Source organism: Erinaceus europaeus, chromosome 8 (assembly GCF_950295315.1).
Source record: "Erinaceus europaeus chromosome 8, mEriEur2.1, whole genome shotgun sequence".
In the NCBI taxonomy this organism is placed as follows: Eukaryota; Metazoa; Chordata; class Mammalia; order Eulipotyphla; family Erinaceidae; genus Erinaceus; species Erinaceus europaeus.
The window spans coordinates 66,792,837-67,081,194 of record NC_080169.1 but is presented as its reverse complement, the minus strand read 5'-3'; the positions used below and the strand labels follow the sequence as shown (position 1 = coordinate 67,081,194).

The window sequence follows — 288,358 nt, the reverse complement described above, 5'->3', positions numbered from 1 at the left end:
GAAGGATGAATATGAGATGATGTCATTCATGGGCAGAACTAAAGAAACAAGAACAGAAAGGGGAAAATAAAGTAAAACTTGGACTGGTTTGAATTACACCAAAGCAAAGGACTCTGGAGAAGGAACATGAGGTGGTGGTGGTGGGGGTAGAAGGGGGAGAATTACCTTTCAGGTCCTGATTCATGACAATGGAAAAGGACCTAGGCTAGTGATGAGAATGTTACAGATACCTGTCATGATGAGATGGGAAGTTATATTTATGTATTGTAATGTTGCTCTCAAATTTAAAACACTCAGAATTGGACCGTAAAACATTAAGCTCTGGATAAAAACAGTATCCAGTTCATTAATGATGTTCAGAAACATTTTCCCATATGTATTCTTCTCATCCAGAAAAAGAGCTCACTTTTACTGGGAATTGGCAAGAACCTCCCCTTACATTGTCTTTCATCTAAGATTTACGTCTTTGAAGAACTTTACCTTCAAATTTGAGGGGTAATAGAAATACATTTTAACTTAGCCAGCACTCTTTGGCATTCAGTACTGAAAAATCCGTAGTCTAAACTTAAGGAGGCTATTTCGTTTTGTCCTTCTTCCAGTTACTTGTATACAGCCTCTTTTTGTAGTGTCAGAGAAGCTGAACATAACTATTTCCTTCTTAAGAGGTTCTCTAATCAAAGGCCTTATTCACTTATCTTTCTTTGGAGTCTAATAAAGGGAAAACTACATGGCAATAATGATGGCTGCCAAGATAAACTACACCAGCAATATGTTGTGTCTCTGAATAATTCAATGCAACTGTTTTTGATGGAAATAACTGCTGACAACAGCATTTTAATTATTTCAACAATGTTATTAAAAAGTCACATCATTCAAATAATCACTGTGCTTGTGTAAGTACATGTGTCTAATTTGTGTTTAAGTCATAGTACTAAGCCAAAAAAAAAAAAAAACAGTCAAATTTTAGTTATTTTTTTGTGTGTAAACTTGATATACTCAGATATCCAGCCATGCTTAAATGAATGTAACCCACCCATTTAAGCATTTTTCTGGACTGGCATAGGTCACTGACATACAAGAACTCACAAGAATTAACATACATTTCAAATCTTTTGAGAAGCAGCAGAACACTTGTCATTTGGAGCATAGTCTTGATGCAGGGTTCACCCTCATCTCTATCTCTTATTAGCTATGTGACATGAAGCAAATTAATTATCCTTCCTGATCCGCATTTTCCTTGTCTGTAAAAGTAAATATTAGGGGACTGAACGGCAGCATTCACATAAGGCAATGTGCCAGGACCCAAGTTTAAGCCCACAGTACCCACCTGCAAGGGGAAAGCTTCATGAGGAGTAAATCAGTACAGCAATTGTTTCTCTTTCTTTCTCCCTCTCTGTCACCCTCTTCCCTCTCTATGTCTCTCTGTATATATCCAATAAATAAATAAAAGAAAAGAAAAATGTTTTCTAAAATCATAAAAAATTATAAAACAAATATGAGTAGAAATATCACTCACTGGGTTGTTGTGATTAAGTAATTTAATATTAAAAAGCTTAGAATGCCCTGCATGCATAGGCTTTTGTATAGTAATAGTGATACATATTGGTTAAGCCAAAGCAAAGAAAACATTTCAGAATGGTTACTGCAAGGGTTTCCCCACTCTGAGTTAAGTTTCTCAGGTAGAAAGAAAGAGAGAAAGATAGAAGGGGGAAACACCACAGAAACAAAACTTCAATAAGGGCTAGGACCATTTGTGTGATAAAGTAGGTTCACTCTTCAGGTAAGCTCTCTTATCAGCTGCACTTCAGAATCTTGAAAGACTCAAGCATTCAAATTGAAGTCTCCTGAGAATAAGCTCCTTGAGAACAGCATTATAGCATTCTTTTCATATTGTTATCCCCCATCTTTTAGGCATATTTATTTGCACATGGCATTTCTTCAGTAAGAATTTATTGATTTTAATTCACTTGACAGGAACAAAATTCTAAACATCTTTGGAACTAGAACCAGGAGGTTTTCTAATAGTGTGTAATAAATAAAAGACAATAAAATATAACATGCTAGAAGAAGGACAGAATTCTAATAATTGCCCCATATGCAAATAAGTGATAATTTTTAGTTAAGGCTATAATTTTCATGCTAAAAACAAATGTTTTAAAATGCTGAAAGTGTGGTCAATATTGCTGTCATTTCTGATATAAATTTGTATTTATTATTACTATGCAGCTCTAGTCAACAACTGTAATTCTGTCTGTGAGCTAGTTGTCCTCAACTGATTCAGCTTGGCTCCTAACAATCTCTGGGGCACTCTTTGACTCTTGGCTCACATGCAGTCCCTCCATAGTGTATTTAGCACGTTGCACAGTTCACTGTCAGGCACACCCACCTGGACCCTTTCTCCTCCTGACTTATATGCAGTCCTGCCAGCTCCTTCCTCATCATCTTGAGTCACTTCTCCCCAGTGATGTTGCATCTGGTCTGGGGACTTGGGGAATCAGGAGTTGGGCCCAAAATTCCTGGATATCTCTTTTTGTCAACTGAGATTAACATTTGGAATAGGCTAACCAAACTTCCAGCTTCCATAAACTAAGGAGTGCAGAAGACTTGCATGTGTCCAACATGACAGCTGATTAAATTTTCAATCCCCAAATGCAGGTTAAGTCTTCCTTAGCAGACAGCCAGGATTTAGCCTTGACACTCCCATTTCTTTCCTTTTTTTAAATTATAATAGTGGAGATAGTCATAAATAATGTATTTTTTAAAAAAGCCAAAGTAGAATAATGTTAAAGCAATATAAAAATTTCTAACTTGGTCAGACCTATTTTATTTGGAAATTACTAACTTTTCAATAGCCAATAGCAGTGTTCTCCAATACATGATCTTGGAAAAACTTTTTCCATGGAATATTAATAGTATTTACTCAAAGGAAAAAAGAGAGACAAAGACTATGAGAATAAATAGCACAGTTGAATGGATACACAAAATTAAATAGGTTGCTTAATTGCACAATTTTTCATCTGTTAGTGAATACTAATACAGTATGAATACTTAACAAGATAAGAATGCAATACGCATTATTTCTTGCTGGAGCTCTTGGGGTATTAGTGCTTTACAAAACATGACCTGGAGAAAAAGCTCTTTTATTTATTTATCTTTTTATATATATAGTAAACTTTTTTATTTAAAAAAAGATATTTAATTTAACAAAACCATAGGATAAGAGGGGTAGTAGTTATTTTTTTCTACACTAGAAATAATTGCCACACAGGGAATTACATTCCATATTTAAATAAGTCAATGGAAAGGATACAGACTATTAAAGTATAGCAGGTTTTTGTTCTTACTTGTAAAGCACCTTCTATCACTGAGAAAATATAAGAACAGTGTCTTAAAAGACAACAAACTGAAAGGTCAGCTGTAACTTCAAAAAGCTCTTTTAGATGCATCATTTCTGGCAGTCTCACAGCGATCATGTATATGCATGAGCTATCAATATGAATTTTCACTATGAATTTGCTTTAGCTCCAAAATTGAAAAGTACTATCACCTGCATTACTTCTTGGCTCTACTGGTATGTAGAAAAAAATAAATATGTAATTGATTAGCCATGTTAGGTTATTAAAACCAAGGACATCACTCAGCTAACACTAATACCAGTTCTACTTACACTTTTTATTCAGATTGAGAGTAGAGCAAAGTTAATCATCTCCATAGCCCTAGCACTTAGTTGGCATATCTCTTATGAGTCCATAAGGAATATTTTTAAAAAGAATTTTTGCCACAAAATCTACAATATTCTTAAAGATGAAAAAGCTCATATAACTCACCTATGAACAAAAAATTTTGTATGTATTTCCACATCAGTTGAAACATAAGGAATGTTAAGGTACAAAATGAGATCACATGAGCTACTTCCCCCCTTTCAGTTACAAAGCTAAGGATGCTTCATCTTATGAACCAGAGCCAAAAAAATGTGACAAAGAAATTCTAATATAATTATTGTGGTAAAGGGTGAGTGATGGTGAAGAGAAGCTGAAGGAGAAATCTTCTCTTCTCCTGGTGCTGTATTTCATCCTAGAACAGAATATTAAGTTCTCTTATCTTTATGTGAGAAGGTTTTGAATTCTTAAACAAACTGTACTGTATTACCCTAAAGTTTTAAAAAATTATTTTAAGAGTATTATGAATGTCTCATGTTTGAAAATCTGTGGTATCTTGGGGCATGCAGATATCCCTGTTTCAGGATCTGGTGCCCTGGTACTGGTGAATTGCTCTACTCTGAGCAGTGGTGCTGTTTAACAGCCTTAAAACAGGACCTACTGCTACATATTTACAGAAGTATCAATGATTCCTCACAGCACTTAAAGCAAGGGGTCTAGTTTCTTCTTTTCATATCTGAAGATCTCATTAAACAAATGAAATAAGATGAAAACTCACAGACTTCGAGATCACTGAGGTTAGTTTCATTACCCAGATACCTAAGCAAGAATGTTAGCACAAGTTGTTGTAAATAGTAAACATCAATCTATTATGCATTTCAAATGTATGAAATATATGTATAAATTTGAATATTGTATCACTCTGTCAGAAGTCGAATATAATGTACATAATGTAAGTTAATGGAATTTAATTTAAATATGTAAATTCTCTGTAAGAAAATTACAAATTTAAGTTGGGAGTGAATATGCCATGATAGCACCAATAAAGTGTTCCTGATTGTCCCTCTCTCACAATTATCTATAGACAATAATAATAACAATAATAATAATAATAATAAATAGATAAAAGAAGAAAAGAGCCTGCTAGGAGCTTTGGAATCAGGCAAATGAGAAGTCCTAAAAAAAAAGCCAGAAACTTTGATTAAGAATTATACAAATCATGTGTGGGTAAGAAAATGCAACTGAAAATGGTAATTTACAAAACAGTGTTCAATCACTAATACAAACAACAACAAAGAATGAAATTCTGCCATTTGTAACAACTTGGATGGACTGACTGCATTATGCCAAGTGAAATAATATATTGTATGACAATTCTACCTGTAACCATTAGTGGTTTAGTAGTGATTTATAAGATTATAAAACAATAGGGGTATAATTCCATACCACTTCCACCATTGAAATTCTTTGCCCCACCCTCCTCCAGTGGTCCTGCCATAGTTCTCTCAAGGTTATAGATATGGGTTGATGATATCTCACATTTTTATTCACTGCTATGGTACCACCTTAATTTCATTGGGAAGCCACCACTACACTTATTAGAATTTTCAGGTGTACTTCCTTTTCCCTCTTTCCTCTCAGATAAGAGAAATAGCACCTGGTGCTCTATAGATTCTCTTCCCTCTTATTGATAAGATAAAAACAAAGTTTCCTATTGGGGCATCTTGGAATGTTCCTACTCATGACCACAGAATGTGAACTCAGATCTACAGGGATGCAGAAGTCACATAGGCTCCTAAGCTGAATATGGGCCCCAGATCATATCAGATTGATGGGGTTTACAGTCAACAATATTTTTACCCCTTTCCCATATTTGGGAGCTACACACTTCCCTGATCCAGCTTTCTGGTCCTTTTTCCAGCCATGATATCATCTGCCCAGACAATAACTTGAATCCACTGGCATATCAGATTTCAGGCTCAGGGAGAAAAAAAAGAAAAGAACTAGTATAGCCACAGGCCCTTTGGAATATAACTAAAATATGCCTACTAGCTATCTATAAAAGAGAGGACCCCCAACTCTTCATCTGCACTATTGCAGCCTTTAGGTCCATAATTGGTCAACAATTTGTTTGGCTTTGTATGTTAACTCTCTTTTCAGCCACCAGGTTCCAGATGCTAGCATGTTGTGGACCAGACTTCCCTGGACAGATAATCCCACTAATGTGTCCAGGAGCTCTGCTTCCCCAGAGTCCTTCCCCACTAGGGAAAGAGAGAGACAGGTTGTGAGTATGGATCGACCTGTCAACGCCCATGTTCAGAGGGGAAGCCATTACAGAAGCCAGACCTTCCACCTTCTGCATCCCACAATGACCTTGGATCCATACTCCCAGAGGGATAGAGAATAGGGAAGCTATCAGGGGAGGGAATGTGATACAGAGTTCTGGTGGTGGGAATTATGTGGAGTTGTAAGCCTCTTATACTACTCTTATCCTATGGTTTACTCAATGTTTCCTTTTTATAAATAAAAATTAAAAAAAAAGTTTCCTGCTCACAAGTGTCTCTAGAACCTTTTAAAAACCATTTTATTGATTTATTTTTGATAAAAGAGAAATACAGAGAGAAAGAAACAGAGAGAGACCAAAGCACTCTTCTACTCCGATTTATGGTGGTGCTAGTAATTAAACCTGGGACTTCAGGGCCTCAGAGCATGAAGGCCTTTTTTGCGTAACCTTTCTGCTTTTATTTCAGACCTCTATATGGAACCTTAAAAACAACTAATACAGAAAACTAACTAGTTGCATAAATAAATAAAGATTTGCGGCTATTAGAAAGTGTGAATGAAAGGAAAGAGGACTGGATGAAAGTGATAAAAAAGTGTGAACTCTAAGTTATAAAATAAATAAGTACAATATGAGTATAGTGAATACTGCTGTATGATATATATATATATATATATATATATATGTACATATATAGTTATTAATAGAGAATACTCTAGGAATTCTTATAAAAAGCTACTATAAATTTTTTAAATCAATGTGAAATGGTGTGTGCCAAAAATAAATAATTATTATTAAAAAACAAGATAGGAGAAAACACTAAGCAGAACTTGGACTGGAGTTAGTATATTGCTCCAAAGTAAAAGAGTCTGGGGTGGCTGGGTGGGGGTGGGATAGGGGGGAGAGTTCAGGTCCTGGAACATGATGGCAGAGAACCTAGTGGGTGTTGTATTATTATGTGGAAAACTGAGAAATATTATGCATGTATTTACTGTTTGTCATGTATGTAAATACTATTGTATTTACTATTGACTGTAAAACATTAATCTCCCAATAAAGAAATTAAAAATTAAATGTTAAAAATAAATAATTTTGGAAAAAGTTAGATTAAATGTATTTACTTCTTATAATTCTGCCATTTTCTCCAAATCTGCTTTCATAATTTTAATGCTAGTCTCAAAAGACTTAGGACAATATATTATTTGGATAGCTGATGTTTTATTTGCTATAGAAATTTCATAGAACACAAATTATGATACTGAATTTGTTTTCTCCCTAACCTTTCACTATCAATATTTAAATTATACTCTAAGCATAATTTTATGTACATAACTATAGTAAACTGACTTTTTTTTAAATTTTCAAGCAAAACATTTTCTGTGAAAATTCCTATTTGGAAAGGATAGAGAGATAAAACCTGACTGTTTGAAATTGATTCCTTGTTCTGTCACCTCTTATTGTATGGCCTTGAGCACACTTTGTTTTTCCATGCCTCAGTAATTTTCCATAAAGTGAGAATGACATTACTGCTATGATCCTATAGTTTTTGCCAAGATTAAATGAGGATACATGTACATTATGCACAGTATGCATGACACACAGTAAGTATGATGGAAACTTCAGCTATTATAAAGGTCCTGATAGTAAGGGTAATGATGACAATGTAGACAATAATTATGATAAATACATTGTGGTAGAATAGAGATAAGGAGCAAAATTCTTAACTGTCATAAGGAAGAGATAGCAACTAATTTTTAAGTTGTAATTCAAAGAAAATGAAATAATTACTGAGTTCTATCATGAAAATAAAAGCAGGCTGACCACCTGTCACAGAAAAGTTTGGTTTTCCTTGTATAATTATTCATTTCATCCTGTTGCACTATCAGAATTGACCCATTGTCACTGCAAATAAAAGTAACCTGATATGAGAGGCCATGTGGTAGACTTAAGACCATATGGAGAAAAAGGCTTTTGAACTGACCCACAAAAGGAATGGTTAGAAAAGGAATGTTAGTTTTCTGTTCCTTGTCAAACTTATCCTGGAAGGAAAATGAATAGGGGAAGCAAAGTTTTTCTTGAGTTTTCATCAGAGCAGAAAACAGAAAAATTCCAGAGAAAATTAATTCTAAATGACTTAGAGCAATATAAATATAGTTCCTGATAATTCTGGAAGTCAGACGTCTAAAATGGGTCGATAGGATTACATGTCATCTGGAGGCTCATAAAGAGAATTATTTCCTTGCCTTTACCATCTAAAAGCTACCTATATGCCTTGCCAAATGATAAGTTTGTAAATTGCCTGGGGGAGGGGAGATTTTATCATGAGTCATTAGTACTTTGACCTTGATGTCAATAGAGGGTCTTTCTAGTGCTATTCCAGCCTCTGTGGTGCAACAGCAATGGAGACTCAAATAGCCACATTTGCAAAGTGGTATGATTTAGGTGATTTTTTCTTCTTTTTTTTAAAAACTAATTTTATTAGTGATTTAATAATGATCAACAGGATTGTGGGGTAAGAGAGGTACAATTCCATACAATTCCCAACACTAGAGTTCTGTATTCCATCCCCTCCATTGGAAACTTCCCTATTCTTTACCCCTCTGGAAGTATGGACCAAAGATCTTTATGGGGTGTAGAAGGTGGGAAATCTGGCTTCTGTACCTGTTTCTCCACTGGACATGGCCATCCACAGGTTGATCCATACCCCCAGTCTGTTTGTATCTTTCCCTAGTGGGGCAGGGATCTGGGGAGGTGGGGTTCCAGGGCACACTGGTGAGATCATCTGCCCAGGAAAGTCAGATTGGTGTTGTGGTAGCATCTGAAACTTGGTGGCTGAAAAAGGCATTAAGATATATAGCAGAACAAAATTTTTAATAATCATCAACCTAAAGGTAAGAGTATAGCAGATGAGATTTGGGGGTCTTCAAGTTGGAAGAAGCTATGAAGTCTATTTTAGGTATATTCTGATGGCCAGTGACTTTACTAATTTTGCCTGGCTGAACAGCTAAAGTGCAGGTGGGCTATAAGTATTATCTGGGAGAATCATGTCAGAGCTAGAAATAGGACCATAAAGCTAGAGCAGGGCAGAGAGAAGATCCCAAATATGGGAGAAGTATATAAATACCATTAACTGTAAACTCCATCCATCTGATCCAGGGCCTATGTCTGTTTGTATTTAGCACAGGAGCCTGTGTAATCTCTGCATCTCTGTCAGTCTGAGCTCTCATTCCATGGTCACAGCTAGGAACATTCTAAGCTGCACTAATTTCAGGACCAGTCTTCCTTTAGTGGTAGAGTATGTTGACTCAGACTCCCTTCAGACAGTGGGGACATTTCTACCACTGTTGCTCCACATTGAGGACAAGATCTTGTAGAGGTACACAAGAAGTCTTTTTTTTAATTATTTTTTATATATTTATTTATTTTCCCTTTTGTTGCCCTTGTTGGTTTTTATTGTAGCTGTAGTTATTATTGTTTACTTTAGGTAGGACAATGAGAAATGGAGAGAGGAGGGGAAGACAGAGGGGGAGAGAAAGACAGATACCTGCAGACCTGTTTCACTGCCTGTGAAGCGACTCCCCTGCAAATGGGGAGCTGGGGGCTCGAAACGGGATCTTTATGCTGGTCCTTGAGCTTTCCACCACATGCACTTAACCCGCATTGCTACTGCCCAACTCCCACACAAGAGGGTTTATGGTGTTGTTCCTGATGGAGAAGACCAGTGATGATGTAGAGGTCTAAACCCATCATATCAGTGTGGGAATACCAAGATTCCCTGACTATGGTCCCTGGTGATGGGGAGGTCTGGTATTAATCAAAAGGGCAAGTCTCTTGCCCTTATCTAGCTTTTGACATCATTTATCTGACAGGGTTAAGCTTAGAGTGATTGAAGGAAGTGAAATAGGAAGTAGGTGAGGAAGGTATCTAGGAAAATATTTGATTAAGTACTTTATGTTGTCTTTTTTAGGTCTTTCTACTTGTTTGCTGTATTTATTGAGTCATTGTAGACTATTGCACACTTCTACTTTAAGGTATATATTTTCCCCTAACTTATGGACATATGTGCACATATGCCCTATCTCATGGGTCCTGCTCTATATCTAGGTTCTATAACTTGGTTAGAAGTTGCGCCACCTGAAATGTAACTAAGAAGTTCTATGAGCTAGGAAAGATCTCACCTGAGTATTGGAGCGGGAGGGCTGATATGCAAAACGTGGTGTCTCTGGACACTGTCAGAAGTGAAACATGTTGAGGTGTGTCAAATTCAGACTCGGAAGTGGTGTGTCTCAGCTGCGATATAATTTGGTGTCTGCCATCTCTGAGCACTAGTTTTTAGTCCTGGGAGTCGCTCACTCACCCTTTCTATCTACAAGCTACATGTCTGTACTCATCTGTGATTTAGGTAATCTTCTTTCTCTTTCTCTCTTTTTTTCTTTCTTTCTCCCTTCCTTCCTTCCTTCCTTCCTTCCTTCCTTCCTCTCTCCTCTCTTCTCTCTCCCTCTCTTCCTTTCTTCTTTCTTTCCTTCTTTCAATAGTATTTTGTTTAACTAAGACCTGGAAGTGGTGTGCCTCAGTCGCCAAGTTCTCAGTCTGGCACCAGCTGTCCCTGATTATGACCTTTTAGTCCCAATTCAAGAATTGTTCCCTCACCCCTTTTCTGTCCATGAGCAGCTAGTGTCTGTACTCACCTGTGGCTTGTTGAGAAATATATATATATAACTTATTGTCCTTTTTGTTGGCCTTCTTTGCTTTTTAGTGTTGTAGTAGTTATTATTGTTGTTGTTATTGCCGTGCTTGTTATTAGATAGGACAGAGAGAAATGGAGAAAGAAGGGCTAGGATAGAAAGGGGGAGAGAGGGGAGCCAAGATGGCAACTGGAAAGTAGCTGCACCCATGTGAGCTCTGACAACAATTATTAGAAAGCCTTAGAAATCCTGGCCTTCAGTGGGACAAACAAGGAGGCATCCTAAACATCAGTCTAAGGAGGTAATTATAATTCAATTTGGGGTAAAAATTAGAGAAAAAGAAAGGAAATTTCTTGATTATTTATTTCAGCCCCCCTCTCCCCATAACCAGACCCTGGAGTTTGGGAGCTGCAGATAGCAGGCTCCCCGCTGACCTCCTTTCTTTACCAAGATTCCTGACCCACCAGGGTGCCACTCTAACCCCTGCTTCCAAATTTCTAGGCTGTTTTTGTTTTTCCTCTGAGTAAGAGACTTAGACCCATTTGGAGTGATAATTAGCTAATCAAACTAGCCTCTCCCAGCCTAGGAAAGACTGCTTGAAAGTTTTTTTTTTTCTTTTGTTTGGTTTTATATTTTCTTTCTCAATCAGTTGTCTAGACTCAATGTGCATATACTAACTGGGAGCTGTCCAAGCTGCAGACCCACTGCTTGGGCTTTTTACTCTGTTCTATTTTACTGATACTATTATATATACACGCATATCCCCTTCCCCCCCCCCCCTCAGGTTGACCAAAATTAACTCTTAGTATACCTTCAATTGCTAGATGATAAGAATTATCACTCACTGTGAGAGAAACTTGTCTCATTTTTCATACCTGCTATATCCACTCTCGCCCTTCTCCCACCTCCAAGCCAATTAAAAAACAAAACACAACTCTCCTTCCACTGCTTTTTTTTTTTTAACTGTTTTCTTCTTTTTTTTTCTTTTCTCTCTTTTTTCCCCTGTCCTCTTTTCTCCCTTCCACCTCCCTCTACCTTCTGAATTCACTGATACTCATTTGTGAACTATTTCAGGGAAGAAGTCTGACTCAAAGTGGACACTCATTGTGTGAGTCTCTGCTCTACTTCCCCTTCTCCTCTTGCTACCCTAGAATTTACAGTGGACAGTAGATTTGCATACTTGTCTATTTTTGCTATCCCCTTTTTTCCTTTCTCTTTCTTTTTCATTTGGATTTGGTTGCTTATTCTTCATGAACTGGAGACATTGTGGGACTAACTGGTATTGGATAAACTGCTTCAGTCATTGCTTTAGTTACTATTGTAATTTCTGAGGGTGCTAATTGCATTTGTCAGAAAGGCATTTAGTATAGTGTGGCTTGTATACAAAACACAACAACTGAGGAACAACAGAACATAAAAATAAAAAACACATTAAAAAAATGGGTAGATCAAGAGCAAGTAAAATTGCTACTACAATGAATGAAGACAAGAGCCTAGAAGAAACTACAAATCACCCAGAAGTAACCATAGATAAGAAAAGCATGCAAGTAATAATAAATTTATTAATCACAGAAATGAAAACAATTTTGGAGGAAAGGAATATCAGTATTAGGGAAACAACAGATGAGACCCTCAAGGAAAATACTAACTACCTTGAGGCAATTAGAGAATTGAAACCTGAAATAGCTGTAATGAAGAAAGAAGCTGAGGCAAGGGAAAGCAGACTAGCAGAAGCAGAAAACAGAATTAGCCAGACAGAGGATGAGCTAGAGAAAACTAAGAAAGAGGTGAAAGAGCTCAAAAGAGATTGAGAGACACTGAAAACATCACCAGAGACATATGGGATGATCTCAAAAGAAGTAACATTCATATAATTGGCCTGCCAAAGGAAGAAAGAGAGGAAAGGGAAGCAAATATTTTAGAGGAAATTATAGAAGAAAACTACCCAGACCTGAACAACAGAAAGGACATTAAGATCCAAGAAGCTCAGAGAGTCCCAAACAGAATCAACCCAGACCTGAAGACACCAAGACACATCATAGTCACAATGAAAAGAAATAAGGATAAAGAAAGGATCCTAAGGCTGCAAGAGAAAAACAAAAAAATCACATACAGGGGAAAACCCATAATACTATCAGCAGACTTCACCCAAACTCTAAAGGCCAGAAGAGAATGGCAAGATATCTATCGAGCCCTGAATGAAAAAGGGTTTCAGCCAAGGATAATATATCCTGCTAGACTTTCATTCAAACTAGATGGAGTCATCAAAACCCTCTCAGACAAACAACAGTTAAAGGAAGCAACAGTAATCAAACCTTCTCTGAAAGATGTTCTAAAAGACCTCTTATAAATAAGAACATCACCATAATACTTGCTGCATATCAGAACAAATAAAAACTTGTTGAACAATGGCACTACAACACATTAAATCCATAATATGAATAAATGTCAATGGCTTAAACTCACCCATCAAAAGGCACAGAGTGGGGGGATGAATCAGAAAACATAACCCAACCATATGAGGCTTGCAAGAATCCCACTTGACCCAAAAAGATAAACACAGATTTAAAGTGAAAGGATGGAAAACTATAATACAGGCTAATGGACCACAAAAAAAGGAAGGATCAGCCATTCTCATCTCTGACATAATAAATTTTAAATTAAATAAAGTAATAAAATATAGGCAAGGCCATTGCATAATGATTAAAGGATCAATCAAACAAGAAGATTTAACAATTATTACATCTATGCACCCTATGAGGGACCACCTAAATACATCAAGCACCTACTCAAAGAACTTCAAAAATACATCAATAGTAATACAATAATAGTTGGAGACTTTAACACCCTACTCTCACATTTAGACAGATCAACAAAGGACAGACTCAACAAAGAAACAAGAGAATTAAATGAAGAGATAGACAGACTAGACCTCTTGGACATTTTCAGAGTTCATCACCCCCCAAAATTGGAATACACATGCTTTTCAAATCCACACAACACATACTCAAGGATTGACCACATGTTAGGACACAAAGACAGCATCAACAAATTCAAGAGGATTGAAATCATCCCAAGTATCTTCTCAGACCACAATGGAGTAAAGCTAACATTTAACAACAAACAGAATACTATTAAAAGTCACAGAATTTGGAAACTAAACAATATACTGCTTAAGAACCACTGAATTAGAGAGACACTCAAGCAAGAAATTCAAATGTTTCTGGAAACAAATGAAAATGAAGACACAACCTATCAAAATATTTGGGACACAGCTAAAGCAGTACTGAGAGGGAAACTCATAGCCATATAATCACATATTAAACAACAAGAAAAAACACAAATGAACGACCTTACTGCACACCTCAAGGACTTAGAGGGAGAGGATCAAAGGAACCCTAAAGCAACCAGGAGGACAGAAATCACTAAAATTAGAGCAGAAATAAACAACATCGAAAATAAGAGAACCATACAAAAGATCAATGAAGCCAAATGTTGGTTCTTTGAAAAATTAAACAAGATTGACAAATCCCTAGCCAGACTCACTAAACAAAAAAGGGAGAAGACTCAAATTAATAGATTGTAAATGATAAAGGAGATATCACAACTGACACCACAGAAATCCAGAGAATCATGCGAGACTTCTATGAAGAACTGTACACCACAAAGCTAGAAAATGAGGAAGAAATGGAAGAATTTCTAGAAGCATATGCCCTTCCAAAACTGAATCAAGAAGAACTACAAAACCTAAATGCACCAATCACAGACAAAGAAATCGAAACTGTTATTAAAAATCTCCTCAACAACAAAAGTCCTGGACCAGATGGCTTCACAAACAAATTCTACAAAACCTTCAGGAAACAGTTAATACCCATACTCCTAAAACTTTTCCATTAGATCGAAGAAACAGGAACACTCCCTTCTACCTTCTATGAAGCCAACATCTCCCTGATACCAAAAACAGATAGATACACAAGAAAAAAGGAAAGCTACAGACCGATATCTCTGATAAAAAGAGATGCGAAAATATTAAACAAGATCTTGGTCAACTGGATACAACAGCATATCAAAAAGATTGTTTAACATGACCAATTGGGATTCATCCCCGGAATGCAAGGCTGGTTCAACATATACAAGTCTATCAATGTCATTCACCACATCAATAAAAGCAAAGCCAAAAACCACATGATTATCTCAATAGATGCAGAGAAAGCCTTTGACAAAATCCAACACCCATTCATGCTCAAAACTGTACAAAAAATGGGAATAGATGGGAAATTCATCAGGATAGTGGAGTCCATATATAGCAAACCTACAGCCAACATCATATTCAATGGACAGAAGCTGAAAGCATTGCCCCTCAGATCGGGGACTAGACAGGGCTGTCCACTGTCACCATCACTCTTCAACATAGTACTGGAAGTTCTTGCCATAGCAATCAGGCAAGAGAAAGAAATCAAAGGAATACAGATTGGAAGGGAAGAAGTCAAACTCTCACTATTTGCAGATGATATGATAGTATAAATAGAAAAACCTAAAGAATCCACTAGAATACTACTGGAAGTTATTAGGCAATATAGCAAGGTGTCAGGCTAAAACATCAATGTACAAAAATCAGTGGCATTTCTCTATGCAAACACTAATTCTGAAGAAGAAGACATCCAGAAATCACTCCCCTTTACTGTTTCAGCAAAATCAATCAAACACCTAGGAATAAAGTTGACCAAAGAAGTGAAAGACTTGTATACTGAAAACTATGAGTCACTTTTTAAGGAAATAGAAACGGATACCAAGAAATGGAAAGATATCCCATGCTCATGGATTGGAAGAATAAATATCATCAAAATGAATATTCTCCCCAGAGCCATATACAAATTTAATGCGATACCCATCAAAGTTCCACCAAGCTTCTTTAAGAAAATAGAACAAAAACTACAATTATTTATCTGGAACCTGAAAACACCTAGAATTGCCAAAACCATCTTAAGGAAAAGAAACAGAAACGGAGGCATCACACTCCCAGATCTCAAACTATATTAAAAGGCCATTATCATCAAAACAAAAATAGGCACATAGACCAGTGGAACAGAATTGAAAACCCAGATCTAAACCCCCACACCTATGGACATCTAATCTTTGATAAGGGGGCCCAAAGGATTAAATGGAAGAAGGAGGCTCTCTTCAATAAATGGTGCTGGGAAAACTGGGTTGTAACATGCAAAAGAATGAAATTGAACCACATTATAGCACCAGAAACAGAAATCAACTCCAAATGGATCAAAGACCTGGATGCCAGACAGGAAACTATCAAATACTTAGAGGAAAACATTGGTGAAACACTTTCCCACCTAAACCTCAAGGACATCTTTGATGAAACAAACCCAATTGCAAGGAAGACAAAAGCAGAAACAAACCAATGGGACTACATCAAATTGAAAAGCTTCTGCACATCCAAAGAAACTATTAAAAAAACAAAGAGACCCCTCACAGAATGGAAGAAGATCTTCACATGCCAAACATCGGACAAGAGACTAATCGCCAAAATATACAAAGAACTCAGCAAACTTAGCACCAAAAAAGCAAATGACCCCATCCAAAAAAGGGCAAAGTATATGAACAAGACATTCACTTCAGAGGAGATAGAAAAGGCTAACAAACATATGAAAAACTGCTCTAGGTCAGATTGTCAGAGAAATGCAAATAAAGACAACATTGAGATATTACCTCACTTCTATAAGAACGGCATACATCAAAAAGGACAGCAGCAACAAATGTTGGAGAGGCTGTGGGGACAGGGGAGCCCTTCTGAACTGCTAGTGGGTATGTAAATTGGTCCAGCCTCTGTGGAGAATCTGGAGAACTCTCACAAGGCTAGACATAGACCTTCCACATGACCCAGTAATTCCTCTCCTGGGGATATACCCAGGAGAGGAATTACTTATACCCAAGGATCCCATAATGCCCAACCAAAAAGATATGTGTACATCTTCATAGCAGCACAATTCATAATAGCTAAAACCTGGAAGCAACCCAGGTGCCCAACAACAAATGTGTGGCTGAGAAAGCTGTGGTACATATACACAATGGAATACTATGCAGCTATTAAGAACAATGAGCCCACCTTATCTGACCCATCTTGGACAGAGCTAGAAGGAATTATGTTAAGTGAGCTAAGTTAGAAAGATAAAGATAGGGAGTCGGGCGGTGGTGCAGTAGGTTAAGCGCACGTGGCGCAAAGCACAGGGACCGGCGTAAGGATCCCGGTTTGAGCCCCCGGCTCCCCACCTGCAGGGGAGTCGCTTCACGGGTGGTGAAGCAGGTCTGCAGGTGTCTTTCTCTCCCCTCTCTTTCTGTCTTCCCCTCCTCTCTCCATTTCTCTCTTTCCTATCCAACAACAAAGCAACGTCAACAATGGCAATAATAACCGCAATGAGGCTGCAACAACTAGGGCAACAAAAGGGGGGGAAAATGGCTTCCAGGAGGGGTGGATTCATGGTGCAGGCACCGAGCCCAGCAATAACCCCGGAGGAAAAAAAAAAGAAAGAAAGATAAAGATAAGTATGGGATGTCCCCACTTATCAACAGAAGTTGAGAAAGAAGAACAGATAGGGAAACTAAAAGTAGGATTTGATTAAATTGAGAGCAGGGCACCAATGTAAAAATCCTGTGGTGAAAGGGAGGGTGGGTATTGGGCTTCCTGGCATGATGGGGGGTGAGGGGGTCCGGGGGGTGAGGATGGGACACAGTCTTTTAGTGGTGGGAATGGTGTTTATATACATTCCTTTTAAAGTGTAAACATATAAACCACTAATTAATATGAGAGGGGAAAAATTGATCATATGTCTAGAAATTCTTAAGACACAGACTGAGTCTTTTTAATACATAGGCTGAGTCTTTGATATGTGGACTCTCTCAAAAGTCTAGACCAGGGAGAACAGAAGCAACTGGTAGCACAGCTGTATACAAGATGCTGAGTATTATACCCCAAACCCTAACAAAGGGACTTTCCAAAGTTAACCCAATCACCAAATAATGTGATGATAACAATAACTATCCATTGTCTTCTTGAATCCTAAGACAACAGGAACCTCACATCTCCACTATAGAGCCTATATTTCCCCCAGTCCTGGAACCTTAGTATGGGGCCTACTTTTCTGCATGCTGCTCTCAATTCAAATAAAATAATATTGCCTCCGTGGATTGCAACCTAATCAAGGCAACGAGTGCCACCACAACATGCTTCACTTCAGACTGTGTCCAGAGACTTCAGGTGTGGAATGACAACCCTTCCGCTTCATCACTCAGGTGAGACCTTTCCTTTCATAATATTCTCTAATTCCATTCCAGGTGGACCACTCCCCAATAATGTCCCCAAACCTAGATATAGTCCAGGTCCCCTGAGATAGAGCATAGGTTCACACGTGCCCATAAACTAGGTAAAAATATATACCTGAAAGCAAAAATACACAAGAACATGTAGGGAATACCCCCAGCACCTCATCTGCACTATTCCAGTCTTAGGTCCATGATTGTTCAACAATTTGTTTGGCTTTGTTTGTTAACTCTCTTTTCAGCCACCAGGTTCGGGATGCCAGCAAGATGCTGAGCAGACTTCCCTGGACAGAGGACCCCATCAATGTGTACTGGAGCTCCGCTCCCCCAGAGCCCCACCCTACTAGGGAAAGAGAGAGGCAGACTGGGAGTATGGACTGACCAGTCAACGCCCATGTTCAGTGGGGAAGCAGTTATAGAAGCCAGACCTTCCACCCTCTGCAACCCGCAATGATCCTGGATCCATACTCCTAGAGAGATAGAGAATGGGAAGGCTATCAGGGGAGGGGATGGGATATGGAGATCGGGTTATGGGAATTGTGCAGATCTGTACCCCTCTTATTCTATGGTTTTGTTAATATCTCCTTTCTTAAATTAAAAAATTAAAATAATAAAAAAATTTAAAAAAAGAAAGGGGGAAAGATAGTCACCTGTAGACCTGCTTCACCGCCTGTGAAGAAACTCCCCTTCAGGTGGGGAGCCAGAGCTCGAACCTGGATCCTTCGTTGTGCTTTGCACCATGTGCGTTTAACCTGCTGTGCTACCACCAGACTTCCGGCTTGTTGAGTTTTTAAAGAGATCCTGGTCATAGTTTGTTGAGTTTTCAGGTGATTTTCATTGTTTTTCCTAGTTGACCAGGGAGAGCAAAACATGGCTACTGCTACAACATAGCCATGCCTGTGAAGCCCAAATTTTAACTAGGAAAGAGGAACTATTTGATGACAAGATCTCGCAGATCCACACTGAGTGGAAGGACATTTCCTCAATGCAAATAATAGTGATAAAGCATTAACACATGTCCACACACATCATATAACAGTACCCTTTAAGCTGTTTTTCAATTTTGGATTTATATATTTATACATTGAAACTTCCATGGTTCACTGAATCAAATTTGTTGGGGAACCTTTTTTTTATGGGGGTGGGGGGGAGCCTTTGTCTTATAACTCCAACTTAGCAAATTGTCAATATCTAAATTTTCCTTCAATGTCAGAATGTGGGTTTAGAGTGGTATTAGAATTCAGTGTTCAATTAACTGAAAAGTCACTTTCAAGAGCTAATTTTGCCATTGAAGTAGGTGTTGTTCTCTGCTCCATTTTCCCTGCTTAAGTGAATTTCCCTTTGAGGAGTTCAAGCTTAAGAAGGGTACACGCACTCAGCTCACTCCATTGTGATCAATTAAATGGATATTTATCCTTTTAATCACAATGGCAGTAACTTTCGCCCTAAAAGTGCTAAATATCTCTGTATGCATAGATTAGAGTTGCCCAATAAATGTATCAGAAGTCAAAGCCCAGCATCAAAAATGAATATTTCCAATTTATCATTCAGTAATAAACTGAATCCCTAATCCAAGTCTAAATACCTAAAATGTTTCCATATTTTTCCTTAGCATTTATTTAGATCCCTCCTATATATTTATGGTTTCATTCAGCCAATATTGCTACCTTCCTTCTGAACTGATACAGGTTTAGTCTTTACACTGCAGACCACCAATGTGCCATAGTGAATTATGTTAAATTAAAGATCACTATCTTATATTTATAATAATTCAAACAGAATGCACATAACACATATTTTTATATAGGTTTTTTTCACAAACTTCACACAATTCAGAATATAATCTGGAAATGATTTCCAGAGAGATAAATAAACCTCTCTGAAACCACTGCTTTATAGGCCTCAAATTTCTTAGAATTAAAAAAAAAAGTTACTTATCTAAGGTAATTTCAAATAAATGCATACTGTTTTTTTAATATTTATTTATTTATTCCCTTCTGTTGCCCTTGTTTTATTGTTGTAGTTATTCTTATTATTGTCATTGCTGGATAGGACAGAGAGAAATGGAGAGAGGAGAGGAAGACAGAGAGGGGAGAGAAAGATAGATACCTACAGACCTGCTTCACCACTGCTTGTGAAGTGACTCACCTGCAGGTGGGGAGCCAGGGGCTTGAACCTGGATCCTTACTCCAGTCCCTGTGCTTTGGGTTGTGTGTGCTTAACCTGCTGTGCTACCATTGGAGTCCCATAAATGCATACTGTTTTTATATTTTAGATCTTTACAATGCAGATTAGTATAATAAAGAATCAGAATGCATCAGCACTGACCGAAGTTGCTTAACTGAATCTAACTTGTACCTTCTAAACATATTTGACCTGAGAATGATATTTTAAAACGAATTGTCTATTAAAGCTTTGTGAATCTTGTGCTGAAGAATATGGTATGGGAAATGGGGACAAATAAAGATAAGGACTTTAGTTAAGATAACAGCATGTCTGAAATGTTTAACAGAAGACAGTTACTTCATGCATGATAGAAAGAAAAGAATTAGTATCAAGGTCATGTATAAAAAGGGGCATTAACTGGAAGATCATTCTTTGGGTCATGTGTCTATAACATCATGCTTAATGCACAAATTTCAGTCCTGACTTAATTACTGTATTTTTCCACTTTGATTGCTTTTTTTTTTCCTTTTTTTTATTTGCTACTACAGTTGGCAGTGTTACCTATCTTTAGATGATTTAAATTAATGAAATCACTTTCTCAGCAAAAGTTCACTGAAAACATAGTATCTTAGCTACATGAAGAGATAAAAAATAACCATAAATATTTGAAAAATCCTTCTTAATTTGTCTAGTTCACTGGCTATTTGAGAACACTCTAGTACAAAGTGTCACAAGGGAATTTTTTTTTTTTTTTTTTTTTTTTTTTGCTTCCGGGGTTATTGCTGGGACTCAGTGCCTGCACCACGAATCCACTGCTCCTAGAGACCATTTTTTCCTCTTTTGTTGCCCTTGTTGTTGTACTGTTGTTGTGGTCATTATTATTATTGTTGTTGTTACTGTTGTTAGGACAGTGAGAAATTGAGACAGGAGGGGAAGACAGAGAGGGAGAGAAAAAGACACATGCAGACCTGCTTCACCACCAGCCAGAATCCTTACACCGGTAGGTCCTTGCGCTTTGCGCCATGTGTGCTGAATCTGCTGCACTACTTCCAGACCCCTCACAAGGGAATTCAAGTATCTCAAAGACTATTTTATGTTAGAAAACCAATTAAGGGGCTGGGCGGTAGCACAGCGGGGTCAGCGCAAATGGCACAAAACGCAAGGACCGGCCTAAGGATCCCAGTTCAAGCCCTCAGCAACTCACCTGCAGGGGTCACTTCACAGGCGGTGAAGCAGGTCTTCAGGTGTCTTTCTCTCCCCCTCTCTGTCTCCCCTCCCTCTCTCTATTTCTCCCTGTCCTATCCAACAACAGCTACAACAACAAAAACAATAATAACTGCAAGGGCAACAAAAATGGAAAAAATGGCCTCCAGGAGCAGTGGATTCGTAGTGCAGGCACTGAGCCCCAGCAATAACCCTGGGGGGCAATAAATAAATAAATAAAATCAATTTCGTTTCTTGAAAAAAAAATCACATTAGGAGGTAGGGTGGTGGTGCACCAGGTTAAGTACACAAAATACCCTGTGGAAGGATCCGAGTAAAGCACACAGAATAACTTGTGGAATTGTGGAAGGACCCTAGTTCAGGCGTTTGATTAGTAGTGCTGATACTGAGCCCCAGAAATAACACTCGTGACAATAAAAAACAACAACAAAATTAATTAATTAATTAAAATAATAAAACATTAAAAAATCTTATCAATCACCTGGGATAGATGAGTGATGGTGAGATGACCATCTGTCAGGGGGCAGTCTTCAAAGTAGAATAATGTGTAAATACAATGACTAGCCTAGAAAGATCAGACTTTGATAACTATTAGCCTAAGCTGACCATATTACAAATGGATTTTTAATAATTTATTTTCTTGCTAGAATAATAAACTTGTTATATTTATTAACTAACATCAATGTAATTTTGAAATGTTCCACAAATGCACATAAATATGTAGTTTCAGTTTGAGTTAAAAATAAGATTTAAAAAAAAAAGTTTAAAATAAGAGGTTCCCCAAAATTCTGTCATCATCTATCAAGAAAGGCTGGAGTGTGTCAGATCAGAATGAGGAGTTCATTGGAGGAGTAGAAGCAGAAAACAAGCAGGTGGACAATGCCAGTTCCTCAGAGAAGAATAGCATTGTGGGGAAAACCAACTGGCAAGACAAGGAATCTCAAGAAGAGGTGACAGGGAGAAGTAAGGAAGTGCATGACTTTGAGATGAGCGAGAATCTAATTAGAGAATAGTGTAAACTTAGATGAAGAGGAGAGCAGCCCTCTCGCACAACAGTCTCTACTAGATCCTGGGTCCACAGATTGGTCTCACTTTGCAGACTGCACCTGCAGTAAGGAATTCCCATCTCTGAGTCAGGAAGCTCAGTACAGGGAGTTCTGGGAGGGAGAAGCAGTTCAAGAGTTGTCTGTGGAAGAACAAATAAAGAGAAATCGCTACTATGAGGAGGAGGAGGATGAAGAGTGACAAACTGTCATAGTGCTGGGCCTCAAAATCTGTGTTAGTGTTCAAGTGATTGACATGTAGTGGCTAGGAAGGTGGTTCAGAGTAGAGTGCAGGACTTGCAGGCATGAGGCCCCAAGTTCAATTCCTGGCACCACATAATGCCAGAGTGATGCTCTGGTTCTCTCTCCCTCTTTCTTTCTCTCTCTTTCACTCTCGTTCTCTCTCCCCCCCACCCCAAGTTCTCACTCTCATAAAATAAATAAATCTTAAAAAAAAAAATCAAGAAATCCCATACTGCAGCTTAAGCAAACCTATCATAAATGCTAGAGGTGTTCTTTAACCACTCTCTTGTAGCGATGTTGGTATATATAAGTGCTTTAAGGTCTTGTAAGGGGGGGGGAGTACCCCAACTGATAGAGTGCTGGTTGTTCTACTTTATTTCCAGGAGGCAACATGAAAGCAGGTGAAAGATTCGTAGTGCATGGTACACTGCAGGTTCAGCTGTGGAATTAAGAAACACACAGATGGAGTTTGGGGGCCTAAACTTGACTGAATGCACTTTAGTCTAAGGGCACAGTTTGTGTCATTTTAAATGAATACCAGTGTAATTGTTTAGCATTCTTCTATTAAGGGATCAGATACTGGTTTGGTTTTTTTTTTTTTTATGTCTAGGTTAACTTTCTTGCTCTGATACATATGGGTAATTACATCCTGCTCTCCAAATCACATTCTGACATGACACAATCAAATTTTACTTTTTGGAGCACTTTTGGTGCTAAGAGAAACCCGCTATGTTCTAAATAAGCTACGGGACTTGCCAACTAGTTTGACTATACCCCAGATGATTGTTTTCTTCTGTGGTGGTGTCCTGCTTCTCATAATTTACTGAAATCTGCAATATTTTATATAAGATCTTTTATATTGCTGTTTGCCACACTGTAGGCTAGAGCAAAGGAGGAATAACAGGAAAAAAGCCTCAAGGCTCAGACCCCCAAACCCTGTGTTTGACTTTTTATATCCCTTCTCAGATACTAGTTTGCTTTTAAACACTTATGAGCTCTGACATATATATATATATATATATATATATATATATATATATTTATATACACTTATATATATACACTTATATATATACATTTATGAGCTCTGACATATATATATTTGTTTGTTTATGACTAACAGTATTTCCAGGGTGCAGTTAAACCAATTATAGGCTTTGGGCGGGGGGGGGTACATAGTTGTTAAGGCTTTGGAATGTTCTAAACTAGAGTGCATTTGATAATCTGTACATAACTTATATTTGAAATTGTATGTGTGGGAGAGAGAGAGGCGTTTTAAATCAGACTTTACTTTGTACTACATTTGTAGAGATTAAGGTCTAATATTTTTTAGAGACAAAATATTCTGCTTTCTTACTCTCGCTAATTCTGAAACATTTTTATCCAATAATATGTTGTCATAGTTGGAAAAAGGACTAGAAAGCTGGATCAGGGAAGAAAGTAGCTCCCAAATATAGGGAAATATGAATATTTATAATAGTAAAACCCACTGGTTTGATCTAGGGCCCATATTTAGCATAGAAGCCTATGTAATCTCTGCATCCTTGTAGGTCTGAGATCACATTCCATGGTCACAGCTAGGAATATTCCAGGCTGCACTAATTTCTGGATCCATCTTCTTTGGGTAGTAGGTAGAGTTTGTTGTCCAACCTCCCTTCAGAGAATGGGGCATTCTCTACCGTTATTGATCCATATTGAGGGCTAGGTCTTATAGGGGCCCACAAAGGGTTCCATTATGTTGTTCCTGATGGAGATGACCAGTGACAGTGGCATCTGTTAGAGGTCTAGGCCCATCGTGTCTGTGTGGAAACCCCAGGGCTCCCTGGCTAGGGCCCCAGGTGATGGGGTGGCCTGGTAGTGACTAAAGAGTCATCATTAAAGTATGCCAGTCTCTTGACCTTATTCAGCTTTGGTTGTCCTTACATTATCTGACAGGGTTAGCTTTGGAGTGATTGGGGGACTTGCAGTAGGAGATAGGTGAGCCTTTCTTATGCCACCTGGTAAATAAAATCTTTCAAAATTACTTCATTACAAAGTTAGTGATTTATACTACAGTTGTTGAAATATCAGTGTAAAAGCAAAATGATTAAAATAAAATAATGCAGATTTGAAATTAAGGTATCAAATTTTCCACATTAGAAAAAATATTTCACTGAACAGATAAACCCTGAACTGAAGCCTGGATATCATCTGAATGTGATTAGATCTGGCTTTATTGGACCACAACTTTTGGCTATGGTTTTATTCTTTTCATGTAGTTATCTCACAACATTATAGGGGATTGGAATATTCCAGAGAATAGCTTTTGGGATCACCTTAAAAAATGGCAGGAAAATCCAATAAACTAAAACTTACTGTTCACTTACTATTCTAGATCAAATCACCAAACAACATGAAAATTTCATTAAATTTTAGATGGCGTTGGATTTTAATAAGATGATGCTGCCTAAGAACATAATTCATATGGATAGTATACCTGTCTTGTCATGTACATGGCCAAGGGCCATTACTCTAGAAGATTCTTAGATAGTGATCAACAATAGCCATTCAGTTCCAGAATGTACCTTAACTCCCTCCTCTTAAGTGCCAGAAACATTCCATCTATATGCACATCCTTTTTCATTGGTAACCCCAGTTCAACAACAGTGAAAATGTTAACTACTACACAATCACATTATGTCAGGAACTACCCATAATGGCAACTACTAACAGTGATGGTGTATTTAATAATAGATTACCATTGAGAGCTTGGTCTCTAAACTCCATTTTAATATACACTTTATAGGACCACTTGTGCCACCAATTTGATTAGATTTCCTAAAGTGAATCCCAATATAAGAAATTATAAACAAAAAATAAGTACTAATTTTAAAAGAAGCTCTAAGAATTAAGACATTTAGATGACCCCTTACACTGAGAAAAGAGATCTCTATATGCTCACATTAGAAATATTTTCTTCAGGAATTGGATGGTAGTGCAGCAGGTTAAGCACAGGTGGTGCAAAGCTCAAGGACTAGATCCCAATTCGAGCCCCTGGGTCCGCCCCTGCAGGGGAGTTGTTTCACAAGTGGTGAAGCAGGTCTGCAGGTATCTTTCTCTCCCCCTCTCTGTCTTCCCCTCCTCTCCTCATTTCTCTCTGTCCTATCTAACAATGACAGTATCAATAACAACTATAATAACTACACCAATAAAAAAAACAAGGGCAAAAAAAGAAATATTTTCTTCGTGAGCCACATTTGAAGCATGGTATGATTTTTATTGTGACTTCCCTGATGTTGAGTGCAATTCCTACTGAGGGACATGACTCAAGAACTAAAATCACAGATATTTGAAGCACTTAGGGAATGAATATTTGAACACCTAGAAGAGGTCTAAGAGAAGTTTGTTCCTAACCACTAGTGTTTTATTTACTTGTTTGTTTGTTTGTTTGTTTTTATTAGTGATTTAATAAGATTGTGGGATAAAAAGGGTACAATTTCATACAATTTCCACCACCAGAGTTCCATATCCCATCCTAAAATTTCTCCTGTCTGATAGTTCAAACTGATGAACTTTCTTAGATATTATATTTCATGACTTTATCTGAACATTACTATCTGTGTTCATTACCCTTTTCTTCCTCCCCACCCCCAACTCTCTTCTTGAAGAGCTACTCTCACCCCCACCCCCACTCTATCTTCCTTGAGATGTTTCCTCTGACAACAAGGTCTCTTTGTGTCACTATATCCTTACTGCTTGGTCTCCAGTCTTCATACAATGATGGCTCCTGAATATAGTTCATAGCTTCAAACTGACTTGTATCCTAAGTATATTCTTTTATGCCTTGGAATGACCACATTCAAACTCAGTGTGTCAAAACAAAAACTCTTCTTTCTGAAGAACTGATCCCTCTTCCTAGGGTTCTGACATCGGTAAATGACACGTTGTGTCACTTACTTTGTCCAAAACTACAGAGAGTAATTTATCACTCAAGTTCTTACACTCAGTCTTTGATGTCACCAGCTATAATATATTTTATCTCAGCTACATCTGTTTTACTCTACCTTTGTTTACCAGTCTTTGATGAGATTATATAAACACCCTCATAACAGGTAAACATCATAACAGATGTTATCCTATCAAAATCCTAATGCCTATGGAATGGCTTATCTTTTTATTTCCTGAAGTTTCTTTTCTTTCAATCCCATTTCTCACCACTGTTGAATTTTTATCTTTTCTATTGACCCCTGGGCTTTAACTATATAATCTTTTCTCAGCTTCTTCTAGCGTTTGCCCTTCTTCCGTAGCCAGTCAACAGCGTCAGGTTGAGCCTGATGTAAAGTTTCGAGACCTCCTTTGAATCTGGAGAGGTGGCAATCGTTGACTATGTGGGTCATAGTCTGTCTGTAGCCGCAGGGGCAGTTCGGGTTGTCTCTGGCTCCCCAGCGATGGAACATAGTGGCACACTATCTTAGTTGATACTTTCTATTCTATTGAGATATTACCAAACATAAGAAAATAAAACAGTGTACTGGATAATAATGTTAAGCACATATTGGAGTCAAGATTCCTTAAGTAAAGGTCAAAAGCTTTACTCTGTATTGACTATTAATACATGGACAAGTTACTAATTTTCTTTGTATTTTTGTTTCCTCTTCTGTAAATAGATACAGAAGAGGAAACAAAGCTTTATGGTGGAAATTAATGAAGGAGAGATAAAATATTTTTAATACATGAGACATGTATAACAGTGAATGTTAACTCCTTAAAATGTTCAATAGTGTTTTATAAATATTCTTTCTAATAAATTTCACTATTCTAATCACTTATATCTTCCATAAAATTAGTTTCCAGATTATAAATTATTTAGAAGCATAATATTTTCAGTTTTAATCACAGGTTCTAGTAAAAACTATAGAATAAGTTTATAGAATGAAATGATGGCATGAAGATATCTATATCATAGTGAGAAATTTAAAATGTTTAATGAGGGAAGCAATGCAAATGTGAGCTCTGCAATGAAAAATAGCCAGGAGATATTTAAACGAGTGGAACAAAGGGAAATTTCCATTTTGAATAAAATCTGTGAAGTATTAGATATAGTAAATAGTATATTAGCAATTAGTTGATAAGACCGCTGCAAAAGAACAAACTGGGAAGAGCTAAGTGGAATCTGCTACACAAGTAAAGCTTTTATTTCCCCCCCCCCAAAAAAAAACAACCCTTAAAATCCTCCCAATTCCCTGTGAATCTAGGGAATAGACAGTCTTTCAAAGAGCAAATCACTGTGATTTTTTAATATGAACCAAAAATTGTGGTGTTCATAATCTTAAACTAGAAGTTCCATGGTATTGTCAGAACTACATAGCATATGTAACCATAGAAATAAAATTTTCTGATAGAAGTTATATTATTTTCAGGGTGGGGCGTGAAAGAAGAAGGAGGAGAAGGAGAAAAAGGCGGCATAATTAAAGAGTATACCAGAAAGGAAGGCATTAATGGAATAATTAAATGTTCTGAACTCTATATCTTTCCTTTCTTTAATCTCTTGCCATTAACTTAAAAAAAAACAGATCCAATCATAAGTCAGAGAGGAGATCTCAGGACATACAATCCATTGACAATTCTAGAAGAGAGCCAAAAGGACAAATGAAATTGAAAAAAACTAGCACACCAAAACACTTTTTTCAAGAGTAGTTTGTGAACATCTTGCCTCAGTACATACAGCAAAATGTTTAATTAGTTATGTACTTATAATTAGGGGCAAAATTCTCATGTTGGCCAAAACTAAAGGGTATAATACATAGGGCCCAATCTTGCTTTTCTTTCTTAGTTAAAATATTATTCATGTATTTATTATTAAGTCTATAACCCATAATATAGTTTTACATACAACAGAATAAAATAAATATATCTGCCTTATGAATGTATAGATTTTAATAAATTATGCATCTAAACAAATCTCTTATCTGTGTCTTATCTAAGAGGTTTTATGAATATTAAAGTTCTCTAGTGACTTGGACACCAAGAAATTAAGCCTGGCAGTAAAACTTAGTTATCTTTTCTTAGGTCTTTTTGGAACAGTGTTTCTCACTTATATATAATTTCCAGTGCCTGTTAGTGGACACTACTGTTGGATTGAGACAGAGAAAAAACAAGAGGGAAGGGGAAGATAGAGAGGGAGAGGAGCATGTGTGGCACTGCTTCACTGTTCATAAACCTTCACCCCAATGGTATAGGCTGGGAGCTCGAAGCCAGGTCTTTCTGCATGGTAACATGGACATTTAACTGGGTGTACCACTGTCCAGCCTTTTTTTAAAATCTATTTTTATATTTTTAAATAGAGGGAGATAAAAAGAGAGAGAAAGGAAGAGAGAAACATTTGCAGGACTGCTCCTCCTCTCTTGAAGCTTTCCCAATGCTGGAGGAGTACCAGGGACTTAAACCTAGGTCTTTGTGAATGATAGCATGTGCACTCTACTGGGTAAGCCATCACGTTGCCTGATTGCTTTATAAATTTTCACTAGTGATATAATAATGATTGACAAGATTGTGGGAGAGGAGTACTATAACATACAGTTTCCAACACCAGAGTGCCATATCCTATCCCTTTCATTGGAAGCTTCCTTATTTTTTTTTTTTCCTTTTTTTTTTTTATTTAAATTTTTAATTTAAGAAAGGATTAGTGAACAAAAGCATAAGGTAGGAGGGGTACAACTCCACACAATTCCCACCACCCAATCCCCATAACCCACCCTCTCCCATGATAGCCTTCCCATTCTCTAGCCCTCTGGGAGCATGGACACAGGGTCGTTGAGGGTTGCAGAAGGTAGAGGGTCTGGCTTCTGTAATTGCTTCCCCGCTGAACATGGGCGTTGACTGGTCGGTCCATACTCCCAGTCTGCCTCTCTCTTTCCCTAGTAAGGTGTGTCTCTGGGGAAGCTGAGCTCCAGGACACATTGGTGGGGTCTTCAATCCAGGGAAGCCTAGCCAGCATCCTGGTGGCATCTGGAACCTGGTGATTGAAAAGAGAGTTAACATACAAAGCCAAACAATTTGTTGAGCAAACATGGATCCCAAGATTGGAATAGTGGAGAGGAAGTGTTGGGGAGGTACTCACTGCAAACTCTAGTGTAATCCTGCTTTCAGGTATATATTTTGCAGTAGTTTATGGATACGTGTGCGCATACGCTCTCTCTCACAGAAACTGGTGTATGTCTAGGTTATGGGACTTTGTTAGAAAGTGAACTACCTGAGATGAAATTAGAGTGTACTATAAAAAGGAAAGGTCTCACCCGAGTAATGAAGCTGAAGGGTTGTCATTCCACACGTGAAGTCTCTGGATACACTCTGAGGTGAAGCATGTTGTGATGGCAATCGTTGCTTTGGTTAGGTTGTGATCGGCGGATGCAATATTATTTGGTATGGATTGGGAGAAGCATACGGGAAAGTGAGCCCTATCCATGGGTGCCAGGACTGGGGGAAGTAGGGGCTCTATAGTGAAGATGTGAGGTTCCTGCTGTCTTAGGGTTCAAAAAGACAATCAATAGTTAATATTATCATCACATTATTTGTTAATTGGGTTAACTTTGAAAAGTCCCTTTGTTATGGTTTGCTGTACAGTACCCAGTATCTTGTATATAGCTGTGCTATTGGAAGCCTCCAATCTACTTGGTCTAGGCTTTTGAGAGAGTCCGCATATCAAATACGTAGCCTATCTATTAAAAAGATTCAGTTTGTCTCCTGAGAACCTTTGAGACATACAATTGATTTCCCCCTCTCATATTAATTAACTACTGATTTATATGTCTACATTTTGCTAGGAGTGTACATAAACACCATTCCCATCACCAAAGGACCGTGACCCATCCCTCCCGCCCATTCCCACCCCCCACTGGCCCAGAAAGCTACATGTCTACCCCTCACCACTGGGTTTTTTCTTTGGTGCCCTACTTACAATTTGATCAGGTCCTGCTTTTAGTTTCCCTTTCAGATCTTCTAAGTCAGCTTCTGTTGATGAGTGGGATCATCCCATACTCATCTTTAACTTTCTGACTCAGTTCACTTAACATAATTCCTTCTAGCTCTGTCCAAGATGGGTCAGAGAAGGTGGGTTCATTGTTCTTGATAGCTGCATAGTATTCCATTGTGTATATATACCACAGCTTTCTCAGCCATTCATCTGTTGTTGGGCACCTGGGTTGCTTCCAGGTTTTAGCTATTATGAATTGTGCTGCTATGAACATAGGAGTACACACCTCTTTTTGGTTGGGTGTTATGGAGTCCTTGGGGTATAACCCCAGGAGAGGAATTATTGGGTCATATGGAAGGTCCATGTCTAGCCTTCTGAGGGTTTTCCAGACTGCTCTCCACAGAGGCTGTACCAATTTACATTCCCACCAGCAATGTAAAAGGGTTCCTCTGTCCCCACATCCTCTCCAGCATTTGTTGCTGCTGTCCTTTTTGATGTATGCCATTCTTACAGGAGTGAGGTGGTATCTTAGTGTTGTCTTAATTTGCATTTCTCTGACAATCAGTGACCTAGAGCAGTTTTTCATATGTTTGTTAGCCTTTTGGATCTCCTCTGTGGTGAGTGTTTTGTTCATTTCCTCTGCCCATTTTTGGATGGGGTCATTTGCTTTTTTGCGGCTAAGTTTGCTGAGCTCTTTATATATTTTGGTGATTAGTTTCTTGTCTGATGTCTGGCATGTGAAGATCTTCTCCCATTCTGTGAGGGGTCTCTCTGTTTGTTTAATTGTTTCTTTGGATGTGCAGAAGCTTTTCAATTTGATGTAGTCCCATTGGTTTGTTTCTACTTTGGTCTTCCTTGCAATTGGGTTTGATTCATCAAAGATATCCTTGAGGTGTAGATGGGAAAGTGTTTTACCAATGTTTTCCTCTAAGTATTTGATTGTTTCTGGTCTGACATCTAGGTCTTTGATCCATTTGGAGTTGATTTTTGTTTCTGGTGAGATAAAGTGGTTCAATTTCATTCTTCTGCATGTTTCAACACAGTTTTCCCAGCACCATTTATTGAAGAGAGCCTCCTTCTTCCATTTAATCCTTTGGGCCCCCTTATCAAAGATTAGATGCCCATAGGTGTTGGGATTTGCTTCTGGGCTTTCAATTCTGTTCCACTGGTCTGTGTGCCTATTTTTGTTCCAGTACCATGCTGTTTTGATGATGATGGCTTTATAATATAGTTTAAGGTCTGGGAGTGTGATGCCTCCATTTCTGTTTCTTTTCCTCAAGATGGTTTTGGCAATTCTAGGTGTTTTCAGGTTCCAGATAAATGATTGTAGTGTTTGTTCTATTCTCTTAAAGAAGCTTGGTGGAACTTTGATGGGTATTGCATTAAATTTGTATATGACTCTGGGGAGAATGTTCATTTTGATGATATTTATTCTTCCAATCCATGAGCATGGGATATCTTTCCATTTCTTGGTATCAGTTTCTATCTCCTTGAGTAGCGACTCATAGTTTTCAGCATACAAGTCTTTCACTTCTTTGGTCAACTTTATTCCTAGGTATTTGATTGATTTTGCTGAAACAGTGAATGGGAGTGATTTCTGGATGTCTTCTTCTTCAGATTTAGTGTTTGCATAAAGAAATGCCACTGATTTTTGTACATTGATTTTGTAGCCTGATACCTTGCTATATTGCCTAACAACTTCCAGTAATTTTCTACTGGATTCTTTAGGTCTTTCTATGTATACTATCATATCATCTGCAAATAGTGAGAGCTTGACTTCTTCCCTTCCAATCTGTATCCCTTTGATTTCTTTCTCTTGCCTGATTGCTATGGCAAGAACTTCCAATACTATGTTGAAGAGTAACGGTGACAGTGGACAGCCCTGTCTAGTCCCTGATCTGAGGGGGAATGCTTTCAGCTTCTCTCCATTGAGTATGATGTTGGCTGTAGGTTTGCTATATATAGACTCCACTATCTTGAGGAATTTCCCATCTATTCCCATTTTCTGTAGAGTTTTGAGCATGAATGGGTGTTGGATTTTGTCAAAGGCTTTCTCTGCATCTATTGAGATAATCATGTGGTTTTTGGCTTTGCTTTTATTGATGTGATGAATGACATTGATTGATTTACGGATGTTGAACCAGCCTTGCATTCCTGGGATGAATCCCACTTGGTCATGATGAACAATCTTTTTGATGTGTTGCTGTATCCGGTTGGCCAAGATCTTGTTTAATATTTTGGCATCTATGTTCATCAGAGATATTGGTCTGTAGTTTTCCTTTTTTGTTCTGTCCCTATCAGCTTTTGGTATCAGGGTGATGTTGGCTTCATAAAAGGTGGAAGGGAGTATTCCTGTTTCTTCAATCTTATGGAATAGCTTAAGAAGTATGGGTATTAACTGTTTCCTGAAAGTTTTGTAGAATTCGTTTGTGAAGCCATCTGGTCCAGGACTTTTGTTGTTGGGGAGATTCTTAATAACGGTTTCAATTTCTTTGTCTGTGATTGGTGCATTTAGATTTTGTAGTTCTTCTTGGTTCAGTTTTGGAAGTGCATAGGTTTCTAGGAATTGTTCCATTTCTTCCAGATTCTCTAGCTTGGTGGCATATAGTTCTTTATAGAAGTTTCGCAGAATTCTCTGGATTTCTGTGGTGTCAGTTGTGATATCTCCTGTATCGTTGACAATTCTATTAATTTGAGTCTTCTCTCTTTTTTGTTTGGTGAGTCTGGCTAGGGGTTTGTCAATTTTGTTTAATCTTTCAAAGAACCAACATTTGGCTTCATTGATCTTTTGTATGGTTCTTTTATTTTCGATGTTGTTTATTTCTGCTCTAACTTTAGTGATTTCTGTCCTTCTGGTTGCTTTAGGGTTCCTATGTTCCTCTTCCTCTAAGTCCTTGAGGTGTGTAGTAAGTTCGTTCATTTGGGCTTCTTCTTGGTGTTTAATATGTGATTGTATAGCTATAAGTTTCCCTCTCAGTACTGCTTTAGCTGTGTCCCAAATATTTTGATAGGTTGTGTCTTCATTTTCATTAGTTTCCAGGAACATTTGAATTTCCTGTTTGAGTGAGTGTCTGACCCAGTGGTTCTTAAGGAGCATGTTGTTTAGTTTCCAAATTCTATGTCTTTTAATAATTTTCTGTTTGTTGTTAAAAGTTAGTTTTACTCCACTGTGGTCTGAGAAGATACTTGGGATGATTTCAATGCTCTTGAATTTATTGATGCTGTCTTTGTGACCTAACATGTGGTCTATCCTTGAGTATGTGTTGTGTGGATTTGAAAAGAAGGTGTATTCCAGTTTTTTGGGGTGGAGGAGTCTGAAAATGTCCAAGAGGTCTAGTCTGTCAATCTCTTCATTCAATTCTCTTATATCTTTATTGGTTCTCTTCTTTGTTGATCTGTCTAAGTGTGAGAGTGGGGTATTGAAGTCTCCCACTATTATTGTATTACTATTGATGTATTTTTGAAATTCTTTCAATAGGTGTTTAATGTATTTAGATGGTCCCTCGTTGGGTGCATAGATGTTAATAATTGTTAAGTCTTCTTGGCTGATTGATCCTCTTATCATTATGTAATGTCCTTGCCTATCTTTTATTACTTTATTTAATTTAAAATCTATCGTGTCTGAGATGAGAATGGCTGTTCCTGCCCTTTTTTGTGGACCGTTAGCCTGTATGATAGTTTTCCATCCTTTCACTTTAAGTCTGTGTTTATCTTGTTGTGACAGATGGGATTCTTGCAAGCAGCATATGGTTGGGTTATGTTTTCTGATCCATCCCCCCACCCTGTGCCTTTTGATGGGTGAGTTTAAGCCATTGACATTTATTGATATTATGGATTTAATGTATTGTAGTGCCATTGTTCTAAAAAACAATTTGTTTGCTCTGATATATTACAAGTATTATAGTGATGTTCTTGTTTATAAGAGGTCTTTTAATACCTCTTTCAGGGCCGGCTTGGTGATAGTTGCCTCCTTTAACTGTTGTTTGTCTAAGAAGGTTTTGATCCCTCCATCTAGCTTGAATGAAAGTCTAGCAGGATATATAATCCTTGGTTGAAACCCTTTTTCATTCAGGGCTCGATAGATATCTTGCCACTCCCTTCTGGCTTTTAGAGTTTGAGTTGAAAAATCTGCAGAAAGTCTTATGGGTTTTCCCCTGTATGTGACTTTTTGTTTCTCTCTTGCAGCCTTTAGGATCCTTTCTTTATCCTTACTTCTTCTCATTGTGACTATGATGTGTCTTGGTGTTTTCAGGTCTGGGTTGATTCTGTTTGGTACTCTCTGGGCCTCTTGCACCTTGATATCCTTTCTGTTATTCAGGTCTGGGAAATTTTCTTGTATTATTTCCTCTAGGATGTTTGCTTCCCCTTCCTCTCTTTCTTCCTCTGGCAGGCCAATTATACGAATGTTACTTCTTTTGAGATCATCCCATATGTCTCTGTTGTTGTTTTCAGTGTCTCTCAATCTCTTTTTAAGCTCTTTCACCTCTTTCTTAGTTTTCTCTAACTCATCCTCTGTCTGACTAATTCTGTTTTCTGCTTCTGTTAGTCTGCTTTCCCTTGCCTCAGCTTCTTTCTTCATTACAGCTATTTCAGCTTTCAGTTCTCTAATTGTCTCAAGATAATCAGTATTTTCCTTGGGGGTCTCAACTGTTGTTTCCCTAATACTGCCATTTCTTTCCTCCAATGTTGTTTTCATTTCTGTGATTAATAAGTTTATTATTTCTTGCATACTTTTCTTATCTATGGTTACTTCTGACTGATTTGTGGTTTCTTCTGGGCTCTTGTCTTCATTCATTGGGGTAGCAGTTTTATTTGTTTTTAATCTACTTTTTTTTTATGTGTTTCTCTCTTTTTTTTTTTTTTTTAATGTTCTGTTGTTCCTCAGTTGTTGTGTTTTGAGCACAAGTAACACTGTACTAAATACCTTTATGACAATTGCACTCACCAACCTCCGGAATAACCGTAGCAACTGAAGTAAGTATTGAAGGAGTTTAATCGTTACCAGTTAGCCAAACAATTTCTCCAGTCCGTGAAAAAATAGTAACCAAATCCCAGTGAAGAAAGAGAAAAGGAAGAGAGGATAGCAAGAATAGACAGTTATGCAAATTTACTATCCAGTGTATATTCTAAGGGTAACAAGAGTGTAAAGGGAACTAGAGCAGAGATACACACATAGAGAGTCCACTCTGGGTCAGATTTCTTCCCCAAAGTAGTTCACAAATTCAGAAAGGCAAAGAAGAAAGAAGTGTATGACAAGATTAAAAAAAAAAAAAAGAGAGAGATTGAGAGAGATAAGAGAGAGAAAAGGGAGAAGATAGGAAGAAGAGTTGTAATTAAAGAGCAGTGCGAGCAACTTCCCAAATGTGTATCAGTGAATTAACAAAAAAAAAAAAAAAAAAAAAAAAAAAAACCCTGTTTGGTGGTATGGGGTATCCTGCTAGTAGCTGGTCCCAGGCACTGCTTATGGGGGGAGGGGGGGCGGCGGGAAGGATGTATGCTTGAAAATTAAAAGGAAGAAAAAAGAATTTTTTCCCCCAACTCTAATTCTTAACCCAAATTAAGTTATAGAAACATCCTTGGTATGACCGTTATGGCCCCTTATTGGATGGCCTGCTAAAGGCAGAAAATCCTATTGTTTACACGAGATGTGTCCGGAGCTCAAAGGCTGGCCGCTTCTGCTTCTCCGGGCGCCATTTTCCGGGAAACCCCGCCCTCCAGACTTTTTAAAAGGATTTCTCAAAAATGAAAACTAGCTCCAAGTCCTTTGATCCAATGAGAGCTATACTCAAGAAGTCTTTGGATCCACCCTCAGGGTCGCGGTGGACCCTGGCAACTCCCAAGACGCAGCCCCCGAGCTAAAGTGCTCTCTCCGGGTCCTCTGCCCGCCGCGCTCTGCAACCGGCGGAGGAGCCGCCTTCCCGGGCGGGCGGAGGACAATGCCCGGCGCACTCGCCTTGCCTGGCGCCGCCTGGGAATTCTGGCGCCCCGCTAGTCCGTGTCACCTTTGCTCTAATTGTTAACCCAAATTAAACTGTAATAACTTCTTTGGTGCCCCCCCCCCCTTATTGACTGGCCTGCTAAAGGCAGAAAATCCTACCTTTGCCGACGATGCTATCAGAGCACTCGCTGTTAGCGACTTCTCAGGCCGTCGCCATATTACCTCCCCCCTTATTTTTTTTTTTATCTGCAATATAATATAAAACAACAGTGATTTTTTTTTAAAAAAAAGCAAATACTGCATGGTTGGTAGAGCAGTGTTTTGTTCTCCTTCTCATTTTCCTTCATAAAGATTAATTAAATAAAATTAGGTCAGAAAATAGTGTATGTTTGAAATCCTGGGTTTATTCTATGGCATTTAATGAGAAAGAGGGAGAAAAGTTGAGAGGGAGAGAGAGACAGAGAGAGAGAGAGAGAAAGATATGATCATTGTAGCCCCTAAGTTATAAACATATTCTTACCTATATATTACATTACAGTAAGGCACCTTATGGTATTCAGGGCCACAGCTATTAATATGATAATTCCTTTCTTTGTCTATAATTTTATAAGAAAGAAATAACAATAGTAGAAAAAAAAGTAGCAGATTTTTGGTTACCAGAGGCAAGAGTAGCAGGGAGGAAATTGGATGAAGTATTCAAAAATAACAAACTTTGAATTTTAAAATAAGTACTAGGTATATACATACCATGACTATAGTTAACACTGTTACATGATATTGATGATACTTGTCAAGTGAGTAAGTCATGGGAATTCAAATGATGAAAAAGAAATAGTTTTTCCTGTGTGTATCCACATGAGGCAATGATTATTAATTGAATTTATTGTGATTATGTTTAATTTATATAAATAAAATAATTATGCTGTATATTTTAATCTTGTACAGTACAACATGTCAGTTATCTAGACAGCAATGGAGAAACTGTAAATGGATGGAAACACAAACTTTGGATATACTTTTAAATACCATTACTTAGCAAAGTAATTTACATGAGTTTAATTATCACAACATGATGACCATATAATAAATAATAAAGTGACAACTTTTCTAAGGCAATTTCAATTTTCAAGCAACCCCCCCCCACCCAAGTATAAGAAAATACCTTTATCTGGTTCCCTGCTTTGAAATTTGAGAGTAAAGGAAAAAGAGTACCAAACAGTGAATTATCAATAAATTACTTCAGTGATCTATCTTGCCACATTTGAACTCTCTCTACTGTTGATACTCAATGCTTCTGTAGTAAGGAAAAAGAAACTGTGTTATCCAGTTTGCCACTGAATGACCTTTCACATTCCTATGCCCCACATTCATCAGTAGTGATGACTGTTTAATGCTGGTCTGTGTGTTTTCTTATTGCATCTTTCAGTCATTCTATCAGCATGAGCCACTACACCACGTGCCAAAGCATCCTGTACTGTCTATCTTTCTACTGCGTTCTGAGTTTCTCTTCATTCTCAGACTCTTCCAGATCATCACGCTTCTGTTCGGTGAACCTGTCCTCCACATAGCACATTTTCCAAACTGTTTTATTCTGAACATTTCTGTTGTTCTTTTACAAGGCCTTTGAGTATCCTAAATTACTCTCATTTCCTTCATTTATAGACTTTTCATGACAATGGATTAGAGTTACAAAACATTTTAATAATTATAATACTATATATATATATATTGCCTCCAGGGGTATATTGCTGGGGTTTGGTGCCTGCCCTACGAATCCACTGCTCCTGGAAGCCATTTTTTTCCCATTTTGTTGCCGTTATTGTTGCCATGTTGTTGTTGTTGGACAGGACAGAGAGAAATTGAGAGAGGAGGGACAGACAGAGAAGTAGGGAGAAAGACACTTGCAGACTTGCTTCACTGGTCCTTTCCCTTTGCTCCAAGTACGCTTAACCTGCTGCGCTACCACCCGGCTCCCATACTATCTATAACGTTTAGTTTGTTGTTTCTATATCACACTAATTCTGAATTTACAGAACTGAAGATTAGGTTAATAAAGCTTAAAATGTAGCCTGAAAAGTGGTTCAGTGGCTAAAAACTTGGACTCTAAAACATACTATTTATAACATTTAGTTTGTTGTGTCTATCACACTAATTTGGAATTTATAGAATTGAAGATAAGGTAACGAAAGCTTAAAATGTAGCCTGGAAAGTGGTACAGTGGCTCAAAGCTTGGACTCTCAAGCACAATTCCCGGTATCATGTATGCTAGATCTGGTTCTTTCTTGTGTCTCTAATAAATAAATAAATATGCTTTTAAAAGATGTATTTATTTACTAGCAGAGAGATGGAGAGAATAGAATCAGAGCATCGCTCAGCTCTGGTACTAAGATGCTACCAGTGATTGAACTTGTAGCTTCTGCCTAGTGAAATAGTTCACCTGGGAGGGTGCCTGCTTTGTTATGCCTGTGACCTAGGTTCCAGCTGACTCTCTACCACACTGGGGGGATTTTTGATGTTATCATATATTTCCTTCTCTTCCTTTTTCCTCTATCTCTCTGCCTCTGTCACTTTGCCTCTCTATTTTTATCTGAAAAAGTTGGCCTACAGCAGTGAATCCCTGGTGAGATGCAAATTAAAATAAATGCCTTTGCCTATTTGTAGTTCTCCTAAAAAAAACTAATGCTCCGTGTGTGTGTGTGTGTGTGTGTGTGTGTGTGTGTGTGTGTGTGTGTGTAATCAAAGTTTCAGTGAAAGATCTGAGACAATTTTTCAATTGGGTAAGAAAGTCAAATTTTTTTAACTTAAAAGAAAAAAGAATCCTACACTAAATAGTAGGACTTATAAGATGCTGCATTTAATTCAAGTGAAATTCAAGGTACAGAGGTCAATCTGTATTACAGAAGTGTCTTTCCTTCCACTGTCACTATTTGTACACAACCATTTGACTGAAGGCATCTCCTAAGTCAAAGCCACTGGTCTGAAAGATTCAGATAGCAAATCAACTCCTTTAAATAATCAAGTAGGTTATCACTATACTAGGTACAGAGAAAGATTCAAAATAGCCCTAGCCCAAAGTATATACTTTTGCATAAGCACATAAAAGAAAAAATTGCATATGTAAAGGGGAAACTTATATGTCAGATGGTAATACATTTTCTTTTTTTTTTATTTTAAAATTTTTTATTTAAGAAAGGATTAGTGAACAAAAGCATAAGGTAGGAGGGGTACATCTCCACACAATTTCCACCACCCAATCCCCATAACCCACCCCCTCCCATGGTAGCTTTCCCATTCTCTATCCCTCTGGGAGCATGGACCCAGGGTCGTTGAGGGTTGCAGAAGGTAGAAGGTCTGGCTTCTGTATTGCTTCCTCGCTGAACATGGGCATTGACTGGTCGGTCCATACCCCCAGTCTGCCTCTCTCTTTCCCTAGTAGGGTGTGTCTCTGGGGAAGCTGAGCTCCAGGACACATTGGTGGGGTCTTCAATCCAGGGAAGCCTAGCCAGCATCCTGGTGGCATCTGGAACCTGGTGACTGAAAAGAGAGTTAACATATGAAGCCAAACAATTTGTTGAGCAATCATGGATCCCAAGCTTGGAATAGTGGAGAGGAAGTGTTAGGGAGGTACTCACTGCAAACTCTAGTGTAATCCTGCTTTCAGGTATATATTTTGCAGTAGTTTATGGATACGTGTGCACATAAGCTCTCTCTCACAGAAACTGGTGTATATCTAGGTTATGGGACTTTGTTAGAAAGTGAACTACCTGAGATGAAATTAGAGTGTACTATTAAAGGAAAGATCTCACCCGAGTAATGAAGCTGAAGGGTTGTCATTCCACACGTGAAGTCTCTGGATACAGTCTGAGGTGAAGCATGTTGAGATGGCAATCATTGCTTTGGTTAGGTTGTGATCGGCGGATGCAATATTATTTGGTTTGGATTGGGAGATGCATACGGGAAAGTGGGCCATATCCAAGGGAGCCAGGACTGGGGGAAGTAGGGGCTCTATAGTGAAGATGTGAGGTTCCTGCTGTCTTAGGGTTCAAAAAGAAAATCAATAGTTAATATTATTATCACATTATTTGTGAATTGGGTTAACTTTGAAAAGTCCCTTTGTTATGGTTTGCTGTACAGTACCCAGTATCTTGTATATAGCTGTGCTATTGGAAGCTTCTAATCTACTTGGTCTAGGCTTTTGAGAGAGTCCGCATATCAAATACGTAGCCTATATATTGAAAAGATTCAGTTTGTGTTTTGAGAAACTTTGAGACGTACAATTGATTTCCCCCTCTCATATTAATTAACTACTGATTTATATGTCTACATTTTGCTAGGAGTGTACATAAACACCATTCCCACCACCAAAGGACTGTGACCCATCCCTCCCGCCCACTCCCACCCCCCACTGGCCCAGGAAGATGCATGTCTACCCCTCACCACTGGGTTTTTACTTTGGTGCCCTACTTACAATTTGATCAGGTCCTGCTTTTAGTTTCCCTTTCAGATCTTCTAAGTCAGCTTCTGTTGATGAGTGGGATCATCCCATACTCATCTTTATCTTTCCGACTTAGTTCACTTAACATAATTCCTTCTAGCTCTGTCCAAGATGGGTCAGAGAAGGTGGGTTCATTGTTCTTGATAGCTGCATAGTATTCCATTGTGTATATATACCAAAGCTTTTTCAGCCACTCATCTGTTGTTGGGCACCTGGGTTGCTTCTAGGTTTTAGCTATTATGAATTGTGCTGCTATGAACATAGGTGTACACACCTCTATTTGCTTGGGTGTTATGGAGTCCTTGGGATATAACCCCAGGAGAGGAATTATTGGGTCATATGGAAGGTCCATGTCTAGCCTTCTGAGAGTTTTCCAGACTGCTCTCCACAGAGGCTGTACCAATTTACATTCCCACCAGCAATGTAAAAGGGTTCCTCTGTCCCCACATCCTCTCCAGCATTTGTTGCTGCTGTCCTTTTTGATGTATGCCATTCTTACAGGAGTGAGGTGGTATCTTAGTGTTGTCTTAATTTGCATTTCTCTGACAATCAGTGACCTAGAGCAGTTTTTCATATGTTTGTTAGCCTTTTGGATCTCCTCTGTGGTGAATGTTTTGTTCATTTCCTCTGCCCATTTTTGGATGGGGTCATTTGCTTTCTTGCGGCTAAGTTTGCTGAGCTCTTTATATATTTTGGTGATTAGTTTCTTGTCTGATGTCTGGCATGTGAAGATCTTCTCCCACTCTGTGAGGGGTCTCTATGTTGGTTTAATAGTTTCTTTGAATGTGCAGAAGCTTTTCAATTTGATGTAGTCCCATTGGTTTGTTTCTGCTTTGGTCTTCCTTGCAATTGGGTTTGATTCATCAAAGTTGTCCTTGAGGTGTATGTGGGAAAGTGTTTTACCAATGTTTTCCTCTAAGTATTTGATTTTTTCTGGTCTGACATCTAGGCCTTTGATCCATTTGGAGTTGATTTTTGTTTCTGGTGAGATAAAGTGGTTCAATTTCATTCTTCTGCATGTTTCAACACAGTTTTCCCTGCACCATTTATTGAAGAGAGCCTCCTTTTTCCATTTAATACTTTGGGACCCCTTATCAAAGATTAGATGCCCATAGGTGTTGGGATTTACTTCTGGGCTTTCAATTCTGTTCCACTGGTCTGTGTGCCTATTTTTGTTCCTGTACCATGCTGTTTTCATGATGATGGCTTTATAATATAGTTTAAGGTCTGGGAGTGTGATGCCTCCATTTCTGTTTCTTTTCCTTAAGATGGTTTTGGCAATTCTCGGTGTTTTCAGGTTCCAGATAAATGATTGTAGTGTTTGTTCTATTCTCTTAAAGAAGCCTGGTGGAACTTTGATGGGTATTGCATTAAATTTGTATATGGCTCTGGGGAGAATATTCATTTTGATGATATTTATTCTTCCAATCCATGAGCATGGGATATCTTTCCATTTCTTGGTATCAGTTTCTATCTCCTTGAGTAGCGACTCATAGTTTTCAGCATACAAGTCTTTCACTCCTTTGGTCAACTTTATTCCTAGGTATTTGATTGATTTTGCTGAAACAGTAAATGGGAGTGATTTCTGGATGTCTTCTTCTTCAGATTTAGTGTTTGCATAAAGAAATGCCACTGATTTTTGTACATTGATTTTGTAGCCTGATACCTTGCTATATTGCCTAACAACTTCCAGTAATTTTCTACTGGATTCTTTAGGTCTTTCTATGTATACTATCATATCATCTGCAAATAGTGAGAGCTTGACTTCTTCCCGTCCAATCTGCATCCCTTTGATTTCTTTCTCTTGCCTGATTGCTATGGCAAGAACTTCCAATACTATGTTGAAGAGTAACGGTAACAGTGGACAGCCCTGTCTAGTCCCCGATCTGAGGGGGAATGCTTTCAGCTTCTGTCCATTGAGTATGATGTTGGCTGTAGGTTTGCTATATATAGACTCCACTATCTTGAGGAATTTCCCATTTTTTGTAGAGTTTTGAGCATGAATGGGTGTTGGATTTTGTCAAAGGCTTTCTCTGCATCTATTGAGATAATCATGTGGTTTTTGGCTTTGCTTTTATTGATGTGATAAATGACATTGATTGATTTACGGATGTTGAACCAGCCTTGCATTCCTGGGATGAATCCCACTTGGTCATGATGAACAATCTTTTTGATGTGTTGCTGTATCCGGTTGGCCAAGATCTTGTTTAATATTTTGGCATCTATGTTCATCAGAGATATTGGTCTGTAGTTTTCCTTTTTTGTTCTGTCCCTATCAGCTTTTGGTATCAGAGTGATGTTGGCTTCATAAAAGGTGGAAGGGAGTATTCCTGTTTCTTCAATCTTATGGAATAGCTTAAGAAGTATGGGTATTAACTGTTTCCTGAAAGTTTTGTAGAATTCGTTTGTGAAGCCATCTGGTCCAGGACTTTTGTTGTTGGGGAGATTCTTAATAACGGTTTCAATTTCTTTGTCTGTGATTGGTGCATTTAGATTTTGTAGTTCTTCTTGGGTCAGTTTTGGAAGTGCATAGGTTTCTAGGAATTGTTCCATTTCTTCCTGATTCTCTAGCTTGGTGGCATATAGGTCTTTATAGAAGTTTCGCAGAATTCTCTGGATTTCTGTGGTGTCAGTTGTGATATCTCCTGTATCGTTTACAATTCTATTAATTTGAGTCTTCTCTCTTTTTTGTTTGGTGAGTCTGGCTAGGGGTTTGTCAATTTTGTTTAATCTTTCAAAGAACCAACATTTGGCTTCATTGATCTTTTGTATGGTTCTTTTATTTTCGATGTTGTTTATTTCTGCTCTAACTTTAGTGATTTCTGTCCTTCTGGTTGCTTTAGTGTTCCTTTGTTCCTCTTCCTCTAAGTCCTTGAGGTGTGTAGTAAGGTCGTTCATTTGGGCTTCTTCTTGGTGTTTAATATGTGATTGTATGGCTATAAGTTTCCCTCTCAGTACTGCTTTCGCTGTGTCCCAAATATTTTGATAGGTTGTGTCTTCATTTTCATTAGTTTCCAGGAACATTTGAATTTCCTGTTTGAGTGAGTGTCTGACCCAGTGGTTCTTAAGGAGCATGTTGTTTAGTTTCCAAATTCTATGTCTTTTAATAATTTTCCGTTTGTTGTTAAAAGTTAGTTTTACTCCACTGTGGTCTGAGAAGATACTTGAGATGATTTCAATGCTCTTGAATTTATTGATGCTGTCTTTGTGGCCTAACATGTGGTCTATCCTTGAGTATGTGTTATGTGGATTTGAAAAGAAGGTGTATTCCAGTTTTTTGGGGTGGAGGAGTCTGAAAATGTCCAAGAGGTCTAGTCTGTCAATCTCTTCATTCAATTCTCTTGTATCTTTATTGATTCTCTGCTTTGTTGATCTGTCTAAGTGTGAGAGTGGGGTATTGAAGTCTCCCACTATTATTGTATTACTATTGATGTATTTTTGAAATTCTTTCAGTAGGTGCTTAATGTATTTAGATGGTCCCTCGTTGGGTGCATAGATGTTAATAATTGTTAAGTCTTCTTGGCTGATTGATCCTCTAATCATTATGTAATGTCCTTGCCTATATTTTATTACTTTATTTAATTTAAAATCTATCGTGTCTGAGATGAGAATGGCTGTTCCTGCCCTTTTTTGTGGACCGTTAGCCTGTATGATAGTTTTCCATCCTTTCACTTTAAGTCTGTGTTTATCTTGTTGTGACAGATGGGATTCTTGCAAGCAGCATATGGTTGGGTTATGTTTTCTGATCCATCCCCCCACCCTGTGCCTTTTGATGGGTGAGTTTAAGCCACTGACATTTATTGATATTATGGATTTAATGTATTGTAGTGCCATTGTTCTAAGGAACAATTTGTTTACTCTGATATATTGCAAGTATTATAGTGATGTTATTGTTTATAAGAGGTCTTTTAGTACCTCTTTCAGGGCCGGCTTGGTGATAGTTGCCTCCTTTAACTGTTGTTTGTCTAAGAAGGTTTTGATCCCTCCATCTAGCTTGTTGAAAGTCTAGCAGGATATATTATCCTTGGTTGAAACCCTTTTTCATTCAGGGCTCGATAGATATCTTGCCACTCCCTTCTGGCTTTTAGAGTTTGAGTTGAGAAATCTGCAAATAGTCTTATGGGTTTTCCCCTGTATGTGACTTTTTGTTTCTCTCTTGCAGCCTTTAGGATCCTTTCTTTATCCTTACTTCTTCTCATTGTGACTATGATGTGTCTTGGTGTCTTCAGGTCTGGGTTGATTCTGTTTGGTACTCTCTGAGCCTCTTGAACCTTGATATCCTTTCTGTTATTCAGGTATGGGAAGTTTTCTTGTATTATTTCCTCTAGAATGTTTGCTTCCCCTTCCTCTCTTTCTTCCTCTGGCAGGCCAATTATACGAATGTTACTTCTTTTGAGATCATCCCATATGTCTCTGTTGTTGTTTTCAGTGTCTCTCAATCTCTTTTTAAGCTCTTTCACCTCTTTCTTAGTTTTCTCTAACTCATCCTCTGTCTGACTAATTCTGTTTTCTGCTTCTGTTAGTCTGCTTTCCCTTGCCTCAGCTTCTTTCTTCATTACAGCTATTTCAGCTTTCAGTTCTCTAATTGCCTCAAGATAATCAGTATTTTCCCTGGGGGTCTCAACTGTTGTTTCTCTAATACTGCCATTCCTTTCCTCCAATGTTGTTTTCATTTCTGTGATTAATAAGTTTATTATTGCTTGCATACTTTTCTCATCTATGGTTACTTCTGACTGATTTGTGGTTTCTTCTGGGCTCTTGTCTTCATTCATTGGGGTAGCAGTTTTATTTGTTTTTAATCTACTTTTTTTTTATGTGTTTCTCTCTCTTTTTTTTTTATGCTCTGTTGTTCCTCAGTTGTTGTGTTTTGAGCACAAGTAACACTGTACTAAATACCTTTATGACAATTGCACTCACCAACCTCCGGAATCACAGTAGCAACTGAAGTAAGTATTGAAGGAGTTTAATCGTTACCAGTTAGCCAAACAATTTCTCCATTCCGTGAAAAAATAGTAACCAAATCCCAGTGAAGAAAGAGAAAAGAAAGAGAGGATAGCAAGAATAGACAGTTATGCAAATCTACTATCCAGTGTATATTCTAGGGGTAACAAGAGTGCAAAGGGAACTAGAGCAGAGATACACACATAGAGCGTCCACTCTGGGTCAGATTTCTTCCCCAAAGTAACTCACAAATTCAGAAAGGCAAAGAAGAAAGAAGTGTATGACAAGATTAAAAAAAAAAAAGAGATAGAGAGAGATAAGAGAGAGAAAAGGGAGAAGATAAGAAGAAGAGTTGTAATTAAAGAGCAGTGCGAGGAACTTCCCAAATGTGTATCAGTGAATTTAAAAAAACAAACAAACAAACAAACAAAAACACCCTATTTGGTAGTATGGGGTATCCTGCTAGTAGCTGGTCCCAGGCACTGCTTATGGGGGGGGGGGGGGGCGGCGGGAAGGATGTATGCTTGAAAATTAAAAGGAAGAAAAAAAAGAATTTTTTTCCCCTACTCTAATTCTTAACCCAAATTAAGTTATAGACACCTCCTTGTTGTCACCGCTATGCCCCCTTATTGGCTGGCCTGTTAAAGGCAGAAAATCCTATTGTTTACAAGAGATGTGTCCGGAGCTCCAAGGCTTGCCGCTTCTCAGTCCGCCATCTTCCGGGAAACCCCCCCCCCAGACTTTTTTAAAGGAATTCTCAAAAATGAAAACTAGCTCCAAGTCCTTTGATCCAATGAGAGCTATACTCAAGAAGTCTTTGGATCCGCCCTCAGGGTCGCGGTGGACCCTGGAGACTCCCAAGAGGAAGCCCCCGAGCTAAAGTGCTCTCTCCGGGTCCTCTGCCCACCATGCTCTGCAACCGGCGGAGGAGCTGCCTTCCTGGGCTGGCGGAGGACAATGCCCGGCGCACTTGCCTTGCCTGGTGCCGCCTGGGAATTCTGGCGCCCCGCTAGTCCGTGTCACCTTTACTCTAATTCTTAACCCAAATTAAATTGTAATCACTTCTTTGGTGTCTCCCCTTATTGACTGGCCTGCTAAAGGCAGAAAATCCTACCGTTGCCGAAGATGCGATCAGAGCACTCGCTGTTAGTGACTTCTCAGGCCGCCATCTTCCTAACTCCGGTAATACATTTTCATATAAATGTTATAGCCAATAAATACTCTTAGTGGAAAGTTTTAATAAAACAGAAATGATGTGAGTAGTTATTCAGAGCATCTTTGCTTCATTTTTGTTCCAACAAGTTTTTCCTTTTTTTTTTAATTAGTATTATTACTGAAAAAAAGGGCTGGAATTGGAAAATTTTTTTAATAAGAGAAAAAAATAGAGGGGGCATAAATAATAGACAAATCAAGAGAAAGATGCAAATGTTAAAAAGGAAAAATTACTGGGGAGGTAACAGAGTGGGTAAAGAATCTGACCTGTGAGGATGAGGCTCTGAATTTTATCTGTGATATCAGATATGCCAGAGTGATGTTTTAGCTCTTTCTTTATTTTTTTCTCTCTCCTTTTTACTCATTAGTATTTTTTAACTTAAAAATAAAAAGAGAAATGTCTATTACAAATGCTATAGAGATACTGTTTCCATTATGTGTCCATGTCAGAGAACACATGATGTTATCTGTAATGGGCGAGAGGCTGGAGATTTGGATAGAAATCAAATTATATGAATGTATTATTTAACTTATGTTAGTTCCATTTTTTAATGTAAAAAACAATCTGATGTCAGTGATCACTAAGATTTCTTTGGCTTTAAAATATAAAAATTCAATGAAAGGTCACACTAAATCAGGTGGCAGCTGGGAAATGCTACTTGTGTTTACATTCCAAACATATTCTAAAAGCACCCTGTAGCGTCTGAAAGGAACGGTTCCTGCATTTGTCCATCAGAAGTCTTAAATATGAGCTTCTCTTAGGACTTTGTAAATGAGTTCTTTTGCTCTTTTGCAAGAGACCTTTGTCTAGAAAAATCTGTCATGGAAATACTCAGCTCAAGGGTGAAACCTTGTTCAATGTTAACTATCTACAATGAGTAAAAATCTACTCAATGGTCACTAGCTGCCACTGAAACCTTAAATTACTTTCAGCTTTGAGGAGACATATGCATTGGGATAAATTTCACTCAATTAGTCTGTTTTAGCTGAACTCCTGAGTGAGTTGGGGCTTAAGCCAATTCTTAATAAATACTCCAGATTTTAGCATCTGGAAGAAAGCTGATCCAAAACAAATCATAAGATCTGTATAGTATGTACCTCTGGTGTTGTCATCTGATTCCTGAGTAGTGACCATACTCTAGATGAGTAGGACGAACTTTTAACCTAACAAATGACAATTTAGCAAACAGCAGCTGCACAATACTATCACCAGTGGAACTATAAAAAACTCAAATAAAGTGAATTATGTTTAGAGTGGTATAAGCACTTCAAAAATGGCTTTTTTTTCTTCTCTTTCTTTCTTTTTTTTCTTTCTTTTTTTTGTCTGCAGAAAATAGAAAAGCCTGAAGCAATCATAGGATTGGTTCTCCTCTAGGAGATAAACCATGACTTAGGCACTTAAGATTAATGTCATTCTTACTTCTGCTCAATTGACTATTTACTTTTCTCTTTAGCAGTACTTTACATCTGTTCAAAGGAAAAAAAAAAACAGTGTGTCTTGGATGGTTTTGCTAACAATGTTGCTTTTGCTATATGTAATGAATAATCAAAGCAAGACTAGAAACTTTACAGTGGTGTTACAAATTTCCACTTGGAACCCACTAGGACTCGGATTAACAAATTGTGCCTGAAGGCTGCAGCCCCAAGCACTTTCAGGTGGTTAATGATTGAATCCATAAATTCAGTTCCAATGAATATCACTATGTGGTCTGTCACTTAATTACTTAATGCAGTCTCCAAGGGTCAGGAAAATATGCACATAAAAACAGGTGGTGTGAATTTATCTGGAATGAGTTTGGTTGAGGCAATCTTTCTAAAAGCTGCCCTACCCAAATTCAGCTAGACAAAGTGTGTCAGTGAAATTGATGCATTTTCTTAAAATCAATGTAGATGATGTTATCTGCTATAGATAACCAAGTGAAAAAATTAAAATTGATTACCAGAACTACTGGAGCCTATATGGTCTGTGTAATATTTTAACTTGCAGCAATTTCCTTTTTAAAATCAATAATAATGATGTCTATTTAGTAATCAGAATTCAATGAATTATTTTAAAAAATATTTTTGGTTTTTTATTTACTAATAAAAGGGGTAGGTGGGGTGCATTGGATCGACCTTCCCGTGGTGCACCCCGTGAGTACCCATTCATTGGGGAAACTGACGATTCTTCCTAGCCGACTGAATCCACATGGATCCCAGTCACTTTCAAAGCCATTTAACTGGCTACGGAAGAAGGGCAAACGCTAGAAGAAGAAGAAAGGGGTAGGCAGAGAAAGAACCAGATGTCACTCATGTGCAGCTGGGGATAGGACTAGGTACCTTATGCTTGAGAGTCCCACACCTGATCCACTGTGCCACTTCCTAGACCACTCAAATAGTTGTTAGTAAGGGCTTTTATTTTTGTCCAAAGTATCTCTAAAGTATACCTAAATAATAGATATTGACATTGCATAATTTTTAAGGAAATAAATTAATGTAATCATTAATTAATCATGTGTTTATAGTTCATTATTCTGTGAGATTAACTTGTTATTTTTTTCTTAGCTTCTGGTCACAGCTATTATACGTGTTTTCTTTTTATCTTTATGTATTTTGGAAGATAAACATTACAAAGGAGAAGCCAATAGTAAAGATGTAAAGAAACCCCTGTGATCAGACCGTCAATATGAAAAGATATTCAATCATTTTTAAAATTTATTTATTTATTTTCCTTTTGTTGCCCTTGTTTTTCATTGTTGTTGTTGATGTTCTCATTGTTGGATAGGACAGAGAGAAATGGAGAGAGGAAGGCAAGACAGAGAGGGGGAGAGAAAGACAGACACCTGCAGACCTGCTTCTCCACCTGTGAAGCAATTCCCCTGCAGGTGGGGAGCTGGGGGCTTGAACCTGGATCCTTACGCTGGTCCTTGTACTTTGCGCTACATGCGCTTAACCCACTGGCACTACTGCCCAACTCTCAAGATATTCAGTCTTAAAGATTCTTTTTAATATTCTTAACCATTATAAAAATAATTAAAACTATGTATATTTTCTTATTGATTCTTCATGTCATATTAGTTCAACAACCAGGTGTTTCCATTAGGTTCTCAGCTTATTAATATGTCCTATATTTTTTTTACAAGATTCAGATTCTAGGATCAAAATATTATCCTATATGTTATACAGTGTCATGTAAGTTACTAACATTATTTTTATTTATTTTATAAATAAAATTGAGTCAACTGGTGAAGGGGGAAAGAAACCTGAGAGATAGCATCATGGTTATGAGAAAGATCTTCATTCCTTACGCACTAAAGATCCCAAATTCAGTGCCCAGCACCACTATAAGCTAGAGCTGGAGAGAGAGGGAAAGGGAGGGGGTGGGAACCAAATACTCTGGTTTATGTGAACCAGAAGCATCAGTCAAAAAAGTTCTGTGATCAACCAGTTGAGTTTATTTTCCTGGTCACTATATATATAATAAAGTGCTACTAATACTATAAAGAAGATTCAGCTAATTTTTTTCGAAGGTTTACTTTCCAGAATGTTTAATTGTTTTGTCTTATTAGTCTATTTAGGACGTTTAACACACATTATAGGTATGCTTGTAATTTATTTTAATTTCCTGATGGATTCTGTGAGGATATGTAAAGAATTTTATTTATTGATTTTAATATTTTATTGATTTTTTTATTGAGAGAGATGCAGATAGAAAGAAAGAGGAAGGAAGGATAGAAGAGATAGATTAGAGCACAGTTTAGCTCTAGTTTATTCTTTTTTTTTTTTTAACCAGAGCACTGTTCAGCTCTGGTTTATGGTGGTGCGGGGGATTGAATCTGGGACTCCCACTAGGTCTTCTGCCATCACATTTCAGACTAAATATTTTAAGGTTTGTTTCTGAATCAATAACCAATGTCGGAAAAGTTATGTCTGGCACTTTATAGTGAATACATTTCTGATAAAAAATTAATTCCATTAATCTTCATTGCTTCTATCAATCTTGGTTAGTAATAGTAAATGCCTATTCCTCTGGTAGAAACATCTCTTCTTTTTAAAACTCCTCATATATTGATTTGAAAAGATAATGGTATACAAAATATATAATGACTATGCAAAAGACTTTCATTCCTGAAGCTCAGAGGACCCAGATTAAATCCTTAACTAAAGAATAAACTAGGGTGGAGGGTTTGTATTTGTAGTGGGGTTTGTATTGTTATGTAGAAAACTGGGCAGGTTCCTGGAAGATGGCGGACTGAGAAGCTGCTAGTGGCTTGAGCTCTGACCACATCCTCTGGAAACGGTAGGATTTTCTGCCTTTAGTAGGCCAGTCAATAAGGGGTCCTAGCGGTGACACCAAGGAGGTGACTGTAACTTAATTTGGGTTAAAAAATAGAGTAGAAAAAAAGATAAAAATTTTTTTTTAATTATTATCTCCAAAGCATACCTCCTCCCTCTTCCCCCACCCCCCATAACCAGTCCCTGGGGACCAGCTCCTAGCAGTCTCCCCTGCTGAGCTTCTTTCTTTACCAGGATTCCCATCCCACCAGGGAGTATCATTCATTCTAAGTCTAGTCCCTTCTGAAACCTCTGGCCTTTTTTCTTTCTAAGTAGCCAACCACCCCCTGCATAGCTAATTAAATAATTTTTTAAATTTTTTAAATAAAAAACACTTTCCTTCCACCGCTTTTATTACTGTTCTTTTTATTTTTTTCTCTTTCTTTTTTTTTTTTCTTTTTCTCATTCTTGTCATCCTTTCTTCCTTAATCCTACAGCTTCCAAAGCCACAGGCCCCATCCCCCACACCACCAAACAGTGTGCTTTCACTGATACATGTTTGGGAATTATTTTGGGGAAGAATTCTGATTCAGAGTGGACTCTCACTGCAAGTATCTCTGCTCAACTTCCCTTCCTCCTTTAGCTACTCCTAGAATATACAGTGGATAGTAGATTTGCATAACTGTCTATTTCAGCTATCCTCGTCCAGTCGTGAGGGTTTTTTGTTTGTTTGTTTGTTTATCTTTCTTAACAATCACCTGCCACTGCTCACAAGGTTTGAGGTAATCTGGGAGAGGGTTTGTTTTGTACCCTGCACTATTTTATTATTGATATTATATAAAGGCATATATCTTCCCCACCTTTAGGTTGATCAGAATTAACTCTTAGGGTATCTTTCATTGCTAGGGTAGTGGGCATCTTATCTATTGTGGGAGGAACTTGTCTCATTACTCCTACCTCCTCTACAGACTCTCCCCTTCCTTCTCCTCCTAGCTAATTAAAAAAATTACATTAAATTAAATTAAAAATAAAGTAATCAGAAAAAGAAACCTATCCTTTCACTGCTCTTTAATTACAGCTCTTGTTCTTATCTTTTCTCTTTTCTCTCTCTTTTGTTTCTTTTTTTTTCATGTTGTCATACACTTCTTCCTTCCTTCTTCATTGTCTTTCTGAATTTAGGAATTATTTTGGGGAAGAAATCTGACTCAGAGTGGACTCTCTAAGTGTGTATCTCTACTCTACTGCCCTTTCCCCTCTTGTTACCCCAAGAATATACAGTGGATAATAGATTTGCATAACAGTCTATTCTTGCTATCCCTTCTTTCTTTTCTCTATCTTCTTCACTGGGATTTGGTTACTCTTTTTTCAAGGACTGGAGAAATTGTTTGGCTAACTGGTAGTGATTAAACTGCTTCAATATTTGCTTCAGTTGCTATTGTAATTCCTGAGGTTGGTGATTGCATTTGTCATAAAGGTATTTAGTACAGTGTTGCTTGTACTCAAAACACAACTGAGGAACAACAGAACATAAAAATAAGAAACACATAAATTAAAAAATGGTTATATCAAAAACATATAAAGCTGCTACTCCAATGAATGAAGACAAGAGCCCAGAAGAAACTACAAATCAGCCAGAATTAACCATAGATAAGAAAAGTATGCAAGCAATAATAAACTTATTAATCACAGAAATGAAAACAACATTGGAGGAAAGGAATGGCAGTATTAGGGAAACAACAGATGAGACCCCCAAGGAAAATACTGAGGCAATTAGAGAACTGAAAGCTGAAATAGCTGTAATGAAGAAAGAAGCTGAGGCAAGGGAAAGCAGACTAACAGAAGCAGAAAACAGAATTTGTCAGACAGAGGATGAGTTAGAGAAAACTAAAAAAGAGGTGAAAGAGCTTAAAAAGAGATTGAGAGACACTGAAAACAACACCAGAGACATATGGGATGATCTCAAGAGAAGTAACATTCGTATAATTGGCCTGCCAGAGGAAGAAAGAGAGGAAGGGGAAGCAAACATTCTAGAGGAAATAATAGAAGAAAACTTCCCAGTCCTGAATAACAGAAAGGAAATCAAGATTCAAGGAAATCAAGAGGCCCAGAGAGTTCCAAACAGAATCAACCCAGACCTGAAGACACCAAGACACATCATAATCACAATGAGAAGAAGTAAGGATAAAGAAAGGATCCTAAAGGCTGCAAGAGAGAAACAAAAAGTCACATACAAGGGAAAACCCATAAGATTATCTGCAGACTTCTCCACTCAAACTCTAAAAGCCAGAAGATAATGGCAAGATATCTATCGAGCCCTGAATGAAAAAGGGTTTCAACCAAGGATAATATATCCTGCTAGACTTTCATTCAAACTAGATGGAGGGATCAAAACCTTCTTAGACAAACAACAGTTAAAAGAAGCAACCATCACCAAACCGGCCCTGAAAGAGGTTCTAAAAGACCTCTTATAAACAAAAAGATCACTATAATACATGCAATATATCAGAGCAAGCAAACAAAAAATTTTTTTTGAACAATGGCACTACAATACATTAAATCCATAATATCAATAAATGTCAATGGCTTAAACTCACCCATCAAAAGGCACAGAGTGGGGGGATGGATCAGAAAACATAACCCAACCATATGCTGCTTGCAAGAATCCCATCTGTCACAACAAAATAAACACAGACTTAAAGTGAAAGGATGGAAAACTGTCATACAGGCTAACGGAACACAAAAAAGGACAGGAACAGCCATTCTCATCTCAGACACAATAGATTTTAAATTAAATAAAGTAATAAAAGATAGGCAAGGACATTACATAATGATTAGAGGATCAATCAGCCAAGAAGACTTAACAATTATTAACATCTGTGCACCCAATGAGGGACCATCTAAATATGTCAAGCACGTACTGAAAAAATTTCAAAAATACATCAATAGTAATACAATAATAGTTGGAGACTTTAACACCCCACTCTCACACTTAGATCAACAAAAGACAGACTCAAAAAAGAAACAAGAGAATTAAATGAAGAGATAGACAGACTAGACCTCTTGGACATTTTCAGAGTTCTTCACCCCTAAAAATTGTAATACACATTCTTTTCAAATCCACACAACACATACTCAAGGATAGACCACATGTTAGGACACAAAGACAGCATCAACAAATTCAAGAGGATTGAAATCATCCCAAGTATCTTCAAGGAACACAATGGAGTAAAGCTAACATTTAACAACAAACAGAATACTATTAAAAGTCACAGAATTTGGACACTAAACAATATACTCCTTAAGAACCACTGGGTCAGAGATTCACTCAAGCAGGAAATTCAAATGTTCCTGGAAACAAATGAATTCTAAAAAACTTTCAGGAAACAGTGAGCACTCATACTTCTTAAGCTTTTCCATAAGACTGAAGAAACAGGAATACCCCCTTCCACCTTCTATGAAGCCAACATCACCCTGATACCAAAAGCTGATAGGGACAGAACAAAAAAGGAAAACTACAGACCAATATCTCTGATGAACATAGATGCCAAAATATTAAACAAGATCTTGGCCAACCAGATACAGCAACATATCAAAAAGATTGTTCATCACGATCAAGTGGGATTCATCCCAGGAATGCAAGGCTGGTTCAAAATCTGTAGGTCAATCAATGTCGTTCACCACATCAATAAAAGCAAAGCCAAAAAACACATGATTATCTCAATAGATGCAGAGAAAGCCTTTGACAAAATGCAACACCCATTCATGCTCAAAACTCTAAAAAAATGGGAATAGATGGGAAATTACTCAAGATAGTGGAGTCTATATATAGCAAACCTACAGCCAACATCATACTCAATGGACAGGAGCTGAAAGCATTCCCCCTCATATCACGGACTAGACAGGGCTGTCCACTGTCACCACTACTCTTCAACATAGTATTGGAAGTTCTTGCCATAGCAATCAAGCAAGAGAAAGAAATCAAAGGAATACAGATTGGAAGGGAAGAATCAAGCTCTCACTATTTGCAGATGATATGATAGTATACATAGAAACACCTAAAGAATCCAGCAGAAAAATATTGGAAGTTATTAGGCAATATAGCAAGGTATCAGGCTACGAAATCAATGTACAAAAATCAGTGGCATTTCTTTATGGAAACACTTAATCTGAAGAAGAAGACATCCAGAAATCACTCCCCTTTTTGTTTCAGCAAAATCAATCAAATACCTAGGAATAAAGTTGACCAAAGAAGTGAAACACTTGTATCCTGAAAACTATGAGTCGCTACTCAAGGAAATAGAAACTGATACCAAGAAATGGAAAGATATCCTATGCTCATGGATTGGAAGAATAAATATAATCAAAATGAATATTCTCCCCAGAGCCATATACAAATTTAATGCAATACCCAAAGTTCCACCAAGCTTCTTTAAGAGAATAGAACAAACACTACAACCATTTATCTGGAACCTGAAAACACCTAGAATTGCCAAAACCATGTTGAGGAAAAGAAACAGAAATGGAGGCATCATACTCCCAGACCTTAAACTATATTATAAAGCCATCATCATGAAAACAGCATGGTACTGGAAAAAAATAGGCACACAGATCAGTGGAACAGAATTGAAAGCCCAGAAATAAATCCCCACACCTGTGGACATCTAATCTTTGATAAGGGGGTCCAAAGGATTAAATGGAAAAAGGAGGCTTTCTTCAATAAATGGTGCTGGGAAAACTGGGTTGTAACATGCAGAAGAATGAAATTGAACCACTTTATCTCACCAGAAACAAAAATCAACTCCAAATGAATCAAAGACCTAGATGTCAGACCAGAAACAATCAAATACTTAGAGGAAAACATTGGTAAAACACTTTCCCACCTACACCTCAAGGACATCTTTGATGAATCACACCCAGTTGCAAGGAAGACTAAAGCAGAAACAAACCAATGGGACTACATCAAATTGAAAAGCTTCTGCACATCCAAAGAAGCTATCACACAAACAAAGAGACCCCTCACAGAATGGGAGAAGATCTTCACATGCCATACATCAGACAAGAAACTAATCACCAAAATATATAAAGAGCTCAGCAAACTTAGCACCAAAAAAGCAAATGACCCCATCCAAAAATGGGCAGAGGATATGAACAAAACATTCACTACAGAGGAGATCCAAAAGGGTAACAAACATATGAAAAACTGCTCTAGGTCACTGATTGTCAGAGAAATGCAAATTAAGACAACACTAAGATACCACCTCACTCCTGTAAGAATGGCATACATCAAAAAGGACAGCAGCAACAAATGCTGGATAGGATGTGGGGACAGAGGAACACTTTTACATTGCTGGTGGGAATGTAAATTGGTACAGCCTTTGTGGAGAGCAGTCTGGAAAACTCTCAGAAGGCTAGACATGGACCTTCCATATGATCCAGTAATTCCTCTCCTGGGGTTATACCCCAAGGACTCCATAACACCCAACCAAAAAGAGGTGTGTACTCCTATGTTCATAGCAGCACAATTCATAATAGCTATAACCTGGATGCAATGCAGGTGCCCAATAACAGATGAGTGGCTGAGAAAGCTGTGGTATATATACACAATGGAATACTATGCAGCTATCAAAAACAATGAACCCACCTTCTCTGACCCATCTTGGACAGAGCTAGAAGTAATTATATTAAGTGAGCTAAATCAGAAAGATAAAGATTTGTATGGGATGATCCCACTCATCAACAGAAGTTGAGGAAGAAGATCTGAAAGGGAAACTAAAGCAGGACGTGACCAAATTGTAAGTAGGGCAGCAAAGTAAAAGCCCTGTGGTGAGGGGTAGACATGCAGCTTCCTGGGCCAGTGGGGGGTGGGAGTGTGTGGGAGGGATGGGTCACAGTCTTTTGGTGGTGGGAATGGTGTTTATGTACACTCCTAGTAAAATGTAGTCATATATATCACTAGTTAATTAATACAAGAGTGGGAAAATTAATTGTATGTCTCGAAGTTTTTTAAAACACAGACTGAATCTTTTTAATATATAGGCTTTGTATTTGATAGTCGGACTCTCTCAAAAGCCTAGACCAAGTAGATCAGAAGCATCCAATAGCACAGCTATACACAAGATACTGGGTACTGTACAGCAACCATAACAAAAGGACTTTTCAAAGTTAACCCAATTAACAAATAATTTGATAACATTAACTATCGATTATCTTTTTGAACCCTAAGACAGCAGGTACCTCAAATCTCCACTATAGAGCCTCTACTTCCCCTAGTCCTGGAACTCTTGGATAGGGCCCACTTTCCCGTATGCCTCTCCCAATCCATATAAAATAATATTGCATCTGCTGATCACAACCTAATCAATGCAACGATGGCCACCTCAACATGCTTCACTTCAGACTGTGTCCAGAAACTTCATGTGTGGAATGACAACCCTTCAGCTTTATTACTCGAGTGAGACCTTTCCTTTCACAGTATATTCTAATTCCATCCCAGGTGGTTCACTTTCTAACAAAGTCCCAAAACCTAGATATACACCAGTTTCTGTGAGAGAGAGCATATGTTCCCACGTATCCATAAACTACTGCAAAATATATACCTGAAAGCAGAAGTACACTAGAGTTTGCAGTGAGTATCCCCCTAACCCTTCCTCTCCACTATTCCAAGCTTTGGGTCCATGATTGCTCAAGAATTTGTTTGGCTTTGTATGTTAACTCTCTTTTCAGTCATCAGGTTCCAGATGTCATCAGGATGCTGGCCAGGCTTCCCTGGACTGAAGACCCCACCAATGTGTCCTGGAGCTTAGCTTCCCCAGTGACCCACCCTACTAGGGAAAGAGAGGGGCAGACTGGGAGTATGGACTGACCAGTCAACACCCATGTTCAGCGGGGAAGCAATTACGGAAGCCAGACCTCCACCTTCTACAACCCACAATGACCCTTGGTCCATGCTCCCAGAGGGATAGAGAGTGGGAAAGCTATCAAGCTATCAAGGCTATCAAGCTATCAAAGCTATCAAGGTGGGATATGGAGATTGGGTGGTGGGAATTGTGTGGAGTTGTACCCCTCCTACCCTATGGATTGTTAATTTATCCTTTCTTAAATAATAAATAAATAAATTAAATTAAAAAAAAGAAAACTGGGAAGTGTTATGCCTGTACAAACTATTGTATTTACTGCCAACTATAAAATATTAATCCCCTAATAAAGGAAATAAAAAAATTAAGAACATTAATGGAGGACATACAGTGAAACTTGAACTGGGTGTGGTGTATTGCACCAAAGCAAAGGACTCTGGGGAAAGAGAGAGAGAACGAAGACATGGTTTGTTCTTGATGTGTCTCTTAAACACCAGTGAAGAGGCTGTACCTATGTGATAAAACTATACTGTAAACCATTAACAAACCAATTAAAATATATGTGTGTGTGTGTGTGTGTGCGTGTTTGTGTGTGGGGAGACAGAATGTGTGAGTATAGGTTGGCAAAATAACTCACAGCTTTGCTAAGTATGATACTCAGGTTTGAGAAAGGCCTTCATCAAACTACAGAAAGCTTCCATGCTATGGTCTTTTTCATTCTTTATCTCTATATTGAAATAAAAGTTTAAAAATAAAAAATAAAATAAAATATTTAGTCTGTTTATAAACTCCAACATTTTTTCCTTTTCTACTTATTTTTCTCATGAACTCTGATATTAGAAAACTACAGCATTTTTTCAATAATAAGGGAGCTTTACCAATTCTCTTGTGGCAGATGTAAACCACAGTTCCCATGTCAACTGAACTGTAGTGTTGAGTGGCTTCATCTCCAATACAAATGATGGACAAGTTCCTCTTCCCTGACCTCTTTGCCATCTGTCATCCTGGATTCCATCTATAGTGCATGGTGGAAGCCACATTGAACAGGTTTCACCCTGGTCAAGGTCACTGCTCAGCCAATCAGAATGACAGGGTCAGTTCAGATACCCAAATTACTACCAAATGGAGGTGCTGACAGACACTGCTAATGAAGACTGCTTTGTCAGACTTGTTGATGACCTTTGGCAACATCGCTCTTCCAGACTGTTAAGATTAGTCTAATCTTTCTCCCTCTGACATTTGGATGGTATCTGATACTTAAATGCACATTGTAGGTAATCAAAATAAGGTTGTCCAAAGACACATTTGCAGAAGTGATAAAATGGATAGCATCGTTATATACCCATTAGTTAAGAAAATATTTTAGTCACTTATCCCATGAAAGATCTAAGCCTGTACCACTGAGTAACTGCTATTGGAGAGAAGGATGCTAGACTCTTCAGAAATCTTTATGGTTATATAGAAGATGCAATGATGATAGCAGTGTAAATAATCCCACTTCTAAAAAAAATGATACACTAATTTTCTATTTGTGCTTTGTGGTAGCCAATTAAGTGCAGCATATAAAAGAAAATAGATCAATTAAAGTTATACTTTATCATTCTAAAACATATCTGTTTATTCTGGGGCTTAGATATAATAAAAACTGGCTGATTTAAGGCCTTTCAGTGATAACATGTTAAACACCACTCCACACCTGGTGGGCACAGTTGGGGACCTTTACAAGCTGTAGGGGTCTCTATTTCTCTCTCCTTTTTCTCTGTTTCAGAAAAGGAAGAAAAAGGAAAAACACATCTATGACTGCTGGGAGCTGTGGATTTTATTGTCTAGGCACAGATTCCCAGTGATAAAACAAACATTTATTGCTTAGTGTACAAGTACAAGAAAAACTTCTCTATTCCTGTTTAGTATCAGTATTGATACTTGTGTTTATCCTATAGAGAGTACTTATTTTATTTATTTTCCCTTTTGTTGCCCTTGTTTTTTATTGTTGTTGTAGTTATTGTTGTTATTGGTGTTGCCATTGTTAGGTAGGATAGAGAGAAATGGAGAGAGGAGGTGAAAACAGAGCAGGGGAGAGAAAGAGAGACACTTGCAGACCTGCTTCACTGCTTGTGAAGCAACTCCCCTGCAGGCTGGGAACCAACCAGGGGCTGGAACCAGGATCCTTACTCTTGTCCTTGAGCTTCCTGCCACGTGCACTTAACCTATCGCCCAACTCCCAAGAGGAGCTTTTTTTTTTTTTTAATTTTTTTATGTATGGCTGGTTGAATCTTCAGAAGTTGAACCTAAGGATTCATGATGCTATTTGTATTTCTGAATAACCAGCTGTAAATTTGAGAATGCCAGTACTCCCTCCTGTTTACTTTGTTTGATAGAACATCTCACAGAACTTGGGAAATCCATTTCCTCACTATGTCACAAGCTTATTAAAACATATATAATGCCAAAAGCCAAATAGGAAAGACACATAGGAAAGTGCAAGGGTCTCCCCAAGAGCTTCCATGTCCTCTCCAGGAAAGTCATTCTCTACCAAATGACACATGTTCCCTGATCTGGAAGCTCTCTGAAGCCACTCCTTTGGGGTTTTGATGGAAAATTGATTACTTAGGCAAGACAGATGAATTACTGGTCATTGGCAATTGAACTCAACCTCCAGCCCCCCTCTGTCCCTGAAGGTCTGGGAGTGGAACTGAAAGTTATGTGGCTCTAATCATGGAGATGGAGATGGTTTTCCTGGCAGCCAACCCCCCAATTTTAGTGCTTCCTTCCAAATCATTTTATTATCATGACAATAGATACTTTAATCATTCCCAACTCTTAGGAAATTCTAAGCCTTTAGGGAACTGTGAGTCTTTTATTGTGGATGAAGACCAAATACATAGATAAAGAAATATATATTGGTTATCTGTATGAGCAAAATTATATAAATATATACATTCCTTTTACTTTAATTCAATTTAATTTTTATGGCCACCTGGGTTATTGCTGGAATTTAGTGCTTATAGGATGAAACTACTACTCCTGGTGACCATTTTTTTTTATAGAACATAGATGAAAATTTATTTAATGATTTTTTCATTGAAAATATGTCTAGCTGGGAAGTCGGGCTGTAGCGCAGCAGGTTAAGCGCAGGTGGCACAAAGCATAAGGACCGGCATAAGGATCCCGGTTCGAACCCCGGCTCCCCACCTGCAGGGGAGTCGCTTCACAGGCAGTGAAGCAGATCTGCAGGTGTCTATCTTTCTCTCCTCCTCTCTGTCTTCCCCTCCTCTCTCCATTTCTCTCTGTCCTATCCAACAACGACAACAACAATAATAACTACAACAATAAAACAACAAGGGCAACAAAAGGGAATAAATAAATAACATAAATATTAAAAAAATTAAAAAAAAGAAAATATGTCTAGCTATATCTAAAGCATGCATTCACGAAGTTAGTTTTCATTTAGTAAATAAAGTCAGCTATTTTAGGATCACTGAATTAATTTTATGGTACATCGGTTTGGTGAAATATTACATTGTCATTAAGAGGATGAATGCTCAGACTGCTCCGTTACATGAGAATCCATATATTATGAGAAAAGTAATACACATTATCATGATATGATCATCACTATTTTGTATATTATTTGTTACACATAAAGCAGTATAAGCCACAGAACTATATAAATTACTGCTTTCTTTGAAAGTTTTACTTTTCACACTTGAAAATTTTTTTTTTATTTAAGAAAGGATTAATTAACAAAACCATAAGGTAGGAGGGGTACAACTCCACACAATTCCCACCACACAATCTCCATAACCCACCCCCTCCCCTGATAGCTTTCCCATTCTCTATCCCTCTGGGAGCATGGACCCAGGGTCATTGAGGGTTGCAGAAGGTAGAAGGTCTGGCTTCTGTAATTGCTTCCCCGCTGAACATGGGCGTTGACTGGTCGGTCCATACCCCCAGTCTGCCTCTCTCTTTCCCTAGTAGGGTGTGTCTCTGGGGAAGCTGAGCTCCAGGACACATTGGTGGGGTCTTCAATCCAGGGAAGCCTGGCCAGCATCCTGATGGCATCTGGAACCTGGTGATTGAAAAGAGAGTTAACATACGAAGCCAAACAAATTGTTGAGCAATCATGGACCCAAAGCTTGGAATAGTGGAGAGGAAGTGTTAGGGGGGTACTCACTGCAAACTCTAGTGTACTTCTGCTTTCAGGTATATACTTTGCAGTAGTTTATGGATACGTGGGAACATATGCTCTCTCTCACAGAAACTGGTGTATATCTAGGTTATGGGACTTTGTTAGAAAGTTAACTACCTGAGATGAAATTAGAGTGTACTATAAAAGGAAAGGTCTCACCCGAGTAATGAAGCTGAAGGGTTGTCATTCCACACATGAAGTCTCTGGACACAGTCTAAGGTAAAGCATGTTGAGGTGGCAATCGTTGCATTGGTTAGGTTGTGATCGGCGGATGCAATATTATTTGGTATGGATTGGGAGACGCATACAGGAAAGTGGGCCCTATCCAAGGGTTCCAGGACTGGGGAAGTAGGGGCTCTATAGTGGAGATGTGAGGTTCCTGCTGTCTTAGGGTTCAAAAAGACAATCGATAGTTAATGTTATCATCACATTATTTGTTAATTGGGTTAACTTTGAAAAGTCCTTTTGTTAGGGTTTGCTGTACAGTATCCAGTATCTTGTATATAGCTGTGCTATTGGATGCTTCTAATCTACTTGGTCTAGGCTTTTGAGAGAGTCTGCATATCAAATACACAGCCTACATATTAAAAAGATTCAGTTTGTGTTTTGAAAAACTTTGAGACAGTCTTTTGGTGGTGGGAATGGTGTTTATGTACACTCCTAGCAAAATGTAGACATATAAATCAGTAGTTGATTAATATGAGAGGGGGAAAATCAATGGTGACCATTTTTTTCCCTTTTTTATTTTCTTTTTCATTTCATAGGAAGGGAGACATTGAGAGGGGAGGAGGAGACAGAGAGGGAGAGCACTGTGTCACCACTCATGAAGTCTCACTTCCAGGTGGTAGTAGTGATTGAGGTTTGAACCCTAGCCCTTGCCCAGGATAACATATATCTTCAACCAGCTACTCCACCACCCAGCACCTATATAAATTACAAGGCACAACAACATAATCACCACAGAGCATAATTCCATCACCCCTCTTTATTTTTCGGTTTTTATTTTATTTAATTAATTTATTTTTTATTTTTATTATCTTTATTTATTGAATAGGGACAGTTAGAAATAGGAGAAGGGGGAGATAGAGAGGGAGAGAGACAGAGAGACACCTGCAGCCCTGCTTCACCACTTGCAAACTTTCCCTTTGCAGGTGGGGACCAGGGGCTCGAACCTAGATCCTTGAACACTGTAGCATGTGCGCTCAACCAGGTATGCCGCAACCCAGCCCCAATGCTTTGGTTTTTATATATAGAGAGGGAGGACCTCATGCATACAAGCTATGCCTACTATACCAACAAGCCACCTCTTTAACACAACTTTTATTTTTCTAAAAAAGAGGTAAGTGAGAGATAAGAAAAAAAAAAAAAGACCAAAGCGGCTCTACCATTCAAAGAGCTCTTGCTTTGTCTGTTATCTTATGTGATGTGCTGTCAGGTTCCAACCAGAGCCTCACATATACATGCTGAGCCACTACCCAAACCTAGCAATCCTCTTATCTTTTAATTGAAACTTTACACATTAAGTACATTTTTATTAAAAAATAATTTAATGGGGGGTCAGGTGGTACTGCAGTGGGTTAAGCGCATGTGGCACAAAGCTCAAGGGCTGGTGTAAGGATCCTGGTTTGAGCCCTGGACTCCCCACCTGCAGGGGAGTTGCTTCACAGGTGGTGGAGCAGGTCTGCAGGTGTCTATCTTTCTCTCCCTCTCTCTGTTTTCCCTTCATCTCTCCATTTCTCTCTGTCCTATCCAACAACAACATCAATAACCATGATAATAATAAGCACAACAAGGGTAAAACAACCAGGGTAACAAAAGGGAAAAAATGGCCTCCAGGAGCAGTGGATTCATGATGCAGGCACCGAGCCCTGGCAATAACCCTGGAGACAATAAATAAATAAATAAATAAATAAATAAATAAATAAATAATTTAATGGAGCCAAAGTTTTCTCCTCCTTTGTTTTTGTCATTCAATATTATTCTTAATAAGAGAGAGAAAAAGAGAAACCACAATACTGCTCCACCATTTATGATGTAGTCTTTGTTTCTCTATTTCTTATTGACATGTAGTTCCAAAGATTCACCCTATGGATACAAGGGCCTTATGGATACAAGGCAAAAGCTCAACTGTGGGGCCAACTTCTTAACCCCTCAATACCTACTTTCCGAAATAGAAATCATTTACTATAAATATAAAAGACTAAAGACATTTAGAACACTGACATATGACCTAATGTGAGGGGAACAAGTCCAAAATTATGAGACAAAAGATAAATACAACAGAATATATAATATAGTTACACACTTCTAAAGAAGATGGTAAGATCATTAACATTCTTTTTCCTTTGCAGTTTTCTTTGAGCTATGTCATGCTTGCTATAGTTTCAACTATCTCTTTGTAAAGTTTGATATTTTTCACAGCCAGTCTTAAACTGCAGTGTCTTGATCTTCATAGTTTCATATTCAGTTACTGTTTTTTTACTGAGAAAGATGTTAAGAAATGGAGGTATAATGAAACCTCTCTTGTCCTCCCAACTTCTCAACCATGCCATTTCAAAGTTATCAGGCTCTTTTTCCCCCCTTCTGGAGAGCCATTCTAGGCTAATTCAACTTAAATATTAGAGAACATAACTTTACCACTTTGTTCTTTGATTTTAAGATAACAATATTAATTTAAAAAGTTAAACAAAATTAGGGTTTTAAAGAAACATTCTCCATATATTACTCCAAAGGTGATAATAATTTTATGCAAAGGTAAATATTAAACTCTGTTTCAGCGGCTCCAGCTGAAAATTGTTTTTAATTATTTGCAAAGATAAGGACACAGAGTCACTGTAAAGAATGAGAAGGGAAGAAGGACATTAGTTTCCTCTTATCTTGCTCCAAAATGTACCTTTATCCTCTCAATTATCAATTATGAAAGCAAACTAAGACCAGGGAGATAGGAGAGTGTTTTTGTAAAAGATTTCACGTCTGAGACTTCAAACTTCCAGGCTCAATCCTGGAACCACCTTAAAGTCAGAGCTGAGAAATGTTCTAGCAAAATAATAATATTATCAATGACAATAATAAATAAGCTAGCAATTTAAATCTATTTGGAGACTATTTAAATCTGATCTGTAGACTATTCTTATATGCATCTTCTAGGAGCTTGTTAAAATTCAGAAAGTCCAGGTCAAACCCAGAAGTAAAAAAAAAAAAATCCACATGTTAAATACATTTCCCAAGTAGTACACATACACATTAAAGATTGAAAAATATTGGAATTAAGAAGATTAAGGCATGGAGGAAGGAGTTAGAGAAGGGAGGCAATTTAGGAGCAATGTATAATGATGCTGGCTTACGTCAGAGAGGTATATCCATTCAGCTTTATTTGGACCATAGTACTTTTGCTTTTTTCTGCAGAAAGGCAAGCCAGAATACAAACTTCGCTTCTTTAGTGGGTATTTTCATGTCTTTTCTAATCCATACACCTATATTTTGTTGTCTCGATTTCAACACCTGTTCTAATTTTTCTTTTTCTTTCTTTCTTTCTTTTTTCTTTCTTTCTTTCTTTCTTTCTTTCTTTCTTTCTTTCTTTCTTTCTTTCTTTCTTTCTTTCTTCTTCTTCTTCTTCTTTTTTTTAAGAAGTGCCGACTAGATAATTCTCAAGGACTGCTGAGAAAATGGAGAAAGCTGACATTGTGACCCTCAGGATAAAGTTCTTTAGTTTTTCACCAAGTAGAAAATGTGGACTAAAGAAAGGCAAAGTCTCCCTTCATTCTGGCCCTGTTTTACATGAGACCCATGTGTAGCTGAACAAAGCCAAAGGAGTCTGACCCAAAATATCTGGCCTAGTTAGACAGTACTATTGAAGAGCAGCCAGACCATAAAATGAAATCCTAGAAACTTAAGCTCTTATTTGATGCTGACAGCTGAAAGGATATTTTTTGTCTTGTGTACACTTTTCTGCACTAACAACTGTATCTCAAAGGTCACTTATGTATGTAAGAAAAAAGGACTATCTTGAAAAATGGAAGACTGATTGGTTATAAAACGTATGACCTCTTTTGGGGTCTCAGTTTTATCATTTGTAAAATGGTTATGTGTGACAGTTCTTTCGACCACCCTGTTCTTTCCACCTGTCCTCACACTTTTCACCCCAAAGTATTTGATCTGAAAGATCATAATGTAACTAAAAACATTTGGTTTTCTGACTCCAGCTGTTGCAGTGTGTCCTGACAATACATTCCCTTTGTCCTAGATTAATTTGATTCTTAAGCCCTAGATTTTTAAATTTGTCAAAAAGATTTTCTTAACTAATTTGTGCATAGATATCGTATATGCTGCAACATATGGACAACATTTTAGCCTAATCTTAATCATTCATATTTCCTCTAATAACTATGATGTTCTAAAACATTCCATCTGTTGTTGATGCTATGTTAAGGGTTTAAATAAAATCGATTTCTGAACTTCTTCATTTTCTAGTTTGTTGTTTGATAGAGGAATGCCAATGTTTTTTTGTATGTTGATTTTGTAGCCTGACACTATTACGTTGCTGGATAATTTACAGGAGTTTATTACTGGGTTTGAACTTGGATTTTCTATGCATGCTGTCATATAATTTGTGAATGATAACAGTTTGTATTCCTCCAATCTGTATTCCTTTAACTTCTTTCTCTTCCCTGACTGCTATGGCTAGGACTTCCTAGACCATGTTGAATAATAATGGAAACAGTGGGCAGCCCTGTCATGTACCTGGCCAAAGAGGGAAAGATTTCAGTTTCTTTTCATTGAGTTTAATGTTCGCCTTAGGATCAAAGCAGGTATTTTAATCATGTTCTTTTGTCACTTTTGTAATATAGATTTAAGTATTTAATGGTTGTGTAATCTTCATCTTTCACTAACAAATATTTTAAATTTTCCTTCAGAAAATTGATATAGTGCTATATTTATTTCTTATATGAAGTTTCATGACAGATTTTTAATTGTTGCTACACTTTGGAGATTGTGCTGATTATCATAATGAAAAATCTGAATTATCAAGCCTCTATTAATGTTTTCAAGTATATATTTACAGTATGTATTATGTATCAATTATACTATTGACAGTATAATTTAAAAATATTTCTCTATGTAATATCAAATGAAAAAGTGGCCTCACCCCACAAGATTCTTTGGGCTATAAATATAAAGAAAATTCTTAAAACATTTTCAAAGTCAGTTACTTTCCTCTAGTAGTTATATTGGCCACACTTGTCTGGCTTAGAGCTCCTGTACACATAGAATGAACTATAATTAAGGAAAAAAAGTTTTCTACCTCATGACAATGAACTCAAATATTAAAAGTTCCACCATTAGTAATTATTAATATACAATCACTGTTTCATTGATTTATTATCAATAATTCAATAAAAACAGTTTTTAGATTTGGCTTTTATATTTTATTTTTAGGTTGTGGTAATAATGACTCTTTTTAATTTTATTGGTGACTCAATATTGATTTACAAAGTTATAAGATAACAGGGGGTACAACTCCATACAGTTCCCATCACAAGAATTCTGTATCCCCATCCCCTTTGCCAGTAGCTGCAGTAGCTCTTCCAAGGTTGCAGACATGGGCCAACCATTACCTCTACAACCATCCACCTATATTTCTTAGTCTACAAGAAAAGAAAAGAAATGGTCAGGGAGATGATTCAGTGCACATGGAACATGACTTTTATGAATGAGGTTGGAAGTTTGATCCCTGGCACGAAGTATGACAGACTGAGGCTCTGCTCAAACTCTGTCTCAGTAAAATAATCTTATTTAAAAAGTAGAGTTAAAGAGAAGACCCCTCCCCATACACACACACACATATACTAATGCCTCAGATACTAGATATAAAAAGTGGTTGATGTGTGCAGCACAAGTTTAAGCTTGATCTACCCTGCATTGGAGGAAGCTTAAATATTCTGGTGGGCCCTCTCTAGCTCTGTTTCTCTTTATATAATAATAAAAGTGGCTGAAGTAAGAAGTTAGCAAGTGACCAATGTGATAGATTTAATATAATAAACACAGTAGTGTTAATATAGTAATGGAAGGCAATGTGGGACTATCAAAGGGATAAAGTAATCTGGGAAATTAGAAAGAAAACCACAGAGCTATGTGTTAACCACCCCCCACCCCGCCCCATGAAAGTGTTCCAAGGAAGTCTGAAAAGGCTTTTCACAATCTCTATTAATAATTTTTTTAAAACAATTTTTATTGGGGGGAATAATGATTTGTAGTACCATTTTTGACACATAGGTACAATTTCTCATCTCTCTGTGTATCATATACAATGGGATCTCAAGGTCTTCCCAACCCCTCTCCCTGCCTCTTCTTTCCCAAAAGCCATATCCAATTCAAGTTTCACTTTGTGATTTCCCTTCTTGTCCTGACTTCTTAAATTCCACCTATAATTTGTCCTTTTTGAAAACTTGTCTCAATTAATATGATGTCATCAAGTTCCATTCAAGGTGAAACAAAGATGACATCATTTATTTTTTAAAGCTGAGTAGTATTCCATTTTGTATCTAAACACCATTTTTTTCACATTACTTTTTTTCCTATTTTATATTATTTTATTTATAAAAAGGAAACATTGACAAAACCATAGGATAAGAGGGGTACAACTCCATACAATTCCCACCACCAGAACTCCATAGTTATCCCCTCCCTTGATAACTTTCCTATTCTTTAACCCTCTGGGAGTATGGATCCAAGGTCATTGTGGGGTGCAGAAGGTAGAAGATCTAGCTTCTGTAACTGCTTCCCCACTGAACATGGGTGTTCCCCACTGAACATGGGCAGGTGGATCCATACTCCCAGCCTGCTTCTCTCTTTCCCTAGTAGGGAGGGGTTCTGGGGAATCGGAGCTCCAGGACACATTGGTGGGGTTGTCTATCCAGGGAAGTCTGGTCACATTCTGCTAGCATCTAGAACCTGGTGACTGAAAAGAGAGTTAACATACAAAGTCAAACAAGTTGTTGAATTATGGACCTAAAGGCTGGAGTACTGCAGATGAAGAGTTGGGGGGGGGGGCGTCTTTGCTTTGTAGATAGCTAATAGGCATATTTTAATTATATTCCAAAGGGCCTGTGGCTATACGTTTTTTTTTTTTTTTTTTTCCTTTTTCCTTGAGCCTGAAATCTGATATGCAGGTGGATCCAAGTTATTGTCTGGGGAGATGATGTCATGGCTGGAAAAAGGACCAGAAAGCTGGGTCAGGGAAAGAGAGTAGCTCCCAAATATAGGAAAGGTGTATAAATATTACTGACTGTAAACCCCATCAATTTGATGTGATCTGGGACCCTTATTCAGCTTAGGAGCCTGTGTGACCTCTGCATCCCTCAGATCTGAGCTCACATTTTGTGGTCATGAGTAGGAACGTTCTAAGCTGCCCCAATATCAGGACCCATTTTCCTCAGGTGTAGCATAGAGTATGTTGTCCATTCTCCCTTGGGTGGATGGAACATTCTTTATCGTTGTTGATCCAAGTTGAGAACAAGGTTCTATGGTGGCCCACAAAGGGGTTTGTTTTGTTGTTCCTGATAGAGGTGACCAGTAATAATGGAGAGAGGGACTTATTCAAGGTCTAGGCCCATCATGTCTGTTTGGGAATCTCAGGACTCCCCGAATAGGGTCCCAGCTGATGGAAACACCACAATTTTTAAGCCATTCATCTATATTGGACATTTGTATTTCTTCTAAGTTTTTGCTATTACAAATTGTGCTGGCATGAACACAAGTGTATATAGATCTATTCTGTGAGGCATTTTTGTTTCCTTTGGGTAAACCCCCAGGAGACTAATTGCTGCTCACAATGTAAGTCCTTTCCTAGTGTTCTGAGAAATCTTTAGACTTTTTTCCCACAAGGGTTGCACCTAATTATATTCCCACCAATAGTGCAGAAGTGTCCCTTTTCCAGCCACATCCTCTCCATCATTTGCTACTTCAGTCCAGTCTAATGTGTATAATTCTTCTGGCCATAATGTGGTATCTTATTGTCTTTACTTGCATTTATCTGTTAATCAATGTCTTTGAGCACTTTCTCATGTTACTATTGGCCCTCTGGATCTCTTCCTTGGTCAACTTTCTGTCCATGTCCCATTTTCTAATGGGAACCATTTCAGAACACAGTAATTGCTCCCCCTGCTGTTCTCTGTCTGAAAATGTTTTATCTTATCCCAGGTTCATAGTTACAATGATTGTAGTGAGATATAAAGAAATAAGGCAAACTTCCTTTTCTTTCTCTTCCTCAGTTCATCTTCCATAATTATTTCTGTAGCTATTCTGTTCCTGAGAAACTACCTGAGACTACCCCCATTTTCTTTGTTATTTTTAAAGACATTATTTGTGATTGAAAGAGATATGAAGAGAGAGGCACACAGAGAGGGGAGAGATACTACTCATCTCAGGTATTATGTGTTGTCAATGGAGTGAACCTAATATGTTTCTTACTTTCAGTACTTTAGTGTCAGTTTCTGATTGTCATTTTAAAGAAGTGAGTTCAGCCTGGAGACACTAAATTTTCTTGTTTTACATGCCAAAGGAAAATAGTTATTTTGTGTGACTGAGAGTCCATCTGTGAGGAGTTGTAAAAATCTCAGGCTCAGTGCCTCAGTACTGACTTCAGTCGTCCTAATTAAAGATTCCGTTCTTCTTTATTGTAATTTCACTCTTTCTGAAAAAGGGTATTTTTCCACACACCATTCTCTAGGCTGTTCTTATTCACTCAGAATAACAACTTGTTTCTAAGTGGAGGACAAAAACATATCACTTTCCCAATAAATAAAATCAGGATCAAGTAACAGGGTCAGTAAAGCAACTGGTCTTCTAAAACAGTTGGTCTTTTAATCATGTCGTATTGTAACTTCAAGATGGTAAGTTACTGTGGATTCTCATCCATAAATAATGTTTGCATCCTCAATTATTTACAACCACTCTCCAAGTAACTCCAGCCTGTTTTAATACATCCTTATAACATTGCTTTTAATGATATTTGGATTTCCCCCCTTTATTGGGGGGATTAATTGTTTGCAGTCAGCAGTAAAATACAATAGTTGGAGCATTTGTAACATTTCTCAGTTGATCTTTGGATTTTTTATATGGCTGCTTAAGTTATCAAAACTAAAACTCAACTCATTTTCTTCTTTGGATGTGACCACAGGGCAAATACCCTTGTGGTTAATTCTACACATCCTAAATTCTAGGGTCATACCCCCAGGGCTTTCTTTAAGTCATGCCTTAACACTGTGATATCCCTTTTACTCTTATGAAGATCCTCTCCCTGACACTTCTCATAACTCTTCCTCACTCTTAGTTTCTCATATTAACTTTTCACCCTAATTCAAAAGAACACTACAAGAAGGATATTTTACTTGTTTGAATCTCACTGTGAATAGTAATCAGTCTTTAAATCTATTAGAGTAACGTGTTTCATTTACTTCTTTTTTTTCCTGTGTCTATTTTCTTATTCTCAAAAGTCCTCTGAGACATAAGGAGAAGTATTTTGTATTGAATGCAAATCTCACGTGGATAGTATCAGTGGCCTCTAATTATTTTTTTTGTAATTCTTAGAAACATTTAATCTCACCTTGACCATCAGGATCTGATTGACTTAACTTCTCTACATTTTAAATATGGGTTCAGCTATGTTTCCCTCTCAATTTAGATTTAATTACAAAGATTTTCTTTAACTTTTTTCAAATACATCGCATGTCTTTACTCTAGAGCCTTATTCTAGCTTGCTCTTATGTTGGGAATAGTCTTTTCTCCCCCTTGATCTTTGAGTCATTTGCTTACCTTTCTTTAATTTTCTTCATAATGCTTAATTTAACCAAATTTTAAAATAATTATTGACTAGACTTTCTTTCCATTATCTCTAGGAAGTAGGCAACTGCAGGGATATTTCTTTGTTCCATGCTATCAAAATACTGCTCGACACATAGTACACAATACATACTTGGTGAGAGAGTTAATAAGCAATATTTCTAGCATCAAAGGCATAGTAATTGATTAATAATAGTAGTGGGAGTTGGGCAGTAGCGATTGGGTTAAGTGCATGTGGCACAAAGCACAAAGACTGGCATAAGGATCCGGGTTTAAACCCCAGACTCCCCACCTACAGGGAAGCGGCTTCACAAGCAGTGAAGCAGGTCTGCAGGTGTCTTTCTTTCTCTCCCCCTCTCTGTCTTCCCTTCCTTTCTCCATTTCTCTCTGTCCTATCCAACAACCATAACAACAACATCAATAATAACTACAACAATAAAACAAGGAAATAAAGAAAGGAAAAAGAAAATAAAAAAGAAAGAAAAAAGAAAAAATATATTAAAAAATAATAGTAGTATTTGTTATTCACTTTGTATCAAGCAAGTTATAAGTATTATTATAAGTATTCTCAATCTTGAAAGTCCTATGAGATTGCTATTATCATAATTATTTCAGATCTATAAAAAGAAGTGATAGTAAACTAAAAAGTCAGATCTAGGTATTCTGACTCCATGTCCTCAGCTAGACGTTACCTACAGTCCTATAAATTATATATGCATATATATATTTTTTTATATTTATTTATCTTTTTGTTGCCCTTTTTTATTATTGTTATAGTTGTTGTTGTTATTGATGTCGTTACTGGATAGGACAGAGAGAAATGTAGAGAGGAGGGGAAGACAGAGTTGGGAGAGAAAGATAGACACCTGTAGACCTGCTTCACCACCTGTGAAGTGATTCCCCTGCAGGTGGGGAGTCAGGGGCTTGAACAGGGATCCTTAGTCGGTCCATACGCTTAGTGTCACCTGTGCTTAACCCACTACGCTACCACCCGACTCCCTATTTTTAAAGTCTCTAGTATGTGAAGTATTTGAAGTATTTGATTCTCCTTAGTATAAAATATGAAAAAAGCTTAAATTTTAGAGCTGTATTCTGTATTTCATGTTTTTGACTATTACTTAACACAGAGAGTTTCTGAATATATCAAGCTCTTCCTATTTGTAAAACAGATTAGTGGTGTCATCTTCAGAAAATACTATGAAGGAAACTGATAAGCATGCAGTATGTGTTGTTACAGAAGAATGCTCACACACACACACACACACACACAAAATCTCAGCAAATGGCTATTTTTTAAGAGGATAATAAATAGCAGGAGTTTTAATGGTACTATAAATGTGAATACAGTATGTTGCTTAACACATAGTTAAACTTATCTACTAACTATTCATATGTGAATTCAGATGTGATTTACCATGCCTGGGCAGTTGCTAGGACATAAGTGAAAGGAGACCATAGAAAACAGTCAAGATTGTAAGTTATAAATACCTTTTAGAGTCAGCACTAGAAAAATGCAAGTGCCAGGAGAGTAGCTTTTCATTAACTTACCAGGTGAGTAAAGAGGAAATTCATCTAAAGGGAGGAGTGAATCAGGAGACAGGATCTCATATTAAAAAGTATATGCTTAGAGTGAAAATTTGGAAGGCTACAAGGTACATAACATAACAGTCATCACAGTGTCTTGTCTACTGGTCTGTGGCAGGAAGTTAAAGAAGCCTTAGAAATCATAAATACAAGAAACTCACTGGAGGGGGCCAGGTGGTGGAGCACCAGGTTAAGGGCACATAGTATAAAGCTCAATGACCTGTGCAAGGATCCAGTTTGAGACCCTTGCTCTCCACCTGCAGGGGGGTCGCTTCACAAGTCTTAAAGCAGGTCTGGAGGTGTCTATCTTTCTCTCTTACTTTCTATCTTTCCTCTCTTTTCTCAATTTCTCTATGTCTTATCCAATAAAATCGAAAAAAAAAAATGGCCACAAGGAGCAGTGGATTCATAGTGCGGACAAAAAAGAAAAAAGAAAAGAAACTCACTGAAGCTACTGAATGAAGAGGAAGGGTTTTATAACATTTAATAAGAAGAATATTAGTTCAGATAATAACAATATAAGGTGAGGACCAGAGAGCATAATGGTTATGCAAACTCTTCTTTCTGAGACTCTAAAGCTCCAGGTTCAATCCTCAACACCAGTATAAACCAGAGCTGACCAGTGATGTGGTAAAAGAAAAAGAAAACAAACAAACAAACAAAAATCAACAAAAGAACAATAGAATAGTTTACTCAGGAATATTATAAACATCTTATACAAAACATGACTAAATTTTATAACAACTTTATAAACTGAATAGTTTATCCTCGGGTTTTAGAGCAAGAGCCCCAAAATTGCAGCTCATTTATGACTTCATTAAGGCTTGTATTTCATTGTTGATTTTTTTGTCCCAGTGCTGTGAGTGGTGTGCTAAAATCTTCTATTATCATTATGTTGCTGCCCATGCTTTCCTTGAAATCAGTTAGTTTATTTTTATATTTGGGTGCATCTATAATGGAAGTATATATAACAATGATGGTTATATTTACTTGTTGGGCTGATCCTCTGACCAATATGTAATGTAATTTCTATCTCTTATTATTTCTTTTACCTGAAAGCCAGGTGGATGGGCCACCAGTTGGCTCCAATATTATTTTATTTTTGTTTTTTTGCTTGTTTTACTAGAGCACTGCTCAGCTTTGGCTGATGGTCATGCAGGGGACTGAACTTGGGACTTAGGAGTCTCAGGCAGGAGAGTCTGTTTGCATAACCATTATGCTATCTAGACCCAGCTACTCCAATATTATTTTCAAATGATATATTAAGATATATGTATGTCTTCTGGAAATTAAAATTTTTGAGGGGCTGAGTGGTGACGCACCTGGTTGAGCGCACATGTTACAACACACAATGATCTGGTTCAAGTTTCAGGTCCTCACTCACCCGCCCCTGTCCCACCTTCAGGGGGGAATGTTTCACAAGTGCTGAAGCACTGCTGCAGGTCCTTCTCTGTCTCCCTTACTCTTTATCTGGCCCCCTCCCTTGATTTCTGGCTGTCTCTTTCTAATAAATAAATAAATAAATAAATAAAAAATAGTTGAAATGTCTAGATGCATTGCTTTAATAAAAATAAATAGGTCACTAAATATAACCAAATAAAAATTATTGCCAAAGTAAGGCTCTATCATGTGAACGTGATTTATTAATCATATATTAAAAATTTCAAGACACCAGTGAGGAATTTAACATGTTTTATTTTGCCAGGAAAATTATTTCTTGGATATCAATTAAAATCAAAATGTGCCAACTACATTTAGTTTGTTTTCTTACACAGAGAACATTCACCGTAATGACAGTTTCATCATGCTAAAATCTATTCCAGAACTTACACTTTGAAAAAAGTGTATTTCTAAAAAATTTTATGTACAATACAAATGCAAAACATGTTTAGCCACTGAATTGTCAAAGCACACAAAATAAAATCAGTCAATAACCTTCAGTATACGTTAGCAATACTGAGAAAAAAAATTTATTTCCATTTGGCAGTTATTTTCAAGAAGATTTCTACAAATTAGAAAGAAAAGTAATAAAATTATATACAATTAACTAATGTTCAAGGTAGAAAGTATTTAATAGCACACATAATATTTCACAACTAAATGCCCTTAATTTCTATCATTAGGGGTGAGGAGAATTTTGTAGTTTAACTCATGACTCTAAAATAACTTTAATCTTTGTACATAGATTGGCTATAAACACAGCAAGCAAATATTTATTTACTTATTTATTTATTTTTACAATAGACTTCCTTAGATGTTACTTTAGAGTCATATATATTTGGAATAATATCTTTTACAAAACAAACTTAAATTATGTTTTGCATTTAACTTTTATTCTTGTCCTGTTGAGATCTATTAAAAACATAACTTATGACAACTTAAATAGTAAATCATGCTCTTAGATTTTAATTAAGAATTACATTCATACAATGATTTTAGTACTTGAAACTTTATACTGTGGTGCTTTAAAGTTGCTAACTTGGTTATTGTCTTCAGGAAGTAGTTTGCTGCAAGTAAAAATCTTGCACTTGGCTTTGCTTAGGGGTATGTGATGCAATTTTTATCTGTACCTGGAAATATGAACGTATATTAAAACTTAATAAAACAAAAGAGCAAATATTTTGTTTTTAAAAGAAATACTGAAATGAAGAGGTTTTTTTCCTCACTTAGGTATCTAATTGGTATTTTGAATGTAAAATCAATACTAAAGTATTCTAACAATAAAATGATCTAAACAGCATTAGAAGATAATTATTTTATTTATCCCAATCAACTAACCACATTTTGTGCCTATATAACAGTGAATGTAATGTATTGAAAATTTTAAGAGAATAAGTCTATTTGTGTTAATATTATTTCTTTAAACCCATTGACATAATAAGCAGCCTTCCAGCAAAAAAGGTAACATAAAAAGGGGTTGGTGACATAAAGTTGAGTATGATTTCTGAAGTTGGTAAATACTAAAGAAAGATGTGAGAGTTAATTAAAATTGATTATTGAATTTAAATCCAATTCCAATAACATTTTTAAAATAAACTTCTCTTTATGAAGTTGCCTTTCCTATTTGTTTTATTTTCTTCCTCCACTTTGGTATAGTTTCACCTCTCACATATTTTGAAGTTTAATATTTCAAATATATTTTTTCTTATATTGCTTAACTTGTAACACAGGCTAGAAAATTAGAACAAACAGTAAGCATTAAATAGTGTACAGTTATATCCTCTGAATCTAGAATAACTTAAATAACTTCCAAAAAACAAAGTGCTTTTGTTTGTAAAGAGCATAAACTTTAATGTTACACTGACATCAAAGTCCAATCAAGGATATTTATGGTGATGGTCTTTTCATTTTATTCTCCTATAACAAGGGACTAAGGAACAAAGATCTCAGCAGCTGACAATTTTTATAATCTTAAAAGAAACCATCTATATCACTAGAAGCGTATTAACTCACGTTTTCTTTATAAATCATGCATGTTTTATACAACTTAGAGATGCCTTCTTCCTTGTTTCTTACCTATTCTACTTTTCTTTTTACAGTTACTCTCTGTTATGAGTATGTATGCCACATACATATTAAAAGTCATGGCATTTGTTTTTACATTTATCAGTGATAATAAGACATTTAATTCCCCCCCAAAGGAAGACAACAGGGTTGTAGCCCTTGCTCTACTAACGGATGTAACAATTCTCATTTTATAGCCGCCATATCGATTTTTTTTAAAAAAGGTAAATAAAGATATAAATAAAATCTGGGTTAAGTTAAATATTTATATGCACCATGATGAACATGACATGTCTAGTGCTAGTCAGTATCATACAAGAAAAATGCATGCTGATTTCAGTACATGTAACATTCAGTTAGGAATAACTGCCTTCTCAGGAATTTTCCATGGGTAAAACATAAGATTCCTAACTCCAAATTGGATTGTTGAAGACAGACCATTTGTAACAAGAAGCATAAACCCCATGTAAGAATACATTATGACTCTGCCAACTGGTTTCTCCTGTTTCGACTTTTCCGGCTATTGATGAGAGCCTTTAACTTGCCATAATCACCTCTCATCTTTTGGAGTTCTTCTCCCTGTTGATGCTGCTGTCGAGTATCTTTGCAATATTGATTAATCATCTGCATTTCAGAGTGGCTGAATGCCCCCATGATGTCCTTGGGGTGGAAGGGTAAAGCTCTCACAGAGCTGGCCCAAGTCCATGGGGACCACTTATCTGTCACAACAGCCACCATCTCAGAATCTAAAACTTTGAAGTTAATCTTGGCTATGGTCTGCTTGAAGCTGTTCTCTGTTGCAATGCAATGATAGAGTCCTTGGTCAGAATCCTGAACAGAGCGGATCAGGAGTCCTTGTGAAGTGGCTATGATTCGCTCATTCAGCTTCACCTAAGAGACACATCAAAATTCTGAAAAATCAACTTTATATCTTCTAAAAAAGCATACTAATAATATATAATATAAACTGTTGATTTTCACAAATTTGGCAAAAACTTTTGAGCACTAGTTGGGCTTTGTATAATTTATACTGTTTTTTTTTTTGTTGTTGTTGTTGTTCTGTTGCCTTACCCCTCCTACACACACTTGCAGGAGAATTGTCTTATTGGTACTGAATCTATTATAGAAAGGGTAAAATTTCTGCCTATATTGCCAAAAGTATCTTAGAGTTCATTCCTTTTGATAAAGGAAATTTTACCACCTATATGCACCGAGTGCTGTTTTCTTCAGGAGTATGAATCACAATCACAGATAATTTAAATTATCTGCTCAATCTTGGTGTTCTTTCCTTTAAACACAAAGTTCTTATGAAAGAGTTGAGCTTTACTATTTTTCAATGAATGAACTGATAGTCTGCTAGTTTGTTAATTAAAAATTAAATATGCAAGGCCAGGCAGTGTTGCCTCAGTTTAAGCACACAAATTACCATTTGCAAGGACCTGGGATTGAGCCCCTGCTCCCCACCTGCAGGGTGGGTGCTTCCCAAGCAGTGAGGCTGGTCTACAGGTGTCTTTCTCTCTTCCTCTCTACCTCCCCCCTCCTCTTTCAATTTCTTTCTGTCTTGTCAAATAAAAATATAGAAAGGGGAAAAAAAAAAAGGAAAATGGCCATTAGGATTTCTTGTGTCAGTATCAAGTCCTAGCAATAACCCTGGTGGCAAAAAATTATGTATGAAAAAAGAAAGAGGATTAATTTTACTTTTACTAATCACAATTTGAATTTTCTAATTTTTATTTCTTAAAAAAGAGTACTTTGATATATATATGCATATATAATTAATATGAGGAACAAGCATGTCTACTAAACTATGTAGATAAATTTAGTAAAAATAGTTTCTACTACTAAATCAGAGTAAGACTTTTTTCTGTTCCAATTCTGAACAGAATAAATTTTCATAATCATATCACAGTAATGTTTGAATCTTAAATTATAACATTCTTATGTTTTGAATTTGGAAGAAGAATCAATATAATAATAATTGGGTCTCTACATTCTTGGCCATCCTGAAGCAGAAAACTAAAATATTACCAGAGAGGTTAAATTCATAACACATGCCAGTTTAAATTCTACTTATCAATTTCTGTGACATGTATTCAAATTTTTACATATTAAATTTACTTAAATTTTAAGTAATGGAAATCGTATTCACTTACACAGTTATATACTCTTATGTCAAACTTTCTACTGAAGGAAAATACAGCATTTATCTGTTGAATAAAAAACACACTAGGGTCCTGGTGCATGATGATACAAAAAAAACCCAAGTTGTGTGTGAGTGTGCTTGGCAGACACCTATCATAGAGAGATGAGAAATTGTACCCGTATGTCAACAACTACCTTGCAATCCATCAATCCCTCAGTAAAAAAAAATTAGTTAATTTCTGTCTGTGTTTTACATTTTCAATTCCATGCAGACAGATTATCTTAGGAATGATGATTCATGTCCATGTGTCATACTGTATGCAAAGAATTCCATTTCTGTCTGATAATCATCACACATGAATTTTACTCTAGGTTATTTCACAAGGTAATTACTACTATAATCCCCATCCATTCTAAAGAATTTAACATTAATTAGATTTCAGAAATTTCAAAGCTTTTTGATGATGTATTTTGTAGTGAGAAAAACATATTAAATTATAATTATAGGTCAAATTTTAAAATATTATAAGATTTTAGGGCAAGAAGGGAGTCTAATGTACCTCTAATTTATCTTTGTTCAATATAGTTAACTTCCTTCTGATGCAATTGATCATATGTCATTGGTTTAATAGTCTAGTGGCAGAGGATACACAATTTTCTAAATAGACTATAATATCTTTGGATAGATAGGCCAACATTACCAGTATAAATCTTGAAAAATATCTTCTGAGATGAGGCCAAAACCTGTTTTAGTAACTTTAGAGCAATATTTGTTCTTATAGTTTGGGATTATAACCATTCTACACAATTCCAAATAATTTACTAAGTATTACTCAAGTTAACCAGAGCAGACTACACACAGAAAATACAAGCTGGTATTTTTTTTCTCATTGCTCCATCAATCTGTATGCTGTATTAGAGTGCTACATTTAAACTATCCTAAATCTTTATATATACATTTGTTTCTTCCTTTCATTTGCCAGACACCATGATATCAATTTTATGGAATTTCTTTTCATAATAACTCAGTCTAGGCCATTTTACAATGTTTCCCTTTTAAAACAGCTCTTTCCATAAGTGGGGGTTAATGTAAGTGTCCTTTTATTTGAAAATCTATGTTTTTTCTCCCATACCACTAAATAAAGGCAATAGTCCCATAAACAATGACTCTATAGATTTCTTAATCAAAACCTGAGAGTTATGACATATAAAGTAATGGAAACATTACCACACAGCAGAAAAATGCTTTTAGCTATGAAGGTTATAGTTTCAGGTAATTTCTTGCTATAAAAAAATTGAACTTTTTAAAGCTCTCTTTTATCTTGTGAATCACATAAAGGTGCTGTTGTGTGAGAGAACCTAGCTTTCTGGATTTGCACACATCTTGCTCCTTTTACAAGTGCTTCCTCACATCAGTAAGGTTGTCTGAGAGCCAAAGCTCTTGTTTCAATCACCATCTTATGGAGGTGAGCAGGCAAAGAGGATTTCTAATTAATCCATCAACTCTGCGGACAAGGATTTTAAAGAAGGTGGCACTTGTCATCCCAAAGACATAAAAGGATGTTCATATGCCTTTCCTTTCTTGTTTGATCTGAACCTCACTGAGGGATAGTGATTTAATGCTCTTTCCAAAGCCGTGATTGATTGCTACTGTTCAGCATTCCTCACCTCTTTCCTCCTGTCTTTGTCTTTCTGTAACAGCCACTTGATAGATGCCTGTGGAGACTTGGGGGCACACTCAAGGAAAGTGGTGTTATTTTTTACCCCATACTGCACAATTTCAGCTGCATTTCTATATGCTAAAAAGCAAAAATAAAAGTAGGAATAGAGAGAGATAATGGAATTTAGAACACGTTCTCTTACAAGCATGTTTCTTTCTCAATAAAACTGTTATCAACTCTAAAAGTCCCCCAAAGGCAATCAAAATCATACAAGAAGCACACAGTTATACGTTGTTTGCCCATTGTGTTTAATCTAAAGAGGAGAGAAAGGCATAAAGAAATCGGTGTTTACTCAAAAATTAGTAAGCTGAGGAATGCTTTCACTACTACGTTGAACATTTAATTACTACAACATCTTTGTGAATTAGGTTTAGTCAGTTTTTCAAAGGTGAGGAATCTCAGGCTGTGATAACATATTCTTGTTAAAGAGTTACTGAATTGTGGACAATACTGAAGTCAGTTTCATCCCACCCCTAAAGTCTCTACTAAATGTGGAGGAGATGAAATTCACAGGAATTGGAATAGCAGAAAGCAAGGTGTGGCTACAGTGGAATGTAGTGGCTGAGGACACAGAGCTTGGAATTAGAGGCAGCTGAGTTATAAACTTGACTTCACCAACCCTGACTGTAACCTTAGACAAGTTACTTGACCCCTTTGTGATTCAGTTTTTCTTGGCTTTAAAATAGGGACAGTATTTACTACAAGTTATTTACTGAAATCCTCAAATTTGGAAAAGCATTAAGTGTATAATCAGTGACATAGATGCGATCGCATCATTCAACTCACTTTACTTTCACATTTTGTTTATTACGAGTAATTAAGTTTCGAACCAAGATGTACTATAATGTCTATATACACTATATAATCTTGATAGTCTTATCCTGCATCTTAAATCGAATCCAAGCCACTTCTTCCCATCCTTACATGAGAAATCAGGTTATCCCCTCATTCTGACAGACCATAATTTAATATAAATCTTGAGCACTAAGTGTGGTTATCCATAAAAAAGCTCATAGCTCAGGTTCTGACACAAAGTCAACCATTTCTTAAAGGTTGACTTTTAATAATTTATTTAATCATCATTTATAGGAGAGAAACAGAAACTGAGAATGGAGGAGATGGGGCAGGGAAGGGGGGTGGGGTTGGGAGATCTGGGGACACTGATTTACCACTGCCAAAGCTTTCCCCTTGCAGGTGGGGACTAGGGTCTTCATTATGACTACTACTACTACTATACTATTACTACCACTACCACTACCACTACTACTACTACTACTACTACTACAGTTGTGAATAGAAACATGCACATTTATAAAATATTTAGTAAATAGAAAAAAATGGCAATCTTGATTAAGTCCCTCAACTATTGATAGATGTGTGGACTAGGCATAATCTGTCTTAATTTTCTCCTTGCAGTTAATATAATTAGTAATAAGAAAATTATTCTTTATTAAAGAAGTTCAGATTCAAAAAGACTAAAAACTGGAGTCAAAGTACTAGTTGCTAACAAAAGTACACTCATAGCAACTCGGTGAAGTCAAAAAGAATGTGCACCTGGAGACACTTCTGGTTGAAGTGGAGGAGGGGATTTCTAGAGGAATATAATAACACAGAATCGCTACATAAGAATGAAAAGAAAAAGGTTTATTGTAAAACACAAGGAAGAACTATAAAATTATATGTCATGGTTATAAATTACAGATAGGGACATTACAGTACACCCATGTTCACAGCGTGCTGATTCATGACAAGAGAAACACAGAACTGAGTATCCAGTGATGTATGAAAGGATAAACAAATGGTGCCATATTCATACAATGGAGTCTCAGTTTGAAAGATGTAAACGTTTTAAAGATGGTGGTGCTGGTTGCAAAACAGTGTAAATGCACTTAATGCCACATACTTGTATAATTTAAGAAAAGCAGATAAGGTATTTTATTAGGTCTTCAGTTATACATAATAAAATCAAAGTATTTTATTATAAGAAAAATGTAGCTAAGAATATATCTATAGTTACCATCTGAGAGAAAAACATAGCAACAATACCCAAAGTATGTCTCCAGATACTGGGAACAAGTCTTAAAAAGTATACATATAATATGTTTGTTTTTAATTATTATAAATGAATACCATGAGTTTGTTTAATAAATCATGCTTAAAAAAAAAAGAATTGAATCACAGTACTCCATTAACTGAATGCGCCATAGGACATTATCACTCTTTACTATGTTTGACTACTGCTGAAGGGGGTGAATCAGTACCTTTTAGATTAAATCCTCTGCATTGAGTCAAGGGATTCCCGTGTCTTACATCTTGTCTTCTGCTCCTCCTAAGTGTAGAAATATGTAAAATTGACATAAAACCAATGTTGTCAACTAAAGCACATTTAAAATGCCACACTTGACAATTTCAAAACCTTTTGATTATCTAAGCTTTCATAAAGAAAATGTTCTGTTTATCTAACATAGTTATGTGACTTTTCATATTTTAATAACAGAATACATTTAATTCATCTTTATCTGTCACTTCAGAAAGAATAGTTATTAGTCTTCTTTTATGTGTATTTCCTCAGTTAATGCTAAACTCATGATTACTAATAAAATATTTAGGTTAAAAGTATTCTTTCCATTTTTTCCTAAAATGAAAACCTCCAAGTCATTTATATCTAAACTATTCATATATATTAAAATTTTCCAAAACCTCTGCACATATGAATGACAATTTACTTCACCCTTAAACACTTTGACAGGCATAGTCTAAAATAAATTAATTTAGTAGATGACAATATCACACTAAAGGTATTATTTAGTGATAATACATAATCATGTAATATGATTTTTGCATTTAAATTTTCCTAGTTGTCTCCTGTCAGGTTCCACTCATTGCATTTAGTGGTTATATAACAGTTGCTTAAGCATTCCAAAACTTCCCTTACAATTGTAAGTTTATTATCATTTAAATAAGTTTAAATAATCTACATACTGATTATTTAAATTCCAAAATCTTATCTTTGCTATATTGATTAGTTTCAATTGTACTACATAGTGTAAAAACAAAATTAGAACTGAACTTCTCTTATCAATGAATTATGGAAATGATCATTGCAATAGAAGAGAAGCGATGAAACTTTTTTTTTTAAGGGAACTCTTTTTAAATAGAGTTAGAAATTGATTAGTATCAGTGCTGAGCAGCATAAAGAATGTGCATCTCACTTGAATGGAAATATCTATATAAAATTCTGTGCCATTAAAATATTGGTTTCCCAAAAAGTCGCACGATGCTCATCAATTATATATTTTTACACAAAATACACACATGAACAAGTGAAAAATGTTTATATCTTTTATCTTTAGAGGTTAATAGTATATAATAGTTTATATCAAGATTTTACTGTTTTGCACTGACTATATCTTGAAGTCACATTATTAATTACTTCCTGTCAACTTGTGAGTGTATATTATATGAGCACTATGTGAGGGTTCTCATTTCTGAACTGATCATTTTCAGCCATTTAGATAAGCACTATGACCGCGGTACCGCGGTTAAATGTATTGCCCTTTACCAGCATTATGTTATGGTTTATTCATGTACATGATCCCTCAAGCTGGGTAATCTGAATTTACACTAGGACAATGCTTTCAGAGGCTGAAATAGGGGAAATAAAAATACTGTTATGGTTTAGTTTAAATGATGACAGCAAGACAGTCACGTGAGAATTCTTTGTGTGTAGATTTCTTTTAAGGTCTTCATAACATCATGGAAATATACTAGTAGGCAGATGGATATTATACTGCATGTAGGATTTGCCTCAGATTGTTAATATTTCCTCCATGATAGTCGACTGCTTGGAAAAGCAATAAAATCTTTCTTGTATAGAAAATAAATATCTACTTGAAAGCTAAGATGATTACCTTGTCATAAGGTTTATAACTACATGTCCTGAATCCACAATAAATAACATTTGAGACTAAGCTACAATATTTTATACAAAAGCAAAGCTTTTTAAGAGACTAGAGATGGATTTTTTCTTTTTTACTAAGAACAATTTTTTTTCTGAGAAAAGCTAGAAAGTAATGATTCAATGAAGTCTCTTTTCCTTAAAGAGAAACTACTTAGTGTATTAACAGATTTATTATGTCAAAGTACTGACTGAAATTATTAGCAGCTATAAATGTACCTTTCTATTATATACACAGAGACATGTTTTTTGCTTTTAGTTTCTGAGTGTCTCTAAGTGATCTTTGTTACCTATCAATCAGAATAGTAATGAGTTGAAACTATTAATGAAAATTATTATAGAAAACACTTTAAACTGTATTTTGTTTGATGAAATAGAGATTGTGAAGAAAGGGGAGATAGAGAGGGAGAGACAGAGAGATACTTCCAGTCCTGCTTCACCAATCATGAAGCTTCCTTTTCCAAGTGTGGACTAGAGGCTTGAACCTTGGTCCTTGTGTATGGTAATATGTACACTTAACCAGCTGCATCACTCACTACCTGGTCCCATCAGAAAATATTCCAAATGATTATCATAATCATTGCTAATTAATCTGTAAAGATAATAAATATTATACGTAGGAGTTTAGGAAATAGCTAATTCATACAGTGCTTATGTTGTGTACTCACTGAAACAATTTGCTAAACTAAGCCTGGAAATAATTTGGAGAAAATTTTTAGTATAGACATATTTAATAAAATTTCCAGTAGGCTCGCCAAAGATGATAAGTATGGTTAGGCCAAAGCATTCCATATGTGGATCTCTCTCTCTATATATATGTGTGTGTGTGTGTGTGTGTGTGTGTGTGTGTGTGTGTGTGTGTGTGTGTGTATGTAGTATTTATATTACTCTATTTGCTTGTGTATGCAGAGGGAGAGGGAATTGAGTTGCTATTGTCTTTCTTGAGATGATACTGGGAATGATACTGTGGTAGTAAAGTAATACAAGTTCAGGGTCTTGTGGTAGTAGTCACAAAAATATTTTTATCATTGAGAATGCACTTGGAACTTTCCTCTCCTACTTTTTGTTTATGTTCAAACCTCCAGCCATGTGAAAGATAGAACACCAAAGGTAAAGTTGAAAATAATTCTATATAGAAATAAAAAGACAAGATAGGCCTGATTAAATCTTTTTTAAAATTTTTAACATTTATTTATTTTCCCTTTTGTTGCCCTTGTTCCTTTGTTATTGTTGTTGTTATTGATGTCGTCGAGAGAAACGGAGAGAGGAGGGGAAGACAGAGGGGGGAGAGAAAAACAGACACCGGCAGACCTGCTTCACTGCTTGTGAGGCGACTCCCCTGCAGATAGGGAACAGGGGGCTCAAAGTGGGATCCTTATGCTGGTCCTTGGGCTTCACGCCACCTGTGCTTAACCAGCTACGCTACTGCCCAACTCTGATTAAATCAAATTATTTCTGCTTAAAGAATTCTCTCTCTCTCTCTCTCTCTCTCTCTCTCTCCCCTTTTCTTTTTTTTTTTAAACCAGAAAACCACTCAGCTTTTATTGTCGGTGTGCTAGGATTTGAATTTTGGAGTAATCTCATTCAACTAATCTGCCTATTTGCTGCATCATCTCCCTGGTCCCAGTAGTTCTATTATCTCATGTTCTTGAATATAAATCTTATAGTAGTTCAACTCTCATAACCTTCTCTCTCTCTTTTTTTTTTTACTCTACAGTTAAATTGCTATAATTTCCTTCACAGTATCTTTACGTGAAAAAATTTCATGGGCACTATTAATTTATCAGTAACAGCATCTTTATACAAATTTCCTTCTTTTTCTCAGAATAACATCTATTAATTTTCTGATGCTCAATTCTGAGAACTTCGTTCAGTTTTAGTCCACCCTTTTTTTTTTTTTTACTATCCCACATTCAATACTAGCAGATTTATGAGGTCTATCCAGAGTCTGATAACTTTTGATCATCTCCAGTTCTATCACTCTCCTAGGCAAACCACAATTACTTCTCACCCATATCAGTAGAGTAGACTAGTAGACAATATCTGTCTCCCGTTTCAACATTCCTTTTCCTACCCAAGGCCATGATTCCAGGAAAACTAAACTAGACTGATAATTTTAAACTTAAAAGTCAAATGATGTTGGGGATGGTGTTAATGTACACTCCTATTAACTTACATCATACAAGTAACTATTTAATTAATATGAGAGGGGGAAATGGATTGAATATCTAAACTTTTTGATGCATAGACCATAGCTCTGACTATATATATCTTCAATCTAAGCAGTTAAAACTTCAAATTGGTAATCAGATTGAATTTTAACAGTGGGCTCAAATTGTTAATACATTTCTAATAATGACTTGTTCTTTGAAATATTAAATCCCCTAAAAGCTTAGACCAGGGAGAACAGAAGCAACTGGTGGCATTACTGTATTAGATATAATTATATGTAAATAGCACAAAAGGACATAAATTATGGGGTGGTCTTATATGATACAGCAAATCCTAACAGTGGGATTTTCAAAGTTAACCCAATTGCCAAATAATTTGGCTATAGTAATAACTATCTATTTGTCTTCTTAAACCCTAAGCCAGCAGGAACCTTCCCTTTTCTCTATAAAACCCATATTTCTCCCAGGCCTGGAACCTCTAGGATGGGGTTCACTTTCCTGCATGTTTTTCTCAATTCATACTAACTGATACTGTATCTGCTAATCCCAACCTAAGCAATGCAATCAGTACCATCTCAGCATATTTCACTTCAGACTGTTGTCCAGAGACTTCAGGTGTGAAATGTCAACATTTCAACCTCATTACTCTGGTGAGACCTTTCCTAGCTCATAGGACTCCTTAATTCCATTGCAGGTGGCATACTTCTTAGCAAAACCTCAAAACCTAAGTATAGACCAGGGCCCTTGAGATAGGGCAAATGTACATGTATCCATAAGTTAGGGGAAATATATATATACCTTAAAGAATAAGTGCACAATAGTTTGTAGTGAATAAATGAAGCAAGTACAAAGACCTAAAAAGCCACCTTAAAGTACCTAATGAAACGGTTTCTACCTAGACCTAGATACCCTCCTCACCTATATCCTTTTACACTTCTTTCAATCATTCCAAAGCTAACTTTGTCAAAGTAAGGACTACAAAACCTGAATAAGGGCAAGAGAATGGCATACTTTAATGATAACTCTTTAGTCACTTCAGGCCATCCCATCAGCTGGGGTCCTTGTCAAGGAGTCCTGGGATTCCCACACAAATAGACCTCTAACAGTTCCCTCTCGCCACTGTCACTGGTCATTTCCACCAGGAACAACATAATGGAACCCTTTGTGGGCCCCTATAAGACCTAGCCCTCAATGTGGATCAATAACGGTAGAGAATGTTCCATTCTCCAAAGGTAGGTTGGACAACATACTCTACCTACTACCCAGTGAAGATGGGCCCTGAAATTAGTGCAGCCTGGTATATTCCTAGCCATGAACACACAATGTGAGCTTAGACCTAGAGATGCAGAGATTATATAGGCTCCTGTGTTGCATATGGGCCCCAGATCAAATCAATGGGTTTTACAGTTAATAATATTTACATACTTCCCCCTTATTTGGGAGCTACTCTCTTCCCTGATCCAGCTTTCTAGTCCTTTATTTCAACTATGACACCATCTCCCCAGATAATAACCTAGGTACACCTGAATAATAGATTTCAGGTGAAGGCAAAAACTAGTAAAGTCATGGGCCCCTTGGAATATACCTAAAATAGACCTACAAACTTTTTCTAAAATGGAGACCCCAAATCTTCATCTGCAATATTCTTGCCTTTAGGTTCATGATTAGTCAGCAATTTGTTCTGCTTTCTATCTTAACTCCTTTTCAACCACTAGGATTCAGATGCTACTATGATGCCAACCTGACTTCCCTGGACAAATGACCCCACCAATGTGTCCTGGAGCCCCACCTCTCCAGATTTCTGCCCCATTAAGGAAAGAGAGAGACAGGCTGGGAGTATGAATTGACCTGCCAATGCCCATGTTCAGAGAAAAAGCAGTTACAAAAGCCAGACCTTCTACCTTCTGCACCCCACAGTGATCCTGGATCCATATTCCCAGAGAAGTAATGAATATCATTATTTGATATGTAAGAGCTATTTTCCTATTCATTTTAACATATTATCCCCCTCCCCCCCAGAGATTAATATCTCTGAAGGCTGGGATTTCTGTCTTCTTGTTATTGTTTTTCATATTATCTACATATGTCTATCTTATTTTCTAGCCAAAGAAAAAAGTGTCCCATGATGTGTATTTGATAAACTAATAGATAAAGGGATCTGCAGTATAAGGGTTGTTTCAGTCTTTCAATGTTCTTAAAAGCTCATAACTATGTTGTGACAAATAATATAAGACTAAGAAACACCATATTTTGATGTGAAAGATTACTGGTACTCATGACTAGACTTAATTCATTTTTCCTCCCAGCCATAATTTTACTAGTTTTGATCCTGTAACCTGTATTTAGATGTAAATAAAAACAATCTGTGGCCTTGAATTCTTCATACTCTGTTCTGTGATCAGTTTCCTTTCTGATATCCATTTTAATTTACTGTCTTTACTTAGATAAAAGGCATTTTTCCATGAAACTGCCTGTCTCTGGCAATCTAATCAGTAATAATACACTCACTACTTTATGGGATAATGGATATTCATCAAGGCTTGGAAAACTAATTAAAGTACCAGTCCAGAAGTAATATTCCTACTGCCTAAGCTAGAAAAAAAAATCATCTTCCAATTGCAGGAGAATTAAGTGGCATAGAGAACCTCTAAGAAGGTGAGATTTATGAATAAATTGAAACATACAAAATGAAAAAACAGATTCAAATTAAATGCTACTTGAAATTCTTGATGGGTTAAAGGTGAGGAACTGTGCTGGAAAGAACTATAAATTGGAGACAAAACTTTCTCTACAGTACTGAATGAACATATTCTTATGAAATTCAACTTATGTTCAGCCACTAAGTTGCAGCTGCTACCATGACGCCAACCTGACTTCCCTAGGCAGAGGACCTCACCAATGTATCCTGGAACCCCACCTCTCCAGAGCCGTGCTCCACTTGGGAAAGATAGAAACAGGCTGGGAGTATGGATCGACCTGCCAACTACCATGTCCAACAGAACAGCAATTATAGAAGCCAGACCTTCCACCTTCCACCTTCCACCTTCTGTACCCCATAATCATCCTGGGTCCATACTCCCAGAGGGATAAAGAATAGGAAAGCTTCCAGTGGAGGGAAATTGTATGGAATTGTACCCCTCTTATCCTACAGTCTTGTTAATCATTATTAAATCATTTTTTAAAAAAAGAATTTCAACTTATGAAGTGGCAAAAATTTCCTCATTCAAATACTGTGAGGTAAAAAAAAAAATAGCTACTGTCGGGTGGTAGCGTAGTGGGTTAAGTGCACGTGGCTCAAAGCGCAAGGACTGGCATAAGGATCCAGTTCAAGCCCCCAGCTCCCCACCTGTAGGAGAGTCACTTCATAGGCGGCGAAGTAGGTCTGCAGGTGTCTATCTTTCTCTCCCCCTCTCTGTCTCCCTCCTCTCTCCAATTCTCTTTGTCCTATCCAACAACTATGACATCAACAACGATAATAAAAAAATAGCTACTGTATTCAGTGACATTTTTAGAGAATACATGAAAAAAATGCTTTTTTCCTCTTTACTGAGAGATAATGGATTGCAGTACAGTTGCTGACACACAAGTACAATTTCTCATCTCTGTGTACTCCTGTGATCCTCATGTCCAGCTTATGTCATTTTCTACCATCACTCACCAGTACCCTAATCTTCCTCTGCAGTTTCATCCATTCCCCTTCACTTTCCTCTTCTTCGCCAAAGTATAATACACTAAACCCAATCCAAGTTTTACAATATGGAACACTGTTCAGTGGTTTCATGATACTAATTTTGATTTTTAACTAAATGTTTAGTACTCACCGCTTCCCAGTTGGGTAGAATCTAGAGCACGAATGACCATCCCAAGCACAGTAAGGGTCCCTTGCCAGGCAGCAGTCAGCACAAGCTGTACCATAGATGTGGCAGCGATGCAAAGATACTTGGGAAATCCCTTCATTGGAGCTCACATACAACTGTTGCTATTAAAGGAGTGATGGTGATTTATTTCAGATGTGGAAGTTATAAAGAAGACTTTCACAGGAACACATTATGTGCCACAAACCCTTGGATTCATTCTAAATAGACTAAAAACAAGAAGCAAAGTACAGAAGGGTATAAAGCCAAAATAAATAGAATTTTCCTACACTAATATGCCTATAACATTACCACTTTCCTGTTTAAAAAAAAAGGCTCAAAGCTCTGGATAGAATGGTAATGCATTTTAGACATTGGGACTCATTGTTCTTTCAGATCTGAGCTAATTTATTACAGATTTAAATTATGATTTTTTTTCTTTGAGTACTGTTTCTTATCAGAGTACAAGGCAGCCTTCTTATTATTCAAGTCTGAAAACTCATCACTGTATAAATAAAAAAATATCAGGTTTAAAATAAATGGCATTTTTAAGTTTAGAAAAAAGTAACTATTGGATAAAATTTGAATCATGCCTTTGAAACTACCATATTATTCACTACAGAAATTTAAAATCATTAAGAAAAATGTGTTTTTATTAGACATTTTTACCTTTAGACATTTAATCTACTAGACATTAATTTAAATGGTTTTTTTTATCATTCCGAGTATGACACTAAATTTCATCTTCTTTCATTTGTACCATGTCAAAAACATTGATATAATTCCTTTAGGATAAGCTTCAAAATGACACTCTTTATTTTACAAATTCTTCTATTACATAATTTAAGTTAACATAGAATCTAAAAGCTAGGACTTGAATTTATATATATATGACAGTAAACCAATGAGGCACCATTAATTTGCCAAGCTTGATATAAACTTCTTAGATTAAAATGCAAATTCAATCCCAACTTTTTTCTATAGTTTTTTTTAATCTTAGTTTCCTCTTGATAAAATTGGGGTAATGTACTGCCTATTTATAGAGCATCTATAAGAACTAAATGTTAAAAGCTAGCTCCACATAAAATACTTGGAGGAGATTCTGGCTTATAAGTGGTGAATGAATGCCAATTAAAAGTAGTAGTAAACTACTAATTAACAAACTGACTTTATAAATTTTTCATCCTAGTTAGTAATGTGAAATACATTTTACTCTACTGTGCCTAATATAATTATTATATTTAGATCAGTCAATGTTTCAGAAATAGTTGACCACCAAATACATATTCAGTCTATATGAAAACTACTGTAGGGCCAGAGAAATAGCATAATGTCTATGCAAATTAATTCCTGAATCTCCAAAGCCTCAGATTCAATCTTGGTACTAGCATAAGCAAGAGTTGGGCAGTGAATTGGTTAAAAAACAAATTAATTAAATTCAATAAAAATGAATGATGGTGATTTGTACAAGTGCATGTCCTCACAATAATAATGAACATAAATATGTCCTTAGAAACATTTAAAATAATTGCTACTAGGTATATTAATGCATAAAATAGTGAATGAGTCAGCTTCACTTAACATGTTTTAAATGAAAGCTGATTTAAGGCAAGGACATAAGTAGTTTTATTAAGAAACTATCTTTTTAATAATCCAACTATTTTATATTATCTTATAAATAAGGACATGAAATGAATAATTAGTTTGAGCACCAGGAAAGACATGCTGATTTGGTAGTATTTAAGTACATATAAAATGCCACTGGCAATTTCATAGTGAAGAAGTAATGGGATCTTTGTATAATTGTTCATATGAATTTTAAAAAGTATTTACTCTGTTCTGGATCTAATTTTGATTAGTGAAACACTTAAATTTTCTATGCTAAAGGATGTTGAAAGCAGACTTATACTCACCTTTCCTTGTATATAAGTGCCTATTTATCTTTTAGTTTTATGGTTTCATGCAATATATGTGAACTCTAAACTACAAGTTCACAAGCAAAAGCAAGCTGAAATTTGTAATTATGTTTTTGATCACTATATCACTCAAATGAGCTCCTGACCAGTTTGAATTTTGCTCCTAAATTTTGTCTTTCTATTAAGCTACTATAAACAACAAGCTTCCCTACTGACTTCAAAGACAATTCTGACTTGAGAGCAGCTCTCTAGGACATTGGGGCAAGTGAGGAATGGCTTCTGGATACTTGGAAAAATGTTTGCTGTACACCATACAAACATTTTTACAGATGAGATCTTTAATTCTGTTGTGTTCTATTTGTTTTTCTACATAAAATTTTAGTCAAATGGAAAGTGTACATGACTGATTATGGGAGATTTTTTATCTGTAGAAAACCAAATAAGGTGAAGAGAACTAAAGTTATGTCATCACTTGTGCTAACACATAAAACCTTTATTCTATCCTCCAAGAAAAATAAGTCTAAGGCTCTTACAAAAAACATTTCCAAAGGAACACTTTATTTTAAGACCTTCTACAAATGAATACATTTATATAAAAAAGGCATTGCTTTACAGAGAAAGAATCTTAGGACAGTGAAGTTATTTGCTCATAATTTATTCAAGTTGTGATTCAAAGACATAGCAGCCTCATTCTGAAGTTGAGTCCATTTGTGACTTATTCTACTTCATAATATTTTTTGTCTTAGAGGTAACCTTTCGGGACATGGAGGGGTTCATATTTTGTTCATGCACAGATTACAAATGGGTGGGTATCTCCTTTCTGTAATCATTGTATATTTGCACTAACAGGAACAAATTGAAAGATTTAACATTCCTGATAATCATACCTAAGCATTTTCCCTAAAAATCTTGAATACTAATATGGTTAAGGTTTAAGACAGGCAGATTTGTTAATACCACTATGTATAAGCTCAAGAAAAAAAAAAAAACTTCCATGGCAGGAACTATGTAGAGTAGAATTGTATCCCTGGTATCTTACAATCTTGTTAATAATTATTAAATCACTATAACAAACAAACAAAAAAACACTTCTATAAATAAACATAAGAGAATGTGTGGTCTTTTTCAGGTAGGTGACAGTAACAGGAAATCAAGAGGATGTATTGCTCATTCCAAACTTCAGAGACTGTCTGAGGTGTTACAGTAGTCCAGGTATTATGCTTTTTTTTTTCATTAGAAAGATTATTTTTTGTGTTTATTTCCTACACTGCAATATTTGATAATACAGGACATACAACTTACTGAGCTATCTTACTGTACACGTTTTCTGTCTTAGCTGACTCCTAAACAAAGACATGCCTATTTTGTTTTCCACTGATTACTAGCTCTCTACATTAAAATCAAAGGCAACTTTGTGATATATTATAAACATTATTATTTTTTGAATACTAAAACTAATATATTTCAGAAAATATAACATGATTTTATAACAACAAATTTTAAAAGCAAAGAAAAGAGATTCTACCTTTTTAGATGAAATTTTCATTGTTGTTATGGGAGCATGATTCTGAAAGATTAGAAAAACACGTCACTAATTCAATTCTTTAAAAAGATTTTCCATTAGAAGCATCCAATAGCACAGCTATATACAAGATACTGGGTACTGTACAGCAAACCATAACAAAGGGACTTTTCAAAGTTAACCCAATTAACAAATAATGTGATGATAATATTAACTATCGATTGTCTTTTTGAACCCTAAGACAGCAGGAACCTCACATCTTCACTATAGAGCCCCTACTTCCCCCAGTCCTGGAACCCTTGGATAGGGCCCACTTTCCCGTATGCATCTCCCAATCCAAACCAAATAATATTGCATCCGCCGATCACAACCTAACCAAAGCAACGATTGCCACCTCAACATGCTTCACCTCAGAATGTATCCAGAGACTTCACGTGTGGAATGACAACCCTTCAGCTTCATTACTCGGGTGAGACCTTTCCTTTTATAGTACACTCTAATTTCATCTCAGGTAGTTCACTTTCTAACAAAGTCCCATAACCTAGATATACACCAGTTTCTGTGAGAGAGAGCTTATGTGCACACGTATCCATAAACTACTGCAAAATATATACCTGAAAGCAGAAGTACACTAGAGTTTGCAGTGAGTACCTCCCTAACACTTCCTCTCCACTGTTCCAAGCTTGGGATCCATGATTGCTCAACAAATTGTTTGGCTTCATATGTTAACTCTCTTTTCAATCACCAGGTTCCAGATGCCACCAGGATGCTGGATAGGCTTCCCTGGATTGAAGACCCCACCAATGTGTCCTGGAGCTCAGCTTCCCCAGAGTCACACCCTACTAGGGAAAGAGAGAGGCAGACTGGGGGTATGGACCGACCAGTCAACGCCCATGTTCAGCGGGGAAGCAATTACAGAAGCCAGACCTTCTACCTTCTGCAACCCTCAACGACCCTGGGTCCATGCTCCCAGAGGGCTAGAGAATGGGAAAGCTACCATGGGAGGGGGTGGGTTATGGGGATTGGGCGGTGGGAATTGTGTGGAGTTGAATCCCTCCTACCTTATGTTTTTGTTCACTAATCCTTTCTTAAATAAAAAATTAAAAAAAAAAGATTTTCCATTTAACTTATTTTCTTTTAAAATTCCAGAATTACTTCTTGATATATACATATCAGTTTTAAAGTTAATAATATTTCTCTATAAAGTACATTTCCTTCCAAGAGAAATTAAATATATGTATAAATTATATATTAAGCAAATATAAATTTAGTGTATAATATATAGCAAATCTATGTATAAAGTAGAAAAACTAGAATAATTTAGATATTTTAAAAAGGAATATTATAATATTTAATTCACTAAATAATATAGAATTAAGTTGGGGCACTTGGGTGGGGCAACTCAGAATGGTAAGTACCCCAGTTAATTCTTCTGTGGTCAATAATATTGCTTTGAATAAGACTCTATTATTTACCTTCCAAGTGTTCTTTTAAAAAGATACATAGTTAATTCTCTATGCTCCAAGCAAAGGAATTGTGTTTGAAAAGCTCCAAGGTAAATTCAGGGAAATTGGATATATTTTTAGAAAACATTCTGAATAGAGGATTAAAAATGGACTATTATTACTTATCACTCTAAGAACAAAATGATTGTTTTTAAGTTACATTTAATTTTCTATAGTTTATCAGTGTCATACTCAGCTAAGCAATTTTTTTTCAATTCAAATACATGATTTTCTCAGTTGCCAATCAAAATATATCGTACGCACTGAATTATTTTTACCTCACCTCAGAAAGTGTGACACAAATACAATATTGAGGACATGGTAACTGCCTTTCAACTGACTCATTATCAATTGCTGGCACATGTACCCATAAGAAAGTTCAAACATTTTTTAATCTCTTCAAATGCATTTTGCCTGACTCTCATTTTCCACAGAGTTTATCCTTCATGATGATAACACCATCATAACTAATGTAACAGACTATAAGTAGCTAGCATATGATCAAAATAACACGTTTCTTTAAGACCTTTCCATAGCATATATGTTTAGATTTGTGTCAAACTCACTTTGTTAACATTGCCTGATTATCAGAAAAAAAAGATACTTCAAAATTAAAAATGAAGTGCTGCATTATGAGATTTTTGCTATCTCCAAGAAAAATCCAGAATAAAATACTTCAAATCAGTTTGACCAGTCAAGTTGTCCCACTTGAACTGAATAATATATATAATTTGATTTTAACTAGTGCAAAATTTTATTTAAAAGCATTACATACAAATGGCACTTAAATAGTTTATGAATCATAAAGAATTTTATTCCAAATTGAACCTAAGATTAAATATTGTGACTTTAATAAAATATTTAAAAATTTCCAAAATTTCTCAAAAGTTTATTTGATCCTTAAAATTATTTTTATTTATTTATTTCATTATTATTATTTTCCCCCAAACTTATTGCTGGAGCTCGATGCCTGCATTGCTCCTGGAAACGTCTTTTCTTTTCTTTTTACATGATAAGGCAAGAGAAGTTGAGAGGGAAGGACAACAGAGGAGAAACACCTGCGTACAGATCTACTTCACCACTCCTGAAGCTTCCCCCTTCAAGGTGGGAACTGGTTTGGCCCTGGGTCCTTGCATATGGTAATGTGTGTGCTCAACTGGGTATATCACAATCTGTCTCTTCTTCTTCTTCTTCTTCTTCTTCTTCTTCTTCTTCTTCTTCTTCTTCTTCTTCTTCTTCTTCTTCTTCTTCTTCTTCTTCTTCTTCTTCTCCTTCTTCTCCTTCTCCTCCTTCTCCTTCTCCTTCTTCCTCTTCCTCTTCCTCTTCCTCTCCTCTTTCTCCTTCTTCTTTTTCTGTATTTCTTTACATTTCTTGCCACTAGGGTTATCACTGAAATACAATACCTTTGTAACTCAACAGCTCCCAGTGGCTTTTTAATTTTTTTTTTAATGAGGGTGAGACAGAGATAGAGAGGAAGAATGAAGCACAGAGTGGAGAAACACTACAGCATCACACCAGTTTGTGAAGCTTCTCCCTTGCAATGGCTCCCAAGTGGTGATCCAGGGTTTGAATCCAGGTCTTTGTGCATAGCACCTCGCATGCTCTACTGTGTGAGGCACCTGCTGATGGTCCATATTTATATTTGACATTTAATGTATTGGCGTATTAAGTAGCATTACATCTGATCACATGTGTGTTTATAAATTTAACAGTTTTATGACTGTGGAATGTACATAAATATATTTATTGAACTCATAATCCTTTACTACTGGAGGTTTAGATGTGCCACATTTACCAAATTATTGGCCAAGTCTGATTTCTTTAAAAAATATTTTATTTATTTATTAATGAGAAAGATAGGAGGAGAGAGAAAGAACCAGACATCACTGTGGCACATGTGCTGCCAGGGATCGAACTCAGGACCTCATGCTTGAGAGTCCAAAGCCTTATCACTGCGCCACCTCCCAGACCACTGAGTCTAATTTTTTCAAAAATATTTACATTATTTGTTTTATATAAGCTAGAGAGACAGAGTTTCGTATATTAAAGATAAATTACAGCACCATTCTGGTATACATGGTGGCAGGAGCATCAGGCATGCAAGTCTTGCATACTGTCATACTGAAGTATTTTCCTAGCTATCTGCCTGCCCTTTTGGTGCCTACAGTTAGTTGAAAATATGAGTCTGAGGGACTAAAAGGTTATGCACTTGATAAAGCACACATATAACAACACACAAAGACCCACGGTCAAACTCCTGGTCCCCCTCTGCAGGGGGAAACTTCACATGTGGTGATACAGTACTTCAGGTATCTCTCCTGTTCTCTCTCTGTCCTTCTCTGTCTCCTCATTCCCTCCAATTTCTTTGTTTCTATCCAATAAATGAACAAGTGAATAAGTCAATAAATAAATATTTTTTAAAAAGAAAATGAGCCTGTTCAAAAACTGAGCCCATACCAGAATTTCTTTGAAATTCTAAATGTTCCTCTAACTATGCTTTAACCATCTTTACAAAAGCTGATAAAAAGGATCACTTGAATTACAATGAGGCACTTGGTAAGGAGAAAAGAATGTGCAAGACATAACAAGACTGTTAGGAAGGCCTGCAGATAAACTGATAGGCAGAGCAATTCCGAGCAGGTAAGAGTTTACAGGATTAAACTTGTGGTCCTATGCCCTTTTCATTGGGTTTTGTTAGTCTTTTCATTGTTTTTCATTCTCAGAATTCAAGGACAGGGAATATAATGTGAAGAAACCTTAAGTTAAGAGAGAACATGAAGTTTTCAATGATAAAGAAACTTCTTTTTGGGAGTCTGGCAGTGGCAGAGCAGGTGAAGCACACATGGCAGGAAGCACAAGGACCAGTGTAAGGATCCCTGTGGTTCTCCACCTGCAGGGGAACGGTTCGCTTCACAGGTGGTGAAGCAGGTCTGAAGGTGTCTTTCTCTCTCTTGTCTTCCCCTCCTCTCTGGATTTCTCTCTGTTTTATATCCAACAACGACAGCAATAACAACAACAATAGTAACAATGGTAAACAACTAAAGGGGAAAAATTAAAGAAATAAAATTTAAAAAATTAAAAAAGAAACTTTTTTTTGCCTCCAGGAATATTGCTGGGGCTTGGTACCAGCACTACGAATCCACTATTCTTGGCCTTTTTTTTTTTAATTTTTATTTTCACATTTTATTGGATATGACAGAGAGAAATAGAGGGGGGGAAGCTAGAGAAAAGACAGACAGCTCCAGACCTGCTTCACTGTTTATGAAGTGACCTCCCTTCAGGTAGGGAGCCTGGGATTGAACTGGGATCCTCATGCAAAGTCCTTGCACTTTGTACTATGTGTGCTTAATGCAGTGCACAACTGCCCGGCCCCCAAGAAACTTTTTTTTTATATATTTCTTTATTGGGGGATTAATGGTTTACAGTAGACAGTAAGATACAGTAGTTTGTACATGCATAACATTTCCCAGTTTTCCACATAACAATTCAACTCCCACTAGGTCCTGCTCTGCTATCATGTTCCAGGCCATGAACTCTCCCACCCACTCAGCTCACCCCAGTCTTTCACTTTGGTGCAATACCCCAAAAAGGTTCTTAAAAATTATTTAATTGAAGGGGCCTTTGATTTGAATAAAATAAAATAAGAGAAAACAGAAGTTTTTCTTGAAATTCCAGGCTAAAAAATATGGGAAAGTTTATCTAACAATCAATAATGTGAAAACATTTGTATTTCAGTGGCTTGTGAAACTAATGATAACAGTTCTTTCATGGCAAATCTTCTAGACCTTGACCACAAGATCCCATTTTTTAAAAATAATGATGACCAAATTCTTCAACTTGTGATGACAGCTGAGAAAAAGAATTCTTTTATGTTCAGTAAACTTGAAGTGAACACAAATTACATCAGAAAAAAAAAATATTTGTTCTATATTTCTCATTTTATCTACTGTTTTCCACACTTAAAATTTATAACATACATTTATTTGGTCTCTTGTCAAACAATTTTTTTCCTCCCAAGTGGCTGAGAGATGAAAGGATTCAATTCATCATGCATGTTCTGAAACTAATAGAAGAGATTTCAAACCTTAAAGACTTCCAGCTCCTCTAAAATGAGTTCTCCACTGGTAGAGCTATTAGTTGGAAGAACCACCACCTTCTGTATAGTACCCCGATCTAAATAAAAGGGTAGAAAAAATGAGGTGTTATTTAAAAAAGGAATTTAGAAGCAATGTCTGAGTTTTAAGATTTAGAAACCTGATTTCATAAAATCACATAACCATCAAAAAACCACTGGATCTATTAAACTATTATCATCTATAATATGATGACTTTTTTTTTACAAACCTCATGTTCAAATTTAAATGATATGTCATTCAAAGTAAATATACAGACATCTTTTTCTTTATTGAGGAATTAATGTTTTTACATTCAACAGTAAATACAGACATTTTACATGCATTTAATGTAGTCATTACTATGATAGAATGCTCAAAGGTCTTAGCTAAAGTATTCTGTTTTGGGAGAACAGGGAAGTGACACAATTATTTGTTCACACACATTATAATGCACAAGCACCAGGATTCAAGCACTTGGGGCCCCACCTGTGGTGGTGGGGGGAGGGGGAAGCTTCATGAAAGGTGAAGTGATGAAGCAGTGCTACAGGCCTTTCTCTTTCAGTTCTATTTTTTTTAATTTTGTTAACTTAAAATTTTTTTTTAATATTTATTTATTTTCCCTTTTGTTGTCCTTATTGTTTAACATTGTTGTGGTTATTAATGTCGTTGTTGTTGGATAGGACAGGGAGAAATGGAGAGAGGAGGGGAAGACAGAGAGGGGGAGAGAAAGACAGGCACCTGCAGACCTACTTCACAACTTTTGAAGCTATTCCCCTGCAGGTGGGGAGCCTGGGGCTCAAACTGGGATCCTTACGAAGGTCCTTGAGATTTGCGCCACATGCGCTGCTTAACCCACTGCGCCACTGCCCAACTCCCCTTGTTAACTTGTTTATTTATTCATGTATTGGGTAGCAACAGAAAGAAACTGATAGGGAAAGGGGGACAGAGAGGGAGTGAGCAGGAGGCACATATAAAGCACTCTCTCACCACTTTTGAAGATTCCCTCTCTGCAGGTGGGGAACAGCTGCTTGAATCTTGGTCCTTGTACACTGTGCTGTGTGCACTCAACTGAGTACTAGGTTCTAAATGTCTCTCTTTTTATCTCCCCTTCCCTCTCAATTTCTATCTCTATCAGCAACAAAAAGAAAATTAAATAAATATCAAAATATAGTTTAATATTTTTATGAACCAAGTATATATTCCATATATATTAACATATCAAATCAATTTTGAAGTTCAAAAAGATTATTACCTACTTTTTATTCTTTTTAATTTCCTTAATATATATATATATATATATATATATATTTTTTTTTTTTTTTCTACATCACTGTCAGCTCTGACTTATTGTGGTTCCAGGAACTGATCCTGGGATTTCAAAGTCTTAGGCATGGAAGTATTTTGTATAATAACTAAGCTATTTCCCTAGCCCTGCTTACCTCTGCAAATCAGTAGCATAAAACTATCATCCTCATTTCTTTGCTAACATTGACACATAATTTAATTATTTGTGAAAAAAATGCAGTGAAGATTTCTAGGGGAATAAAATGTACCAAAACTGGGCTAAACAGCCAACATAATAGTTATGCAAAGATTTCCATGCCTGTGGATGTTAGGTCACAGGTTCAATCCTCAACCTCACCATCTACCAGAACTGAGCAGTGTTCTGCCCTCTCTCTCTCTCTCTCTCTCTCTCTCTCATTAAAATAAATATTTTGTTTTCAAAAAGAATATACCAAAATCCTGAATTAAAAGCCTTAAAAATAAAAGAATTAGAAAAAAATTGTGTACTATATATATATATAGAATATGTGTACTATATATAATTGTGTAATATATATATATATATAATTGTGTACTATATATATATAGAATATGTGTACTATATATAATTGTGTACTATATATATATATAGAATATGAGTATAAATTGATTTTTGTTTCAGAAATGCTGGTTTATCTTTTTACAATTTATTTTTATGTTTTCATTTGTTGACCAAAGCACTACTCAGTTCTGACTATTGGTAGTGCTTGGGATCAAACTTGGGCCTCTCACATACAAGTTCTATATACTACCGTAGTGCTATTGCTCCAGCTCTTTTTTAAGTAATATAACCATAAATGCCATACTTTTTAATTTGTTTTTTAAAGAAATCACAACACAGTTCAGTTTTGTAGTTGCTGCCACAGCTTGAAAAGCTCACAGTCATTTACATGGCAGCAATGACCCCTTTCTTGTGGAGAGACTGAGCAGGAACTGTGTATTAAATAAATCTGCATAAAAGAATATCTTGGTTACAAAGGCTTCAAAAGATAATTGCTATCATCTCCGAAAATATTTATTTAAGTATTTTTAAAGGAGATAATCTGCATCTGTACCATCTTACATTTTAATTAATAAAAGAGCTATCTATGTCTTACAAAAATCACTTCTAAAAGAACCATCCACAAACATAAGTTATTCATTTCATAGAGAAGTGATAAAAATGGACTAATAAAACCCAATGCAAAGCTTGGTTTTTGAATCACTTGTAATGGAGCTAAAATATCACTTTGATTTACGGTTTGTCTCCTAGTTTAGTTCTATTTTATTTTATTATTTATTTTTGGCAGCGAGACTATGCCCTGGCCTATATGACTGCAGGACTCTACCACCATTGCTGGTAGCCTTCTTTCCCTCCTACCCTCATTCTTTCCTTCCTTCCCTCTTCCCTCCCTCCTTTTATTTATAGAAGATGAGACTCAGAGATAGATGACAAGATAGATAGATAGACTGACAGATAGACAGAATGTGAAATATCTGCAACATTGCTCCAGAAGTTGTGAAAGCTTCCCTCTTGCAGGTTGAGACCAAGAGTTTAAAACCAATTCTTCGTGCACAGAGCCTTAGTTATTTCTTATTTTGCTAGTAATGGTGAGCAGGTTTACATTTTATTTTAAGACCAATGAAGGTAGACCTTTATTGTGCTACAAAATAAAACTGGACATAAATGTATTTGTAATTTTGTCAAAATTTAAGTGAATTTCATTATTGCCAACATCTACAGCTGAAAATGAATAGTTAAAAAAAAAAAGCATAGAGAAAAAGTGGTGACACAACCTCTTGAGTGCTCATGTTATAAGGTATAAAAACACAGGTTTAAGTCCATGGTTTTCAGATTCTTTATATAAGTTCCTTTTAGGACAATTTAACCTCAACCAAGTCATATCAACAACTGACACTTAGAGCTGCCAAAAGAGCTCTCTTGGATAACGCATCTACTCTGTCACAAGCATAACCCATGTTTGAGTCCAGTTTTCATTAAGCAAGTTAAATGTGAGTTGTATTCCACTTACTTTTACTTAATGATTTCCCAGGACATTTTTGAGTAACTTTAGTGAGTCAGGCACTATATCCAGACTGGTTACAAAGATAAACAGTAAAGCTTTACTGAAGAGTTTCACAGTTAAGAATTTATGATTCTTTGACCAGTATGTTCCCATTATAATGTTATTCACTGAGAGATCTACATTCCAGAATGTCCATAAAAACACCAATTGTCTACACATAGTAATCTTACACCCTCTATTTTGAAGATGATAATATAATTATCAAATGCCTTCCTTCTAGAAGTGATGAGAGTGATATTTCTTGAATGTACTCATAACTATAAATTCTTTTTACTGCACTGCACAGTTGAGATACTGCTTTTATTTCCTTGGGAAATGTACTATGCTTAAGATAAACTTACAGTAAAGTAGTTTCTTCTTTTCTGTAATATTGCTTGTGTGTTATAATTATGCTTTTTTAGTGTATATCAATTATTATTTCTACCCACCCAGAATCACTTTCCCTTCCCTTGGTAACAAGACTTGGAGACTTTTTTGTTTGCAGTCACCTTCCTCATTCTTGGTCTACATGGTTAAGGATTGGTGCATTTCTCTTTCAGCTCCTGGGAGACATATGTGACTTAGCCCATTCTGTGAAAGTAGCCTCTGACCTTATAATTCAAGAAGGAATGAGTATAGAAGCAAGTCATATAAATACCATTAATTGTAAACTCCATTGATCTGGCCTAGGGCCCATGTGTATTCATATTTAGCACAGGAGCCTGTGTAACCTCTGCATCCCTCTCTATCTTAGCTCGCATTCCATGGCCATGGTTAGGCACATTCTAGAGTGCACTCATTTCAGGATCAATCACTCTTGAGTGACAGAGTGTGTTGACCTAGCCTCCTTTCAGAGAGTGGGGCAATTTCTACCATTGTTCTGCATTGAATGCAAAGTCCTGCAAGAAACCCACAAAAAGGGTTTATGATGTTGTTCCTGTGGTGATGATCAGTGATGGTGGAGAGAGGGATCTGTTAGAGGTCTAGGCACAGCATGTTTAAGTGTGAATCCCAGGATACCCAGGCTAGCGTCTCAGATGGTGGGGTGTTCTGGTAGTGACCAAAAAGGCCATCATGAAAGTGTTCCTTCCAGTCTCTCACCCTTATCCAGCTTTTACTTTTCCCATATTTGAGAGCTTTTCTCTTCCCTGATCCAGCTTCTAGTCCTATTCTCAATTCTGACACCATCTTCTCAGACAATAGCTTAGCCCACCTGCATGTTAAGTGCTGGGCTCAGGCAAAAATTAGGAAAATCATGGAATATACCTAAAATATACCTAAAATAGACTTCTAACTTCTTCCAGCATGAAGACCCCAAATTGTACCACTCTTATCCCATAATCTTGTCAATCATTATTAAATCACTAACAATAATGAAAAAAAAAAACCATGTCATGATCCAAAATTGTTTAGGCACTAGATAGGTAGAAGGAGTCCCTTTCTTTCTGAGACTAGGGTTGTTAAAGACTTGAATCTGGAGGTGCTTCCCCCTCTCCCTGACACACACCTTTGCTATCACAGTCAGGACCTCAATTTGCTAATAAACAACATAATGAAAAACAGAGCTCAAAATGAAATAAATTCTTGACAAAATAATTGTAACACAAATCCAGGTTTGTCTAAGGATTATGCTGCTTCCTCAGTTGAACGTAAACACAGAAGGCATATATTAAAAAACAAAAAAGATCCCAGAGGGTGGTAGTGCAGTGGGTTAAGCGCACACGGAGCAAAGCTCAAGGACCTGCGTAAGTATCTTTGTTCAAGCCCCCAGATCCCCACCTGCAGGGGGGTTCCTTCATAAGTGGTGAAGCACATCTGCAGGTGTCTATCTTTTTCTACACCCTCTTTCTTTCCCTCCTTTCTCAATTTCTGTTTGTCCTATCCAACACCACCACCAACAATAATAACTGCAACAAAAGGGGGAGAAAAAGAGTCCTCCAGGAGCAGGGTACTTGTAGTGCAGGCACCAAGCCACAGCAATAACCCCGGAGACAAAAACAAAAACAAAAAACAAAAAACTCTCCTGAAACAGTTACGCAAAGACAGCTTTTAGACAAATGAAGGAAAGTATCAATACACAGCTTTCATTGTTAGCCTCTATAACTTGAGCTTCCCAATATGCGACTTATTTCAGAATTGTCACAAACAAAATAAAGAATATATTAATAGCAGATTTATTTTTTCCTGTAATGTTATCAACTTGCTGCTATAACAATGTATTTTTAAAACTGAGGAACAAATGGAATCATGAATTAAGTTGTTCTACAAAAGTAGCTATTGAAGCAATTATAAATACATTTTATGTGAAAGGGCAAATCAGAAATGAAAAGGTAATATGATCTTAATGAATAGACAAAAAGAAAACTTTCCAATTTTGATGAAAATTATATTGTGAATATATGGATTCTGAAAGACTCAAGATGAATATAAGTAAATAGAACTGTTGACAGGTACATTTATTTAAATTGCTAAAAACAAAAAATATAAGAAAAATAGAAAGATTTCAAATTGATAGAAAAAACAAACTTATGTCAGGAAATCAAGAATGCAACTATATTACTGATTTAGGAGAAACAGTGGGAGTCAATATACAATGGGAGGCCATTTTTTTAAGCTGAGTTAATTCAGAATATCTAGACAATGAAAATATTCTTTAACAATGAAATCAGAGGCCAGATGGTGGCATACCTGGTAGAGTACTCACATTACCATGTGTAAGAGTCCAGGTTCAAGTTTCATGATAGGTGAAACAGTGCTTCAGATGTCTCTCTTTACTACTCCTCCCCTCATTTAACCTCTCTATATATACAGAATGCATGTGATATTTAATTTTTTAATTTCAAAAATTAAACAACTAATTTATTTAAATAAATTAAATGTAGGGAAGATTGCACTTAACACACTAAAGGATGTCTTTAGCCTGAAAAGAAATAAGAAAATAGAGGGTGGGATAGATTGTATAATGGTTATGTAAAGAGACATTCATGCCTGAGGCTCCAAAGTCCCAGGTCTAATTCTCTGCACCACCATAAGCTAGAGTTGATCAGTGCTTTGGTAAACTAAAATCAACTAAATTTAAATTAAATTAAAATAAAGTGAAACGCAAGTTTATAGGTGTAACAAAGAGAAGCAGGTATGTATGATCTTTTTTTTTCTCTCTCTCTCTCTCTTTTTATGCCTCAAGGTTTTTGTTAGGACTCAGTATCTGCAAGACTCCAGCTCTCAATGTAACCGATTTCATTTTTTTTTTCTTTGATAGAAGCCGAGAAATAGAGAGGGAGAGTGGCATACACAGAGAAGACACACCACAGCACCACTCCACTGCTCAAATGAATCTCCTTAACTCTTGCAGGCTGTGATTGTCTGGGGCTAGAACAACCTGGGTTCGAGGTCCTATTTCCCACCTGCAAGTGGAAAGCTTTGTGAGTGGTGAAGCAGTGTTGCAGGTGTCTCTCTGTTTCTCTCCCTATCACTCCTTATCCTTTCAATTTCTGACTCTCTATCCAAATAAATAAATAAATACATATAATAAAAACTTAAAAAAATAAAACAATGACTCACAAACTTGCTATGGTATACTCTGATTCCACATTCGCTCTGGATTGCAGTTGTAAATTGTGTAAACTTGAGCAAACCTGTCTCCTGTAATTTTTTTTTTATAATCTATAAAATGTAGCTATGTTATTTACATTGCATACCTGTTGGAGATCAAAGAGAGGACTCATGTGAACCCTCCTTGTAAATGCTACAGAATATAACTAATTTTACTCTCCATATGAAATTGTCTTTCTCTTAGTACCACTCTTTTCACATGTATTTAGTTATTGTTCTTATATTCAAATGATTCATTTTTATCTTTGGTTCCAAACAAAATAAATGCCTCCAATTTATTACTAGCACATTCTTATACTGTCAGTTTTTTTTTTCATTTTTGCTTTTCCTAGTGTAGAATATATTCAAATTTAATTATAGTGTGAAATATCAATGGACACAATTTTTACTGTCTGTTTCCCCCTACGAGGATATGTACCCTATGAAAGTAAAAGTATCTGTGTGCTTTGTTGTCTAGTGAATATAACAATACCATAACTCATGAAATAAATTTAAAATTATGGATGTCTATAAGGACTTAGATATCTATCTTCATGCTGTTACATGACTGATTTCAATAAATTTATATATATATATGTATAAATATATACCTGTTGAATGCTTACAAATTCCTAGCAGTATACCTAGATCTCATATACATTATCTCATTAGGGCTTTCAACTAAGTCCATCAATTAGATACAAAAAAGAAATCTGGTCTTAGGGATGTTATATATTTTGTTGAAGGTGATAAAACTGATGAATAGTATAGAACAAGATTTAGACTTAGAAGATATCAAATGTCAAAGCATGCTCTCTAATATGCTAGAATACATCTAATAATATCAGACTGTGAGTATTCTCTGTTTAAGATTTTGGGGAAATTTCAATCAAAACTATAATCAGTCACTATTTTTTCATGATTTTCAGAGGAAAACCTCTGGAGATTTTAATTTTTCATAGTATATTGGCTTTATAAGTAAAAAAAAAAGAGTATGTATGTGTGTGTGTGTGTGTGTGTGTTGTTGTTGCTGTTGTTGTTGTTGTCAGGATGAGTCTTCTGCATAGGATACCACTAAATTTCCACAAAGACAAAATTTGGGCAAATATTTTTTCTCTCTGGCCCCTTACTCAAGGGGGAGGAGAGCACTAGTCATCTGAACCTAACCAATTTTATTGCTGTGAAGAAACCCATTTTACTGCATAATTTTTATCATGAGATGGAGATTATGAAGTAGTTTTCACAGTTCAACTACATGCAGATATATGACTAAAACATACTCTTAAGTTTGGAAGTACTTCTCCCCTTACTTGGTTATCCTCAGCCACTGTTTTTTTTTTTAATTATTTATTTACTTTCCTTTTTGTTGCCCTTGTTATTTTTTATTGTTGTTGTAGTTATTATTGTTGTTGTTACTGATGTCACCATTGTTAGATAGGACAGAGAGCTATGGAGAGAAGAGGGGAAGAAAGAGGCGGAGAGAAAGATAGACACCTGCAGACCTGCTTCACCGCCTGTGAAGCGACTCCCCTGCTGCGCTACCACCAGATTCCCACCCACTATTTTCTTATTCATGTTGCCCTTTTCCTATATTTCTTGCTCATATCTAATGATGTCCACTGGAATTTCTCTAGAGTACTTTAGTTTGGTAATAAAATATATGAATGGACCTTGAGTGAAAAGGAGATTAGTAGGAGTGGGGACAACTTTGTTCCATCAATATGCAGAGTGAGAATTCCTGGAGGGCTATGATCCTACAGTGGAGAATACTCATAGGAAGATAATGACTCTTGGCAAAGATGAGTTTCACCTACACCTCTTGGATACAGCAGGGATGGATACGTATAGAGTTCTGTTCTGTTCTGTTCTCTCATCATCACGGTCTTCAGCTATATGCTTGTATATTCTGTCACCTCTCTGATTAACTTGCAAGTCATTGAGAGTCTGTACAAAATGCTACTTGATACAGGAAAACTCAGATGCTGTTGTTACTAGTGGGAAATAAGTAGGTCTCTTTCCTGAAAAGGAGGTCCAGGTGGTTTGGTAGAATTTGGCAGAATCTTGAAGTGTGACATATATATGGAGTTATTTTCTAAAATCAACTGACTTGAGGCATCTTTACAACATTTTAATGATGCAGAATTTTATGGGCAAAAGTACCACTTTCATCTCATAGGAAACCTTGAGCACATGGTGGTTGTTTTTTCTTTGCTTCTGGTAAGGACAGAACTTCTGAACCATGATTATTGACTGTCCCTGGTCCTCTGACACAAAACTGTACTCTCATGTTTGTACACTGTTGTTTAGGTAGGCTTCAATGGCCTGATTGTCAATGTTTATAAAGGGAAATGAACTTCTATGGAAATTGTGTCCTAATATTGTTTTGCTAGATGAGTTTTTATAACCTGTAGGGTTTGGATGTGAATCTAGATTATTTCAGGATCCAGTCTATTATGTAGTGTGGGAACTGGTAGGGTGAGGGAGCTGGGAAGACAGCTACCTGAGGTGACAATGTATATATACACAAATTAACTGGGTAATCTTTTTATTAAAAATGTTGAAGAATGAATGAGGAAAGCAGCATCTTTTACTACAAGAGCACTCAAACTTAACTGGGCCACTACTCCTCATTTTGACCCCTACTTCTTCCCTGCCTGCTTCTCAATTTTATAAAGGCTACAAGAATATTACTTCCTCTCTTCCTCCTGTTACTGATGTTAATGACTTGTTCTTAAATACTCCCCCCCCCTACCAATTAAAGGAATTTCCCAAGGTTAAACTCTTATCTGCATTGTCTGTTTGAGTGACCTCAAAGATTGTCATGGACTCAGCTAACACCTACATTGCTAATGAATCCCCTATCTACTTCTCTAGCACAGCTCTTTCTGCTAAAGTGCATTTATATAACAACTTCTTTTACTTATCCAACTGGATGCTCCACCAAATCATTAACTCAATGTGAAACAGATCTGGCCTTGAATTTAACTGTTACTCCCAATTGCTTTATAGCCCTAGAAATGTTCAACCTCTCAGTCAGCTTACACATTAGTAAAATGGGTATAATGATTCTATGTTTTTAGTTACTTGTACAGATTTAATGATACTGTATTTGGTGATACATATAATCTCTAAAGCACTACAGGGCATTGGAAAGGCTAGGTATACTATGAAAAATTGTTATTTTTTATTTATTATTGGATAGAGACAGAAATTGAGAAATGAGGGGGAGATAGAGAAAAGGAGAGAATGAGAGAGAGAGAGAGAAAGTGAGAGAAAGAGAGACCTGTAGCACTGCTTCACCACTCAAGAAGCCTACTCCCTGTAGGCGGGGTCCAGGAGCTGATCCTGGGCCCTTGTGCATTGTAAAGTGTGTGCATAATTAAGTACACCACTGCCTGGCCCCCCATGAAAAAAGATTAAATATATATAATACATACACATATACATATACATATACATATACATATACATATACATATACATATACTGTTCCAAAGACTATATACAAACAGCCCAACAGCAGATGAAAAAAATGCTCTATGTCACCTACAATTAGAGAAATGCAAACTGAAATCATGATGAAATGTCATGTCACACTGGTAAGTAATGCTCCGCGTCAAAAATATTCAAAGAAAGAGTGCTAGCCAAGATGTGGAGAATAAAGAGCTCTGTTGCACCATTGGTGTGGAAGTAAATTGGTGCAACACCCATGGAAAATAGTAAAAAGAGTCTTTCAAAATTTAAAAATGCATATACCTTATTATCTTACAATGCAACTCTTAGGTGAAAGACATTAAGAAACTAATTCGAAAGTATATATGCACCCCTATGAGGATAGTAGCACTACTCATGAAGCCAAAATATCAAGTCAGCCTAAATGCTCATGGAGAGATAACTAACAAATCTGTGTGAGTATATGTTCAATTATATTAATTACTTAATAAATGAAATTTTGTCTTTTAGTAAAAAATGGAAATGATTATGCTGAGTGAAATAAAGAAGTAAAAGGCAACAAACCACCAGGTGCTTTCACTCATAAAAGGGATATATATACACTTGTCAAAAGTTGTAATAATTAATAACAAACCTGACTTTTAGACTACAAACTATGATGTCTATCAAAGGGAACAAGAAAAGGGAACTGAAGAAACAGAAAGCTCTTTTAAAAATATTTATTTATTTTGAATATAGAGGGAATTGAAAAGAAAACATAAAAGAGGTAGTGAGAGGGAGAGAGGAACACACAGAGAGAGAGAGAGACAGGGAAAGGGAAAGAGAGAGGGAGGGAGAAGGAGAGGGAGAGGGAGAGAGGGAGAAAGAGGGGGGGGAGAGAGAGGTGAAGAGAAAGACTTATAGCACTGTTTCAGCATTTACTCATGAAACTTTCTACTTCAGGAGGGTATCAGAGGCTTGAACCTGGGACCCTGCATACTGTAATATGTATACTCTACCAATTATACCACCACTGAGCCCCTAGAAGGATCTCTTTGGTATTATGACATTGTATCTTTGGTGGAATTTACACACACTTAAGTCTTTGAAACTATGCTTCTATTATCTTATAATATTATAAACCAGTATTAATAAAAACAAAAGAAATCCACCACTCATTAAATAAGCCTCATGATTCCATATTCCCTTGAACAGTGAATAACATTTTTTTAGATGATTTTCAAGCCACAAAACTATAAAACATTGTGTACACTTCCCCTCCCTCTTTTCCTAAATTAGTTTGTTATTGTGTGATTCATCTACTGTCCTAAACATCTCTCGAGCCTGATGACCCCTCTCAGCCTCTAACTTCTAACCCCTTCTTAATTTAAGCTCTCATGATTTCTTGATGGTATCATACAAAAAGTCACAAAACTGTCTTTTCTCTGTCTCTTTTCTCCACATCACTGCCAAAGTGATCTATCTATAATGCATATGTGGGAAATGACAGACTTCCTCTAAAGTGACCTCTAATAAGTTCCACCTTTGTATAAACTTTTAGCAGAAAGTTAAGCTAAATGTGATGTTAAACTATTGAAACTGAGATAACAAATTTGTGCAGTTTGTGCATTAATTTTGTGGCAATTTGATATATTAAAAAGAAAACTAAATAGCTACCAAGAAAACCCTTATGTATAGAACTTTACCCATAGATATTGACACATTGATCTAAATGAAGATTATTATGGTGCTATTTCTCTAGTTATCTTGTTGGATGATTATTTTACTCCTTTAAGTTTTAGATAATTTGTTGCAAAGTTCCTAGTAATGCAAATATCAACCACATATTTATCTTCATATGCTTTTAAATTACTTTTTCAAAATATCTCAATTATATTGAAAACCTTGGCTTATTTATTGTGGTCAGTTCTTTTTTCAGTAAAATGAATGTGCCATAACAACAGAGACCTATGGCTTACAAATAGATTTCATAAGCTAGATGCATTTGGTTTTTGTGTGTGTGCATTAGAACTTTTATTGCTTCTATAGAAAATTACCATTTTCCTTTGGTGATGGGAATGGTGTTTATGTACACTCCTAGCAAAATGTAGACATATAAATCAGTAGTTAATTAATATGAGAGGGGGAAATCAATTGTATGTCTCAAAGGTTCTCAAAAGACAAACTGAATCTTTTTAATAGATAGGCTACATATTTGATATGCGGACTCTCTCAAAAGCCTAGACCAAGTAGATTAGAAGCTTCCAATAGCACAGCTATATACAAGATACTGGGTACTGTACAGCAAACCATAACAAAGGGACTTTTCAAAGTTAACCCAATTAACAAATAATGTGATGATAATATTAACTATTGATTGTCTTTTTGAACCCTAAGACAGCAGGAACCTCACATCTTCACTATAGAGCCCCTACTTCCCCCAGTCCTGGCACCCTTGGTTAGGGCTCACTTTCCCGTATGCATCTCCCAATCCATACCAAATAATATTGCATCCGCCGATCACAACCTAACCAAAGCAACGATTGGCATCTCAACATGCTTCACCTCAGAGTGTATCCAGAGACTTCACGTGTGGAATGACAACCCTTCAGCTTCATTACTCGGGTGAGACCTTTCCTTTTATAGTACACTCTAATTTCATCTCAGGTAGTTCACTTTCTAACAAAGTCCCATAACCTAGACATACACCAGTTTCTGTGAGAGAGAGCGTATGTGCACACGTATCCATAAACTACTGCAAAATATATACCTGAAAGCAGGATTACACTAGAGTTTGCAGTGAGTACCTCCCTAACACTTCCTCTCCACTGTTCCAAGCTTGGGATCCATGATTGCTCAACAAATTGTTTGGCTTTGTATGTTAACTCTCTTTTCAATCACCAGGTTCTAGATGCCACCAGGATGCTGGCTAGGCTTCCCTGGATTGAAGACCCCACCAATGTGTCCTGGAGCTCAGCTTCCCCAGAGACACACCTTACTAGGGAAAGAGAGAGGTAGACTGGGAGTATGGACCGACCAGTCAACGCCCATGTTCAGCGGGGAAGCAATTACAGAAGCCAGACCTTCTACCTTCTGCAACCCTCAACGACCCTGGGTCCATGCTCCCAGAGGGCTAGAGAATGGGAAGGCTATCATGGGAGAGGGTGGGTTATGGGGATTGGGTGGTGGGAATTGTGTGGAGTTGTACCCCTCCTACCTTATGCTTTTGTTCACTAATCCTTTCTTAAATAAAAAATTAAAAAAAAAAAAGAAAATTACCATTTTATAGTTAGTAGTCCTATTTTAGTTATAGTCAAAAGGGCTTATGGCTATACTGGTTTTTTTTTTTTTTTTCCTGAGCCTGACATATGTATGATATGCAGGTGGATCCAAGTTACTGTCTGGGGAGATGATGTCATGGCTGGAAAAAGGACTAGAAAGCTGGATCAGGGAAGAGAGTAGCTCCCAAATATGGGAAAGGGATATAAATATTGTTGACTGTAAATCCCACTGGTTTGATGTGATCTGAGGCCCATATTCAGCTTAGGAGCTTATGTGACCTCTGCATCCCTATAGATCTGAGCTTACATTCTGTGGTCATGAATAGGAATGTTCTGAGTTGCTTCATTTTCAGGACCCATCTTCTTCAGGTGTAGCATGGAGTATGTTGTCCAGCCTCCCTTCTGCGGATGGAATATTCTCTACTGTTGTTGATCCATGTTGAGGGCAAGGTCCTATGAGGGCCCACAAAGGGGTCTATTGTATTGTTCCTGATAGAGATGACCAATAACAATGGAGAGAGGGATTTATTTGAGATCTAGGCCCATCCTGTCTGTTTGGGAATCTCAGAACTCCCTGACGAGGGCCCTGGCTGATGGGGTGGCCTGATAGTGACTAAAGAGTTATCGTTAAAGTATACCAGTCTCTTGCACTTATTCAGCTTTTACAGTCCTTACTTGTTAGGGTTAGCTTTGGAGTGACTGAGGGAAGTACAACAGGAGTAGGTGAGGAGAGTATCTAAGTCTAAGTAGACACTATTTCATTATGAACTTTATGGTGTCTTTTTAGGTCTTCCTACTTGCTTGCTATATATACTGACTAAACTGCAGACTATTGTGTATTTTTGCTTTAATGTATATATTTTGCCCTAATTTATGGATACATGTGAACATATGTCCTATCTCATGGGACCTGGTCTATGTCTAGGTTTTAGGACTTTTTAGGAGGTGAACCACCTGAACAACAATGGTAGAAACTACCCCATTGTCCAAAAGGATGCTAGCTCTTCATAATCTGCCACTCAAGGAAAACTGGGCCTGAAATGAGTGTAGTCTAGAAGATATCTAGCTATGATAATGAAAGTGACCTTAGATGACAGGGTTACAGAGGTTACAGACTCCTGTGCTAAACATGAATAGATATGTCCATAGGTCTTGATCTATGGGGTTTCCAGTTAATGGTATTTATATACTTTTCCAATATTTGGGAGCTACTATTTTCCCTGATTCAGCTTTCTGGTTCTACTCCTAACCATGATACTGTCTTCCCAGACAGTACTTTCACCACACCTGCTTTATACCTTAATGTTTTCTCAACCACCAAGTTGCAGATACTACCATGACACCAACCTGACTTTCCGGGGCAGATGACCTCACTAATATGTCCTAGAACCACACTTTTCCCAGACCCTTATTCTACTAGGGAAAGACAGAGGCAGGATCTGGCCAAGATCAACCTGCTAAGGTCCATGTCCAGTGGAGAAGGAATTTTAGAAGCCAGACCTCCCACCTTCTGCTCCCCATAAAGATCTTTGTTCCATTTTCCCAGAGGGAAAAAGAATTGGGAACCTTCCAATGGAGGGGATAGGATATGGAACTCTGGTAGCGGGAATTGAATGGAATTGTACCCCCTCTTATCCCACAGTCTTATAGATCATATTAAATCACTAATACAAAGAAAAAAAGATATCCTGAAAATAATGAAGGCATTAAATGATGATTTTTATGTATCATATACACTTATTAACAATGAGAAAGCATTTATCAAAAATGAATGTTACAAAATATAAAAAGTAGTCTAGTTAGCTACTATTTTAGGCATGATCTTAACCGGTACAAGATTTTATATCATAAGTTTGACTTTCTCTTATCTTCAACAAAAACTTTAACATGAAATTGGAAACAAATAGCGACATTTGTTGCCCAGCAACAATACAAATAAGAAAGAAATGTAGAGACTTTATTATCTTGCCTAACACACTAGTGAAAGAGAAAAGTAAGCACATAAGTAGATGAAGTAAATGCTAAGTGATTCAAACATCACACCCTCCTTTCAAAAAATTCTAACTTTTTAATTTATACTATTTTACATATTTTAAAATAAAGAATATCTTTCAATTTTCTATAATTTCAACTCCTGGTATTTCAAAAGACTCTTTTTAAAGCCGACTTCTCACAGAAACTACCCCCACCACTGGCAGCAAGTTATAGACCTCCTTTGAGTAGTCACACAGAGAAGGCTGGCCTGGCTGTGTAGTAGTCTGTGAATTCTCCTAAGGACAAAGGCTGCCAAATCTGTCTCAGACAAACTTGGCAGCACATAAAGAACAAAAACATAGTGTGCTTACTGATTCTTACCATACAGACACAGACTTCTTTAGGCTGGGAGTTTTTTCTTATATTAATGGGTAAAGGGTTAAGTGAAGAAAGCATCACAGGGATGAGATTTGACATTTTTCAAGCCCTCTAGTAAAATACCACTGATTAAATAGTAAGGGAGTCAGTGTCACACAGAAAATTACTACCTTTTCTCCTGCTGAGAGGAAGTATCATTTTACATGATATACTGAAACCCTCTTAATTGCTAGCAAAATATCAAATGCATTTTAATTAAGTAAACAAATAACGCCAAACTGATTTATATGTTTTGCTGAGCATATAAGATTCATCAAAGCATATGTAAATTAACACCCTATTGGGGGTCTGGCAGTAGCTCAGCAGGTTAAGAGCATGTGGCACAAAGCCCAAGGACCAGCTTAAGGATCCTGGTTAGAGCCTCCGGCTCCCCACCTGTAGGGGAGTCACTTTACAGGCGGTGAAGCAGGTCTGCAGGTATCTATCTTTCTTGCCCCCTCTCTGTCTTCCCCTCCTCTCTCCATTTCTCTCTGTCCTATCCAACAAAGAAAGACATCAATAACAACAATAATAACCACAACAAGGCTACAACAAGGGCAACAAAGGGGGGAAAAAATGGCTTCCAGGAGCAGTGGATTCATGGTGCAGACAATTAACCCCAGCAATAACCCTGGAGGCAAAAAAAAAAAAATAACACCCTACTTTAAAACAAGTTTTAAAATGCACAAAGATGTGTGGCACATTAAATATTAAGATAATGTTCTACTCCATTTCTGCATCTTCACTGCTCTACTCTTAATTTTACTCCCTTTATTCCTAAATATAAATTATGGACCTACAAAGATATAAACTGAGGACAAGCAGCGGCATACCTAGTTGAGTGCACACCTTACCTTACAGAAGGGCTTTAATTCAAGTTCCTGGTCCCCACCTGAAGTAAGCAAGCTTCATGAGTAGTGAAGCAGTGCTGAAGTTATCTGTCTTATCTCTCCCTCTCTACTCTCCCAACCCCCTCTCAATTCCCTCTGTTCTATTAATAAAAAAAGAAAAAATGTATAGACTCATAGGTTAAATTCTAGCACAGTTAATTCATAGACTAATCTAGTCTGTTCAAAGATTTCTATGTCATCATGTCGAATGCATCTTGTTTATGTGAAGACTGTGCCAACTCCTCATCAATGATATTGACATAACTAACTAAAATAGTTCATTCACAATAAACTGATAAAATACAGATGAAAATGCCTAAACTTCATAAAATGTACATAATATAAAGTGGTTTTAGTGAATTGATTAGTAATAGGAACAAGAAAGATGATCAAATGCAATTTGCATCTTTACCAAATATCCACACAATCTTAATTATATGAACTTCTTTCAGAAATGGTGCAGGATAAGTATAAATTATTCATGCATTCATTCAAATGTCTACTGAATGAGAACTTTAAGTGACACACTATTGTAGATACTAAGGACATAACAATGAATAAATCTGAAAGATATTCTTGTTTTCTATGGAGCCTACAATTTTACAACTTTTAGGTTTGCATGAGTTTCAATAATTTATCTGGCAAAAGGTAAGAACTATCGATAAGTTTAATCAGCAATATTATAATACTATTTAAGAACTGTGAAAAAGGTATGTTTATATTCATATATTAAATATAATATTAAATGAATAATGGATAATTCAAGCAAGCTAGCAACATTAAAATTATTTTTTAGGGGGAGACCTCAATCAGAGGACTTAGTTTCCCCATGAGTGACACTAGGGGTTAGGTCTTCTGTAAACCACATTTTCCATGACCCTCAACACAGAAACTTAGATAATTATATGAAGTTTCATACTGGCTTTAAAATAAAATGCATTTGAAAAGTAGTCTAATGTAAAAGAACACTGCTTTTTGAAATAATTTCTTCAGAAACCATATACTTATTTTAAATAAATTGTTTTTAAAGTAAAATTTAAATAGGAATAATTCTCTCTTGATTAGCATTCACTATGAGGACTAACCTTCTTTCTCTCTTCTCACATACTTTTTGCTACTCTTCTAAATGTTCAAGAATTCATCACTTCATGGTTGGCTAGTTTTCTCCTGTCAAGGCAGCTATCATTTCTATGTTCTATTAGTATTCCCCACTGTGAAAAGCCATCTTAGAATCCTTGGTAAAATCTCAGAAGTTTCCATATTCTGCTTTGGAAAGCAGTGATCCACATGTTATTAAAAATGAGTGACTTATAAAAGGATTTGTTTCTTATTCCTAAGTGAAGGGGAAGTCCAGACATTCTCAGAGTGACATTCATGCACAACCTCCAACTGACACTCGTTTTTCTGAACTTAAATTCCCTGCTCCAGTGATCAAATTTTACATGAAGCATTTTAAGGTGTTCCTTAAAAGTCAAAATTCCTGACTCCATAGTTCATTAAGTGTGCCATTTCAAGAAATGCTACTGCCAGGACTGGTGAGTTACTACTATGCAGACAGTTATCTGGTAACACTGGAAGGCTTCAGTTACATATGTCATGCACACTTCAAAAGCTCCACATAGGCAAAAGATTGACTAGAGCCAACATTCCAACTTAGTATTCAACCAGCTAAACAGAAGCTAATCAGAAGCATGACAAAGTATATGTTACAGAAGTATTTTGGCAGAACACTACATGTATTGAGCACACATTAAAAAGTCATGACATTAAGTCATCGTAAATCACTAATACCCATTCACAAGAATACATTCATTTCTTTCATCAGAGACTACATCCCATTCTGATTCATGTATAGGGCAAAACATATAAATTTGACAGAATATGTCTGAACCAGACCCAGACACTTAAATATTTTCATAACACCTGATGCAAAAAGAAAACAGGCAAAAATCTTTTCACTGTGCAATACTGTTGGCTTTGAACAAATGACCAGGTTGTAAGCAGTAGGTGGCAAAGTTAACATAGAAATGCTAATACTTTCTGACTTAGTTCACTTAACATAATTCCTTCTAGCTCTGTCCAAGATGGGTCAGAGAAGGTGGGTTCATTGTTCTTGATAGCTGCATAGTATTCCATTGTGTATATATACCACAGCTTTCTCAGTGAACTAAGTCAGAAAGATAAAGATGAGTATGGGATGATCCCACTCATCAACAGAAGCTGACTAAGAAGATCTGAAAGGGAAACTAAAAGCAGGACCTGATCAAACTGTAAGTAGGGCACCAAAGTAAAAACCCAGTAGTGAGGCTTAGGCATGTAGCTTCCTGGGCCAGTGGGGGGTGGGAGTGGGCGGGAGGGATGGGTCACAGTCCTTTGGTGGTGGGAATGGTGTTTATGTACACTCCTAGCAAAATGTAGACATATAAATCAGGAGCTAATTAATATGAGAGGGGGAAATCAATTGTATGTCTCAAAGTTTCTCAAAAGACAAACTGAATCTTTTTAATATATAGGCTATGTATTTGATATGCGGACTCTCTCAAAAGCCTAGACCAAGTAGATTAGAAGCTTCCAGTAGCACAGCTATATACAAGATACTGGGTACTGTCCAGCAAACCATAACAAAGGGACTTTTCAAAGTTAACCCAATTAACAAATAATGTGATGATAATATTAACTATCGATTGTCTTTTTGAACCCTAAGACAGCAGGAACCTCACATCTTCACTATAGAGCCCCTACTTCCCCCAGTCCTGGAACCCTTGGATAGGGCCCACTTTCCCGTATGCACCTCCCAATCCAAACCAAATAACATTGCATCTGCCGATCACAACCTAACCAAAGCAACGATTGCTACCTCAACATGCTTCACCTCAGAATGTATCCAGAGACTTCACGTGTGGAATGACAACCCTTCAGCTTCATTACTCGGGTGAGACCTTTCCTTTAATAGTACACTCTAATTTCATCTCAGGTAGTTCACTTTCCAACAAAGTCCCATAACCTAGATATACACCAGTTTCTGTGAGAGAGAGCTTATGTGCACACGTATCCATAAACTACTGCAAAATATATACCTGAAAGCAGGACTACACTAGAGTTTGCAGTGAGTACCTCCCTAACACTTCCTCTCCACTATTCCAAGCTTGGGATCCATGATTGCTCAACAAATTGTTTGGCTTCATATGTTAACTCTCTTTTCAATCACCAGGTTCCAGATGCCACCAGGATGCTGGATAGGCTTCCCTGGATTGAAGACCCCACCAATGTGTCCTGGAGCTCAGCTTCCCCAGAGTCACACCCTACTAGGGAAAGAGAGAGGCAGACTGGGGGTATGGACCGACCAGTCAACGCCCATGTTCAGCGGGGAAGCAATTACAGAAGCCAGACCTTCTACCTTCTGCAACCCTCAACGACCCTGGGTCCATGCTCCCAGAGGGATAGAGAATGGGAAAGCTACCATGGGAGGGGATGGGTTATGGGGATTGGGTGGTGGGAATTGTGTGGAGTTGTACCCCTCCTACCTTATGCTTTTGTTCACTAATCCTTTCTTAAATAAAAAATAAAAAAAAAAAATAAAAAAATTAAAAAATAAAAATAAAAAATAAATGCAAAAAAAAAAATGCTAATACTGAGGGGGTGGAACAGTAGTGCAGCAGGTTAAGCACACACAGTGTGAACGAGTGGCTTAAGGATCCCTGTTTAAGCTCCGGGCTCCCCACCTGCGGGGGGGGGGGGGTCGCTTTAAAAGCGGTAAAATAGGTCTGCAGGTATCTATCTTTCTCTCCCTTTCTCTGTCTTCCCCTTATCTCTCCATTTCTCTCTGTCCTATCAAACAACAGTGACATCAATAACAACAACAACAATAATAACCACAGCAACATTAAAAAACAAGGGCAACAAAAGGGGAAAAAATAGCCTCAAGGAGCAGTGGATTCATGGTGCAGGCACTGATCACCAGCAATAACCATGGAGGCAAAAAAAGAAAAAAGAAATGCTAATCCAGAGAACTTGCCTGCTGTTTTATAACCCTTCCTGAAGATTTAAAAAAATAATGTGAGTTATAAAGTAACAATACCCACATTTACAATGGTAAGAAACTAAAGACAAACAAAATCCCCAAACAAAATACCAAATACAACGAAGCACTATCTCTACAGTATATCTATCTAAATGGTGATCTAATCTAGAGGAGGTTGAGGAAGAAATGAGTGGGAAAACAACTATGCTTAGTTTATTATTTAAATTTTAATGCAATAACAAACCAGTTTTAATCAAACTGAAAGGGTTCAAAGTTACCTTAGCCATAACTATGAAATTTTTCTATTCTATTTACATTGAACATAGCTTTAAATATAAAAATGTCTTCTGTTAAGAACTGTAATTTTTGGGTCGGAGTAATGGCACACCTGGTTGATTACACGTTACAATGCTCAAGGACCCAGATTTGAGTCCCCAGTCCCTACCTGCAGGGAAAAAGCTTTGCAAGTGGTAAAGCAGTGCAGGTGTCTCTATGTCTCTCTCCCTCTCTATCATTCCCTTCCTTCTCACTTTCTGGCTGTCTCTATCCAATAAATAAATAAAAGATAATGCAAGAAAAAGAATCTTATAAATTATGCATAAAATTAAATGACAAAATACCTTTTGTAAGCGTTTTCTCTAAAAAATAATAAAAAATAAAATAAAATTTTGACTGTAGGGTTAAAGGTTCCTGTGAAAATTACTCTTTTCTTATTTCTTTATTGGGGAATTAATGTTTTACATTCAACAGCAAATACAATAGTTTGTACATGCAGAAAATTACTCTTTTTCATATAGCACACATTCAGTCACTATGTCCACACAATTAACATGGATATTATGAAAGTGATGAAATCACGATACCTTCTCTGCATTCTAATTAACTGTCATCTACATTTCCTCTGTGACATTTTCATTGCTAACTGATGTCTTCATCGCATTTTTCTAAATCTTCCATGATGGTGCAACAAAGGGAAGTTGTGAGAGAAGTTTGCCTCACTGTGGAAATGGCTAGAACATCATTGTTTATTTATGAGTTGAAGGGTTCTCTGGTAGTCAAAAGACATGGATATAGCCAAAACACATAACTTTTAATATATTTGCTTGCAAAAGTTTAAGAAATTGTCTGAATAATGATTTGTGAATCATGACCACATAAGTCTCACTTTAGAAAATCCCATTTACTGACTTCGAATAACCAACTCAGTGCTGAAAACTCTATTTTGAAGGAAGTTCATTAACAATCCAAGAGTTTCCTGAGCAACAAATATTTAATGCAAATATACTGTTTTCTAGAGTTATAGGTAAACTGAAATTATATATATATATATATATATATATATATATATATATATATATATATATATATATATATATGCCTTCAGAATGGAAGATGGCATATATATATATATATGCCTTCAGAATGGAAGATGGCATAGTGGTGGGTTCTGGACTCACACATGAGATTATGAATTTAATCCCCAGTATTGAATATGCCAGAATGCTGCACTGGCTTCTCCCTCTTCCCCTATCCCTATCTTATTAAGAAAAGAAAATAACTTCATTTTTAATTATCTTTATTTATTTGTTGGATAGAGACCGTCAGAAGTCGAGGTGATAGAGGAGAGACTGAGAGAAAGACAGAATGAGAGAGAGAGAGACCTGCAACACTGCTTCACCACTCATAAAGCTTTCCTACTGCAGGTAGGAACCAGATCGTTGCACTCAAACAGTTGTGCCACCACCTGATCCTGGAAATAAAATAACTTTTAACAATGTATATTGCTACCTAGTATGACTATCAGGATAAAGTTCAATGGTTAAGTGAATTACCATCTTCTCAGAAAAATGCTGTTGGCTAAGGCATTGTCACAACATGTTTTTTTTTTTTTCTTATTACAGCCTTCAAGAGATTTATGTGGCTTTACATTCAATCTTTTGTGAAAACATCCCACTACAATTAAATACATATGGCTGAATACTGTTTTTGAAAATGACATAAGTATTTAAGTATCAACTTAAAACGTCTATATAAAGGTGCCAGACACTCATGTGGTAAGAAAAACCAAAGCAATTAAACTACAGCACATTTCATTCTGACTTCTATTTGAATAAACACTGTTGCACAGTTTATAAAGACTTGAAAATTCTGTCTATTAAATCTTCACATATTATGTATGTAGGCTTTTAAGAACAAAACAATCCAATTGTGGCATCAGATTCCTCTTTTAGATAGATTTATGATGGGATAAAAGACATATTTTTTTTCCTGAGTAATATGAGACATTATAATGAAATGAAATGTTAAATGATCACTACTATAGGTCTGAGCAAAAGCTACAAACAACTCTGTAGTCATTTATATGGAAGCTGTATCTTCAGAGAACACAACTTATTTGCAAATGAAGATTGGCTTTCACATTCAGTTATGAATTCATTTTAGCAAGTGACTAATAATGGAGAGAGCTATCATTTTCAATTCAACTCGACAAATATTTATGGATATTACCCAGTACTATGATATACTTTAAGACAAATTATACAGCAAAGAAAAATATAATCTCAAGAGGAATGTGTGGCATAAGAATAAAATTAGACTGTATCAAGCATTGGTTAGAAAGTGCTAAAATTTGATAAATTGAATTTGAAGCACAATGTTGAAAATGCTACTGGATCAGTTTCCTACTGTTTTAAAAGTAAGTTGTAAATGCAAATACTAAAGCTCAGGAAATGGTAGTGACTGGAGCTGTACATTTGAGATTTGTTGGCTCAGGGCAGATGATTAAAACCAAATGAATTAAGGAAAGAACTAAAGAATATGTAAAAGAAGAGGACCATGGACAGAGCCTCAGAAACACTCACATGCAAGGAGCAGGAAGTAAGTCAGGCTAATGAAAGATGCTTGGAGGGAACTAGTAAGTAATAAGGAGACTTAGGTATCTTGAGGTTGAAGTAATCGGCATGAGATATTTTAAAGTGGTAAATGTGCAAAGAGGTAGTGAAGGTATTTTTATAGATAAAAGTAATTGGGTTTCTTTCTTTTTTATTTGATAGGGCAGAGAGAAATCGAGAGGGAAGGGGGATAGAGAGGGAAAGAAAGGGAGACAACTGCAGAACTGCTTTACTGATTGTGAAGCCTCTCCCTGCCCCCGGCAGGTGAGGTGGAGCAAGGATTTGAAGCTGTGTCAAAGCACTTGGTAACATGTGCCCTCAACTAGTTGCACCACCATCTGGCCCTCAAATGGCTTTCTTATCATAAGCGATTTCAAAGCTTGGCAAAAATCAGCATTATAGACGAAGTGACAAAAGGTCAAGTTGTAGGTCTACTTCAAACTCCTGCATAAAGGCTTCATTGGCACATGGAATGGAATGATAAAGTGCTTTAGAATATAACTAGTAAAGAAAGGTTCTGGAGATGACAGAAATAAATGTTAGGAAATGGTTAGTTTGAGAGGGAAAAGATTTCGTCATGATTGTGGCAGACAAAGACACGGAAAACAGATGTGTTCAAGGTAGAAGAGGATAACCAAAGTACATGTCAAAGACCCTCAATTCCAAATTTCAACAAGCTGAGTTACATGATAAATAAACATTCATATTTATTCATGAAGTATAAGAATGAACAGATTATTAAAAGAATATTATTAAGAAATCATGTTATGGAAATTTTATGGAGACACAATAATATACACATCTAAAAATGACTGAAGTTGGAGTGCAATTTATTCTTTAGTAATATAAATTCCACTGCTGCATATCTTATGATGGCATTTATAGATGCGGTTTATAGTTATTAGGCTAGGAAAGAAACTCATAGAGTAGGACTGACATTTCTATGCAAAGAGATTTCATCAGTGCCTGCAAAGTTATCAGAGACGTTTAACTGATCTTATTAACTACTACTTGAGCAGCAAGCCTCTGTCTTGCTATTGAGTAAGAACTAGAGTGTGCATCAGATTTACACAGACAACTTATTAAAACAGCAATGGTTGAGTTTCATCTACAAAGCTCCTGGGTTAGAGTCCAATATTTTGCATCTTCAATAAGTATTTGAATGCAGTTAATTTTGTTAGTTTGAGAGACACATTTTGAGAATCACTACCCTTAAATATTCAAGTCCATTCATTTTGCAATCAAAGTATCAACAAACAGGAATTATTAATTCAGCTTATCTACTGTGATACATTAGTATCCTCAATAGTTTAAAAATTACATCTGGACTCTAGCTATTAAATTCGTTTTTTTAATAATTTAGAATGTTACTTTGGAGGATGTAGAGTGGATTAGGCACTGGACTCTCAAGTATGAGATCCTGAATTTGATCCCCAATAATGTGCCAAAATGGTGACCTGTCAATTCCTCTCCTCTCTTTCAGTCATAAACAGGTAGATAGCTTTAGAACATATATGTCTATCTGTGTTATTATTTTTACTACAAAATGAATCCCTATACTTACATAAATCACCAAAATTGATTTTGATGAGGGAAACACACATTCTTAAAATTTTATTATCCCATTCAACTCATTATTATTATATTTCATATTTGCCAGAAAATATGTATGCATGAATACATATATTGTTCTGTTCCTCACAATAAATAGATAGCTTTCTGAAGGCAGAAAATAGCTTACTATGTTATTTGTTTGGTACCAGCATCATTTATGCATATAGTATAACTAAAAATAAACTACAGAATAAAATAAATGAAAAGTCAAATATCGGCTTCCCCCCCCAGTAGTCCGGTGATGTGGAAAAAATTCTTATGCCTAAGCTGACCCAGGTTTCTATCTGAAAAATTAAAACCAGCTCAGTCACAGAAAAGCAAACAACTGGCAAAAAATCAAAGAGAACAATAATCCTATAATTCATTTAAAATCTACTTCTTAAATATGGAAGCTGAGATATAGAGACATTAAATATCTTAAATATCTCTGAGAGAATCATGCAGAAGTAAACAAAGTAGTCTTTCTAATTCCAGTATCATAGTGTTTACCTACTACACTCTACTACATAGAAAAAGCTCAAATACTTACCCGTCCCAAGAAACAGGACATGGTATCTACCATCAGCAGCACTCACTCGATCCACAGCTATCTTTGTGTACTTATAGTCGGTCCCTATACGGACAATCAAGGGCCTTCGATGGATTGGGTAAATGGAATTGTACATGAGGGGATGGTTTCGAATAAAAGTGACGACATCATCTGGGAACTCCTTGGTGGTACGCATATTGGGTGTAAATGCTCCTCCTGGGCACTGAAAACAATAAAAAAAAAAAGAACTGAGTCAGTAACATAGTTATTTTGTTTTAATAATAATCACAAAGGCTTTGGCTTTTTAACATAATGAGACTCTCAAGTTTTTACAGGAGTGATATTTATTTATTTATTTATTTATTTATTTTACAGGATAGATATTTAATACCCATTGAGGATAAAACAACATGGATTTCTACTGGTATCTAAATTATTTAGTATAATCTGTACAAAATGAATATGTAAAACAGTTTGATCATATAAATGAGGCTAATTTCAGTTATCCTACCCTAATTTTCTTGAAAACGGAACTAATGATATCACACCTGGTTCAGCAAACACATTACAATGCTCAGGGACCCATGTTCAAGTCTCTGGTGGTCACCTGCAGGGGGAAAACTTTACAAGTGGTGAAGTAGGGCTTCAGATGTCTCTCTGTCTCTATCTTTCCATCTTCTCTCTTAACTTCTTTTCAATTTATGATTATCCAATAATAAATTAATAAAATATTTTAAAAAGGAATTAATGGCATTTTGCATGTAAATTTTCATACTTCTTTTAGATCACTTTTCTCTTTTTTATTCTGTTCTATGTAAATTATTATAAAATAAAGCTAGGGGCTTTTAATATAATCTAGGGGCCGGGGAGATGGCTCACCTAATAAAGTACACACTTTACCATGTGTGAGGACTTGGGTTTGAATCTCCAGTCAACACATAGGAAAGCTTCAAAAAGATAGCTACAGGAATGGTGGAGTAGTGCTGCCCTGTCTCTTCTCTTTCTCTCTCTCTCTTTCTTTCTTCCTTTCTCTCTCTTCCTTCTTTCCTTCCTTCCTTGCTTCCTTCCTCTCTCCCTCAGTCCCTCCCTTTCTTTCTCTCTCTCTTTCTCTGACTTTCTCTGTCTCTCAATCTCTATCTAGAGAAAAGGAAATTTTTTAAATTATTGGGAGCAGTGGACTCATGTAGGCTCAAAGTTCCAGCAATCATCCAGATGGCAAAAAATATATATATTGTGTAGACACACACACACACACACACACACACACACACACGTGTGTGTGTGTGTGTATTAGTAGCAAAACTAAAATAAAATGAACAAGTAAATTAGGTAAACAAATAAAATTCAACAATAATTCTAATCTAATGTTTTGTTTTGTTTTTAAATCAGATTCCAAGCTCCCAAAAGAGGGGATCTCTAAAATTGGAGCTTAGGTTGGAGCTGGTAATATACCTTTAGAAAAGACTTCATTGAGTAACACTACTCTTAGACCAAAATGCCAACAGATTAGCATTGCCTTATAAGATCTTGTATGCCTTATCCGTGTTGTCCATTTGCAGACTAGTTCCTGTTCATTCTGAGTCTCAAGCACGTTTACCCTCCTCAATCTTCACATTTGCTACTTGATACCTGCTATACTTTTTTCTAGACATCTTTGTAATCTTTCTCTGTTGCCTCATTCAGTTCTCAGTTCAAAACTTATTTCCTTAAAAATGATGCTGCATCAAAAATAGTTCCCCAACTCCATCTCCTCTTTCTGTCTCTGTAATCAGCTTATTTTCTTCACAACCTATCTACATAATTAAATGTTATACACCAGTAGATTGTGTCTACTAGTATATGTATTTTACTAGAATCATACTAGAATGTGTGTTGACAATATTTGGGTACAGTTTGTTGTTTCACCTTCACACCTAATGCACAGTTAATAAATAGATACTTGACAAATATATACTGTCTGTAGCTTAATGAGAAAATTACTCCGTGGCATCTGTCATTCAATTCAGATGTTGCATGAAACAAGGGTTTGATTCTGAATGGAAGAGGAGAGATTCTGAGCACAAACTTTAAAGAAGTAGACAGAAAGCAATAATGAGATCTGGAAAAGGTCTGCTGAGAAAGCATCAGCTGTTCTGGAAAGGAACTATGATAAGATCTTCTGAGGAGAGAATTCCTTTCATAGGACATCTGAGGCCAGACTCAAGGGAAGGTTGGGAGTTGCTGAAGCTTGGAACTTGAACTCAGTGATGGAATCCAAGTTTCAAATTATATGAGCAAAGACTTAGTGTGTAATTTTTTAACACAAACTTAATTTGTCTAAGCTGATTAAACACCTGTCAATATTTATACTTAGAAGCAAAAATACTTTGTCATACTCTTCTTGACAAACAAGCTCTTCCAGTTTTCATTTGCTTGATTTAGAGACATAGAAGGTAAAAGTAAAGCAATGCTACACATTTCCAGAAATATAGCAATGGGCATCTGCGACCAGCTGAAGGCTATAAGGTGGATAGAGCAAAGTGGAAATCTATGCTTCTGGGAAGAAAATAATGAACCTTATTTTAAGCTCAAAGTTCCTGTGAGAATTAAAGTCTAGTGTGACCAATCTCAACAGATGATAGACATGAAAATTTACGTAAAATATGCCAAGACTTCAACATTGAATCAATGTAAAAATAAAATTTGGCAACACATCAATGACAAAAGAAAATATGGCAACCCTGGGTTAAATCCTCAAAATGTTTAAGCCTGTAGACAGTAGTGCCAGGCAGAAACCACATCTGCAAATAAATCTCAGCAAATTACTAATGCAATTTCATTCATTTAGACTGTGTCATACCGAAAGCAACCTTTTGACTAACTTTTACCACATAACATCCGTAGAACATTTTACAGACCCAGAAAATATAGCTATTTCTGTAGAAAGGTATATAAAGTTATGAGATAACTTCTCCAAAGACAGAAATAAGACAAGCAACAGAACCAAGGCTTTCATTTGTGAACACATTAACTAGACTTTCATCTGAAGTTCAGATGCTTTTCTTCTAGAAAAAAAAAAAAAAAACAACACTATGCTTTGTGTTTATAAATTGCCCACAGTGGAAACCAACTTAAGGACAAAGAATTTCATTAGATGGTGTTCTAAACTAATAAATGTGTTTCATACATATACATTCGAAAAGTATAGCATCAAGGGTATTTTTCTACCCTCATTCTCCACACAAAGTGGAAAAAGGGGAAATACATTGCTTACTCAATAAAAACATGGAAAGAACAAATGCATGGGGTATTTAAATAGTTCCAGCCCTCCATAAAACACAACTAATTATGGTTTTCTAAGCTAAGATATCTCCTTAAGTATTTGCAAGTATTCTCCTTTGAAAAGACTCAGAAACATAAAGTTAGCATGTATTACAAGTGAATTCTGGAATATGCTACCTCCAGATAGCAATAATTTTCACATATGATGAGCTTATTAAAATATGTGTCTATTGAGAAGATGAGGATACAGAAATTTGGTGGTGGGTGTTATATGAAACTATATATTGTAATCTTGAAACAATTAACAAATACAATTTTAAAAATGTTAAGTGTCTGGCTTCTGGATTTTACTAGAAGGTAATTGGGATAGATATAAATAATATGGAGCTGGGCAGTGGCACACCAGGTTGAGTACACACATTACTATGCTTAAGGATCTGGATTTAAGCCCCTGGTCCCTACCTGTAGAGCGGAAAGCTTCAGGACCAGTGAAGTAGTGAAGCAGGTCTCTCTCTTTCTCTCCCTTCCTACTTCCCTTCTCTCAATATTTCTCTCTTATCAAATAAAATAATAATAATAATAATAATAATAATAATAAAAGAAAAATTATCACTGGAAACTATTTTTGTGCAGGCACAGAGCCCCAGTAATAATCACTGTCACAAAATTTTATATACTTGGGGGAATCCCAAAACCAGTTGCTGGAAACAGAGTAGATAGCATAATGGCTATACAACGTGACTCTCATGCCTGAGGCTCCAAAGCCCCGATGTTCAATCCCCTGCACCACCATAATCCAGAGCTGAACAGTGTTCTGGTAAAAAAAAAAAAAAGTTTCTAAACAGGTAGTCTAGACAAATCATTTTGTCTTCATCCAAATATACCCCATTTGGTACTCTTGTTCACATTCATGGTGAATTAATAAATTCATGAATTAATAAATATTGTTAATTATATACAATTATTCATAAATTAATAAATTAATAAATTAATAAATCTTATTACCATTCTCTATGTGAATCAGAACTTATTCATTATTTTGTTGCTTCAGGTACCAGATAGGTTTAAAGAACAGTGACCAAAACACATGTTTCAGTTCCATTTATAAATTTATGTTAAAGTTGAGCACTTTAATTAGTTTCTTCTTTAACAGGATAGCATATGCAAGCATCATCTTCTACAAATGCTTTATACACATTGCAACAGAATAATGTAATACGTTAGGTCAGCCACAGAGAGAATCTGCAGTCTTTGGCTGCCCTTCCCAACATACCAAAGGTGTCTTGTTTCTTCCACAAACTTGAATTACTTATGGAAAAACATCATGACACAATTGGCAGACTTCTTACTGACTAAGGCTTGCTGTTTGGGGTAGCTTGCTAACATAGCTATCAACCCTGCTTTAAAGGAAATACCTACAGAGAAGATCAGAACAAGAGTATAATATTACTGGTAGTGTCATTTCCTTTAAGAAACCAGTTATGAGACTGACCTGGCAACTGGACTACTGTGTTAGGAAATAAAGGAGATCCATCACTGGGAATACTTCAGAGGCTACATTCTTAACCTTAAAGGAGAGGGAATGCTTTGGGTCACTTGGCTGTAGATCTTTTGGCTACATAACTGAATATTAAATCCAGAAAGACTAGGGAACACAGAATGGACAGACCTTGCCCACCCTGACTCAGAAAAATGACAGGAGTGCTTTCCTCAGTGAAGGGTGGAGGGACCAAGTTTCCAGAATTATGCTTTCCAGAAGGAGTTCCAGAGGTCACCCATCCACCCTGCTTCTTTTATTCCCAAAGGATCACTCATCTGACAATTTTTTAATTTAAAGGAGCTGTTCTGGTCTCAGCACCAGATGTTAGAAACCACATTATAGAAATATGTCTCAGTACGGACTACTCCCTTTTTTCACAGTCTACTCCACATATGTGTCACTAAGTTCTGACTTATTCCACATAGCTTTCAACTAGGAAATCATGTTATTTTCTTAGGACCTAGGAAATAATGAAAAGTAATGTTGCTAAAAGAATTTTCTATTAAAGTGGTTTATTTTGTTTTGCTAAAAAATGTTTCTCTGCTCCTGCATTTTTTATAGAATAATATTTATTAGTATTTTTTGTCAAGAGTAGCTTTTTCGATGTAAAACTCAGAATCCTATTGAGCTGCTATTTGGGTGAAGAGTCAGAAGTGGGTCACAACCAGTGGAAGTTCTTTTTTCCTCCAGAAAGGAGAAAGAGAGAAAGAAAGGAATGAAGGAAGAAAGGAAACCCTGATTGGTAGCATTATCTAATTTCCATGGGGTAATATACTACCATGACTGACTTCAAGTTATTATTGAGATATTTTTCTGCCCCTAGGGTTAACACCAATGCTTGGTGCTGTGCAATAATTCCACCACATTTCCCTGCTTTCCTTTTCTTAAAAAAATGGAAAGAGAGGAGAAGAAATCTTTGCAGAACTTTCCCAATGCTTGTGAAGCTCTTCTCACTACACACACACACACACACACACACACACACACACACACACACACACACACACACACACAAAATCTTTCTCATTCTCTTTAAAATCCATGTTTTTCACAGACCTGGAGCCTCTGGGACTTATATTTCTTTATGCTTCTCCTCTTCATGTCCTCCTCTGTGATACTGCCTCTGCAGAACTCAACTAAATCAATGAAACCCGTGACTCTATATCATGTTTTATTTTAGACTGTATCCAGAGATGCTGAGCCTAAGATGTCAACCCTCCAACTCCAATAATCTGGCGTGATCTTTCCTAACACATGGGATTCCCTAGTTACATTTCAAATGGCACATTCCCTAACAAAGTTATAGACTAGACTATAGTTATAGAACGGGGTCCAAAGGACAGGGTGCATGGTCATACCTATCCATAAGAGGAAAATATGTACCTCAAAGTAAAAATGCTCAGTAGTCTGTTGTAAATAGACTTAGATTCAATAAGTTTAGCAAGGATAAAAAAGACCTAAAAAGATACCATAAAGTACCTAAATAAAAATTTACTACTTTGACCTAGAAACCCTCCTCCCCTATCCCCTACTTCACCTCGCTTAATCACTTTAGGTCTAACCTTGTCAGATAAAGTAAGGACTACAAACACTGGATAAGAGCAAGAGACAGGCACATGCTAATAATGGCCTTTTTGATCAATACCAAGGCACCCCATAATCTGGGACTCTAGTCAGGGGATCGTTGGATTCAAACATATATATGATGGGCCTAGACCTCTAATAGATCCCTCTCTCCACCATCATTTGTTATTTCCATCAGGAACATTATCATGAGCCCTCTTGCGGGCCTCTCTGGGACTTTTCCCTCACTGAAAAGCATTGATAGTAGGGACTGCCCCACTATCCAAAGAAAGGCTGGGTTAACCTACTCTACCATTTGAGGAAGACTGGTCCTGAAATGAGTGTAACATAGAATGTTCCTAGCTGTGAGCATGGATTGTGAGCTCAGACTGACAGGGACACATAGGCTTCTGCGCTAAATATGAGTAGATATGGGCCCCAGGTCATATCAATGAGGTTAACAGTTAATGGTATTTATATACTTTCCTCATATTTGGGAGATACTCTCTGCCCTAATCCAGATTTCTAGGACTATTCTCAACTCTGACACCATCTTCCCAGACAATACATTTATTCCACCTGCATGTTAGCTGTTGGGCTCAGGCAAGAATTACTAAAGTCATGGACCACATGGAATATACCTAAAGTAGATTTAACTAGCTTCTTCCCATACGAAGATCCCTACTTTATTTTTATAAAGTATCTATTTCTATTTCCAAAGTATCTACTTCTTATTACTATCTTTGGGTCCCTATTTAATGAACAATTTGATTTATATCTTACTGTCTTTCAACCATCAAGTTGCAAATGTTACTATGATGCCATCCATCCTTCCCTAGGCATAAGCCTCACTAATGTGTCCCAGAACCACACCTATCCACAGCCCTACCCCACTATGGAGAGATAGAAATAGGATGGGGATATGGATCAACCTGCCAATGTCCATGTTCAGCAGAGAAGTTATCACAGAAGTAAGTCCTTCCACCTTCTGCACCCCATAAAGAATCTTGGTCCTAGGGGCCGGGTGGTGGCCCACCCGTGAGCGCACGTTACAATGCACAAGGTCCTGGGTTTGAGACCCTAGTCCATACCTACAGGGGGAAAACTTTGGAATAGTGAAGCAGTGTTGCAGGTGTCTCTCTATTTCTCTCCATCACTATCACCCCCTTCCCTCTCAATTTCTGACAGTCTCTACCCAATAAAAATAAAGATAATACAAAAAAATTGGTCCTTACTCTCAGAGAGGGATAAAGAATATACAAGTTTCCAATGGAGAGGATTGAACACAGAACTCTGGTGGTGGGAACTATATGGAATTGTGCCCCTGTTATCTTCCAATCTTGTTAATCATTACTAAGTCACTAATATACAAATTTAGAAACAAATAATTTCTCTCTTTCATGTTTTGGTTTCCTTAATTTATTTTATTTTAATGAGAGCCATACAGGTAGAGAGAGAGAGAGAGAGAGAGAGAGAGAGAGAGAAACAGATGATAGACCAGAGCACACTGCTCAGCTCTGGTTTACGGTGGTGCTGGGAATCAATCCCAGGGTTTAGGATTTTAGGACCTAAGATTTAGGAGCCTTGGACATGAGATCTTTTTATTTATTTATTTATTTATATTTATTTTCCCTTTGTTGGCCTTGTTTTTTATTGTCCTTGTAGTCATTACTGTTACTGATGTCATTGTTGTTGGATAGGACAGAGAGAAATGAAGAGATGAGGGGAAGGCAGAAAGGGACAGAGAAAGACACCTGCAGACCTGCTTTGCGCTTTGTGCCACCTGTGCTTAACATGCTGTGCTACCACCCGACTCCCAAGGCATGAGATCTTTTGCATCACCTTATACTACTTTCCAAGCCTTATGCTTTGTTTTTCTGTGTGTTTTATATGATATCACATTTTGAAAGGGAATAAATGGGTTTTTATTGCGTTCACATACCATTTCTGCCTATAGAAATCAGGTGTGTGGTTCAAAAATAACCACGGGGGGCGGGGGCTGGTGGTGGTGCACCTGGTTGAGCATACATGTTAATCAGTTAAGAATAGAAAAAAAAAAAAGATATTTAGGGAGAGACTGTGAATTCTCTGGTAGGAAGTATTTCCATTTTTTGTCAGCCACTACTAAGAATGGATTTTTGAAGTTTAATTCTCTCATATGTAAGTACCAGTGGTGACAAAAAATTTCCATATTTAATCAAGGGCTAATTGTTCTACAGAAAACACATATTAATAATTATTAAGTTTCCTAATCAGGGAAGCATTTGGATCATCTTAGCTCTGGATAGATATATTTTTTGACTTAATAGCTCACTTTATTGGGGAAATGATTTGTAAGACTGTTGCCACAAATTGGTGTTTAAGTCTTAGCAAACTATTTCAACTACTTAAAGAAAATGACAGCAGTATAATTTTAAATCATGAGAAAATGCATATGAGTAAGCATTACAACACAAGTAATCTTTACTGAAAATTAAATAGGATATTAAAAATGAAGTACCATTAACAATAAAACTAATCAGTGGTTAGTAAAAAATGTGGTTTGATTATCTGAAAGATATTAGCAAAGGAAATGCCAAACTAAAGGAGAAAGATTTCTTTCATTCAAATATTTTAACAATACCTATTTTCATGACTTATTTATGTGCCATGCAATTTTATAATTATAGTCTGATTTTGTAAGATAGAAAGTATAAGGATACAATAATCCTCTATATAGTTATATGTATAACATCTCTTTTCAAAGTACTTTATGATATTTAACAGATAGAAAGTAGTAAGTACTCTACAAAGCAGTATCATTATGGACCAAATGAAAAACATACATTAGCTCTATAACCACTAGATTCCTAGAAAAAAATATTTCTGACCTGATAGTACATTATCTGTAACATCAGTTAAAATATTTAGCTTTCTTACAAATCGCATCTGAGACTTCATAAGTATGGTAGTGAATATGGGTATGTATGTGTAGGGTGGGTTTGCAGGGGTGGACACACAATATTAGTACTGCTGTAATTTTATAATTATGAACAACTATCAAATAAAAATTTAAAAGTAAAGCAATAATATCACTTAAAAAAGATATAAATGCTAATTTCCAATACCACATAATATTACTGACATTTCATGGTATGCCCATATCTGGAGGCCTCAAAAAAGACTGATTCTAGTTGAAACAAATTTTAATTGTTCAAACAGCATTTAGTTACATATTTCTAAATGATATATTGTCTTATAAAATCTATTATTTGATTTACATTCTAACTTTAAAGTGATTACTTGCTCACATATATCATTATCTTACTTTAACATTTTATATATATATATATATGTTATCATAATTTAACTAAAGATATTATTTAAAGTATTTCCCTACAAGTTATTAATCCTAGTATGAATTCATCCTAGTATGGTTATTCCCTCCTTAAAATAGTTGAGGTTACTTAAGGAAAGACTATGCAAAATGCAGCTAGCATTCAGATTCTTGAGCAATGGTCGAAATGCATAGATTTTCCAAACAAAGTAATAGCAGTATAATTTAAGTTGATGAGAAAATACATGAGTAAATAACACATCACACATCAAATCTAATAAAAATGAAGAAGACCGTGGTCCGGGAGGTGGCAGAGTGGATAAACCATTGGACTCTCAAGCATGAGTCTTGAGTTCGATCCCCAGCAGCACATGTACCAGAGTTATATCTGGTTCTTTCTCTCTCCTTCCATATTTCTCATAAATAAATAAATAAAATATTTATCAAAAAATGAACTATATATATATATATATATATATATATATATATGTAGCCAAGATATCAGGAAACTATCTCTACCCTAGTGTATTCCATTGTCTTGAAATCTAAGTGAGAATTCCATTAACAACAGCACCTAGAAAAACTGTTGAGTGCTATAATACATGACACTCTAGTAAAATTCAAAATATAGTAAACATGAGTTAAAAATTCATTAAGTACACCAGTAAATCTACAGTTGTATTTAATAAATCTCAAATGCATTTCATCCTTATTAACTTATTTTAAAGCTAAATAATAACAGAAATGTCTTTGAATACTTACAGTTCCAGGACGTGGATAAGGAATTCTACCCTGATAAGAAATTAGCTGATGATTGGGTCCTTCTTTGTGAGCAAAAGGTCCATTGAACACAGTTTGTATATCAGATAAATGATATACACACACTGCTGACCCTTTGAAAACTGAGCTATAAAAACAAAAGAAAATAGTAAGAGATGCATTTGCTCTACTTCAATATAAATTTAAAACTAGAAGACAATTTTTTGATAAAATGCAGATATAATTTATTACGAAAAGTTGAATTTTGACACCCTATTATTGCCATAATGCGTATAGCACTGGGTTTGTATTCTTGTATTCATGGGCTCCCAAGTTTGATCACTGGCAGAACATAGGCCAGAGAGATGCTCTAGTTCATTTTTTCTCTCTCTCTCTCTCCCTCCCTCTCTCTCTCTCTTTCTCTCCCTCATACACACACACACACACACAAATAAATACATAAATAAATATTTAGAAAAGTGAAATATTGTAGTACATATTGTATTGTCAAAAACTTCAACTATTTTGAATAATATATTCATATGTAAAACACTGAAGCACTTTTAAAAAAGATACGGTTTTTTTTTTGTTATTACCTTTATTTATTTATTGAGCAGAGACAGTCAGAAATCAAGAGAGAAGGGGGCGATAGAGAGAGGAAAATAGACAGAGACTCCTGCAGCACTGCTTCACCACTTGCAAAGCTTTCCACCTAAAGGTGGAGAGCAGGTGCTCAAACCTGGGTCCTTGTACATTGTAACGTGTGTTCAACCAGGTGCACCACTACCTGCCCTCCTTCACACTGAAGCACTTTATCCATGAATGCAATAGACAAAAATATGTTATATACAAATTATCAATTTTTCCAGTGTATAGGACAAGTGAATTAGACCCCCCGCCCCCAAACAAGAGTAAAAAAAATAATTTCTAGTTACTATCAATACAGTATATCAATGTATACTGTACTAGCAACACAATGTATCCATACAGTATAACAAGTCCCACTGATCTGGAAAGGTAGCTGACCTGGATATTATGTTTGCATGGTCATAAAAGTGACTGTGTTCATGCCAGACTGGGGGAAGCTACTATGATCTCTTTGCATATCTCTCTCTTACTAACTCTTTCAATCTGAGAAGGTTATTTCAGAAGATCAAACTCCCAGTGGTGACAAAAATAGAATAAAAGAAAGAGGTAGAGGAAGGAAGAGGAGATAAATTAAAAACAAAAGAACATTATCTCACTATGTTAAAATTGTTTAAATTTGAGAGTGTTCTAATGTATTATCCTCAATAGTATTTGGACTAGAATATTTGTCATTATTTATATACTTTTCATCTTAGTCACAGAAAAAAGTAGACACCCAAAATGTTTTTAAATTAGTTTTGTGAATAAAAATCTCATTAAATCGGTGTGGATCTTTAATGAAAAATATTTCCATTATTATTAAGGCAAATCATCTAATTAAATCTTCCTTTAAACTATATGCCTAGTAGAAAGCTCAGAAAAATATAATATCCAGGTTTAATAGAAAAAGATGATTTAAACTTTCTAAATATTAAAATTATTGATGTTGGGAAACTATAAATTAGGGAAATATTTTTATTGAAATTAACAATTTCTTCTGAAGAATGTTTTTTTCAGTTCTTTAAAGGTTTAATCAAAACTACTTTCTTTGTTAGAGCAAGAATAAAGTAATAAAAGAAATTTTTAAAGTTCTATGGGACACATAAGATTTAAAGTCAACATTTCTGTACGTTTTAAGAATATCTCATTGAGGTTGTAACTAAATCATGTTTTCTCCACTAGAAAGGAATGACAAGATAGTCAGGTCATTATTTTGTAATTGATTTTTCTAATGAAAACGACTCATTATATTCTCCATTGTCCATGTTATAGCTGGAGTGTGAGATTGAATTCAAGAGAAATATTCCCATTACAAATTATAAATTTTCTCTCACAAATGAGTAAACTGAATAAGTGCAGGAACTATAAAAAGCATAAAAATTTGACCTGAACATAACAAGGATATAACAGAGATGGAAATCTCAGGGAAACTGGAAAACATTAAACTATTTTCATATAGATTAAATATTGCCATATAAAACATGACATTGGATCTTTGTTATCTTAGCTTCTAAGCAACTCTCACTTTAGACTGTTCAAGTGTAAAAATTATTTTAATGTAAAAGAAAATACTTTAATTATGAGTCTTCCAGTTATTTTTTTTCAATCATTTCATTGGGAGTAATAATTTACACTAGTGTTCTTGGGACATGGGTAAACTCTCCCATCTCACTATGATGGGTGTCTGAAAAACACTTTCACCCACAATGTAAATTCTTTTTCCAACATAATGCATCGTAAAAATAAAATAATCCATCTTTTTATTGTAATGTGTATATTCTTTTATTTGAGAAAATAAGTTATTATAATTATAAACGTGTTATAAATTAATCTGTGTCATATGTTTTTGTAATTGAGAATGAAAAGGAAACAAGAACATTGGTCCACCATTTTATGTGGTGCTTAAGATCAACTGTAGGGATTAACACATACAGGATATTGCTCCATCAGTGAACTACTTCATAACCCCTATCCAGAAATATTTGGGAAGTAGTTTGATTTAAATTTATTATGGTAACTAGACACAAGTAATAAAATGGAAGTATACAGCACAAATACTGTGTAAAATTAAAAGTTATGAGACTATTTTATAGTAATAACTATGAAATAATCAATACATCATATCCATTATTCCAAGCTTGGGATCCATGATTGCTCAACAAATTGTTTGGCTTCATATGTTAACTCTCTTTTCAATCACCAGGTTCCAGATGCCACCAGGATGCTGGCTAGGCTTCCCTGGATTGAAGACCCCACCAATGTGTCCTGGAGCTCAGCTTCCCCAGAGACACACCTTACTAGGGAAAGAGAGAGGCAGACTGGGAGTATGGACCGACCAGTCAACGCCCATGTTCAGCGGGGAAGCAATTACAGTAGCCAGACCTTGTACCTTCTGCAACCCTCAACGACCCTGGGTCCATGCTCCCCTCCCAGAGGGCTAGAGAATGGGAAGCCTATCATGGGAGGGGGTGGGTTATGGGGATTGGGTGGTGGGAATTGTGTGGAGTTGTACCCCTCCTACCATATGCTTTTGTTCACTAATCCTTTCTTAAATAAAAAATTTAAAAATTAAAAAAAAATGTAAGTTTAATAATTACCTTGATGTAGTAAAAATGCCATACACCAGTGTTGTCCTTGGATTATCAGTTTCTAGCAGAAACACATCCTCTGTAAAGGAGAAACATTATATTTTTTAGCTTTTCAAATGATTATTTTCAAATCATATTTTCAATAATTACCATAAAATACTTTCAAATGCAAAAATATCCAGATATTTATGAAGCATCATCACTATTTAAATAAGTGATACACACACGAAAAACAAATTAAAGTCTAAATAAACACTAAAAGGATGTATAAAGATTCCATAACCTAATAAAAACCATGATAGTGAAATAATTAATGAAAACGGCATAATGGTATAGTAATTTGGAACAGAATTGATACGAATCTTGATGCTATACAGGAGAATACAATAATTGGATTATTATAACTCTAGTTAGTACAGTTATAGAAATTTCCCTTGATTTTTCCTTATTCTATAATTTCTGAACATCCTTTACAATAATGTATCCTTTTAAGTGTTTTAAATAATACAAATGTGAATTTACATTTGATTGAAGGTTAGAATGCAGTATACGGAAGAAAACTTCTAATGTAGCAATTTTCTTCAAATATTATGAAAATATTTTGTAAATTTTTATTTATTCCTTTTATAGAACAGAGAAATTCAAAGGGAAAAGGAAACAGACACCTGTAGCACTGCTTTACTGCTGGTGGAGCTCTTCCCTTGTGGGTGGGGACTGGAGGCTTCAGTCCAGGTTCTTGTGCACTGTAATACACACACTCAAACAAGTGTGGCAACTCTCATTCCTATAAACATGTACTAACTTTAAATTTTCTATGATTTAGTATTTCAAGCAGTAACTTTTAAAAATTATTATTGTTATTGGGGTTTAATGGTTTACAAAATAGTTTTTAACCATAGGTAAATTATTGTTATTGGGGTTTAATGGTTTACAATACAGTTTTTAACCATAGGCAGAGACTATCTATCATCTCCCTGGACCGGCATCTAGGAGACACATTCAGATCCCAAAGTCCCTTCATCCTATCCTCTTCTCTGCTTCCCCCAAATTCCCAAATCCTTTGTTTTAGTGCAACATATCACTTCAAGTCCAAGTTTCACCTTATGCTTTCCCTTATTATTCTTTGGTTTTAAGTTTCACTTATAAGTGTGATAATTTGGTATTGTTTTTTCTCATTTTGGATTGTCTCACTTAAGGGTGATACCATCAGTTCTCACCACGCTATTGCAAGGGAAATGACCTCATCAGTATATATATATATATATTTCTTTATTGGGGCTTAATGATTTACAGTCAACAGTAAAATAAAATATAATGTTTATACATGTGTAACATTTCTCAGTCTTCCACATAACAATTCAAACCCCACTAGGTCCTCCTCTGCCTTCATATTTCAGAACCTGAGCTCTCACTCCTTACCCAAGAGTCTTTTACTTTGGTGCAATACAACAACTCGAGTCCAAGTTATGCTTTGTGTTTTCCCTTCTGTTATTTTTCAACTTCTGTCTATGAGTGAGATCATACTATATTCTTCCTTCTCTTTTAGGCTGATTTCAATTAACATGACTCATTCATGACAGACAGCATCATTTTTTGAAAGCTGCATTATATATATATATATATATATATATATATATATATATATATCACAAATTTATAATCCATTCTTTTGTATTTGTACCTAGGTTTGGGCTATATAAACTGTCCTGCTATGAACATTGTTGTGTGTAGGCCTTTTCAGATAGTTGTTGTTGTTGTTGTTGTTTTCCTTGGGTAGATTCATAGGAGAAGGATTGATGAGTCATGAGGTAGGTCCACTTCTAGAGTTCTGATGAATCTCAATAGTTTTCCACAAGGGTTGGACCATCTTACATTTCTAACAGAAATATAACTTAATAAACACTAGCCTTCCCATATGTGCACAAAAATTGGCACTGTCTAGTTCTCCCTATGCAAAAATACCAAAGCATCCTGTCACTGAAATAAAATCATATGTATAAAGAATTTGGAGTGCATAAAAGTGACTAGCACTGTCATAAATCCTACAGTGACTTTCCTTTTAATGATCAAGACAATGACTTCTCAGTGGGGGCATATTTGAGTTCCAGCTTTTATAACTATTAGAACCAGACCTTTTTTCCTTTTTTCTTGCCACCAGGGTTAATGCTGGGATTTAGTGCTTGCATAAAGTGCCCATTGTTAATGGTGGTCATTTTTTCTTTTTTCTATTTTTACTTGATAGGACAAAGAGAAATTGAGAGGGGAAGACCAGGAGAGAGAAAGATAAACACCCGTAGACTTGCTTCATAGTTCATGAAGTGTCCTTCTTGGTGGACAGTGGGGGTACTGAACCCTGGTCCTTGCACATAGTAACATGTATGCTTAACAGGTGCACCACTGTCTGACACCCTGGGATCTTTTTTATTTAAGACTTTAATAAGTTTTACTGTTATAAGACTTTATAAATTTTATAAGACTATAATAAATGCCTTAATTCCATTTTATATATTTACTATCTTTACTATTTTTATGATTTCCCATAAGCCTCCTCAGAATCTGAAAGCTGTCACCATTTTCCTTTATAATGAATTAAAGCAACATAAAAATAATTAACTATGCACCAAGTTATTCTAATGACCAAGATAACTGCTCCATTTTTATAATTTTCAAAATATTTTTAAAAGTCTATTTACTTATTTGACAAAATGGTGAGAAACTGAGAAGTGGAAAGGAAGCAGGGAGAGAAAGACAGATACTTATAGTACTGCTTCAACTGCTATTGGACTTCCTCCCTGCAAGTGGGACCTGGGGGTTTAAACCTTGGTCCTTGTCCTTATAATGTGCACACTCAATCATTTATGTCACCACCAGGCCTCTCAAATTGCCCTTTGGTAAAAGAAAATCAGTTCTTATTTTACCTGAATAATCTCAATTTTACATTGGATAATCCCAATGCTTATTTTAAGACTTTGCGTAATAAACGTGGCTCTGTCCTATTACTAATAAACGTGGCTTTGTCATACTACAGCTACATATTATAAATGGTATAATCATAATATGTAGCTGCAGTCATATACAAATTGATTTAAAACTAAATACTAGAATTTAAATAAAATATACATTATCTTAGAAGAAAAGAAATGTATTATTGCATATATATTATACAAGTATTCTCTGTTTTCACATATATACACATTAATATATCATAGTGTATTCATAAACTAAACATTTCAGCACAGCAATAAAGGACACACTTGATTAAAATAACTTAAAATATATAAGCAATATTCAGATTATTAATTCAAATTAGTCATTACTTTTAATGAAAACATTTATGAAAAAAACATTTCCTTCCAAAAGTTTATTAAAATATATCCCTTTAAAACCATTTTATTTAATGTTACATCTATGTACCTAATTCATCAAAGTGTGTTTCTGGGCCATCTTCATCAGTTACTGAGCATACCAGTCTCGCTTTTAAGAAGGTAGTCCATTTGTTCACAAGGCTACGCAGTCCACCAGTGTCATTCTGAAAACCATTTTATAAACACAATTTAGATTGTTTAAAAATATTGAGAACTGAATAATAAACATTCATCATGAATTCTTACCATTGAGAAGTTGTTATAATCTGAAAATCATAATATATTAACTTTATCCTGTATATAATAGTAATAATAGGCAACAAGGAATATTTAAGTTTTACAGCATTTTATAAAAGATAGTAATTTAAGAAATAAAAGGTCATGGTTCTATAAAATTTTGCAGTTGTGTTACTCAGATCTATATTTCTCCTGGTTAAACATCAGAAAACAGCAATATCTGTTCCAATGGTTATAGCATTAGTTTCTTATGTGTGGTATAATATTAGTTGGAAATGTTTTTACAAATATATTTAATAAATATATGTTGAGAAAAAATACATGTCTAATAAACTTTAAACTTTTCTAAATTTACCAAAATATAATAGAAATATTTGTAAAATGTTAAGGAGAATATATAATTCAATTCATCTTTTTGTGATGACTCATTAATTTAAAAATGAGTATTAATTATAATATAAAATGAAGCTGACAGATTCTACTATGTCCATGATGGTGAATTTATACCAAATAACTTTATTTTATTCTCTATTTCTCAGCATTATCATTTAATTTTAAGTATTTCTAATTGTATTCTTACATATGTATATTTAAGAAAATAGCTCTTTTGGGTGGGGGAGATTCCATAATGGTTATCCAAAAGACTCTCATGCCTAAGACTCAGAGGTTCCAGTTTCAGTCCCCTGCAGTGCTGGGGGGAGGGGGGCAAAAAGAGAAAAAACAAACAAACAAGAACAACAAAAAAAAGAATAGAGAGGTTGGGCAGTAGTGGATCTGGTAAAGTACATACTACAATGTGTAAGGACCTGGGTTCAAGCTACTGGTCCCTACGTGGAGGGGAGAAGCTTCATAAGCAGTGAAGCTGCAGGTGTCTTTTTTCTCTCTCCTTCTCTATCTCCTCCTTCCTAGTTTATTTCTCTCTGTCTGTATCCAATAAATGAATAAGTAAAATAAAATTAAAAACACTTAAAAAAAAGATTATAGCCTTTCTGCAGACTTTCTGTCTGGTTCCAAATGACTAAGAAGCAGATAAGTTCTATTATCAGTGAAATAATGTAATATTTAACAATAAACTATTTGGGCTGGTGCAGTAGCTCACTGGGGAGGGCTCTGGATGTACTTCCCAGTGCACCACATGGTAATATGCAGCACAAAGGGAAGCTTGGGTACTATGGTATGTTACCCTACCCCATTCTTTTTCTATTTGAAAATGTAGGGTTTGAGCAGTGACACCGAGTAGTAATAAAACAAATTAAGTCAAAATTATTTTTTAAACTTTGCATAACAAATTCTATTCATATATCAGAATAACTGTAGAACTCCTATATGAGAGGGCACTATAAAGTGCACTCGTGTTACTATGAATACTGTCTGTATATACACACAAGAGCATTTTAGCTAGTGAAGTTAGAACTTTATTAAAGAATTTCATACTTTCCACTGGTGAAGATAATTCCCTAATGCTTGCCTCTTGGGGGGATTTTCTATATTTTACTCATAAGGAATACTCTCTTTCACTCTGTAATGTATAATTTAGCTATTTGATTTTTAATTATAACAGAGGAATTTAAAGGCAAAGACCAATCAAAATGATCTGTGTACAACCACAACCATTTCCTGATTGAGTTTTCACTGAAAAGAATATATTTACCTGAATACATAATGTGGATAAATATCAAATTAAAATGTCTTCTATAATATATATATATTATAACAATAAATAACAAAACTATGTTGGTAAACTACTGAAAAATACACACTATGAAATTTTCACATTAAAATACATTGATGCTTACAGGGCATATTCTAGCAATCATGGAATGAATCTGTTTTGTGGTTCTGCTATTATCCATCAGTTTCTCTTTGAAGAAGAAGTACACCTTTGCATCATTTGGATCAGTGCCATCTGGGATGACATGTGCATCCACAAACATGGGCTCTGGAAAAAGAATACAACGACTTTGTATACTCATGAGGAAAATCCATCTGTAACCATTGACACATGCCTTTTCCATTTTGGTAAAGAAGAACAATTCGTTCTTCAGAGGCAAAAAAAAAAGTCTAAAAGCAGTGATTATATTTACTCAATATACCACATTTGGAATACCATGTTCCACAAAGTATAACTACAACGTAGTAGTTTAAACTATTTCCTATGTCTTGTCTGCAATACATTCTGGAAAGACACACAAAATGCAGACTTGGAATTGAGATTTTTAAACACTGTAAGCTTTTCTACCAGTGATTCCTTATGAAACTTGATGACTGCTTTAGAGAAAAAAAAGTTTGTTTTTCAAAATGTAGCTTTCAATCTAGTATGTGTAAACTCAAATTCAGTGAAGCAGAATGAGAAACTGAGAGTCCAAGATCTTAAAAATAACATAGCTTTCTTAAAATACAGCGCATGAAATGAAGGAGAAACTTTTCAAGGAAAATAGGAAGACATTTGAAGGCATAGAGGGTTCTCTTTTTAAAGAACAAAATAACTTTTATAATACTCTATTTCTAGATGTACAAGGAGAATAATTTGAAGAAACACATGGACAGTTAATACTCTCTTGTGCTAGATTATCAGTGAAATGCTTACTTGTGGTGATTCATGCTTAACTGTGATATGTTAAGAAAATTACCAAATTTATGGTCAACTCAAAATTCCCTCAAGCTGAAAATGATTTATATCTTACTGGTTTCTTCCTTCTCCAAATAGTAGAAATTGATTAGAATTGTACAATAGAGTTAAATGAGCACCTTTCATAATGTGAATTCCATATGATCTCAAGGACTTCAAGCAGTTGTAAAATAATAATCAGAAAATTATACCTATAATTATTATTATTAGTCAAATTATGAAAATATACATTGAGTTTGTAATTTTAGAATCTATATAGGAACTTTAATTTAAAAAGTAGAAGAAAACTCTGAGTACTTATTTACTATATGTCATTAATTTGGAAATTTTGCTGTAATTAAAAACTAGAGAAATTTCTTGAGTACTGAAATCTCCAGTGAATATCATTATAGTTTTTATTTATCTATATATCATATAGTTGTCTGACGGTTAATAAAGAGAATATTAAGTAAGAAATGTTTAGTTTTCCTTAATATTTAAAATAATAGAAAAAAGAATTTTCATTGCCAGTTACAGAATATTTTAATTTTGTACATTTTAACTAAATTTACTATGGAATTAAATCAGTCATGTTAAGTGATGAATCTCAAAAATGCAAAGTATTTTCTTACCACTTAGCCATTTTGAATTATGTTGATCAGTTCTGACGGCATTCCTTTTTGTTAAACTTCGAAAAATGGCAGCATCTGTCCCCATGAAATCTATATACATTCCAGAGAAAAGCTCCTCATCTATGAAGGATTGAAAAAATATATAATCAATACAAATTTAAGTGGCTTTCAAACTATTTAAGTTCCTTTTCCTCTTTCTTTTTTTCTTTTTTAAGTACGTCTCATATATGTATATTTATGGTGCAATTTCACCTCCCCAGGCATATTTTTCCATTCAATAGAGAAAGAGACAGTTCCTAGTGCCACGGCATTTGCATCTTGTGCTGGCCCTCAAATCTAAATTACGCACATGCCAAGGAACATGCCTTATATGATGAAATATATTTTTTGTTCTTATAAGACTATTTCCAAAAGCAAAAAGAATTTGCTCATTAGATTATCACCCATACAACAATATATGTAGTTGATAATTTGATTGAACTATCCACCAAAATAAAATGTTTGGATAAAATTTAATCAAGTTTCATTATTCCCTGTAAGATAACCGCCATATACTTTTTAAATTATCCCCTCTGCTCAATTAGATATAGAGATAATGAACCGGTCGAGGGTGAAATTACTGATATCTGTCTTGTAGAAATGTGGACATACACCCATGTGACAACAAAGATCCTGTCAACCAGCAATTCTTTTTGTTTTTTTATGTCTTTTTGTAATTCAGTTATGCAACTTGAACTGAGAGTCTATGTTCTTTTTAAAAAATTTTTTTTATTATTTTCCTTTTTGTTGCCCTTGTTTTTTATTGTTTGTTGTAGTTATTATTGTTGTTGTTACTGATGTTGTCTTTGTTAGATAGGACAGATGGAAATGGAGAGAAGACGGGGAGAGAAAGATAAACAGCTACAGACTTGCTTCACTACCTGTGAAACGACCCCCCTGTCAGTGGGGAGCTGGGGCTGAAATCCTTACTGGTCCTTGTGTTTTGTGCCACATGCACTTAACCCTCTGTGCTACCACCAGCAATTCTTTAACAAAATGATATTTGAAAAAAAAAAAAAAGTTGCTCAACAGTCCTCATCTAGTCAGGGGTTAGGTAGGAAGATGTTTCTTGGTTTTACTTCCTATGCAATGGTGTTTTAAAGCCCCGAAAAGTGAAAAGCAAAAAAGTGCATGAGAGCATTTTCAACGATTTTGTATTGTTAAAAGTGTGTGAATATATATTAAGTAGATAAAATAGTGGCTAAATTAGATAACTTTAAAATTCTTTCACATTTTTGTTTTACCCAGTTACACAAAGTAGTGGGTTTTAAATCCTTGCTATTCATTGGGTTGATTAGCACAGCTACCAATTATCACATTTCCATGGAAGAAAAGATAAAAGAACACTCAGGATAATGTATAGCAGCAAAAGTTAATTCTAGTCCTCCTGAAAAACAATAGATTGTCACCTAATTGATTTATCCTAAACAATATAAAGGCTTATAGATTTAAATTAAGTAATCTTAGTAGTATTTTAGGAAAAATAGTTACCATTTTTTTCTATCAATAAGAAATATTTAATGTGACTTAAAAAGAATCTTTTGAGAGTGAAAGATTTTTTTAAAAATATTTTGTTTTATTTGACAGAGAGGGAGAGAGAGGCAGACAGAGATGAACAGAGATGACAGAGACAGACTGCTCAGCTTTGACTTATGGTGGAGCTGAGGAATGAACCTGGGACCATGGAGCTTTAGACATAAAAGCCTTTTATATAAATAACTACTATATTATCTCTTAAGCCTGAGAATGGAACATTTTAAATAGTACTTTTTCAGGGTTTATGCAAGAATAAGCATAAGCCTTTCAATCTGAATCTAAAAATATTTTACTCTCCATTACACATCTCTGACCAGAAAACCCTCTGAGGTTTTCGAATGATTCTTTAAGAGTTATCAGCTGATTTCACTGCTGTACTACAGCCATGACTAAAAATAGCAAAAGAAAACTTAGTTTGCTTATTGGAGTTAGATGGAACAAATATTTTGTGAAATTTTATATTCTTAAAATTCTCAATGTTTTGTCTACTTCATAGACAGAACTATATCATATTGTATACTGCAATTGAGCAGGAATGATGAAATACTACGTGATAAAGTGAGATAACTACAAATATTCACTGTGCAATATTGGAGAGAATTTTAGAGAAGTAATCAATAGAACAAATAAAATGATAAAGCTACCTGATCTTTTAAGTTTCACTTAAACAAGCTGTTCTATGACTTTTTATTAATTAATTGTAAAATTAATAGAAAGATGACAAAATACTATGGGAACATGATCATATGAATTTAAACCTCAGGTCTTTTAAAAGTGAAGGCCTATATCTGATATTCTTTTTTTATAAATAAAAATCATTTTTCTAAGAGCAACAATACTAAATAAGCTGTCATTTTGACAACCAAACTTAAATTTTTTTCTAAAGTTTTTATTCTACACAATGTTTAGATAAGATGAAATTTCAGCATTAGTGTAAACAGATTATTAAAGTTTATTTTCATAATATATTGCTTAAATGAGTCAAAACTCCATATAGTTTCCTTGCAAGTGCTAAAAAGACTGACAGAAGTATGATTTCTATTCAAAGTATATTAAAATATCTGAAAATACCCTGTATGAAGATATAATTTGATATCTGGCTATCTAATTGCTTACTAATTTTCTTGTCTTAATAATGTACTTACATTTCCTCCCTGCCAAAGTTTTTATGACCTTATAGAAAAAAGCTTCCAAGTCCATGAAATTATCTAGATGTACCAGCCTTTATTTAATTTTCAAATATGGAGAAAAATATAGGTTGTCTCTAAATAAATCAAAGTAAATTATTTGGAACATGATGATCATTTTTTCCAACTAGTCTACTGTCAAACACATTTTTACCACTAGTAATAGAGAGAGAATAGAGGGGAAAATATTTACTACACAGTAGATACACTAAAATCGAAGATGACACATCAGTTTGTATTCTAGAAATGCTCTAGTTAACCAAAAGAAAGTATTTCTCAAGTGAATTATGACATCATTTATACTGATGATACTGATTTGCCACTGTATATAAAAACAATTAGACCTAAATCCTTAACTCATGTATGCTATGGAAAGTAAGAAAATGAAAAAATGGCCTACCACCACTTCTTTTTCAGTATAACAAAAAGTCTTATGACTTTTTGATATTTAATTGTAAAATTAATAGAAAGATGACAAAATACTATTGGAACGTGATCATATAAATTTAAACCTAAGGTCTAGATAATTCACAGAGAATTTATTTAGCTAATACACTGTTATTTTTCATGTGAAAGAAATGCCATATTTTAATTATTTGAGGAGGATTATTGAAGCATGGGGGTGGAGTAGGTTATGCTTATTTACAGAGAAACAACCTTGGAAATATAGAAAATCCTTTATAGTAAATACTAATATGCAATAGTATATATACACTTTTTGTAATTGATTCACTTGTTCTAAGAATGACAGCACCTTTATATTAGATAAACAATAAATGTGTATCATTTAAGCATGAAAGCTCATGGAAAAATCAATTAAATTTTCTAACTGTCAGATATGACTTTTTTTCCCTCCTATTTCCCATTATATTGCTATCATCAAGGACACCATTCAAAAAGTTGTGCCATGCCATACCTTTTTTTTTTATTATTACATATTTTTCCTCTCACTTTTACTTCCTACTTACTGATCATGACAGAAACTGTGTTCACATTGGGGTTGAAAGAGCAGCGTCCTTTTCCAGATTCACATTTGGAGTCAATCATGAAAACTTGGTCCTATAATGCAGATAAAATGATCAGCGTCATATGCCTTTGTGAATCCAGCGGTAGCGCAGCGGGCTAAGAGAACATGGCGCAAAGCGCAAGAATGGGTGGAAAGATCCCATTTCAAGCCCCTGGCTCCCCATCTGCAGGAGCGTCGCTTCACAGGCGGTGAAGTAGGTCTGCAGATGTCTCTCTTTCTCTTCCCATCTCTGTCTTCCCCTCCTCTCTCCATTTTTTTTTCTGTCCTGTCTAACAAGGACGAGATCATCATCAACAACAATAAAAAACAATAAGGGCAACAAAAGGGAAAAATAAATATAAACTTTTTTTAAAAGGTCAGTGTGAATGAATTAACTCTAAAATTAGAAAAGCATCACTTCCCTAAGATTATGTAACTATTGACAAAAAGCAAAATTAAAATTCAATTCCCTAATTATCATCCATGTCTACTTTCATAGAGGTTAATTTATACAATAAAAAGAATAAGTAAATAATAATGAAACTGGGAGAACACAAGTTTGGTAAGCCCGTGATTCTAGAGTCAGGAAAACAGGCTTTATTAAATGATGATAAAGTAATAATGTACAAATAAATGGCATTGTTTAGGAATTACTTGCTCTCCCCTGACTTACTTTTCCCTTTATAGTATGTTTGTACTGATATATTTATAGTTTAGAACTTTGCATAACTCAAAAGGGGATTGTTCCACAGAAGCATTAATTTAAGCAACACTTAACAATTCTTCAAACTTATGTCTCAAGAAACTTCTCTAATTTTAAAAAAGTTTGTTAGCGGGAGCCAGGCGGTAGCGCAACGGGATAAGCACACTTGGTGCAAAGCGCAAGGACCGGGGTAAGGATCCGGGTTTGAGTCCCCAGCTCCCCACTTGCAAGGGAGTCACTTCACAAGCGGTGAAGCAGGTTTGCAGGTGTCTATTTTTCTCCCCCCCTCTCTGTCTTCCCCTCCTCTCTCCGTTTCTCTCTGTCCTATCTAACAACGACGGCATCAATAACAATAAAAATAACTACAACAATGGAAAGACAAGGGCAACAAATGGGAAAATTTCTTCTTGACTTTTTAATTAGATAATAGACTCCATTTTTTTTCCTTTTTAATTTCTTTATTGGGGGACTAATGTTTTGCAGTTGACAGTAAATACAATAGTTTGAATATGCATAATGTTTCTCAGTTTTTCTCATAAAAGTACGACCCCCACTAGGTCCTCCGCCCTCATGTTGCAGGACCATAACACTCCTCCCTCCCCCTCACCCACCCCGGAGTCTTTCACTTTGGTGCAATACAAGATTCCATGTTTCTTTCATTTTTACAATTATTCACAAAAAATACTAAGTTCCTGAATCCATGATCTTCTCTCAGCATCCACATCCTGGAACAAAATGACTGTCTATACATTCCTTATTTATCTTGAAACTAATTTTTATAGAGGATAAGTTTATGAGTATGAATAAAAAACCCACACTTGACACTGCTTAACAACATTTCAACTATACTATTGTCAACCGAAATCTTCCATTAATTTTAGGCCACTGCCACTATAATTAAATCTTCTGTGAACTCAGATGACTGCTAACTTCATTGCTGAGATAGTGAAGTCTTTCAACTTTCAACTTCCTATTACCAAATAAACAAAACATATGCAAATATATCTGTACACGTACACATATAAATGTATATAAATACCTACTATGTATGTTCATTAATACATATTTTTCTTATTTTGTAGTCAATCCATTCAAATAATGCTTTATTACAGTATATAGTTTTCTTTTTTATTGTTTTGTTTTTAATTTTTTTTTTTTTTGCTTTGTTTCTGAGACAGAGATAGAGGCAGAGAGAAAAATGAAAGGACCACAACTAAAGCTTCCTTAAGTGCAATGGGAGCCAGGTTTGAAATTGGATCAAGCACATGGGAAAGCAGTGCACTATCCAGGTGAGTTATTTTGTCAGTCTAATACAGTTTTCTTTGGAAATTCTAATTTTAATTTCCCCTGGTCATTCTTTTTTTTATTTTCAGGGATTTTATTTATTCTTATTAGGGATTTAAATTTATTTACAAAATTAAGAGATAACAGGGGTCTAATTCTACATTATTCCCACCACTAGAATTCAGTGTTCTCATTCTCTCCATTGGAAACTTCAGTAGTTATCCCCAAGCTTACAGATACTATTAACTATAATTTTATAACTATCTGTATTTATATATTTATATTTGTTCAGTTGTTTTTCCTTTGGTCTTGTCTCTCTTCATTTATAAGCCATTCCTAAACCTACTGCTACTTTTGAATATCTTTCCCTTTTTTTCCACTTCTTTCTTTGGGTCTTGATGGAATTGGAGTTCAGAGACCTCTGTTCCTCTTCCCCTAACAGAAATAATACTTAACCCTTTAGTTCAAATACATTACTCCCTTTGGGAACCACTTTTTCCCTACCAGAGTTACCATTGTGTTTGTGTATATGTGTGGGGGAGGGAGGTGCCTATGCAATGTCTCCACAGCTTCTGATATATGAAAATGTAGAAGGAGATGAACGAGGAGAGAGATGTAGAGACAACAAGGAAAGACACCTGCAGCACTGATCCCCTGCTCCTGAAATTATTCTGCAACTGGGGACTCAGAGCTCGAAGCTGGATTCATGTACATGATAGGTAGCATGTGCACTCTACAAGGTGGACCACCCCCTGGTCATCAGAATCACAGTACTTAAGAAATTACATATATTCATCACATTTCCCTGAGTTCTCAACATCATCTCAGCTGATTTCAATGAATTGTATATTACAATATTTTAAGTTCAAGAAAATGATTGTAAGGAAAAGAAACACATACCAATTTTAAAGAAGAAAATACATCCAGAAAAAAAAAGAAATGAAGTTATATCAGAGTGATGAAAATCATTAATCAAAGAATTTTGTTGATATAGGAGAAGTATAGCTTTTCCTCTGACAAAAAAAAAAAGCTAGAAAAAGATTCTACACAGATAAATCTGACAACCAATTTATTATAAAGTAATATAAGCTGGATACCCCTGATGCTATTCTTAGTCATATGGTATGTCATTTGATTTGTGAGTAGCAGAATCAGGAGCTTGAATGGTATTCAGTAACTGCAACCTATCTTATAAGAGACAGTTGATAAAGTCCACCAGAGATAACATTTGACGGTATTCTAAGAATGTCTAACAAAGTGATCAGTTATTATTTTTATTAACTTTTATTACTTAGCATGCAACCCAATGCAACCCTGGGATGCATTGGATCGACCTTCTCGTGGTGCATCCCGTGAGTACCCATTCATTGGGGAAACTGACGATCCTTCCTAGCCGACTGAATCCACATGGATCCCAGTCACTTTCAAAGCCAGCAACAAGCAGCTCCTGACAGCTTTCAACCTGATGCTGTTGACTGGCTACGGAAGAAGGGCAAACGCTAGAAGAAGAAGAACTTAGCGTGGAGTTATTTTATTATTTATTTAAATATTTTATTTATTTATTATTGGATAGAGAAAGAGATAAATTGAGAGGAGTGGGAGAGATAGAGAGGAAAAGAGACTTCCAGACACCAAACTGCAGCTGCTACCATGATTCCATTCTGACATCTCTGGGCAGATGACCTCACTAATATGTCCTGGAACCTCACCTCTCCAGAGTTCTACCCCATTAGCAAAAGACAGAAACAGTATAGGGGTATGGATTGACCTGCCAATGCCCAAGTTCAGTGGAGAAGCAGTTACAGAAGTCAGAATTCCTACCTTCTGCACCTCAAAAACAATTTTGATCCATATCCCAGTGCGGGAGAAGTGAAAGGAGGAAGGAGAAAAGAGGCCTTTGAACTCCAGCTCCATCAGCATCCATAGAGAGGGGTGGAAAAAGGGAAGACCATTTGGATATAGTAACAGGATTATGTATGGTTTGGAGGGGACGAGAGGACTGGACCTTGAAGAAAAAGGGGGAAATTATGTACAAATCTAGACAAATAGTTGTATGGATGATAATTAACCCATGTCTGTCACCTTGGGAGAACTTAGTAGTTTGAAATGGAGGGGTTGGGGATTCAGAACTCTCGTGGTAGGAACTATGTGGAATTATACCCCTGTTGACATGTAATTTATTAAATAAATATTAAATCACATTAAAAAAAACTTTAAGAAAAAGAGAGGGAAAGAGATAGGCACGTGCAGCTCTGCTTCACCACTTACGAAGTTTTTCTTCTGCAAGTGGGCACCAGGGGCTTGAACCTGAGTTCTTGTGCACTGTAATATTTGCACTTAACCAGGTGCACTACTGCCTGGCCCCATTTGGAGTTATTATTTATATTGTTTACTTTGTTACATTTCTATGGGTCAGGGAGGAAAGACAGTAGACACTATGGCAGCAAAAATAACCAGTAGACAAGATTCCATATTCTTTCATGAGCAAGGTATTATAACAATAGAGATAGATAGAAAATGCCTCAAATTAGTTGAATCTATACACAAAACTATAGTTAATAGCATATTCAATCACAAGAAACCAAAATCTTTCCCTCTTAGATCAGGTATATAACAGGGTTGTCCCGATCACCTTTAAAATTCAACATAGTTTTGGATATCCTTGCCATAACAATTAGGTCAGAAAAGAAGAAATAGAGATACAGATATAAATAACTATTCTACCCAGAGTCACATATAAATTTAGTGCAACACTAATCAAGATCCCACAAGATCTCTTTAAGGAAGAAGAACAGAACAAAAGCTATACAATTTTATATTGAATGAGGAAATATCTAGGACTGTCAAAGTAATCTTAAGAAAAAAGAAAAAGGACAGGTAACACACTTAGTGACCTGAAATTACATTGTAATCAAAGCTGCCTGGTATTAGGACCAAAACAGACAGATCAGTGAAATAGAACTGAGAACCTAGAAATAATTCTCACACCTATGGAAAACTGATTTTTGACAAAGGAGACCACAACATTAAATAGAAAAAGTAGAGAAAGAAGAGTCTCTTCTACAAATGGTATTGGGAAATTGGGATTGAACATGCATACTAATGAAACCAGAACAACACATATCACCGTACAAAAGACAACTCCAAGTGGATATAAAATATGACTATTAGATCAGAACACATCAAATCCATAGAAGAAAAGATTAACAGAACACTTTATGATATCTTCTTGGGAAATGTCTTTACAGATGCAAGCCCAACAAAGTAAATTAATGGAATTGCATCCCACTGAAAGACTTCTGTATAGTAAAGGAAACCACTATGAAACAAAGACACAGACAGAATTTCTGGCAGATTTGCACATTTGATACACTATATAAAGAACAAATAACTACAGTGAATAAAGAACTCACTAAATTCAACAACAACAATAAAAACATTAAAAATGGAGAGGGCCCAGGCAGTGGCACACCTGGTTAAGTACACATGCTACTATGCAAAGAACCCCGTTTCAGCTCCCTGGTCTCCACCTGTAGAAGGATAGCTTCAAAAGCATTGAAGCAATGCTGTAGGTGTCTCTCTCCCTCTCAATTTCTTTTTGTCCTATCAAATTAAACAAAGTTTAAAACATCTTAAAAATAAAAAATGAAAATAGAATTTTGGCCAAGAAATAGAGGGCCAACAGACATATGCAAAACTGTGCAAAGTCTCCAATTATCAGAGAAACACAAATGAGATAATTTTATACCTGTGAGAATGTCATACATCAGAAAAGATAGAAACAAGTACTTGGAGTCGGGCGGTAGTGCAGTGGGTTAAATGCAATGGTTTAAGCGCACATGGCGCAAAGCAGAAGGACCAGCATAATGAATCCAGTTCAAGGCCCCGCTCCCACCTTGGGGGAAGTTGCTTCACAAGCAGTGAAGCAGGTCTGCAGGTGTCTATCTTTCTCTCCTCCTCTCTGTCTTTCCCTTGTTTCGCCATTTCTCTGTCATATCCAACAACAATGACGTCAACAACAACAATAATAACTACAACAATAAAAAGCAACAAGGGCAACAAAAGGGTATAAATAAATATTTTAAAATAATGTAAAAAATAAAAAAAAAGGAAACAAGTACTGCTGAGGAAGTGGGGGGGGAAAGTAAACCTTTCTACACTGCTGGTAACAATGTAAATTGGTCCAACTCCAGTGAAAATAGTCTAGCAATGGTTCTGAACACTAAAATGGACCTACTTATCCAGAAAAAGCAGAAACACTTATCTGAAGAGACATGTATACACCTATGTTCATAGCAGTGCAATTTACAGTAGCTCAAACTTCAAACAATCCTATATCTAATGACTGATAAATACCAAAGAAATAATGTGACACATATGAATACTATTCAGCTGTTAAAAGTGATGAAGAAATCTTTGCATCATCATGGATGTAACTCAAAGGAATTGTTTTAAGTTAGATAAGCCAAAAAGGGAAGGAAAATTATTTTGGATTATTTCACTTATAGGAAGAATCTAAGAAATATAGGGAGTCACAAAAAGAAACTTGGACTGGATGTGGCGTATTGCACTTAATCAAAGGATTCTAGAAAGAAGGGTTTGAAAGGAGTTGGAGAAGGTTTTGGGGTCTTGTGCCTGATGGTAGAAAAGGATCTCAGCTGCAGGTCACAATGTTTTACAAATATGTATCACAGGGAGATGAGAAACTAACCCCATGTGTCAGCATCTATATTGTGAGCCAATGTTGGTATGCATGAGACCCCTTCTGTTTCATTTGGTTTAAATCCCCCCTGCTTAACACTATTCTATTTACATAACCACTTCATTCTATTTATATAACCGCTGTTAACAAGCACCACCCTCCAGGGCATTGGTTCAATCCCCACTGTTTCATGATATGTTTTTGCTCCACCCCCCCCTCCTTGTCACACCCTGATCCTCTCCTTGTCACACTCTGATTGTCACCAGTCACTTTTCTCTCCACCCTATCTATGTCACACCCTGTTTCCACCCTACTTGGCAAGTATATATAAAGACAGCATTGTGAGTTTTAGAGTACTTTACCTTGAGTTTAGCTTAGCTCGGCTTAGATTGTGCTGAGTCCTGCATGAATAAAGAGATACTGCCTACAGCTCAACTATGAGTCCCTGGTCGTCTGTTACCCGCCCGTGAAGCCAGCCCGGAGAAAACAACCTAACCCGTCAAAAACGACAAGCCAATATCCCCCTTCTGATGAAATGACTTGAAAAATATTTAAAAAAAACAGAATAATAGGGAGTCGGGCTGTAGCGCAGCGGGTTAAGCGCAGGTGGCGCAAAGCACAAGGGCCGGCATAAGGATCCCGGTTCGAACCCCAGCTCCACACCTGCAGGGGAGTCGCTTCACAGGCGGTGAAGCAGGTCTGCAGGTGTCTATCTTTCTCTCCCCCTCTCTGTCTTCCCCTCCTCTCTCCATTTCTCTCTGTCCTATCCAACAACGACTACAACAACAATAATAACTACAATAATAAAACAACAAGGGCAACAAAAGGGAATAAATAAATAAAATTAAAAAAACAGAATAATAACATTTACATTTAACCAGACATGCCATTAACTGGCCCCTTAGTGAGATAAGCCAACAATAGAAGGATGAATACTAAATAATCTCACTTATTAGTGGGACTTAATAAAGTAGAGACCAGGAGGGAGAGCACAAAGTGAAACGTGGACTAAACATGGTGCATTGTATCACAGCAAACGACTCTGTGGAGGGAAGAGGAGGGATGAGAAGGAGAAAACGTTGAGGGGCCCAGAAATTGTATGCATATGTAATGAATTCACTGTAAAGCATTAACACCCTCAATATTTTTCTTAAACTTAAAAAAAAAAAGTTGTGGAACTAGATCTTTTTTTTTTCAGTCTATCAGGATCACCATAAAAACAATATAAATAATATCTCTTGATAAAATGGTACCTGAAAAAATTATAATTAATAGTGTATCTACTTTTTAAAAAGCCAGAATAAAGATGATATAACAGAAATCATAAATTATTATGAATTAAGTGTTAAAATACTATAAGGATCTATGACCATATCTCTCTGAATGTGCCTCCTCTTATCTGAAATATTGTAGTAGAGTTCAAGGTTAATTAAATAAAATGATAGAAGAATCACAAGAGAATCAAAAAGTTTGGTGTCTCAAAAAAAAAAATGTAAGCTCAAAAATTTTCTCATATAATCAACAACTTGCCATATTGCAAAAAGATTGAAAGGTGGTAGGTAGTGCCCAAAAAATAAAACACTAATTAATGCTTTCCACATTCACTTTCAAAATGCTCTTAAAATATGAAAAATATGCTATCTTAGTACTAAATCAAAATCATCATTAAGTACTACTGCTGACCATTACAAAATGTGTGCTAGTAATAATTAAGGATGATATTTTTTTTTCAGTTGCATATCATAACATGGTCAGTTTGTGATAGGGGATGTTTTATCCTAAACTAGAGAAAAATAGATAATGTAGATGTTTATAAAACTGCATTTCAACACTTATTTTATGATTCAATAGCAGAATATACAGAAATGTGACATTAATAGAAAAACAATGGTGAGATGATTTTAAAGGAAAATTTATAAAGCTTAAAATTCATAGCTCTTTTCATACTTAAATTGGCTCTTGAGATGTTCACATATTATTTAAAGAGGTTAATTAAAGGATATGCATCCTCTTTAAAAAATTATCTTTTGAATTGAGAATAAAGTAGTTCACATGTAGTAAAGTGCTTATGACTTATTCCATGCTGATTTTTCCAAAGATTATTCTTTTGGACAAACTTGCCAATTAAGTACTGAAGTGAGTAGTGGGCAATTGGTACATGGGAAAATGATTTTATTTGATTCCAATACTCAAAAAAATGTGATGCTATTGTTGGCCTGTTCAGTGACTGCAGTTTTCAGTGGAGTGTCTGACAGATTTCAGACATCTGGGGCAGTAGTTTATTTAATCAATTGATCACAGGCATGTGGTTATAATGACAATTTCAATGCAGCCAACTGTATTTTTTTAAGAAGCATAGAATTACATCTCCTTTAAGAATTTTACTATTTATATTTTTGTGAGTCACTTGGAAATGTACCAATTTGAAGTTAAACTACAATTACTGTTAATTTTAAATGAATTTTTCTTCACAAATATATACATGTATAGATTATAAATCTGGGGAAAGAAAGAAAATTATATAAGAAAATTATTGTTAAATTGTATTAGTAGTAAAGCAGCTTCATTATTGCTAAAGAAGAATAAAATCCACGCATACTTGGTGTAATATTAATCTACATAAATTTAATCTTCCAAATCAAATGAAAATATTATTTGAATTAACCTTAGTAGGTTTATGTTGCACAATAAAACCAAAGCAAGATAATATTTTTTGCAAGTAATTTTGTTGGGGGAAATAGTAGGTTACAAGATAGTTGTTGACACATGAGTACAGTTTCTTATCTCTCCATGATATATGTTTGCACAGGACTCCCACTACCACCCCAAGACTCTCTTTACCATGATGTACTTAGTAGCTGATGCTAATGCCCTCCCCCACTTTCCTCTAGTCCAGAAACTTTTGCTTCGCTGTAGTACACTTCACTAGTCCAAATTTCTATTAACCTGTGTTTCCCTTTTATTGTCTCAAAGCAAGATAATTTAATAGAAACCGTCTTTGAGCTGGAAAGTAATTTACTACATGGAGCACATATATCATCAATCTTGAGGCCTCAGATTTGATCCCTGGCACCACATGCAAGTTCCATGAATGGTATTCTTGGTTACTGTGAAATGGGCGAAACACAGTCTTAATATCACAGCTAAAGTTCAGCAAACCTTGTATTTGATTATATATTAGCTGTCTAAATGCTTTTGTTTACAGAACACAACTCACTATAGCCAATGTAAGATTTCTAGATAATCTAGTATAGATTGATGTTCTAAAATGAAAGTATGATTTACTAACTAAAGTTATTTTCAGCAGAGGCAGTGAACATCCATTTTTTTTTGTTTTGTACATTTATTTATTTATTTATTTATTACCAAAGCAATGCTCAGTTCTGGTTTATATTGGTGTGGGGGATTGAACCTGGGACATCAGAACCTCAGGCATGAGAGACTTTTGCATAACTATTATGCTATCTACTCCCACCCACATTTATGTATTTAATATACCTTACCAAATGTTAAATGGAAATAATAAATGATTTAAAATAGATGTGATAGGTAAGTTTGTCCTCTAATATTTTAGTACTTTGGAGCATATATAACTGTATATAAGTAATTATAAGATTACACCTTTTTTCCCCCCAGGATTATTGCTTGGGCTCGGTGTTAGCACTAGGAATCCATTGTTCCTGGTGGCCATTTTTTCATCCCCCCCCCTCCCCGATTTTATTCAATAGGTCAGAGAGAAAATGAGAGAGGAGGGAGATATAGAGAGCAAGATAAACATCTTGAAGTCCTGCTTCAGCACTTGTGAAGCATCCCTGCTTGCAGGTGGGGGGAGTAGGGGCTCAAACCCAAGTCTTTGTGCCAGTCCTTGTGCATAGTACCATGTGTGCTTAGCCAGGCTTGCCACTGCCAGGCCCCAAGTTACAGCATTTTCTTTATCCTCTGAAAGTTTTCCACTCTGAGCTACATATATATTTACAGATAGCATACATTTTTTCAGAAATATATTATAAATTATAAAATAGCCTAATATTTACAGTAGTATATATACATTTTCTACTTATTTTAATATATTTTATTATTTATTTATTTTAAATACATAGCAAAATTGAGCTGAAAGGAGGGGAATATATATATATATACAGTATATATATATATATATATATAGAGAGAGAGAGAGAGAGAGAGAGAGAGAGAGAGAGAGTGGGAGAGAGAAAGAGAGGAGAGAGGAGAGGGAGAGAGAGAGGAGAGAGAAAGACACCTGTTGCACTGCTTTACCACTCATGAAACCTCCCTCTTGTAGGTGGAGACTGGGGCTTTGAACCAGTGTTTAACACACTGTAATGTATATGCTCAATCAGGTGAGCTACCACCGAGACCCCATACATTTCTTACTAATTTTTATTTATAGTTTATTTAGTGAAATATAACATTTGGTTGAAGACAAATGGCTATACTTTATCTTATTATACAGAAATCATAAGAAATATATTTGCGTTTAACAAGGCTTAAAACTCATTTATAGCTATAGATATTTCCTAGCCTTCAGTGCTGAAATATAGTTTTAAAAACCATTTGATGCTAAATCTAATGTAAGAATGAGAAGTTGTTTCACTTACCTCAGATCGCCTCCCTCTGTTCAAATATGTACAGACTGGGCTATAAGCACCACTCCCACAAACATACAAATGAGTGCGGTTGAAAGCTTGAATTACTCGAACAAAATTTCCACAGCCATGCTAAAAGAACAGGTAAAAATAATAAGTAAATAACTTTAATTACTTTTTCCAATAGCAAGACTGTGATGCTTTTTGATCCATTTTCAGCTTTGCTCAGAGACAATTAAGTCAACAACAACTTGGTTTACTCTATTGATTTATTTCAGGAGTAAGGTAATAAAAATATAATGGCTCTTTTACATACTATTATAAAATATTGTATATACATTTTATGTTCTACATCTTTATGAACTTATTGCCTATGAAATTAGAAAGTGGAAATAAACCTAAAATTTCCCTCATAACTATAGACTAACACACATACATCACTGTTCAGCACTCATGAATTATTATATAAGTGTTTTTAATAAAACTGAGTTCCTATAAGAATCACAGATACTTAGTCAGTAATTGCAAACACTATTGCCTTTGCCACTGATGAGAAAAAAAGTGAACCTGAAACAATGTCATCAGCAGTGCTTTCTATGAAGAATAATATAATCACAATTTTCTGGTCTTGATCCCCTAAAAAGCCTTTTTCAAAGTTTTCTTTCTTACCTTCTTCCAGGTTAGCTACTGGGAAGGTCATTTATACACTTAATTAAACACAAAAATATTATTAATTATAAGCCGACTATAACCTTATAGGAGTGCATATGGATGGTTGGCACCTAATAAGGAAATCTATTACTGAATTAATTACTGTTTGATCCATTAAGCTCATGACCTATCATTTGCTGACTGGAAGTTTATGTTGGCTCCTTCACAAAATAATTTCCTCAAAGAAAGTATTAAAGTAAAGTTTATTTATTTATTTTTTTATAACCAAACAAGACTGCAAGAAAGTGTGCTTCCCATGAATGGGCTGATACCATTATTTCCCCCCTTTAGATACCATGTATTTTAGTATTTTTAAAAATATTTATTTATTTATTCCCGTTGGTTGCCCTTTTTTGTTTTTTTGTTGTAGTTATAATTGTTGTTGTTATTGATACTGTTGTTGGTGGATAGGACAGAAAGAAATGGAGAGAGGAGAGGAAGACAGAGAAGGGGAGAGAAAGATAGACACCTACAGACCCCTTTTGAAGCGACTCCCCTGCAGATTGGGAGCTAGGGGCTCAAGCTCAGATCCTTACTCTGGTCCTTTCGTTTTGCACCACCTGTGCTTAACCCACTGCGCTACCACCGGATTCCCCATAGTTCTTTACAATACACATTTATTAATTGTGTGGTTTAAAACAAACTGATAAAATACAAGGACATTTCTGGTGGTGGGAACTGTGTGAAGTTATACCCCTCTTATCCTATGGTTTTGTCAATGTTTCCTTTTTATAAATAAAAAATTTAAATAAAGAAAAACAAGGACATATTAAATTTAATCAATATTATTTTATATTTTTCATCAATTTAATTTTTATATTCATTATAACCTGCCAACAAATGTTTATTTTTATACATATTAACTTCATACAGGTATTGATTTTATAGCTTTTTATTTTAAAACAATCGATCATTAACTGCTGTTGAATAATCCTTTAAAATAACACTCATTTTATTTAAAGATTTTTGTTAAACGCACAGTTTAATTCTTGAAAAATGTTTACAGAGGCTCCAAGAAACTGATTACATAGCTGCAGGTGACAGTGTGCTATTCTGGAAGGGGCACAGATAAAGTATGGATTGCATGTAATAAATCTATGTTAAGGGGACTGTAAGCAAAGAAATTTAAGTTTACTTTTCTTACATTCAGGTTCAGTCATTCTGAGAATCTGTATACAATTTTTCCCATAATATATTACCTTAATTCTGTTATAATAATAATTGGGTGTGTCTGTCTCATTTTGGTTTTGTAGATAGTTTGTTATGAATTACTAGAATCGGCATTAATATATTTTATATGTATCTGTAGATTATAGTTAATGTTTATATCTATAGCTATGTTTATTATAGTTAATAATGACTGAAAATTTATTATGAACTAGACATCAAATAATCATTTTTTATATTTAAACTCTTTTTGCAAAAGTTTTAACTTTTTTGCTTATATCTTAAATTTAACCACCTAATCTGTACTACTTAGACATTTTACACTCATTCACTTTTTTTCATAGTGAAACCTCTTTTAGAAAAATAAAACTCAGAACATTTTATTTAACTTGCTTGAGGTTTCATAGCTGCAAGTGAGTAAAGAGAAATTACCAAATAAATGTGTCTCACATTGATTCTTATGCATCTGACCACTTTGGGTGAAGGACTTATAGTGGTAAGAGTTGAATTACTTGCTCAACAATTTGTTTGGCTTCATATGTTAATTCTCTTTTCAGTCACCAGGTTCCAGATGTCATCAGGATGCCGGCCAGGCTTCCCTGGACTGAAGACCCCACCAATGTGTCGTGGAGCTCCGCTTCCCCAGAGAACCACCCTACTAGGGAAAGAGAGAGGCAGACTGGGGGTATGGACTGACCAGTCAATGCCCATGTTCAGCGGGAAAGCAATTAAAGAAGCCAGACCTTCTACCTTCTGCAACCCACAATGACCCTGGGTCCATGCTCCCAGAGGGATAGAGAATGGGAAAGCTATCAGGGGAGGGGGTGGGATATGGAGATTGGGTGGTGGGAATTGTGTGAAATTGTACCCCTTCTACCCTATGGTTTTAATTAATCCTTTCTTAAATAAAAAAAAAAGGGAAAAAATAGTTGAATTACATGAAAGTTATTAATGTTTACAGTTTCTAATATTTTGGTGTTAATTGCTCTTAATCTGCACAATAATGTTTATAATCAAGTATTAAGTCACATGTCAGTAATATGGTAATTTAACCAAGAGGCTAAATGTGACTCTCTAGTCTTATTATGTAACTTAACTGAAATTACTTGCCACAGTCTGATGTTCAGTGTGTCCTTTCACTCTGATTCACAGTCAAGAACACAAAAAGAAATCAGCTTATTATTGAAATTCATTTTCTAGGTACTTTAAATATCCATTGTACTGCCTTAGTTTCTGTCCACATTATTGCTAACTTAGATCTTTCTAGTCCTGCCAATTCTATCTAAATATTTACTGAGCTTATTCTATTCAAAAGTTGCTAGTAACACTGGAATGAATAGATTCAATTTCTTTTAGAGAAAGAAAGGCATTATAAGTCAGGCTGTTGTAGATGCTACCATAGATTTATATTCTTCAAAATGTACTGTAGAGATAGGAAGGAAGTATGAATAATACTGAACTGGATGCAATGATTTGAGATAGGCTGTCATTTTAATTGCAACTTCAAAAGAAGTAGAGATTTTAACATGCAGAAGCATAAGGGAATAACATTCCAGGAAAAAAAGAAGATGAATATAAAAATGAGGACATAACAGTGCAGGATTTACTCAGAGAACAGTTTCTAAGACAGGCAAAAGATTACTTGTATGAAGAAACCAGAGAAGCAATAAAAGTTGGGTTCATTATGTCAGTCAGATAGAAGAGAATGGGCTTAATAACGTAAATCTCAGAACATGATGATGACTTCAAACTAAGGCTTTATCTTTTACTAACTGCTCAGATTTGAGACATTTACTTAGCCTCCTTGTGCTTCAGTCTTTTCATGTGTAAATTGTGATGGTAATATTTATTGTGAACAATTAAATAATACAGCTTTTGGAATGGTGTCTGACACGTAATAAATACATACAAGTGCCAGGTATTAGACTTTTCTTATTTATTTAATTTATCATTGTTGTTACAACCCTGTGACGTAAATGTGACATCTGTTCTGTGAAAAACTTAGTACCAGTTCTGAAAACAGTAAAAAATTCATAAAAGGTTTAATGAATGCGATTTCAGTGAAAATCAGTATGGTAGATAATTTCTTTTAACCTTTTAAATCAAAACTATTTTGTAGGATAATACTAAAAGAAAAATCAGACTTCCAACATTATACTGAATATAATAAGACTTTCTGTACACATACATGTCATATAATAAAACAAAAATGAAGTTTTAAATCAATATGCTTTAAGCAATATAGTGTGGGGAAAACACAGCACCTTTAATGTTGTTGACCTAAGCTGGTCTGTTCTCAAGACTGAAAAACCGAGAACAAGAGGTTTATAATGTTCTGCAAATAGGCTTCTCTCTCTGAAGGCAAACCTCAGGAAAAATGAACTTTAGTAGCCATCTGGAGGCAAGACACAAATGCCTACCTGTTCTGGGAAAGGTCCTTGAGAGCAAAGACAATAAGGGTTGATCATAAGCATAAGTTACTTATAAGGTTTAACTAAACACACATTGTTATAATTAAAGTTCAGTTCATGCTTTGTCACAATTTTGCTCTATATAAGCTGTAGCAAAATCCAATAAAAATGCCTTTAGTGCTTGAGAATGCTGGTCCTCCACTGATGTTTCATGTTCACTCTTTGTGGCTCCTCCCTCGTCTGGCCCAGAAAAAGAGAACAACCCAACAATATAGCCTTTTACTTCCTTCACAATAATATATTATTGTGAGTATAATTCTCTGTGAAAATATTAACTCATTAGTCCCTGTTAATGCCTCAGTGAGATAGGCTTCATAATGAAACTAAAGCAAAGACAAATCGAGCCTCCAGGGTTATTGTATAATTACTGATTTCTATAAGCATTTCTATGTCTTGAAATCTACAGTTTTTAACATGAATTACCTATGTAAACTAAAAAAGTAAGTGTTTTAAAATATATATCCTGGTGTAGAAGTGAATTGGACTTTATATATGCTGACTCTTTATGGTCCACACTAAAAAGAGTAAAGAAAAAAATTTTTTTTCTTTTTGATATATTTCTTTGGTTTGGAAAACAATCTAAGAAAATATATTTATCTAGTGGTTCAAAATAATTTGGTCACATAAATAGGTAAGCTAAGATTCTATAATTTTCAAAATTGATATTATAGATGCATAAAGTATATATGCCTAAACATATAATCTTGTTTAATTTTCCAAGAATTTCTTAAAATGTTAACTTATCACATCCAATAAGTGCTATCTGTTGGATATGTTTGACATTATGTACTTTTATCCAATTTCAATTTACTTAAGAGTATGAATAAAATAGTAATATTACTCTTATATTGAAGCATATGAGAACGTGAATACATTGAGAAATGAGTAGGTTATACTTTGTTTAGCTAAGATGAATCATTAATTCTAGTTCCACAATTATAATTTATTTTCTTTACAAAAATAAGTTCATTGGGAACAGAGAAACATCTTACAAGGGAGAGCACATACATTGCAACACACAAAGCCAATATTTGAGTCCCAGCATCAGAGCACTGGAGGAAGCTATGTTAGTTTAGTATCTCCTCTCTCTCTCTCTTCTCACTGGCTATCTGAATTAAAAATTGGTCCAGGATCAGTGATATTGTGCATCTGTTTAGATGGTATTTTTTGAAACAAGGTATGATAATCTTAAATATATGTCTTAATGGATAAGTGTAATAAGATAATTTGTTCTATAGAATTTCTAAATACTTTTTTAGCAACATTATTCTATTACTAGCTTTTCTCTTGTGGCATGATTAAAGATATCTCTCCATAAGCACTTGACGTATAAAAGATGAGGTGGTTTTGCCAGATATATTTCTTCTCTTGCATAGAAAAAAATACTTTAAAAATACATTCTTTCCCAGGAATTATTTTTAATTAATATTTTAAATTATTTTTTTTTATTTGCTAGAGACAGCCAGAAATCAAGGAGGAAGGGGGGTGGTCATAGGGAGAGAGACAGAGAGACACTTGTAGTCTTGTTTCGCTGCTTTGTAAAGCTTTCCCCTGCAGGTGGGGACTGGGGGCTTGAACCCTGGGTCCTTGACCACTGTAATGCATGTGCTAAACCAGGTGCGCCACCATCTGGCCCCCAAGGAATTGATTTTTATTTTATTTTTTAAATTATTATCTTTATTTATTTGATAGAGACAGTCAGAAATTGAGAGGGAATGGAGAGATAGAGGAGGAGAAAGACAGAGATACACCTGCAGTCCTGCTTCACCATTCATGAAGCTTTTCCTCCGCAGATGGAGACTGGGGGCTCGAACCCGGGTCCTTGTGCACTGTAATGTATGCACTCAACCAGGTGTGCCACTGCCCAGCTCCTCAGGAATTAATAATGTGGGCAGCAGTACTAAAACACATCCCTTCACTTGTTATGTATGTGTACTAACTGGTTGTGTCTCAGAATAGAAGATAGCCATGAATGACAGTACAGCATGAAAAAACTGTGAAGATGTAAGCATGTAGTTAAGGTGTCATTTAATGACTTGTAATTATAAGAAAGCAAATAACAGAGTGTTTCTATTTCGCCAGAGGGAGGAAGAAATCAAATGACTTGGCTGAGACTCTTCAGAAAAAGCAATAATAAGCGTTGGAAAGAGAATTTGCAAAAGTGTCTAAATCCTACATGTTTTGCCTGTGGCAGCATGTATAGATGGGAAATGAAAATTGTCTTGAACAAAAGACAATTAAATCAAGTAATTATAGCCACAGGATATCATTGTGGCAAAAGGCAAAATTTGATGGGATACACATTAGCGGGGGACAACTTCTACATTATAATATGAAACAAAGTAGTTTAATTCATGTGCAATTATTGAAATAATAGCTTCAGAATGGGGAGGGGAAAGCTTTCTCCACATTATATATATATTATTATTATTATTTATAAAAAGAAGACATTGACAAAAACCATAGGATAAGAGGGGTACAATTCCACACAATTCCCACCACCAGGACTCCATATCCTATCCCCTTCCCTGATAGCTTTTCTATTTTTTATCCCTCTGGGAGTATGGACCCAGGGACATTATGGGGTGCAGAAGGTGGAAGGGCTGGCTTCTGTAATTGCTTCCTCGATGAACATTGGCATTGACAGATCAATCCATACTCCCAGCCTGTCTCTCTCTTTCCAGATGCAGATATCACATAGGCCCCTAAGCTGAATATGGGCCCCAGGTTAGATCAAATCCATGGGGTTTATAGTCAACAATATTTATAAACCTTTCCTATATTTGGGAGATACTCTTTTCCCTGATCCAGCTTTCTAGACCTTTTTCAAGCTGTGACATCATCTCCCCAGACAATAACTTGGGGCCCACCTGCATGTCAGATGCCAAGGTCAGAAAAAAAAAAAGGAACTAGTATAGTCATGGGCCCTTTGGAATATAACTAAAATAGGCCTACTAACTATCTACAAAGCAGAAACCCCAAAGTCTTCATCTGCACTATTCCTGCCTTTAGGTTCATAATTAGGCAACAATTTGTTTTTGCTTTATAGGTTAACTCTTCTTTCAGCCACGAGATTCCAGATGCTACTGTTATGCCGACCAGACTTCCCTGGGCAGACGACCCCACCAATATGTTCTGGAGCTCTGTTTCCCCAGAGCACATCATATTTCATTCAACAGCTGGTTCTTTTTTAAATCTTTCTTTCTTTTCTTTTTTCATTTATAAAGTCGTAGGTAAAAAAAAATATGCTCCTTCTAAGACATTATGCCCATTTTTATTTCCATCAGCAGATGAATTAGAAATCTAAAAATATGGGGGTCGGGTGGTAGTTCAGAGGGTTAAGTGCAGGAGGCACAAGGCACAAGGACTGGCATAAGAATCCTGGGTCAAGACTCTGGTTCCCCACCTGCAGGGGAGTCACTTCACGGGTGTTGAAGCAGGACTGTAGGTATCTATATTTCTCTCCTCTTCTCTGTCTTCCCCTCCTCTCTTCATTTCTCTCTGTCCTATCCAACAATGACGACATCAAAAACAACAATAATAAAAAACAAGGACAACAAAAGGGAAAATAAACAACAACAATAATAGAAATCTAAAAATGTGAGAGCCAGAACTGAGTAGCTCCTGGTGAACTTTCTTGTTAAGAACATCCACCGGGAGTCGTTGGGCGGTAGCACAGTGGGTTAAGTGCACATGATGTGAAGCGCAAACATCCTTGTTTGAGCCCCCAACGTGCAGAGGAGTCACTTCACAGGCAGTGAAGCAGGTGTCTATCTTTCTCTCCCCTTCTTTGTCTTCCCCTCCTCTCTCCATTTTTCTCTGTCCTATCCAACAACGACTATATCAACAACACAAGAACTGCAACAATAATAAAAACCAAGGGCAACAAAAGGGAAAATAAATAACAACAACAACAGTAATAATAATAATAGAAATCTAAAGATGTGAAAGCCAGAACTGAGTAGCTCCTGGTGCGCTCTCTTGTTAAGAACATCCACTGGGTGTCATTGCGCAGGTAGGGTGCACATGGCGTGAAGCACAAGCATCCTGATTGTAGCCCCTGGCTCCCCACCTTCAGGGGAGTAGAATAACAGGCGGTGAAGCAGGTCTACAGGTGTATATCTTTCTCTCCCTCTCTCTCCATTTCTCTCTGTCCTATCTAACAACAACAACATCAATAACAATAATAGCTATAATAACAATAAAAAAGAACAAAGGCAACAAAAGGGAACATAAATAAATAAATATAAAAAAATAACATCTACCAGTGAGATCTGAAGATTTTAAACAGCTTTCCACTAACCTGTCTGTAACAGATATTTTATGAACCTTATACTTAGGAATATTAAGAACCAAAAATGTGAGCCAGGGAAATAGCATAAAGGTTATGCCCAAAAAAAAAAAAACATGCTAGAGGTTCTGAGTTCCCAGGTTCAATCCCTGGCCCCAGCATAAATCAGAGCTGAACAGTGCTCCGGTGTCTCTGTGTCTGTCTCTCTTTTCTCACATTCTCATTCAAATAAATAAATATAAACATTTAATGAAAGTCAATTTTTAATTTCCACAGCTTGTTTTCACAAAAATTGTTTTTTTCCGCCTGCTAAACTCAGTCTGTGAACAATTTGATCTGTCACTTTTAGTATATTACAGGAGTCAGTATAGATTCATTGCTTGCTTCTTTATATGAAATCCTACCTAAACAAATACAATTTGTACAAGTGTTTAACACTAGTCATGCATCACTGTTTCCATTTGCCTTGATTTTTGTTTTTGAGATTATTTTTAATTTAAAAAGATACTGGTTATCACTAGTGAGTTATGCCTTACAAAAAGTGCTGTCTAACTGTTACCATTTTGCAAAGAATCTCTGGAAAGGTGCACATGGTATCTGGGCGCTGCTCCAGACACTTGCATTGTCATTATTTCAGCAGCCTGCTGAGAATTCTGCTGGTTGGTTCTACTTGGAACGAGGGTTATTACTGAAATCCATCATGAAAAGTGTCAGGGTGTAATAATGAAAACAAGGCCGGACATTTCTACCAAGTCAGGAATTCCTAAATTCCAGTGTTTCAATCTCTTTTCATTTACATTTTTCACCATGTGTGTGGTGGAGGACTTAAAATACCAATACCCTTTGTTTCACTTTTGGCTACATTCAAGCTATGTGAATTCAAAGACAAAATACTTAAGTTATTATTATTATTTTTTAAACACACTCACTGTGGGGTCTTTGCCAGCCATTTTGCACTCATCAACTTTGACTGTAGATGCCGGCCAGAAAACCTGTTCAGAGAGAAAAAGAAAGGTTACAATAGCCTAATGATCTTTCTTTACTTCATGAAAACAAATGTAAGGCATTCAATGTATGTAAATATAAATATGTATAAATATAAATATCATATATTTCTATTTTTCTTTTGTTAATTCAAGTTAACAAAAATGCTGTTATTTTGTCAGATAATTATGTATTCAGTCCCTTCATTGTTTTTTCCATTAATAAATTTAATGTGTCCACTTACTAATGGTACAATATAAAAATAAAATTACGGGGCCAGGTGGTGGTGGCACACCTGGTTGGGCGCATATATAACAGTGCACAAGGTCCCAGGTTCGAGGCCTTGGTCCCCACCTGCAGGGGGAAAGCTTCACGAGTGGTGAAGCAGGGCTGCAGATGTCTCTCTGTCTCTCTCCTCTATCTCCCCTGTCCCTCTTGATTTCTGGTTGCCTCTATCCAATAAATAAATAAAGATAATAAAATTTAAAAAATAATTACTAATGTACATAATAATATGTCTTTCCCTCTTTTTGAAATATAGATTTTTTGAAACTACTACTATTAGAATTAATTTACATTTATATTGCTATCTTAATTTAACATTGTTCCAGTGAAAAACATAGCTTAGCTGGTAGACTTGAAACATATCTGGAGTTTCAACAGCTAAAGTAACTGATGAAATTCAAGAGATTCCCTCTCTGAAATATTATACTAGCATCCTAAATCATTACAGCCTTGGGTCAGTTATAGAGATGATGACTTTTTAAAATATATTTATTTATTACCTTTTGTTGCTTTTGTTGTTTTATTGTTATAGTTATTATTGTTGTTGTTATTGATGTTGTCATTGTTGGATAGGATAGAGAGAAATTGAGAGAGGAGGGGAAGACAGAGAGGGGAGAGAAAAATAAGACACCTGCAGACCTGCTTCACCGCCTGTAAAGCGACTCCCCTGCAAGTGGGGAGCTGGGGGCTCAAACTTTTTTTTTGTCAGCTTGCTTCCCATTGGTAAAATGATAAATTCAGGTACCCTAGCAGTAATAATCTCATAATTAATCTTTTATTTTCTGATTCAAATGATGTTCAATTTATTTCCTTACTGTGAAACAGAAAGATAAAACCAGTTCACACTCAAAGAACAGTGCATTTAAAAATTGTCTTCTTTTGGAGCTGGGCATTGGTTTACCCGGTTAAGTTCATATAGTACTAAGCACAAGGATCAGGGTTCAAGTTCCTGCCTTCTACCTGCAGGAAGGATGCTCCGAAGCAGCTAAGCAAGTTTGGATATGTCTCTCTCTCTTTCCCCCCCTACTTCCTCTCCTATCCCCTCTCAATTTATCTCTGTCTTACTCAATAAAATGGAAAAAAATGGTCTCCAATAGCAGTGGATTCATAGTAGTATAGGCACTGAGCTCCAGCAGTAACCCTGGAGGCCAAAAAAAAAAAAAAAAAAAAAAGAACTGCCTTCTTTTCAATAATTAAATGAATGCAAATAAGGAGATATATCTTCCTTTAATTTCTTTTTGTATGCTGTACTTCATGATTTTCTCTTTCCCTATGTATACATAGGATGTGTCATATCATTTAATTTTCAGGTTTGAAATTGACTAGAAATTGTGAACTAGACAAAGAGAATTGATTATATTTTCAATACACAGACACACAACCACACACCTTGCATGTGAAAAGTCTAAGGACAAAAACATTTAGAAGGTTAACATTTCCTTAATGAGTGATAAATTTAGGAGGTGGGTGGTGCTGCACCTGGTTGAGTGCACATGTTACATGTACAAGTAGCTGGGTTCGAGTCCCCATTCCCCATGTGCAAGAGGGAAGCATCACTAGTGGTAAGTAATGCTGTATGTGTCTTTCTTTGTCTCTCCACTCTTTCTATATTTTTCTCTGCTTCTATCAAATACAAGAAAAATTAAAAAATGATAAACTTACACTCAAAGGTTCTTGACTTATATTGTTTATGTTCAAGGAAAGAATGTGATCTTTGCTGCCCACATATATGCGATCTTGATCTTCATCCATTAACAATATTCTGTAGTCCAAAGGGTGGTGAGATAGACTGAAGTATTCAGAGGTCTTGGTTTCTCGAAGCTCTGAAATAGTAAATAAAATGTGAAAATAAAGTAATTGGGCTCTGTGATCTTATTGTTTTAATGAAAAATCTACTGAAATTAAGAAAAACCTACAGAGATATTTTCCACTTGTATTATAGCCTTCTAACAATAAAATAACCATATAGTAATAATCTTACCATAATAAATTCACTTTAGAATAGAGTAATATTACTGGCTACTAATTATTAGTGATTACAAGTTATTCACATAATTCAACAAATCACTAATGCTTGATGATCTCACTCATAGGTGGAACCTAACAAGACAGAAAGGGAAAATGTAAACTGAAACTTGGTCTGGGTGTGGTGTATTACAGCAAAGCAAAGGACTTGGAGGAAAAGTGTAAGGGAGTGAGGAAAGGAGCATTGGGGTCCTGCTGCATAATGATGGAAAAGACTTGGTTAAGGGTGAGAGTGTTTTGCAGACACCTGTCACAAGAAGATGAGAAATTGTATCCATGTTTCAACAACCATACAGTAATCCATTAGCCCTCTCCCTCCTCAATAAAAAAAAAAAAAAAAAGATTTCTGGATACTCTGTCCACAATGGCAGGAACATGTAGGTTTGAATATTAAAAGAATTATTAATAAGTTAGAAAAAATTCCTTTAGGTTCTGATTATTAAACAATATGTTCTATTTTATAACTTAAGGCTTTTTCATCTACTAAGTTGCAGATGCTACCATGACACCAACCTGACTTCCCTGGGTAGACAACCTCACCAATGTGTCCTAGAACATCACCACTCCATAGCCCTATGCCACTAGGGAAAGAGAAAGACAGGCTGGAAGTATGACTCAACCTGTCAATGCCCATGTCCAGTGGAGAAGCATTTATAGAAGCCAGAACTTCCTTCTGCACCCCACAATGATCCTGGGTCCATGCTCCCAGAGGGATAAAGAATAGGAAGGCTTCCAATGGAGGGGATGGAATACAGAACTCTGGTGGTGGGAATTGTGTGGACTTGTACCCCTCTTATCCTATGGTGTTGTTGATCATTAAGTCAATAAAATGAATAAATAATAAACACTTCAAAAATATCTTGAGAAGTGAATCATGAAAGAAGACAAGAACAAAAGGAATTTAAAAGATCACTTAAAACAAGATACTGCTGTCTGTAAGGTGACTGAAGTAGATAAACTGTCCAGTAAATGGTTCCAAATTCCATCTCTGGCACTGCATGTGCCAGAGTGATGCTCTGGCTCTTAATCTTCTATCTTGCCTTCTCATTAATAAATAAATAAACTTCAGAAAAAGATACTAGATGACATATATTTCTAAATAGAGAACTTGATATGGGAACTATTATGCAAGATGCTCACCTAATTATTGAACTTCAGTATGTGTTGGGGACAAATCTGTAATATAGATGTAGTAGCACTATTTGACCCCCAAATTTCTATTTCTTCCTTCCTGCTGAGAGTAAGAAACTGTAAAGAGCTGTCATTCAGAGAAAAAGTAAAATGAAAATAAGTAAATAAGTAAGTAAATCTATGTCAGCCCCTGCTAAACTGGAGGGTATTACCAAAACAGGAAATAACAACAACAAAAACAAGAACATGAGAGAAAATACAGAACCCAACAAATGCCATTTAAAAGTTGGTGAAAACACAACCTGTCTTCATTCTGCCTAGAATTCAAGATGTTTTGTAAATTGTTTTTTCATCTTATGGAAGAGATTTATGACTTACCATTTTTTTTCTTTTGTAAAACATAAGTGGTAGGATATAGCTTGCGGTGCAGTATACAGATCCAACAAATACATTTTGAATGAATAATTATATAGTGAAATACATCTAGTAAAGTATCAAAATATGGCTGAGTTCATAAACTCTGCGGTCAAACTACTAGAGTCTGAATTTTGGCTGGGGCTTTTTATTTCTCTGTGTCCTTGGCAAGTGCTTTCATCTCTCTGTACTCTAATACTTCATCTGCCAAGTCAGGTTAATAGCAGTACCTACATCGTAGAAGTGTTGTAAAATTTAAATTGTTATGTAGCCAGAGATTTAAAAAGTACATGTCCTGTAGCAACATAGCTTACTTATCATTGCGACTTTGAATATTTCTCACTTAATCTAGAAAAGCAAAAAGAACAATTCTTTACACAGGAAGAAGAATCATGGAGGATTACATCTTCTTATTTATATTTACTAATATCTGTAATATTTTAATATATTTGCACATAAAAATCTCATATTGTTCAGGAACAGAGCAAAAGAGAATAAACCATTAAGGGAAAATGAGTGTACAGGATAATTTGGGAGTAAGTGAAATTGAAAAATCAAGATGCTGTTTTAGAGATGGTACTGATAATGAAATGTTAAAGCTAGTAATTTTAATGAAGAGTTGACCTGAGGGGTACTTGGAATAAAGGATTTGGGATGAGTTTTGTATGAAGTTGATCTCAGTATTAAGCAAAGTGTAAATGTTTCCCAATTTTCTAAACCTAGAATAGGAGAAGTAAACATTCCTTTAGTATTCTGTGAGAAAATCAAAGGAAAGACCTGTTTGGTACAGAAATTATAGAGGCTTGACAGATTAAATTCAAACTACAGCAAAATGTTCAACAAACAAGTAATCCAATAGAAATATTGTTTCTGTGGGTAGATAATCCTAATCCTCCCCATTGATCATGTGAAATGCTGAAAGCAGAGACAATTCTGAGGTTAACAATTTAAAGATTTATTGATCATAAAAACAAAACAGTAGCTTCTTAACTTCAACTGAATTTAACTTGCAAATAACCAATAATGGAAGTTCTGTTCTTCAGCTATTTCATTAGAAAATAATAAATATCTTTCATTAATTCAAATGCCAGAAAAAGCAATAGCTGTATTGTTAAATCCTTTCTGGTTCAAGGATTTTATCTGTATTTCTTTTGTTGTTGTTGTCTTATTGTTGTTGTGGTTATTGTTGTTGTTATTGAAGTCATGGTTGTTTGATAGGACAGAAAGAAATGGAGAGAGGAGGGGAAGACAGAGAGGGGGAGAGAAAGATAGACACCAGCAGACCTGCTTCACTTTATCTGTATTTCTTAGTCATGAAGCTATCTTATTCAATTTTTTAAAAAAATTTATTATCTTTATTTATCAGATAGAGATAGCCAGAAATTGAGAGGGAAGAGGGAGACAGAGGAGAGAGAAAGAGAGACACCTACAGCACTGCTTCACCACTCACAAAGCTTTCCCCCTGCAGATGGGGACAAGGGGCTCAAAACCCAGGTCCTTGCTCATAGTAGTAATATGGGTGCTCAACCAGGTGCACCACCACCTGGCCTCTATTATCAAATTTAATTACCTGTACTTCACTGACAGTTGACAGTTATCAATTAAGGAATATTTATTCTACAAATTCTCCTTTAAAACTCTAGAACTATATTATTTTTTCTAATGCTTTCAAATTGTTAGTGAACATGATTCAACTATGTGATTTCAGAGAAACAAACAAAATAAAAGTTTTGAGTAAAGAGATTAGTTCAAAGCATTGAGAACTTTTATGTATATTCACCAAAATATTCATTAATTTAGCTTAATGTAAGTCCAACTAAAGTCAATATTTGAGTCAATTATTTGACTATATTTAAATCAAAGACTAGTTTAAATATGTGGCCACAGTGAGTAAAGGAAGTCATAATTACTATTCTTACACCTAAATAAATCAGAGAGGGGATGAAGATACAGCATCATTATGCAAAAAAAAAAAAACAAAACTTTCCTGCCTGAGGCTCCCAGGTCCTAGACTCGATCCCTGGCACCACCATAAACTAAGAATTGAACAGGTCTCCGGATAATCAAATAAAAAATATAAAAGTAAGCAAACCAAAGAAGAGCTGTGAACTATATTTCTTTAAATCTGAACAATGATGTCATTATTTTTTATAACACTGGAGATTCAACTAACTTGTTTCTCAGGACATTCTCAACTAATTGAGAAGAACCTTGGCTGAGGGTTAACAAGATATAATCTGGTAGCTCTCTCTGTCTAGCTTTCTCTCTGTATCCCTCTTGCACTAAAAATAAATAAAATATATTTTAAAAAAAGAAAATGCAGTAACTGGACAAAGGGCAGTTTAGGTTTCCAGCTTTCCAGAAAGTCTCCTAAGAAAATGCATTTTAAAACAATAGTTATTGCATCTTCTGTTATGAAATCCAAAGCACTGTAGATTCCTATGATGGAAAATTACAGTACTACCATCCATGTAAATATTCCCTGAGGGGAAATTTTTCAGCGTAATATCTTTACCTGAAATTCATGCTTGTATTGACATGAACTTTTCTTTGTAATGGAAACTATTGTGAGACTTGAGAAAATAACCAAGGTGGGAAGAATAATAGTTTTTCCAAAGTTATAGACCCTGGCGAGGTTTATATTACATTTAAGTCTACTTGAATATTTTTGATATATTGCTGTTGCAATTACAATAGTGCGATATTCAGTACTATACTTTGTCTGAAATAACATTCTACACCTAACAATACTAAGAACTAATCTTTGTTAAATGTTAGCCAGTCAGTGATCATAATAGTGCTGAAGTGACTAAGTCAGTAAGAGTTCATTTCTGGGGCCATGTGGTGGCACACTTGGTTGAGCACAGATGTTACCATGTGCAAGGACCCTGATTCAAGCCCCGGGTCTGATCCCTACCTGCATGGGGAAGGCTTTGCAAGTGGTGAAGCAGTGCTGCAGATGACTCTTTTCCTTTCTATCTCCCCCTACCCTCTCAATTTCTGGCTGTTTCTATCCAATAAATAAAGATAATAATAACAATAATGATTTTTTTTTCCTGTGCTCGATAATTTGATCCCTGCTTAAAAGGGGTGGAAAGCCTAAAGTTCTTTTATGAATAATATATCTCTGTTAAACCATGTCATAGGGAAAGTCACTCACAAAGAATGCTACATTATCTTTGATAAATCTTTTTTTTAAATTTCAAAAACAGACAAGTGATTGCCTTATTGAAAATCTATTCCCAGGAGTCTATTAGAAGTACATACACATTATTCATTAATTACATTTAAAACTCATCATGTGCAATCATGTCATAAAGTGATTGCACCTTTATCATAGCACAGTAGGCATTTTACTCAAATAACAATGTATATAAGTATGAAAATTCTATGCCCTTAGGGCAATTCCAATTCTAACCTTGCTATTAGATATTTAGTTTGGCTAGTCCACCAAGTCACTCTCTTTAGAGGAATCCTCAGCTCTCCCTTGGGCATAAAGCACCTGAATAGATTTCAAAGTAAATCCTTAAGATATCTTTTACTTAGTAGTATTGTCAAGATGATTTCCTTTCTAGGATGTCTTAGCTCTGAAGAATTTTAAGTGGAGAGAACTTAAATGATTCCTCTCCTCCCTGAGGCTGTTTTGCAATTTTGTCAGAAACTAAACTACACCTGTCCCATTAGGGAAAACAGGTAGATAGAGTATAGCACAATGAAACTAATCGGTATAGCTAGCTGAAACTAAAGCATGGCAGAGACCAGAAGGCATATTGTGAGGACCACATTTGCTCAAAAAAGATAGCCTCAAATAACTACCATTTGTGTAGCTATTGTGTAGTAGGCACACCTCTCCTAGAGGCTTTACTAACTGATTTAACTCAATTTAATTTACATCTAAAATTTTAATACTGACTCTTAGACAAAGAAACTAAGTCTGTAGATTGAAGTTATCTAACCAAGGTCACAAAGCAGTGAATTCAAAAGCAGGGTGAATTCCTTTATGTGTGAATTCATCGAGATCTTGCTTTTAAAGTCAGATAGACACCTTCACTACTTATCTGCTAGGTTTCTATGGGGTTCTTGCCATCTGTGAAGTATCAAACATAGCATAATAAAGAACTTAGTCTATCATATTTTCTTTTGACGATTTGGGTTGTAGATTGTAACACTAAGGGATGCTAGACCCTAAGCATCTTGGGAATGATCAAATTCTCAGTGTGCTGATCTCACTAAATAATCACAGCAAGTCCAAGAAAGGCTCCATGAAATTGGGACTGAAGAGTCTAACTTAGCTTCATTTAGAAGATAAATGGTACCATTTGCTTGTTTATTTGTTTTCTTGATAAATGATCATGAGGACCTAAGTGGAAGAAATTTGTCAGATGGATGAAAGAACAAATGAGGGAACCAGTTCTATTCAATGAGCTTTATCAGGGAAGGGAAACTATGAATACTGACTTTGTTCCCCAAGTGTTTCATGAGAAGGACGTTTAGCCAATAGACAGTAGCTTTTAAGGACAGTTTTTATCCCTGTTTGCCCAGTGGCCTTATTTGTAATTACTTACCCAATAAAATTATCAGCAAAGTTCCCTTTCCTCTCTTCAAAGATTTATAGTTTAGGGGTCAAATTAAATGCTTACTCTGCTTTTAGTGCTCTCTTCTTACTGGTCTTGAATGGATTTCTATTACTTTTAAGATAAAATCCAAAATTCTTAACATGACCTTTGAGACCTGACACAATCTGGTTGAAGATTACCTTACTTACAATCTCAGCCATCATAAGTTGATTATTCTCTTTGTGTTCTCACCTTTCTAGACCTTTTACATCTTAAAACTTGCCTTCCTTCTTTCTGCCTCAGGGTTGTTGTACATGTTATTTTTTCCTTCTGACAGGATTCTTCCTGCATTTTTCTGACTCCTACTCATAATTCAAGCTGTAGTTGCAATGTAATTTAAATTGGACTGCTTCATAAAGGCTTCCTTGATCCTCTAGATGAGGTCAGGTCTCAGGGCTGTTGATATTTGCTCATTTCATTTTGTGGTTTTCTCTTCTCTTTAAAGTTGTTTGAAAGATCATTTGACTTAGTCTGAAATACTATGGGTTGGGGAATGGGAGAGTATGGTATGACTTTCTAAGACTCAGTCTTCTGTATAGTTTTCAGCTAAAACTACCTCAATATGAGACAAAGTTCTTTTGTTACTTACATTAGAGCTTCCTATTTCTGCTAAACTGTCTTTTATGATCCTTCAGTCCTAGTGAATTAAAGATTATGAATAAGTTAATAAAATGAGAAAAAATGAATAAAGTTTTTAAAATTAGGCCTTTATGATGATCAATCACCACTATTAAAAGGTGAGGCACATAGGAGGAAAGGCACACTTTTGCGAGAATTCACAAGGCTGAAGTTCTAACATCTCGGTTTGCAGATACTGGGCTTTGTTTGCCCTACTTCCCCAGCCCTCATACTTATGTCTTGAAGCTACAAAATAGAGGAAAGAATGAGATTATTTATTGACCAGAATAATCTCTACTGTGATTTGCAGCTATAAAAATGTCCATGAAAACAGTTTCTTTTTCACAGTTTACATATATTATCCATAGCTGTAGACTATAACACTAGTGTAATCACTCACATTACTATAAATTTGATAGGGAAAAAGGATCTATTTAAACCAAAATTTTAGAGTGATAGACAAAGTAATGCAACTCTATCTTTTCTGAAAAAAAAAAATTAATCACCAAAGCCAGGCTTTCCCTTCCTCACCTACAACATACTCTATGTTGCATACTTCAATCAACTGGAAAAGAATAAATTCTGACTTCCCTTCCTCTGTGTTCTTTTGGAAGACATGAAAGCAAACTTCAAAGACTTCAAGTGCAAAAATTTGCCTCCTTGTATGGGAAGTGGTATCTGTGTCCTATATCAAAATATGAAAAAATACAGAATTTATGGAATAGCTCATGTATTAAGAACTTCTGAATCAGAAAGAAGTAATTTCTGGAAAACTGATCCAAAGCTGAACATATTGTTAAGCAATAGAGGACATCATGGATGAGCTCACACAGCCTTGTTAATTACTTTTCTACTGTCAGGAAGTCTTCAGATTACGAGTGTTTACTTGAGATGTAAACAAAGGAGATAAAACTAGGGAGGAAAACAAGTGTTGGGAATTGTGTGGAGTTGTACCCCTCCTACCTTATGCTTTTGTTCACTAATCCTTTCTTAAATAAAAAATTTAAAAAAATAAAAAAAATAATTAAAAAAAAAAAAAACTAGGGAGGAAGAAACACTTCATCTCGCACCGCCATTCTAGGGCTCTTGACATGTCTGGAAAATCTGCCTAGTGGCATGGTATTCAAAAACATCCACTATGTTGTGCGAAAAATTCATTATGGTTAGCAAAAGAATAGCAGAACTATATAAGAAAAAGCAAACAAAAAGGAGGTAGATATAACATTTGAAATGCTTTCTTTTTTAAAATTTTATTTCTTTAATATTGGATCAAGGCAGAGAGAAATTAAAAGGAGGGCAGATAAAGAAGGAGACACCTGCAGTCCTACTTCATCACTCATGAAGCTTTTCCCATGTGGGTGGGGACCAGGGGCTTGAACCCGGGTCCTTGTGCACTGTCGTGTATGCACTTATTCAGGTGTGACACTGCCTCACCAATGTCTCCTGGAATTTCACCTACCCAGAACCCTACACCACTAGGTAAAGATAGAAACAGTCAAGGGGTATGGATCCACCTGCTAATGTCCACGTCCAACAGAGAAGCAATTACAGAAGCCACAACTCCCACCTTCTACACACCATAAAAATTATGGCTCATACTCTCAGATGGGGAGAAATGTTAGGGGAACATGATCAAAGGCTCTAAACTCCAGTAGAACCCATAGGTAGAAGAGGAGAAAAGGAAGGACATTCAGAAGTAGTAACAGGTGTAAGTGTGACTTAGAAAGGAAGAGAAGGCAAGACCATAGAAAAAGTATATATATAGTTAACCCATATCTATGACCTTAGGAGAACAGCAGTTTCCAATGGAGGGAATGGGGATACAGAACTCTGGTACTGGGAAAAGTGTGGAATTATATCCCTGTTATGTCATAATATTGTAAATCAGTATAGTCACCAATAAAAATTTTTAAAAAAGAATGAAGCAGTGAACATTTTCCTTATAGAACTTTATAATTTAAATATATTACTACTTAGGAATATATTCCACTGTACCTAACAAAATGTTGAATCAGGAAAGGAAAATAAATGCCAGTTATCACTAACTGCAATGCAGTTATAAATTGCCAAATTTTTTTTCGATCTCTAAATTCTTTTAAAATGATGGAAGACCACACACGACTTCCAGTAAGACAGACTACTTGGAACTTAGCAACTCAGATTACCCCACCAATGAAAAAGAAAAGGTCTCTGCTTTTGCTTGATAATTTTTTAAATCTATTTTCATTTGAACATAGGAAAAATATAATAAACTATATAACAAAATCACAAATCTAAAAAATCTGACTTTGTGAACAAAGAAACACAAAGACGTTTTCCTAGAGAGACAGCTATCTTCTCTAAACATTATTTGATTCAACATGACTCACTGTTTAGCCAAGTTACTGTTTTTGGCTTGAAAACAAAGAAACAAGCTTGGAGAAATATAGAGGACTGTAGAGACATGTTCATTTTACTTTAAACATATTCGTCATTTATTAAATGCAGAAGCCTCTCTCTCTTTCCCTCACTCTCTCCCTCTCCCTCTCCCTCCCTCTCTCTCTCTCCCTTTTCCCTTTTTCTTATATTTCTCTCCCGTGACATTATCTAAATGCAAGGTCAGTGACTCAGTAGTGCTCAGTTGCTGAAGAAGAGATTTAAACCAAACCCTTGGGAGTGTGCTTCCAAATACTAACAGTGCTACACTTTGATTCTTTTTAAGAGGTACAAAGGATCCAACCGAGTTTCCTGAAACTTTGAAAGCCCAAGACTCATCATATATACATTGTCTTTTCAGTGTATATTCAAGATACTTCTATTTTCTTCATACTAGACTTGGAAACTATATCTTTATTTTTTTAAAAAAAATTTATTTATAAAAAGGAAGCATTGACAAAACCATAGGATATGAAGGGTACAACTCCACAGAATTCCCACCACCAAATCTCCGTATCCCATCCCCTCCCCTGACAGCTTTCCTGTTCTTTAACCCTCTGGGAGTATGGACACAAGGTCATTGTGGGATGCAGAAGGTGGAAGGTCTGGCTTCTGTAACTGCTTCCCTGCTGAACATGGGCTTTGACGGGTCAATCCATACTCCCAGCCTGCCTCTCTCTTTCTCTAGTAGGGTGGGGCTCTGGGGAATCAGACCTCCAGGACACATTGATGGGGTTGTCTGTGTAGGGAAGTCTGGTCGGCATCATACTAGCATTTGTAACCTGGTGGTTGAAAAGAGAGTTTACACACAAAGCCAAACAAATTGTTGAACAATCATGAACCTAAAGGATAGAATAGTGCAGATGAAGAGTTGGGTGGTCCTCCATTTTGTAGATAGCCAGTATGAATATTTTAGTTATATTTCAAAGGACCTGTGGCTATACTAGTTTTGGGTTTCTTTTTTTTCTTTCCAGTTTTACATGATGGCATTTTAAGGTGGAATGGATACAGTGGCACTCAGTTTTTCAAAAAAGACCTATTACACTCCTATTTTCATTGTGAAAACATAGTCTTTAAAATTCCAGAATACCCTTCAAGAAGAATAGCAGAATATAAGCTCAAAGCTTATTTATTTTGCAAAATACTATTGCTTCCATGAGGTAAATATTACCCAAGATTGACACTTTCATTTCCAGGGGATGATAAAAACAAACAAAAACACTTTTGATGTACATACAGTGTCATTAAAGAAAAGGAAGCTACAAGTTATCAGAATCCAAGACTTTGAGCTCAGTAATAATAGCTCAGTTGCTTTTCTAACATGAAGAGAGATTTCATTCCATGACTCAAAGCCATTTTTTTTTTACCCCTGAATCTCAAAAACCAAAACACAAAAGGTTGAAGGACAGGTGCTGATAGTTTGGGTGGTGTTATTTCAAGGGGTTCACATTAAACAGTTCAAGATTAAGTCAAACAAACCACTTTATTCCCTAAATCCAGAAGAGTGGATAAACAGGTTTCTACTTAGGCACTTGCTTTTGTTTTTTTCTTCATCAAAGAGATATACAGGCTGTACTTTCCTAATTTTAAAACTCTGCAAGTTTTATTACTCATAAATTATTAACATAAAAATAACCAGACAAGTAGAATATTAACTCAAGTCAATAGAATCTAAATCCAGTTTTTTAACTTGAATTATATAATTAAAATGAAACTGGCTTATATAAATTCTCAGTCATTTTTCTGGAAGAAAGTCTGGTTTTTGAAGATAAATACATAATTAATCTTGGCATATCATCTGACTAGCTACCTGGCTATGGGCAAGTTTTTTTTTAATTATTAGTGTTTAAATGTATCCATCTGAATGATGGAAAAAATGCAACAGTGCTAATTGAGAGAGAAATAAGTGTGAAGTACCTGAAGCATAGTAGCTACTTGTCATAACTATTAGACATTATGTGAAGATGAGAGTTTCAGTTTTAAATAGGGCGTTGGTGCACTGTCGTATCTTTAGGACATTAGTCTGCAGTTGTTTTCTTGGTTCCTCCTTGCTAAATAAAGCCTGATGAATCAATGTCTATGTGTCTTGAAATTCAGTCTTTGTACCAATAAAAATAGTTGTAATGTTCCAAACTTATATCAAAACTTACTGAATTCCAGCACAAAAAAATAAGTAGCTTAGAAAATGACTACTTTCATTCATCTTTGTCCAATTAACCTATTTAAGTTTGTTCACTATAAACTAACATTCACTGAGAATATACACACTACTTTTCAATTTACTAAGAAAAAGATTTACAGCCTCATTGTCTTCATATCAATCCTCTAATTAATCTTGTTTTCTGCATTGACTATATGAGGACAATATGTACAACTCCTAAGTAATTTTCCCTGGTCCTACAATGTCCTTGCTCTCCAGCTCTTCATGTAAGATGAGAACACAGTTGGAGGTCTCATTATTCTTGAGTATAGTGGGCATAGATATAAAATTTATTTATTTCATATGAAGAATAGAATTGTATCTCTTCTTCTCCCTCTCTCTCTTCCTCTCTCTCTCTCTCTCTCTCTCTCTCTCTCACCGAGCACTGATCACCTCTGGCTTATGACTGAACTTTGGAGCCTCAGGCATGAGAGTCTCTTTGCATAACCATTATGCATCTACCCCTGCTAAAATCTATTCATTAATTCATTCATTCATTTATTCATTAAATTGTAGGATTATAGTTTGCAGTCTAAAGTAAAATACAGTAGTTGATACATGCGTAATACTCAGTTTTCCAACATAACACTCTAACCTCCCACCTAGGTCCTCTTATGTCACCATCTTCCAGGACCTGAACACCTCACCCCCACACACACCTGCCCCAGAGTCCTTTACTTTGGTGCAACACAACATTGTTTCTTTGTTTATACTAACACCAGGGTTATTACTGAGGCTTGGTGCCAGCACTAAGTGTCTTTTGCTCTAGGCCACAAACCACCTCCCCTCCATGGTATTCACTGGGACAGAGAGAAATTGAGAGGGGAGGGAGAGAAAGACATACAAAGACCTATTACACTGCTCAAGAGTCCATGCTGCAGGTGGGAAGCAGGGGGCTCAAACTTGGGTCCTTGCTCACACAACTATGTGCGTTTTACCAGGTATGCCACCACACCCTGGTATTGATATAAAATTTGAATGCATAAAATTATATATGTATATATACATATATAAATGATTTATTAATAGTATATTAAATACAAAAGTTCCAGGCCCTTGGTGTTGGCTCAGTGGTTAGAGCTAATATCTTATCTATTTGTTCCTCTCTCTCTACCTCCTTCTCTCCCTACTTCCCTCTCTTTCTCCCTCTGTTAATTATATAATTGGGTGGGATATCCGGGAGCTCATTCAATGGTTAAGCATAGGACCTGCATGCTTTTGGTGATCTCTTAGTCACTCTGTCTCTATTTCTATCTTTATCTCTATCTCTCCCATATAAGCACATAATATCACCATATTACTATTTTAAGAAAAAAACGAAGAAGGATACCAGCTCAGGTAAGATCCTGGATTCATTCCTCATGATGGTATCAAAACAATTAATTAATTAATTAATTAAAGTTTTAAAATTTCTAGGAATAGAAAAAATATCTCCAGAAAAACACTTCAGCAAAGAGTCTCAGATTTTTGATGAACACACCAAATTCCTTGTGGTATCAGAGTGGTTGCCAAGGAGATTAACCTAGATCTTTTCAAAGTCACCTCTGTCTCATGATTCAGAATTCAATTGGCACCTCAGAGGAAACTTCTGCCCTATTTAGTTAAGGAAATCCCTGGCATAGTTATCTTTATGTCATGGACCCATTTTATTATCTTCAAGGCTTTAATGTTACCTTTGGCTTTATTTTAGAAATTGTTTTTTTCAACTTCTATATCACTTTCTTGAGGGAATGTTGAATTTCTGGATTGCTCCTGTCACAGAGGTACAGTCCTACACTTCCCTAACCTTTTAAATATTCTCCAGTTAGAGGTAGAATCCACATTAACGCACACCTAGTAGAACAGTTCTTGGAATATTTACACATGTTTTAATAATTACTCATTTATTTAAAATCAATTGATAGATGATTATGATCCTTCAAAAGCTGCATCTGTTTTTAACAAAGCTTTGTGATAATCAGAGATAATTTGAGACTAGCCCAATTTATCTCTTTCCACAAAGAAGTCTGTAAGAATCTCAAAAATGTTTGAGTTGGAAAAGTAGGAGAGAGACTAAGGACTTATCTGTAGTCAGCTATAATACCTGTTCAGAAAAATTGTCTTTCCACCTGTTATAATATATTTAACTTCATATAAACATGTATTTCCAAAATTCATGAGAAAACCAATTACTTGAAGTTCAAGATGAAGTTTCCTTCAAAAACAACAACAAAAACAAAAAACTATCAAAGGACCCAGAGGTAAACCATATGCTTTAACATGCCCCAGGCTCTGGGTTTGATCCCTGGTATCAATGGACCAGTACTAAGGGAACTCTCTACTTATATCTCTCTAGTTAAATAAAGACTAAAAAAAAAAGGCCAATTTTCACAGAAATTTTGCATGTCTGAAGTGTTAAAATCATTCTCCTAGCTTCACATTAAAAAAATAAAAAGCAAAATTGTAAGTAGTAGTAACCTCTACCTTTCTCCCCACAGAAGTATGATAAATTTTCATGTTAACATTACTACTAATAATAATGAATAAATTTGCTTGTCCAATATCATTTTTACATGAATTTTCATCCATCTGCATGAAATTCTCACAAGTTCCCCAGGGTTTTTTATAGGGTGATCAGCTGGGCCAGAGTGCTATATTCATCAGTCCTTGCCATTTATCTCATGTTGTCTAGCAAAGTTATTTAATTTTCTAAGGACTCACTTCACTTTCTTATAAAATAGAGATATGGCAGTCTCTTTCATGCAGTTATTGTTAAAATACACTGAATTATAAATTTAGTTTGTGAAACTTCATATATATACTATACAGCTAAGAATTTGTTATTGCTGTCCTTATTTCCAAAGAATATAATATTCTTCAGAGAGATCAGTTAAGTTAATAAAGGTAGAGGGATCTCTGAGGTGTAATGTCACTTGAATTTTGGTGGTAGTTAAGTTGTATCCACAATACAATATTAGAAATAACAGAATACCCATGTTCAATGGAGAAGCAATTACAGAAGCCAGACCTTCCACCTTCTGCACAATGATCCTGGGCCCATATTCCCGGAGGGATAAAAAATAGGGAAGGAGGAGACTAGATATGGAGCTCTGAGGGTGGGCACTGTGTGGAAATATACCCCTCTTGTGGACTGGGAGGTGGCACAATGAATAGAGCGTTGGATTCTAAAGCATGAAGTTCTGAGTTGAATCCCCAGCAGCACATGTACCAGACTGATATCTGGTTCTTTCTCTCTCCTCCAATCTTTCTCATTAAAAAATAAAATATTTATAAAAAAAAAGAAACATACCCCTTTCATCCTATAGTCTTGTCAATATTTCCATTTTATAAATAAATAAAAAATAAATATCAGAATACTGTAAATATTAAGTAGAATATTGTAAATAATTGAATCATTACTGTATAATTGTATTGTGGAATTATATAATATTGTATAATATTGCAAATTACATTGTAGATATTCAATAGAATATTGTAAATATTAGCATATTGTAAATCAATGATAAATCAATTAAAAACATGGCCAATAAGAAAAATAAAGTCAGCTTTTTCCAGCCCCACAGCCACTATCCATTTCATCATACCATATACAATCTTGTTATACTGCCAAGGTATAGCCTTTTGAATTTCATTTGCCAGTCAATAGACCATGTTTTCTCTAGTAAATGCATAATGGTGATAATTTAATGCACTGTTGAAGGAATTATAAACAACAACAAAAAAACAGTTCCCATGAACATATTTGTCTAACCTTCTGTATCTAATTTAGAATTATTTATTCCTCTTTTTCAGAGTTTGTTTCCCTACCTAGTTGAGGAGCAGAACTTGTCAAATGAAATTAGCAACTTAAAAAAAAAATTAAATGGATCAGTGAGAAACTGCTCTTATTGAGTCTCCAATATTAGTTCTCAAACCCTGTCTGTCCAGTTGATGACAAAACACTGTTCACTCTTTTGTCTTAGTCTATCAGAAGTTCCTGCATCTATACCCCACACCAGACATAAAATGGAAACTGTGTGGAGGCAACAACTCTTAAGAAGTCTGAGAAGAGTTGACAGCATAATTGTTATGCTAACAGACTCTCATGCCTAAGGCTCTAAAGTCCCAAATTCAATCCCCCACAATACCATAAGCCAGAGCTTAACAGTGCACAAAAAAGTGAATAAGGAAGTTTTAAAAGTGATGGGACTAGACCTCAAATAAATCCCTTTCTCCATTGTTACTGGTCATCTACATCAGGAACAACAAAACAGACCCCATTGTGGGCCCCCGTAGGACCTTGATCTCAAGTTGGGTCAACAATGGTAGAGAATGTTCCATCCTCCAAAGGGAGGCTGGACAACATACTCTACGCTACACCTGAAGAAGATGGGTTCGATCATGGGGCAGCTTGGAATGTTCCTACTGATGACCACAGAATGTGAGCTCAGATCTACAGGGATGCAGAGGTCATATAGGCTCCTAAGCTGAATATGGGCCCCAGATCACATCAAATTGATGGGGCTTACACTCAACAACATTTATACCCCTTGCCCATATTTGGGAGCTACTCTCTTGCCAGATCCAGCTTTCTGGTCCTTTTTCCAGCCATGACATCATCTCCCCAGACAAGAACTAGTATCCACCTGCATATCAGATGTCAAAATGTCAGTCTCAGGGGAAAACAAACAAACTAGTAAAGCCTCAGGCCCTTTGGAATATAACTAAAATATGTATACTAGCTATCTACAGAATGAAGCCCCCCCCCCAACTCTTCATCTGCATTACTCCAGCCTTTAGGTTCATGATTAGCCAATTTATATGGCTAATTTTATATGTTAACAATTTTATATGTTAACTCTCTTTTCAGCCATCAGGTTCCAGATGTTAGCATGATGCCAACCAGACTTCCCTGGAAAGACGACCTGACCCCACCAATGTGTCCTGGAGCTTCGATTTCCCAGAACCCCGCCCCACTAGAGAAAGAGAGAGGCAGGCTGGGAGTATGGACCAACCTGTCAACACCCATATTGAGCAGGGAAGCAATTACAGAAGCCAGACCTTCCACCCTCTGCATCCCACAATGACCTTGGGTCCATACTCCCAGAAGGTTAAAAAATAGGAAAGCTATCAAGGCAGTGGATGGGATATGGAGTTTTGGTGGTGGGAATTGTATGGAGTGTACTCCTCTTATCTTAGGGTTTTGTCAGTGTTTTCTTTTAATAAATAAATAAATACATTTATCCTTTATGTAATAGTAATTTGAATATATCCTCTATAGCATCTTTAGTCTGTTAAAAAAAAAACAACATGTACTCACTGTGTACATCTTAGCTGAATATCACTGAAGAAAATCCTGTTGAGAATACTACATATGTTTAAAAAATAATGTAATATGTCGTCAAGAAATCAACGGTCTGCAAGGTGAGCTGGAGTATGTTCATGTTAAGAAAATAAAAGACAGTATAAAATTAACTGCCTTAATGAGAAGCACAGAATGGCACTGACATCTATCACTGAGCCTACAAACCAGGAAATCATTCTCAATTCCTCCCTCACAGCCAATCAATCATTTGCTGAACCTTGCTGACTTACCTCTGAAATGTCTCTTAAAGCTGTCATTTCTGCTCTAACTGGATTATCACTCTAATTGTACACACTTATCATGTCATCTCTGACTGAATAGATACATGAGCTTTCTAACTGTTCTTGCTGACCTTAGTATTATCAAGCAGGATAAAACAAGAGCTCTATCCATTGAACCACCTCCAGAACTCTGGACTTTTTTTATAGTTAATATGCAACTCATATGTCATTTCTATGCATTAGAATTTAAAAACCATACCTCATACTCAAGGATAATGAGACATCCATTCTGCATGAAAAACATTCTGATTTAGTTGTTCCTGGTTTTAGTTTTTATCCTTTGTCTAAGTATTTGCTGAACACATGGGCACTGTGAAGAGCGTATGTGCTGGGAGACAGGCATACAGAGACCCATAGCCTACACTGTAAACTATCTAGAATTCTCACATGTCTCTTGCTTCTACCTGAGAGAACTACTATTCTAAAGGTAAGTGTGACTGTGACTTCCACATACAAGCACTCCTGTCCCACCAGTGAGTTTCTGTTTCTTAGACCAATAGTTCAGAGCTTGCAAGAACCTACTGGACACTTCAATAATCTATCAAATGTTATGAACTTTCCTTTATCTCAAAAAAGAGTTAAATAACATAGTCAAAACACTACATGCATATCCAGGGTATCATTAGAATTCTGGAATTTATTCAAATATCCCACCAGGATACATAAGAGGAGTTCATGTGGAAAATTTATAAATGCACCAACAATTAGGAAAAACTATCTTTAACCTAGGTCATTCATAGCCTGACCCTTGCTTACATTCTCAGCCTAGTAACTAGTATTTCCTCCTTGATCTTTATGCTTTAGCAAGTAGAACTCCCTACAATGTCTAAATGTCATCTTATAACTTCACTCTTCCTGCTTATATAAGTCCATATTAATCTTTGTCCTACTACCTTGATAACTTTTCCATGTTTCTAGGCTTAACCAAACCAATATCACAGTTTCTATAAATGATTTCCTAGTCCTCTATTTCTTCTATGAGAAACTAGAATATGACTTATATTTCTTAATAGCATACTATATTATAGCACTGAGATGTATTTTCTATGAATCAAGACTACATTTCAGGAAAATCTGAGTCCTGAGTTCTTTTTTACATTGTAACATACTAAGTACACAACCATGTCTAATATATTAGACTCAGCCAGACTGATCTGTCTGGGCACCCCTTTAAGACTTTAATTATTTCCTTTAGACTTCCAGAATACTTTGGAGAGATTTGTAGACTGCAGTTGTTCAATAAAAAGAATTAACTATTGTGAAAAAGACCTTACAATTTCATATAATTCTGAGAAATAGAAGAGAAAGGATCATTTGTGCCTGCAGGAAGTGTTGCCTGACTTTAATAATTTGTCATTCACCCGGGTAGGAATTTGAGGAGAGATTATTATAAACTAGCTCTTTATGAAAGATCAATGGTGACAGCCAAGTGTTTTTTGCTTCTTTTACTTTTGCAGCACATAATAAAAGTGAATTTCTAGTAGACAGAAATTAAAGAACAACAACAAAAATAAAACTCAGACATTCAAAATGTAAGCCCAGCTTTAGAAACATTAGATGCAGCACATCAAAAATCTCTGTCAAATAGTTAGGCTCTGATCTTCTGTCTTTAGCATGCTAAGAGTTGGAAATGACTGTGTGTACTGTCTGTCAGTTGTAAAGGATCACACTTGAATAACACTAGTACGAAAAAAAAAAAAAACCTTTCCAAAAATAAACTAAACTTCACTTTTTATTCTCATATTGCTTATGAAGCATTTAGGACAGTGAGTGAACAATATAATTAGCTCATAAGTCTTTTATTACTGAGTAGTTTATACATAAGATTTTACTGGAGCATTAGCCATGAAAGCAATCATGACTACAATTAAGGTGGAAAGTATTTACTAGACAGGGAATCAGTAGCAAATCTCCAACACCAATCTACTTCCTATAGTCAGTTCGTTATTCTTTGGTCTCTCAGCTCAATCAATTTCAATCCTGCTACTATAAATAAAAGGGCTAAACTAAATGTTAATAAAACCTTTCCTAATGTAGGCCTTTCTCTTTTGTTAAAATTTTCTAAACTGCCTTTACCACTTACTCCAAATAAATTTGAATCATTTATTTTATCTATATGTGTCTACTTCTTTTCTGATATGATTTCCATTGCTATATATGCACCTAAACCTAGTATCTAAGACATAATTACATAGTTTCCAAAAAATTATTAGACATGTATACTTACTACCTTTATGTCTCCATACCCTAGATGCAGAACAGCACTCAAGCTGAAATCACTGAGCACTGCCAAATATTTCTTCCCGTATAAAATTTGAAAGTAAGAAAAATTAAAGACTTGAAAGGTAAATTTAAAATGACATCTTAGGTCTATTCCTTTCATAATTTTAAATGTTTGGATTTTTTAATACTTTACTATGTTTTATTGATTTAATAATGATCGACAAGACCATAGAATAAGAGGGGGTACAATTCCACACACTTCCCACTGACAGAGTTCCGTATATCAACCCTTCCAATGAAAGCTTTTCTAGTCTTTATTCCTCTAGGAGTATAGGCCCAGGACCATTATGGGGTACAGAAGGTGGAAGGTCTGGCTTCTTTAATTTCTTTTCCACAGGACATGGGCGTTGGCAGATCAATCTATACTCACAGCCTGTTTCTGTCTTTCCCTAGTGGGACAGGGTTCTGGAGAAGTGGGGTTCCAGGACACATTGGTAAGGTCATATGCCCAGGGAAGTCAAGTTGGTGTCATAATAGCATCTTCAAATTGGTGACTGGAAAGCATTAATTGACTTTCTAGCTTTTTTCAAAATGGAGACCCCAAGTCCTATCAGCTATATTTTACAATTTTTAATGAGAGAGAGGTATCAGAATGCTAATTTGTTCTGGCTATTGTCATACTAGAAATGTTTTTGGTTTTTTTTGCTGCAAAGTTTTTCTGCTTTTTCAATTATTTCCTACTATCTCTATTAGTACTTAAGTATATTTAGACAATAAACAAATTTTCCTAAAAGTTCCTTCACCAGATTTTCTTTAGGCTGTGAATTCTTTCTCAGCCTTCTTCCCTTTATCTTAATTTAATATCTCTAGCATACAGTTTATGTAGTCTATAGAAGGGAGTCAATTTAATCCCAGGTTTTTAATTTTTGAAACTATGATGCACCCACCAACTTGTGATGATTTTCTTGTAGAATCAAATCAAGGAATTTTGTCTTTTTCTGAGTCTGGAATCCTTCTCCTGAAATTGAGCACTGTATGTAACATGGGGAGATGATAAGATCACTCATAAACCCACTTCAGCACTTTTAGCTTTATCATGTGTCATAGCAACACGTTTCTTAGCGCAAGAGATTTTCTTACTCATGCAGTCCAGCTTTTGAATGTCTTATAAAACATCATTTTGCAGCTAAGTTTCTGAATTTAGCCTTCAGTATTTCTACTTAATTCTTCCGTGAGTGGGTAATTGCTTATATTTTAGCAGTCAGTGTTTGGAATGAAAAAATTCAAGAATATTTAATTATCATTTTATATCATTTCAAACAGCTCTTCCACTTGGTATTTCAAACCAGAAGAGAACTGGCAAGACTCATTTTAGAAATAGGACCAGTTAAAAATGTTTTATGCTTTTTTATGAACATATATTGGTAAAGAAAATGTACTGCTTTTGACAAAATATTTCTCCATTTTAAAGCTTTTAAAATATTTTTGTCAAATGATAACATGTTATTATTTTTATTATGGCCTTTATTTCATGTATGAAAAAATGTCGTATATAGAACACAGTTTTTCAAAGGGGTATTACTAATTGTAGTAGGTAATGTACTTTTTCATAATATTTTTGCAAAGGTAAAAAAAATAAACAGTATAGACAAGGATACAATTTAATAGATAGAAATTTAAATGTATGTATTGTGTTGAACAATAAATGCCTAGGTGATGATATTAAAGTCTATCCAACCTCAGGAAATGTATATATTTATTTTAAAAAGAAATGTATGAACCAGAGGGAAAAAATTCAAATGCAATAAAATGTCAGATGTGAAGGCCATCTGGCTGCGACTTCTGTCACCCCATTGGTCACTAGGATTGATTCAGCTGACCTGGCTGGCTAGGTGGGTGTCCCCTTCCTCCCTCACAGCCCCATGCATCCCTCTGGAAGCTGTGTGCTTGGTCAAAGAGGATGGTCTTCCCCTGAATAGAATATAGTAAAATGTGATGTCTTGTAATCTCCATTTACAATACATCATTAAGTGTGTAAAAAAAAAAAATGAAGTCACAAAATCACAAAATGGAAAAAGAAAATTTGTAAATACACAGAAACTATGAAAGTAGGATATTCAGAATATATTAAGAAGTGTAAATCATAAGGAACCATGTAAATAAGAAAAATATAAAGTAAAATTTAATGGCAAGTGTATTGAAATAATGATCTTACAAGATAACCAAATAACAGCAACAACAACAAAAAATACTTGGAAATATTTCAAATTCATCATGCTCCAGACAATACAAATTAAAGTCAGATAAAACATGCCACTACAGAGGGATGGGTGGCAGCACACTTAGTAGAGAACACATGTTATCATGCTTAAATACCAGGTTTCAAATCCCTAGTCACCACCATAGTGGGGAGACTTTAGAAGCAGTGGAACAATGCTGGTGTCACTTTCATTGCTTTTTAATCTCCTCTTTCCCTCTTTCTCTATTTCTGACTCTCACTATCTGCCAAAAAAGGAAAAACAAACAAATAAAAGACTTCCAGAAGTGGACGAATTATGAAGTAGACATGAAGCTCCAGTGATAGTCAAGGTAGAAAAGGAACAGAGACAAGATATCACTACAAAGCCACCAGATTAACTATTTTTTGTTCTAGTAAAAATATAAAAAAGGGAATTTACAAGATTTGATGAAGCTACTATGTTCCCTAGTCCAGCTTTCTAGTTCTCAACTCTGAATCTATTTTCCCAGATAATCCGTTAGCCTACCTGCTGCATATTAGCTACTGGAGGTCAGGCAAATGTTACTAAAGTCATGTGCCTCTTGGAATATACCTAAAACAGACTTCCTAGCTTCCCACACCAAGTACCTCTGTTCCATTTACCCTATTCTTACTTTTAGGTTCATGATTATTAAACATTTTTTCCTGCTTTATATCCTACTGATTTTCAGCCTCCAAATTGTAGGTGTTACCATGACACCATCCTGACTTCCCTGGGCAGACAACTTCACTAGTGTGTCCTGGAACCCCACGTCCTCAGAGCCCTATTAGGGAAATATAGAAACAGGCTGGAGGTATTGACCTGTCAATGCCCATGTCTAGCAGAGATACAGGTACAGAAGCCAGACCTTCCAACTTCTGCACTCTATAAAGATCTTTGGTCCATACTCCCAGAGGGATAAAGAAAAGGGGAGCTTCCAAGGGAGGGGATGGGATAAGGAACTCTGGAGTTGGGAATTGTATGGAATGGTAGCTCTCTTACCCCACAACCTTGTCGATTATAATTAAATCACTAGGAAAATAAATAAATAAATAAAACAATTTCGGTCCATACTCCCAGAGGCATAAAGAATAGGGAAGCTATTGGAGGGGATGGGATATAGAACTCTGTTGGTAGCAATTGTGTGGAATTGTACCCCTCTTATCCTACAATCATGTTAATCATTACATCACTAATAATAAAATAAAATACATAAAAAGAATTCTGTCACCTAGAAAACCTAAAAAAAGGAAATATACACCAATAGGAATTTTTACATAGTGTGGAAAGGAATATATAAGAATTTATATAACCACTTCTGAAATATGATTGGCTTTATCCCTTCCATTTAAACATAACCATATTATATTACACAAAATGTCTTGAGCAGCTTTTTTCATGATATGTACAAGAAAATTGAAGTAGCCTCATTGATGATGTTCCAAAAATGTAAATGCTATATATCAACAATAAAAATAATAAAAGAATCGGCAGGATATTTTATGACATATTACTCATCAATAAAAATGAATGAGATCCTTCTAACAACAACAATACCGATTAATGTATCAAACAAAATATTGGGCAAAATAAGTCAAACCAAAATTAAATATACTATACAATTTCATTTATATAATGCTCAAATTAGTAAATTAATTTTCTATGTTAGAAAACAAAAACACTGGGGCCGGGCAGTAGCTCATCATGTTAAGCGCACATGGCTCAAAGCACAAGGACAGGCAAAAGATCCCAGTTCAAGGCCCCTGCAGGGAAGTCATTTCACCAGTGCTGAAGCAGGTTTGCAGGTGTCTATCTTTCTCTCTTCCTTTTGTCTTTCCTTCCTCTCTCTATGTCTCTCTGTCGTAGCCAACAACAATAGCAATAACAGCAACAAGGCAACAAAATGGGGGAAAAAGAAAACAAAACACTGAAGCACCGACAATGTTGTACCACTTTGATCACACATGTTATCATGCAAAGACCTGCGGGGTAGAAAGTTTCATGAGTAGTCAAGCAATGCTGCATTTCTCTCTCTTCCTTTCTCTAGATGGCTTTCTGTCTCTATCCAATAAATACATCAATAAAATATTTTAATAAGAAATCAAAACACTGACTACAGGAGAGAAGTGGGAAGTGAATTCTAGGAAGAGACAAAAGGATCGCCTCCCCAATAGTTTCCAAATTAATCAGTAGTTAAAACAAATATGCTTTCTTTTTTTTCCCTTTTTTTTATTTATAAAAAGGAAACATTGACAAAACCATAGGATAAGAGGGGTACAACTCCACACAATTCCCACCACCATATCTCCATATCCCATCCCCTCCCCTGATAGCTTTCCTATTCTTTATTCCTCTGGGAGTATGGAACCAAGGTCATTGTGGAATACAGAAGGTGGAAGGTCTGGATTCTGTAATTGCTTCCCTGCTGAACATGGGCGTTGACTGGTCGATCCATCCTCCCAGACTGCCTCTCTCTTCCACAAACATACTTTCTTTCATGACTCACATGACAACATTTATACTGAAGATTCTTTTACTTTTATGCTTTATGTTTTATTTGTTGAAAAATCATATTTTAAAAGAGAAACATTTATATCTATATATAAATGCAGAATTTCTGAATCAGAATTTCTTTCATTCCTAATTGCTATAATAAATTACAATAAGCTTTATGCCTTAAAAGGAAACAGATTTATACTGTCAAAAGCAGTATCATTGAACTTAAACTGAGGTGTTAGCAGAACCATAGTTCCTCTGGAAGATCTCAGAGTATCTTGCTTCTCCCAGCTTCTGAGAATATTAACATCTCTTGGCTAGAGATACACTCACTCTGTTCTCTCCTTTGTGGTCACACTGCCTCCGCTTCAGTGTCAAATCTCTTCCTGTCTCATAAGAGTATTTATAATTGTAGTTAGGGATCAACTGGATAAGTCAGGATAATCTCCCCATCTTGAGAATTTCCATTTCTTTACAACTATAAAGTCATTTTTTGTCATATAAAATAACATTTACTGGTTCCAGGGATTGATATATATATATATATATATATATATATATATATATATATATATATATATATATATATATTCAGGGAAACATTATGCATCCCATCATACACAGTGTGAGTGACAGCACTCACGGAATTAAGAGGAAAAAACAACAAATGTCTGAGCATGAGAGTCAGATGAACAGTTTTCATGGCGGAGGATGGTATCAGAACATGTGAAGCATATATAGTCAGAACATAATAGCAGAGAGGTCAAGTGACAGAAATGTTTAATATAAGCATTCAGCAACAAGTTAAAATGTATCTGAGATGGGGTTTATTTTTATGGAGAGAGGATATTAATTTTGATTTTAATACATCAGAAAATGCAACAGTGAAAATAGTAACTTTAAGATGATAAAAAATATCATTGAAAGGTTCATCTAAATGAGTTTTGTTTATTTTGATATAGTTTCCAGACTTCTGCAGCCTTTTGTCTTTTCTGAATGTCTGTGCTTACTACACCCAAGCAGAGTTACCCAGGCTGCTAACACAAACACACTGGCAAAGTGTTGCAGGAGATCAAATGTTTCCTCATCATTCTGGCACTACAAAACTCAAAACACAATGTGCTGAAAACAAAAGAACCCCTTCATTACATTCCACAGTTGGGTTTCTGAGGGCAATTCCTGTGGAGAGTTAAGACTCTCTTCTACGACTGCTCCTCACATTATTGTTACATGTGCAACTTAATCCCTGACCTTATCCATGTAACTGGTTTGACATGCATGTCTAGCCCCTTGGAACAGTAGCTGTTGTCACCAGTTATTCACAAATCTTTTCAAAAGAAGAAAGACATTCTTCTCTCTGACATCCTTTCAAAGAAAATTAAATAATTCCATTCTTTGTCTGCATCTCCATAATGAATATTCAGTTTAATATGTAATTGAAACTCAATTTTTCTCTAATATAGTCTGATTAGAAGTTATACCTTAAAATGTCCCTGAAAAACATGTCTTGTGCTTTAAATAAAGTCATTAATATATCATGAAAATCATATGTTCTCCCCCCAAAAAAATAATTGTCAGGAAAAATGGCAGAAAGCCTTTCCAACTGTTCCTATCTGTCCTTTGCTTGAGGTGACATTCATAGCACACTCCACATGAACCTGCACAAGAAGGCAGCTTATAAATTATCTTGATATGGGGATACTTAACTAATCATTTTTTAGAAAAATTTTCCAATGCCCTCAACCTGGGGTACTATTACCAACTACTCAGATTACTCCTCATTTCCAATTAGGAAAGTCAGAGTCTTGTCTTAAAATTAAGTCAAGTTCTGGGGACCCACTACAGGATCAGAAATAAACCTCTTAATTATTGGGCTCTGGCTGAGAGCAAATGACTGCAGAGAACTCATGTGAAATGTTTTCAGTATTTTAATATGAGTAGAGGTATACCCGTGCTGATTGGATGAATATCAAACTTGTATTCATTGTATTAAAGAAAAACTCTATCTACGGTCTTTTATATCATCATGGAGAAGATATTTACCAAACAATAAACTCAGTTACACTATGACTATAGATAACCTCTAGTTTGCCTAATCTGCTTGAAGAATAAGACAAAATTCTAAGATTTCCACCAATAATATTATTTTATATGTTTGCATTTTATTATTCTAGTGTTCTGAAAGTTTTGAAGTTTGGGCCAACTGATATAATATTATCTCTAAATTCAGATATAAGAGAAGATACAGCCACATACTTTGAAAACAAACATTCTGAATGTATTTCAGATGGCCGTGTTAGCACCATTGTCTTTTATGTTTCCTCATAGGGGTATGGAAAATAGAGCTTAGATTTTTCTTGTCACTTCAGTTTCTTCAATTTGGAATTGTGAACCAGAAATAATATTATATTTGTATGTCACAATTTCAGTGTCTTTTATATGTTTATAAATCATCTTATTGAATCTCCACAATAGTCATATAATGAGACTCTAACTCATCATCCAGAATGGAATACATTTCAAGTTTGAAAGAAGCAGCTAATAATTATTACTTCTGGACAACTGTTATAAATGTTGGGAAAATAAGATGCTTGACATATACAGAGATATATTTGAATGATTTATTTTTATTCTTAAATAGCTGAGGGAACTGTGGCACAGATTTTTGAACAAGATGCCCACACTCACAGCATAAGTGTAGAATCAGACCGGTGTGTCTGGACAATATTACAGAGTCTTTGAACTTAATCATGAACCTGGACAAAACTCAGAGAACCAATTAAGTTCTAACTCAAGGCAACTGAGAGCAGTCAAGGAAGATTACAAAAAATGTCTCTTTAAATATTCACTTAAAACATCACTTCAAGATGTTTCCTAACATTAAGAAATCTGCATTTTTGTTTGTATATAGAGCTCACTCGCCATAAAGCTGTTTTTTTTTTTTAAATAAACGTTTTCACTCACCCACATTATGTTTTAACAAGACATTTAATAAAACATGTCAGTATATTTAGCAGTCTTGTTATAATGTATTTATGTAAAATAAAAACATTTATGGATTCTCCTTTCTTGTAATAAAAGGGGCCCTAAGTGAGGAGAGATGTGTGTTAAACATATTCAGATGACAACGATTTCAATGGCATTTCATAAATTAGCCAGAAAATGTAAAGTTAAGTATATTTACCAATTTCTAGAGGTTTAAATTTGCTACTACTAGTTGGGTTTGCAATATATTTTATGAGGATGATATATTTGCTTTGCCATGCAAACAACCTAGTTCAAGTCCAGCCTTCACCACGCTGGGGGAACTTCCATGTCCTGGTATCTTCCCTCCTGGCCCTTCTCTCCCTCTCTCTCTGCTTTTATAAGCATATTTAAGAAAATAATGATTTATAAGACAGTTGTTATCACATCTGTACCAGTTCTTATTTCCTAGTAATAGATGTCTACACGCCATATCCACCACCAAAAGACATTATTTTCTCTACCGTAGTGCCCTGAGTTACCATGCCCTTTCTTCCTCTCTGTTTTCTTCCTTTGAGTCCTAGGATATGCTGCAATATCATACTTAATAGACCAGATTTCATCTGTCTCTCTATCTTTCTATCTTGAATAAAACATCAACTCAGAGCAGTGATAGCAGCAACAACAACAACAGAAATCATTACTACTATTACAACTACTCTAATATCACCACGGTCACTACTACTACTACAACCACTACCACCACTACTGAAGGGTGAGCTCTCCATTTGTCTATAGGTAAAAATAAATAAATAAATAAGTCACTTTTTGGTTTTAAAAATAAAGGTGTTAGATAATGGATTTGACATCTGAATTTGGAAAATCATCCCATTGAAGGCTGCATCTGAGGAATTCGCTGTTTCCTATACATTGGTTTCTCTGCATAGCAGGAGACATATTTGCTTCTGCTATATAATGAAACACTAACTCAAACAAAAAAAATTAACATACATATGAATTTAAGCTTAACTAACAAAAGATAACTTGGAAGGAAGAGGGATTTGAGAAAGCAGAGAGGCTAGCACTGCTATGCCTCCTTTACAATATTGACTCACTAGAAATTTTCAAAGGACAATCAGGCAGTAGTTGGCAAAAGTAGGTCAGAAGAGGAATTTATGCTGATAAAAACTAAGTGTTTAGTCTTAGGGTTCAAGGATTAATAAACAAAGGGACATTGTGAAAATAATTTTTCCTGGAAAAATGTTATAAAGATTACCTTACTGACGTATTTTTTACTAGGTAAATCTCACATGTTTCTACTACTAAAGAAGGTAGAATTAAAAAGAAAAAAAAAAAAAACCTAAAAAATAAAGAAAAGAACCTATGCTTTAAAAATCTGAACCAATGGTCCATAGTGGAAAGACTAAGTGTCCTCTTTCTCCCACCATGCCTTATCCTCCACCCCTTTCCCACTCCTTATTTAATTCTAACAATCACATGCCACTAGATAATAGGATCAAGAGGAACAGTTACAGAGGCCCTAGGTTCACAGATTTCACTGTCCATATACCTAAAACTTAAAAAAAAAAGGACTGAAGACTCCACCAATGTATCCTGGAGCTCCGCTTCCCCAGAGACCTACCCTACTAGGGAAAGAGAGAGGCAGACTGGGAGTATGGACCGACCAGTCAACGCCCATGTTCAGCGGGGAAGCAATTACAAAGCCAGACCGTCTACCTTCTGCAACCCACAACGACCCTGGGTCCATGCTCCCAGAGAGATAGAGAATGGGAAAGCTATCAGGGGAGGGGATGGGATATGGAGTTTGGGTGGTGGGAATTGTGTGGAGTTGTACCCCTCCTACCCTATTGTTTTGTTAATTTATCCTTTTTTAAATAAAAAATAAATTAAAAAAAAAGAAAAAGAAAAAAAAAAGGAAGTCTCTTCACCTTTACCTATCTTTGACTTAATTTTATCCCTGTTTATTTTAACCATTGTGTGTGTGTATGTGAGTGTGTGTGTGTGTGTGTGTGTGTGTGCATGCACACTTCTAAAATTAAAATCAAATTCTTGATCTCTAAAAGAAGACAAAAATGCTTCAGATGATTCAGGCTTTGGCATCACTGATATGGTATGATCATTTATCAGAGAGAATCTGAATTTTTAGGACTCACTTAAGTACTTAAGTATATTCTTAAACTTATAAGCAGTTCAATTAAATAATAAATTTATGAATGTTCAGGAGTGAAAAAAACTAAATAGAAAAAGACCAGAAAGAGAAATGCCTAAATTTCATGATTCATTGCTTAGTCAGCACACTTTAGAATTATTTAATATTAGATAAAATATTTCCTTGAGGTATGTAATGTTTGCCATTAGTCAGTCTAAATATATGTATGTATGTGTGTGTATGTATACATATATATACATACATATTTATATATATATAATAGTTGCCAAACCTAACACAAATGATTCTTTGTCCAGTCAAAATTACATAATTTTAAAAGTTAAAGTCATATGCAGCAGATATTTAAATTTCTCAAAAAAGCTCTTCTCTAAGTGAGTATGGCTACTTCTCCCTTTCTTCAAATCTAATAATGCCACTTGCATAATGTTGAGAAAAAATATTTTGAGCATGCTAATTACAACACGTAGAGTCTGAAAATGAACTAGAAATTCTTTGCTAACCAAGAAAACCAAAAGAAAAAAAACAGCACAAACAAACATCTGTTCGTATTCTATTGTTAAAAGTGGTATTTCTAAATTTAATCAAGGAGATCATTTTTTAACCTTACAATTTCCATATGTTTAGATCCTAAAGCCTATGATAAGAAGTCTTATTGTGGTAGCTAAGATATTAACCTATTTTGCCTAATCTCTTAATATATTTGAAGGTCTCAATCACACATACAAATTGACATTTCAAATAAAATTTTTTTTCTGTTCCCATCATGTGAAACCTTCAAATTCTATACCAACAAATACTCATTTACTTTAGCTTTTAGATCATAAATACAAGGCTAATAAATAGTAATGAAAACTCAGAAAGATCTCTTATTTTTTCTATTTGAAATAAAAGAAGTATACTTTATGAAGATGAAACATTACAATGGTTTATACTAAGGACATAACTAGATCTATCTATTTTGCATAACTTTTATTTATGCATTTATCTTTAATTTATTCGGTTTTGTCATCACTGGAACTTGACCACACTGGGACAACTCTTTCTTACTTTTTTGTCTGTTTTGTTTTGCCTCCAGGGTTATCACTGGGCTCAGTACCTGCACTAGGAATCCACTGCTCCTTGAGGCTATTTTTTCCCTTTTGTTGCCTTGTTATTTATCGTTGTTATTGCTGGCATTGTTGGATAGGACAAAAAGTAATCCAGAGAAGAGAGGAAGACAGAAAGGGAGAGAGAAAGACACCTACAGACCTGCTTCTATGCTTCTGAATCGACCCCCCTGTAGGTAGGGAGGAGCCAGGACAGTAGCTGGAACTGGGATCCTTTCACAGGTCCTTGTGCTTGGGGCCACAAGTGCTTAACCTGTGCCACAACCTGGCTGCTGGAGAAAGAGAGAGAGAGGGAGAGGGAGAGGGAGAGGGAGAGGGAGAGGGAGAGAGAGAGAGAGAGAGAGAGAGAGAGATGAGAGAGAGAGAGAAAGAGAGAAGGAGGAAGGAGAAGGAGTAGCAGGAGGAGAAGGAGAGGAGAGGGGAGGAGGAGGCAGGCAAGCAGAGAGGGGGTAGGGGAGAGAGAGAGAGGATGAGAGAGAGGGAGAGGGGGAGGGAGAGAGAGACCAAAGTCTCTACCAACGTATTGTGATATGGTAGAGACTCAAACATTGGTTACAAAGCCAGTCCTTCCTAGGTGAGCTATCTTGCTAGCTCCATATCCACCCCTCCCCTTTTTAAAGCAGTGTCTGAGAATGAGTCCTGAGCCTCATGTACATGAAATATCCAACCTACCACCCTGGCCTGAATTTATCCTTTGTGTCGTGTGTGTGTGTGTGTGTGTGTGTGTGTGTGTAGAGAAATAAAGAGAGAAACCAAAGTACAGCTTCTTCTCTCCAATTCATGGTATTCCACTTGTCTTTTTGTTCCTGCATGGTACCTGGGACCAAAACCAAAGACTTTACACATATAAGAGCCACCTCTCTTAACTCCTAGATAGTTTTCCCCTGTTAATACTATAGTTTTAGTCAAAAACCAATGCATTACTATTTGAAAATAAATACAATACTGTTTTGCCATGACTATCATAGAGTTCTGTGTTGATATGAAAAGTACCCCAGGGACTCCCCAGAGGAACACCTGATCTTCTGCTCTATAATTTTCAAGCCTCAGTTGGAGCCAGCAAGCTCTCCAATGCTTATGCTGAGAAAAGCTTCTCATTATAATAAGAGCAACAACTTGAATTCTCAGTGGAAAGGCCAGAAGGTTTTTAAAATGTAAAGCCTATATGGTTTTCGGGTGTGTGTGTGTGTGTGTGTGTGTGTGTGTGTGTGTGTGTGTTCTTTGTTAGCAGTTGTTTGGAGGAACAGATTTTGAACACCCAAACCCTGTGTCTATCAGAGTGTGCTGACAGCCTTCAATAGTGTGTCTCTAGGAGGGAAGCTCCTTACTGAGACAAGGCACAAGGCCTTATTTGGTGATGATAGCTCCACTTCAGACTCAGTGGTTGGCACAGAAAATGTTTCTGAACTGAAATGAAATTTAGAAATCTCTAACACCTTTCACATATGTTTTGGTTTAGAAGTCTCTTTGTAATTCTGCCAAGCACATTTTTTTAAAATAGTTGTTTCTTAAAAATGTCTCTTCTACTCTACAACAAACTCATACTTAAACTTGGGAAATAACTTTTAATGAAGAGGTGAATAATAAAAGAGCTATCTGTGTAACATCCTTTGTTTTGATACAAATAAGTTTTAATCTGAAAAACAAATTTCTTGTGGCTAAATATATGCCTGGCAAGTACATACAGTCTTTTTTTTATCCCCTTTATCATTTCATACTTACTCACTGGGAGAGATTGACTATTGTCTAGTCTGTACAAAATAAATTATTACGTGGTCCAGAGCTTAAGTTAATCATCACAAAACTACTTACGCTTATCTAAATCTTTTCTTATGGCCTACTATTTTCTGTCTTCATTATTAAGATTTTTGGGAATCCAAAAGCACTATCAGTGTTCTTGTAAGATACCAATGCATGTCTGTAACAGCTCCTTTACAGAGAAGAGCACCATCATGTTTCTGCTAATAGAGAGTATGCACAAAAAATAGTTGCGACTGTGCCCACTAAAACACTGTCACATTTTGTTCATTGTAATATGGCAAAAAAAAAAAAAAACTGAACATGGAAAGTTCTATATATAGACTGAGTCCAACAATCCTGAGTGTTACATAGACTTGTTTTCATTTGACAGTGCTAAATATTGTCAATCAAGAGGTGAGACCTGAAAGTAATGGAAAGAAACAGAATGGAGATTTGAGGCCCAAATCTACAGAGGTCAAATTCCCAGAGTCATTATTCTTTTAGTTGCAACAGAAGCAGAACTGACAAGTACATTCAATCAAAGGGGATGGAAAGCAAATCGGGGGCCACCCACATAAACCTTTGATTACTTGACTCTTTCATAGAATATCCTAAAGTCAGGTGTTACGGGGCCTGAAAAAAACTGTTTGGAGTGACCTATTGGTGCTCTTACATCTGTAGGTAGCTTTGAAACATACTTTTAACATTTCTCCTTTAATTTAGGTTTATTTACTTAGTGTCAGTATTGCTGGCATAGCTTTATGTGCGACCTTGTCAGACACATTGTATGAAATAATATGGATTTTTCACTTAATTAACAAAAAAACTTTTATCCATTTGACCAAACAAAAGAAAATGAATTCCTGTGTTATTTTATCTCTGCACAGTAAAGGGACAGAAAAAAATCATGTATAGAGCATATAGACAAAATTTTACTTATTTTTTTACTTAGTACAATTTTGACTTTTAAGTATGCTCTCTTATCTATTATTCATAAACCATAGAAATATATATGTGTGAAGTACTTTAAAAGACCATTTCTTCTAGATCAGTTCATTCTAAAATTCAGTATTAAATATATCAGAAATAGTGCAGGCATTTGTAATAATGTAATTCTCAGTAACATTTGTTACTTAATGGCATGCTGTCACATATTTACTTGCAAGAACTCTCAATAGTCTAGACCTGCTTTAAACATGCAATAAAATAGTTAGATTTTACTAGTTACTTGATTTTATGTCTACATCACATTTTATTAGGAGTACTTGTGGCACTATATCAAGTCAAACACATATCAAGCCAGAATCCTGCTCTGTTCACACACATTAAATAGGTATATATTAAAATGGTTAAAGGTTTTAGAAAGGTGATTTCAAAGTTTACAAAATAATAATAATGATTGAATAGAAATACTATTCTTTCAAAGAATATTTTTCAGTGCATGATTTTTCAACCACTAGATTCTGAAAGTATAATGTTAAGTATTATTTATTTATCTACTTCAGATGCTTATTAAAATTATAATGCTGCAATGGTTACTGTTAACAAACTAAAATTCAATTATTCATTACATTAGGAAAATTTTCGGAAAAGATTGAACGGTGTAGAAAGTTAACAAAAATCAAACAAACAAAAAACACCAACAACCTAGAGCCTCCAAAATATAATCTGACGAATTACCTTTCTGCCAATTAAGTTAACATAGAAGTAACAGTTCTAGTAGTCTAGATTTTACTTCTCCCCTCAACTATAAAAATCTTATTTTCCCAAATGATTGCTAAATATCTCCTCCAGATTGTTCTAAATGTAATTTCAATTTAGTATGCTGGCAAGCACACAAAATTTTGTCAGAAAATGAGCTACTTGACTCATCTACTTTTCTTATTCATTCACTCATTCTTCATTCATTCATTCATTCATTCATTCATTTTTTTTTTTTTTTTTTTTTTTGCCAAAGCACTGTTCAACTCTGCTTATGGGGGTGTGGACAATTGAAGCTCAGACCTTGGAGCCTCAGGCATGAGAATCTCTTTGTATAGCCACTAGGCTATCACTGGACACTCCACATTTTATTGTCAAAGGTGCTATGCTTTTTTCAGACACCTCCTTGGATCAGTACCTTTCATTCTCTTAATATTTTCCCCTCAACTTTCAAAAACACTCTTCCTGTAAGATTTGTTACTACTTTATATTACATATTAATTGGTTCTTTTTATTACCTAAATACTGAAATGCTCTCAATTTTTTTTCCTATGAAACTTAATCATCTGTGACATTCACACACATTCTGGGATAGTGGTAATCCTCTTTATATAGTGTTTCTTTAAGTGCCTCAGTTATTAATTAGTTCTGTGATCTCAACTGGGTCACTAATGCTCTCTGAGAAGTAAAGGTGAAATAAATGCAAATTAACAAAGTATTTTATGGCTATTACAATATGATAACAATTAGAAAACAAATCTAGGTCTTAGGTGTTAGCATAAAATAAGGTTTGATCAAAATAGTAGAAGTAGGAACATTTTGTAATTTTAAAATGCTGGAAACTAAATAACTTCCAGTCACATTGTGCACATCAAGCTATACATGTCTATGAGTCAAAACTGACTTCTCAGCAGCAATTCTTACTTCTAAAGTATGTTGTATTTTCCTGGTGAATATAAACAAAAGACGTTGCAAACTTGAGATACCACCAGAAATAACAAATGTTCCTTTCCTTTCTAGTTATTTTCTCCATGTAAAACAGGCATGATTACTAATATAGATATTCATTAGTCATATGTTTGTAACTAGATGAGTGTTAGAGAATTCTTTTCTTCTGAAAGCACAAGCTATTCATGACATTCATATGAAGATGCAAATTTTGTTTGGGGAAAAAATGTGATGTCTGGAGAAATTCTAGAAGTAGTAGATTTAAGGAATTCATGAATAATGTCTGTGTATTCTGCAACCTTCTATTGTGAATAAACCAGATGTCATAAAAGGAACTGGGAAAAACAACTAACCACACTTCTATAATTTGGGAAGTGTCCATATCATCATTATTAAGTGCAGAATGTTTGTTTTCTCAAAGCAGTATCTCTTACAACACTACAATGCACATGTAAAATTAGATACAGCCAAAAAGATTGTTCACTATTTCTAAAATCAACATGAATATATCAGAGCATAAACTGTTTTGCATACGATTCTGTTGTAAATTTTGAGTATAACAATGAAGATAGTAAAAAATTCAAAAAGGATTTTTGTATTTAGTCCTGTTTTTACAATGAAGTTCAATTTTTAGTAACTTGGATGAATGAATATCATCTTCCCCTCTAAGGCACACATATTTGGTAGTGCTGTGAGTAATCACATATGAATTAAATGATCATAATTAGCTATAATTAGCTAGCAAAATGTTAATGAAAATGTGTTTTCTAGCAGCAAAGAAAATCAGCATATCATTACAAGGCAAGCATAGATTACTTGATATGCAAACCTACTTGTTCATAGATGAGTTCTTAAGTGTTAAAAACACATTTCTGCATGAATTTTTAACATTTATAGCCTCATAAAAACTCTCACAGAAGTAACAGTGTACAGTAAATGATGTTATTCTACATGACTTTATTTTCATTTCGCCTTTCTCCTTTGCTTTTCCAGACCCCACAATTTAGCCTTTCCATCAAGATTAGGTTCTTATTTATTGATGGTCTCTGTGCCAGACATTGTGGCAAGAGGAAAGTGAATCACAAGAGTCACAAGCAACTAAATATGTTTTAGATTAATATGTCCTCCTCTTGATGGTGCTTAGAGTCATATAATTTATTGCTAGATCATTTATTTTTTCCATCAACCAGCGTCCTTCAAGAACACTGTTTACTTAAGAGTAGTTTCTCTTCTTTTTTTTAATTTCTAGGAGTCAGACTTCAGAATCCTCTCTAGTCCTTCCTTCCTCAAACTATTAAGTTCTTATGGTTGCCAATCCAGGTATCCCTTCATTGTAAATCCCAGCTTCAGGTCCTTCTGCTTACCAGCCTTTCTTTAAATTTACTCTAGTGAATAATTATTATTTCTCCCTTTCTTGTTATCAGAGTTTATAATCCTATAATAGATGGTAAAAGATCATCTAAAACTCTTATGTTCAAAATTTTCAGTGTCTTTCTTTTGCTTGTAGACTAATATTCCAATGTATAATTTATAGTATTCAATGTTATCTACTACACTGGCTTTTACTGTGCAGAGTAAAATTGCACACATATAGAAACAAGCTCAGTCAGTCATTTTTCTCTGAATTACCTTACTCCACTTGAGTAGCAAGTGCTTTCTGAAGTGTCCAAAGATCACCAGAAAAGATGCTTTTCTCTCCAAGTATTCTCAAATGTCACAAACCCCAATCACCATTTTTCATAATTCCATAGCACTTTGTTGCCCCAATTAAAGCGCTGTGCAGAGTTTGTTTATTGTAGTTCCACTATTAAGATCTTCAAAACAAATACCCTGTGATGAGATGAAAGACCATATCCTCTTTTTTTCTCTTAAGATATCATCAGAGCTTCACTGCTCCAAGATAATTTTTTCAGGTAGAAATAGAAAGAGCCAAGTACACACACACACACACACGGGTGGGGGGAAGGTAAGAAGAGAGACAGAGAGAGGCAAGAGAGAGAGAGAAACACCACAGTACCAAAGTACCAAAGCTTCTTCCTATGTAATGGGAGTCTGATTTGAATCTGAGTCACAAACATGGTAAGCTAGCTGCTATATCCAAATGAACTATTTTGCAAACCCCGTATTTTTCCTTTTTAGAGTAATCCATTTCCTTATTTTAGCATTGTCCATGGCCGGTGCGCCGCTATGTTCCATTGCTGGGGAGCCAGAGACGACCCGAACTGCCCCTGCGGCTACAGACAGACTATGACCCACATAGTCAACGACTGCCACCTCCCCAGATTCAAAGGAGGTCTCGAAACTTTACATCAGGCTCAACCTGACGCTGTTGACTGGCTACGGAAGAAGGGCAAACGCTAGAAGAAGAAGAAGCAATGTCCAATGTTAAATTAATTTTTGCTTTTAAACTAGATTCAAACTTTATTAATATTTTTAGACTAGGAAATCAAATTTAGACAAGCTAAATGACTTAATCAGTATCTCTTGGACATTGCAAAGCCAGCCTTTCTTGACATCCAGCCTTCTACACAATTCACTAAGGGTTGCAATAGCAAAATAAAATAAAATATGAACATTTCCAAAGAATGTACTATTTGTCATAAACTTTTCTAATTATTTTTAATAGGTTAATAATTATCATAATAACTCTGTAGAAATCTCATTTTCATAACAATGTCTGAACTGAAACAGACAGATGTTTAATTGGTTGCTCAAAATCTTCCAGCTAATTTAATGTGGGTGGGGACTTTCATCACAGGAGTTTGGTACCAGAATCTAATTTTTTTAGGTTGTATTATATATTTTATAAAATCTAGAGCAGAAAGAGAAACTCGAAATATTGTTTCTCTATGGCAGATCTCAGACACTTGTGCTTCTGGGTGGGAAGAAAAAAGACCTCCCATGAAGCCCTTCAAAATCACAACACAGATAGCATCCCTCCTTGTTTTATATTAACAGCTTGACTGGGACATTATATGTAGTTTGCATGAGTGAGTTCAGATTTCAACACTGGTTCTCTCAAAATGGTTTGGCTGTCTTAAATTTATGTTTCTCTATAAAAGTCAACCTGAGTTCCTGGCTGTAAATTTGTCATGCCTTACTAATGAACTATATTCTGTATTCTTTCAGCATTACATTTAAATTGACATGACCTCATTTATTAGCACATGTGTATTTATACCTGCAAGAAATGAACAAAGGTTTCAAAAACTCTTTCCGATGTAAAAAAATGAAGGGTAATTCAATTAAAGAGTTGGAAAAGATGTATGGGAATTTAAATATAATTTTATTTGATTTTAAGTTTTACTATCAAAGACATCTTTCTATTGCATCACTTTTATTCTGTTTTTTCCTGGTTTGGATATCTTTAATTTCTCTGCATTAATTGTATGATTAGTGTTGTAGTTATTACCTTTTATGCAATGTTGCCTAAAGAACAAGCTGAAATAACTATTCTGAAACATCTCTCATTTGTTCACTTAAAATTATCTTACATCTACCTATGTTTACTGTCAACTATGTATCAGATATGGTTCTAAGTACTGAAGGGCATGAAAATAGCAGCAAAAACAAAAATGTTGCTTTCCACCAAAATTTTAAATTTAAAATTATATTTATTTATTATTGGATTTAGACAGAAATTCATAGGGGAGAGGGAAGAAAAAGAGGTAGAGAGATGGAGAGACTCCTGCAACTCTACTTTAACATTCGTGTAGCTTTCTCCCTACAGGTGGAGACTAGGGGCTTGAGCTGAGCTCTGTGCACTCTAGTGTGTGCGCTATTAGGTGCATGACTGTTTGCCTTATCCCCCTCCAAAAAAATTGTTTTAACCTGTATTTCCCTCAAAGAATCATGGGGACCTTCAAAGGTGCCCAGATCACATTTTTAGAACTATGTTATAATATGCAACAGAGGTTAAGAAATATCACTTCGACCAAGGAAGATTTATATACTGATAACTATGAGTTGCTATTCAAGGAAATAGAACATTATACAAAGAAATGGAAAGATATCCTGTGCTCATAGATTGGAAGAATTAATATTATCAAAATGAATATTCTACCCAGAGACATATACAAATTTAATGTGATATCTATCAAATTCACACCAAGTTTCTTCAAGAGAATAGAACAGAACAAAGACTGAAATCATTTATCTGGAACCTGTAAACATCTAGAATTGCCAAAACAATCTCGAGGAAAAGAAACAGAAATGGAGGCATCATACTCCCAGATCTCAAACTGTATTTATTATAAAGCCATCTTAATCAAAACAGCCTGGTACTAGAACAAAAATAGATACACAAACCAGTGGAAGAGAATTGAAATCCCCAAAATTAACCCCCACACCTATAGACATCAAATCTTTGATGAGGGAGGAGCCAAAAATAACTGGAGGATGGAGAGTATGTTCAATAAATGGTGCTGAGAAAACTGAGTTGAAACGTGCAAAAGAATGAAACTGAACCACATTATCTCACCTGAAACAAAAGTCAACTCCAAATGGATCAAGGGCCTGGATGTTAGACCAGAAGCTATAAAATACTTAGAGGAAAATATTGGTGGAATACTTTCTCACCTAAACCTCAAGGATATCTTTGATGACACAAACCCAATTGCAAGGAAAACTAAATCAAAAACAAATCAATGGGACTACATCAAATTTAAAAAAATATGCACAGCAAAAGAAACCATTATCCCAACGAAGAGAACCCCTCACAGAATGGAAGAATATCTTTACATGCCATACATCAGATAAGAGGCTAATCACCATATAAAATAATCATCAAACTTAGCCAAAAAAAATCAAATGACCCAAGTAGGCAGAGGATATGAACAGAATATTCACTACAGAAGAAATCCAAAAAGCCAACAGACATATGAAAAATTGCTCTAGGCCATTAATTGTCAGAGAAATGCAAATAAAGACAACAAAGAGATACCACTTCACCCCTGTGAGAATGGCATACATCAAAAACGACAGCTGCAACAAATGCTGGAGAAGTTATGGAGACAAAGGAACTCTCACAATGCTGGTGAGGATGTTAATTCATCCAACCCCTGTGGAGAGCAGTCTGGTGAACCCTCACAAGGCTAGAAACAGACCTTCCATTTGACTCAGTAGTTCCTCTCCTAGGGATATATCCTAAGGACTCAATCACACCCATCCCAAAAAGATATGTGTGCACTTCTGTCCATAGCAGCACAATTCATAATAGCCAAAACTTGGAAGGACCCTAGGTGCCTAACAACAGATGAATGCTTGAGAAAGTTGTGGTATAGATACACAATGGAATACTTCTCAGCTATTAAGAATAATGGACCCACCTTCTCTGACCCATCTTGGATGGAGCTAGAAGGAATTATGTTAAGTGAGCTAAGTCAGAAAGACAAAGATGAGTATGGGATGATCCCATTCATAAACAGAAGTTGAGAAAGAAAAATGCAAAGCAGAATTTGACTGAGTTTGGAGTATTGTACCAAAGTAAAAAAAAAAAATCTCTGGGGTAGGGGGGTCATCTTCATTAGAGGGGTGGGAGTAAAGTTACCTAGACCTTTGGTGGTGGGAATGGTGTTAATACACACTCCTATTAATTTATAGTCTTATAAGTCACTATTTAATCATTATGGGGGGAATAGATTTAATGTCTCAAACTTTTTGATGCATAGATCCCAGTTCTGAGTATATATTCCTTTTATTTAAGCACTTAAGGCTTCAAATTGGTAACCTGACTGAATTTTAATTGTGAGCTTAAAAAGCGTTAATACATTTCCAACAATGACTTTTTTATTTAAATATTAAATAAACTATAATCTTAGACCAGAGAGACCAGAAGCAACTAGCTGAGTCACTATATTAGATAGAGCTATAAGTTAATAGCATTAAACAACATAAACCATAGTGAGGTCTTGTATGATACAGAAACTTCCAACAACAGGACTTTCGAAGTCAACCAAATTTCCAAATAATCTTGTTATAATAACAACTATCTATTGCCTTCATAAACCCTAAGACAGCAGGAAGCCTCCCCATCCTTTATAAAACCCATATTTCTTTCAGTCCTGGGAACCTCTGGGGCGTGGCTTGTTTTTCAACAGGCTTTTCTGGACCCATACCAATTATTACTGCATCTACTGATCTCACCCTAATCAATGCAACCAGTACCACCTCTACATGTTTCACTTCAGACTGTGTCCACAGACAAAAGGCCTGTGATGTCAACCCTTCAGCTCCAGTACTCTAGTGAGACCTTTCCTAGCTCATAGGAGCTCTTAATTCCATTTTGGGTGGTGTACTTCCTAATAAAGCCCCAACACCTAGATATGAACTAGGGCCCAAGAGACAGAGCACATGTACACATGCATCCATAAGTTAGAGGAAATATATATATACCTTAAAGCAAAAGTACACAATAGTTTTCAATGACCCAGTAAATGCAGCAAGCAAGTAGAAAGTCCTAAAATAGACTGTGTTGTACTTAATAGTTTCAACTTAGACCTAGATACTATCCTCACCTACCTCCTATTTTACTTCCCTCAATCATTCCAAGGCTAAATTTGTCAAACAAAGTAAGGACTACAAAAGCTGGATAAGGGCAAGGGACTGGCATGCTTTAATGATGGCTCTGGCTTACTACCAGGCCCCATCACTCAGGGCTCTAGTCAGGGAATCTTGGGATTCCCACACAGACATGATATGCCTACACCTCTAATACTGTCACTAGCCATATCCATCAGGAACAACATAATGGACCCATTTGTGGGCCACTATAGGACCTTGCCCTCATTGTGGATCAAAATGGTAGGGGCTGCCCCATTCTTGAAATGGAGGTTGGACCAAAATCCTCTACCATTAGAGGAAGAAGGGTCTGACAATGGGTGGAGCCTAGAATGTTCCTAGCCACGACCACAGAATGTGAGCTCAGACTTACACGGTTGCAGAGGTTACACAGGTTCCTGTACTGAATATAGGCCCCAGTTTAAATAGAGTTTACAGTCAATGGCATTTATATACTTTTCTCATATTTGGGAGCTACTGTCTTCCCTGATCCAGCTTTGTAATCCCATTTCTAACCCTGGCACCATCTCCCCAGATAATACCTTTGGCCCACCTGCATTTAACTATTGGCCTCAGGCAAAATTTAGGAAATTCCTGGGCCCCCTTGAGTATACCTAAAATAGACCTAATTTTTTTCCAAAAAGGAGACCCCAAATCTCATCTGCTATATTATTGCCTATAGGTTCCAGATTACAAAACAATTTGTTCTGCTTTATATACCAATACCTTTTCAGACACCAATTTGCAGATGCTACCATGATGTCAACCTGACTCCCGTGGGCACACAACCTCACCAATATACTCTGGAAGCCCACTTCTATGGAGCCCTGTCCCACTAGGGAAAGATAGAAACAGACTAGGAGTATGGATTGACCTGCCAATGTCAGAGAAGGAGCAATTACAGAAGCCAGACCTTCCACCTTCTGCACCCCATAATGATCATGGGCCTATACTCCCAGAGGGATAAAGAATAGAAAAATTTCCAGTGGAGGGGGTGGGATATGGAATTCTAGTGGTGGGAAATGTGTGAAATTTTACCCCTCTTATCTTTTCCTATGGTTTTGTCGATATTTTCCATTCTTTTTTATAAAGAAATAAAATAAAAAGAAATGTAACTCCAAGGATAAGAAATCTGAGCTAAGTTTTTCAAAATGAAATGAACCCAAACCAACTATGTGTATACATACATATATGAATGAAGGGAGCTCAGTGTGGCAGTGTGGTGAACAAAGCTAAGGTTAGCATCAACTATGAGTACAGAGAAGGCAGAGACAGACTGAGCAGAGCAGAGGTCATAAAGTAATGGCCTATGGTGCTACTCTGGACATCTGTGTCACAGATGTCTTTTATCTTCACGGTGCTCTTTTCCAGTCACTTTTCTTAACATGACAAATATCTTTAAATGGAAATTTCATATAGACTCTGGGCTCTATATTCTTATGCACAAATTAGAACAAGGAGCAATACTCAGGATACTTCTATTGACTTAATCTATTGATTTAATAACTTAATCTGGCTAGTACCCTATTACATTAGATGGAGTCAGAGTCTCCACTACACCAATTACATTTTCAAATGTAAATTCCTTCCCATTGAAATTTAGCATGTCCTGATACATCTTCCTCTCTCCAGAGAGTGTATTTGTGCGTCATGTGTGCATGTGCATATAAGACTCCCAAGGAAAGACTCACTGGCTTTTATAGCAATTGGTTTTGTATTTTAAGTAAAACAGGATGCTCTTATTGGAAGTCAATAATCTCATTAACAGTTCCGAAAGTCAGATAGTAGTTATGTATAAAATGGATCTTATGGACCAAGAGTGGATGTTTTTGTTGAGATGTTCATAGCACTTTGCCCCCTCTGTTTCTAAGTGAATCATTAACTTTGCTACTGCCTTTCCCAAATAAGAATCCTGCCCCCCTCAATTAACAACATACCTTTTTACCTTTTTTCATGATTTATCTCAACACCTCTTTCTCAACAGTGGATAGTAGGTGAGGCTTTTATGGTACTCCTTGTTTGCAGAAAGAATTTATAACTCATGGTTTTAGAGCTTTCCACAGTAAGGGTAATCTCACCAATTGGACTATAAATTCCTTGAAAACCTAAACCTAGTTTCTTACTGTTACAACCCAGATCTGACTGTTCCTACCAAACCTACCCCTACCCCAAATCACAACTAACAATGGTGTTTATGAATTTAGAAATCTTTAGTTGTTTCTTCAAGTTGTCTAAGCTTTGAATACATCTTATTTATGGATCATTGATCAAACAGACCTTTGAAAAATTTATTAGAATGATATCAATATTAAAGTAATATGGCACAGATACCACATTGCTCTATATACTGTGTAAGAAAGAAGTGAGTTCTTAACCTCTTTCAGTTTCATCTGTAAAATGGAAATGCAAATAGCATCTATCTCATGACCTGTTGTTGTAAAGATTAAGTGAAATAGTTCATAGAAGGAATCAAGTTCTTCCTACAATCAATCATAAGTAACCTTCCTTTCATTTGTCATCTCAAATAGAAATCCTGTTAAGTGAGATAAACCAAAAGAGAAAAATGAACTCATATGCAGGACTTAAGAAACAAAGACAGAAAAGGAACATGGAAAAATAAATGTGGACTGGACTTGGAGTATTGCATCAAAACAAATGACTGGGAAAGGATGGCAGGGAGGGGCCTGAAGAGCACTTTGTAGTCCTGGTGCATGATGGTGGAAAAAGAGTTCAGCTTGGGAGTGAGAGTATTTTGCAGATACCTATCATGGGGAGATGAGAAATAGTACTCATGTATCAACAACGGTGCTGCAAACTATTAATCTCCCAATAAAATGACATATATATATATATGTATATATATATCATGCAACTTTTCTGAGTAATAAAAAAATTGCAGACATATATATGTCTGCACTCTTTTTTCATTACTCAGAAAAGTTGTGTGATATTTTTATGAAGTTCTATTCACTAAAAAGCACATGGAAGCATATTGCTTCCATGATAGTGATTTTAATAGTAACAAAAACTCAGCGCCTTCAGTTTATACACATTACCTCCCCCCCCAGTCACTTTATTGGAGAAAAGTGATTTACAACACACTTGTTGTCTCAGGAGTTGTCTCTTCCCACATGAACCACTTCTACCACCAATGCAAGTCTTCCTCCACTATTATGAACTGAGTCCCTGAAGTTCTCTTAAGTCCCTCCCACATGTTCCTTCCACTCCTTTAAGTCCTTGGATCTGCAACAATAGACAATAACTGAGACATCTGATAAGAAATCTATGACTTATCAATTAGTTCATTAACAATTTTTAATGAACTTTATAGTATATTTGAGGTTTTAAATTTTCTTACATTATCTATATTTAATATCAAGTTCCATAAATTTATGGGTGCTTTGAAACAACACAGGTAGAGATCATTTTAAAGATATATGCAAGGAAACATAGGGATAAGTGAATTTATTTAGAACTGTGACCACCATGGAAGCAGATGAAGCAGTGAGGGCCCAGAAGCTAGCAATTATTTTGTGCCGTAACTAAAACTCACCTCTCCATGTCTCCTCCATTGCGAATGGAAATTGTAGTGGATGTTAGTAATTAATTTATGTTTTTTTTTAATGATTAAGTTAGTCTTGGTGGTAATACATAATTTGTGAGCCAAAAGAGAAGAATTTTGTAATTACTTAATAAAGAATCAGAATAAAGAAGGTAGCTTTTTTTTTAAAATTTCTTTCTTAGGGGATTAGTTTTACAGTCTACAGTAAATACAATAGTTTGTACATTCATAACATTTCTCAGTTTTCCACATAACAATACAGCCCCCAATAGGTCCTCTGTCATCATTATCTACTCTTCTTTAAAATGTTTTTTCCTTTATTGGGGAATTAATGTTTTACAGTAAACACAAAGTAGCTTTTAAGCATTAAAAATATTTTTCTTGGGGCCAGGTGGTGGCATACCTGTTTGAGTGCACATGTTATAATGTGCAAGGAACTGGGTTTGAGCCCCTAGTTCCTACCTGCAGGGAGAAAGCTTTGTAATTAGTGAAGCAGTGTTGCAGGTGTCTCTCTGTCTCTCTCCCTCTCTATCACCTCCTTCCCTCTTGATTTCTGGCTTTCTCTATCCAATAAATAAAGATAATAAATAAATTAAAAGAAAATAATAATCCTTAAAAAATTTTTTCTTGACTCTCATGCCTGATGCTCCAGAGTCCCAGGTTCAATGCCCTGTACTACCATAAACCAGAGCTGAGAAGTGTTCTGATAAATATATTTTTTTTTCCAAAAGTATTTTATCATTGATAAGTTTCTTCAGCAATAGAAACCAATGTCATTTGATAGTATTTAAATTAACTTACACTGAAAATGTCACAAAGCCTTTGGTGTCTTTGTCAAATTGATTTGTCACATGCTAAGTACTTATTCTTAAGCAGTGCAAAAAACACTTGTCAGTAAGATGAAAATACTGTTCTCAAAAAAAAAAAAAAAAAAAAGCCTGATTTTTCTGCTCTTTCCATCACTGCATTGCTCCCAGCAGTGCCCAAAGAACTGCTTTCAGGGTCACTTCAAACTGGGCCCAAGAGACTGCAATAATTACATCCTAGTGGTGTTGACATTCTGCTTTGTCCCACAAGTTGCTGAGGACAGGCAGGATGCCATCTGTCATACTAGATGGCCACTAGCTAGTTTTAAATGCGTGAAAAATAATGTAGAGTGGTAGAGTTTACTTTTACTTTTTTTTTTTTTGACATTGTACAGTTTGTTTCTGAGCTACTATGGAAAGTCTAAAGTAATTATATAAAGAGATCATAGAAGCCTACTATACATAGTTATCAATACTTCATAGACAAATCTAAGTCACACTATCATAGAAAAACTGTCTAAGTCTCTCTACTACACTACAAACTTTGGTTAACATACATTTTTAGCAAGTGTCCTAATTAATTATATACTCACATTTATGACATGTGTTAACCATGCCCTACTAATTTCTTCAAATTGAGATGTCTGTGCTTAGTTCTCCAACTGCCAATTTCTTTGTAACTTCAAGTTCTTTAACTTCATTTTACATACTCTCCTCTACACTGGAACACTACTCTTAATATCTCTATAAAGATTAATCTAATCTAAAGGGTGATTTCAATTATCGTATGTTCCCTTACCTAATGTGGTTCTCAAATATCTTACCTCATTTGGTAATAATGGCCACTGATGTTTTAACTAGTATTTTAAATACATTTATCTTTAAATGTACTTATTAGTTGACAGATAAAATTGAATAAAATACATTTAACCTGCATTTTCCTTTCTGATAAAAACAAATTTAATTTTATACTCTTAGTAATTATAACATTTAAAGGTTTATCTCATCTAGTAATCTTTTGTTCTGCATGGATAAGAAAGTTGTGACTAGTCTGTATTTGTAAATTTTCTCTAATTGACTAGGAACTTTCAAACTGTAGGATAATTTATGATCTGTGAAATTGGATGTAGTATAATTGTAAATAATATTACTGAAGAGGGTTAAAAACCCTCTCAATGGAGGCTATGTAATGAATTCCAATTCAGGATAAAATTATTTCTTTCACTCTAAGTCACATCTTCAGTAGAATTTTATAATGACTTGTTTAAGATTTGTATTATTTAAATTTCATAGGTTTTAATGACAGTCTCTTGCAATGATATGAATTTTATGATAGTTATATTTTAAGGTCTAAACATGAATTTTACAGTAATTGATACTGAGACATTAAGTTAACATAGGAAGTTCTGTTGTGATCTATAATGGACAAATTAAGTAGCTATATGGGAGAGAAGGGAATAGGAACGGCAGCCCTTAGAGAAAATACTCCAAATGATGCTGTCATGATAGCCACATGTCATTATACATTTGTCTAAACCCATAGAATATACAACACCAGGAGTGAAATCTTACTGAAATTATGGATTCAGTGATGATGTATCAATGCAGGTTCATCAACTGTAACAAACATACCACTCTAATGAGGGATGTTAGGCACAGGTGAAAATAGGCATGAGTGAGGGGCATACAGAAGAAGGGCAAACGCTAGAAGAAGTAGAAGTGAGGGGCAAGGGGATCTCCTAAACTTTCTCTTGATAGTGTTATGAACATAAACCTACCCTAAACCAAAAGAACGTTGCTTATTAAAATAATAGGGGAAGAATCCAAATTTCAGGGGTCTGGAGATTAACGGGGAGGAGAGAACATACAGTCAACAGATACAGAAACATATCCCCCCAAAACGCAGTGCTGAACAGAACATAGGCACTGCTAGAAATATGGACCTGGGATTTTTTAAACAATCAGAGACATCTGAGCATAGAAACTCATTTAAGTAAGATATGTTGGAGACAATAAAGGGATAATAAGTGATGGAGCAAGGTCCCTTTAGAGACAAAGGCTGTAGAATTCCAGAGTCAATGAATACAAACGCCTTTTCAGTCAGAAGTACAAGAAGCAGAGAGACTTGCATTCACTAAGAGTCCAAACATCTAACCGGGCTCTTTTTTAATTTAATTTACTTTTTAAAATTATTTATTTGAATAGGGACAGAGAAAAACAGATAGGGAAGGGGAAGTTGGGGGAGAGAGAGTGGTCCAGGAGGTGGCACAGTAGATGAAGCATTGGACTCTCAAGCATGAAATCTTAAGTTCTCTCTCTCTATTTCTCTGTCTCTCTCTCTCCCTCTCTTTCTCCATCTCTCTCACTCTCACTCTCCTCTCCCTCTTTCTCTTTCTAACCTCTTCATGAATAAATAAATAAAATATTTTAAAGAGAGAGAAAGAAAGACACCTGCATCACTACTTCACTACTCATGAAGCATTCCCTCTGTAAGTGGGGGCTGGGGCTTGAACTTGAGTCCTTGTGCACTACAATGTGTGTACTTAATACTGTGCTCCAAAGAAGTTACAAGACAGGGAGGCAAAGGAGCAGATTGTGGATATATATACACTGTGTACAACTCCCTTTATTATTCGTAGAATTTAAGTACTCATCAATTTATGTTTATTCTGGTGTGTGTGTGTGTGTGTGTGTGTGTGTGTGTGTGTGTGTGTGTGTGTGTGTGTGTGTGTGTGTGTGTGTGTATGAAGCCATAGTGGAAAACATCCGCTTGGTATATGAGTAGCAGAAAGCAAACCACAAATAGTTCAACTGGTGTTTAAAATAAAGTTGAATGTATAGCCAAACCTAAAATCCAGGGTGACTGTGAGGCAAAAACCTGTAACTCCTCTGTTGGTTTACTGAAAGTTATTTCTCATTTTTGTGGGAGTCTCATCATGGTTTAGCTCTAATGAGGTCTGCAGCAATCCTTTTCAACTTGATGCCTTTTTGGCTTTATCCCTTACTATTCTTACACTCACCCTACTTCAGTCACACTGGTCTTCTTCCTGAAATATGCAAGGAATGCTCCCTAGCACCTTTTGGTCCTTACTCTGGCTCTTTCCTCTTTCTGGAATGCTCTTCCCCCAGACAGACTCTCTATTATCCCTCATTCATGTTAAGCCTCTACTAAAATCTGTCTAAAAGAGACTTATCCTATCAATTTAATACCACAGCCTATTCTCCCTTACCCCTGAAGAACACCATTATCATGCATTACTTTTTTCTTTTCTATCGTACTGATCACTATTTGAGACAGTAATAGTTTGCTTATTTTTCATCTTCTATATTTTTATCAGTCTTCCACATCTTGACGCACATCTTCAGTTCAATGACATCTTACGTACCTATAAGAGTACCTGGCAATAATACTTGGTAAATAACAATATTTGTTTAATAAATGAATAAAGTTCAGTGATGTTATGAAGTGTCAAAAAACAATGAGTTTTTGCTGAATGAAATGAATGTTACAACTGACTATTTTACAATGTTATGTAATTTACAGAAATTTTTCAAAAGATTTGTGTTTTTTATTATATTTGGTTTTGGGCTGAATCCAATTGAAATATCTACTCTTAGCTCCTCTTACAAACAATAACTTTATCTGAGAGTTAATAATACTACAAGAGGAAATTAATTGGCAAATTCTTTAGGAAAGTCCCATATACTGTAAATATTCAGTAATAATCATTTATGTTTAGTTGATAAGCAACCAAAATTCCTTTGACACGTAGGATGTACACTGTTGATTCCTACAGAATTATCGATTACTAGAAAGCTTTGTTCCATTCTCTTATTTGTTGGCTCTTATTTGAAACAAAGAGTTTCAAATTTATCAATCATTTTAAGCAAGAATCTGACAATAACAATCTATTTTCAAAGAGAAACTAAAGACTTATCTTTCTATAGCTCTTAGTTAAATGCATGTTATCTTAATATGGAAACTACAACTTCATAATAGGAGGAACTCTTGAATTCTGCTTTATAATGAGTCATTAGTTTTACTATTAACATATCAGCACCAGTTTCCAAGAAAATAGATTGATATTTCCTCTGAGTACACTCAGAATTTCATACACTGCTTACAAGAAATAAGGAACAACTTTCGGCACAACTGGAGCAGTTTTGTATGTGTAATTGATTAGAAAACTGAATGATACAATTGTTACAATCTTGCAGAGCTTATCTCTCATAAAAAAAAATCAAATCTCTCTTACATATAGTGTTTATCTTTGTAATCATGAAAACAATTAGCTGCTTTCAAAGTTGGTCTCACAGCAGCAACAGCAGCAATGAGTTGAAAGAAGGTTAGAGAATTAAATTCATATTGCTCCTTGTGGAGATAATCAATGAGTAGGGCTAAATACCTCCAATCAGTCAGTGAATTAACATAAAAATGTGAGGAGAAAATGTCAAGCAATGGAGAATCATTAAAGGCTGAAAATTTTCATTCATTATAGATTCAAATGTCATTTCTTTTGGAGAATTATGAAAGAAATTACTCATGTTATCCCATTGGTTATATTTAATAATTAATGTTTGGGAATATCTTATATTTAAATGAACCACAAAGTGAGTGGAAAATGTAACATATAAAAACATTTAAATACGCACAAAAAGTGAGCCTTTTAATGTCAAGCACGCACTGCAAAAATTATTGTGGCCACATAAAAATGAGCCATAATCATAGATAAGCTTTAGTCATTTTTAGCTGGTAGTGGCAGATGAATACACCTGGTTTATAAAATGCTAGTGATTTATTACCAGACCAAGAAAACAGCTCAAATCTCAAATAACCTTCACTTTTGAAATGAAGTGTATTAATTATATCTATGAATGCAATATCCATATCCTGGGAGATACTCATTGAAATGCAGCACATCTTCTGCTGTGTTAATTTTCTCCTAGGCTGAGCAGCAGCAAAAACTCTGTTAATTATAAAGTATTCAGTAATACCTTAAAATGCATCCTGGATTTTTAGGGGAGAAAAATGCCACTTAGGAGTCTAACTCATATAACTCATAATGCACTTAGTACTCTAACTCATGTAACTCATAGTAGTTATTCATCAAACATTTAGTGATTTGTTAAGCACCAATTGTCAATTAAACATTTCATCTCCTAGTCACATTAGAAGCCGTAGTAAAACCGACATCCCTCTTGAGGAATCACCATTACCTCATGTCTCACTTCAAACAATTTATTTTTCTTATACCATAACTGGGTTCAAGAGTTCTTTCCTTGTTTTAATTGGATCTATTCTTTCTTTTCTTTTTTTTTTTTTCTTTTTGGTTTAAGTCCTATACTACAATACAGATGTCTAATAGAACTCCGAGAGTTATCTGGAAAAATTTTACACATAAAATGTTTCATTTGGACACACTCCACATAAAATGAATATATACACATGAAACTTAAAGAAATAAAGGTATTAAAAATAAGTAAATTAAACTAACCTAAACCTCTTACATAATAAAAAGAATGGTGGTAAACACTATAAAGAATGAGAATCCTCCCCACCTGTAGGGGATTCGCTCACAAGCGGTGAGGCAGGTCTGCAGCTGTCTATCTTTCTCTCCTCCCTCTCTCTGTCTTCCCCTCCTCTCTCCATTTCTAAAAAAAAAAGTGAGGATCCTAAAGCATGTCACTGAACTAAGAAAGCAGGAAGTTCACACCCATCAAATAAACTGGCTAAAATAACTTCTTCGGTGTGTTATCATCATAATTAAGTTTTTGGTCTCAAATATATCACAGGACACCCTATATGTACTCTATTTTATATGTAGCATCAACACAACCGTACAAATTAATAAATGTTAATTTTAACAGGTCAACACTTCCCACAAGTAAAAGAAAGACCCTGGGAAAGTTGATTCTGTCCAAGTCCTTAACAGCATAAATGGAATTTATAATCTGTTCCAAATCTTAGCACTTTATAGGTTTCTTTGCTCCAAATTACAAAGAACAGGAGAAGGCTCTGGGTGATTTGTATTTGGACTCAGTTTCATCTGGGATAGTTTCAAAATGAATCAGAGGTAATTAACTTGAAATAGCAAGTGAAATCAACTATATTACACTATAGCATAGCTTACTTAGTGAAAATAAAAGTTTTATCCTCACTACACTAGCTTTTGAGAACAGACTGCTTACTTCCTTAATTCAGTTTCTACATACTCAGACATAAGGTCATCACCCTCTCTGGAATGACATTTGTGTTTTTCTCCTATGACTCATGAATGCCTCTTGCTGTTCCTCCCACTCTAGGCACAAGTCTCACAGTTTGCCCTAAGACATCCTTTAGATGCAGTTTCACTGTTCTGAGCTTATCATAGTATCAAAGCATATCACTAAGTCATAAGAAGAACCAAAATGTCAACAAAATTAAATCATACCATCATACTTTTCAGGAAGCATGACTTATTTTTAGCTTTCACTTCCTTGTCATTACTACTGACAGGAAACATTTCTATAAATCACAGTAACTATGGTAAGTGTGAAGAGTCATATCCTTATCTCTAGGGTGAAAGTCAGTGTCAGGATCAGTTTAAGAGCAAAAATTTCATTTCAGTAAGAAATATTTTCTGTGGGGCCAGGCTATTGCATTCCTGGTAAAATGCACACATTACCATATATGAAGACCTGGATTACATCCCCACCATGGGGGGCTTCATGAGCAATAGAACAGTGCTGCTCTCCTACCCACCTTCTCTCCTTCATACTTTCTCTGTTTCCATCAGAAAAAAGGTTGGTTGCCAGACCCCACTAATAATCCTGATGGCAAAAAGAAAAAAAAAAGATTTAAAAATTATTCTATGATTATTTTGCACTTGTAGCTTGAGTTCATTTCTAATCTATTATCAAACTTTGTCTCATTTTATAGTCATAAAATTATAGCTAAGTGAAAAACTCTGGGGAACAGGGATGGGGGTTGAGGGAGAGGACTTTGGGGACCCAGTGTATGATGATAGTAAAATAATTAGTGCAGCCCAGAATGTTCCTAGTTGTGACCACAGAAGGCAAGCTCAGACCTATCAGGATGCAGAGGTTACACAGGTTCCTGGGATGAATATGGGTCCCAGGTCAAATTGATGTGATTTACAGTTAACAATATTTAAATATTTTTCCAATGTTGGGGAGCTACTCTATTTCCTGATGCAGCTTTCTAGTCCTATTCCCAACCCTGGCACCATCTCCCCAGACAATGTCTTTGGTTCACTTGAATGTCAGGCTCAGGAAAAACTATTAAAGTCATAGGTCCCTTGGAATATACCTAAAATATACCTACTAGCTTTCTAAAATGGAGACCCAAAATCTCATCTGCTATATTCTTACCTTTAGGTTCCTGATTATTTAACAATTTATTCTGTTTTATATCTTAATGCTTTTTTAGCCACCAAATTCTGAAATTACTACCATGATGCCAAACTGACTTCCCTGGGTAGATGACCTCACCAATGTGTCCTGGAGTCCCACCTCCCCAGACCCCTGTACCACTAGCAGAAGAGAGAGAGAGACTGGGAGTATGGATCAACCTGTCAATGCTCAAGGTCAGCAGAGAAGCAATTACAGAAGCCAGGCCTTCCACCTTCTGCACCTCATAATGATCCTGGTTCTATGTTCCCAAAGGGATAAAGAACAGGAAAGCTTTCAAGGGAGGGGATGAGATATGGAATTTTGGTGGTGATAATTTTGTGGAATTGTACCTCTCTTATCCTATGGTTAATATTTCTATTTTATAAATAATTAAAATTTAAAAAAAAACTTAGGTTGATGGTAGTAGTGGTATGCTGACACCTCCCTACCATTGGATGATGAGAGGCTTACAGCTATCCTGTAAACCATTACGTCCCCAATAAAATGAATTGGAAAAAAAACACATATAATAAGTAAAAGAAAGGGGCCTCTAGTTTTATATACATGGATACACAGGTATAATTTTATACATTCAATAAACTTATTTCTCTTGAAAAGTATAAAATTGTTTAAATATAAACACCCATTTGAATTATATAATTAGCCTCTATCTAAATTATATAAAATATATGTCCCCGTTAACTAACTTTTCAAACTATATTTGCTTTGAAAATATCTGATTTAAAAAGTGCCACTATTCTCCATTATGGCGACAAAATTAAGAAAAAATGTGTTTCTAGACTTCAATATGCATAATTCTATTGTAAAGATGAAGAAGAAATAATTTAGTTGTCTAAACTGAACAACCAGGCTGAAGAAAATTGATGGGAAAGTGTTGATGGGTGAAAAAGTCTACTAATACAAACAGTGGCACTGTTTTCTGCTTGTGTGTGTGTGCTTTTCTTTCATTTTAATCCAAGCTGGTTTGAGATAGCTAGATATAAACTGTAGCCACATGTTGAACAGGAATATTGAAATGACTGTTTCTTTGTAATAGACTTGCTTTATACCGTTTCTTTGTAGAAGACTTACCTCATTACTACCTTAATATATACCATAAATTTCTGTATAATGGCCAAAAAACTGTGGTGACATAGGACAAACCAGGTTATAATAATACATTAATTGTATAGAAAAACTGTGTAAAGAACTGGAGAATAACAAATATTAGGGTAAGCATATGGATCAAGAAAACATAAATCATATGTTTTAAAAAGAAAAAATGGATTGAAACATGCAAACAAATGAAATTGGACCACCACATATCACCATGCATAAAAGTCAACTCCAAATGGATCAAAGTCATAGACTTTGGTCCAGAAACTATTAAGCACATAGAAGAAAACACTGACAGGACACTTCATGACGTATGTTTCTAAAAGGCCTTCAGAGACTCAAATCCAACAGCAAAGAGAACAAAAACAAATAAATGAGATTACATCGAACTGAAAAGCTTCTGCACAGCAAAGGGTATCACCAAACGAACAGAAAGACATCCTACAGTGTGGGAATAGATTTTCACACAACATACTTCAGATGAAGGAACAATAACCAAAATTCATAAAGAGCTCCGTATACTTAACAAATATATCTCTATATCAGAAAATGGGATGAACATAAACAGAAACCTTACAGAAGAAGAGATCCTGAAGGTCAATAGACATAAAGCTAGTGCTCAAAGTATTTAATTATCAGAGAAATGCAAACAAAGACAAAAATGAGACACCATTTTTTTTTACCTGTGAGAATATCATATATTAGAAAAGACAGTAACAATAAATGTTGGAGAGGATGTGGGGGGAAGGGAACACTCCTGCACTGGTAGTGGGAGTATAAATTGGTCCAACTCTTATAGAAAATAGTCTGGAGACTTCTCAGAACACTAGAAATAGATCTACCATATGATCCACCATTTCTCTCCTGGATATTTAGCCAAAGGAAACAAAAATGCCTATTAAAGGAAACCGGTGTATATCTGTGTTCATTATCAGCACAATTTGCGATCATCAAAACATGGAAGCAACTCAAATGTCCAATGACTATATATATATATATATATATATATATATATATATATATATATTACTCAATCATTAAAAACAATTAAGTCATCTTCTTTGCATCATCTTGGAAGAAACTTGAAAACATCATATTATGTGAGATAAACTAACAAAAGGACAAATACCAAATGATCTCACTTATAAGCAGGATCTAATAAATAAGGACAAGAAGAGAGAAAACAAAGTGAAATGTGTACATGATGTATTGAATCAAACCAAGGAACTCTAATTTGATTCAATAAAATTAAAAAAATTAAAATTTAAAGTAAAAAAATTTTTTAAAGAGCTTTCTAAAGAAATCTCTGTTTCCCAAAAATTTAAGTTAAACACCATATTTTTGAATTGAAGCCACTTCTTTTTTTTTTTTAATTTTTTTTATATTTATCTTATTTATTTATTCCCTTTTGTTGCCCTTGTTGTTTTATTGTTGTAGTTATTATTGTTGTTGTTGTTGTTGGATAGGACAGAGAGAAATGGAGAGGAGGGGAAGACAGAGAGGAGGAGAGAAAGATAGACACCTGCAGACCTGCTTCACCGCCTGTGAAGCGACTTCCCTGCAGGTGGGGAGCCGGGGTTCGAACCGGGATCCTTATGCCGGTCCTTGTGCTTTGCGCCACCTGCGCTTAGCCTGCTGTACTACAGCCCGACTCCCCTTGAAGCCACTTCTTACAATGAAATAATTTCACTTGCAAACAAGCATGAGATTACAGTTTTGCCAGATTTTATCTTTAGAATGAGACAAGGAAGATAATTTTGTTTAAATCTGTTAACTCATTTAATATTCTTGCAACTCAGGGTTTTGTTTATGTATGATTTCTGAAGAAGGATACCACCTGTTGTTTTACACATAGATGTAATTTTTAAAAGGTATTTAGATGGAGCATAGTTTGCCCACTCTCTCTTTTTATCCCTAGGTCAGTTGTATAAAAAAAATAAAAATAACATTTACTTCTGGAAAGAAAAAAAAATACTACAAACTGGTGAATTGATACAAAGTACAATCACTTAAAAGTAAAAAACAATTAACAGTTCTGTGAAAATATATTTTAAACACATTTGTCCAACCATCTACAATTGTTGTATTTAATATTTGTTTTCAATGCTACGTAACAACAAAGATACCCCTGAACTCTGACCCAAAATCCTGTACATCCCCAGATTATCAAAATGCAGCATTTATATAGCTGTTGCCATGCTGCTCCAGGCCAGCGATTCTGCCTGTGCAGTCCTTTGATCTTACTGTCTTGTCATTGCCTGGTGAGCCATTAGTTTATACAAACCTGCAGGACTAAACATCTATTACAAGAAGCATGCTGGTGACAAATTGATTTCTCAGATTCAACTGTCCCTCTTGAGACTTTGAAGCAGCTGTGTGTTTTGTATGACTCCACTGTGTTTATAGTATGCTTAAATTACTCTTCAAACTAATTCAGACAGAGGGCTAAGTGTATCACAAATGAAGCATGTCCTGGTAAAAATTTAAGTGTAAAGATCAATCAGAAAATTAATCAGTGACAATTTTGTATATATATTAAGTTTATATTTTATTTTGTGAATTCGTTGTATTTGTTACATATGATTAGAATTTGTATTGTTATAAACATATAGTATAGGCAGTGCAATCAACGTAAGTTTTAGATGTAGTATATATTCATATATCCAGCCATTTATGAAAAACCCTCAACAGAATATTAACATACAGTTGGAAATCAAACTTCTTATAGATCACTTACATTATCATATTATCTTTTGACAAATTAACACCTTAAAATTTATTATACCAACAATTTATTTAAAATAATCATCATTTAATCTACTTTATAGCACCATATTATATGATTGTATCTATACTAGTAGTTACATATCTCACTAAGTCAATAACTTATAACAAAACCAAAAGAAACAAAATAGGACATATCTAGGTGTCAAGTATTGATCAAGTTTCTCTAATTCCAAAATTGATCACTAAGATTTTGCAAAAAAGTTTTTATCCTTTGGTGGTGGGAATGGTGTTAATATATACTCCTATTAACTTACAGTCTCATAAATCACTATTTATTTAATATGAGAGAGGAAAATGGATAGAATGTCTCAAACTTTTTGATGCATAGAACTAAAACATAGCTATGCGTATTTGTTCCCTCAATCTAAGCACTTAAAACTTCAAATTGGTAATCAGATTGAATTTTAACAGTGGGCTCAAATTGTTAATACATTTTTAATAAAGACGTGTTCTTTGGGGAGTCAGCCAATAGCGCAACGGGTTACACGCAGGTGGTGCAAAGTGCAAGGACCACTGTAAGGATCCCGGTTTGAGCCCCTGGCTTCCCACCTGCAGGGGAGTTGCTTCACAAGCAGTGAAGCAGGTCTGCAGGTGTCTTTCTCTCCCCCCTCTCTGTCTTCCCCTCCTCTCTCTATTTCTCTCTGTCCTATTCAAGGACAACAATAATAACTACGACAGTAAAACAACAAGGTCAACAAAAGGGAATAAAAAAATAAATTTAAAAAAAGACATGTTCTTTGAAATACTGAATGTTCTAAAATCTTAGACCAGGGCAAACAGAAGCAACTGGTGGCTTACTTTATAAGATACAGATATATGCAAATAGTATAAAATATATAAATTGTGGTGAGGTTTTGTATGATACAGCAAATGCTAACAATGGGATTTTCAAAATGAACCCAATTGCCAAGTCATTTGGTAATAGTGATACTATCTATTGCCTTCTTAAACCCTAAGATAGCAGGAACCTTCCCCTTTCTCTGTAAAGCACATCCATATTTCTCCCAGGCCTGGAACCTCTAGGGTTGGGCTCACTTTCCTGCATGCTTTTCTCAGTTCATACCAACTAAGACTGCATCTGCTGATCCCAACCTAAGCAATGAGCCAGTACCTCCTCGTCATGTTACACTTTGGACTGTGTCCAGAGATGTCAGGCATGGAATGTCAGCCCTTCAGCTTCATTCCTATCTCATAGGACTTCTTAATTCCATTTCGAGTGACTCATTTCTTAACAAAACCTCAAAACCTAGGTATAGACTAGGGCCCTTGAGATAGGGCATATGTACACGTATCCATACATTAGGGGAAATATATATCTTAAAGCAAGAGCACACAATAGTTTTCAGTGAGTCAATAAATGGAGCAAGGAAGTAGAAAGACCTAAAAAGACACCTTAAAGTACCCAATGAAAGTTTCTACTTAGACCTAAATACTGTCCTCATCTACCACCTATTACACATCCTTCAATCACTCCAAAGCTAACCTTGTCAAAGTAAAGACTACAAAAACTGAATAAAAGGTAAGAGACTGTCATACTTTAATGATGACTCTTTAGTCACTAACAGGCCACCTCAGCACCTGGGGCCCTAGTCAGGGAGTCCTGCAATTCCCACACAGACATGATGGTACTAGACCTTGAATAAATCCCTCTCACAGCTGTCACTGGTCCTCTCCATCAGAAACAACACAATGGACCCCTTTGGGGGCCCCTATAGAAACATGCCCTCAATATGGATCAACAATGGTAGGGAATGTTTCATTCTCCACAGGGAATGTTGGACAACATACTCTACCTACCACCAGAGGAAGATGGGTCCTAAAATTAATGCAGCCTGGAATGTTCCTAGCCATGACCACAGAATGTCAGTTCAAACCTATAGGGATGCAGAAGTTACATAGGCTCCTCTAAGGAATGCGGGCCCTAGATTAAATTGATGGGGTTTACAGTTAATAGTATGTATATACTTTCCCCATATTTGGGAGCTGCTCTCTTCCCTGATCCAGCTTTCTAGTCTTTTTTTCCAACTATGACACCATCTCTCCAGACAATAACCTGGGACCACCTGCATATCAGATGTCAGGCTCAGGCAAAAACCAGTAAAGTCATGGGCCCCTTGGAATATACCTAAAATAGACCTACTAGCTTTTTCCAAAATGGAGACCCCAAATCTTCATCTGCAATATTCTTGCCTGTGGCTCATCATTAACCAACAATTTGTTCTGCTTTCTATCTTAACTCTTTTTCAGCTACCAAGTTCCAGATGCTACCATGATGCCAACTGGACTCCCCTGGGCAGACAACCCCACCAATGTGTCCTGAAGTCCCACCTCTCCAGATTCCTGCCCCACTTAGGAAAGAGAGAGGCAGGCTGGGAGTATGGATCGACCTGCCAATGCCCATGTTCAGAGAAGAAGCAATTACAGAAGCCAGACCTTCCACCTTCTGGACCCCATAATGATCCTGGGTCCATACTCCCAGAGGGATAAAGAATAGGGAAGCTATTAAGAGGTTTGGATTGGATATGGAGCTCTGGGGGTGGGAATTGTGTGGAATTGTACCCCTCCTATCCTATATTCTTATCAATATTTCCATTTTATAAATAATTTTTTAAAAAAATATTTATATGCTGAATAAACTGTGGCAAGTATTATATATCCCACAGTGCTTGGCTTACACATAAAGTTGTCAATATGTCTCATCAAAATATCTATTTTATGTAGCTGTATAATTTTATAGAGTATATATAAAACTTAAGGTATCATTTATTATATAAATTTAAATGTTCTCATATAAAATATTAATGTCCACAGTTTTTAATGAATAGTCATTAAATAATAAGTCATTAAATAATAAGTGAGATTAACAACTTGTACATAATATTGAAAAAAATATTTAACCTAGTATAACAAATTGAGGAAACAGGCTTGGGGAAACAGCACAATGGTAATGAAAAAGATCTACATGCCTGAGGCTTGAGGTCCCAGGTTTAATTCCCAGTCTCAACATAAACCAGAAATGAGCAGTACTTTGGTTTTTCTGTGGCTCTCTCTTAGTAAAATAAGATATCTTTAAAAAACTTAGAGAACAAAATTTAATAATTAGAAATATGTGACCCACTGAAACTGTATAACCGTTTTTCAATGCCTCTTACTGTGGTTATATCTTTAGTAAAGAATTAGACTTAGAAGAAAACAGATAGATTAAATTAATGATTCAGTTCTGTAAACCAAGATTATATAGATAAACCAAATACACAAATCAAAGTATTGATAAACTATGTAACAAACCATATTATGGACCACACAATAGCCTCAGGACTAACATTAAATAAATCCTGTTAACTTCAACATGTCAAGATATTTACTGAGATGCTAGTTATAGTTTTCACTGTTTAAGCTAATTATATGGCAGATCTGTTGTATGAATTGCAAGCACTGTCTATCATAAATATAAAGAGAAATTCAAATTGTGTGGCTATTAGCAACTACATATGGCAGAAAAATACACTAAATGTCTCTAAATATATTCATCTCTCTAAAGCAATTTCATATGTTAAATATAGACTATTTAAATATAATTTCTTGTGTTCACTAGGTATAATTTTGATTTTAGGTGATCAATATAAAGGATGCAGTTTGGATAACAGAAATATAGATTAATGATATTTGAAAGTCACTTCAAGTTTGAATATTAATGTATTAAGCAATTAACACACCATAATAATAGAATTTTCTCAGATTATTTACAATTGAGATGACTCTGAGATGGCCTCTATAAATCTTAAAAATAAGGGGCCGGGTGGTGACACACTTGGTTGAGTATACATGTTACAATGCACAAGGACCCAGGTTCAAGCCCCAACCTCCACTTGCAGGGAGAAAGCTTTGTGGGTGGTGAAGCAGGGCTGCAGGTATCTCTCTCTTACTCTCTATCTCCCCCTACCCTCTCAATTTCTGACTGTCTCTATCCAATAAATAAAAGATAATTTTAAAAAATGTAAAGCTTAAAAAAGTAAAAGAATTATGTCACGTAGGTTTATAAAAAAAAACTTTAAAATAATTATATATTTAACATGAAGTTGTTGAAATAGACACTAATTTTACAATATTAACATAGTAAAGCAACATCTTAGAAGGAGCAATACACTGGATATATATATATATATATATATATATATATATATATATATATACTATGATTAACAGAAGATGAAGAAAATCTGATAGATTCTTAAGTATCTGAATTTTTTTCTATACTACTACTTCTGTTACATGTCTCAAACATGTAACAGTCATTAAACTGACTTTGATTATGATTGGACATAGTATACATTTTTTCAATAAAATATTTATAGTGACAATAAAGGAATGTATTGTCTGATTACATAAAGTATACTGTATTTCATCTGATTATTTAAATCTAAGATGTATTTTTATTTCAACATATACCTGAAATGTTCTTTAATTTTACATTCCCAAGATAATGCCCATTCTTTATGTGACTTCAAGATAACTGAGACAGAGAAATAATATTATTATATTGACTTGATACAAAATCAGAAAAGATTGTGAAGCTTAAGTGGAGTAAAATTAAAACTAGAATGTAAGTCTCAGTATTTGTAATCCTATATAATTTTTTTAATATACAGTCACCTATGCTTAATCACTTTTTTGTGTTACAGATAGATTTCCAACTAATGATTTATCATTCAATAATCTTTTTAATATAGAAAGTATGGGCCAGGTGGTAGCACACCTGGTTAAGAGCACACAGTGGCCAGGAGGTAGCAAATATGGTTAAATATACATGCTACAGTGTACAAGGACCCAGGTTCAAGCTCCTGGTGCCCACTGGCAGAGGGGAAAGCTTTATGAGTGGTGAAGCACCACTTCAGATGTCTCTCTGACTTTTTCCCTCTCTACCTTCCACTCCCCTCTCAATTTCTCTCTCTGTCTCTGTCCAATAATAATATTAAAAACAACTGAACAACAAAGAGAGAAAATATCATATTCCTCTGCCTTGTATTATTCTATACAATTGTAATAGATTCTATAGCATCTGTCATATAGATACAAAATTATGATTTAAATTGTTATTTATTTGTAAATTTATTATGTTTATGCTGTTATCAAAATATTATGATAACAAGTATGTCATATATATATATATATATATATATATATATATATATATATTTTTTTTTTTTTTTTTACCAAACACTGCTCAAATCTTGCTTATGGTGGTGTGAGGGATTGAACCAGGGACCTCAAAGTCTCAAAGCATGAGAGTCTGTTTGCATAACCATTATGCTATTTCCTCTTCCTACATGATGAACTAAATATAAATAAAAAATGTTTTACATTTTCCTGTAGAGTATAATATTTTAAAGGCAGTAATGCTATTCTTGTAAACAGAAATGTAACAGTAGAAATAAAAGTGCATCATATATCATAAAAAATACGGTAAATGTATAGCATCCCCTTAAATAATGTCAACCAGTATAAATACTTTCATATATGTCAATTTTAATGATACTATTATAAATATCTAGTTCAGTCATGTCAACCAGATATAGTTAGAAGTAGATGAAGAATCATTCAAATTATACCATTGGCACTTCTCACAAAATTGAAAGTCATACTATTCAGTTTTACATATTTCCTTTCCTCATGCATAAAACATTGTTGCTAGATCTGGAGAAACTAATTATAATGTACCAAAGTAAATCAAATTACATTTGTTAAGAGAAACCATTTGTTTTCAGAAGTCCAGCATATTGAAGGCAATGGCACTATGAGTAGAAAGTGTTGTCTTTGACAATGGAGGCACTAGTAACAATTTGCCACATTTTCAAAAAGAAAATCTTTGACTTTTGTTGCAGCAAATTTTGGATAAAAGTTTGCTATGGATTAATTAAGGGCAAGGAAAAAGAAATCTTATTTTATTTTTTACCTCTTCCGTAGTTGATAAAAGCAGTGGGTTTTGATGGAAACTGAAGGTCATACTACAAAGGTATACTTGCTGTACTTTTTCTAGCAAAGACCATAAAGCTCAGTAGAAGATTAATGACAAGGTTAATGGTGCATTAAAAAAAAAATGAAAGTAAGTTGGAAATGTTATAATCTTGAAAGGATACTTGGGAAACTAAATTTGAAGGATAACTTTTTTTTTTCCTACCAGGGATATCACTATAGCTCAGTGCTGGCACTATGAATCCAGAGCTCCCAGCAGCCTTTTTAAAAAATTTTACTTATTTTATTTGATAGGACAGAGAGAAACTGAGTGGGGAATGGGAGACAGGGAGAGAGAGAGACACCTGAAGACCTGTTTCACTTCTCAGCCTCCACATCTACACTGCCAAATTTAAAGAGTCAAAAATGATAAAGTTGTTTTTCACTTGAGGTTTCATTGAGTTATTTATTGTGTATACTTTCTATTTTTAAACTCTGTTGGTTTGGAAGTTTAGTATTGACTGAATTAGCTTGGCAATACAGAGTTCACCGATTCCCAAGAACACCAAAGGAGAACCAAGAGCTCAGTCAGAGAAATACCTGTACATAAAAAAAAATCGCATAATGAGAAAGTTAAATAATAAAGAAACCACTGTCTTAGGTAACATGGTATTACTAAACAATTATAATTTTCTCTAAAACCCTAAACAACAGACAAATGTCCTGTGTATCAAATGAATACATTAACTAGGCACAAAAAAATTTTTAAGCTCTGCAGTATTGTATTTTACTGTGTTTATCTGTAAAACATAAAGACATATAATCTGCTACCTGGGACTTATCTTCACATATGATTTAATAAAACTTGCTTCAAACTTAAAATTCTAGGCTTGGTATATATATTTCAAAGTCTCCAGATATTCATGTCTAACTCGATATTTTTTGTTTCACCTTTTGGGCTAGAACAGTCTGCTTATTTGTGAAGCACTGCCTAGATAGTTAACCTGTCTATTGCTTTCTACAGAAATTGGAGTCATGGGATTTTGTAAAGCTAAGCTAATTTACAGACAGCCTATGAATAAAAGAGGAGATATCTCATCAGTCATTGACACCCTTTTGCCATTTTTCCTCTGAATTCCTTCTTGAGTCCAACTTCTTGAGATATGTCTCTCTTGAGTATACACAATCTGTTGTGGAATGACTTCAGTCTTTTACCTTTTTATATTCCTCTTCTTATAACTCTGCTAGTGTTTCTGTAGTAGTAGTAGTGACTTACAAGGCCTGCTTGTCTCCTCCAGTCATTAGTAAATTCTGATAAATGAGCTTTTATTCATCACATAATACAGTACTTTTTTTAGCTGCATGCACATTGATAAATGAAAATGATTAGAGAAGAAAAAGTGCCTGGGCAGTGGCACACATAGTTAAGCATACATTGTACTAAGCATAATGATCCTCGTAAGGATCCGGGTTCAAACTCCAGGCTTCCCACCTGCAGGAAGGACATTTCCTAAGCGGTGAAGCAAGTCTTAATGAGTCTATTTTTTCTCTCTCCCTTTCTATCTCCCCCTCCTCTCTCAAATGTTCTCTGTACTATCCAATAAAAAAAGGAAAAAATAGCCATAAGGGATACCAGTATATTGCTAGTGTGTAGGCACTGAGTCCCAGCAATAACCCTAGAGGCAAAAAAAAAAGTCTATGAAACTGAATAAAACACATTATATGTTTTCTTTTTGCACGTTTTCATATTTCAAATGACAACAGAGATCAACTGCTACTTATTTTAAAGAACAACCACATTTACTTAAATAGAAATCCATAAATGATTACACTGAGTACTGGGGCAGGGAGAAAATTCTGCTTTCCCTCCTGAATGTAATAACCAAAATCAAAGTAGAAACTGCAAAACCATAAGGACTAGTGATTTCACCATTGTAATTAAAAATATTTTCTCTAGATTATTATTGAATATTTGTATTTTCCCTAAATGAAACTTTTCCTCGTGATAAATAAAAATGGTGTAACTGATTCATTTACTAATGAGTGCAATAAGCATTAGAAAATAATTGGATTAGATTAGATAAGATAAAATAAGATAAGATAAGATAAGATAAGATAAGATAAGATAAGATAAGATTAAAGACTGAGCATTGCTTCTCGGCCTTTTGTCTAAGATCAAGTGTAGAAAGACTGAGCAGTGGTACACCCAGTTACCTATACACACCACCATGTAAGAGACCTGGGTTCAAACCCTGGGTCCCCAAGTGGAGAACAGAAGCTCCATGAATAATGAAGCAGTACTTCAAGTGTCTCTCTTTCCCTCTCCCTTCTCAATTTCTGTCCTAACAAATGGAAGGAAGGAAGGAGGAAGGCAGGCAGGCAGGCAGGAGGGGAGTGGGTGGGAGGGAGGAAAGGAAGGAAGGAAGGAAGGAAGGAAGGAAGGAAGGAAGGAAGGAAGGAAGGAAGGAAGGAGGGAGGGAGGGAGGGAGGGAGGGAGGGAGGGAGGGAGGGAGGGAAGGAAGGAAGGAAGGGAGGGAGAGAAGGGAGGGAGGAAGGTAGGGAGAGAAGGGAGGGAGGAAGGTAGGGAGAAGACAGGGAGGTGCTGCTCAAAAAGGTAGATGTGTGGTCTAACTTCTAAACTACCTTCCTGGCTGTGAGTTGAAGACTAGTATTCTCACTAGATCTTTTTTCACAAATACAGGTTCTCCAGAAATCTGTATTATCTAGCATGTGCATTATATAAACACACATCATCTAGTTATCTAGCGTGCATTGTTTTTTAAAAGCAATTCTGAAGGTTCAGGCATAGGTACCTTGTTCTCTATCATATTCTTAACTAAACTTTTATTCTGAATGAGTAACTGAATCCTTTTTTGAAGTCTGGATTGCGTTTCTGAAATATGTTTTTTTTCTTTCTCATTTCTTTTTTTTATATTTATTTTATTTATGTATTCCCTTTTGTTGCCCTTGTTGTTTTATTGTTGTTATTGATGTTGTTGTTAGACAGACAGAAATGGAGAGAGAAGGGGAAGACAGAGAGAGGGAGAGAAAGACAGACACCTGCAGACCTGCCTGTGAAGTGACTCCCCTGCAGGTAGGGAGCCAGGGGCTTGAACAGGGATCCTTACGCTGGTCCTGGCGCTTTGCACCGCCTGTGCTTAACCCACTGCAAAACCGCCTGGCTCCCTCCTTTCTCTTTTCTATTGTTCTATCAAGAAAACTACATTCCATGCAGTTTTATTCCAATGAAATACAGGGCATTGACTGTTCCCTAAGCATTTTCCTATTCTTTGAAAATAATACGTGTTAGGAAGAGTGATGCATTGGATAGTCCAAAGTCATAAAATTTCTTGCCCCTAAATTATTCACTAGAGAATAACTGAGGGAAAGGCAGAAAATGCAATGCCTAGATTGTCTGATATTTTTTAACTGTAATCTTTAACTATTATAGATTTCTGTTTGCCTAACCCCTTCTTACTCTTAATATTTGACCTTGAATTTCAAGTGTTTTGCTAAGGAAACTTCACTTATCTTATATATATGAAATTAATCAGGTTACTTTTAAAACCCATTTCATAGGAACCACTGTAATCAGCATTATTAAAATCTAACACATACTTATGCCTTAGACAGACAGAGCAACTTGAGAAATTAATGTCTTGATAACTGTTCTAAACACATATACATATTATCTTCTTTCTTAGTCATATATCCTTAAGTTGTACTCATTCTTAAGGTACAATTCAGAACCAATACCCTATCTTAGATTTCTCCTTATATCTTAAAATGTATTGATCAACACTAATCATTAGCATTGTTATATTGTGTATAGTTATTATCTTTGTCTCTTCAACTGGAATCGATTTGCTTGGAAAGCAAGAAGTTGATTATTCTGCTTAATATAGGAGAGCATGCCTTAAAGTAGGTTCCTTAAAAAAAAGAAAAGAAAAGAAAATCATGTAGTTTTTGGTTTTGCTAAACTAGTATAGTGATGGGCCCTTTGGAATATAACTAAAATAGGCCTACTACTATGGAGACCCTCCCCAAAACTCTTCATCTAAACTAGTCTAGCCTTTAGGTTCATGATTTGTCAACAATTTGTTTGGCCTTTATATGTTAACTCTTTTTTCAGCCACCAGGTTCCAGATGCTAACATGATGTCAACCGGGCTTCCTGGGCAGATGACCCCACCAATGTGTCCTGGAGCCCTGCTTCCCCAGAGCCCCGCCCCACTAGGGAAAGAGAGAGACAGGCTGTGAGTATGGATCGACCTGTCAACACCCATGTTCAGTGGGGAAGCAATTACAGAAGCCAGACCTTCCACCTTCTGCATCCCATAATGACCCTGGGTCCCACACTTCCAGAGGGACAAAGAATAGGAAAGCTATCAGGGTATCAAATGGAATACAGAGTTTTGGTGGTGGAAATTGTGTGGAGTTGTACCCCTCTTATCCTATGGTTTTTGTCAGTATTTCCTTTTTATAAATAAAAAATTTTTTAAAAGATGTATTGTGTAAGTGACAAAGTGAATGAGAAAGTAAGAAAGGGAGGACCAGAGAACTACACACCTCTAGCTTAAGGTGATGTTGGAGATTAAACATGGGACCTCTGAGGCTTCAGACATACAAGTTGATGCTCTAACATACTGAGATACTTCCCAACCCTATATAGTAGGTTCTTAACCAGAACTTTTCAAAGTGAAGAAATATCTTGAAAGTTTGTGGGGGGCTTCAAATTTATATGTTGCACAGTATGTTTTGCGTTGTCAATCTATGTTTATGAAGATATTAACACTAACATTACAGAAACAATTTGGGGAACTATATTAAAAATACTCTCCATATAACAGCAAATATTTCCTAAAAACAAAGAGTGCCCTATAAATAACTTAAATTGCATTCAGCCATTATGAAACAGACAAGTGTTTAAAAATGTAAGCAACTTTTCAAAAATTACAAGGAAGAGTATATATCATTTCAGTAACCTTTGTCACACAAGAATACTAAGAAAACAAATAGAATCTGCCAAAGATGAACTATGTTTGCAATTGTTAAGAAATAATTACAATATTGAATTTATATCACAATAAGATAAATCTTTCCTTGGTAAATAATACAAATATTTCTGACTATTTCAAAGTATAGAGAATTATAATTTTATCTATAACAATTGGCATGAGAAAATACTTTGAATTATACTACTTTTTTTATTTAACAGCAGTAGCCTTTATTTGTAAGTAAAATATAAGTGAATTAGATTTGCCTGTATGCAGGCAAAAATAAAGTCCTTGTGTTTCCTTAATAAAGCAGAATATATTGTTCCTCATGTGTCGCATTCTAATTTCATTTCAGTCGAAGTTTATTAAAATTAAACCTTGCATGATTTATTTTTTCAGAATTTTCCATACAATGTTTATCTGTCAAACCACAGAATTCAACATTGCATGTTTCTACTAACAGATGTTTTATCCTGCAAACAAAATTCACGTATTTTCTTCTTATGTTTTTAAATGTATTTATTATTGGATAGAGACAGGGAGAAATTGAGAGGGGAAGAGGAGATAGAGAGGGAGAGAGACACCTGCAGCCCTGCTTCACCTTTGTGAAGCTTCTCCCATGCGGTGGGAACAAAGGGCTTGAACCTGGGTCCTTGTGAACTAATGATAAAACAAAACAAACAAACAAAAAAAAGCAAGGGGACTAGGACTTTTTCTGTTAATTTGCAATTACTGGATTGTTAGAGACAGATGATTATAAATTTCTTATCTTCTTAAAAATATCACTATTTAATCAATATAAGGGGGGAAATGAATTGAATGTCTCGAACTTTTTGATGCATAGACCACAGTTCTGAGTATATATTTCTTCAATCTAACCACCTAACACTTCAAAATTTGTAGTGGTCCAGGAGGTGGCACAGTGAATAAAACATTGGATTCTCAACCATGAGGTCCCGAGTTCGATCCCCAGCAGCGCATGTACCAGAGTGATGTGGATGTCTGGTTCTTTCTCTCCTCTTTTCTCATGAATAAGTAAATAAATAATTTTTAAAAAGACTTCAAAATTTGTAACCTGATTGAATTTTAACAGTGAGCTTAAATTGTCATTACACTTGTAATAATGACTTTTTCTATGAAATATTAAATCACCTATAACCTTAGGCCAGGGAGAACAGAAGCAACTGGTTGTGTCACTATATAAGATACAATTATATGTAAATAGTACTAAAGGACATAAATTACAGTGAGGTCTTGTATGATATAGCAAATCCTAACAATGGGACTTTCAAAGTCAACCAAATTTCCAAATATCTTGGTTACAATAATAAGCATTGCCTTCTTAAATCCTAAGACAGCAGGAACCTTCCCTGTTCTCTATAAAGAATTTCCCAGTTCGGGAACCTCTGGGGTGGGGTGCCCTTTCCTGCATGCTTCTCTAGATTAATATCAATTGATACTGCATCTGCTGATCTCAGCCTAATCAGTGCAACCAGACAGCTAAACATGTTTCACTTCAGATTGTGTCCTCAAAGGACAGGTGTGGGATATCAACCCTCCAGTTTCATTACTCTGGTGAGATCTTTCCTAGTTCATAATTCCATTTTGGATGGTGCACTTCCTAACAAAGCCTCAACCCGGATATAGACCAAGGTCCGTAAGATAGGGTATATATACACATGTATCCATGTTAGGAAAAAATTATGTACCTTAAATCAAGTGTGCACAATAGTTTGCAGTGACCCAATAAGTGTAGCAAGCAAGTAGAAAGACCTAAAAAAGACAACATAAAGTACTTAACAGTTTCTATTTAGATCTAGCTACTCTCCCCACTTACTTCCTGTCTCATGTCCCTCAATCAATTCAAGGCTAACTTTGTCAGACGAAGTAGGGACTACAAAAGCTGGATAAGGGCTCTTGACTGGCATACTTTAATGATGGCTGTTTTGGTTACTACCAGGCCACCCCATCATCTGGGGCCTTAGGGAATCCTGGGTTTCCAACACAGACATGATGGGCCTAGACCTCTAACAGATCCCTATCTCCACTGTCATTGGTCATCTCCATCAGGAACAACAAAGTATATCTCTTTGTGGGCCCCATAGAACCTTCCCCACTATGAGGATCAACAATAGTAGAGACAACCCCATTCTCTGATGGGAGGTTGGACCAGCATATTCTATCACTCAAGGAAGATGGACTTGGCAATGGGTTCAGCCTAGAATGTTTCTAGCTATGACCACAGAATACGAACTCAGACCTACAAGGATGCAGGGGTTAAACAGGCCCCTACGATGAATATGGGCTCCAGATCAAATCGATGGGTTTACAGCTAACAATATTTATATACTTTCCCCATATTGGGGAGCTACTCTCTTTCCTCATCCAGCTTTCTAGTCCTATTTCCAACTCTGACACCACCTCCCCAAACAATACCTTTGGTCCACCTGTATGTTAACAGTTGGGCTCAGGCAAAAATTAGTAAAGTCATGGGCCCCTTGGAATACACCTAATACACCATGAGCCAACCTGATTTCCCTGGGCAAAGGACCCCACCTATGTGTCCTGGAACCCCACCTCTACAGAACTCTGACCCACTTAAGGAAAGATAGAAACAGGCTGGGAGTATGGATCGACCTTCCATTGCCCATGCCCAGTGAAGAAGCAATTACAGAAGCCAAACCTTCCACCTTTTGCACCCCATAATGATTCTGTATCCATGCTCCCAGAGGAATAAAGAATAGGAAGGCTTCCAATTGAGGGTATGGGATACAGACCTCTGGTGGCAGGAATTTTGTGGCATTGTACCCCTCTTATCCTATGGTCTTGTCAATATTTCCATTTTATAAATAAATTTTAAAAAGTCCTTATGTTCCATTGTCTGGGAGGTGACCCAGTGGATACAACATTGGACTCTGAAGCATGAGGTCCTGAGTTCCATCCCCAGCAGCACATGTACCAGAGTGATGCCTGGTTCTTTCTCTCTCTCCTCCTGTCTTTCTCATTAATAAATAAATAAAATTCCTTGTGTTCATCGTCCTATATGCCATTTTTAAGTAGTAGTTGTTATTTTATAGTTTTATAATACTTTTATAGTTTATTGTTTAAATACTCCCAAGTCACAGTTTGGAGTTTATCTCATATGTCTCTGTCTTTTTAAACCTTGATTGAATCCTTTTATCATTTCATTCACTGAATTCAGTTTCTCTATAAATCCCTTAGATTGAGAAGACAGTAATGATGAGGGTACTCCATGGACAAGTAATAAGCAATTGCAAATTCTAGTTGTTCTGTCTAGTAGTCAAAACATTTAACTTAATCTCTGGGTTTCAGCAGTAGCATGTTAGAGGGAAAGAGCAAGCTATGTCTAACTTTCCATTTAGTGTTACAACTCTGATTCTACCTATAGAGAAGTTTTACATATTCTTTCTGAGCAGTTGATCCAGTGACAGCAATTTGGTGAAGGGTAAGGTGTTCTGACACATGGTTTGGGGAGACGAGAAGCTGCACTTTATGACAACAGTCTTGTAAAATGTATTTCCCAATAAATTGATCTAATAATTACCAAAAGAAAATAAAAACTAAAAATAGTAAATGGAAAAAATTGATATCCTTTGGCTCACGTTGAAATAAGTGGGTCTCCAGAAAGAAGTGATGTCTCCATTGAAGCAGCAGAGGACTTTAGAAGACTCTTCCTAGTAAAATGCATACTTAAATGCGTGCTTTAGACCAGTCTTCTGACTGACCTACTTTCATAGGTCAATTTTAGACTCATTTCATAAACCCTTACAGAATAAAATTGAAGGACTATTGAAAACAAAAAGAGGTGAGTGTGTATGTGTTATGACATACAAAGATTCCTATAAATTACCTACTAAATATTTAAAAAATACATTTCTTTGACCAATGATAAAGTGTAGTTCTCTCATAGCTAGTTTACTGAACAGAATTATAAATACCTTTCTCTCTCTCTCCCTCTCTCTCTCTCTCTCTCTCTCTTTCTCTCTCTCTTGTATGGAGATTCTGCACAAACAAGAATGAGACAAAGAGAAGACAGAAGTTGTGGTTCAGTGTGTATAATGTAGGAGTGAAGAGACTGGGTATATTGCCTTAACAGGTTAAAAATAAATTGGAAAAATATTTCATAAGAATACTTCATTGTACTAAACAGTTTTTCTATAATTGGGTGGGAGAAATGAGTCATAGTTTTACTAGTTGAGGAGTGCTGCAAGGAATTATTGCTATTGCACTTAATTTTGGTAGACGAAGTCCAGATATGAATTTGAAACCTCAATACAAGTAATTTTTCCAATTATTAGGTTATAATTAAATAATGATTTAAATTTCATCAATACTCCAAAATAGGTGTAACATACTAAGAAAAAAAAATTTCTTGAACTCCTTTTGACTATAAGACCCAACTATAATTTATGGCTATGACTGCTTTAGTGTTCAGTAGTGTAATTTTGGTGTAATTCCAGGAGTTGTGAAATATGCATTTTGGAACATAAAGAGTTGTTTTAGTATATTCCTATTTAGTATATTTAGTATATATGAAATGTTAAAAATCACACAATATTCGTGCTATTTCATTTAATAAGATAGGTGCCTGATTTACTTATCTCTTCTAAACTATGTCCACTGAACAATATACACTTTTTCTAAATTTGTCCAATTTGATGCATTGTGCTTATATGATATTAAATGCATACCTTACACAAACAGGTTTTTTTTCTCTAATAAAAGCCATATTTTCACATTAAAACATATATCTTAAAGTTCATGGTAATGCCCATGTTTATTTTTTAATTTGTGCTGTTTTAATGCAAACAAAGCAACACATTTCTTATAGACAATAGTGATACTAATTTTCAAAGACCAAAACACTCACTTTGTGTCCCATGTACTGTTTCTCTCTTAGTGTATTTCTGATTACTCCAACAGTTTTGTTTTTTCCTCTAGAAAGTCTTAAATTAAAAGTTTGCAGATAATGTTTCATAATTTAATAAAACCTTACCAGAAGTATTTGCTTCTCATTATCTAATTATTTCTGTCTTAAAGTCTTATAATAGTGTAGCAACCTTCTATTGCAAATCAAAGTCCAGACGAAGGAGATTCTGACCCTTAAAATGGAGTTCATTTAAAGGCATAAAAAGATGTCTGTAGGTTTTACTTAAGTGTTCCAGGAGGTGGCACAATGCATAAACCATTAGAATCTCAAGCATAAGGTCCTGAGGTTAATCTCCGGCAGCATATGTACCAGAGTGATGCTCTGGTTGTCTCTCTCTTCCTATCTCTAATAAGTATTTTAAAAAATAAAAGGTAAAAAAAATTGTCTATAGTAATGTAGTTATTTTGATCTGATATTTAAAACAGGCCCCTTTGTTAGATAGAGAATCTGCTCTATCCCTTAAATATAGCCAGGGTTTGGGGAGGACGTGTCTAAGTGTGTATAATGAAGTAATAAGATGGGGTGGGTACAGGAAGGGAGAGAGAGAAGTCTGAAAATTGAGAAGCTAAGAAGAATCTAAAGACAGTGCCTCATCCCTGCCACCATCACTATAGACACTACAGATTTAAAAGTCCTGAGAATTTGGAGACTATTTGGTAAACGAGAGTTAAGCTCTTTGTTAGTTGATTAGCCAGACCATCATAAAGGTTCTGCAAAGTTACAAGTTACAGGCATTGTCAGGAATTTGGAAGTAAACAAAACCAAACCAGGAAAAAGTGGTTATCCCCAGATTCTTGGAGAGCATGGTAAATGCAATAATGTCTTGCTTTGCAGTGCAATTCAGTGCCCCTCTCAATCCAGTTTAAAGCCATGATTAATGCCCACAAGTTTAAAGACAATATTCTAAAACCCAATTTAAAATAATGATTTATTTCAAAACTGTCCTGTTCTATGACCTGTGTTTCTTTTATGGCACACATAAGAATATTCCTGGATTAGTAGTTGTTTATATATTTACCATAGGCTGTTGGCTAAAACAGGTGGTAAACAAAGAGGATTCATGTCACACTTGTCTTTGGTACCTACAGAATATGTAGCACATGGTATTGCACGTGTTAGGCTGTGTAAAACACGGGATTCCATGTTGTTGTTTGGGTGTTTTTAATGAAAAGCGTATTAATGGAATTTTTCTAAGGAAGGCAGATGAGTGAGGACAGGAATAAGAGACAAATACAACATTATTATAAGAACTTAAAAGTTTTTTCTCTTATTGATCAATACTTTGCCATTAATTGTAACCAGATTTTGCGACTTCTTTAAGGCTTTCATAGTTTGTACTAGATAAATTTAACACAAATATTTATATAGCATGAAAAAAAGTTAGGCTAACTAACCTCAGAAAATGTACGTCTAGTTATTAAAAAATCATAATTATTTTAAACCTGGAAGCAATGTTAGAAAAGGCTTTAAAATTCTGCTTGGTTTCAAATATTTACTGTAAACCTTAACAAGCAAAAATTTTTGTTTGAAAGGCAACTTCATCGAAGTATTTATAGCACAAACTTTTATTTCCAAAGCTCAATTAAATGATATATCTTAGCTCTAGGTCACCTTTAACTTTATTCGTTATAAATTCAATCAGCACCTGAGTGCAGAAGCTTTCCCTTTTCATGAATAAATTGAAGCATAATTTGAATTTTTTTTCTCACTTCAATTTACAAAGGTGAGAAACCAGAGACAACTGAGGAAAACAAATGCAAACTGGCAAACTGTCAGATCAATATATTTTATAGCATCAATGTTGAATATAAATCCAAAATGTATATATGTAACCGTAATGTATAAAGTATGTCAAATACATGTTAGAAAAGTAGAAAGATATGAGATGGAATGAACTATGCAGATTATTATAAACAAGCCTATAAAAACATGCTTTTAAGGATAAAAAAATCCCATAAAAAAGACAACAATACTACCATTGTAAGAATAAAGATTTTCATTTTCTTTTACTTGAAATCAGGGTGTTCTACTTATTTTGTAGAAAATCAATATGTGCGACAGTTTCCTTTGATAAAATGCAGCCTATTGAATGCTCTTTTTCTTCTGAAATAGGAAATTGCTTACACCACTATAGTCATATAATTAAACCAATAACCAAAACACTGAATACCAGAATAATGATCTCTTTGCTTATTCCACTTTAGATATCAAAATAAAAATACAGCTGCACAGACTGTAAGCATTATCAGATTTCCCTGAAAGATTATGCATAATTAGATTTTGACACAAAGGTTTTAAAACTCCAGTCATATCAGCAGGTTTTGGATACTAATGGAAAGTGGAATTAATGCAATTATGTAGAACAGTGGCAGGAAGCATGGCCTTTAAAGAGAATCAGTTTAAAGAAAAATCCCTGTTGCATGTGTACTAAAGCTGTCAAGACGCTAAGTTAAAGATTTGCCCTTTGTGCCAGCTAAACTTCTTCCCAACTCCAAAGAGTAATTTATTGTAGCCATGCCAAGCCTTTTTCTTGAAAATAATATCTTAATTGGTTTGTTCTAATAAATTCAAAAAAGCTCTTTTGGTGATGATAATACACACATTGTTTTATTTCAGCTTAATGTTTTGCTATTTTGGAATGTTCTGAATGTTACCATCTAAGTAAAAGAAAAGAAAAAGAAGGGGGAAAAAAAGCCCATGAGTGTGAATTATGGAATGACAATTTGACTGGATGGACCAATGAAAGTCAGATTCATTCTATGCCAGAAAGATTGTTTTTATAAAACATGGTTCTATTTAAAGCCAGATTCATATATAATAGCAGTGTGACCTAAATCTCTTCCCATTGACTTTGTCATTATTACACAATATTTAGGTGTGAATAAAGAATTAGGTTGATAAAATTTAGAGAAACCTTAAGACCCTTATTGACAGGGCCAGGTGGTGGTTCACTTGGTAGATTGTCCATGCCACAATCTTCAAGGAGAGAGGTTCAAGCCCCCTGTCCCCACCTGCACTGAGGGAAGTACTTTAGGTATCTTTCTCTCTTACTCTGTCTTCCTCTCCCCTCTAGAGTCTTCTCTTTTTCTATCCAATAAATAGTTTTTTTCTCTTTTACCAGACCACTAAGCAGCTCTGGTTTATGGTGGTGCAGGTAATTGAACCTGGGACTTTGGAAACTCAGCCATCAGAATCTCTTTGTATGACCAGCATGCTATCTACCCTGACCATAAATAAATAATTTTTTACAAAGGACTTATTGACAACTAACATAAAATAAATGACTTAGTATCTTTTTCATCAAGGACTAATTTAATTAAATCAGAAAATAAACATAAAGGTTTATTTTTACTTGTATTGTGACTGGTAAGTATTTAAGAGGTCGGAAAAGTTATATCCTACACATTTTGTTATTAAACTTCTGCATACTTTTCGATATTTCATTTTCAATATTAACTTTTTTCAATTAAATCCATTCAGTGACTTATATACATAAAGACTTACTCCATAATAAAATTCAAAAGGTAAATAAATACCCTTTTCTTCTACAAAAACCAATGTTTATAATCACTTTGCTGCTACTGACTTACTCATTAAGCAAGAGATCCCTATGTTAAATGGACAGTTCCACTGGACTTAACACATTTTATATGTAGTACTTTCTATAATTTACTACCTCTGGCCACTTTCACCTGACTCAGATAAGCATGGCTCATTATACTAAGATACTTGACATTTCTTACTCTGTTTCCAGTTTTGTTGGTGCCATCTTAATAATCTTGCATTCACAGTGCAACTTTAGTAGTGAATAAAGTACCACTTTGGTGCACAACACACAATCTGTACAGTTACATCTATGTACAATGGAGAAAGGTTTTCTCTAAACAGTGAGGAATAAAGATAAAAAAAAAAAAAAAAACAGGGAGTCGGGCTGTAGCGCAGCGGGTTAAGCGCAGGTGTCGCAAAGCACAAGGACCGGCATAAGGATCCCGGTTCGATCCCCGGCTCCCCACCTGCAGGGGAGTCGCTTCACAGGCGGTGAAGCAGGTCTGCAGGTGTCTATCTTTCTCTCCTCCTCTCTGTCTTCCCCTCCTCTCTCCATTTCTCTCTGTCCTATCCAACAACGACAACAACAATAATAACTACAACAATATAAAAAAACAACAAGGGCAACAAAAGGGAATAAATAAATAAAGTTAAAAAAAAACACAGAGAAGTAGTCAATGAAAGATTGTATTTCATATGCTATAATTGGGACTCTGCTAATTTCTTGGTAGTCACTAATTATAGGAATACTAGCAACTTGGGTTGCAAGATTTCGCTGTTTGTAGACGAAACAAGGGGAATGAAAAACTATCTTATCTTAGAACATGCTACTTGAGCCATTTACACCTATTATGTCTTGCTATCCGTACTAATGGCAAGTCACCTGCTTCTAGAGTGTTGTTATTCAACAAAACATTTTGTTCTCAATATTATTAGCCATCAGCAGAGAAAGTTAGTAAGGCTCAATGTTTTTTGCTCCTCAGAAAATTTGCACTACTTGTTACTAAGTGTGGGTGTGGAGTATGCTTTACAGTAACATTTCAAGTAAAAAAAAAGTGCTCCCCACATTAATTATTTTATTTTGTTTTATTTTGTTTTTTATTGGACAGAAACAGCAAGAAATTGAGAGGGAAGGAAGTGGTAGAGAAGGAAGAATGATAGAGGCACACCTGCCACACTGCTTTACCACTCGCAAAGCTTTCCCCTAGCAGGTGGGAACTAGGGGTTTGAACCCAGGTTCTTGCACATTGTAGCATGTGCGCACAACCAGGTGTGCCACCACCCAGCCCCTAATTATTTTATAATTATAAATTTATAACTTGTATGTTTAGGGTAGGGGAAAATAACCCATTTAAAAGTGATACCAGGAATAAAACTTTCTCCTGATTTCTCAGTTTTTGTTATGTGCATTTACAAAAGAATGACCACTCTGAAAAGAAAAACAAGGTGTTATTGAATCTTACTTATGTATGTAATTATGTACATTGGTAGTTGCATTAACTCTGACTTGAAGATCCTCGCACCATAACTGGCTTTATCTTTCAAAGGTGAATTCTATACTAAAGAAAAGAGATGTTTCTCATGAAAGAATTTAGAGTATACTTCTTAAGCACTATTAATCTTACAGAGACTAACTGTTTCCTTTTGGTGATATTTCAGTCTGACCTGATTCTTCATAGAATAAAAATTAACTTCTATTAAATAGTTTGATTTCACTGGTCTATCAATGGTATATGGAAAAGAAAATTAATTATCCATATATTATGTATGAAATTAAATAAGAAATCCTATGTGCAATGTATACCCTTGTAACATTTTTAAATATATATTTCATTTATTTTATTTTAATGGAAGAGAGAGAGAGAGATACTGAGAGAGCAAAGCACTGCTTAGCATTGGCTAGCAGTGGTGTAAGGGACTGAACATGGGGCTTGGGCACCTCAAGGATAAAAGTTCTTCTGCATAACCATTATGTTGTCCACTTTGGTCCCTATTCAATTTTTATAACAAAATAATTTTAATGAGGTAGCAACCATGGAATTAATTAGGCAGAATATTTTATATTTTAAAAATATTAAAAGATTTTATAATCAAGAAGCTTAAACGCCAATGTGTTAAAAGGTGAGAAAGACAAGATTAGGCATTTTCACTGGTATCAATTCAAATCAGATCATAAACTTACTTTAATGATTGTCTTCCAGTAACTTACAAATAAACAGATTATAATACACTGTTGTAGAAATCAACAAAGGAGGAGAGTGGAACCCTGATACAGTACATTGAATGAATTCTTAACCACAAGGCCAGGAAAGAAGGAAAGCATTTTCATTAATTTATGTGAATTAGTAGTAAGATAAAAACATGAATTTCTGGCATTTATGTATTTCCTCAATTTTTTCAAACAGAACTGGGGTATTTACAATATAGTACTAGAGATGGTTAAAGTCTGACAAAAAACAGTCCATAAAATTATCACTTAAAATCAGTAGCTGATTACATTTTTAAGATAAGTTAATACCATACTGGGGAGAAGTAAATAGGATATTTGGGGAAACAAATAGCAGAAGGTAAGTCTATAAATTTCTGTATGAATGGTGGGGCATTTCTGCAAACTTTGTAATAGGCATTAGCAGAACAGGTCTGATTCTTTGGAAAACACAGCTTAAAATTAATTTTCCTCTTCGTATAACATTTCCCTCATCCATTTTGTTTTGACATCAGAAACCCACAGATCACTAGATTTCACGCCCATCTATTTCATAGCTATAGTTCTGTTAATAAGTGACAAAAAGTGGGCATTTCCCAAAAAGTTAAAAGCACTTTGTGGCAGTTAAAGGATGGGTTGAAGTGATTGTGAAGAGTATGTAACCTGAAAATGTAGAGTATAGTTGCCATCTTTTACAGCTCAGCACATTGTTTCACTGCTAGTGAGGCCCTAAAATAGCATATGGCTCAGCACTTAGCTCTGCCTTTTATGTGCCCTTCTTGCCAGCTCATACTCTGTATTAGAAAATCTTTCTGCTCCTTCTTTTCTCTTTGGTTTTCATTAACAACAGAGGTCCTCAGTAAAACATAAGTTGAAATAGAAGACAAAGAAGTGCTGGGACTTGTTCAAAACTTGTAGTTCCTTTTTTTCAATACATTTATGCACAGTGATGTAATTAAAACCAAAGTGTTAGGTTTTATTTTTAAAGCCTTGTTATGAAAAGGAAACTTAAAAAAATGAACAGATAAATATGTGTGTTAAGGACTTTATTTAATTGATAATACAATGAAAATGAGTACTTGGATTTTTTTTTTTTTCTTCAAGAGAATGTTTAGATTGTGTAGAACTTATGTAGTCATAGTATGGTAAATTTGCAGTGAGGTGATGAAAATAAATAACAGATGCTTCTGTAGTTATCTTTTGTCTGGGCTCAGAATTGCTCCTATATCCACAAAAGGAAAACTCATCTAGAGTAACAAAACAAATTATGATTCAGAAGAGCAAATCAGCTCATTCTCACTTTTATAAATTCAAAATTGAATGAGCGAGTTAGGGTTCCTATCAAGAATGAATGAATTTTGGGGTTGGGAAACAATTTTCCTGGCATAGTGCATACTTGTTACCTTGTTTGAGGTCATGGGTTCAAGTCTCAACATTTTTGTGGGAGCATCATAGCACTAGAGAAAGTTCTGCAGGTAATGTCATGGTGCTGCTATCATATCTGCCTCTTGCATCTCTCACTCTGCCTATCTCTTAAGAAGAAAGAGCAAATTTGTCAGGGAGTGTTGGTATCATCCATGTATGTTGGGCATTACGCCCTGCTTCACTGTTGATCATTGTTTTGCCTGAGACCCGCCCTGCCTGCAGGGTATTGATTTATCCCATTGGTTAGAACCTTCATAACAGCTGCTATAGAAGCTTTCTACCTTCTTGCTCTTTTCTTTTCTCCACCCCCTCTCCTAGCCATTGCCTTTTCTGACCTACCACTTCCGTTTAAAAAGATATAAAGGCGTTGTCTCTGATCAATAAAGACGCATTGCGTTCCCACTCAGCCACAAGTTCATGGTTCCTCTCCCGTGTTGCTGAGTAAGCAGAAGTCAGGTTGGCTCTGGTCGAGTTCTCTCCAACCCAGAGAGCATGTGCCCAGGAAGAAACACCCTCACGCTAGCTGGGCACATGTACAAGACCCTCACACAAGTCTTAAAAACAGTACTCCTTTATTTTCAGTAATGCTTGATTTTTAATTTTTAGAGGCTATCTATTATGAAAGGACCCGAATACTGTTTAGCAGGCATAAGATCATGTGAGGGATTAAATCTGTGGCCTGCCAGGATTCAGGCATGCAAGTAGGGCTTCTAAAGTACTTAGTCAACTCCCTCAAGTATGACTTGACATTTTAAAAAGAAAAAGCAGTGAAACTCTTATAGTAACAATTTTAATATGATAAAGTGAGTATGTAAAGTTCCTTCCTGAGAAAATGAATTGTGATTTTTGTGGACGTTAAAACCAGTTCAAGCAGCATACATGTATATAGGGCTTACTCAGGAGACTACATGTTTTTATTGTGCCCCCTTTTATCCCAGTGATTTTAGGTAACTTACTTTGTATTCCCATTCTATGAGGGTGTAAGTTGTCCATAATTCACAATCTTGTTAGGGCATTAAATTAAATATTTATGACTATGCTTGACACACAGGCAATCTGACATTAGTGATTATTAAAAATAATACAAATACATCAAAACATTTTAGAAATACAGGAGATTAAACAGTATCATACATCTGTGAAAGATGGAAAAATGAATGTCTTTGGTTCGAAAGACATTTTTCTAAATCAGAATTTCAAAGATACTCGTTAAAACATACTTTTTCCCCTATCTGCAGAAGAAAAGCTTCACAAGAGGTGAAGCAGGGCTGCAGATGTCTCTTTGTTTCTCTCCCTTTCTACCGCCCCCTCTCCTCTCAATTTCTCTACCCAATAATAAATAAATTTTTAAAAAGGAAAAAGAAAACATACTATTTTTTTTTATTGCTGCCAGGGTTATCACTGTGGTAAATAGCTTCCATAATGAATCTGCGCTTCTTGGCAGAGATCTATTGTTTCTTTTTGTTTATTTTTTGACAGATACCAAGAAAGAAGTTGAGAGGGAAAGGGAAGATAGAGAGGAGAAGAGAAAGCTAGAAACTTGCAGTTCTGCTTCACCACTCATAAACTTCTCCCCAACCCTATAAATGTGAAGTGGGGGCTTGAACAAGGGTCCTTGCACATGGTAATATGTGTGCTCTACAGAATACACCACTGCCTAGCCCTGAACAAAGTTATTTTTTTCAACATTTTTTTATTATTGTTGTAGTTATTGCTGTTGTTATTTATGTCGTTGTTGTTAGGACAGAGAGAAATGGAAAGAGAAGGGGAAGACAGAGAGGAGGAGAGAAAAATAAACACCTGCAGTCCTGCTTCACCGTCTGTGAAGCTACTCCCCTGCAGGTAGAGAGCCAGGGCTCGAACCAGGAACTTATGCCAGTCCTTGCGCTTTGTACCACTTGGCACTTAACCCACTGCGCTACTGCCTGATTCCCTGCAACAAAGTTCTTAAGGATCCATTTATTTATGAAGGAGGGAGGGAAGGAGGATGGGGATGAAAGAGAGGAAGATAGGAGGGACAGAGAGGAGAGAGAGAAAGAGAGAGAGAGAAACCAGAACATCACTCTAGCATCTGTGATGCCTGAGACTGCAGAACATCATGCTTGAGAGTCTAACACCTTTTCAAATATATCTATCTGAAAAGAACCACTGTCTACCATTATAACACATTTTTATCAAAATGTTGCAAGAGTGTTTCTTTGGAGTATCTAGAATAAAAGACTTTCAGATACAAGGCTATGAAAGAGATTTTATTTTAACCACTAAAGTCCCAGTTCAATATATAGTAAGGGAAAAAATATAAATATAAGGTGATCTTTTCTCAGTTTTTATCTTCCATTACACATGTATTTTTGCAACAGTTTTAACTATCCTTTTAGTTTACAATTTAGTGCTATTCTACATTTAAGTCTTTATGGTTTACATAACACCTAACTCACATGTGAACTCACTGATGCCTTCCCAGAGTCCAGTGGCACTCTCACAAGTGTAAAAACACAGGCTATTCTTCCCACAGTACCCTTTACTAAACTGCAGTTTTAAAAACTTTCAGGAGGGATGACTGAATAAAGAAATGATAGAACATTTATTCAATATAATACTACTATGCAAATAAAAAGGACAGTATTGTACCATTAGGGACAAAATGGTTCTTGGAACTGGAGATGGTTATGTTTAGTGAAGCAAGCAAGTAAGAGAAAGACAGCTACTGGATGGTTTGGCTCATCTGTAAAAATATAAAGGAATATAAACATAACATTGAAAGCAAATCAAAAAATAGAGTCTTACTTATAAGTGAGATCACTTAAGTATTTGCTCTTCTCCTTGTGGCTAATCTCCCTTAATATCATGTCTTAAAGTTCCATCCAAGATGATACAAAGGAGATGACTTAATTTTAAATAGCCGAATAGTATTCCAACATATAAATATGCCACTATATTTTTAGCCTCATCAAGTGAGACTTGGTGAGAACACAAAGTTAAATGTGGACTGGGCATGATGTGCAGCATCAAGCAAAGGACTCTGGGGAAGGGGAAGAGGGAACAGTGGAAGAGGACTTTGGGGTCCTTGGTCATGATGAAATTTATATGCATGTGTCAATGACTGTGCTGTAAAGCATTAACATCATCAAAAAAAAAACTTTCTCTAAGACTTCATGTGAGCTATGGTGGTTATCTTGAGCAGAGGTGGGTATAGTTGGGACACAGAACTTTGGTGGTGGGTACACTGTGGAACTATACCTCTGTAAATTTATAATCTTGTGAACCACTACTATATTACTAATGAAGTAGAAAAAAAAGAAATAAAACCAAAGAGAGAGAGAGAGAGCAGGAGGTATTACTTAAAATACTTAATTGATGTTTTATTGTTTCTGTCAGAAAGAACATTTAGCCAAAAAGGGAAAACAAAATTTTTAGTAGTACAACTTTTTTAGAGACTTACATGTTTCAGAAGATTCATTATAACCAAATTGAATATTTTCTAGAGGAGAATGAGTACATTTTATTTTTTTCCTACTTCTTTATTTTAGGATATTATCTTTCTACAATCAAAACTATATAAATGAAAACTGCCATTCATTGATCATTATGATTTTTTTTAAAAACAGTATGTGAGCAGCTAAAGAGATTGCTAAGTCTACGTCCGTAGGTTAGATATGGGCACCACATATTGGATGATTTGGGTTAAGTTTTGAATCACAATTTATACTGATCTTAAAACATAAACAGGGCTAGGTGGTGGCACACCTGGTTGAGCACATGTGTTAAAATGCACAAGGACCCAGGTTCAAGCCCCCAACCTCCACCTGCAGGGGAATAGCTTTACAAGTGGTGAAGCAGGGCTGCAGGTGTCTCTGTCTCTCTCCTTTATCACCCCCTTCCCTCTCGATTTCTAGCTGTCTCTATTCAAATAAATAAATAAAGATAATAAAAAATCTTTAAAAAAAACAAACAGTTGGGGCCAAATAACAATACACTTCATTAATCAAACACATTATCTTGTGCAGGGACACAAGTTCAGGCCCCCAGTCCCTATTTGTGGGGGTGGGGTGGGGGGAGTCTTAACAAACAGTGAAACAGTGTTGCAGTGTCTTTCCTCTTCTCCTCCCTCTCTATCACCCCCTCCCTCTCAATTTCTTTCTGACTTTATTAAGAATCAAAAAAAAAAAAAAAAAACACTTGAAGAAGTGGATTCCTTGTGCAATTTTGGAGCACTAGCAATAACCATGGTGGAAAAGGAAAAAAAAAACCATAAACAGTCAACAAGAATGCTTTATCTCAGTAACTTCATAATAAGCATTCATACTGCTTCACACAAGGTTAAAAAATTAAGTAATTAAAATTCTATAAGATCATAAATGAAGATCTATGAATTTCTCCACAAAAACTATCCCAAAGGTGAAATTTTCCTGAGTAAACCTCAATTTACTTGGTATAAGCATGGAGAGGAAATGTAATAGGCTATTGAACAGACACTGCTTTAAGTGCACATATATAAAAACTACATATGACACATATGTAGGTACATTTATACTTTACAGGTTTCCATGAATGTATTTATATAGCTAAGTTCACTTCGCCACACATAAATTGATTAGAAATTATTCCACACACTCCTTCTTCCCAAGGTTTTAAATAGCATAAGAACAACAAATTGTTGCACAAAGCTGCAAGTCACATAATACACCATGACAATATAGAAAAAGAGTCAAGTAGAGTAGGCTCTAAGTAAATTCAAGCTCATCCATAAAAACTGAATCCCCACCACACTGGAAGAAGCTCTCATGGTATGGTGTCTCTCTGTCTATGCGTCCATATATATTGTCTTGGAGTGGTGAAGACCTAATGAAAATAAACACACACACGTACACAAACACACATGCACACACACACACACACACACACACACAGAAAAAGAGAGAACAGATTTTTTTTTTAAATGCATTCAGGAAATAAAAACTCTGAAAGTCTAGACATATTTAGACATGCTATTACAAATGAGTGCCAATGCTATTAAGGATTATGGTAACATTCTTGACAGGTCACTAATCAAAGCCTTCTACATAAGGTTAAATATATATGTTACATCTTCTTTTTATTATTGGCAAACCCAGACAGTCTAGTTAATGTACAAAAAAGTCTCTGGCAGAAAACATCTAATATTTATAGAGGTGAAATGTCTATCAGTGAAGAAAAGAGAATAATTAGTAAGATATTTGGAAATTAACTAGAAATGGTTAACTTAAAACCAGTCCACACTGATTATTTAGTAAATAATATGGGGGAAATTTGGAAGTAGAAAATCTATGATTATTTTTTCCATACCTAGAAATAAACTCAAAATAGCTGTTCATAAAATATTCAAAATACCTCCCATACTTTTTTATCTTCTAGGGGTATGATGAAGAAATGAGCATCAGTGGCATTGTCCCTATTATCTGTCATTGTTTAAAACTAACCAAAATTCTTTGGAAGTTGATTGTGGTATACCAAGACTCTATTTCTTGGGGAAGTTAGTAGAAAGAGAGAAAACAATTGGGGCCAGGCAAATTGTAGCACACCTAGTGGCACAGCTAGTAGAGTTTACCCATTACCAGGCACACCAGGACCAGGGTTCAATCTTATGGTTCCCCACATACAGGAGGGAGGCTTCACTAGCAGTGAAACAGTACTGCAGGTGTCTCACTTTCCCTTTTCTTCTTTATGGCCTCATACCTCTCAATTTTGGTCTCCATCAAAACATAAAAGAAAAAAGTAAAGGAGGGCAAAGGAAAAGAAGGAAGGGAAGAGAAGGGAAGGGAAGGGAAGGGAAGGGAAGGGAAGGGAAGGGAAGGGAAGGGAAGGGAAGGGAAGGGAAGGGAAGGGAAGGGAAGGGAAGGGAAGGGAAGGGAAGGGAAGGGAAGGGAAGGGAAGGGAAGGAATTTGTGTCAGGGTGGCTGAGCAGAGTAAGGTGCTGTGTTTAGGAGAGAAGAGGAGAGGGGAGGGGAGGGGAGGGGAGGAGGGGAGGGGAGGGGAGGGGAGGGGAGGGGAGGGGAGGGGAGGGGAGGGGAGAGGAGAGGAGAGGAGAGGAGAGGAGAGGAGAGGAGAGGAGAGGAGAGGAGAGGAGAGGAGAGGAGAGGAGAGGAGAGGAGAGGAGAGGAGAGGAGAGGAGAGGAGAGGAGAGGAGAGGAGAGGAGAGGGGTGGAGAGAAAAAATGGTCACTGGAAGAAATAAAGTTGTCTTGTAGGCACCAAGACCGGCAATAACCCTGCTGGTGGCAATAATAAATTAATAAAGGAATTAATTAATGAATGAATGGTACCTAAATGGATATGTTAATATAACAACTTTTAAGCAATAACAAGGAGCAGTTTCTATGCTACTGGACAAAGCATAGGACGTAACTATAATACAAATGAAGACCATATTTCTGTTTTAAGAAATTTATAAATGGTAATGCTATTGCAAACCTTCACATATTGTAATAAAATATCCATTATCTATGGCACAACACACATTTAATTTCCAAAAAAATCTATGAAATATCTTTTACTACTATTTTACTATTAAAATTCTGGATTGGGGAGAATGATTAACTACCTCAGTGTAGCATACCTCTGCAGGAGGCAGAGACAATTATGATTCAAACTATTTCTGTATGAATCCCAAATTCACGATTTTTTATTTTTAAAAATGTTTTAGCTTTGTTCATCCAAAGTGTTGACATTCTACAAATCATTGAAGGAAATCATTGTGGGACACTTGCTCAATGGAAGAGATATTTATTTTTTAAAAAACTAACCTTAATGTCATGTATTATAATTTAAAGACAACACAGGTTTTTAGAAATAACTTGGTCCAATATTCTTTTAATTTAAATTCCGAAGGGAGGCTGGACAACATACTCTATCTTCCACCTGAGGAAGATGAGTCCTGAAATTGGGGCAGTTTGGAACGTTGCTACTCATGACCACAAAATGTGAGCTCAGATCTACAGGGATGCAGAGGTCACATAGGCTCCTAAATTGAATGTGGGCCCCAGATCAAATCAATGGGGTCTACAGTAAACTATATTTATATACCTTTCCCATATCTGGGGGTAACACTATTCCCTGATCCAGCTTTCTTCCCCTTTTTCCAGCCATGGCATCATCTTAGGTACACCTGCATATCAGATGTCAGGCACAGAGAAAAAAAAAAAAAAAAACACCTAGTATAGGCATGGGCCCTTTGGAATATAACTAAAATAGTCCTACTTACTAGCTACAAAATGGAGACCCCCAACTCTTCATCTGCACTATTCCAGCCTTTAGGTTCATGATTAGTGAACAATTTGTTTGGCTTTATATGTTAACTCTTCTTTCAGCCACCAGGTTCCAGATGCTAACCTGACGCCAACCGGACCTCCCTGGGCAGATGACCCACAAATGTGTCCTGGAGCCCCGCTCCCCCAGAACCCCACCCCACTAGGGAAAGAGAAAGACAGGCTGGGAGTATGGATCCACCTGTCAACACCCATGTTCAGCAGGGAAGCAATTACAGAAGCCAGACCGTACACCTTCTGCACCTCATGGTGAACCTGCATCCATACTCACAGAGAGATAAAGAATAGGAAAGCTATTAGAGCAGGGGATGGGATGCGGAATTCTGGTCCTGGGAACTGTGTGGAGTTGTACCCCTCTTATCCTATGGTTTTTGTCAGTGTTTCATTTTTGTAAATATGATTTAAAAAAAAATAAATAACTTAGTCCAATATTCTTTTAATTTACATTTTAAACTGGTTGGAACAACTGAGGTCCTGATACATATTAACAGGCAATTTGATTTCCATGCAAATGTTTTTCCTATTAAACCAAACTGTTGACTTATTATAAAAAAATGTTTTTAAATGTACCTCCTAATATTGCAATAAAACTTCCTTCTGACAAAAGGCATTATAAAAACATTTTCTTCCTAATTATAGCAAAAAGTGTGTTAATATTTTTCATTATAAATAAGATTGCTATATATACATATAAATTGCTATATAGAAATTAAACATATTTCAGAGAAAGTAGCAATACCAGAAGTAATCAAGGATGTTTTGTAGTGGAGAATAGGTCAATTCATCGGGAAGCATGACACTTATTATAAAATAATAAGAAAATCAAATATATAAACTGATAAAAGCAAAAAGTCAAAAGGACAAATCTATAATTATAATTGTAGTGTTCAACTACTGTCAATAACTGAAATAAGTAGACAGAAAATCAGTAAAGATACAGAAAACATAACCTTATCAACTAATTGAATCTAACTAGCATAATTGAGTATCCAAACACTTAATGTACACACACACAGAGTATTTTCAAGTGGGTACGTGTCTGAGTGTGTGTGTATTTGCATATTTTTAAATTTTGAAGCATATTTCTAAATAACCTACTATGGAAGAAATACGAAATAACAGAAGCAATTAAAAGATATTTATGATTGACTGAAGTTAAATCATGCTTTTTTCTTTTCTTTTTTTGTTTCCCTCCAGGGTTATCACTGGAGCTCAGTGATGGCACTAGGAATCCAGTACACCTGGTGGCCATTTTTTTCCTGAAAGCAGAAGTACACTAGAGTTTGCAGTGAGTACCCCCCCCAACACTTCCTCTCCACTATTCCAACCTTTGGATCCATGATTGCTCAACAATTTGTTTGGCTTTGTATGTTAACTCTCTTTTCAGCCACCAGGTGCCAGATGCCATCAGGATGCCGGCCAGGCTTCCCTGGACTGAAGACCCCACCAATGTGTCCTGAGCTCCGCTTCCCCAGTGACCCATCTTACTAGGGAAAGAGAGAGGCAGACTGGGAGTATGGACCGACCAGTCAACGTCCATGTTCAGCGGGGAAGCAATTACAGAAGCCAGACCTTCTACCCTCTGCAACCCATGACCCTGGGTCCATGCTCCCAGAGGGATAGAGAACGGGAAAGCTATCAGGGGAGGGGATGAGATATGGAGATTGGGTGGTGGGAATTGTGTGGAGTTGTACCCCTTCTCCCCTCTGGTTTTGTTAATTTATCCTTTCTTAAATAAAAAAATAAATTTTAAAAAAAGAGAGAAATTGAGAGAGAAGTGGGGAATAAAGAGGGAGAGGAAAAGATAGACACCTGAAGACCTGCAGACCTGCTTCGCTGTTTGTGAAGTGTCCTCCCTGCAAGTGCAGAGCAGGTGCAGGAGACTTGAACACAGATCCTTGTGTGGGTCCTTGCACCTATAACTGTGGGCTTAACCAGGTGCACTTAACTGGGTGCACCACTACTGACCCCCTCAATAACTGCAGAGCAATATATTAAAGGACAGTTATAGCATGTCTGATTATACCAGAAAAAATTGTTCCCAAACCAGTGATTTAAATTATATTCTAAGAGGTCATATCTAATAAAAAGAGTATATTAAACAAAAATAAAAAGAATTGTAATTGAATTTTAGAGTATCAGTCCAGAAAATATCATACTGATTAAAATGAACAAAGTCAAAAGCTTTTTATTAGGAGATCAATACGAAGAAAAAAAATGACCATGAAACAGATTTTTTAAAAAAGGAAGTAAATCCAAATTACTAATATCAGAAAGGAAAACATTATTAAAGATCCTACAGATATAGTAAGGGTGTTAGTAAGAATATATTGTGAAAAAATATATGACAAAAAACTGGCTATCTTATATCACAATCTGGATTTATAGCTATAACATGTTATTTTATGTGTGTACCTAACTTAAACAGATTATTTAAAACATTTAACTCAGTAATAATTATTTTATACATATATATCACCATTTTATCTTAGATTTCTTTATAGACATATATAACTGATTTCTATACACAAACCACTTGGAGGAGTCAGAAATCAAGAAAGCAATTATATTTACAATTGCACCAGGAAAGATAAGATACTTTGGAATAAGTCTAACAATGAAGGTTAAAGACCTTTACAATGAAGAGTATAAGATACAGTTATTTAAATAAAGTAATATAAAAAGAAATAAAAGGCTAACCATGTTCATGGTGCAGAGGAGCAAATATTATCAAAATGCTCATATTCCCAAAAGTAATCTATAGATACAATGCAATTCCTATAATGATCCCAATGACATCTTTCAAACAAATAAAGCAAATAATGCTAAACTTGGTATGGAACCACAAAACGCTATGATATCCAAAAAAATTCTAAGATAAAGGAAAACACTCTCTGATTTCATGCTCACTAACTTAAGATTATCCTACAAAGCAATAGCAATTAAAACAGTATAGTTATAGTAGAACGTAAAAGAATAAAACCAAAAGGAATTCTATTCAGCAAATGTATTCAGAAATTAAACTTCATTGGGATGAGAAATTAAAGCAGGAATAAGCAAATATCATATCACATTAAAAACTTTTGATATATCAAAAGAAACTAACAAAATATAAAAAAGATAATCTAGCAAACTGAAGAAGATATTTGTACATCACATGTCTAACAGGAAATTGATAAATACAATTCATAAAGAAATAAAGCAAATCAAAAATATTTTGTGGGCAAGGGTAGACAGCATAATGGTTATAGAAAAAGACTCTCATGCCTGAGGCTCCAAAGTCAAAGGTTCAATCCCTGCACCACCACAAGCCAAGCTAAGCAGTGCACTGGTAAAAGAAAAAAAAAAAATCGGAGGCTGGGCTTTGGAGCAGCAGCAGCTGTGTTTCTCTTCTCCCTTCTCCCTGGTCATAAGAATACCAAAAGAGATCATCTGGGACCACAACAAGGCAGGACTAAAACGACTTCAGGAACCCACCAAATCACCAGTGTGCCTCATGGACAGAGAGGAGCCTAGGGAAAGATTAAGTGGATGATAACAATCCAACAGTTTACCAGTTGAGGTACCACCTCCAGTTTGTTTTACAAACAAAAGGACAGCTGAAAGGAGGAGAAGACTCCCCTAAGACACATCAAATGCAACTGTGAGTCTCCACTGCTACTGCCCTCAGAGGCTGGTGCAGCAGAGGGGAGGCCCTGTGCTGACATCAGGGGATAGAGAACTATCCAGGAAATTCAGGAGAAGATCTACACCTTGGTGGCCTAGCAGTGGGGCTCTGTGATGGGAGCCTTTCCATGTTGTTCTCCTGATGAGAACATAGTGAATAGTTACCTCAGAACCTACAGACTATAAATGGGACTTGTTTAGAAACTCACAGGGCCCAGCAGTCCTTCCCGGCTTGGCAGAAAAGCTGAATTGAGCCTGGAGCTTTGAATCTTTGGGGTGTGAGAGTCTCTGTGCATAACCACTGTATTATCTGTCCCCCAACCTGCTTAATCTCTTGGCCAGGAGTGAGGGATTAAGCTAAGGAGCCTACTTATAGTTTAAAAGCCATCAGGTTCCCATAATCTACAGGGAAGCAAAAGAGGCTTTAAAAGTCACTGTGCTCCAACACAGAAATTAAAATAATATTGAAACAACTGTCAATTTCCATAACTGTGAACCTTTTAATTACCTTACTTAGACACAAGTCAATTCAGGCAGGAGTGATGAGTAAATTAAAAACTACTGAGAGAGGGACCTCATAACATACTATATAGAACCAACAAGAATAAATATTGAAATATTGGAGAAATGAACCAGGACAAGCACCAACTAAAAACCCCCCAAATATTGTACTAAAAAATAATGAGGTCAGCATCCAAACACTAGTTAAGGAAATAATCACAGGAGTGAATAAAGAGTTTGAAAGAACTGTCATCAGAAATGTAGAAACAACAAATGAAATTCTGGAAGAAAACACTATCTCAAAGTTTTTAGAGAGCTGAAAGCTGAAATAGCTGAGCTAAGAACATAACAAACTGAAAAAGTTAAAACAGTATCAGAAGAGGATAACAAAAATAGACAAACTACAGAAAACAGTACAGGGGAGAGACAATAGAATAAATGAGGCTGAAGACAGAATTAGCAAGATCAAGGATGAATTAGAGACAACTAAAAAAGAAGTACAAGACCTCAAAAAGAAATTAAGAGATACTGAAAACAGTAACAGAGACCTATGGGATGACTTCAAAAGAAAAATATATGCATTAGTGGCTTACCAGAGGAATAAAGAGAGGGAGGAGAAGAAAACATTCTGCAGGACATAATAGCTGAGAAATTCTCTAGTCTAGACAACATCAAAGACATAAAGGTTCAAGAAGCCCAGAGGGTCCCAAACAGAATTAACCCAGACTTGAAGATACCAAGACACATCATATTTAGAATGGAAAGGAATTTCTTCTTCTTCTAGCGTTTGCCCTTCTTCCATAGCCAGTCAACAGCGTCAGGTTGAGCCTGATGTAAAGTTTCGAGACCTCCTTTGAATCTGGAGAGGTGGCAGTCATTGACTATGTGGGTCATAGTCTGTCTGTAGCCGCAGGGGCAGTTCGGGTCGTCCCTGGCTCCCCAGCGATGGAACATAGTGGCGCACCGGCCATGGCCTGTTCAATAGCGATTGAGGAGGGCCCGATCAAAACGTGCTAGGTCAAAGCCGGGTTGATGCTTGCAGGGGTCTGTGATGAGGTGCTTGTTCTTTACCTCAGCTGACTGCCAACTCTGTTTCCAAGAGACTGGAACAGAGAAGTTCAGTGTAGGCATAGGGGACCAGATTGGATGATGAGACGTCAAGCGTTGGACAGGGTGGGTGAAGATATCCGCGTATATTGGCAGGTCCAGTCGAGCATAGACGTGGGAAATGAACTTAGATGATGCCGCATCCCGACGAATATCTGGCGGGGCAACGTTGCTAAGAACTGGCAGCCATGGGACTGGGGTGGAACGGATGGTTCCAGAAATTATCCTCATGAAGGAATATAATTTGGAATCGACCAAGTGGACATGGGGGCTACGGAACCATACTGGGGCACGGTATTCTGCAGTGGAATAGCATAATGCCAGAGATGATGATCGTAGTGTGGAAGCCATTGCGCCCTATGAGGAGCTGGCCAGTCTTGCAATGATGTTATTCCTCGTGCCCACCTTTGCTGCAGTTTTTATGAGGTGTTTGTGAAATGACAGAGTGCGATCGAGAGTAATGCCAAGATAGACTGGCTGGGCTTCATGCTGGATTCTCGTATCGCCAAGCTGCACATTAAGCTCACGCGAGGCCGAGAGGGAAAGGAGTAAGGATAAAGAAAGGATCCTGAAGGCTGCCAGAGAAAAACAAAGAGTCACCTACAGAGGAAAACCCATAAGATTAGCAGCAGACTTCTCCACACAAACACTAACAACACTACACACAAACACTACAAGCCAGAAGAGAATGGCAAGATATCTACCGAGTGCTCAATGAGAAAGGCTTTCAACAAAGCATACTATATCCTGCTAGACTGTCATTCAGACTAGATGGAGGAATCAAAACCTTCTCAGACAAGCAACAGTTGAAGGAATAAACTATCACCAAGCCTGCCCTGAAAGAAGTGTTGAAAGGTCTTCTATAAACAGATCACCATAAATATGCCATCTATCAGAACACTCTAGAAATCTACAAGAATAGTGTTAAAATATTCAATCTTTGATATCAATAAATGTCAATGGCCTGAATTCACCTATTAAAAGGCACAAAATAGGAAGATGGATCAGAAAACACAACCCAACAATATGTTCTCTAGAGGAAACCCACCTAAATCAACAAGACACACACAGACTAAAAGTGAAAGGATGGAAAACCATCATAAAAGCCAATGGTCCACAAAAAAGGGCAGGGACAGCTATTCTCATATCTGACATGATAGACTTTAAAATAAAATTTTAAAAAATAGGGATGGAAATTACTTAATGCTCAGAGGATCAGTCAATCAAGAGGACTTAACAATTATTAACATCTATGCACCCAAGGAGAAGCCATCTAAATACATGAAACATCTACTGAAAGAGCTACAGCGATATATTAACAGCAACACAGTCATAGTAGGGGACTTCAACACCACACTACTTCAACTTGACAGATCATCCAGGCAGAAAACCAATAAAGACATAAGGGAGCTAAATGTGGAAACAGATAAACTAGAACTGTTGGACATTTTCAGAGTCATTCACCCCAAGAAACTGGATTACATATTCTACTCAAGTAGGCATGGGTCATTCTCAAGGAAAGACCATATGTTAGGCCACAAAGACAGCATCAGAAAATTCAAGAGCATTGGAATCATCCCAAGCATCTTCTCAGACCACAGTGGAATTAAACTAACACTTCACAATCAACAAAAGATTAGTAAGAGTCCCAAAATGTGGAAGCTCAACAGTGCACTATTTGACAACTAGTGGGTCAAAGAGGAAATAAAGGAAGAAATCAAAACATTTTGAATGCTCAATGAAAATGAACAAAAGCTAGCAAAATATTTGGGACACAACTAAAACAGTACTGAGAGGGAAGTTCATAGCCATTTAAGCACACATTATGAAACAAGAAAAAGCAGAAATAAACAAACTAATTGCACATCTTAAAGACCTAGAAGAAGAAGAAAAAAGAAACCCTAAAGCAACCAGAAGGACAGAAATAACTAAAGTTAGGACAGAAATAAATAATTTGAAAATAAGAAAACCATACAAACATCAATGAAAGTAAATGTGGGTTCTTCGAAATTGTGAGCAAAATCCACAGACCTTTAGCCAGATTCACAAACCAAAAAAAGGGAGAAGACCCAAATAAGTCGGATCATAAATGAAAGAGGAGATATCACACAGATACTGCAGAAATTCAATATATCATGTGTGACTTTTATGGACAAATATATGCCACCAAACTAGAGAACCTGGAAGAAATGGACAATTTCCTAGATACCTACGAACTTCCAAATTAAATAAAGAGGAACTAGATAATATGAGCAGGCCCATCACAGCTAATAAAATTGAAACAGCTATCAAAAACCTTGCCAAGTATAAAAGTCCTGGACCAGAAGGTTTTACAATTATATAAATTATATAAAAACTCCAAAGAAGAACTAATACCTCTACTTTTAAAATTCTTCCAGAAGATTGAAGACACTGGAATACTTCCTTCCAGCTTCAATGAAGCCAACATCACTCTGATACCAAAAGCAGACAGGGACACAACCAAAAAAGAAAACTCCAGACATATATCTCTGATGAACATAGATGCTAATATATTGAACAAAATTCTAGGCAACCAAATACAGCAGTCTTATTAAAAAGATTGTTCATCATGACTAAGTGGAATTTATCCCAGGGATGCAAGATTGGTTTAAAATATGTAATTCAATCAATGTTATCCACCATGTCAATAAAAGCAAGACCAAAAACCACATAGTCATATCAATAGATGCAGAGAACGCCTTTGACAAAATACAACATCCCTGCATTATCAAAACACTACAAAAAATGGGGATAGATGGAAAATTCCTCAAGATAGTGGAGTCTATATATAACAAGCCTACAGCCAACATCATACTCAGTGAAGAAAAACTAGAAGCATTTCTCCTCAGATCAGGTACTAGACTGGGATGGCCACTATCACCATTACTATTTTTTTATATATATTTATTTTCCCTTTTGTTGCCCTTGTTTTTCATTGTTGTTGTAGTTATTATTGTTGTTGTTATTGATGTCATCTTTGTTAGATAGGACAGAGAGAAATGGAGAGAGGACAGGAAGACAGAGAGGGGGAGAGAAAGATAGACATCTGCAGACCTGCTTCAACTCCTGTGAAGTGACCCTCCTGCAAGTGGGGAACCAGGGGCTTGAACTGGGATCCTTACACCGTTCCTTGCGCTTTGAGCCACGGGCGTTTAACCTGCTGTGCTACCGCCCAGACTCCCTCACCATTACTATTAAATATAGTGTTGGAAATTCTTGCCATAGCAATCAGGAAGGAGCAAGGAATTAAAGGGATACAGACTGGAAGAGATGAAGTCAAACTCTCCCTATTTGCACATGACATGATAGTATATATAGAAAAACCTAAGGAATCCAGCAAGAAGCTTTTGAAAATCATCAGGCAATACAATAAGGTGTCATGCTACAAAATAAAATACAAAAACCAGCGGCATTCCTCTTTGGAAACACTAATTTAGAAGAAGATGAAATCCAGAAATCAATTCCTTTTACTATAGCAACAAAAACAATAAAATATCTAGGGATAAACCTAACCAAAGAAGTGAAAGACTTGTATACTGAAAATTATGACTCACTACTCAAGGAAATTGAAAAAGCTACAAAGAAGTGAAAACATATTCCATGTTCATGGGCTGGAAGAATTAACATCATCAAAATGAATATACTACTCAGAGCCATATACAAATTTAGTGCTATCCCCATCAGGATCCCAAGCACATTTTTTAGGAGAATAGAACAAAGGCTAAAATTGTTTATCTGGAACCAGAAAAGACCTAGAATTGCCAAAACAATCTTGAGATGAAAGAACAGAACTGGAGGCATCATACTCCCAGATCTCAAATTGTATTATAGGGCCATTGTCATCAAAACTGCTTGGTACTGGAACACTAATAGACACACTGAATAGTGGAATAGAACTGAGAACCTAGAAGTGAGCCCCTACATCTGTGGACATCTAATCTTTGACAAAGGTGCCCAGACTATTCAATGGGGAAAGCAGAGTCTCTTCAACAAACGGTGTTGGAAAAAAATGGGTTGAAACGTAGAAAAATGAAACTGAAGCACTCTATTTCACCACATACAAAAGTAAATTGCAAGTGGATCATGGACTTGGATGTTAGACCAGAAACTATCAGCTACTTAGAGGAAAATACTGGCAGAACTCTTTTCTGCATAAATTTTAAAGACAACTTCAATGAAACTAATCCAATTACAAAGAATACTAAGATAAGCATAAGCCTATGGGACTACATCAAATTAAAAAGCTTCTGCACAGAAAAATAAACTACTACTCTAAGAGACCCCTCATGGAATGGGAGAAGATCTTTACATGTCATATATCAGACAAGAGGCTAATAACCAGAATATATAAAGAGCTTGCCAAATTCAACAACCAGGGAACAAATAACCCCATCCAAAAATGGGGGGAGGACATGGACAGAATATTCACCACAGAAGAGATCCAAAATGCCGAGCAACACATGAAAAAATGCTCCAAGTCTCTGATTGTCAGAGAAATGCAAATAAAGACAACAATGAGATACCACTTCACTCCTGTGAGAATGTCATACATCAGAAAAGGTAACAGCAGCAAATGCTGGAGAGGGTGTGGGGTCAAAGGAACCCTCCTGCACTGCTAGTGGGAATGGAAATTGGTTCAACCTCTGTGTAGAACAGTCTGGAGAACTCTCAGAAGGCTGGAAATAGACTTACCCTATGGCCCTTTTGGGTCAAGAAAAGTGACTATGTTAAGGGTAATAAGTAGCAAGGTAAAAAAAAAACAAAAAAACTGCCAGATGCCTTCCTTCCTGTGGAATACAGATAACAAGATAGCTAAAGCAATCATACTTACAAAAATAGTAATCAAACCAATAAATTATATGAAAAACTGTGATAATTATTGAATGAAAGGAGAGGAAGGAGGAAAAGGTGGGAGTCTCATTTATTATAATGGCACAAGAGCTTCTGTGTCAGATAAATATTAATACCCACCATTACCAAATTCACATATGACTTACCACATTATAGAATAATGACTGTATTTGCATATATAGATTAAAACTAATCAAACTAATCTACAGTTTCTCTCCTGGAGATTTATCCTAAGGAGCTCAACACACTCATCCAAAAAGATCTGTATACACGTTTGTTCTTGGCAGCACAATTTGTAATAGCCAAAACCTGGAAGCAACTCAAGTGTCCAACAACAGATGGAGTGGCTGAGCAACTTGTGGTCTATGTACACAATGGAATACTACTTAGCTATAAAAAATGATGACTTCACCATTTTCAGACGATCTTGGATGGACCTCGAAAAATTCATGTTAAGTGAAATTAGTCAGAAACAGAAGGATGAATATGGGATGATCTCACTCTCAGTCAGAAGTTGAAAAACAAGATCAGAAGAGAAAACACAAGTAGAACCTGAATTGGAGTTGGTGTATTGCACCAAAGTAAAAGACTCTGGGGAGGGTGGTTGGGGAGAGAATACTTGTCCAAGAAGGATGATAGAGGACCTAATGGGGTTTGTATTGTTATATGGAAAACTAGAAATGTTGTTCATGTACAAACTATTGTATTTACTGTCCATATTCAGTGGGGAAGCAATTACAGAAGCCATACCTTGCACTTTCTGCACCCCACAGTGGCCTTGGGTCCATACTCCCAGAGGGTTAAACAATAGGAAAGCTATCAGGGGAGGGGATGGGATACAGAGATCTGGTAGTGGGAATTGTGTGGACTTATGTACCCCTCTTATTCTATAGTTTTTGTCAATGTTTCCTTCCCTTTTATTAAAAAAAAAAAAGAGGGGATAGTATACAGAACTCTGGTGGTCGGGACTGTATGGAATTGTTACCCTATTTTCTTACAATCTTATTAATCATTGTTAAATCCTTAAATCCTTTGTAAAAATTTTATTTATATATAATATATATATGAATATATATATATATATATTGAAAGGATATACACAACCCCTAAGTTTTTAGCTGCACAAAATAATTTCAATGTAATAATATTTTTTGTGGTCAAAAAGAGGGAATGGTGCCTTTTGGGTCAAGAAAAGTGACTATGTTAAGGGTAATAAGTAGCAAGGTAAAAAAAAAAAAAACTGCCAGATGCCTTCCTTCCTGTGGAATACAGATAACTAGATAGCTAAAACAATCATACTTATAAAAACAGTAATCAAACCAATAAATTATATGAAAAACTGTGATAATTATTGAATGGAAGGAGAGGAAGGAGGAAAAGGTGGGAGTCTCATTTATTATAATGGCACAAGAGCTTCTGTGTCAGATAAATATTAATATCCACCATTACCAAATTCACATATGACCACATTATAGAATAATGACTGTATATGCATATATAGATTAAAACTAATCAAACGCATTTGTATTGAGATACTATTTAGCACAAAATAACGAATACAAAAATTACCAAGTGTAACATCTAGTGAGAGTCATAGTGCTCTTAACATGCAATGTATAACTAGCACAAAAGTAACTAATTAATAACATCTGAAGTGCATTCTCCCACAGGACTGATGCCCATATGGTTGACCTTGTGCCACATCAATAGGAAAAGCAAATCTGTAAATCACTGTTTCCCAAATGTTATCACTTCATCATTCTACCACAAGAAGAAGCATGGAACTTGGATGAGAGAAGAGGTCTCTTGTTTCACACACCTTTAAATGCATCGTAATCCTAACTGAACTGTGGCTTGACTTCTTGACAAGTGGATTCTCCTCTCCTACAGTTCTACCCAGGAAGAGACAGGAAGACAAACAAGATATAGTGAGGATAAAATTTCAAGATAAGAGAGAGGAGACAAGTCATTATGAAGGAATATATGATTCAAAAGACCTCTCCTTGATGTAACTTGAGATCATTTTCTTTAAAACTACCTTTCTATTCACAATTTTTTTCTGTTTGGGAGATATAGTGAAAATTTGAGTTAAGAAATAAATTAAATATACAATATCTCTATATGTAGTTAAAGAAGCATAAGGTCATATATGTCACCTTATACAAAACTATATTTAATGTCAAGACTAAGACATTTGGAAGAAATTTTATAAACTGTAAGTCTTATGAAATTAAGAAAACAAAATACAATTTGGGCTAGGCATTCAAACATGTATCTTATAAAATCTGTTAATAAAACAATTTTTAATTTAATTATAAAAATGTATACATTTTTGCAGTTCCTTTTATACAAGATACTTCATCTCTGAGACCACTCCACCATCTAAATCCTGGCAGAAATAGAGGAAATATAGAAATATAGGAAATTTTACTACTCCTGAGTCTCTCTTTTTATTTGATTAGTTGTTTCATAGTTTTAAACTTGGAATGAAAGGTATAAGAAGGGTTCAATATGCTTTAGTAATACATAAAGAGGACACTTCAAAGGGTCTGCTTTTCCTTTCTCTCAATTTAACTTGATAGCCATGGATTGTATGGGGAGTACCTGGATTAGTAGCTAAGGAAACAAAAGTTCACACATTTTTGTTTTCTAAATAAGGCTCCTCTTCAGTGCTTATGATGACCTTGGGGAAGCACTTAAGGATTTAAGAAAGAAGAAAGAAAGCTGTTTGACTGGTAACTGCCAGTCATACTATTGTTTGTAATTCAGAATAACAGAGTTTCAAAGACACTCTGCTATAGAAAGATCTCTAGCATGTCTAAATTTTTCATACAAAACTTAAAATCCCCTGATGGCTTCAAAGGTTATTCTGAGTTGAAAAGGGGTAATAAAACAAAAAGCAATCTTGATTGGTAGGGTGAGATTCCTGATTCATTTCTTAATCCATCTGCCAAATACTATGGGTTAATTGAGTGGCTAAGATGATCCATAAATCATATATATATATATATATATATATATATATGATTATGAATACATTTGGCAAGTCACTTCCTCAGTGGACCTCATAATTTTTATGTTCATGGAAACTTGAAAATATATAATTTCCATAAGCTTCTGAACAAAAATATTTGCACATATAAACATATCTGCAACCACTCTTTTGGTTTCATTTGAGATGAATACATTCACTCATCTTCAGGAACTACTTGTAGATATAGATGAAGTACCATTAAAACAACATATGGAAAGAACTGTTTTGAGACTGAGAAGCATTTTTTTTAAAGAGGAGATTTCATCATTTCTTCCTTTAATATTTTATTCATTATTTTTAGCTGGTAGAGACAAAGAAATTGAGAGGAGAGGAAAAGGGAAGATTTTAAAAAAGAGAGAGAAAGAGAAAACATGTAGCACTACTTTTATTGCTCATGAAGTTTTGCCTCTGCAGGTGGGGATCAAGGACTTGAACCAGGGTCCTTGCCTATGATAATAAGTGCACTAATCCAGGTGCACCACAATCTACCCCAAAATTATATAGAAAAAATTGTCATAGACTTACCCTCCTTAGCTCTTTATTCTTATAAGGACCAGAATATATTTGATGTTTCTCAATAAAACCAAATGACTATAAAGATGAAAAACACATTGGCCAGGAAGGTGGTTCAGCAAGGAGAGTGCATGCCGTTCACGCATAATAACCTAGACTTTGTCTCTGGTATCATATATAGCAGAGTGGTGCTCTAGACATCTCTCTCTCTCTCTCTCTCTCTCCTCCCCAGCCCCCTCATTAAATAAGTACATCTTTTCCTATTTTTTTTTCCAGAGTCACCACTGGCACATGTATCGTTTCACCACTCCTTGGCTAAATTATTTTTTATAGCATTCAGCTAGACAGACAGAAAGAAACAGAGACAGACAACATTAACACCTGACCTTTTGTTGGTCTCATGGAACCCCAACATGGAGCTGGTATTCTAATCTGGCCATGGCAAAACAACTTCTTTGTTTGGTAAGTTATCTTTCCAGCCCTTAAATAAATCTTTTAAAGCAATTAAACTGCTTTTTGTAAATCTTAGATTTTGAGTTCTTTATCATCTTCTATGAATAAACAGGCAACACCAAAGAGAGATTTTAAAAGAATAAAATATCTCAAGCATTTTTATGAGTAAATGCAACAGCTTGCCTTGGTCTATTAACCAATAATTTAAAATAATTACATAATCCAAAAACAGTAGGTTATTCTCTTTCATTTATTAATTTTTGAAGTAGATAAAAATGGAAAATGAAAGGTTTCAAATAACATTTTTTTCAGAGAATATGTCAATTTTCTTACCATCAAATGTTAAATAAACTCTTGCTTGTGGTTGAGAAGATCCTTTCACATAGACAGAACAAATTAATACTCCAACCAAGATGAAAATTGCCTGGAATGCCATTCTTCAGATTGGTAAAGTATTATCCAAGAGGAAATACCTTTAAAAGAGGTATAACAAATTTGATATATCTTACTTCACATTTTAGAATCACACACACACACACACACACACACATACACACACACCATGTATTCACAAGACTTAGCTGAACTTTTACAGACATTTAAACAGTAGGAGGTGCTGTCACTTTACTTCTCAGATGTTAATGATTTGATTGGATTCATTTGTGCCTCAAGGTCTTTGCATAAAGATAACCTGTTTAAGCTTTCAACAAAATAATGCTAAAATTAAAGCAACTGTGAGGGGGGAAAGTGTTTGATTTTCAAATTCCTTTGAGAATTTTCCAAGTATTTGATCTACCTTCTCTTTGAAAATGACCATACATTGCAGTGACTTGAGAATGGTACCAATGTGCACTAGTGGTTGAAAACTTGTCTTTCTACTATAAATACAGCTACAGTAGAAAAACCCTACATGAAGATTCATGAGTTCCACTCACTTCTTTCTTATCCTTTGTGGGCTAATGAAATGGTATCACTACCCATAAATATATATGTGCTCAATCTTGATCATTATAAATACTCAAATCAGTTATCTGCCAATTTATACAGATGAAACTGCAGCTGTTAAATGATGCTAGTGATGTAATCATGAACTCTAGCCAAATTCAAACCAATAATCTAGTGGTAAGCAGTCAAATGAACCATGTATCTGTCAATTTATATTTTATATAAGTCAGACAGTAAATAGGCTGTCATTTTTTTCAAAAGATAAATCAGAGACAAATGGTATTGTTTCAAACTGTAGCTATAAAACTGATGAATGCTATTAACTAATGTCTGCATACAGAGGGAGATCAGGTAATATATGTAACTATAAACCTGCAGGAGCTCTAGTGGCCATAAGATGCAAAATAAAATATAGTCTATCCTTTTAAGACTAATGCACAATAGAACAAAGACAGTTTAGTTTCAAAATTTTTATTTACAGGTTACCATAATGCTGATGTTTTTATATCATAAAGCTTTTAAAGATAAAATCCTAGCATTAATTTCATTCAGTATAGAAAACTACTAAAAAAATATTGTCTCATTAATAAGAAAATGGGAAGGTAGTCTGAACATACCATATTAAACAAACAAAAAATAGTTCCTAGGTGACAGACCAGAGTGTGTTAGAATGAAATTGTATGCCCTTTTACCACACAGATGGATGAAACCCTAGAGATGTTTGTTTTGCTAATTTTCAAAAGAAACAGTTTCTTCCTGCTTCCACAACCTCTTCACCCTGTCATCCCTAAATTATAACAAAATTGATTTTATGGGAGGACTTTCACTTAGTAATTTGTTCCCTGGTTTTGTTGACTTTATAGTTTAAAGCACCTCTTCCAACTAACAAAAGAGGGTGAGGGGTAAAGAAAAGCTATACATATACCTAATGTTCGTCTCTACTAAAAAGGTTCTCCATATCTACATTTTAAAAAACATATTGCTGTAGCATTATGATGTAATTCTTCTCAAACAAGACATTTAAAAAATTGCAAAGAATAATATCAGATTTGAAATGATAGGTAAAAATAAGCAAACATAAAGAATAATGTCATTTCAATCTTCCTATGGTGGAGAAGTGACTGAAATCCAAATGTCTTGCACATGCCACCCCTCCCACACACATACACCCCATCGCACCCCTATGTGAGAACATCTCCCCTTTAACTTGGAAACTTAAACATATTGCTCATTGATTTGGCTTCTCATCAGACACTAATAACCTGTAATAGAACAACTCCAGCATTTTGATCCGAGGACAGAAACACTCAACGTGAAACCCTCCGCAGGTGTCATAAGCTAAAGAAACAACTGAGGCCAGGTTCCCAGCAAGGGGCGCACTTCCAAGAAGAAGAAGAAGGAGAAGGAGAAGGAGAAGGAGAAGACCAAAAAAAAAAAAAAAAACTGCATGTGTTCTTAAGAAACTGTCCAGACTTGAACACTCTGAAGTGCGAAAAGTCAACTCATACAGCCTAAAGTTGTATTTTTACTAAATGTGTAATGCCACTGCTGAAAAGAATGAATTTCGCTTACCGGGGTGACAAGATATCGGCACAGAAAATGTTTCTTTAGTCCTTTTCCCAGAAGACCTTAATTACTAGAGCGCTCCAGCGGTGAAATTCTTTCTCGCCAGTCGTCTGAGTTTCTTTGTAAAGGAAGCCTCTGCGCTGTGGAGTCGCGCGGCACCCGGAGCCCTTCTCCGCGTCGCTCAATCAAGCACCTCCAGTGAATGGAAAGTGGTGGGGCGTGGGGGGCGAGCGCTCGGTGTCCGGTTACAGCTACGCGGCGCGCGTCTCCGGCTGCCCCTGCTCGCCGCCCAGCCAGTTCGCTGCACCCGCCCAGCGCTCCAGCCGCATCGCCTCTGACCACGAGGCTCCACCCAGAGCCCGCCCGCAAAAGCGCGGCCCAGAGCCGAGAAGGCAGACGGGCGGGGCGGCCCCCCAGGGCACGCTCTCCGCGAGGTGCTGGAACGCGCAGCAGCAGGCTAAAGGACCAGCAGAACTACCACTCTGCTCCTTTAGCCGTTCGGGATAGAGTGAGCAACTTGCAGGGTGCACTCCAAGGTTTTTATTTTTTACCAACAGCCCTTGGAAGACACTCAGGCTTTGCATGGCCTTAAATATCAAAGTCAAAGCAATGTTTTGCCAGAGAAAGATCGCTGTATCCTTTTAAGGCAAAGCGATGCGTTTTTAAAAGGGCATGAGTCTTGTCTTTTCCTGTAACCGATTTTCTAAAACAGGTCAAGATAAAGCAACAGTCTTCTCTCAGAAGTTTATCCTTGTCATGGGTATTGTTTCCTAATTGTCCTGAAGGCAATAATTCTGTTGACCTTTACACTTTGACTACAATCCCGTATCTTTCCCTATGGGGTACTCCTAGCATATAATTACAATAAATTATTTTACGACTTCAGAGGAAGGCTGTTCTAAATTGTGCTACCAGATTTAAACATTAGAGTTTTACTTCCAGCTTTATGTTCAGGTAAACTTGTTTAACTCTAAAATTGGCTTGGTTTTTCAGTGAAAATTACTTTTCCACAATGCAATGGAACAGACATATGAATAGTAGAGAAAAATGAGAACACCTATAAAATGAGTACATAAAATCTTTGAAATCATTGTAGGCTATAGCCCAGCAGATGTCACTATACAGAAGGAACACAAGCATATTTACCTGTACGCATATTCCTTATAATTTCTTTATAAAGTAAAGCAGGTCACTGAAGTCTTTATCAACTATATAACAACCCTGAAAATGTAAAACCATTGCAGAAGTGAAACAGCTGAAATAAATCTCAGATAGGAGGCAGTGAATAAGACACATATGTCATGTCCAGAGTCTACAAAAACATGTTTCTAAATATTTGTGTATAGCTGAGATATGAAAGGTTCACATTAAATGAAAATGCAAATTTAAGAGTTCAAAAATAGAATTCCAGGGCCATATTATCTCTAGATAATTTAGATGTTTTTTCATGAATACAGTAAACTATTTTTATGACTGATGCGATGAAAACATAAGCAGTTCCTTCACATAAAATTTATACTAATGAATTCAAGCTACAACATATCTGGCAGTATTAAAAATTAAAGGTAAACATGAATAACCATTATTCATTTTTCTCTGAAATGCTTTTGAAACTGATTAAGACCCGGGTTCTATAATGAACAGTATTGTTTTTGGACTAGTGTCTGAATTCGTATTTATAAATTAAGTAGAGAAAACAGTAAATCATTAGAAAGATTACTATGGGCTTCTTAAATTGCTAAAAAAAAAAAAAAAAAGATTACTGTGAGCATTACCACATTTCATAGCTATTAATTGAGAAATATAGAGTCATTAGACATTGATTATAATTAAAGGTAAGGTTGAATATATTATGCATTCAATTTGTAAGGCTCAGGGAACCAAGATAAGGAAATGCAACATTATTAACAAGGCAAATATTGTATTTATTTATTTTAAATATTTTATTAGTAATTAATAGCTATTTATAAGATTATAAAATAATAGGAATCTAATTCCATACCACTCCCACCATCAAAGTTCTATGACCCCCACAACCCCCCCAGTAATAACCATATTCTCCCAATGTCATAGATATAGATTGACTATACATATATATTTTTTCATATTTCAAGTTGTGTGTCTCAATTGTCCATATGGCACATATAAGTGAAATCATCCTGTAATTGTCCTTCACTTCCTTACTTTACTAAGCACAGTCTCTGCCAGTTCCATCCACCAAGTAGTGGATTTATAAGGGAGTTTACTACCAAATAATTTACAAAAACCCTAAGAATTAGCTCAATCTCTCACACAAGTGAGAGAGTCTCCAAGGCTTGGAGACTATGATGAATAGCCTAGATTTTATCACAGTCTGTGAAACTTGTGCTTTGATTTTTCTCTATCTTGCCTGAATAAACTTCTTTTCAATATATTTAATTGAATGGTATTTGCTTAGTACTTAGACATTTAATGGTGTTTGCTTAGTACTGAGACATTTACCATGGACCACACCTCAGAATGAGTCATGAAAATATTGATGGGCTTCAACCTAATTCAAACATTAGTACACAATTATTGCTCATGTTTGCCTGGAACTTAGGCTACATAGTGAAATTTTAAGAATGACAATAGCTATCCCTGATACTATTTTTCTCTGCTCCCATTTCTCCAAATTGCTTAGAAGCCTAAAATACCTTAGGGAAAAAAAAAACCAAAAACACAGAACTAATAAAGACTCATGACCTTACAGGTGGGAAACAAAGGAGCCTAGCTGAGGAAGGTAGTTCTGGAAAGAATGACATTACACAACTGAATTTGTAAGTTACAAAGTTTGCCTTTATTAAAATGTTCTGGAAGGAATGTACAAGTCACAATCGTTAGAAACACTCTCATTCATATGGGAAATGCTGCAATGTCTTATATACTGAGTTTCTGTGTTGATAAATAGTGGTATTATTTTAAATATTTTATGTTTTTGGTGATAATAAAGGCCATTTAGCTTTAACTTTTGGACTGATTTTGAGATAATAGGTCTTTTCTTTTTCTTTCTTTTTTTCCTTCAGACTTATTGCTGGGGCTCAGTGCCTACGAATTCCACTGCTCCTGGAGGCCATTTTTCCCATTTTATTGCAGTTGTTGTTATCCTTGTTGTTATCGTTATTATTACTGTTGTCATTGCTGTTGTTATTGGATAGGACAGAGAGAAATCGAGAGAGGAAGGGAGAGAGAGGGAGAGAGAAAGACTTGTGAAGTGACCCCCCACCCCTGCAGGTGGGAGCCACAGGTTCAAACCGGGATTCTTATGCTGGTCCTTGCACTTCCCGCCATGCGTGCTTAGCCCGCTGCCCAACCACCTGACCCCCAGTCTTTTCTTTATAAGGTATGTAGCTGTAAGTTATCATCTCATTAAAAAATAGGTAACTTATTTTTTATGAGTATACATCTATTAATGTAACTTAATCCTTTACAGGTTGAAAGTTGACAATTTAAAATTTAAGTCTTTTGATTAATCATAACTAAGATTTCTGAAGGAGAAAGAGACCATATAAATTCCTAGCACTTTGTATAGTATATGAAATGCATTCATTTTATTTTATTATATTTTATTTTTCTTAACAGGACCACTGAAAGTTTAGCCAAAGTTACATGGGTAGTAAATATGGAAATAGAAACTCAGGCATGATTGACTCACCATCTCATGTTTTTCAGTATGAACCTCAACAAGTTGCACTCCTTTTCTTTCATCTTCTTCTTCATCTTTGTCTTCTTTTTTAACTTTCACATCTCCTTTTTCCTATTTTCCTTCTTTCTTAAATTCTAGATGCCATATCTATTATACCTTTAAATTTACAGAATTGTATCTCTTGGGGAAGCCTGTACTTCAAGTTTTGTTTACATTAGTCTTATTTCTCCTTGGAATATCTTAGTTGTTCGGAGGCCAAACTGGTCAAACAGGTTTAGTCTAGAAACCAGTGTGTGAAATCCTTGGGTTATCTCTGAGGCTTGGTGCAAACACATTGAATCTAAACTCATTACTTATTTTTCAATAGGATGAATGCATCCTGTTTGCTTCTACAGCCCAATGCTAGTCTATATCCCTGATCTTTGATCTCTTTCTCTGTTGGTATATACTAGACTGTAGTTTTCTCAAGTTATAAGACCCATGACATCAAACAAAATAAACCTGTTTTCTTTGGTGAGAAAAACTCACTATTGAAAGACTTTTTTTCCTCCTCATGGAAAGGTTTTTATTATATTTTTCCTTGGAAAAAACTTTTATTATCATATCTCTCTGTACCTTTGTCAATTTCACCCAAGAGAATAAACACATAAGCCCTTAGAAAATTCAACGTATGGGGAGTTGGGCTGTAGCGCAGCGGGTTAAGCGCAGGTGGCGCAAAGCACAAGGACCGGCATAAGGATCCCTGTTCGAACCCCAGCTCCCCACCTGCAGGGCAGTCGCTTTACAGGCGGTGAAGCAGGTCTGCAGGTGTCTATCTTTCTCTCCTCCTCTCTGTCTTCCCCTCCTCTCTCCATTTCTCTCTGTCCTATCCAACAATGACAACAACAATATTAATAACTACAACAATAAAACAACAAGGGCAACAAAAGGGAATAAATAAATAAATAAATAAAAGAAAAAAATTTAAAAAAGAAAGAAAATTCAACGTATAATTTAATATTTCTGTAAATATCTTTTTTAATTTTTTAATCTTTATTTTTTTGGATAGAAACACCCAGAAGTCAAGAAGGGGGGGATAGGGAGAGAGATAGAGAGACACCTGCAGCCTGCTTCACTACTTGTGAAGCCTTCCCCCTGCAGGTGGGAACGGGGGACTCAAACCTGGGCCCTTGTGCACTGTAACGTGCACTCAACCAGGTGTGCCACCATGCGGCCCCTATTATAAATATCTTTAAAATATCTCAAACAAAATTAATTTCCATCTTTTCCAATTCAATCAAAATAAAAGTATGTCATTTCTAATATTCATGTGTCATAGCATTTCAAATGTAGTGCAACAGTAAAGTCTTTCGTTAGTAAGAGTTTATTAGTGTGGTCCAGGAGGAGGCAAGGTGGATAAAGCATTGGCTTCTTAAGCATGAGGTCCCAAATTCAGTCCCCGGCAGCACGTGTACCAGAGTGATGTCTGGTTTGTTCTCTCTCCTCCTATCTTTCTCATGCATAAATAAATAAATTCTTTTTTTTAAAAAAAAAAAAGATTCTACTACTGACTTCTTCAGTACAGAAATGTAGTGAGACATTGACAAGACAAAGTTGTAAGAGTTGTGATTACTCACTCTGTCTTCACAGTGGTAATATGTAAGTTCTGTATTTGTTTTGTCTTTATTGAACTATTTCGGGTGAAACCTCAGTGAAGGTAGAATATATGATTTTGATACTAACAGTTCAATTACACTATTGCTGTTATTTAATAATAAGATTTGCTTATTCTATTCACACATACACAGTCAATGAAGATTTTCCCTTCATTTATGAAAGAATAAACTGCTCTTATAGATCTACTTTTTCTATAGGTTTTTTTCTTCACCTTCTTTCATATCTGTTCTCACAAGAAAACCAGGAGAGGCCTGTCAGAGACTCCAATTGTCAGATGTGTGTAATGAGACTCAAAAATAATAACCAGCTGGAGCAATGAATTCAGGGCTATTAGTTACGGCTAATTGACTCTCAACTATAGCCTTTCTGGATAAAGGACTTTTCCATATAATCTTCAGATTTTATTATTTTTTCTTCTTGTCATGAAATTTGAATGGTAAACAAACAAAAAAGAGAATATTTAATAGTATAAGTAACTTACACATTATAGCAGAAGTGTCTCATAATGAAAATTGTACTTGTAGTACCATGATTAGTGGCTCCATGGGAAGTGGCTCCATGTTTAGAGTATGAGACTTGAATGCATGAAGCCCCAGGTTCAATCCTGCATACCACATTTGCCTCATTAGTTTTCCATCGTAGTAAAGGAGGCACTTTTATAAAAGGAGGTAAAAGGAAAGGGAGGAAAGAAGGAAAGAATATTAAAACTATAACCCCAAAAGGTCTGAAAAGTCCCTGGGAAGTGTACAACCTGAAATTGCTCTGCTTAAAATAACATATTACTTATTAGAAATAATAATATAATAATAATGATGCTCTAAAACTGTATTTAGAAAACTATGGAATCAGTGACTCAAACACAGCCTAGCCCTGGCCTCAACCCCTTCTATTGCCTTATTTCTTTAAAGTAATTAACACAGATTATAGAGCTTGTTCTAGGAGGAATTTTGATTTAGTCATGATTCAAGAGGCATAAATAGCTAGAGACCTAAAGCCCTCCATGCTTGCCCTTGTCCAACTCCCGACTTTGCAATTTTTGCCCACTTTTACATGTATAAATTCTTAATTAATTAACTAATTAATTTTAGCAGAGTGCCACTCAGCTCTTGACAGCGGTAACGGGTTGAAACTGGGACCTCATGTATGTAAGTACTGTGTACCTCCTGATCTACTTATTCTCTTTATAGGGTAGAAAAGTTGATTTGAATAATTCCTTTCCTGACTGAGGGTTCCAACAGCAGCAAAGGAGCATTTTTACTTCATACAAAAACTCATATAAAAGTGTGTAGTCCTCTGTGTAAGTAAGCAGGCCTATGTTGGACTTCAGTATCACAAATGCAGTCATATTATATGCAAGTTATTTTTAAGACATAGAGTGAATGAGCTGTCTAGTAAGTTTGAATAGCATGAATTGCTTATTTTACTAATTTGCTTAAAATCATGATGCATAAAGTTTTGAACTTTCAGGGAATTTTAAACTTTAAAAAAGTGAAATTTTCTCTTTTAAACAAATGTTTATATATTTTTAAATTATCCTTATTTATTTATTTATTGGATAGAGAAAGCCAAAAATCGAGAGGGAAGGGTTGGATAGAGAAGAAGAGACACAGAAAAACAACTACAGCACTGCTTTACCACTTGTGAAGCTTTCCCCCTGCAGGTGGTGACTGGGGACTCAAACCTGGGTCCTTGCGCATTGTAACATGTGCACTCAATCAGTTGCACCACCACCTGACCCCCCTTAAACAAATGTTTATATTATAACATGCAGCTCTTGGGGTATATTTCAGTGAGATATTTTTCTTTTATGCAAGTTTTCCTTGCAATGGACTCGAACTATAGTCTAAAAGTACGATAGAAGTGAGTTTTATTTGAAGAATAGTTGTGGGTAGGGAAATAATTTAACTGGTATTGAAAATAAAATGCAGGATTTGTATGCCAGAGACTCTTACTTTCATCCCAGGTGCCACACATACCTGAGTGGTTACTCTGGTTTCTCTTTCTTTTCTGTGGAACTTCATGTCTATCTCATATTAAATAACTAATAGTATTATATAGTTGGCATTATTTAATAAATATTTTAATAATTTATGGGGCAGTGATTTCCAGCATAACAATTGGCAATTTTTTATCTCCACATATGACAGATGTCTGCAGAATTTTACAAAGAAAATTTCTTTTAATCTCAATAATAAATCTAAAAGGAAAATATATGTATTTCGTTATACAAATTTCTATTTAGAAATCAAAATGACGTTTTTCTGCTTGCACCTTTCTTCAAAACAACGACTTCAGATCTGTTTGTTCCAGTATCCATGAACTACCTTGCTGTATTAACCTAATAGCTCCATAAATATGAAAGGATAGAGTCCTGGTGTTTATGCACACCACTGAGCACACACATGTGTCATGTGCCAAGACTAGTTTAATCCCCCAGTTCCTATCTGAAAAGGAAAGTTTCAGGACTGGTGAAGCATGTCTTCCTTTTTTTCTAGTTCTCCATTTACTTCTCAGTTTCCCTCTGTTCTGCTGGGCTAACGTGGGGGTGCCTCTTCCTCCAGTGCATGCTCTCTGGGTTGGACAGAACTCAACTGGACTCAGCCTGGGCTGCTACTCACTCAGCAAAGCGGGAGATAGATGACTCAGGAACTCCTGGCAGCGTGGTAATGCAAAAGGATCTGTTCATCAGAGAGCCAATGCTTTTATAGGATAAAACCTGAAGTGGCAAGTAAGAAATGGAAATGGCTAGGAAAGGGGGTGGAGCTGGGAAGGTAGAAGCTTCCTTAGCAACTGTTTTAACCAGTGGTATTAATGTTACCCTGCAGGCAGGGCAGGTCTCAAGGTAGAAAGAAGAAAGATCAATGGGATGGGTGGGGATCTTTTAGGCAAAACAATGAGTATGTAAATAGGCCATATTGTCAGCAATGGGGGGGGGGGCTGGCTTAATGCCCAACACTGTTCTATAAAAATTAACTAAATAGGTAAATATTTTTTTTAAATATAGGAAAGGGCAGTGTTGACTTTACCTTCTTTTCTACTAAGATATTTAAATTCTGAAGCTTTTTCTCTTTCTTTTTTATTGAGTACTTAATAACTCATTTCACAGGCTTCCCCCCTTTTTTGTGAACATGAATAAATGAAAATATTAAGGATGTATTTTAATAAGGTTGGAGAGGATGTATTTTTAATAAGGGTGTGCCAGACCATCACTCTGGCATGTATGGTGCTGGAAATAAAATTCCTGAGATGTCTATACAAGCAAAAATCCTGCTTTTTCTTATAGAGGTGATTAATTTGCTATATTACACAATTTTGAATTGTAAATGCAAACTTCATCAAGAAACTACAGAAAAAACTGAGCCTAGAATCACTGTTTAATCCTACTTTGTATCATTTAAGTACTTTGTATCATTTAAGTAATGAATACCTCCACACATATAGATGGAGACAGATTTCAAGATATAAGTGCAGAAGAGAAAAATGACAAATAATAATTTAACCATGTAGAAGATGACACAATTGTAAAATCAAATTTCATCAGATTCTTTCACCATCCAGCCAAGTACATAAGTATACACGTTGATTCTGTTCCTTTCAAATGTTTAGTTTGTTATTTATATGGTTATAGTAAATGCCAAACCAGAAACAAATTTGCACGGTGGATTCAAGTCCATCATATCAAAGGGTATCAATTCTGGGCTTAAAATTAGTAGTCACAGATATATTATGCCAATTGAGAAGTCTTTTATTCATTGAGGAATACAAATAAAAGGGTACAGTTCATCATGGCTTATACTGTTTCTTCCATTGCCTGAATTGTATTAATACTTGATCATTTCTCACTCATTTCAGTGGCACCTTTATTTTTTTATTTCATTATTTTTTAAAAATTTTTTATTTATATGAAGGAAACATTGACTAAATCATAGGATAAGAGGGGTACAACTTCACACAATTCCCACCACAAGAACTCTGTATCCTATCCCTTCCCCTTATAGCTTTACTACTCTTTAACCCTCTGGGAGTATGAACCCAAGTTCATTGTGGGATGCAGAAGGTTGAAGGTCTGGCTTCTGTAATTACTTCAATGCTGAACATGGGCTTTGAAAGGTGGAGCCATACTCCCAGCCTGCCTCTCTCTTTCCCTAGTGGGAAAGGGGTCTGGGGAAGCAGAGCTCCAGGACACATTGGTGGGGTTATCTGTCCAGGGAAGTCTGGTTGGTATCCTGATAGCATCTGGAACCTGGTGGTTGACAAGAAAGTTAACATACAAAGCCAAACAAATTGTTGACTGATCATGGACCTAAGGACTAGAATAGTGCAGATTAAGATTTGGGGTGTCCTCCATTTTGTAGATAGCTAGTAGGTATATTTTAGTTAAATTCCAAATTCCAGAGGGCCTGTGGCTATACTAGTATTTTTTTTTTTCCTTTTTCTTTTTGCCTCGGAGCCTGAAATCTGATATGCCAATGGATCCTAGTTATTATCTGGGGAGATGATGTCATGGCTGAAAAAAGGACCAGAAAGCTGGATCAGGGAAGAGAGTAGCTCCCTAATATGGGAAAGGGGTATAAGTATTGTTGACTGTAAACCGCATCAATTCAATGTGATCTGGGGCCCATAATTAGCTTAGGAGCCTGTGTGACTTCTGCATCCCTCTAGATCTGAGCTCACATTCTGTGGTCATGAGTAGGAACAATCCATGCTGCCACAATATTGATGCATCTTTATCAGGTGTAGCATAGAGTGTGTTGTCCATCCTCCCTTCAGAAGATTGAACATTTGTTACCATTGTTGGTCTAAGTTGAAGGCAAGGTCCTATGGGGGCCCAGAAAGGGGTCTATTTTGTTGTTCCTGATAGAGATGACCAGTAAGAATGGAGAGAGGGATTTATTCAATGTCCAGGCCCATCAATTCTGTTTGGGAAACTCAGGACTCCCCAATTAGGGCCCCAGCTGATGGAATGGCCTCATAGTTACTAAAGAGTCATCATTAAAGTATGCCAGTCTCTTGCCCTTATTCAATTTTTGCAGTCCTTGCTTTGATAAGGATAGCTTTGGAGTGAGTGAGAGAACTGTAATAGAAAGTAGGTGAGGAGGGTATCTAAGTCTAAGCAGATATTATTTCATTATTAACTTGATACTGACAGCTGTCTTAGGGTTTAAGAAGACAACAGATAGTTATTGCTATAATCACGTTGTTTAGCAATTGGGTTAAACTTTGAAAAATCCTTTTGTTAGGATTTTCTGTATCATACACAGCGTCACTATATTTTATGTCCTTTGACATTATTTGTATATAGCTATGCCACAGGTTGCTTCTATTCTCCCTGGACTA

At 35.8% G+C, this 288,358-nt stretch overlaps 1 protein-coding gene across 2 annotated transcripts; it reads right to left on the bottom strand.

Annotated features, from left to right (window-relative positions):
- Positions 1-75,566: 75,566 nt before the first annotated feature.
- SEMA3C (semaphorin 3C) lies at positions 75,567-278,033 on the bottom strand. Of its 2 annotated transcripts, XM_060196327.1 has the most exons (19): positions 277,708-278,033; positions 275,524-275,663; positions 173,436-173,596; positions 171,434-171,496; positions 161,877-161,996; positions 150,534-150,624; positions 146,804-146,923; positions 145,360-145,502; positions 143,376-143,490; positions 139,971-140,040; positions 136,750-136,894; positions 126,308-126,530; positions 100,269-100,357; positions 94,683-94,724; positions 91,209-91,366; positions 83,520-83,587; positions 81,206-81,336; positions 77,950-78,286; positions 75,567-76,461 (listed from the first exon to the last, which is right to left on the bottom strand). In XM_060196327.1, exons 2-19 carry the CDS (start codon positions 275,624-275,626, stop codon positions 76,430-76,432), a joined length of 2,211 nt encoding a protein of 736 aa, XP_060052310.1. In that variant the 5' UTR covers positions 275,627-275,663; positions 277,708-278,033; the 3' UTR covers positions 75,567-76,429. The 2 variants fall into 2 exon arrangements, with proteins under 2 accessions (XP_060052310.1, XP_007527968.1); XM_007527906.3 differs by having other exon boundaries at positions 75,567-78,286; positions 277,708-278,030.
- Between the last annotated feature and the right edge of the window lie 10,325 nt (positions 278,034-288,358).

Bases quoted from the DNA above. Each gene is read 5' to 3' on its own strand.
- SEMA3C (XM_007527906.3), bottom strand. From the start codon at position 275,626: ATGGCATTCCAGGCAATTTTCATCTTGGTTGGAGTATTAATTTGTTCT. The intron at 161,997-171,433 runs GTGAGTGTGTTT...CTGTTCTTTTAG, and splicing joins TGGCTGGCAAAGACCCCACA to CATGGCTGTGGAAATTTTGT. The intron at 140,041-143,375 runs GTACATAGATGT...TCTCCTTTACAG, and splicing joins AACACACTTTGATGAATTAG to AGGATGTGTTTCTGCTAGAA.